We start from the raw sequence: 277,892 nt of genomic DNA, 5'->3' as shown, positions 1-277,892 counted from the left end.
AAGCACTCGAAATAGGGCTGGCGAGAACTTAATTGTCAGTTTTTACTTTTATTAATGTAAATTTAAGTAACTCGGTGGCTAGTGGCTACCACATTGGACCCCAGACAGCAGGGACACCTGTGCCATCAGGAACTGTGCCCAGCCAGGAACAGGCCAACCCTTCTCTTGGGTCAGGCACACCCTTCTCCCTGGGTCCTGGGTCCTGCATGCCCCACCCCCCATAGCTCATCAGAAGGAAAAGGCATACTATACCCAAGCTCTACCCATGCCTGAAGGGCATGCTCTGCTTCTCCAGAGAGAAATTATCTTTTCATGTTTGGTTTTTTTCTTTATAAAGATTATTTTTTAGAGCAGTTTTAAGTCCACAGCAACGTTAAGAGGAAAGGACAGAGATTATCCCTAAACCCCAAGTCCCAACACCTGCAACGCCTCCTCCACTATCAATACCCCCGCAGAGTGGTACATTTGTTTCAACTGATAAATTTACATTGACACATCATAACCACACCAAGCCCCATTGTTCACTTTAGGGTTCACTCTCGGTGCCATATATTCTATTGGTTTGGACAGATATATAATAATGGCATGTATTATCATTATAGTATCATATTGGGTAGTTTCTCTGCCCTAAAAATCCTCTGTGCTCCACTCGTTCATCCCTCCCAACCCCTGATAACTATTGATCTTTTTATTGTTGGCATAGTTTTGCCTTTCCCAAAATGACAGATAGTTGGACTCACAAAGTATATAGCCTTTCAGATTGGCTTCTTTCATTTAGTAATATGCATTTACGCTTCCTCCATGTCTTTTCATAACTTGATAACTCATTTCCTTTTAGTGCTGAATACTATTCCATTGGCTGCATGTACTGCACTTTATTCATCCATTTATCTACTAAAAGGACCTGGAGGAGGGCATGGCAGCCCACTCCAGTATTCTTGCCTGAAGAACCCTATGGGCAGAGGAGGCTGGCAGGCTACAGTCCACAGGGTCGCACAGTCAGGCACTACTGAAGCGACTTAGCACGCATACACACACTACTGAAGGATATTGAGGTTGCTTCCAAGTTTTGGCAGTTAGGCATAAGGCTGCTAGAAACATCCCTGTGCAGCTGTTTGCATGGACATCAATTTTCAACTCCTTTGGGAGAATACCAAGCAGCTTGATTGCTGGATTGATAGTCAAAGAGAAACAGTCTTTTAAAGGGCCCATTTCCAAAGTAGAATATGCTCTCAGGAGGGGAAAAATCTGTATTTTACCTTTCCTCCTACTTGAATGACAGTTTTCTTAGATGTCGTTAACAGCAAACTCTTGGGGATGTAATTTCCTTGGTTCTGTCTTGCCACAGCAAAGATTTGAAATGGTGGACTAGTGTTACAGCTGAGTTTTATTTGGCAAACAAAAGATAGTACACCCTTGAGGCGTGAGGGTCAGCCAACCCCAAAGGAGAGGCCTCAGCCCATTTGGCTCCCTCTTTTTACATGCTTTGTCTAGCACTCCCTATGCAAAGCAGGGCCAGCCAGGAAGGGGGCGTGGTTTTTCACGGGAGGGTCTCACTCTTCAGGTGTGAGGTGGGTTTTCCCTTTCTTTGTCTTTTAGCCACCGCCATTTTGGCCTCCTTTCTCCTATTCTAACTACCTAACAGAACAAGATAGACTGAGTTGGATTAGAAGGGGGGTGGAAAGCCTACCTGAATGAAAAAATGCAGGAAGGAACCGACAGCTTACGCCAGTGTTGAGAGCCATCAGAGTCGGCTAGGTGTTGTGTGTTCTACTGAAGTCCTTTCTTTGGTTTAGGCCTAGGGTCTAAGCACTGCAGAATGGAATTCCACATAAATATTGGGTATTTTATTCCACAAATATCCTAAGGCTGTTTTTGAGAAATAAAGTTCATAGAACAACAACAGAAAAAGAATGGAATTTCATCATCATGTTTGCTGTGATCCAAGAGAGACAGGCAGACACCCACCTCACCTCCAAACCTTGGCCTGCAGCTTACCGTGAGTCACCCACGTCCGGTCCGCACCGTCCACAATGGCCCGTCGGTGTGGGCGCACACGGTGACTGGCTTCCCAGCCGGAACGTGGCCGCTCTTGTTAAGTGCATTGCTGCGCTTCCCTGTCCATGGTCACTCTTTATCTCAGTTCTTATCCACACAAATAGGTCGATGATTCATGTAAAAATCAGTGTGTTAATGGATTGACAGCATGCATCTTCATATTTTTAACCGGCAGTTAAGTCAATTCCTGATAAGACATGCTTTTGTGCTTTAGGTAACAATTTAGAACAAACAGCAGAAGAAAAGTGTTCAAAGCTGGATGATCGACTTGAAAACAACAGGCAAGGACCTATTAATCAAAATCTTGACTGCTGGCTCTGAGCTCCTCTAGCACTGAGTCTGAGGGCAATTATTCCTGTGCGAGCGGGCATTTTTCCCGCTGCGCTGCATATGTGCCAGAGAAAAGGCCCAGGGCCTGAAAGTCCTCTTCATTTTGCCATTTACACTCTATTAAAACCATCTTGGATCCCAGGCTTGAGGCATGTGGTTGGCAAGGTGTAAGCCTTGGTTTCTTTGATTTTAAGATGCGTCTGGCAGGAAGGTCTGCAGAGGCAGGTGTCTGTCTGCAACTAGAGCACAGACTCTATTCTGCAGCGCACACACCGCCTGGGAGTGTCTCACAGTTTCTCCAAGGGTCCCCGTGTTGCTTCTGAGCAGGCAGCACTGCATCACTCAGAATGATGTGCAAAATAAGCTGCAGAGAAGCCCTGTGCCGCTCTGCAATTTTCTTTTGACCCCTGCGCTCCCTAAGACGCTCAGAGTGATTAAGCTGATCTTAAGGGGGAGAAAATTACCATCATTGATCAGGAAATTGCAGCATCTCAGTGATCTCTTCGCTGCAGTTAAATCCCAGGGTGACTGCGTGCAAGGTAAAGGGCTATTTACCTCTGTTGGTTCAAATTTTACCAACCATTCATTTTGGCAGTGGCCACCTGGCCTCAGATTAAATCCTGACAAGCTCCTGACAGGAAGTCAGGGTCCCAGTCACAGGCCGGCGGGAGGCAGCGGGGAGCCTCAGAGCAAGGCCTGCAGGCAGGGGTGGGGTCAGCGTGCCCGCCTTTGGGGGGGGGGGAGGGGAGGGAGGAGAGATAAGGAGGTAGTGTGCCTGGAAGATGCCCTGTACCTCGTTATGCTCAGGAGGGCAGGAAGAGAAGCCCATTACTGGTTGGAGGCACTCTTTATGACTTTGCACAAGAGTCTGGCTTTCACAATCAACTCTCTGCAGTACCGAGGTGACTCTCATGTAATTCCTCCTCCCCTCCCTCTTGCCCCACCTCTCCAGCCAGAAAAGAGGAGGGACTTCAAGGGAACATCCCAGAAGGGATAATCTTGCAGGAACTGCAGGGCTCCCCACCCCCATTTTCCCCTCCATCCCCCAGCTTCACCGTCTCCAACACACAGACACACCCCATACATGTGCTTAACACACTCATGCACTGTGGAAAATACAAGAAGGCCGACCAGAGAACAAGCACAGGCCGTTTACGGAGCGCTTGCGACGCCAGGGAGTCAGCCTCCATCTCCTGCAGCAGGCAGAGGCTCCAAGTCTAGTGGGGCAGTGGGAAAGCGCTACAGTGGGAAAAGTAAGGGCTGCAGGACCCTGATGGGAGCCACTGGCGTGGGGCACCAGAGGCCAGTTCTACTGATGGGTTCCAGCGATTGCTTAGAGATACAGGTCTGGCTTCTCCTAAATCAGAAGCAGAGGAAAAATTAGAGCCAGTGTTACAGGGATTAGTGCTCGGCTTCTTGGATTGCTGCTACAGGTAGGGTCTGAGTTCTGTTTTCATGTAATATGTATATATATATGTATATATATCTCCCCTAGCCATGGTCTGTATACTCCCAACACCCATCCACAGACACGCGCACATACTGATAAATGTACATGCATGCTCACACGCACGCACACACTGACATGCTTGCACACACTTTCTGGGGCACCCCTCTTTCTCTCAGTGCTAGCTGGTGGTAGTTAAGGGTGTGCACTCTGCTTAAAAAGGAGGCGGGCCCTCACACAATGTAAGAGTCACATCAGGTGGGGCCTGTAGATCACTCTGAAGCCCGCTGAGCGGGTGGTGCAGGTTAAGGTGGGAGGTTCTAAAGAAGCACCCAGAGAGTCGAATGGGCAGGGGCCAGGGCTGGAGCTAGGGTGGAAGCCCAGGTCGTGCCGGGAATCCCAGCCAGGAGAGCGGCTGACAGCAGTTCCACTGTGTCTTAGCACCAGCTGCCATGCACAATGCCACAGACAGACACCTGTTTTCTGAGAGTTCAGAGGCTGGAATGCTGAGATCGGGGTGCCAGCATGTGGGGTCCTGGGGAAGACCCTCTTCCCGGTTTGTAGATGGCCACCTTCTTGCTGTATCCTCACATGGCACAGAGACAGAGCCAGCCCTCTGGCATTTCTTCTTACAAGGACTCTGATCTTGTTAGGAGGGCCCCACCCTCATGACCCTATCTAACCCTAATTGCCTCTCCCCGAGGCAGAAATACAGATATTGCTGGTTAGGGCTTCAGACCTGAGTTTGAGGGGGACATAAGGACTCAGCCTGTGGCACAGTGCCTTTGAAGCCGGGAGTTCTCCAGCCAGCCTCCTCCTGACCTGTCTTCAGAGCCTTTGGTGGCTCCACCCCGCATCCTGGCTGCCAACCCTGGTTACTCACACTTCAGCTGGTTGCTCAGAGGAGCTGTGGCAGGGTGGGGGAATTCTAGCAGCTTCCACCCTCGGCCTCAGCCTGGACCTCCTCCTCCACGACAGACTCTCCAGGGCCTAAGCAGATGGCTGGTCACCAAAAACGAAACTGAGAAGGACTGCAGTTAGGAGTTGCAGTGACCTGTGGTCTCTAGTCTGCAGGGCCCTGTGGGGCGCGCCAGAGGAAGAAGAGGCTGACCAGCCCAGAGATTCAGGAGTCCTCCTCCCAGTGGTCAACATCCCCCTGAAGGCAGGGAGCTTCTCTGCCTTGTTCTCTAGTCTACCTCTGCATTTAGGACAGTACTTCATAGTTTTGTTTTTGAATGAACAAATGAATCAATGAGTAGGGGAATAAAAAATTCCTTTTACAGCAGTATTTTTTTTAGGTGGACTGGGGGTAAAGTTTACAAACCCCAGAATCATTTGGGGAATTTGTTAAAATATGTAGCCTTGGACCCCACCCCAGCATGACTGAATCTGAGCTGAGGTCCAGAACTCTGCAATTTTAATGATGTTTGGGGGCATTTTCATTCATGATAAAACTAGAGAATCACTATTATAGAGTTTCATTTTTGTTCCTAGAAAGTTATATCCCCTTTTTCACACAGTAAGAAATAAATAGCATGATTTATTTTCTGGTTTCACTTTGTTGGCCCAAAAGCCTGGAACTAGAAGTAAAGCTTGGGGGTGGAACTTCCATTAGCCCAGGTTTCCTCACCACCTCTAGGAACATTCCTTTCCCTGGTTAACCCTAACTCATCCTCCAGGACTTAGTCTAGGAAGCATCTCCACCAGACAGCCTTCTCAGAAGCCTCCCCCTGTCCCCACATTGGTCAAAGAGCCTCCCCCATCCCACAATACCCATCAGGACCTACGAAGAAGATCTGGTTGGTTGGTCTCCCCACCTGACTGCCCTGATCTCACTCATCTGCGGCCTCCCATACCTATTAAAGGAAATTAAACTTCCTCCCACTGTTGTTTCAGTTTTGATCAGATCATATACTGATAGCTTTTTTTTTCTAAGTCCCTTCAAGTATTTTTGAAGGACATAGATTATTAACAAATACAGAGTATCTGTATTAGACTGCACTTTAGAATGATAAACACAGAGGAGTGACTTTGATGTTTGTTCTTTTATTTGTTTTCCTGTTTAATTTGACTTTCCAGATTTGCAGTTGGTGATGTGCTGGCCAACTAAGTCCTCAACACCCATGAAACTATAAAATGCAAAGGCACAAAGGCTTGGGGAAGATGGCAAGTTCTAATAAAGAAAGACACCGGGAGGAACAACTCCATTCCAAGGCATGGGGGTCATGCCAAAAATAAATGAAAACTGAGGGGATTTGAATCCAATGGGAGAGAATAGGGGAGGCTGGGAGGTAATTATTTTTAAATTGAAATAGTACATTTTTAAATTATAATAAAAATATTATACATTTATTGTGGAACAATTTTAAGTGCATATAAGCAAAACAAAATTATTCCATGTTTAAACCCTTCCAGATCTTTTTCCAGATATTAGCTGGCAGTTCACCCCTCCTTCTACTTGTAGTACTAGCCATTCACGTCATTATCCTGCCAACAGACTATAGGTACAAACTCGGCTATGGAAAGATGGTAATTTGCTCTATTTTTCTATTACAGCATCAATTTTGAATTTCCGTTCTGGTCGTGGTAAACTGAATACAGTCACAAACACAACCTGTCATCAGTTCAGTGATTTCTCAGTTATTCAGGATTAACTTCTGTTGTTTTTCTTGTGGCTCAGACGATAAAGAATCTGCCTACAATGCAGAAGACCCAGATTCTATCCCTGGGTCAGGAAGGTCCTCTGGAGAAGAGAATGGCTACCCACGCCACTATTCTTGCTTGGAGAATTCCATGGACAGAGGATCCTGGCAGGCTACAATCCATGGGGTTGCAAAGAGTTGGACATGACTAAGCGACTGATACTTCCACTTTTCAGTTGTTTCAGAGTCCCTCCCTCCATCCTCCAGTTTTCTCTGATATTGCCTTGGGAATGCCAGAGTTGGTAGGGAGGACTATCTCCTTCCTAGGGCCTTTAGAAAATCAAAAGTGAAGAATTAACTCTTTATCTTTGCATTTTAACTGAATCCTCCTTTTCCTAGCCCAAATAGTAGCCTAATTTGCTAGTCATGGGGTCTTTAGACAGGTGTATAAATGGAGTGCAGAGCTCCCCAATCCACTTATTCTTGGAGTTTCATCTAGTATCCTGCCACAATGTTCATGAAATGGAGGGAGGATGGGCGTGGTGAGACACAAGGGGCAACCAAACTGAGAGGCCCAAGTCCAAGGCCCCAGTCTTCATTCTTTCCTGAACCAGATCCTCTGGCCTCATCTGCTTTATCTGTGAAACAGTGGGGCTGACTAGACAGTCGCTATCACCCCGGCCCTCGTATCCTATGGGTCTGTGAGATTCTTAGGGGGGTGAGCACATTTAAAAGTTCTCAGTGGAGAAAAAGCCCTCCACTTCTAAAGACAGGCCCTGCAACAAACAAGCCCACCCGTCCTTCAGCCTGTCGTTCACCGCTGAGCTTCAGAAATGTAGCAGGTATTGGCAGCAGCCTCGCAGCCCTGGGCCAGAGGAGCGGGGAGGGGAGGGGACCTCCAGAACTGCCAGACAGCCGCGCAGGACAGAGGTGAGGTGGAGCAGCTACTGGCAAGTGGGTTGGAGCCGCAAGACCGCTGTGGCTCTGGGGCCGGAGGAAGGAAATAAACGGGCAAGAACGCGGAAAAGAAAGACGGCGCGTTGCCTTCACCGACAGTAAAGCAGCAGACCCAAAGCTTGTCTGAAGCCAGGGACCAGTCATCAGGTCTCTACACTGAAGGTCGTTTCAGCTCCAGCCACACAGGGGCAGGGACACTGGGGTTTCAGCACCCACAGGCTAGCTTCAACTCCACTCCATGCAAAGAGGCTACTTCCTTCCAGGTCTCACTGTGAGGCTTTCCTCTTTGAGGAAAATGGCAACTCCTTATAGCTGATTCGATAACTGTTCCCAGTTCTTGATGCTGTCTCTGAATGACAGGAATTTCCTCCTTGCCCTGTGACTTGGCGGTCTCTCCCACTCACGTAGGCACTGTTTACCTCCCTGCCTTACTGATCTTGAGCCAGGCCATGTATGACTTGCTCTGACCAAAAAAGCATGAGTGGAAGAGACAGTGTGGGCTGAATTCTTTGAGCGCCATCACACAGTACGGCTCACTGTCTCCTGTTTGTTCCTGGAATCTTGCATTTCTGAGATCTGATACCCCAAGCCCCGTGATGTGAAGCAGACCTCAGCAAGACTGGCAACCTAGAATCCTGCCCGGCCCAGCCCGGATCAGCCATCTCAGCTGACTGACAGAGCCATGAACAAGGACATAATGTGTATGATTGTAAGCTGCGGAGAGATTTAGGGCTGTCTTTCACATAGCATCAGTGCAGTAGTAGCTGACTAATAATACAGCTCTTAAGATCATTCATTCACAAGTGGCAGGCCTGAGCAGAAAAAGTCAGAGAAGAAAATCAGAGCTGCTTCTGGCAAAACCGTGAAAGCGCGGAGAAATGTGACTGCCACATCATCCTGTAGACAGTAAGGATAAGGCTTGTGAAGGCAGGGCTGTCCACACTCAACTCGCCACTCTCCTCTTTCTACCCCCACCTGCGGGACCCATGTTCGACCCACAGCCGGCAAATACCCATGGCTGAGTGGTGCTGCGCTGTCGCCCGTGGCCTTTCTGGATTTCTTGATCCCTGGACAACTAGGTGTGCTAGAAACACTGTTTACGGCAGTGTTCATTGGAAAAGAAGTATATTGCTAGCATCTGCAGCATGTTAGCTGTCCTCATGACCTTTATCACATTATATTTGCATTATATAATGTAGACAATCTCTTTCTTCCCTGAAAGAGAGCAGTATCCATGTCTCAGTCAACTTGATGACTTCTTCTGCCCCGCCCCCCCAAGACAGCCCCAAACCAATACATGCTGAATGAACAAAGGAATCAGAGAAAGAATCTAAAAATGGCCCTTATTCAAATGGTATTTTAAAAAATCTTTCCTTTGCACACTGACACCTGTATTTGTAAATGGTCACGAGTTACCGAACCAGAAACAAAATAATTCTTGCTGTCTCCCAGCCAAGAATTTAAATCCGTGAGCCTTTTCAAAGCAGCACGGTCCCTGGAACGAGCTCCAGTCACACCACGCCTAATTCTCCTCCTCTGGTGTAGCTATTTTTTGCTGTTGCATAAACCTGTCTGTACTGTCTCATCAGGGTCCTTTGCAAAATTTGTTGCTTCTTTAGAAAAAAGAAAAGAATGAAACAGAATGGAATGGAAGTCTTAACATGTGGGTTAGGGTGTGAATATCTGCAGGGGTTCTCCTGGCCATGTTGGGCCACCAGTGTTTCCAGAGCTTGGTGGTGGCTCCTGTGGGGCTTTTGCAGGAGGGAAATCTGTGTCCAATACCTGCAGGGCACTAATAAAACCCCCTCTTTGACCATCTTCAGCGATGGAGAATTAGTCTGGCTAGGGACAGAATAAGAGAAATCTCATCATCTTCATATACAAACATTAGCATATTGAAAAAACAGTGAGGAAAAAATATGCTTCTGGATAGACCACTAGAAGATAAGATCCACCAGGAATTAACATTTATCTCTGGAGGGAGAAGGGGCTTCCCTGATGGCTCAGACGACAAAGAGTCTGCCTGCAATGCGGGAGACCCAGGTTCAATCCCTGGGTCAGGAAGATCCCCTGAGGAAGGAAATGACAGCCCACTCCAGTATTCTTGCCTGGAGAATCCCATGGACAGAGGAGCCTAATGGGCTACAGTTTATAGAGTCACAGAGTTGGACGCAATTGAATGACTTTCAACTTTTCAACTTTCTAGAGAGAGATGGTAAAAGCTGGGTGGGAGGGGCAAAGAGGAGGAGGGGAAACCAAGGGGACAGATCTCCTTTAATACATCTCGGTACTACTGGGGAAAAAATGTAATACATGTGTTACCTTCTTCATATTAAAAAACAGAACAAAAAAGATGTGTGAAGGAAAAAAGAGACCCACAATAGGGCTGCAGGTAGGTTGGAAAAAATGTGTATTTTTAAGGGAGATTGTGTTTCAAAAGTAGGATTGTTTAGTAAACAAAGATGGAAGGATGAACTAGAAAAGAGGAAGTGTTTTTGAGTTTAGCACCCAGGAAACGATGTTCTCTTCAGGGAGATTCTGTGGACAGAATCCAGAGAAGCTACTAAGTCTGCACATGGGTAACTGCAAAAACATCTTTATAACAGGTTGACTGAGAGTAGGGGAAGGCACTGGACATGGAATTTCTTAAAGCTCTGTTCATTTGATGACCACAAAAGCCTGCAGATGGGGCCAAGGGAGCAGGGTGAGGAGAAAGATGGAAGGGTGACCAGAACCCAACTCTAAAAGTTCACCCTACACCCAGCGTTCTCCCCAGGGCACTTTCTCCCCAGGGACATTTGGCAGTGTCCATTTTGAGTGGTGCTATTGGCATCTACTGAGCACACATCCACGCAGGCCTGTTCCCCACCAGCAAAGACTCGTCCAGCCATCCGAGATATCAGTAGCCCTGAGGCTGAAAACCCCTATGCTAAAATAAACTAAAGTGAGAGCTGAGATTTACTGAGACGTGAATGCCTCTGTTTCCACATCCATGTACTCTTCATCCCAAACTCTGAGGGAAGCAGGGCAGGCATCCTCATTCCCCAGAGGCAGCTGAAGAAGCTGAAGTCTGAGACCAGAAGTCTGGGACCAACCCAAGGTCCCTCAGCTTGGAATCCAGGCTCTGGGCTCCAGTTGCATGCTCATCTGAGTCTCTCGTGGAACCCGGGGGACACTCCAAAGTCCTCTTGCAACCAAATGGTCGAGTGAACATGTGCTGTCCTCAGGGAATGGGGCTGCCATTGAAAGGCATGGTTGGAAGGTCCCCGTTCCTGGCAGTAATGATTGGAGGAAACTGATGGAAAACTATCCAAGTGTCAGTGACATAACTACAGAGTCTTCTCCTCACTGTGGTCCTTGGTCATGTTTGTGGTACACTCACAGGACGAATATTTTAACATAAGAGGTCAGAAAATGCTAGGCTTGCTCAGGAAAGGGCAGTCTCAGATGGTTGGAAAGTGGGGTGTATCAAGAGATGTTGGGGGGTGATAAGGTTGGAGAAAAAGTTGGGACAAGGGCTGGAGATGGAGTGGGGAAGAGAACCACGTTCTGTCAGTGATGAGGAACCCTGGACATTGTTAAGGGCAGTGGTGACCTGGCCTGACTGGTATTTAGTCAGCCCACTCCTCAGAGAAAACTGTCTTTCAAAGCACGTTTATTCCTCCTGCCCCTATTACAAAGTGGGTTGCTTTTTAAGTGGCTGCATTTGACTTTGATGGGTTTTCATTGAGGACTGAGTGCTTAGATACAGCTTGGATGAAACCGCTTACCCGGGACTGGAGGCAGATGAAAATAGTGTCTTGCACAGCTGTCCATCCTCTATTTAAGGACATAGTAAGTGAAGTCACAGCACAAATGCTCACATGACCACCACCAACTGACACTACCCACATGGGCTTAGTACTTCAATTCTAAATTCAAATGCGCCAAAATAGTCTCCAGTGTGTTTCCAGGATGTCTGTGTCCTTTCCATGTGCTAACTCTGGAATGGAGATCATCACCCTCAAAGGCATTCGAGAGGAAAGCCTCTATTTACTTACGGCGCCATGCTGGCTGCTACACCAGATACATTGCTGTCTTTTCCTTTTAACTGCTTACAATTCATATATAATATACAACACTTAAATTTTTCTACATTCTGACTGTAGAAACAATAGAAAATGCAGATAAGTAAATGGCAGAAAGTGTCACTCCCTATTTCTTTCTAGAGTTGTTTTCAAATTAATAAGGATAAGTTATCTTTTTCTTTTAAGAATTTTCTTCTAATAATGCTGAAATCACACTTGTGTTTTCCTGTTTAAAAATTAAAATCTTCCGTTTAAGTGATTATATACACTGAATCTATCTAGTTAGCTCTGCTTTTTCTTGGTTAAATTCATGCCAATGTGATCACCTCTCTGGAAATATAATCACATGTCCAGGAGTATCTGACCGTAAAAAAACTACAACATTGCTTCATCCATTGTTTTTCTCTTAACTAGTTAATTTAACATTTCCAAGTATTTTTAGTCCTTCAGAAATGATGACACTGTGGATGATTTGTTCCTATAGAGCACATTTTTGTTCCAGCTTTGATAATTCAGTTTCTATTTCTTTTCCTCAAAACAGGTTAAGAATCATTGCTGATTCTATTAAAAGAGAGACTTTGATTCCATTTTACTTCATGCTTTAAACCTGTAGTGGGAAGTCAATGCGCCTCACTCAGTACAGCTCTCCAGGACACGGAGATGCAGGGGCTACTGTATCAGACCACGGACAGACAGCCTAACTTTAGAGTTATTTTCCTTCTTTCTTTTTTAAAGTCTTTATTGAACTTGTTACAGTATTGTTTCTGTTTTTTATGGTTTGGTTTTTTGGCCATGAGGCATATGGGATCTTAACTTCCCAGTCAGGGATTGAACCCATACTCCCCGCATAGGAAGGTGAAGTCTTAACTGCTGGACCATCAGAGAAGTTCCTAGAGTTATTTCTAAGTCATCCTTTTAGACATCCAAGTCACAGGGCCTTTCACTCCTAAATTCCTCTTATAGTTTCAAGGAAAACACATCAGAATATTTTACTGTCTAGAGACTCATTGTCGCCAAACAGATACTCGATCTAATGCTGTTCCGTGACCCACAAGGTAGTGGACTTGAGGGCTTTGACCCTGTAAAGGTGATCATAAGCTAATCAAAATTTTCCCTTCTGATATCTGGACTAAATGATGCGTGATCTCTTGGTCAGTGGGTAGTGAAAGAAGGAGAATTCACAAGCAGAAAAGAGAGGTGCAAACAGGAGACCACATGGGTCAGATAAGCTGAGGCAAGAAGAAGATAAACTCAACTGTGAGTGGTCCATCTGCTCGCATCCTCATAAGAAACCAACTTTCTCTTTAAGAGGATGAGATGCCTTGTTTTCGTTTTGAACAATCAAAAATGCCCCATGCTTGTTTGCATTCTAGCGTTCACAGTGATTAGCATAAGCTTGACACAAAGTGAGTCTTAATGTTTATGGAAATAAATAATTCATTTGTTTTCTCAAACAACATTGCATTCAAGACTTTGGAAAAATTCCACATAAAATGTCATGATTCTGAAGACAATCTCAAGAGAATTAGCAGACAAGACCCAGACTGAGAGAAAATACTTGCAAAAGATAAAGGATCTGATAAAGAACTGTCATCCAAAATATACAAAGAACTCATGAAACTCAACAATAAGAAAACAAACAGCTCAATTAAAAAGGGGGCCAAAGACCTTGACATTTCACCAAATAAGTGCATGGAATGATGCTCTACATATGTCATTAGAGAAATGCTAATGAAAATAGCAGTAAGAATCTACTACACACCTATTTAGTTCAGTTCAGTCACTCAGTCGTGTCCAACTCTTTGTGACCCCATGAACCACAGCATACCAGGCCTCCCTGTCCATCACTAACTCCCGGAGTTCACCCAAACCCATGTCCACTGAGTCGGTGATGCCATCCAACCATCTCATCCTCTGTCGTCCCCTTCTCCTCCCTCCCTCAATCTTTCCCAGCATCAGGGTCTTTTCCAATGAGTCAGCTCTTCGCATCAGGTGGCCAAAGTACTGGAGTTTCAGCTTCAGCATCAGTTAGAACACACCTATTAGAATGACCAAAATCTGGAACACTGGCAGCACCGCGTGCTGGCAAGGATGTGGAGCAACGGGAGTGCTCCTTTATTGTTGGGGGGAAAGCAGAATGGTACAGCTACTCTGGAAGACAGTTTCTTACAAAAGGAAACAAACCCTTCTTACCACATGATTCAGCAATCATGCTTCTTGGTATTTACCGGGAAGAGTTAAAAAATTTAAGTGCACAGAGCAACCTGCACATGGATGTTTCTAGCAACTTTATTCATAATTGCCAAAACTCGGAAGCAATCAGGATGTCCTTCATCTGGTGAATGGATAAATAAACTCTGATATATCCAGACAATGGAATATTATTGAGTGCTAAAAAGAAATGAGCTCTCAAGCCATGAAGAGACTTGGAGGAACCTTAAATGCTTATCACTAAATAAAGGAAGCCAATCTGAAAAGGCTATGCATACTCTTTGATTCCTACTATATGCCATTCTGGGAAAAAATAAAACTATGGAGACAGTAAAAAGATTGGGAGTTTCCAAGGTTTGAGTGGGGGAGGGATGAATACGTAGAGCTCAGAAAATTTTTAAATCAGCGAAACTACTTTGTATGATACTATTAAATATCATGGTGGATTTATTTACATTTGTCTAAACCCATGAAATGTCCCTGAAGAAAGGAAAGGCAACCCAATCCAGTATTTTTGCTTGGAGAATTCCATGGACAGAGGAGCCTGGCAGGCTACAGTCCATGGGGTCGCAGAGTCGGACATGACTGAGTGAATCACACACACACACACACACACACACACCCATAAATGTACAGCACCAAGAGTGAACCCTAATGTAAACTGTGGTCTTTGGGGGATGATGATGTGTCAGTGTAGATCCCTTATTTGCTGTTGTCCAGTTGGTACACTGTTCCACCCATAACAAATGTACCACTCTGATGGGAGATCTTTTAATGGAGGTGGGGGGTAGGGGGTGGGGACTATACATGTGTCAGGGCAGGAGTATACAGGAAATCTTTGTACCTTCTTAATTTTGCTATAAACCTGAAACTGTTTTTAAAAATATGAAAAAAGCATGATTCAGTCTCAAGGAATGTATGAGATATACACACAAATATCTGCAGACAAATAAAAATACAGTAATTTTAAGATGGCTAAAATAACATGTATCATTTAGGACGCTTTTGACTTCAACAAGCAGAAGACCTAGCTTAAATGGCTTGAACAAAGAGAATCTCACATACTCAGAATCTGGAGATAAGGCAGGTCCAGGGCTGGTTGGTTCAGCCAGTCTCAACAAGTCTCAGGACCGAGTTCCTCCCATCTTTGTGCTCTGCCACTTTCAAGGCAGTGACGTTGGTCCTGAGACTTGTTTCCTCATAGATATCCTCCAGGGATCAACCCTCACACGGCAGTCTGAAGACTGGTACAGAGAATGTTCCTGAGTCCCGGGAAACTTTCCCAGAGACCAACCAGCTGACTTCCTTTCACATGTATTGCCATTTTTATATCAGTCACTTGCAAGGGAAATGCAATTACCTTTATTGGTTCAGCCTAATCAGGAGTCACACCTGATTACACTGTATTATATAATTGAAATTTGCCAAATGAAATGTTCCCTATCTGTCTCTCTCTCTCACACACACAAGATAAATATAGAAGATGACAGATGGTTAATTAACTAGATGAGAACCCTTTCACAGTATATACGTATATCAAATCATATGCTTTAAGTATCTTACAATTTTACTTGTCAATTATACCTCAATAAAGCTGAAAAACCCTTTAGAGGAGCTCATGAAGCACTATTGTGTTTAGTCACTAAGTTGTCCTAAGTCACTAAGTCCAACTCTTTTGTGACCCCCGCCAGGCTCCTCTGTCCATGGGATTCTCCAGGCAAGAATACTGGAGTGGGTTGCCATTCCCTTCTTCAGGGGATCTTCCTGAGCCAAGGATCGAACCTGTGTCTCTTGCATCGGCAGGCAGATTCTTTACCACTGAGCCATCTGGGAAGCGAGATGCCACAGGGCTACTAAGCCCGAACACCACAACTGGAGAAAGTCCACATGCCACAACAAAGATCCAACACAGCCAAAAAAATTATAAAACTGAAAAGATCAACAGGCAAACAGAGCAAAATAAAAACCAGCACCTGGACCAGTCCCAGGGGCAATGGCCCTCTGAGCCTCTTTAGCACCCCACCCTTCACCGTTCCTTCCTGAGTGATCACCTGTTTAGTTGCCCAGCCAAAGCTAAAACCAGTGGCTTTCACCCTGACTATGCTTTCGAATCACCTGGAGAATATTTAAATAAAGTTTATATCTTGGATCCCACCTCAAACCAATTAAGTCGGGACCCCTAGAGGTGGGGCCCTGGCATCCGTTTTTAAGGAATCCTTAGGTGATGCTTTTGATGCCATTGCTTTGACCCACTGGCCTAGAGCCTCTGAGCTGACAGCTGAGGGTCAGAGAGGCGTCCTGCTCTCCATGGCCTCACCTGTGCAGCTCGTACCCCAACAGCCTGGCTGAGAACGTTTAGGAAACGAGGAAGCCAGCACAGGTGCAGCTCGCTTCTTTCGCAGGTCTACAGATCGTGCATACTAACACTCATCTGACCCTCAGATAACTCCACCTGAATCCCAGGTTGCCCTGTGTGGGAAAGTGCAGGCCAAAGCTGAAGTCCTTTCTGTCCTCTGTGTTTCCTAAACTCCTGCCGGGAACACAGTGCCCTCCAGCAAGGCAGCATCAGATCAGGGCAGCTGCTTTGGACGGAGGCTGGGCGTGGCAAATAAAAGCAAACCACAGTGTCAGCAATTCATCCAAGCGCTCCCCCAAAGAGTGCCCTGACCAGGCTGAGCCGGTGCTTCACTCTTCCTCCAAGAACGCAGCACCCCGTTTATCACAGTCTTGGGCAGGTGTAGGAGCCAGTTATCCTTCCTGGCTCGTTTTCACCCCCTCTCACCTGATCCTTCAGCCTGAGCTCTGACTCCAGGGTCCACGGCCCACACCACTGACCTCCCATTGATCAGCAGTGCCTGCAAGGTAAGACACTGCCGGTTCCGCTGGAGAAGGATTTCTGGAGTCCTGAACATTAGACCAGATCCCGGCCGGCCTCTGGTCCTTTCCTGAGTCATCCCCCTGAACGTGAAGACAGACTTCTTCTCCCTGCACCCCTCCCTGCCTGTCTGCCTGTCCACTCACCTTGGGATCTGCGGGCTCATTTCCCCCACGTGTCCCGCAGTCAGCGAACCTGACCTGCAGGGTCCCCTCATCACACACCCTGAATGTCTGAACCAGTGGCTCTTGATCATGGCTGGACTCCCCTGAGAAGATTACATGTATAGATTCGTACTGATAGTGCTTTGTGGTCATGATGGTGAGTGCAGAGAGGAAACCAGGGGGGGCCTAAGGAAGGAGCCTGAGGGAAAGTAAGGAGTTTATTATATATATTTTATAATTATATGTAAGTATAAAGAATTTATATGATGTGTATATAATGTATGTACAAAGGAATTTATGTATAATGTCATGAAATGTAATAGGTAAGTTTATATTAAAGAATTTATATATATAGTATAATTAATAATTATCTATCATATATTTTAGTATTACATTGTTTATAATGTTATATTAAATTCATTTATATATTATATAATCATACATATACATGAGTTTCTAAGAAATTACATATAATACTTTATATATAAGGTTCTAATTAATATAATATGATGTATTAATTATATATAATTACATATTATATGTAATTATATACAAATTCCTTTATATATTATGTCATTATAATATTATGATGACATGATTTCATAACATTATAATGACAATATGTATATTATAATGATATATAATATCTAAAGGAATTTTATATAGCATTATAATTAATATAATATATGAGATACTAATTACATATGATTATGTATTATTGTGTATATAAATTCTTTATATAAATTCACTTATACTCAAGGTAATATATAAAAAATCCTTTAGATATTATGCTTGTCATTTTATATAGCATATATAAATTATTTTATATGTATATTATATATACATAAATTCCCTAAGTTCCCTTTTTAGAGATTCTGATTTAAGCAGTCTAGAGTGAGATCTGAGCATTCTAGAAGTTTCTCAGATGATCTTCCTATGCAGCCAGGATTGAGAACCTGGCTGATTGATTTAGAGTGAAACCTTTGTAAACTCAGATTTTTAGAAAAGATAAATATAACATCTTTAAGGCCAAGGGAGGAACACAGCTAACAGAAGTCCCCACGTGACTCACGTCGGGGGAAGAAGTTGTGGCCAGTGGCCTGCTCTGCCCTCATCCTCTGCAGAAGCCTCGCAGAGACACGGTCAGCAGCCTCCAGAGCCGCGCGGACGCCCCCGCTGAACCTCCGTCTTCCGTCACGGCCCGAAGGCCTTGCTCACCCTCCCCAGCCCCAGTAGGGAACCCTTTACACCTACGTCTGCTGCGCGGTCTCCCTGCAACCACACACACGGGCGGATGATCCCGAGGCGTCTTGTCTCTGAGGCCAGCTTTGCGGAACCTCCCGGTGCTGGCAAAGTGAGACACGCGAGAGAAGTGCCTCGTGGGCACCAGCGGGCACCCACAGCGGTTCAGCAGAGCAGAGGGCTGGAGGTGGACGACCAGCTGCCCCGGCTTGCTTGTCTCAGAGCTGAAACTGGGACAGCCTAGGACAAGCCGGGTCAGGGCTTTGTACCCTTCTGGAATGGAAACTCGTGTAGGGCAGTGAGCCTTCCTTAACACAAGCATATTCTGTCTTCCTTTTGCTCTGTACCCATGCAGGAGTTAATTTTCCAGTTTTGTCTTTTTATTTTTCAAAAAATTAAGCAATTAATGTATCAATCACAGAAAAATTTAAATATCCAGAGAAGCAAAAGAAAACAAATGAAATCATGTGTAATCTCATTCCCTAGGGTTAACTACTTTTAAAGTAGTTTCTCAAAGAAAGTAATTTCTCCTCCCCTTCTTTTTGTGCATATATATTCTAAATTTCTATGCATATATAAATATTAAATTAATGTTTCTGTTAGAGAAATTAAAGCTACTGGGAGAATAGAAAAGACCCTCGGGTGCAAATAAAAGGTGGTATACCAAAGAAATAGGAAAATGAAAACATGAATGGCTAGGTACGTTAGAGTGGAACACATCTGAGCCTCACCAGAGCCGCAGCCTGCCTCTGAGGCACTGGGCTGGTGTTTTGTCCGTGGAGGGAGGTGATTAGATGCATGAGGCCATGCTCCCCGCATCCCCTCTGATGGTGACCAGGGTTCTGTGTAGGTTCAGGCTCCAGAACTCAGGGGACTGGACCACACTTTCCTGAGAGGCTGTTGCTATATATAGCATAGGGCAAAGGCTTAGAGAAGAGCAGCAGAGATGACCCAAGGGAGCACAACAAAGCCTTTGAACAGAGGCTAAAAAGCAGAACTCTTCAGCCTGGAAAGACGGGGAAGTGAGGAGCAACTTAACAGCAACCTTCATGGAGATGAAGGGTTTGCCCCACAGGGCGACCTGTGTTTCTTGGTCTTCACTCAGGACCAAGAAACGAAAACAAATAAGGGTACCTCTCCCGTGTAGGGGCTGTTTACTTTGCCCAGTGACTTTTCTATACTGATAACGTCCTGAGAACATCCCTGAGATGCTGAAGGAGCTCATACGTGGGATTTAGGTTCCACAGGAGAAAATGCTGTGAGTGTCGTAAAAGCATCCCATGAGATTTCCCGTGGAGGTCACAGACTCTTCTTTAAAAGAGTTTTATAAAAATAAAACCATTTTTCATCAACTAGGGGTGCTTTATACATCACCCTGCCTAATCAGTATACCTTCCATTTATACTGGGTTGGCCAAAAAATTTCTTTGGGGTTTTCTGGCAAAACCTGAATGAACTTTTTGGCCAACCCAATATATGATACATTTTTGTATATCTTTCACCTGCCTAAGTTCAGTCAATGAAAGAATCATTTGAGGTCGCAAAGAGATGTTATTTTCCCATTTTCCGGATGAGGAAAATGAAGGTTTAAAGAAATGAAGTGACTTGCCCCAGGTCCCAAAGTGAATTGGGAGGTAGAGTGTATTCTAAACCTAGTCGTTATTGGTTTCCAGGCCTCCTGCCACACTAGTGGTTCTCAGCTTTGAGCACACATCAGAATCCCCAGGAGGGCTTGTTAAAACACAGGTCACTGGGCCCACCGCCACAGTTTCTGATTCAGTAAGTCAGAATTTGCATTTCTTTTTTTTTTTTTTTTTTCAGAATTTGCATTTCTAACAAGTTCCCAGGCAAAGCTGATGCCGCTGTCTGGGAACCACACTCATGCCTTCCAGCCAACTAAACTAGCAATAGAAACAGTTTCATAAAGGCGTTAGACCCGTAGAAGTGGTATTTAACTTGAAACATCATCTCCATGGAAATCATCAGCTCCTGACTGCCTTTACAAGAGGCCCCTGGGCGATCAGAGCACAGCGGCCCAGGCGTCTGCTCACAGCCAGGGGCCACCCCTCCTGCAGAGCAGTACAGCCCAAAGGCCGGAAGTGATGCAGGAGACAAAGACGTTTTCAGCATCTCTTCTATTCTTCTCTAAAAATTATTTTAAATTTATTTTTTGATTTTTAAACTTTTTTTTTTTAAACTTATTTTTATTTATACCTATTCTATGACAGGCACTCTTCAGGTCTTTTATAATTATTTTACATTTGCAGTTACTCTTTGATATAGACACAATTATTCCCATTGTGTAGATTTAAGAAACTGAGGCTCAAAAAAACCTATGCAACTTGCCTAAGAAAAGAATTAGAACTTCCAGTTTCAAAACTACTTTTCTTTGGCATCATAGATTTATTTTAGATCCATTACCTGATTTCTATTATTCTCAGCCTAATTTTTGTTAGGTCCTCAGCATATTACACAATGGTTCTTTCCCCTATTCCGCATCGTTAGTTATTTTCCCCAGCCTAAGGCGTTGTACTTAATTTCATTCTAGTTCATAAAGTTCTTTCCTGGACTTTGTAGCCAGAATCATTTAGAACTTGTTAGCTGGCTGATTAGTTTGATGCAAAAGATATACCTAGGAGGAAATTAATTAGGAAATTGTGGTACAGCCATACTGTAATGTCTTATTAGTACATATTGACAGGAAAAGATTGTCATGATATATTTGATTTTTTAAAAGCAAGTTGTGAAACATGCACAGAATGCTGTTTTGTAAAAGAAAAATTGTATGTAAACACACATATGCATATGCAAGGGCAAATACTCACAATTCCAATATATGCACTTAGAGCAAACGTCAAAATGTTAATTAACTCAGAATCAGGGGCTAATGGGTGACTTTTTAATTTTATCCAATTTGCTTCTCTGAATTTTATAATTTCTCTTCCATGGGTGTGTATTATTTTTTGTGAAGGTCCTCCTTGCCCATCCTTAAAATTTCCCTCTTCTCTCCCCAGACTAAGTTCTTTATGTGTTCCTGGTGTTTGTTCTCCTAATGAAATATTTAGCTCTATGTTATTCTCTATACCAGAAAATGAGTTGTTTTGGGAGCAGAAAGGAAAAAAACACCCATCCTCCCACCTGTGTCTAGTTAGTATAGACAATCTTATTTACAAAGCAAAAACAGAAACATAGAGGTAGAGAACAAACACGTGGATAGCAAGGGGAAAGGATGGGTTGGGAGACAGGGATTAATATATATTTATGCTATTGATACTCCGTATAAGGTAGACAACTAATGAGAACCTATATGGCACAGGGCACGCTACTAAATACTCTGTGGTGAGCTGAATGGGAAGGAAATCCAAAAAAGAAGGGATATATGTGTACATATAACTGATTCGCTTTGCTGTACAGTAGAAAGTAACACAACATTGTAAAGCAACTGTACTCCAATAAAAATTAATTTAAAAAAAGAGAGAGAAAGCAAGGCAGCAGCCCTTGGACTCCCATTTTGTATGTGCAGTGAGAGCGCTGTTCAAGGGCATCTAAGGGGAGAACATTTGTAATAATGATTTCTCCAGGTTCCAGGGCTGGGCAAGCTATGTGTAAGAATTTATTAATCATTTAGACTTATGTATAAATCTAAATGATTAATGATAACAGCAAATACACCATAATAAATTGTTACAGGAATCAATGAACTAAACTTATACGTGGCATCAATGCCTAAACAATTAAGAGCTGGTATTTGAAGCCTCTATAGAATAAATTCTCTAGCAACTCTCCACCCAAGTGACTCTGCTGGAGACTCCAGTACAGTAGGGGCCAAAGCTGTGTAGGTTTGAAGAAGGAAGATTTTGCAGTGTGAAGCCAGGGCCCCTTGAGGAATAAGCCCCAGGTCCAGGCCTCGTTTTCTTTTCTTAGTGTTAATTTATTATTTGGTTGCATGGGTCTCAGTTGTGGTAGGTGAGGTTTTCACTGCGTTACGTGGGAGTTTTGTTGTGGCTCACGGACTCTCTAGTGGCTTGGTTGCTCCTCCCCATGTGGGATCTTAGTTCCATAATCAGGGTTTGAACCCACATCCCCTGCCTTGCAGGGTAGATTCTTAACCACTGGACCACCAGGGAAGTCCCCAGGCCTCTTCTAATAACCATCTTTCTCCAGTGAAATGGGAATGACCAGCTGATGCCCTGGGTCGGGGAACCCGGTCACACTTGATCCTCTGGGTCAATCCACCCACCCAGTTAAAGGGAGTAGATCATCAGGAACAGAATCACCTTTGATCTCTAAGGTGGTTAGAGCCAGAAAACAGAAAGAATGTGTCTTCTTTCATGTGAGTTTATAGGAAGGACAGCGTCAGGAGGTGGGGAGTGAGGGGGCAGGGAATTATTCACTGTGCAAATAGAAATGTTTGAAACTAGGTTGTCTCTAAGCCTGCAAATAAAAAATCTATAAACCTTCAGAATAGGATTATGAGAGTGAAAGTAATTTCTGGCCCAGGTCCCAACCCTTACTAAGGGCTTCATGGGGACAGCTTTCCTGAGCAAAACAAACACAGCGACCCACTAGGCCTTGGGGCTGGTTGCTTAACACTGATTGTCTTCTAAGGAGCTCTGCTGAGAGCAAAAGTCATACAAGCTTCCCAAGTTTTCTTCCTGGGAGAGCCAGCCTCTGGCATTCCCGGCCCTCCTCCTGCCTTATCTGTCCTGTTACGTTAAATAGGTGCTGCAGGCACAGGGCATACAAAGAGAATGACCACAGGCCCTGCCCTGCAGGCTCGGGACCAGCACAACTATCCGCAGGAGGGTGTCTGGTGCCCAGAGCAACGTGCGCCCTGCTGCACTTCCACGAGGCAGATCCCACTTGAACAGATTCCCTCTGCCTCCTCTCTTGGCCCTGTGGTGGATGAATGTATCCCAGACTCGCTTGCTCTCTGCAGTGATCTTTGGGAACAGACGTGTGTGGAAGGCAGCCGCTCCTGGCCCAGTCGGCCTGCCTGCTATGAATTAAGTCCACATCTCGAGCCCCACTTTAGCAACACCCCGGGCTGTCCGTGGCCTGTTCCTTCTCCCCCTCCTCAGAGGCTCTGCGCAGACTGAGGCCCCTGGAAGGCGGGCTGGGCAGAACAGCGGGGAAATAAGCCACCTGGGGGCCCCCTCACACCCTGAGTCCTCAACCGAAACAGCACTGAGATGTTTCTTGAGTAATCTAAGCCAGGATGGAAACGCAGAGCAATCATGGGAACGTCTCTGCCTCAGCAGAGAAGCAAACCATCACCTCGAATCCGCCGAGGAGGAGCGAGCTCTCAAAGTCTTTAGAGACCTTGACAAGAAGCTAAATACCATGAGGTTAAACACAATGTGGATTTTCTAGCCGCACTTTTTGCAGTTCTGTGTTTTGTGTTTCTAATTCCTAACCACTCACTTTATCACTCTGCCTCCTACTTCTCCAGAAAGGTCCAAGGAAGTAGAGTCTCACTGAGCTGACTTCCAGAATCGCAGTGTTTCTTGCCGTCTGCAGTATCGGGACCCGTCTTCTCTACCTGTCCTCCTCCATGCAGGAGAGCCATTGAGAACACATTCCCTCTGCCTTTCTACATTTTATCTAAACACCATGACACTGATCCTTCTGATCCACCCTCCCCCTCCCCACCTATTTCTCAGGGTGCACTGCTTTACTGAATTTCTAAAACCACTTGTTTCGACAGCTATGAGAGCCCTATTGTGTAGAGCCTCAATCTCAGCTACTAAGAATGAAGCTAGAGCAACCATTTGAATGGGCCCGTTAAAAGCTAGATGGATGGCAAACAAGCACCTGACAAGATGCTCAGTACCACTTGTCCTTAGAGAAAAGCAAATTAAAGCCACACTGAGATACCACCACCTATTAGAATAGCTAAAACTAAACTACACCAACAGTACCAACTGCTGGTGTGAAACAGTTGGTTTCGCAACTGAGGATGAAACCATCCTCCAACTGAGAATGTGAAACAACTAGAATGTTCACACACTGCTGGTGGGAACGTAAAATGGCACAACTGTTTCAGAAATCAGTCTGCCAGTTCCTTATAAGGTTAAACACATACCATATGACCCAACAATCCCAGTCTTAACAGAAATAAAAACCTATGGGCATATAACAAACTTGATGTGAATGTTTACGGTAGCCTTATTCAAAATTGCCCAAAGCTGGAAACAACCTTAGGTGTCCCTTCACTGGGAATGGATAAACGATTCTGTACCCATACAATGAAATATTACTCAGCAAAGAAGAGTAAAGGATATTTTTAATAATACATTCCACAACAGGAATGACCCTCTAAAACATTACACTAATATAGGTCATAGGGACTTAAGATTCTGCATTCATCTCTGGTTTCTCAAACTATGAATGTTGGTGGTCTCCAAAGGTCTACCATTAATGGAGGCTGAGGAGCAGACTTAGAGGAGAAACGAGGCAGGTTTGGAAGAAGAGACTGTTAGATTTAGAATATCTAATTTAGATTTTAGCATTGTTAAAATAATAAGACTTTATGTACCAGTTAAATGGGGCTAAAATGACTATAAAAGGCAAAAGTATCTATAGACATAGACATTTGTCCACACTGAGACATATAACCACATAGAGATAGTGAATGAATCTTTGATTTACCACTCATTTTGCAAGACTTAAAACCAAAACAACAGATTTTCAGATTGTTAAAGTATTATTCTGAGGAAACAAACAAAAAAACATTACACTAAGCAAAAGAAGTCAGACTCAAAAGCCCACATAATGTATGTTTTTCCTCTGTTATGATATTTTCATGAGCATCTTGCAAAGGCAAAACTTTAGGGGCAGAAAACAGACCAGCAGTTGCCAGGGCCTGGGGGTGAGGAGAGGGGTTGACTATGAAGCAGTGTGGGGAGATTCTGGGAGTGATGGAGTGCTCTAGACCCTACTCAGATCCTACTTAGGGTGGTGGTTACACTGCTGCGCACATTCCTCAAAACCCACCGGAACTTTACAGTGAGCATGAGTTTTACCCTATGTAACTTGTGCCTTAAATTTTAAAACATGAAGCCAGAGATTGACTCTGTAAGCAGGCTGTATAAACACCCACGACGTCACATTCCCAGCCAACCTCTCCTGAGGGGCCACGTCACTGCTTCTCCCCTCTCCATCCGTATGAGAAACGTCACCCTGCTGTCCGTCAGCTTGAGTGTGTGCTTAGTAGTATCCCGCTCCAGTACTCTTGTCTGGGAAAGTCCATGACAGAGAAGCCTGGTGGGCTACAGTCCGTGGGGTCGCAAGAGTCAGACACAACTGAGCGACTAAACTGCAGTCACATCCAGGAAGCCCTCAGAGGAATCGAGGCAGAGAAGCTGTCGCCCCCACAGGGTTCCTGGTGCCCCCTCGGAAGTCCCTCCTCCTGCCCTTGCTTGCCCCTCAGTCTCAAGAACCACTAACCTGCTATCACTGTAGGTTAGTTGCATTTTTACAGTTTTACATAAATGCAATCATACAAAATTGCTCTTTTTGGGGGGAGGGTCTGGCTACTTTCAGAAAACTTATTTTAAGATTTATCCATGTTCCCACATGCATCAAAAATTCATTCCATCTCAGCAATGAGATGGTTGGATGGCATCACTGACTCAATGGACATGAGTTTGAGCAAGTTCTGAGATGGTGAAGGACCGGGAAGCCTGGCATAATGCAAAGAGTCGGACACGACTGAGTGACTAAACAAAAAAAAGGATTCCACCGTATGGCTACACCACAATCTAGTTATCCATTCATCTCTTGATGGACATTTCAATTGTTTCAAGTTTGGAGCAGCCTCTCTCTTGAACCAGTCAGGCTGGCAGTTATTTAGGAAACACCCAGAGCTCCTCACTCTGGCTTCTTGCCTTGACCCCCTCCTACCCTGCCCCATGGGAATGGCAGGAGTCATTCTGAGGTAGCAGACAGATAGGACTCAGGTTAATCTGCTGCAGCCAGTTTGATGCTGACCCTATAAGATAAAGGGTCCTGACTGAGTGAAAGACAAAACGGCCCTCCATAATGGCCTCAATTTTGTGGTCGAGACAATTTCCCAAGACTGACAGGTGCACAGAAGGGGTCTTAAGACATCTTCTAGTAACCTTGGTTTCTTTGTATTATCATTACAATATCATAAGTATTGTGGTTTTGACACATACACCCTCGTGGGTTTTGTTTCTGGAAAGATTCAAGATGGCACCTGGAGGAAGCCCAAATAAGAAATTATAGATAAGGCGATCACAGGGGAGGGAAAAAGGGAGTCACCCTTATCCAAATCCTGGAAGACTAATAACCTAAGCTTCCCCTGTAGGGTGTGCCCCACTCTGCAAGCTTGCCAGGGCACAATACCCCACAGGTATTGTACTTCTCATAAACTCCTTGCCTGCTCTGCCATCTTGGTCACTTTAATGAATTTTTCCTTCAAAGAAGATGAGGCCCTTCACCTGCCGAAAACAATTCCACAGAACATGAGAACAGCAGTGGGGAGCAGGAGCTTCTCTTTATGGCCCCTCCGCTGCCCTCCTCCTCCCCATTGCCCCCACTCCAGTGGCCTCTCAAATTGCAACTGCCCCTTGATTTGAGCCAGAAAGAGAGGCGACCCTGTGAGGACTGGGGCAAATGGGGCAGTTCAGTAGTGACACCTCCTCTCTGTCTCTGCAGGTTTACTGGTCGCTGCCAGTTCCTATTCCGGCTCTTGGAACACATTTTTAAGAGCCCAGCATAGAATGTCTGTGGCAGTGCTTCTTAAACTTTGATGTGAACAGAAATCATTATAGAATCATGCTAAAATACAGATTCTGACTCAGGCCTGGGAAAGAGGCCTCAGATTCTAGATTTCTAGCAAGATCCTAGATGACTTGATGCTGTGGGCTTCATACCACACTCCTGGGAAGGGTCAGCCACAGGTGTGTAATCATTTAGTAATTGCTTTTTAACAAGAGTTTAATCAGTACCTGCAAAACTCCACTAAATGCAGGCTGGTTGCAGGCTTCCACTCTTCTGCAGAGCCCCACGGCTCTTCTGATCCGGCCAGGGCTGCCTACTGAGCACCTCCTGTGCGCCCTTGAAGCCAGGAGGCAGAAGGACTGGATGATGTCAGCTGGTGGAGGGTTAAGAACAGCATCTCTTGTTCGCAAAATATCTGATGCTTCTCTTATCCTCTGCCTTGTACAATAGTTCCTGGGAAATATCAAGTTCAGGAACTAAGATTCTGTAGAAATGGGTTATAGGATAGGCTGAGAGACAGAAAAAGGGGGAAAGGAAACAAGGATATTCAGAAGAAAGCCAGGAGGAACTCCTAAGTATGTTCCCAGGCTAATCTAGTGTCAGACCAAGGACCAAACAGGGAATCAGATGTGCTGTGAGTTTAAAACCTCAGTCCTCAAGAAAACTTTCCAGCAGGTCTTAACTGCTCCACTGGCCCCATGAAATGCCCCTTCCCTTCCTCTGAGTGGCCCCCATGTCTGAGAAATGTTTGCATCCCTTTGGCTCATTCTTTAGGCTGTATATACTTGGCACAGAGCCTAATCCTAATGGAATCTTTTTTTCCATAGGGACCAACCATCACAGACCTATCACGGGTGGAGATGAGCTGGTAATGGTAACTGTGGAAAAATCTCAGATCTCTGGGAGAAGAGTTTCCATAAAGTGATTCACTCAATCAGGCAAATGAATGTCCATCTCCTCTAACGTGCCGGGCACTGTGGACACAGCGCTCCCCTCAAGAGGGGACATGACACAGACTAAGGTGTCTCCACTCCTCCGTGTGGGGAGGCACAAGCAAGCTGCTTCTCAGGAGACCCGAGAAGAGAGGACCACTTCGAACCACGGCTACAGGGAAGGCAGCCTCGGGCAGAGGGCACTTGGCTGGTGAAATCTAGGGAGAGGGTTTTCCAAGACAAAGTTAACTAGGTGAGAAGGCCTGCTGTCTGTGGAGAAAGGAGGTCACCCGGTGTTTGTGTTGAGAGGAATCGGACAGGGAGATGTGGCGTGAGGCCTGAGGCTTACCTGCATGCTCACTCAGTCATGTCTGACTACTTGTGACCCTACGGACTGTAGCCCGCCAGGCTCCTCAGTCCATGGGATTCTCCAGGCAAGGATACTGGAGTGGGTTGCCCTTTCCTCCTTCAGAGGATCTTCCCGACCCAGGGATCAAACCCATATGTCCTGTATCTCCTGCTTTGCAGGCAGATTTTTCTTACCAGTAAACTATGTTTTACTAGTAAACTACGTAATAGTAAACTATTACAGAAGGGACAGAACCAAAACAGTTCTTTAAGGCTGATTGGCCCCAGTGTGCTCGGATCAGAGAACCGAGAGTCGGGAGGAGAGATGAACAGTTAGGAGGCCCGTGTGTCAGTCCAGGTGGGAGGGCCTCAGCTGGGAAGAGGTTCTGAGAACAGAAAAGTGGTTCGGATGAGCGGCAGGGAAGGAAGATGCCCCCGGATTGGGCGGCTGCATGTCAGATGTAACGGAGAGCAGCTGCGGTGTTGAGTCTTTCTGGGAGAATGAGTTTTGAACCATGAGTTTGGTCTTTGGGACGTTGAGACATTTATGCGACTATGCCCAGCAGACAGTTAGAAACACAGACCTGCAGCCTTGAGAGCCACGGCCTCCTAGAGACACACACTCAGGTTGCTCCTGCCGAGGTCCTTCTACGAGCAAGCTGACAAGAGAATCTCCAGTACCCCAGCAGTGCCGCTCACTGGGCTCAGAGTGAGTCAGAAAGCTCGTGGAATGCTCGTGTTTGTAGAGGGAACAGGCCACCCTGCAATAACAGACCCAGGGCCGAGCACTGCCCACAGTGGAAGTGTGTGTGGAGCTGTGGGAACACGGCTTGTGGCGGGGAGAGGACAGGCTCTTTTCTCTCAGGCCTACATTTTCCTGGTGCTCACAACGCCAGGCAGTGGATGAAGCTCAGCTAAGTGCAGGCTCACCCCAGTAGGTTCTGTCTGCCTTCTGTGTGCAGAGCAGAGAAACTAGTCCAAGAAGGAAACAGTCCCAGGGGCAGGAATTCAAGATGCTGAGATGCCCCTGCAGTCAAAAACAAAACAATTTCAAGTGATAGCCATGCTTATCATTGTCAAATGCTCCCAAAAAGTCAGGAAGGAGAACTGAGCAGAGGGGACCAAACTGGGGACTTCAAGGTCACAGTGACCTTTGGTAGCAATTTCAGAAAGACAAAAACAAATATTGTATATTAACACATATCTGGAGGAGAAAATGGCAACCCCCTCCAATATTCTTGCCTGGAAAACCCCATGGACAAAGGAGCCTGGTGGGCTACAGTCCAGGGGGTCACAAAGAGTCAGACATGGCCGTGCAACAAACCACATATCAATGCATATATGTGCAATCTTGGAGAAGGGAATGGCAACCCACTCCAGTATTCTTGCCTAGAAAATTCCAGGGACAGAGCAGCCTGGAGAGCTACAGTCTATGGGGTCCTAAAGAGTTGGATTGGAGGAGGAAACGGCAACCCACTCCAGCATTCTTGCCTGGAGGATCCCATGGACAGAGGAGCCTGGCGGACACGACTGAGTGACGAAGAACACACACACATGTGGAATCTAGAAAAGTGGTGCAGATGAACCTGTTTGCAGGGCGGGATAGAGACGCAGACACAGAAAAAGGACTTGGGACACAGTAGGGCCAGGAGAGGTGGGATGAATTGAGAGACAGGCAGCGAGTAGGAAGCAGCTGTTCGGCTCAGGGACTGCAGCTCAGCCTCTGTGATGGCTACAGGGCTGGGAGTGGGCTGGGAGGCCCAAGCGGGGCGGGGTGTATGTATGCATGTAGCTGAGTCACTTCGTTCTACAGCAGGAACTAACACAACATTGTAAAGCAATTATACTCCAATAATCAAGTTAAAAACCAAAATATCAGTATTTTTAAAAATTATATATATGTGTGTGTGCGTATGTGTTTATATACATATATATGTGTACATATTTAGGAAAAGTCTTCTTTAAAAAGTCAATAAGGAGAGCTGAGCAGAGGCCAATCCCAACTGGGGACTTAGAGGTCTTGGGGACCTTTGGTAGCAATACCAGTTAAGAAACCTCCAAGAAAGTCATATTCTAAGGAATTAAGGGAGGTGGAGGAGGGATATTGAGTATAGATGTCTTTTTGAAAAATTTTGGTAATAAAAGGGAAAATGAGTGCTGGTAGTTAAGTGAGAGCAATGTATGATTCCTCTTTCTTTTACAGTAAGAGAGCCTGGGGCAGGTTGATATTCAGAGGAAGAAAGAACCGATGGGATGGGAATGCTCAAAGATGAAGGAGGTAATTAACATACTAGATTCAAGAATGTAAAACTCTCCTGAGCTGCCCACCTCTGGGGGCCCTGCCCTCCGCCAGGTCCGCACCTGTGCCCACAGCCCTCAGTGGGGAAATGGGGTCCGCAGTCGGCATCCCTCTGGTTGGACCCCGAGTCCTTCTGGAGCCGCCCTGCGGGGATCTGTGTTTCTCTCTTTTGCTCTATTTCCCTGGCAGTGAATCATTGGCCTGAAGCCCAGTTTCCTAGTGGTATTAATTCTGCGTGTTCTCACCTGCAAATAAACTCCTGCCCAGACCCAAGATCTCAAGAAACTGGTTTTTCTAGTCCTGGACACTAGAATCCCCTGATATCCAATGACTCCTCTTTAAGTGCTGACCACTTGTCCACCTCGATCTCTATGAACCCCAGCTTTGTGAACGTGAACACCAAGGATATGGGACTTGGTTTGGAAATTTCACTAGTTGTCCTTCTCCCAAGAGACTTCACCTGGGAAAAAAAAAAACCCCTTTTAACCCGTAATTATTGAATAGCTTGCTTTATTTGCCCCAAACAGCCAGTGTTTGGCTTTCTCCAGTTTGGGCAGCCTGCTGTTGCTTGCGCTTCGGGGTTGAGACCAGGAAAAACTGCTCCAGGGCGTGGGTAGGGGTGGGGTGAGGGCTGGCACACCCCTCCCTCCAGGAAGTTTAAAGGAGGGGAGAGTTCAAGGAATTCCAGCAGGTCAGCCTGAGCTCCCCAAGCTCCCCAGTCAGCCATCCGCCTGTCTGTCCTTTCATTCAGCCTCTATAGCATCCAGTTCCCTGTTTGCCAGAAAACAGTGAAACACCTGCAACACTCCAGGCTCTAGAAACAAGAGGAAAAAATCACTGAGAAAGACTTAGGAAAGACTGAAACTGGCCCATTCGTGACTCAGAGACCTGGACACACCCAAATCTCTTTGCTTTCAGCTAAAGAGGAAGGGGAAACCTGTTTTATTTGCAGTCTTAGCGCTGGGGCTTCCCTTAACCAGTAAGACCTCAGGCCTCTCACCCCCCACCCTAGTCCTCCCATAGGAGGTGGAGGAAGCAAAGCCATCCCTGGGCATTGCTGGGCACAATAGCCAACACAGGATGCCAGGCACTTCTACACTGCAAGCCTGGAGGTGAGCGTGAATGAATGCAGCCTGCCTGATCATTCTTGCTATTCATCATAGCAACAGGAGCATAAGCAATTTTAAAATTTTTTATTTTGTACTGGGGTCTCGCCAATAACAATATTGTGAAAGTTTCAGGGAACAGCAAAGAGACTCAGCCATTCATATCCATGTATCCATTCTGCCCGAAACTCCCCTCCCATCCAGGCCGCCACATGACAATGAGCAGATTTCCCTGTGCTACACAGTCGGCCCTTGTTGGTTATCCATTTTAAATACAGCAGTGTGTACACATTCATCCCAAACTCCCTAACTATTCCTGCCCCCTGTCCTGTATCCCTGGGAACTGTGTTTGTTCTCTCACTCTATGAGTCTGTTTCTGTTTTGTAAATAAGGAACATGATGAGTATTTTGAGTGTTTGAAACTCAGCTCATACACCTGGCCCTGCTTCAGCAGAAGCCCCATCCCCAGCGGCGTCTCCACCTTCTACTGTTTAGCAGTTAGAGAGCAGCAAGGGCCCCCACATCAGGGTCCCCTTAAAACAACCACGAAGAACCATTCCTTAGTAAATTGCTAAGAAAAACTGAATTGAACATCCTTGAATATACAACTTTGTACACATGCTTAATTATTTCTTTTCAATAATTCCTAGGTCAAAGGAAAAACTTACTTTTAAGACTTTTGATAACAACTTATATTTTACATATATGAAGGTATGACTTTTTAAAGGATGCTTACCAATGCTGGGTATTTTTTCTTAATAATTTACTAAGTAAATGGTTCTTCATGATTGTTTTAATGTGCATTTCCTGGTGGCTCAGATGGTAAAGAATCCGCCTCCAATGCAGGAGACCAACGTTCGACCCCTGAGTCGGGAAGATCCCCTGGAGAAGGAAATGGCAACCCACTCCAGTATTCTTGCCTGGAGAATCCCAAGGACAGAGGAGCCTGGTGAGCTATAGCCCATGGGGTCACAAAGAGTCTGACAAGATTGAGTGACTAACACTCAATTTCCTTGTTTACAAGTTTTATAGAAATTTTGTTCACAAAAGTTTTAGCTGCTTGATTTTTTCTTATAAATACCCATTTTGATTGTTAACAAATTTTTTTCTGTTAGAGTATTCTCTTTTCTTTTAATTAGAAGAGTTTCTTGTATATTAAGATTTTAAATCTTAGGTCCGCTATGTGTGTTGGAAATACCACTCAAGGTTGTCCTTTGCCTTTTAATGTCGTTTACAGTGGTTTTAAAAATATACAGACATGTTCGTTTTTACTGTGTCCAATTCACTGATTTTTCCCCTTATGTTCTGTGTTTAACGCCATGTTTAGAAAGCATTTCTCTACCTCGAGAGATTAATGTTCACTTATATTTACTTGCAGTTCTTTCTGAACAATAACATTTAATGGCTTTATGATCCAGTGAGGAAAACTGAAGAAAATCAGAGCAACTTGCCAATGACTTGATTGAGTGCCCAGCTCAATATCTACTTTGCTGTCATTTAAAAGATGTCCCTCTTGGGAAAGAACAGGATTCCGTGGCGTTTTGTGAGCCTCCTGGGAACTGCCTAGCATTCAGACTCAGGAAATTTTCTCCTCATCCCCCGAGGCTTCATTTCCCGTCTCAGAGGTTACCCGCTTGAGTTAAGCTGATTTCTTTGCTGCTGTTGATGAAAGCCATGGGTTTACCATCTGTGTGTACTTGGACCACTTATCTTCCTCTCCAGTCTTCTCCAAAGAATATGTTTAGGAAAAATAAACACCTAGGGCTCCCAAAGACATTGAAAATTGGTCCAAGGACTCCAACACTTCCTTTCTTAAAAAAGAAGAAGATCATTGCCTTTGTAGACCCTCACTAAACCTTCTTCCTGCAGGAACAGCCCACCCAGGGGAACACCTCATTCTGGCTCTGATCCTCACTCAGTAAACTTGTTTTTCCAAGCTCTCCTGGGCATTCTTGAGGAGTGAAAGAAGACTTGGGTATTCAGCAGCACCATCTCGGCAGCCACCTGAAGTAGGAAAAGATCATTTAAGTGCACGATCATCACACACTGCGGGCACAGCGTGTCCTTCTGGACAGATTTTACCAGGTGGTGAATGAATGCCTCAGTAAGAAGCTGATAGTCAACAAGACAGTCAAGTGAATGGACCACTTGTGAGTGAAGAGCCAGTGAATTCCCGAACCTTGTAATATTTCTCCCTCCTTATTGTGAACAAAAATGAAGAAAAATATTTTCTCTGCGTAATTTATCTTCATCCCCTCATCTCACCATCTTTTCCCCCTTGTATTACAATTATTACAATTACTACCATTGTATTTTTCCTCTTGTATTACAGTGACTAAAGAAAAATATTTTCCATGCATAATTTATCTTCATCCCCTCACTTTACCATCTTTTCACCCTCTGTTACCATTACTGCCAGGGTCTCTCAAGAGTCATCCCAGAGAACTACAAGGACAAAGGTAGAAAGGAGAGACACCTCAGCTGAGACAGGGGTGGAGGGACTCTGTTCAACCCAACCGGATTCTTAGAAAACAGCCTCACTGGGCTAACCCAGGGTTTCTCCCTGCCCTCCTGCACCCCACCCCCCCACCCCCCCCCCGCAGAAGACTCAGGACTGCCGGGGTGTCTGCCGTCCCTGCCCTGGGAAATAGCAGTGGGTCTGAAGCTGGCGGCAGCCTGCTCCTTCTTCTGAAACAGAAGAGCTTCAAACTTAGGAGAGAAATAAATGCCTGTGAAATACCAGCTTTCAGTCATGTTCCCTTTCTCCTCTCAGAAACAGACTTAAACAGTTTTTACCAAGGAGTGCAGGACCTCTGGGGGCAAAAGCCCACTGCTACAGAGAAGAGAAATCCTGAGAATCTCAGCACAGCACACGACCACACGAAACCCAACCATTAACGGTTTTGTTTGTCTCAATACACTTTCCTTTTTAGAGTTTACTTTCAGATTTACAGAATTATTGTGAAGAGAGAGTTCCCATATACCCAGTTTCTCCTATTATTAACATCTGACATTCGTATGGCACATTTCTTACAGTTAAAGAACCAAATATTGATACACTATTATTAAAGCCATACATTATTGAGGTTTCTTGGTTTTTATTCAATATCTTTTTTCTGTTCCAGGTTCCTATCCAGGACTTCTCCCCACCATTGCGTGTATTTGTCATGTCTCTTTGGGCCCCTCTTGGCTGTGAGTTTCTCAGACTTGACTTGTTTTGAGCGCCTTGACAATTATGAGAACTGGTCAGGTATTTCGTAAAACGGCCTTCAGTTTGAGTTTGTCTGATGCCACTCTCAAGATTAGACTGAGTTACTACATTTTTAGGAGGAAGATGGCAGAGGCAAAGGCTCATGCTCGTCACATCCTGTCATACCATCAACACCTTCACCACTGCTGACATTATCCTTGATCGTCTGGCTTGAGGTGGCATGGGGCAGGCTTCTCCACTGAACAGCTGCTCTTTATCTAGCTGTTTCCATTGACTTCCCTGGGGGTCCGATGGTAAAGACTGTGTTTCCAATGAAGGGGGCATGGGTTCGATCCCTGGTCAGGGAACTAAGATTGCAGTGTGGCCAAAAAAAAAGGAAGAAAGTTAACATGCTGAGGCCACACTGAAGGAGTGGGGAGCTGTGCCCTGCCTTCCTGAGGACAGTTTTCCACACTAATGATTTGGAGTTCTTCTCTTCTTCCACATTTATTTATTTTATTTAAATCACTATTGATAATATTATCATATTATAATACATTTAAGTTCTATTTATGAGTTACATATGTTATAATTATAGTATAACTTTAGGTTATATTTCAATATGACTTTAACCAATAGTTATTTTTTTACTTTTTATTACAAAATATTTTGAATATATGTACAAAAGTAAAAAAAAAAAAAAAATAGTAAAATGAGCCCTCACATACCAGTCACCCAGCTCCAATACCCATTAAACAACAGCAATTCTACCCCCCAAATATCCTTAAGTATTTCTATATGTATCCCTAATAGACAAGGATTTAAGAAAAAAATAACTAGGATACAATGAACACAGCTAAAACAATTAATAAATCCTGAAAAGCAAATAGTCAAAATTCAAATTTTACATTATTTTATAATTGTAAATTTTATAGTTTTTCTTATAAATCAAGATCTGAATCAGAGCCACACATTGTGATTAATATGTGCCCATTAAGTCTTAAGAAATCTATAAATTCCCTTTTTATCTCTCTTTTTTTAAATTTTGCAATTTACTTGATTAAGGGAACAATTGTACCTCCTGAGAGTTTGCCACACTGGTTAGGCTGATGATATTACTCAGGTGTAGTCAACGATTCCTCCAGCCTCTGTAGCTCCTTTAAATTGGTAGTTGATCTAAAGCCACTGCTGGTTTTCAAAGCTTAGGTCAGTCTTCGGTGCATAATGAGACAGAAGGCATCTGTCCTTGTCAGTGAGACCAAGGACACGGAAGCTGGTCTGGGCAGGGTCGCCTTTGAGCCTTGAACCGGCGTTGCCTTCAGGTGGACATGTGCCATGAGCCTTCAGAACACCATCCTCGCCTGGAGCCCCGTGCAGGATACCCCCTGGCTGGCTGTGGAAATGGCAGCATGCTACCTTGGCATGAACTGCAACAGAATCCCCATGGAGTTCAGGCTCAAAGTGGTCTGCACAGACCTCAATCTCCTGTTTCTATTAATTTTTAAATGTTTCTGAGGTTCTTTATAAGCAGCTGCTGATATGCTGTTTCTTTTTTAAATTTACTTATTTTTTAATTGAAGGATAATTGCTTTACAGAATTTTGTTGTTTTCTGTCAAATCCCAACATGAATCAGCCATAGGTATACATGTGTCCCTTCACTCCTGAACCTCCCTCCCATCTCCCCCCATCCCACCCCTTAGGTTGATACAGAGCCCCTGTTTGAGTTTCCTGAGCCATACAGCAAATTCCCATTGGCCATCTATTTTACATATGGTAATGTAAGTTTCTGTGTTACTCTCCGCACATATCCCACCCTCTCCTCCCTTCTCCCCATTGTCATAAGTCTGTTCTCTATGTCTGTTTCTCCATTGCTGCCCTGCAAATAAAGTCTTCAGCACCATCTTTCTAGATTCCATATATATGCGTTAGTTATATGATATTTATTTTTCTCTTTCTGACTTACTTCACTCTGTATAATAGGCTCTAGTTTCATCCACCTCATTAGAATTGTCTCAAATGCATTCCTTTTTATGGCTGAGTAATATTCAAATTAACTATTCAAATTCCTGTGCCCTTTGATCAGAAAGAGCTACTTAATAGGTATGAAGTCTAGGTTTTGAAGAGGTGGGGTCCCTTGTTCAAAAGTAATAAGAATTTCAAGATGACAACAGCATAGCTTTAAACCAAGTGCTGGGCCCTTCTGAATGTAGGACCCCATGTGACTCCAGGACCCAGGAAGCCCTTCCTGCCTGAGATAATCCTTAAGAGGTAGATGTGGAGATGGGTACTCTTAGCATCTCCATCCCTTATACAGGCTGAAGGAAAGGCAGCTCTGCAGACAGACCACTTCCAGCCAGGGCCCTCCACATTCTCTGTGGCATAGCCTAAGACACCAACACATACCACCCTCCAGGGCAAAACCCTCGTGATCTGACCCAGGGACACCGTCAGCAAAAGCATCGGCTCTGCATCCAGGCAGGGTGGAAGAGTTTGGGGGCCGGTTGTGTAACAGGCAAGAGCACAACAGGACTCCATGTTGGATCTGTTCCTTTGACTTTCACCTTTGCTTTTCATTACTTTTGTAATTATAATCATACATCATGGCCTGCCTCAGGGAACCCTGCCCTCATTTGAAAGCCTGCGGTAAAGAAGAAATTAACACAACCCCTCCCTGATGCTGGTCAAAGCAGACAAAACTAACAGCCTTTTTACTTTACTTCCTCACCTTCTCTCTCTCTTTGTTCTATAAAGGAAACTGGCATCCAGACTAATAAGATGGCTTTGGGGGACCCTAGTCCATAATCTTCTCTGTCTGCTGGCTTTCCAAATAAAGTCATTATTCCTTGACTCCCAGTTTATTGGCCTGTTGTGTGGTGAGCAGAGGAACTTGGACTCGGTAACAGTTCCATTTCTTGGCACCAGGGAGTTCAGATTCCAAGAGCCCTAGCTTTAGTGTCGTGATTATGTGGGAAATGTCTCTTATTCTCGAGATAAATGCTTAAGTATTTTGGGGTGAAGCATTAAAATGCTTGCAACTAATTTTCAGGAGATTCAGGATATATCAGATTAGCCAAAAAGTTCACCTGGGTTTTCCATAATATGGAAAAACCCAAATATATATGCTCCATATATAACATACATGTAGTAGTAAGGGAAGGCCTCTCTAAGAGTGTGTCAATTGGACTCTTAGGAGTGTGTCAATTGGAAATCTGGGGAAAGAATGTTCCAGAACAGAGAACCACAGGAGCAAGCCTTGAGCCAGGGTGTGGTAGCCAGGCAACCAGCATGGCAGAACTAAAAGCTTAAATTGAGGGTTTCAAAACCGAACTGATATCCCCCACAGATCCCACTGTATTCCATCACAGCATTGGTGGCTGTAGGAACTCATCCTGCTCCATCATTTGTTCGTTCTCCCTTGCCCCACTCTGCTAGAAAGGGAGGTTATTGGAGAAGGAAGCTTGGGTTCCTGACTCTTCCTGGCCCACCTGGTCCCAGCACCCTGAACAGGGCTGCACCTGGAGGAAGTCAGGATTTGTCAGCTGGGTGACGGTGGATGAATAAGTGGTCAAAATGAGCATTTAACTCAAGAACATCCTTGGGGCCCATTTCTCTTGTCCTCCCAGCACTGTTGGGAAGAAGGGAATCAGTGATGTCAGTCACATTGACCCATCAGGGCTGCTGCAGCGTCTCTGGTGTATGAGACACTTCAAAGAAAGCCAAGGAGAGGAAAGTGCATTTGCTAGATCGGCCAACATCTGTGGCAGAGACAGCTGGGGTGGGTGGGAGAGGCGGATGAACGGGGTGCTTTCCTGCTGATCAAATCATTCCACATAAACAGAGTCTGGGTCCCTCCCTTCCTTTCCTTTTGTGGACTCTCCTAAAATGTGGAGGGTGGAGGAGTCACCATGCTATATTTCATCTTTGCTCAGCAGCCCTCTCATATCAGAAATAGAAATTCAAAGGCCCCAGGAATAAACTACCATGAAGCTCCCTCACCAGGCTCCCCAGGGCGCTTTACAACCTGTTTGAATTAATCTCCTGATTAGGCATAAACCACAGACGGAGGGGACTACTAGAATTTTTCAATCTGGAAAGACACAGGAGCAGGCCAATTTAAAGGGAGATTTACATTAACCTGCTTAGAATGATCTGGCAGAATTACAATGGAATCCAGGGCCACATTTTCAAAATAATTTTTAGCAGACGGGCCTAGTCTGGTGCCAAGAAAAAGAAAACAACTGTCTGGGAGATCAAATAAAACGATAATTCCAGACTTTGAGAAGCAGAATCGGGTACACACCATAGAGCTCGGGACTCCTGTTGAACATGTTTTAAGAGCAGCGGGTTTCTTAAAAACAGCCCCACATGTAGTATTGAACAACCTGTGAGGTTGCTTCGCTGCCTTGTGAAAATGTGTGCATTTATTCATTTTAAAACACCCTGAGCTTGTCAGATATTAAAAAGCAAAAATAGGACTTGTCATGTCAGACAGGATTTATGAACCAAATATGACTTGTACATCAGAGAATAAACAGAAAAAGCATCTGAAGAGCTAGAAGTTTGAAAATCTGAAGTCTTTTCCCCTATCATTTCCCAAAACCAAGCAAGCAAAATAAAAATTATGCCAAATGATTCCAGTGTTTGTTTCTGTTGGTGAGTTTAAAATCTTTTTAGGGAACAGTCCATCTGTTTAGACAAAAGAGCAGCAGGCCCTTAGCCTTGACACAGGTCAAACTTTTTAAGAGACTTGGCCCTTTGCCTCAAATAAAAGCTAGACACGCCAAGTCCATAGACATATCAGAAATAAAGGTGATTCCCTTCCAGGAATTAGTTCAGTCATTTGGCAAATGAATACGTAAGTGTCTTGTTGGCAGACAGATAAAAGTGGCTTGAAAGTTTCTGTAGCTTCTCTCACAGTCAAAGAATAGAACGCTGGTGAAATGAACCAGCCCATTATGGACTAGAAAAATTGGAACTAAGTATTGTATTGCAGCAGAGCTTGTATCATACAAACAACTAATCTAACCAATCAATCATCTAACAATAATTAGACATTTGCTTAAGAAGAATTGTCATCTAAATCTTCATCGTAAGTCATCATAAGTTTTAAGAACAAACTTAAAACCAGCAAGATCAAGCAAATCCCTCAGATGGTAAGCAAGGGTTTAAAGATAAACTAGGAAATAAATGTAAGGGAAGGCCAAGCTCATTGTGTTACTTTTCTTTGGGTCTTTACTTCTGCTTCTTTTGCTTTCACGCTGAGACAAGTCCTTTCTTAACAGCATCCAGCTAATGTCTTACAAACTAAACCAGCAAGAACTGATATGGGGAAACATGCTATTGAGATATTCTTCAAAACACATTGGTTAAATAGTAAGTGTTTTAAAAAATAGTTTGAAATCTGAAACTATATTCTCCAACCTATGTCTAAATATTAGCGAACTTTTTAAAAGACCAAGATTTCATGAATTCATTTGGGGAAAAATGTCTGTTCCGTATGTATGTGTTAGTCACTTAATCATACTGTTTGCAACCCTATGGACTGTAGCCCACTAGGCTCCTCTGCTGGTGGAATTCTCCAGTCAAGAATACTAGAGTGGGGATTCCCTCCTCCAGGGCACCTTTCTGACCCAGGGATCAAATCCAGGTCTTCTGCATTGCAGGCAGATTCTTAACCATCTGAGCCACCAGGGAAGCTTGTTATATATGTTGTAACCAAAACAACATCTTTAATTTTTAAATCTCAGTTTCTTTATTCATATAAATGAAGTCATTATTTCTATCTTATGATTGCTGCTAGAGAGGAAGACGATTATATACTAAGATTCCCAGCAAAGAGGGCTGATTATACGATCATGTGCGCATCTTTGGTCTCTCTTGCCTATAATGATATACAACACTCGTCCTCTATTTCCTGAGACTCACTATGTGCAAAGAAATGCAATAAAGGCTTTGGTGCACACAGAGATGGCACAGATGTAGACAATTTTGCACGAGGTGTGTAGGACAAGGGACACCCAGAGTTAATTAAAGGATTGAGCTCTAGTCCTGGGTCTTCCACCCACTACCTGACTCTTGGAAAATCAACCTCTGGAGGTTTCGTTTTCTTCATCTGTAATAAGAGGAAGAAACTAGATCGGTATTTCCAAACCTGGGGTCTATGACCCACCCCTGAGGTGTCCAAGGATAATATTCAGGGTTATTAAACTTGTGCAGGGGAAAAAAATGCATTATATTTCCACTAACTGAAAATGAACATTTCCTCCCATTGTGAACGCAGGTAACAAGCCACAGTGCTATTAGCTGTATATCAGTAGTGCTTTGTCACCAGGAGAAATCACAGATATCTTCATTTGGCAGTTGTTGCAGATATCTTGAAAAATTGCTTAGGCCCATTATTACTTTGAAATTATGGTAGTTATTAAGACCAGCTGCTAGAGTTTTTTAAACTATCATCTTATTAAAAAGCATATATATCTATTACTATATTACAATTTTATTTTTTAAATACGTAGAAAACTCCACCTTATATCCGTTAGGATGGTTACTATTCTTTAAAAAAAAGAAAATAGCAAGTGTTCGTAAGGCTCAAGGACTAAGGCTTCTGACAATGAGAGGCTGAGGAGGTAAGGAAGAAAAAGAAACTCTTATAGCAGATGAAGACAGAGCAGCCAGAAAGCTGGAAGGAGAATAAGGATGTGTGTTGTCCCAGAAGCCAAGTGAAGAAAATGTTTCAAGGAGGAAGGTGTCAGAAAGATCACCTGTGTGTAACTTGAAACTGCTGAGACTTCAAACAGGGGTAACACTGGAGACACGGAAGGTGAGACTATCAAAACAATAAAAAATCCCAAGAATGCCTGGAGACACAGTATTGCATCTGAGGACAAGATCATGGTTGAAGCAGCAAGGAGGAGCCCTGCCCCACCTCCAGCCCCCAGTGGAGGGCACAGGGGAAGTAGTATCCCCAAAGGACTGAGCCACGGTTCAGTGAAGGAGGGCAGGGACCGCTCAGGAGGGCTGTGGGATGGAGGATTTTGCTGATGATTGACCCAGGTTCCAAAACAACAAAGTCTCTCACTGTTTCCATTGCTTCCCCATCTATTTGCCAACAAGTGATGGGACTGGATGCCCATGATCTTAATTTTCTCCTCTTTTGTTTACTCTCCTCAGTTGTTTACTCTCCTCTTTCACTTTCATCAAGAGGCTCTTTAGTTATTCTTCACTTTCTGCCATAAGGGTGGTGTCATCTGCATATCTGAGGTTATTGATATATCCCCCAGCAATCTTGATTCCAGCTTGTGCCTCATCCAGCCCAGCATTTCTGCATATAAGTTAAATAAGCAGGGTGACAATATAGAGCCTTGACATACATCTTTCCCGATTTGGAACCAGTCTGTTGTTCCATGTCCAGTTCTAACTGTTGCTTCCTGACCTGCATACAGATTTCTCAAGAGGTGGACCAGGTGGTCTGGTGTAGCACTTTAGCTAAAACAGTGAAGTTAGGAGTGAGTGGGGGTGGGGGTAAAGGCTCTAAGGTCATGCTGAGGGTTCTGGAGACTGAGGATGGTGACAGGGCAGTCATTTCCCACTGGTTATTGCTGCTCCCGTGATTCCCTCTCCAGACCTGCAGCCCAACATCTAGGATGCTGCCTATATGGAGAAGGAAAAGGCAACCCACTCCAGTATTCTTGCCTGGAAAATCCCACTTCATGGCAAATAGATGGGGAATCAATGGAAACAGTAACAGACTTTATTTTGGGGGGCTCCAAAATCACTGCAGATGGTGACTACAGCCGTGAAATTAAAAGATGCCTGCTCCTTGGGAGAAAAGCCATGACCAACCTAGACAACATATTAAAAAGCAGAGACATTAAAGGTCCGTCCAGTCAGAGTCATGGTTTTTCCAGTGGTCATGTATGGATGTGAGAGTTGGACCATAAAGAAAGCTGAGTGCTAAAGAATTGATGCTTTTGAACTGTGGTGTTGGAGAACACTCTTGAGAGTCCCTTGGACTGCAAGGAGATCCAACCTGTCCATCCCAAAGGAGATCAGTCCTGGGTGTTCATTGGAGGGACTGATGTTGAAACTGAAACTCCAACACTTTCGCCACCTGATGCGAAGAGCTGACTCATTTGAAAAGACCCTGATGCTGGAAAAGATTGAAGGTGGGAGGAGAAGGGGACGACAGAGGATGAGATGGTTGGATGGCATCACCGACTCAGTGGACATGAGTCTGAGTAAACTCCAGGAGTTGGTGATGGACAGGGAGGCCCGGCGTGCTGCAGGCCATGGGGTTGCAGAGTCAGACACGACTGAGCGACTGGACTGGCTGACTGACTGACCCAGGTTCCAGAGGACAGGTGAAAGTGTCTCAGGGTGCAGAGGGGCCAGATGAGGTCAGAAAAGGAATGGGATTAGACTGCCAGGTTTGAAAGATGACCTGTGAGTCCTGGATCTTGTGGGGCTGGACATCAGTGAGGATAAGGCACATGGCAGGGTTAGTCCTGATGGTCACAGCAAATAGCAAGGGATCTTGGTGGTCTTTTTGTCAAAAAGAGTTTTTGATGTGAACCACTTTTTAAAATCTCTATTAAATTTGTTACATTACTGCTGCTGCTGCTTTTTTTTTTTTTTTTTAACCTTTTTGGGTTTTTTGGCCTCAAGGTTTATGGGATCTTAGCTGGCTGACCAGGGACTGAACCTGTATTTCCTGCAGTGGAAAGTGAAGCCTTAACCGCTGAACTTCCAGGGAAGTCCTGAATATGGGGGTGTTGATAGGAGTTGGGCAGGTTCTGGGGCTCAGCTGACGGCTGCTGGGAAGGGTGTGGAGCCCTGCACCGTTGGGGGCTCACCCTAAGCTGGGCCCTCTCTAGGGCTCTGTTTAATCCAAATCACATTGTGATGTGATTATTGTCACTATTCTGATTTTACGAAAGAAGATGTGTTCAAAATGCAAGGAGGATGGAAAAGCAGTAGGGCTTGGTGAATAAAGGCCTTAAATCACAGGGTGAATCTGGTCTTAATCATCAGTAAGGGAGTTGAGAAAAGAGGCTATTTGGGTGTGAAAGTGGAGAGAAGAACTGACTGGGAAGTTGATTCCTGTTTAACAGGTTTTGAGTTGAAGCTGCAGGCAGAGGGGACTGACAAATGGAAATGAGTTGAAGACAATGGGAAATCTAGATGTGGGCTTGGCTGATGCATCAGAGCAGGAGAGATTGACTTAGAAGTCATCAGTCCGAGCCAGGGCACGTCTTCCCACCCCAGTAGGGGTCTCACTACCACAAGGAAAACAGATTTGTTTTCCAGGGATGAGAAACAGGAGATTAGAAGTGGATTTCAGTTTTGGAACTTGATAAAATGTCAGCTGCTGCTTTCAAAATACCCGTATAATACCTTCTCACTTGGTGTACTCTGAAGGATTTGTTCTCAATTTTATTGCTGATGTAAGGCTGATGCTTCTGAAATATTGCTGTAACAGTGACCTCTAGTGTTATAAAGAGATCTCTACTAGCCGCTGAGGCAGTCTGAAAAGGAAAATTCCTTTAACCTAAGAGTCACTGTGAAGATTCATATTGCCAGAAGGTACCTTCATAAATTATTCAGTTCATCTCTCTGCCTTTAGGGAGGATATCACTTGAACAATTCCAGGTCGCTTCCCTTCAAGGCAGATGTAATGGAGCTTGAGAAAGCTCAGAGAATGGCTACTAGAGTAAACAGGAGAAAAATGTACTTTCCTCTGAGAACAGATTTTCCGTAAGACGAAAAAGAGCCCACCACAGACTAGAAAGCTGTCACGTGTGAAACACTGAGCTAATAGAACAAATATTCAAGGGTGAGATCTCTTTGAAACCATGAAGAGAGGGCTTTAGGATAACACCGGCTACCACTTCTGAGCACTCGCTCCGTGCCAAGTATGCTCACAACCACCTTTGAGGTAAGACCTTTATTATCTCCATTTTACAGATAAGGGAACCAAGGTACAGCAAAGTGATTGCTATTGTAATGAACCAAGGTGACACAGCTGAAAGGGTGGCAAAATCAGGATTGGAACCTGGCTTCCTGAGTCTGTGCTCCTAACCTGTAGACATAACAACCCTGGAATAAATGGGAATGCTAATTTAGACATAAGATGCACATGAATTGATGAGTCAACAAAAGACAAAAATATAAATTTGTTCAAGAAAAGTGTGGGTGTGGACATGGCTGTTTGGGAACGACTGGGATGTTCCAGGCATGGGTGGTTCCCTTCCATTTCTCACCCAGCTCTCCTCAGTCCTTGCAAACCCCGGATCTACAGACCTCCACAGAAGAAACCCCATGCAGACTGAGCCGTGCATTTCAAGTTTTTAAAGTCCTCATTAGCAGAAATATTACTCCTGTCTGTCCTCAGTGAAGATGGAAAACATGTGGACAGAAACCTCTCTAACCTCTTCTGAATGTGAATACCATTGCTGTCACTCTTAAGTCTTCTGGTCAACTCACCTTCATGATACACAGGCCCCCATCCATTCCAGTATCTCCATAGGTCTTTGTCTACCCTAAGGCTTTAAGGCGTCTTATGGGAGTATTTTTAATCCTAAAAAGAAGTTTGTGCTTACATACTTAATAAATCATAAATATGTCTTCCTTCCTAATATTTATGCAGTGTTTCTCATTTTCAAAGGGCTTCCATCTACTTTATATTGTTTGATTCCCAAGTGTTTGTCCCCATTTAACAGAAGAGAAAGTAGGGCTCTGGGAAGTGAGGTGATTTGCCAAAAGTCCCACAAAGTTGACAAGAAAAGAGGTTGCATGGTATTTGATGACCACCCCCACCAAAAAAAAATCAGAAAGTTTTTTTTAGAAGGCATGTAAGTGTTGGAAAATAACCCTTTTCGCCTTTTCTGTTTGTTTTGGTAGCTATCAGCATCTAATAATAGAAATATCTAGCAAGCAAAAGTACAGCCTCCCTTTCTGGTCAAGCTGGGGAGTTTTCATTTATATTACTGGGGCTCAGAGCCTCTCATTCAACTTAGGGGATTTAGGTAGCTGCCAACTCAGTACCACCTAATTATTATTATGGTTCAGGCATGCTTTCAACCACCCTTCCTGTAACAATTCATGTGATCTTCACCACAACCCTGTGAGTGAAAGTGAACATGAAAGTCACTTAGTCATATCCGACTCTTTGTGACCCCATGGACTATACAGTCCATGGAATTCTCCAGGCCAGAATACTGGAGTGGGTAGCTTTTCCCTTCTCCAGGGGATCTTCCCAACTCAGGGATCAAACCCAGGTCTCCCGCATTGCAGGCGGATTCTTTACCAGCTGAGGCACAAAGGTAGAGTAAAATCAGTCTAAATTCTGCTATAAGCAGTAAGCATCCATCACAGACTGTGACCTGTTATGAAGATGTGCAGACAGGACAAATACACTTCCTTTGATGCTGGAGGAATCTGGATCTCAGTAGGGTTAAATCACTTCGTGTTGGTCACACAGTGGGGCAGGCTCCTCTGGTGGCTCAGAGGGTAAAGAATCCCCCTGCCAATGCAGGAGACGCAGGAGACCCATGTTCAGTCCCTGGGTTGGGAAGATGCCCTGGAGAAGGGAATGGTTACCCACTCAAGTACATTTGCCTGCAGAATTCCATGGACAGAGGAGCCTAGTAGGCTACAGTCCATGAGGTCGCAAAGAGTTAGCCACACCTTCACTTTCACACAGTGAGGCAGGGCTGGTACCCAGTGGCGCCCTCCCATGGTCCGACCTGTTGTAAAAAATACAGGTGGACAGGGCTTCCCTGGTAGCTCAGCTGGTAAAGAATCCGCCTGCAATGCTGGAGACCCTGGTTCGATTCCTGGGTCGCGCAGATCCACTGGAGAAGGGATAGGTTACCCACTCCAGTATTCTGGCCTGGAGCATTCCATGGACTACGGTCCGTGGGGTCGCAAAGAGTCGGACACGACTTTCACATGCTGGTGGACAGTGCTGTTGCCTCAAGCTCCCCAAGAATCCCCATCACCCCTGCTGCCCAGTCTTCTTCCTGCAAGCCCTTCAGATCTCTCTACAGTCCAACGACTCCACGGCCCCTGCTCCAGGGACAGTTTTCCCTGGCTCTGGCAGGCTCCCTTTTGGGACTGGCGTCAGGGAGACAAGAGGGGACATGCCGGAAGGGGAGGGGACCAGAGAAGAGTCGGCAGCCAGGGACAGAAGAATTTGAGGGTTGTCTGCTGCATGGGTGGCTTCATTTCCCCTCTGCATTATTACCTAAAAGACAAAATAGTTCTTGGCAACAGCAGAGGAAGTATTTCTCCTTTGTTTTCACATTACCTGGAGAACTCTCAGAGTCTGAGCATGGAAACAACCCTGTCTGTGCCCTGAAGGCCTTGGAGGAGAGAGGAACAGCATTTGGAAAGAGCCAGAGGGCTGGAAATGAAGACCAAGTGACCTCTCTTCTTCCTGTTAGGTGGATCCATGATAATGTGTCTGTGTGTGTGCTCAGTTGTGACCCCATGGACTGTAGCCCGCCAGGCTCCTCTCTCCATGGAATTTTCCAGGCATGAATACTGGAGTGGGTTGCCATTTCCTCCTCCAGGGGATCTTCCTGACTCAGGTATCGAACCTGTGTCTCTTGCGTCTCCTGCATTGGCAAGTGGATTCCGTGTCACTAGCGCTGCCTGGGAATCATCCATGATGTTACACGCACATAAAGCCCTCCTACACCAGGTCAAGCCCTTACCTGGGGCTTGTGTTTCTTTCTTCACTGAGTTAGGATGTGAGTTGTTTTAAAAAGAGCTGTGGGTCAGATTTCAGCCTTGAATTTGGTAGGGGAATTATTAAAGGTCCAGAGCAGACAGGCAGCAGCCCAGAAGTGGTTACCAAACAAGGAGATGCTGTTTGGGTAAAATAAAAAGTCTCTGAAATGGGCCAGTCATTATAAATATCAGTGGCATGCCTGTTTGCTGACGTCAGAAGATGAATAGTAAAAGCGAGAATGTCTTAGAGAAGGCCTGAGAGTAACTGATTCTTCTGAGTAAACCCTCTCAGTTCATCTCAGTCTCCTCAGGCGTTAACATGGACAAAAGGACAGCAGATGAGGCATCCACCCGTCTGTACAAACACTCTCAGGGCACAAGGAAACAGAAGCAAAAACAGAAGTAAATGGCACAAGGTGAGGAGTCAAGATGATGACAGATGACCGACAAATGGAGTTTGGAAACCAGCAAGGGTTTGTGAAGAAGCAGTCCTTAGTCAACAAAGAGAGTCCCCAAAGATTCGCTTGTTGCGTTTAATAACCTCATCCTGGCCAAGGGTAGAGCACAAAGAGAATTGAGTCACAAAAGGCAGAAGACGTTTGTATTACTCTGCTAGGACTGCTAACTTGAGAGACAACAACAAAAATTTATTCTCTCACCACTCCAGAGACCAGAGTCCAAACTGAAGGTGTTGGTAGGGCCGTGCTGCCTCTGAAGGCTCCAGGGGACAAGCTTTTCTTGTGTCTTCCAGCCTCTGAAGGCCCCTGGCGTTCTGTGGCCGGTGGCAGCATCACTTCTGTCTGCCTCTGTCTTCACATAGCCTTCTCCTTTGCATGTCTGTTGGTTTCCTTCCCTCTTTTTATTTTATTTTCTCTGTGTGTGTGAATTTTTCTCTTCCAGTTTTATCGAGATATAATTGACATACAGCAGTGTGTTAGTTACAGGGTCATGATTTGACTTACATACATCATGAAATTATGACCATAATAAATTGTGACTATCCATCACCTAGTATACAGAATTAAGGGAAAAAAAAAACAAAAAACTTTTCTCTTTGTGATGAAAATTCTTCAGATTTACTCTCTTAACAACTCATATAGCATACAGCATACATATAGCATACAGCATACAGCAGTGTTAATTATGTTTATCATGTTGTGCATTTTCCCCAGCACTGATTTATCTTATATCTGGAAGTTTCATACTTTCTGATTGCCTTCATCCAATTCCACTTACCCACCCCCACAACCACCGCTCACCACCTCTGGTAAACAAATCTGATCTCTTTTTCTGTGAGTGTGTCTGTTTGTTGAGGTATGATGAACCTACTTAGGTATGATGTGCCTAAGTTCCAGGCACAGCTTCTCCTCTCCTTATAAGAACACTGGTCATTGAATTTAGGGCCTGCTCTAAATCCAGGATGATTTCATTTCAGGATCCTCAATTACATCTGCAAAGACCCTCCTTCCGAATAAGTCCACACTCTGAAATTCTGGGTGCGTATAAATTCGGGGGGGGCACATTATGCAACCTACTACCATGTGTGACCTATTGCAGAAAATGGACAAAAGGGGAGACTATGCATTTATAATGGAGAAGTGAATGGCAACCCACTCCAGCACTCTTGCCTGGAGAATCCCATGGACTGAGAAGCCTGACTGAGAAGTCAGACACGACTGAGCAACACACATGCACACGCACGCACACACATGTGCGCGCACGCACACGCACACACACACACATGCGCACACATGCGCGCACGCACACACACACACACTCACACGCACATGCACATGCACTTATAAGATAGGAAACTAATTTCCTCTTTGTGATGACCCTGGCATTCTTACTACAGCCAGCTATCTCATGATCACTGACAATTTAGAGTAAACTTGACCTTTATCTATATGCTGTAGAACAGAGGTTCCCAAATGCTCAGCAATAGAACAGCGCTGATCTAAGGGCAGTTTTCACAGGCCAAAGCATCTTTCCCCACAAACCCAGCAAGCCCTGAGCTGAGGCCCTGGCCTCCAGCCGCCCAGCCCCAGCTAAGGGGAGTCACTGAATAGGAGTGGCTTATAGGTACCTGGGGGCTTCTGGGTGGCACTGGTGGTAAAGAACCTGCCTGCTCAGGCAGGAGATGTAAGAGACGGGTTCAGTCCTGGGTTGGGAAGATCCTCTGGGGGAGGGAATGGCAACCCCTGCATTGTTCTTGCCTGGAGAATCCCATGGACAGAGGCTACGGTCCATAGGGTCACAGAGAGTCAGACACGACTCACGTGACTTAGCAGGCACGCATGCACAGGCACCTGGGTCCTACCACGCCCGGATTCTTCGGGGTCCGGTGAGGAATAAGTATGGCATCAGAGCTCTCACTGAACTTGTTTCAGTTTATATGAAACAGTCCAAATTAAGGGACATGCCACGAAGAGTGTTACTTCCATTTTTTGTTAACAAATCTTAGAGAAACACAGTTTAATAGTGAATGATAAAGGCAAAATATAATGATAAATGGAAAATTTCTGCTCGTTTCATGGTATCTCATTGAATATATAACCACAAGCTGACAAATGTACAACACACTAACAGTTATATAAATGTAATACCATAAAATAAAATTTCATGTTGCAATTCTCCTAAAGTCAAACACTAGGTATACGTTTGTAAAATTATATTTCGCTTGTATTTGTTGTCAGGCTATACCAACTGACCTTTACACAATATCCTTTTTGCTTTTTGTATGTCAAATTAGTATTTCTTTAATGAAATAATAACAAAAATAGATTTCTACCTCACAGAATTTAGAGAGGGCAACTTATTGCTGTTCTATACCTTAAAAAAATACTGAATATACTTTACATTTAATGACTTATTAATCTATTGCTTTGCAACACAAAATAATTCCAGAAATGATTTCAGAGCATAAAGGTTTTTCACCACAAGAAAACATGCCGTTTAAAAGTCAAGTGTAAAGGCTATATTGGTTAAAATATTGCTATGTGTGATGTTTTGCTTTACAGTAAGAGAGTTTGCCCTTGAGGGAAGGTCCGCTGGGTGTCCTTTACACAATCAACTCCTGAAGTGCATTTATAACATGATCCCATTTTACATTTCAATCCAAAACTTCAAGAGCGTGGACTCTTTGCAAATCAAATGACAGCCATCGGTAGGCAAGGTATTTTATCTGTAGCCCCTACCCATTTAGCCAAGCTATGTTTTTTCCAGTAGTCAGGTACGGATGTGAGAATTGGACCATAAATAAGGCTAAGCGCCGAAGAATTGATGCTTTTGAACTGTGGTTGTTGGAGAAGACTCTTGAGAGTCTCTTGAACAACTAGATCAAACCAGTCAATCCTAAAGGAAATCAACGCTGAATATTCATTAGCAGGACTGATGCTAAAGCTGCAGCTCCAATACTTTGGCCACCTGATGCAAAGAGCCATCTCAGTGAAAAAGACCCTGATGTTGAGGAAAACTGAAGGCAAAAAGAGAAGGTGGCAGCAGAGCATGAGATGGTTAGATAGCATCAATGACTCAATGGACATGAATTTCAACAAACTCCAAGAGATAGTGGAGGACAGAAGAGACTGGTATGCTGCAGTCCATGCATTCACAAAGAGTCAGACATGACTTACTGACTGAATAACAGCAAAAACTTCACCTGTCCCACGCACCTGAGTGCTCCCCAGGCACCTTGGGATCAGGCAGGTATAAAGGCTGGAGAGGTGGAAGCCATACCCAGGCTGGGCATAGTCATCCTGCCCAGGGCATTGGCGTTTCTTTTCCCTGGGCCTCTACTGTAATTGACCAGCATGTGACAGCTAACAGCGAGGACAGGGTCCCTGGATCGTTCTTCCAACCAGTTTCAGATGTCAACAGACCCCAGTCCTCTCTCAGAAGGACACCCTCACCTCCTTGTATAAAGGAAGCTGAACATCTACTCTGTCCAAGGTGCTCCAAGGGGAGTGGCTTACGGTCTGATCATGTTTTATTGTCATTTCCTCTTTGATATTTCATCTGTGTAATTGCTTCTGTGCTTCTATCCCTGTAAGCTTAGGGAGAAAAGTCAAAACTTTCCGGTGCTTTACTAGAAATTGTTTTTGTCAGCTACTGACAATTAGAAAGGCACTACATCAGGTTGTCATCTAGTCTTTCTGAATAATTTCAGGTTTTTAGAAACCAAGGTCTTATTCAGGTCACTTGAACTGTTTCTGAATTACACCCAGAGGCTTTGTTTACCAATCTCCAGTGCAAAGAGATATGTCTGTTACATGGCTGACTTGCTTTCTGATTCTAACTCGTGGAAAACTAACCACATACTTACCTTTGCCGGGATAAGATATACGTGTATCTTGGCTGATTCCAGTGAACTCTCTAATTCACCTCCATGGAGATACATAGTTTAACTTGATGCATCAAATTGTTGAATCCTGCATTCCAGAGAAGGAGATGGTGTAGACACAAGGAGATAAGGAGTCTAAAAAAGATGAAAAGCAGTTTCATCTTAGTCTTTTTTATGCTTCTGCAAATCATACATAAAATATATTATGTCCTTGGAAATGGCCCTTTTCTCTCTCCTCCTACTATCGTGTCACAGTCTAATATATCATAGTGTGAGCCAGACATAAGCATCCTTTTGAATTGAGCTGGCCAGTAAATTAACTTATGCTAAACGGCTGTCTGCCCACGACTGTCAACTCTGTCATCCTTGTCAGCCGCCTTTTCCTTCCCCCAGACATTTCATTTCACTGGGGATGGCATTTCATTTCATTCTCAATACCACTTCATCTCTTTGCAATGGATGAAATTTTTCAGTGAACAGCATATGCGCTGACCCTTCTGAGGCTGACAAGGATACTCATACGTCCCCAACAAGTCCAATAAAACAGTTTGGATTTCCTTCCAGTCTCTCCCAAGGTTGTCTACACTTCGGAGGCTGAGTTCTTAAAAAGCAGAACCTCTCCCATCTTGCTCAAATCGCCAAACTGAACTTAAGCCTTCATGATAGACACACACCATCAAGAATAATCTGTCATGTGAAAGTCTTTAATAGTGGGCAAAGGTCACCTAGGAATCAGAGATAAAGATATTTTCTGAGCACTTCCAGTGTGACCTTGGGCACTGGCCTGGTCTCAGAGTCATCTTAGGAACATGTGATCCCCATGTGTTTTATGATAATAAGAAAAGATATGTATTCTTGGCAAAGCAAATTTTTGGAAGTCTCCTAGAAATATATCAGGAACCTAAGCTCCTCCCACCTCTTCAGTCCAGATACACAATCACCTTTTCACACAACTATTTATTGAGGTCCCACAAAGTGCCAGGATTAGATATTGTACAAGGCTAAAAAACATGGGTATTGCTTAGTTCCTCATCAAGCTTATTGTCTGGCTGAGGATCTAGACAAGAAAATCATGAAGAAAAGAAGCTGGCAAGTATAGAACACTGTGGGAGCACACGAAAAATCCCTTACACAGGTCTTGGGAATCAGGAGGGCTTCCAAGAGGAAGCAATTTTAAGCTGAAACCTGAAAGGTGAGTGGAAATAAGATAAGGGAATGATGAGGGGACCAATCTCCTGTGGGTTAAACATTGACCAGGTTTATTATAGTAATCACTCACACACATACACCCACCATTCTAGATTAACTCTAACTGAAATCTTACTATTTCATGCTCTTCTGAAACGTGAGGTGCAATTTCTGGTTCTACTGCCCAGTCTCTACAGCTTGGCCTTGACTAAGTCCTCTCCTGGCATCACAGATCAGGAGCTCCTAGGAGAAACATCTAACTCTTTTGTATAGCAACAATTACCAAAATGACAGTGACTCAGAAAATGAGAATAATTCACATTTGTTAATTTCTAAAGCACTATCAGGTGACATTTCATTCGATTCTTGCAGTTTGCCAGGTTTTATTATTCTCATTTAACAGATGAAGAAACTGAGGCTCAAAGAAGTCAAATGATTAGACCATAACCACACAACTTGTAAGAAGCAAATTAGGGCTCAAATCAAGATCTAACAGAAGTTAGGATTTGTAAAATGCTTTGAACAGTGTCTGGCTCATAGTAAATGATACATGGGTGTTGGTTAAATAAATAACCCAAAATGCTAATAAAATAGGCTTTATGATTTCCCAGACAGAGCTTTCCTTTCAATCACAATGGTTTCTCTTGTGTCCTGTGGCACAGTAGAGTTCCTTGAGGGATTATTGGAGGTCACCTTAAGGATTTGAGGGCAAAGCAGAGTGACTGGGGCTCAAGGCCACTGTACCCCCCACCACACACACGGACCAGAAGGACTCTGCTTCCCCCCGCCCCCAACAGTTCACCTGCTTGAAGACTTTCCTGGGGAGCAGGCACGCTGCAGGGGAGCCGCGTCGCCAGTGACTCAGCATGCATGTATCCTTTTAAACTGAAGTATGGCTGATGTACACCGTGGTGTTCACTTCAGGAGTGCAGCAAAGTGATTCAGCTACACATGCATATATTTCTCAAATTCTTACAAGTCAGTAAGAGATATTGAATAAAGTCTCCTGTGCTATACAGGAGGACCTTGTCATTTAGTGTTTTATATGCAGTAGTGTGTATATGTTAATCCCAAAGAGTTGGACATGACTGAGCGGCTGAGCATGCACTCTTTCCCCTTTGGTAATGCTAAGTTTGTTTTCTATGTCTGTGAATCTGTTTCCATTTTATAAATAAGTTCATCATTTTTTTTAGATGCCACATATAAGCACTATATGCTATTTGTCTTTCTCTATGGCTTATTTTACTTAGTATGATAATCTCTAAATTTATCTATGTTCCTGCAAATGGCATTATTTCATTTTTTTATAGCTGAGTAATATTCTATTGTATGTATACCACATCTTTATCCATTCACCTGTCAATGGACATTTAGGTTGCTTCCATGTCTTGACCCTTTTAAATACTGCTTCAGTGAACATTGGGGTGCATATATTCTTTAAGTACTGTTTTGGGGTGATGATGACATTATTGGGAAGCTGTAACCTAAATGTGAGGAAGAGAAACAATAGCTTCCTAATTTCCAAACACTGTGTCCCATGGGGGAGAAGGGTTTATATTAAGGGAATAGTAGGCTGAAGTAGCATTATTTCCTGAGCATAGTGGGGTGAGACCCAGAATTTCTGAGAGATTTAAATTTAAACCCTGAGCCTTCAGCTGGCCAGTGTAAGCCTGTTTTATCATTTGTAACAATGGCGCCGACACAGTCCCTTTCCAGGGTTATCATGAGGACGCCCTCTGTTTGCTCACTGCTGTATCCTGAAGCCTAGAACAGTACCTGGCACATGGTCGGTGTTCAGTAAATAGTGGTTAAATGGATGAAATGAACTACAGCTGTGAAACTTTCTATATAACCAGCATTTGACTCTTTGAAGATGCATTACTTTTTTCCTGGAAAGATGAATTGACTGAATGGAGACAGAATGTTTTTGGAGAGGAAGTAGAATGAGACAATAATAATAGGTATTATTACATACTCACACATACTGATACACCAGATACTATTCTGTAGATACTATTCTACATGTTCATGTATGTGCCTGCATGCTAAGTCGCTTCAGTCGTGTCCAACTCTGTGCAGCCCTATAGACTGCAGCCCACCAGACTCCTCTGTCCATGGGATTGCCATGCCCTCCTCCAGGGGGTCTTCCTGGCCCAGGGATCAAACCTGCATCTCTTGCATCTCTTACATTGGAAGGCAGATTCTTTACTACTAGCGCCACTTGGGAAGCCCTTACCTGTTCACACATGTGATTCAATAATGCTGTGCTCCTAGGACGGTTACTTAACCTCCCTCTGCCTTGGTTTTTCCAACTCTAAAGCGGAAATAGTAAAAGCACTGACCTCATATGACCTCATAGCCTTGCCGTGAGAGCAAAGTCAGTTAATCCATATACAGTTATTAGAACAATTCCTCGTATACTGTAAGTCCTCAATATGTTTTAACTCTGATTAGGTTATGAAATCACTACTCCATGTATTACCAATGTGCTGTTCTGAGATGGGGTCAAGGTAGGCAGCGGGAGCATTTACCAGAGGACCCAGGATGTAAGCTGGGCCTTCACTCAGGATGGGTGGGCAGAGTGGAGTGGGAAGGGCATTCCAGGAGGAGGCAAGGATGTGGGGGGACAGAATTAGTCATCTTTTAAAATGCCTGCCTCCCAGCCTGACCATTTACTAGTTTTTCCATGTGTGATAGCAGGACACTATCTGCCTCACAGGTTTATTGCTCTTCAGGTGTTTTATGGGATAAGGAACATAAAATTCTGAGCACAGTGTCAGCACATTGGAAGCCTCCGACGTAGGTAGCTTGTGTTACTACTACTGGGCAGAAATAGAAGTTTGGGGGACGACAAGGAAACTTGCCACTTCCATCTGGGAACTGATCTAGCCTTGGCTCCCTAGATCCATCATTAACTTGGTGATTTTTTCACCTACATAAGACCTATGATTAGCACAAACCTGGTTTAAGTAGAGCCTTAAATTTTAATGGTTTGGAATTGGGGGGTGGAGAGTGGGATCTGATTTTGACTAGACTACTTAGAATAGCTTTCTTTCTTAAATTGGTTAAGGTTAAAGTTACTGAGAAACTAAATCACTAGCAAGTAAACCCAGTAGTAACTGAAGTGGGGCAGGGAGTGGCGGGGGGTGGAGGCCGGGGTTGCTCTCTTCCCACCCTTGCATGCAGGCAGCCTCATGCTCCCTGTAAGTCACCTTGCTGCTGAGTAACACGAGCCAGATGCCTTTCCAGCCACTCCTTAACATACTTGATATGAACTTCAAGCTCCCAAAATAATTTCACTGACCTCAACATTCTTCTGGATTCGGGTTTTCCTTACATGATCTTTCAGCCAACCCTACCCTCAGATTTATTACAGAAGCACAAGCTTAGGTCCCCTCTAACTTTTTCTTTCATATCTAGGGCAGGAATTGCTGTTTTGATTATGGTTTGGTTTCCTTGTGAAGATTCCATGCACATATGGAATGGAAGGGCAATTTCTCCTTGGAGCTATTGCACCCAAGGGTGGCTTCCTGTAGATTTATCCACAACCTGTACAAAGTCCCAGCAGCTTCATGGACCTGTCTTCTACAGTCTGCATTTGGAGATACTGTAAATGTACACCCTTCCTTTATTCTATACAACACTTGCATGTGTGCATGCTGACTCACTTCAGTCATGTCCAACTCTGTGCGACCCTATGGACTGTAGCCTGCCAGGCTCCTCTGTCCATGGGATTCTCCAGGCAAGACTGAAGTGGGTTGCCATGTCCTCCTCCAAGGGATCTTCCCAACCCAGGGATCAAACTCGCGTCTCTTATGTCTCCTGCATTGGCAGGCGGGTTCTTTATCACTAATGCCACCAGGGAAGCCCTATATACAGCACAGAAAATATCAAATTAGAAATCTCTGCATTCTTCCAGCCTGGCTTTATTGCCCTGTATTTCACCTGTCTAGGCCTAGGACCCTCTGCAGGAAAGCTTCCTGCCTAAAGCAGCTCACACCAAGCTCTTCTCTGTACTTTAGGAATTCTTATGCTGTGTTGACTTGAAACTTAGCATACAACGGCTTTTATTATCCAGTATGTTTATTCTGTCTCCCTGACCAGATGGCAAAATCCAAGGTAGGGATGAGGTCTTCAATGACTCTTTATCCCCTCTAACTACCTAACACAATGCATTGGCAGAGTAGGCTCTCGAAATGTCTTATTCCAATGTGACAGTCCTCCTTCCAGTTAAAAAATAACTCAACTTATAATGATTCTATGATTGAATCGTTATTTTCTTTGCTCTGAAAAAAGAAAATATGTCGTTCTGAAGACATTAGCTTGGGGTCTGTAGGGTTTAGTTTTTAAACCTTATGTTTTGGATGCTTCACCAGATGATAATATCACCATGTGTCAAAATGAGCACTTCCTGGAGACAGAGATTCAGCCAGGGACTAATTCTGGACTCTGTGTTCAGCTGCTAAAGAGCCACGGCCTCAGACAGTCCTATTTATTAGTTGGATTTGGCAAGGGGAGGTCATTCCTTGTTAAAATACACAAGCAAGCTATTAAAAATAACATTCAAAGAAGAAAATTAAAAATAATGTGCAAAAGACCAAATTGCTTAACTCAAATACAAGTTTAGAAAAACAGTTCTACTAAAATATCTTTAAGTATTTATCAGTAACGTTGAAGTGTTTGACAAAGAAAAGTAAGAGGTGGGTTGTTAGCTTAGTCTCCTCAGAGACCGAGGGTTTGTTTTTTTCTTTTTTTAACATGCTGTGTAGCTTCGAATAACAAAAACTTTATATATGGTACTGAAATCTGAAGCAAATTTTATATGCAAGTACTTTTGCTGGAAAAAATCAAAAGCTTTATTTGGATTCTTAGAAGACACTATTAATTAGAAGAGATTTAAAAACTACAGGTAACCTTCCTACATATTACTCTGAGTTTAATAGGAGAGGTGTAGACACTTCCAAATTACCTTTATTCCAAGTATATCTCAAATGTCAATGCATTTTTTACTTCTTTTAAACTAAACCAAAAAAAAAAAATTCTATAAATTTACAATCTTAAAATTAAAAAGAAAAAAAAGAGAAAACCCCACAGGTAGTATTTATCCAAAGTCTAAGCTTTTGTAAGGATCTGTTGGGCCTATGGAACTTGACTAGGATTTCTAGAGTTGCCCTCCAGAGCTTTGAACATCTGCATTCCTCATAGCAGTGGGCCACTTAGTCATTAAAAAGTGTTAGCTTTTTAGTTTGCCTGATTAAAAGTGTAGTATCATCTCCCTCAGGTCCCACAAAACCCACTAGAAGTACTTAACAGATTTCCCACACAGTGAAACCATTCTCTGGGCAGTTAATTAGGAGCTGGGCGTTTCCTAGACTCAGATGCTTTTTAAAAAGTGAGTGAAAGTCGCTCAGTCGTGTCCAACTTTGCAACCCCATGGACTATACAGTCCATGGAATTCTCCAGGCCAGAATGCTGGAGCGGGTAGCCATTCCCTTCTCCAGGGGATCTTCCCAACCCAGGGATCAAATCTGGTCTTCCTCATTGCAGGTGGGTTCTTTTTTTTTTTTTTTAAATATAAATTTATTTATTTTAATTGGAGGCTAATTACTTTACAATATTGTAATTGTTTTTGCCATGCATTGACATGAATCCACCATGGGTGTACACGTGTCCCCCATCCTGAACCCCCCTCCCACCTCCATCCCCATCCCATCCCTCTGGGTCATCCCAGAGCACCAGGCCCGAGCACCCTGTCTCATGCATCGAACCTGGACTGGCGATCTGTTTCACATATGATAATATACATGTTTCAATGCCGTTCTCCCATATCATCCCACCCTTGCCCTCTCCCACAGAGTCCAAAAGACTGTTCTATACATCTGTGTCTCTTTTTCTGTCTCGCATACTGGGTCATTGTTACCATCTTTCTAAATTCCATATATATGTGTTAGTACACTGTATTGGTGTTTTCTTTCTGGCTTACTTCACTCTGTATAACAGACTCCAGTTTCATCCACCTCATTAGAACTGATTCAAATGCATTCTTTTTAATGGCTGAGTAATATTCCACAGCTTCCTTATCCATTTGTCTGCTGATGGGCATCTAGGTTGCTTCCATGTCCTGGCTATTATAAACAGTGTGCAGGCGGATTCTTTACCAGCTGAGGCACCAGGGAAGCCTGCAATGCAGGAGACCCGGGTTTGATCCCTGGGTTGGGAAGATCCCCTGGAGGAGGCATGGCAACCCACTCCAGGATTCTTGCCTGGAGAATCCCCATGGACAGAGGAGCCTGGTGGGCTACAGTCCATGGGGTTGCAAAGAGTCGGGTACAAATGAGCAACTAAGCACAACACAACACAGATGTTTTTGAGCTGATCAGCAAAGTGTGTCTTTTCCACACATTATTGAAAGTAAAAAAAAGAAAAGAAAAAAGATTGCCTGAGCTTGTGGAGAAGATCCTTAAAGATAAAAATCAAAACAGCCATCTTCTAACCAGGGGCATTATGTGAGATAGTTTTTAAGAAATCTGGCTTCTGGATAATGAAACAGGGTGGAGGTGGAGCACTATGAGAAGAAAAACTTATATTTAGTGAATAATTTTAAAGATGGCTGCTCCTGTCAATGTGCTCGTCACAAAGCAGTGAATGACACTCCAGCAGGGAACTGCTGGACACACAAGTGACAACAGAATTTGTTGGCAACAATTTGTTGCCAACAGAGAATGGCAAATAGTTCTAAAAATATATATTCTATCTTTTATGTTAAGGGTATCTGCAGAATATGATTAAAACACCAAAGACCCAAGGTAAAATATTAGATAATGAATCCTATCTGTTGTGTTTTCCATGTCCTAAAATATATTTTTATTCTACACCTTCTTGAACCCTGTAATATAGACCAACACATCTTGTTACTATGTGTATGTGTGTTAGTTGCTCAATCATGTCCGACTCTTTGTGACCCCATGGGGTATAGCCCACCAGGCTCCTCTGTCCATGGGATTTTTCAGGCAAGAATACCGGAGTGGCTTGCCATTTCCTTCTCCAGGGGATCTTCCTCACCCAGGGATTGAACCTGGGTCTCCTGCATTGCAGACAGACTCTTTACCATCTGAGTCACCAGGGAAGTTATACTAGATAAGAAAAAAAAGAGAGAGAAGTAATTTATTAGACAATCATTTGTTTTTAAACATTTATTTTGCCTTTTGTCATGTTTTCCCCCTCCTCAAGTGTTTTCATATCCTCTTTTTGAGGCTTAAACTTTAAAAAACATGGCTTTCAGATGGATTATTTACTTCTTTTCCAATAGTATTGAGGATGTTTTATTCCAAGGAGAATGTTTATTCCCAATAAGACCATTGGCCTAACATAATTCAAGCTGTCCCTGAAAACCACACCTTGAAACAGAAAATTAGGAGAACCCTGGTTATTATTCTACCTGTGCTTCCTAATTACACACAATAGTCATAATATTTATAGAGAAGTGGCAGGAAGGGAATCAAGAATGTTAATAGGAGACTGCTGAAATCTATTTTGCTTTGTAAAGATGTATGTCTTGCAGCATGGCCTTCTCTATTTGCTGCATAGACATGCTTTTTTCTTCTAGGTTTATCTTAGCATAAAGGAAATGGTTTCACCACTCTGAGAGGGTGCGTTGGGAGGAGAGGGGACAGTTTACAGAGATCTTAAATGAGCTCTGTTTAGGTCTTATTTCAGGAAAGGGAAGAGTTCTCTTCCTCACCCGCTGCCATCTCAGAAGTTTCCAAGGTTCATCCACCCTTCTCTTGGGCAGTTGAAAGCTAGGCTGCTCATGTGGGAAAGTAGGTAACATCTGCCAAGGTCTTGGGGCTGAGACTGGATCATTTTTGCAAGGTGGTGTCAACTGAAAAAATATTCACAACCTAAAAGTTGAGAATAATGTTTTATTCAGTGGAAATTTTGGACACTTCAAGCCCAAGAGACAGCATCTCAAGTGACCCTGACAGAACTGCTCGAAGGAGGCATGGGGAGGAGCCAGGTTGTATAGAAGTTTTGCAACAAAAGGCAGGTAGTCTGAACATCTGAACAAAAATAACAATATTATTGCTAATTAAAGAAAACCAGATAACCCAAGTTAAGGAATTTAGCACTTCTCTATGTATGGGAAGATGCAACAGTCTGGGTTCACTGAAATCATTCCTTTCTTATGCACCTCAGCTATCAAGCCAGTGTCTTGTGTTTTGACATCCTGAGCTTCCTCTCCTCGGGGCTTACCGGAGGGAGTGGCTGCAGTCTGAGGGCTGCTAGCTGGCTGGGATTCTTCTCCCTCCTGAGTTCCCTGAGGGCTCACTGTCTCACATAAGAGGGCTGCAGTCGGTAAGGACTGTGACATCCTTGTTTACTGATATGGCAGGAAATATCCCATTCATCAGTTTCCTCTCTTGGCCCAAAATTCAACCAATATTTGGGAGACATATCATGACCAGTTTTTGTCCCACAGTGCTGGGAGGTTCATCTCAGAGCAAGCAAAATTTCACATTGGTGTGCCATTCCAGGTGCTAATTTTTGGACTAGGCTCAATGATAGATAATAAAAGATTCTATGGATCCTGTCTTGCTAGTCAAGACATGTTTTCCCTTGTTGTGTCTTCCCATATTCAGAGTTTCACTATTACAATCACTGACTGCATACAAAACTATATATCTGATCAACTGCTTCAAGTCACCTAGTCATCATTATTGTTGTTGGAGGCCTAAACAATCTTATAAAATAGACAAGATATAAGTAATATAGCTAGTAACATTGACAAAGTTGTAGTGTAGTAGAGACACAAGCATAAACAATTTGGAAACAAAGAACAAATTAAAACAATGATTAGTACAACTAGTTGTAATCCAGTTGCAATAAACCATCAAGTCCACAGGAGAGCCAGTTAGAGAAGCCAAATTCTGGCAGGATCATGTAGAGAGAAAAAGAAAAGTGCTTTATCTTGGCTTTCAAATGTATACTTTACCAGCTTGTGCTCACAGTATAAGAGAAAAGTTTTATTGGAAAGCAAAGATTCAATCTAGTATATTTTCCAAAGTCATAAAGATATAAATTATATTCATCAGTTCATTCAGTCTCATGTAATTGATTCCTATGTCTGCATGAAGTGATCAGATTTTTAAAAATTAATTTTGTCATTTGTTACCCAGTTCAGTGGTATTATCTACAAGCTATCAGAAACTTATACTTGTTTCAAAAGTTCTTTTTATGAGTTTTATTGAAAATCTTCATTTTGTAAAAGCGGTGTAAAATTATGATTATCTATAAAGGACAGAACTTAAAATAGCATGGCTAATGTAATTAGCAAGAAACTTGTATATTGCTTCAACACACAACATTTTAGGATAATAACTAGAATTACAACTAATGACATTATATCAGGACATATCAGATGTTAGAGATTCCATTTGCATTTTTGAGTATTTATATTAATGACATTTATCCATGCATTGCAACCTAAATTTCACCTCCAATTATTTGATAATATTTCTGAATTTAAAATCCCAAATAAATATAGGTTAGCATTCCTCTCTGAGAGGTCTCAGAGACGTTTCTTTGAAGCATCCAGTCAGCTGGAGGCTAAAAGATCTTTAGTTTTTGTTATTTGGAAGTTTGTTTAAAAAAATCAAAAAGTTTAAAAATGCAACAGGATCGTAAGTCACTGAAACAATACTTTTTCATTTAACCAAAGTGACAAAACAATTAAAAGAAACAGATCACTTGAGGACACAGAAACTCACACCCCCTGTTACCAGAAGAGGCACTTCTAACAGAGAGAAATCAGCTTTCTGTCTTGCATTATTAGCTTACTTAACAAAGTTTAATTAGTTAACTTCAATCTAAATTTAATTATGTGATTGTGATTTTCATTCTGTCTGCCCGCTGATGGAGAAGGAAAAGAGGCTTATGGAAGCTTCCTGATGGGAGAGACTGACTGAAGGGGAAACTGGGTCTTGCTCTGATGGGTGGGGCCATGCTCAGTAAACCTTTAATCCAATTTTCTGTTGATAGGTGGGGCTGTGTTCCCTCCCTGCTATTTCAGTTCAGTTGCTCAGTTGTGTCCAATTCTGTGACCCCATGGACTGCAACACGACAGGCTTCCTTGTCCATCACCAACTTGCAGAGTTTACCCAAACCCATGTCCATTGAGTCGGTGGTGCCATCCAACCAACCTCATCCTCTCTTGTCCCCTTCTCCTCCTGCCCCCAATCCCTCCCAGCATCAGGGTCTTTTCCAATGGGTCAGTTCTTCGTGTCAGGTGGCCAAAGTACTGGAGTTTCAGCTTCAGCATCAGTCCTTCCAATGAACACCCAGGACTGATTTCCTTTAAGATGGACTGGTTTGATCTCCTTGCAGTCCAAGGGACTCTCAAGAGTCTTCTCCAACACCACAGTTCAAAAGCATCAATTCTTTGGTGCTCAGCTTTCTTTATAGTCCAACTCTCACATCCATACATGACTACTGGGAAAACCATAGCCTTGAATAGATGGACCTCTGTTGGCAAAGTAACATCTCTGCTTTTTAATATGCTGTCTAGGTGGATCATAGCTTTTCTTCCAAAGAGCAAGCATCTTTTAATTACATGGCTGCAGTCACCATCTGCAGTGATGTTGGAGTCCCCCAAAATAAAGTCTGTCACTGTTTTCATTGTTTCCCCATTTATTAGCCATGAAGTGATGGGACCAGATGCCATGATCTTCATTTTTTTAATTTTGAGTTTTAAGTCAACTTTTTCACTCTCCTCTTTCATTTTCATCAAGAGGCTCTTTTCACTTTCTGCCACAAGGGTGGTGTCATCTGCAAACCTGAGGTTATTGATATTTCTCCTGGCAATCTTCATCCCAGCATGTGCTTTATCCAGTCCAGCATTTCGCATGATGTATTCTGCATATAAGTTAAATAAGCAAAGTGACAATATACAGCCTTGATGTACTCCTTTCCCATTTTAGAACCAATCTGTTGTTCCATGTCCAGTTCTAACTGTTGCTTCTTGACCTGTATACAGATTTCTCAGGAGGCAAATAAAGTGGTCTGGTAGTCCCATCTCTTGAAGAATTTTCCACAGTTTCTTGTGATCTACCCAGTAAAAGAATTTGGCATAGTCAATAAAGCAGAAATAGATGTTTTTCTGGAATTCTCTTGCTTTTTCTATGATCGAGTGGATGTTGACAATTTGATCTTTGGTTCCTCTGACTTTTCTAAATCCAGCTTGAACATCTGGAAGTTCTTGGTTTGTGTACTGTTGAAGCCTGGCTTGGAGAATTTTGAGCATTACTTTGCTAGTGTGTGAGATGTGTGCAATTGTGCAATAGTTTGAACATTCTTTGGTGTTGCCTTTCTTTGGGATTGGAATTAAAACTGACCTTTTCCAGTCCTGTGGCCACTACTGAGTTTTCCAAATTTGCTGGCATATTGAGTGCAGCACTTTCACAGCATCATCTTTTAGGATTTGAAATAGCTTAACCGGAATTCCATCACCTGTACTAGTTGTGTTTGTAGTGATGCTTCCTAAGGCCCACTTGACTTTACATTCCAGGATATCTGGCTCTAGGTGAGTGATCACACTGTCATGGTTATCTGGGTCATGACGATCCTTTTCATACAGTTCTTTTGTGTGTTCTTGCTACCTCTTAATATCTTCTGCTTCTGTTAGGTCCATACCATTTCTGTCCTTTATTGTGGCCATCTTTGCATGAAATGTTCCCTTGGTATCTCTAACTTTCTTGAAGAGATCTCTAGTCTTTCCTATTCTATTGTTTTCCTCTATTTCTTTGCACTGATCACTGAGGAAAGCTTTCTCATCTCTCCTTGCTACTTTTTGGAACTCTGAATTCAAATAGGAATATCTTTCCTTTTTTTCCTTTGCCTTTCACTTCTCTTCTTTTTTTCAGCTATTTGTAAGTCCTCCTCAGACAACCATTTTGCCTTTTTGCATTTATTTTTCTTGGGGATGGTCTTGATCACTGCCTCCTGTACAATGTCACGAACCCCTGTCCACAGTTCTTCATGCACTCTATCAGATCTAATCCCTTGAATCTATTTGTCACTTCTACTGTATAATCGTAAGGGATTTGATTTAGGTCATACCTGAATGGTCTAGTGGTTTTCCCTACTTTCTTCAATTTAAGTCTGAATTTTGCAATAAGGAGTTCATTATCTGAGCCACAGTCAGCTCTTGGTCTTGTTTTTGCTGACTGTATAGACCTTCTTTCTCCATCTCCAGCTGCAAAGAGTATAATCAATCTGATTTTGGTGTTGACCATCTGGTGATGTCCATGTGTAGAGTCTTCTCTTGTGTTGTTAGAAGAGGGTGTTTGCTATGGCCAGTGTGTTCTCTTGGCAAAATTCTGTTAGCCTTTGCCCTACTTCATTTTGTACTCCAAGGCCAAATTTGCCTGTTACTCCAGGTATCTCCTGATTTCCTACTTTTGCACTCCAGGCCCCTATGATGAAAAGGACATCTTTTTTGGGTGTTAGTTCTAGAAGGTCTTGTAGGTCATCATAGGACCATTCAACTTCAGCTTCAGCATTACTTGTTGGGGCATAGACTTGGATTACTGTGATATTGAATGGTTTGCCTTGGAAACAGAGATCATTCGGTCATTTTTGAGATTGCACCCAAGTACTGCATTTCGGACTCTTTTGTTGAGTCAGAGGCATAGAGAAATGCAAGTTTCCCTCTAGAAGGGCTTTGTTTAAAGTTTTACCAAACCAGCTTTTTTTTTTTTGAACCTTAATTTAACTGTGTACACAATAGAAGAGCCCCTCCATTTTTAGGGCTTGATTTCCTTTAACTTCCAATTAAGCAAATACTTGGAATTTTTGTACATATATTTACCCAGCTGGGGTATTAGCTGTGCTGTGCTTAGTCACTCAGTCGTGCCCAACTCTGTGCGACCCCATGGGCTGTAGCCTGCCCAGACTCCTCTGTCCATGGGGTGGGTTGCCATGCCCTCCTCCAGGGGGTCTTCCCAACCCAGGGATCAAACCCAGGTCTCCCACATTGCAAACAGATTCTTTACCATCTGAGCCACCAGGGAAGCCCTGTGGTGTTAGCTAGAGGCTGGCAATGTATTGTTCTTTTTTCTTTTATTTTCAAACCTTTATTTCCCACTGTGAAGTCAGTTTGTCAAAATAAAATTGCTAGTGACGATTATGTGTGATGGGCCCAGAGTGGTGCCTGAGAGTTCAACTTTTCTGGTTTTGCCCCAGAGTTGTGTCAGCCCCCTCTTATGTGTCTCAGGTGATTTCAGTGCAATTAAGACTTCCACAGGGACTCATGTTGCAGAATGGCCAATTAGTATGTGAGACCCTGGCTGAGCCAGTTAATTAAGGGAATGAGTTTCCTTACAGGGATAACTGCAAAGCATGAAGTCTTTCCTCCTCCACTCCTGCATGTTTTCCAGTCACATGAGGAAGACATTGTCAGCCAGGAGGAGAGAACCCCTTGTCCAGAGCTCAGAGGCTCTCATAAGATTTCAGTTTTATTTCAACAAACTCTATTAAGGTAACCAATTCTAGGAAAAATGACAGCCAGTCTTCCCCCAATAACTCAGGTTCACCTTACTCCGTGTTTGAGCAAAGTCTTCCCAGTCTGTAAACTGAGGATGACCCCTCAATATTCAAACTGAGTCTTCCCAGTGCCTTTTTCACTGAGGATAACCTGCTGCGGATGACCACTCAGTATCCAGACTGAGTCTTCCCAGTGCCTGTCACTGAGTTTAACCTGCTCAGCCACCTATACTGAGCAAAATCTTCCTAGTCCTTCAGCTGAGGATAATCAAGTTACTTCTTCTTGAAAGCAAGTTTCAAGGATAATTTCTTCCCCAGTGAATAAAACTTCAGACCCTCAACCAATACAGGAGATCCGGGAGCCAGGAGACACTCATTCAAATTCATTTGGACTCCCTGAGGGGCCTCTACTGGTATCAAGGCTCTGGATCCTTGTAGAGTTCAGGCAGAGGAGAGGAATATGCTCTGGTCCCTTTGTAGTTGCTTAATTGTTGACTTAAAAAATACTCACAACCTGAAAGTTGAGTTATGTTTTATTCAGTGGGAATTTTTAGCACTTCAAGCCCAGGAGACAGCATCTCAAGTGACCCTGAGAGAATGGTTCCAAAGAGGGGAGGGGAGGAGCCAGTTCCTTTAGAAAGTTTGAAACTAATAGCAGGGAGTCTAAACATCAAAAGATTATTGTTAAAGAAAACCAGATAACCCAAGTTAAGGAATTTAGCACTTTTCTAAGTATGGGAAGATGCAGGAGTCTGGGTCCACTGAAATCGTTCCTTTCACATGCACCTCAGCTAGCTGGGGCGACGGTTCTGTGTTTTCACATCCTGGGCTTTCTTTCCTCAGAGCTCACCATAGAGAGTGGCTGCAGTCTGATGGCTGCTAGCTGGCCAGGATTCTTCTCCCTCCTGAGTTCCCTGAGGGCTCACTGGCTCACATCAGAGGGCTGCAGTTGGTAATGACTGTGACATCCTTGCTTACTAACATGGTAGGGAATATTGCATTTCTCCGTGGTCACCAGAAAAGTAGTGGCTGCTGTCAGAAGATGATGCCCAAGGGTGCCACGAGGAGGGAGGGGTGCTGATGCCTGTCCCTGGCTGGGGCAGTAGACACGGCCACCCCAGGGATGTTGGGCCACCTACAGAGCCAGCTCAGCTCCTGTCACTCCTTGACCCTCAAACAATGTCCCTCTCAGTGGCCTTGGCTATAATTTTGCTCATTCCTGTGTGGCTCGCAGGGCCTTTGTTTTCCTCCCCACACCAGGAGGAAATCTTTTTTCATCTGTAGAGGAAACTTCACTTTCCTCAGACTCTCTCTTCTCTTACATGGTTGAGGCTTTGGAAAACAAAGATGAGACAATTTCTCCTCTTACTCTTTTTTTTTAACAAGAGCGTGAATGCTTACCTAGGCCTGCCTGGCAGGCTTGGCCTCTATCTGCCTCATGCCACTTTTCCTCACCTGAGATGCTTTCTTCCAGTTCTTTAACCTACTCAGGTTCCTTCCCTCCCAGAGCCCTTGCCCAGAACATCTCCTTTCATCTCCTTTGCCTGAGACTTCTTTATTAATCAAACTTCAGGTCTCAGCTGACACTTCCTTCCTGACCTTGAGACTAGGTCAGTTTCCCCAATATATGATTTTATAGAAGTGATTTGATAGAAGCAGGGACTACTCCTGCAGTTTTCAGCACGGTTGTAATTCTATATTTTGTGTCACTGTTGAGTACGGTCTGCCCCCTCCAGCCCCCACTAGCCTGCCAGGTCCATAACGGCAAGGACACTTTTCACTCTCAGCATTACACCCTCAGCACCTCACATAAACAGTGTGACAGATTCTTGTGGAATAAGCAGCCATTTTTTTTTCTTTGGGAGTCACTAAGCTTGAATTGAGTCTATTTGGAAAACTCTCTGAGAAACAAAATAAATTAGGCAATATCAATCTGGACTTCCTAGGATTTTGCATGATTTCTCTAACAGAATAATTGAATATGGCAGATAATGATCAAATGTAGGGGGGAAAAATGACAAAGTCTAAGTCTAAGTGGCTGTTGTGAAAGGTTATTAGCCTTGTAATAGACTTAAACTGTACAACTACAATTCAGGAATGCAAAAACATACATTTTTTATTTTTTAAACAAAATTAAACTGTACTTGTCCACAAGCCCTCATTCTTATTAAGTAGCAGAAAAACAACAACCTTTCCCCTTAAATATTAAGTTTCTTCTGCTTCAAAATTTAATTTAATTTAAAATTATTCAGACATTGTACGGTTTAGACTATTAAACATGACCTCTCAATGAGGCTGCAGGAGCTTATTATAAATAGAAAAGGCATTACAAAAGAGTAAACTAGTCAGCAGAGGGTGATAACTTTCCCTTTAAGAAAGTTAGATTAGATCTTTGCCTCTGCTACACACAGGATAAATACAAATATGAAAACAAAGCTTGTAAGCTACTGAAAGAAAATCCAGAAGACTATTTCATGGCCTTCAAGTAGGGATGAGAAAAATAAAATACTAAGTATAAATTTAAAAAAACACAATAGATTGTGATTTCAATTTTAATAATAAAATGATCTGACTAGAAAACATACTTGAATTAATAAGAAATCTTGATGATGTGACTCAGTTCAGTTCAGTCACTTAGTCGTGTCTGACTCTTTGCAACCCCATGAATGGCAGCACACCAGGCCTCCCTGTCCATCACCAACTCCCGGAGTTTACCCAAACCCATGTCCATCGAGTCGGTGATGCCATCCAGCCATCTCATTCTCTGTCATCCCCTTCTCCTCCTGCCCCCAATCCTTCCCAGCATCAGGGTCTTTTCCAATGAGTCCACTCTTCGCATCAGGTGGCCAAAGTACTGGAGTTTCAGCTTCAGCATCAGTCCTTCCAGTGAACACCCAGGACTGATCTCCTTTAGGATGGACTGGTTGGATCTCCTTGCAGTCCAAGGGACTCTCAAGAGTCTTCTCCAACACCACAGTTCAAAAGCATCAATTCTTCGGCACCCAGCTTTCCTCACTATCCCACTCTCACATTCATATGTGACCACTGGAAAAACCATAGCCTTGACTAGATGGACCTTTGTTGGCAAAGTAATGTCTCTGCTTTTAAATATGCTATCCAGGTTGGTCATAACTTTCCTTCCAAGGAGTAAGCGTCTTTTAATTACATGGCTGCAGTCACCATCTGCAGTGATGTTGGAGCCCAAAAAAATAAAGTCTGACACTGTTTCCACTGTTTCCCCATCTGTTTGTCGTGAAGTGATGAGACCGGATGCCATGATCTTAGTTTTCTGAATGTTGAGCTTTAAGCCAACTTTCTTACTCTCCTCCTTCACTTTCCTCAAGAGGCTCTTTAGTTCCTCTTCACTTTCTGCCATAAGGGTGACTAGATATAGTCAAAAATCATTCACTAGTCTCTATACTAGCAGTAGAGCTTCCCTGGTGGCTCAGTGGTAAAGAATCTGCCTGCCAACGCAGAAGAAGTGGGTTCAATCTGAGTCAGGAAGATCCCCTGGAGAAGGAAATGGCAACACACTCCAGTACTCTTGCCTGGGAAATCCCATGGACAGAGGAGCCTGGTGGGCTATAGTTCATGGGATTGCAAAGAGGTGGACAGGACTTAGTGACTAAACAACAACAACACAATAGCAGTAATCTGAAAATTAAAAAGGAAACTATTACATTCATACTAGCAATCAAACTATAAAACATTTAGGAATAAATTAAGAAAATAAAGGATATATATGGCAATCTGAAGCCAACATAATATTATATAAATTGGTAGATATTTATACTTCCCTATATTTTTAAATTAAAAATTAGAGTATATAAAATTAGTGATTACTCAAATTGTGATATTGCATATGAGTCTTCTTTTACCAAGTTTATTGTTGGCTGACTTTATAACAATTAAAATAGTTGCAGTGCATAGGTCTGAGTCTTTTTTGTTATTATTTGCTTTATTTTGCTTTCTTAATTTTTGGTAACTAATTTGGTTGATTTAATTTAACTTGGTAATTGACTATTCATTGCACAAACAGTATGAGAGTCTCCCAGATAGTTAGAGTGTAAGGGTGGGGCACATAACTCTCTGCAAACCACTCCAAGTTTTGAGATATGTAATTCTGAATCTTTTTTTGGAACTGGTTGCTCAGTGGGGCAGGTAGTAACATGAAAATGACTTATCTCCATGCTGAGTTATCTATTTTGCAATATGGAAAATAAGGTGTGGCATCAGCCAGCAACACTGGTGTGACTTTGCATTAACAACAGGGGAGTTTAGTGGCATTTAAAGAGGAAGTTATAGGAAAACAAAACAAAACAAAACCTGGTCTTTATGCCTAATACAGGAAACAAGACTATCTGTAACATTACTGAGTTCCCCAATTTAGCAAGTATTAATTATATCAACAAACTGCTTATATTTAATAGGTACGCTTGGAAAGATACAATGGGATTAAACAGCAGTCCTTTAAAAAGCAAAGCATGATCTTGTTGGGATTTGATGATGCAGAAAAAAATAAGTAAAAGTGGAATGAAATAGGGCTGTTATTCTTTTGATTTTTCTCCCTGACACACTGGCCAAGAGTTCTCCAATCAGGGAAGCTGATTTCTTTGGACTTGTATTGGATTAATGCCCAAAGATGAACATGTATTATAATTTATAGTACATTAAACCAGTAAGTCTAGTTTTTTACCAATTCAGTACTATGTATAGTTTCTGTTTTACTTGGCAAGGAATTTCCTAGCCTTGTGCTGACAGTAAGATGTTCAACAAGGAGAATCAGAAGATTTTAGTTCCAGAATTTGCAATTTAGAAAAATCTGAATTTAGAAAATATTCACTTCAGTTCATGCAAGCAAATTTGCAAATACACACAGTAAAAGAAATTTCTTAAAAGTTTAGATGTTGATATTTCATCAATGTAAACATATATTTAATCAATTCTTAAAAACATTCAGATAGTTTTCAGTCTTTTGCTTTAAGTTATTATAGGACTGCAATCTGCTATCTGCATTCCGAAATATGAAAAGCTCTGAAAACCTTTTTGTAGCCTTGTGGTGGTAAAAGCTGACTGACACGAACTTATTTGGCAATAAAAACTATGAAGCTACTAAGCTGTTTATAATCTTTACATATCTGACTTCAAGTGAATATGTTTCATTGCAAAATTATTAATGTTTCGTTGTGGGATGCCACCCTAGTATTCCCAGGGGCATTATGTAATATGAATCATATGCATATGCTGTCTTTTCCAAACCTGAGAAATCCTGAAATGTGCATGCCTCCAGGGTTTTGGACATGGGGCTGTGGCCCTGTGTTGCATGCGTGCCCAGTCGCTCAGTGTGGCCAGCTCTTCGTGAACCCGTGGACAGTAGCCCACGAAGCTCTGCTGTCCATGGCATTTTCCAGACAGGAATACTGGAGCGGGTCACCGTTCCCTTCTTCAGGGGATCTTCCTGACCCAAGGATTGAATCTAAGTCTCCTGCATCTCCTGCAATGGCAGGCGAATTCTTTACCCTTGAGCCAACTGGGAAGCCCATGGCCCTATATACACACTGCAACAAATATTCTTGTTATCTCTGTTTTGTTAGGATAAATTCTTATCATGTACAACATATTTCTAAGTCAGGTTTTCTATGTTTAAATGTTCATTTTGTTATTTATTAGCTGTTGTTGTTCAGTCACTGAGTCATGTATGACTCTTGCGACACCATGGACTGTAATCTACCAGGCTCCTTAGTCCATGGGATTTCCTGTAACTGTATCTATACTTAAATTTTCTCATTGGTAAAATGGGAATGATAATAATCGGAATTATTCTGAGGGTTGAGTGAGGTAACATGTGAAACACTTAGAATAGTTTGGTAATGAGTAAGCATTTAATACATGTCAGCTATAATTATAGTAACAGTGTATCAATTTTTATTTCCAACAGCAGTGCACCCATTTTTCTATCCTGTCTTTTGTATTATCATTCTTCATAATCTTTCTAACTTGCTAAAACTTCCCCACAAAGCTATCCCATTTTGCTTGTATTTCTTTGATTTCTAGTGATGCTGAAAATATTTTCATACTCAAGTGTTTTCCTGAGTGTCATATTTTTTAAAGGGTCTTCCCTATTAAAAGTTTTACCTTTTTCCCCCTAGTGTTTATGAGTTTCTCTCCTTGCTCTCTTTGTTTTTTTTCTGTGTCCTTTCTTTTTCCCTTTCTCTCACCCTTCCTTTCTTCCTTTTTTGCTTTCCTTCCTTCTTAGTCTTTAATCCTTCTAGGATTCATTTTGAATATGACTTTAAAAAATCCTTTTCTCTTAGCCAATTGCCTCAATATCAGTTACTGAATAATCCTTCTTTTTCACCACTGAATAAAAACCACTTTTATCATATGCAAATTTTTTGTTTTTTTCTAGACATCATATATCATTCTTTTGATTGACCTATTAATTCTCTTGCCAACATCATATTGCTAAAACTTCTGGTATAGGTCAAATACTACCTATTTTTATTTTTCAAGAATTTCTTAGATATTGAAGCATTTTTATTTTTCCAGATAGAAATCAGAATTATTTTTTCAAAATTTTCAAACAATATTTTGCAAAATTTTCAACAAACTTGCAATGGGATTTTGTTTGAAATTAACTTGGAGGAAATAGGCATATTTCAATATTGAGTCTTCCCATTTGTTCAAGGACATGAAATATGTCCCCATTTCTTCTTAAAGTTTCATAAGCTTTAAAGTCTTTGCTAATAGCTACTGCTAATTAATAAGTTCTGAAACATGCATGTCCCTTTAGTTTATAGCAAATTGAAAACGAAGCTGATTAATATGTGAAAAGTTAACTCTTGAACAATGTGGGGGTTAGGGGCACTGACCCTCCAGGATGTTGAGAACATGTGTATAACTTTACAATGTACCCTCTGTATACATGCATTCAACCCACGGAGGGCCAGTGTAGTCCTCTAACTCATATTAGCAAAAGGAATCCACATCTAAGTGGACCCTTGCATTCAAACCTGTGTTTTTCAAGGGTCAACTGTACTTTCATCAGTACGGGGTAGTTGGGTGACTCAGAATTCATATGTTAAAGCCCTAACTCTAGTGTGATGGTACTTGGAGATGGGGCTTGGAGAACATACTCAGGGTTAGATGAGGTCATGAGGATGGGCCCCTCACAATGGGACAGACCTCTTACAAGAAGACCCCAGAGGGCTAGCGCTTTCTCTCTCTCCCTGTACTGACAGAGCAGAGGTCACAGGAGCATCAGGAAGAGGATGACTGTCTGCAGCCCACAGCGAAATTCCTCACCGTAAACTGACCAGCTGGCACCCTGATTTCAAGACTTCTGGCCTCTAGAACCATGAGAAAAGAAATTTCTGTTGTTTAAGCCACCCAGTCAATGGTATTTTGTTATGGCAGCCCAAGTAGATTACAATAGTAGTGTCTTTATTAGTCTTTCCCCAGACGCTGGGTTACCCTCAGATACACAGCCCAAGAAAACAGTACAATTCAATCAGCTAATGTGATATGACAGGCTACTTAGAAAGCTACTTCGCAATGAGTACTTATTTTATTGAATTGCTTTCCATGAGGATCAACTGAAAAAAAAAAAATGAAGCTTTCTAAGTCACCTAATTCCCTCATTCAAAACAGAAATAATTTTTTATTTCTACAGATAAATGGCATATTTCTAGAAATGTTGACTGTCCTATTTTACTGCACAGAAGAAATTTCAATGAGAAAATTCTCATTTGCGTTTAGTGACCACAATATTAATACTTGGGCATATCTGGGAGTAGTAACCTGGAAGCACCTTTCAGTCATTCGCTATAGTTGTGGAACGCTTCCGAGTTTGCTGAAAGCGTTCACATGCAAATTTTTCTTTCATCTGCAAAATAAATTCAAATGAAGTGTCAGTCTCATTTTATGAATGAAGGAAACTGAGATTCAGAGAAATGAAATGTCTTTTGCAAGACAGCATAGGACTATGACTAGATTTAATATATCCAGTGACTGAAATGTTTTCTGAGAACTTAACTGTATGCATACTGTGGCCCCTAGCCTAGGCCTTTCTCTCAAGAGATCTCTTCCCAGCAACTAGGGTAGCTGCCTGCACTCAGCCTAGAAAACTTTAGTGTTGACAAAGATGCAACCCACCACTGGACTCTTAACCTCTGAGCAGACGTGTGGTGCTATCTTCCCTGGGGGCAAACTTCTCTCTGCCAGTTTCCAGGGAGCCCCTGCTGGAAGAGGGACTGAAAAGGCTTCTTGTAAAATCTGAGGCATTTGTGTTGCAAGCTCTCCTTTGACTCTTCCTCTCCTACTTTACTTCCCCTTCCAATTATTCTGCTTTGTATCTGTTAAAAGGGAGGTTTAACATTTGATCTCAGGTCCAAATAAGAAGCCAGGCAGGTACCATAAAGCCCAACAGGCCTTAATTTACTCACTGTCCTCTTTTATCCTGAACCAAACCCCTCACTGATGGAGTGAAACAGTGTCCCAAATTCAACATAAGATTTGTTGCTTGATGAAGTAGAAACAGGCAAAAACATTGCTGAAACAACAGGAATTTGTAAGGAAGAATAATGTCACATTTAATTGAAAAACTAATGAATTGTAAATCAAGTTCTTCTTTGAAAAGACAAGTGACATTTAGTCCCAACTCTGCACTGACCGTGTGTGTGTGTGTGTGTGTGTGTGTGTGTGTGTGTGTGTTAGTTGCTCAGTCGTCTCGGACTCTTTGCGACTGACTGTGTAGAAAGAAGACAGATCAGGAAAAAAAAAAAAAAGAAGACAGATCAGGAGTGAGGCAGGCAGTAGTGACTGTCCTAGGCAAAGTGACTTTTTTGTTTTGTTCTGAAAATGATCTAAATCTATATATCTTGTAAACTACATGGAATTGTGTACACCATCAACAACTTAAAATTTATCTTTGAATTTAAAACTTGGGCACCTTTTTCTTAGTCTTCATAGGAGCCTTAGTCTTATTTTATCACATTGAGATTTATTATGCCCTGAAGTAAAAAATGGATGATGTCATACAGAGGAAATGAGTAGGTTCTTTCAACACTTTGGGAATATTAAAGTTGTTTTTAAATATTTTCATTAGAACTCCAAGGAACCTCTGTGTTAAAATGGTACAGTGTACCAAATCAGAAAGTTCTGGTATTTCATTAGCAACAACGTTCTTAGGAGAGAGGAATGAATACAGCTCTCAGCAAAGACTCAGGTTAGTCTCTGAAATGCTTTTGACCTCAGAACCCTAAGTTCAAGGAGAAAAAAACCATAGAATTTTCTTTTATAGAGTACAGAAAAGAAGTCCTGTGGGATATAGTTAGCAGAACACAGGACTAGGTGATGGGGAACTATTGCATTTTAGCTTTAGTCCTGAGATTTTAACCAAATCACTGTTCCAGGTTTTAATTCCCTCATCTGTAAAAATGGAGATAATAATTCTTATGTCATAAAATATCTGGAATGATTAAATAAAATATTTGATATCCAAATGGTATGAAGTGGAGAAAGAAAGAGAAAAAAGTTATTGAAGGCTCAGTATTAACCGGGTACTTTAGTTACAAGTGGGACTCTTAAGAGAGATCAAGGTCCATGATTTACGTCCACGATTCCATCACATTAAAATTTTAAATCAGGTCATTAATAAAAATGCTTTTAATTAATTATAAACAATTTATATTTTACTCTAAAAGAAACTTTAATATTAATACATTTTTCAGGCTTAACAACTACTAAATCTCAAATGCAAAATAAGTCAACAGTGGAAAATAAAAATACTTTCTATAAATAGTCACTTCCAAATGTGTCTTGTGTTGGCAGACTAATAATTCAGAATAAAAATCATCAGTATAATGTTTATACTTTTTCAAAATACTTGTCAAAAGGGACACTAAATTAGATGTAGTAACTTAAATGTATTTAAAATTTAACAACAAAAAACTCAAACACATTGTTATATTTTTCTACTGGTTAAACACTATTTTATGGAATATAAATAATTTCATACAATATTTTAAAATATTCTGAATACAAAACTTCCTCAAACAGAAAGTTAATCCAAAATGCTACCCACTGAATTTGGAAAACAACAACAACAACAGCAACATCAAAATACGCTGAAAGAATAATCAGTTTGTCCTGAAAATAAAATTCAGTAAAATAAAAAAAATCCAATATTATAGATTAAAAGTTTCAGCTCTTACGATCAGAAAACTAAGAATTACATATTTATTTTTTAGTAACTGCATATGTTTCTTCATATTATTAAGAGTAATCTTATTAAAATATAAAAAGAGTTCAATACATATTTTAATAATGTACTTTTCTGTTAAACACACACACATATACATACAAATATTTAGGAAGAATCCATATCATCTTCTGGCTATAGATGATTTAAGAAAACCTGATAAGGTCATAGTCTTTCATTTGACCTTACACAGAAATAATTTGAAAGTTAGATGCATATTTTTAATCATCTGGGTATATAACTGAGTCAGATTTTTTTTCAGTAATTTTTCACAATTTTTATTAGGATGATTAGTCATGAGAAAAATAATTTAAAATTAGCACTTGATACTTCAGTGTCTAGTTAGTATATATTTATAAAAATAAATATCTAACCAATAGATACATGTTTTGGTTCTTAGACGAGGTAGAAAAATTAAAATATCTTACAACATGATCTGAACTTGAAAAAAATAGAAAATAGCAATCACCAATTCAGCCAGTGTGAATCAAATAGTTGGAGAGTTCTTTTTGTTTTTGATATATATGTCATATATTTCAAATATAAGGCCTGTGAAATTTATTTTCTGCTCCCTAAAATCTTACTAAATTGAAATTCATATTTTTCATTTACTTACTCATCAGTTAATCTACCTAGGGAACTTTGCTCTGCAGAGAGACCAAAGACATCTGCAATTAAACCAAAAATTATTAGTTAGGCATTTTTTAGGTTTAAGAGGTATTTTCCCTTTACATACCTTAAATATTAATAATAAAATACATTATAAAAAGCTCTATTATCTTCAGATGTTGTACAATAAATAATTACTTAGATGATAAAGAGTTAATAAAAATTTCAAGATCTGCTAAAGAATTATGAAGCTCATCATTTATATCTTGACTTCTAAGAAAAGTTTTCAGAGTATCTAAAGCAGTTATTGCCTCATTTTTTGATGGTAAAGGGAGTTCGCTTTCCAGAGATCCACCATCCTCCTCCTCGTCAGAAGCATAAAATCCAGTTTCATCTGATTCACTTTCTTTGGGGCATACGGCATCATCGCTTGGTGCTGGCTCACAAGTCTCCAAATCATCATCCAGGGCAGCATACTCTTCTACAGATAAGCCTTCGGGAAATTCCACTCCTGCCGCCTGGGCGTCGGCAATCAAATCAAGACCAGTGTCTATCTCTGCATTTGCCTCCTTACCTTCTCCCCTTTGAGATTTGAATCCTGCCTCTTCATAGCTCTTAACAATAGTTTCTTGGGTGACAGCCCTCCAACAGAGATGCAATGTATCAACTGCATCTAGAAGGGAAAAGGTAAATTCTTTGCTGCCTTCAACAGAGCTCAGAAATTTCTTAATAAGACAATGTCGATATTTGATTTTAAGGCTTCTAATAACACCTTGTTTCATAGCTATAAATTTGGAAGATAAACATGATGGAAAGAACGCTAATTCAATGGACTTCAGGTTTTTTACCTCTGGGTGTGCAGGAGAAGATTCAATAAAAATCACCACTCTTCTTTGCTGAGCTTGAAATCTCTCATCCAGCTTCTGCATCCACTGTTCAAACACATCTGCAGTCATCCATGCCATTTTGTTAGCTTCATAACACACAGGCAATGATTTTATGCCTCTGAAGCAATGTGGGTTTCTGTTTTTTCCAATGAGAAGCAGAGGAAGTTTCTCTGAGCCGTCCATGTTTGTCCCAACCACCAGAGTTATTCTGTCTTTGCATAACTTGCCAACTGAACAGGTTTCTCCTTTAAATGCAAAGGTATTTGTAGGCAACATTCGATAAAGCAGCCCAGTCTCTTTTACATTAAAAACATTTTTAGGATGATAATCATTTAAATAATAAGGAAGTATGTTTTGGTGCCAGACAGCTGAAGGGTCTACTGATACACCTGTGGCTTCTACAGGTTGAGCTCTGAATACTAGACCATACCTGGATTTAAAACGATCCAGCCAACCATTGCTGCACTTAAAATCATTATGTCCCAGTTTCTGGGCAAAATCATTAGCTTTTAGCCGCAACATTGGACCATTAACTGGCACATTCAGACACTGAGCGATTCGATACCACCTCATTAGTGCCTCTTCCAGGTCTGTGTAAAAAGCAGTTCTCAGTCTTTTTCTCTTTGGATCAAATCTCAGTGACTCAAAGGCTTCCAGAACCTTGTCTTTATTCTTCATAATAGAAGACAACGAATTTTTCTTTATTCCATATTCAGCTGCAATCTCTGCTTTTTTCTTACCGCTTTCTACTGCATTTATGATGTCGATCTTTTCTTCAATGGATAGACTTTTCTTTTTCTTCACGGTTACAGGCAGAGTTGAGGCATCCACAGGAGCTTCTGCCATCTCACCCTGTGCTTATGTAGAGATGTCGTCTCTTTCTGGGTCTGTTTCTTTAGGAAAATTTATTTTCCAGTATGATACAAATTGCTTTCTATGCCACTGCATATATTAAAAGTTGGTCAGTGTCTAACAGTCTTATTTCTGCAGAAATGGATGAATAAATACATCTCTTGAAAGGATCTGAATAAGAAAAATATTGTCTGCAGCTAGAATATTTTAGAAGAGAAACCTCCTCCCCAGGACCTTGTGCAGTTCAGTTTATTCAGAGTTCCAGAAGTCAAGCTAAAATAGAAATCTCATTATGTCAAACCTGTCCAGTCCTGCTGATGTATTTTTGGAGCTTCAATCCTTTAAGATGATCCATTTTATCCATGCGCGCATTCAACCTCCTCTTAATTCTCCACAGAAGGCCTCAGAGATAAGAAGAAAAGCATTCAGAAATTTCATGCAAAACGTCAGCCGCTAATTTCCAAGTCTCTTTGGGGTGGAGAAGAAAATAGTAGAACCCTTCTAAGACTTGACAATATCCTCTGTCACTTGAAACGTTTAAAAAAAAAAAAGAGGAATTTTAATGATGATATGTCAACTTAATATCAAAAAAATATTTACACGAATTAGTTATTCTTTTAATAATAATGAAAAGAATGGGAACATGTTTCCAAAAATATAGTAACTGAAGCTTCCAGAAGAAATGCTTACCTCCCAAATGGTGTCTCTGTGAAAAGCTCTCGAGCTCCGCTCTGACCCCTTGAGTTCTCGCTTGCCTTTGAATGCTTTGTAATATATACTTCTGGACTAAATCAGACAAATTTAATCTGTTTTAAAAATGTGAGCTTACCAAAATTAAAGAACTAAAAATGATGCTGGGTAGATCTTTGGTGGCTATTTTTCCCATGAAGTCACAGGCTGCCCCTCTGGCTTCTCTAAAAGAAAAACATAGTCAGACTGTGGTCACAAGGTCCAACTTTTAATAGCACATCGGAGACAGTGTCTCCTTTATAGGAGTCTGGTCGAAAATGCTTCACAAAAAATCCAATCGATTCCATTACAAATTTTAAAAATGGAAATCTTATTTTAGTTGCTTAAAACTCTAGTAACTTTTTGTCACTTTGACACGTTGGCTGGTTGCACAGAGGCCAGAAATACTTGACGAAACGCATGGGAATAAACAAAGTACTGAGAAGATATAATGCAGAAAAAAACAAAAGAAGGAGGGAGATCATGGTCTTAACCTCTCAGGACCTCTACTTCTGTAAAATAAAGGGCTTATCACAGTGTGAGGAGATGGGCCTCGGTGCCAGACACACCTGAATTGACAAGTGAGTTGGCCATTCAGTACTTAAGGTGATCCTGGGTAGTTCACTTAAGCCTTTGAAGCCTTGACCCCTTTTTTTTTGTAAAATAAAGGTAACTATAGCATGTACCTCATGGAGTAATGGCACATTCAGTAAGATCCAGTGAGAGCCTGTAAAGCACTTAGTGCAGTATTTAGCACCTTAAAAAGTATTCAATAAATATTTGATGACCTCATCACCATTTTGTGGCTCAGCTGGTAAAGAATCCGCCTGCAGTGCGGGAGACCTGGGTTCAATCCCTGGGTTAGGAAGATCCACTAGAGAAGGAATAGGCTACCCACTCCAGTATTCTGGCCTGGAGAATTCCATGGACTGTATAATTCTTGGAATTCTGAGATTTCATAAAATCCTACTTCAAATGATAGCAAGAATCCCACCTTAAATATATACTGAAAGTAGAACTCTTCTTAAGTTAAATAGTGCAGTGAGAATGGTCACCCTACATGGGCTGGCCCCTGCCTTCCCAGGCAGCATCTCCCCCACTAGAATCCACAGGCTTTGGGCCTCCTGCAGGCCAAGGAAACAATCTAATCTGATGAATGGAGCGGGGGCGGGCAGGGGAGGGAGGGTTATTTCCTTCCATGTGAGAGGGTAGACACTCCATTCCTCTAGTTTTTCTCTCGGTCCTTGGAGGTTTCAAGATAACACATGGTTTTTTTTGTGTTGTTTTTTTTTTTTTTTTGCACAAAACTTTATCAAAATTCCTCTACCTTTGTTGTCCAAATCAAAGAAGTAATTTTTATTACAGGAAATAAAACCAGAAAGGAGTCTTTTTTGTTGTTGCTGTTATTGCAAAAAAGATCTTAATAATAATTATGAGAGCCTAGGGTGTAAATCACTGCAAATGGTGATGGTAGCCATGAAAATAAAAGACGCTTACTCCTTGGAAAGAAAGTTATGACCAACCTAGATAGCATATTACAAAGCAGAGACATTAGTTTTCCAACAAAGGTCCGTCTGGTCAAGGCTATGGTTCTTCCACTGGTCATGTATGGATGTGAAGAAGGCTGAGTGCCAAAGAATTGATGCTTTTGAACTATGGTGTTGGAGAAGACTCTTGAGAGTCCCTTGGACTGCAAGGAGATCCAACCGGTCCATCCTAAAGGAAATCAGTCCTGGGTGTTCACTGGAAGGACTGATGCTGAAGCTGAAACTCCAGTACTTTGGCCACCTGATGCGAAGAGTGGACTCATTGGAAAAGACCCTGATGCTGGGAGGGATTGGGGGCAGGAGGAGAAGGGGACGACAGAGGATGAGATGGCTGGATGGCATCACCGACTTGATGGACATGGGTTTGGATGGACTCCGGGAGTTGGTGAAGGACAGGGAGGCCTGGCGTGCTGCAATTCATGGGGCCGCAAAGAGTCGGACATGGCTGAGCGACTGAACTGAACTGAACTGAGGGTGTTGATTTCCAAACTGCTTTACTTCCTGTATTCCAAACAACTCAGGAGGAAGGTAAAACTGGATTTCAAAGCTCACACGGTTCTAACATGGTTGAATGCAGTTCAGAATCCAGGCTCTCCAAGGTCAAGTCCACCATTCTTTTTATGCATGGCATGACTCCTCTAACAGTTACACATTCTCTGCCCCCAGCACCAAGCTAGCGTAGAGTTTCCAATGCCTTTCCAAACCTATCCCCCTCCACATGCACCCCAAAAGGCAGTATAAAGTTTCCACAGGAGAACAGCCATTATGAATTCTGGGGACATAAACAGAAACCATACCTCATATCCAATTTTAGGGTGAGTTGACTTTTTAAGTAAACAAGATTTGACCACTCAACTAAAAAAATTCTTATATATGGAAACTACCTGCATATTTTTCTACTATATCCTATAAATATACCATTATTTGAGAATAAAAAATTAAAAATATCTTCCTCTTATTAGGAAGGATACCAACCTCCAGAAATTTAGGGAGCAAGAACCAATTTTTTAAGAAAAGTCTAAACCAAGCAAAACTACTCTCCAAGAGCAAAAGGGAATCTCTTCCTTCTTTCTCTTTGGTTGTTTTTGGTTTTTTTTTTCTTTCTTCCTCTTCTTTCCTTCCATTTTATTTCATTTGTCAGGCATAAACCCTATCATCTCAAATAATAAGGATTACAGAAAAAGTGACTTGAATTTTCTCCCATACCCTATCCCAAATAAAGCAATATAATACACACAATCAGAGATGATTATCTTGATCAAATTGAAAGTAGTGATACTTTTTTAGGAAGATAGTAGGATTTTTTTCCTGAGAGTTAACAGTATATATTTCCTTCTAAAACAGTTGTCAAAGTTACAGTTTCCCATGGTAAGATGCACTACATCTTTATTCCTGAAACAACGAAATTTCCAATGCCAAATCAGACAAGCTAGGCTTTTCCCTAGCAAAGTTAGGCAATACTGCCTAATCAATGAAGCTGAATTCATTGAGAATGGGCATTTCCCATTCTCCCACAGTCCAGTGGCTGGGTTTTTTGTTTTTTGCAGGGAATGATGGCAGCAGCTAATATGTCTTAGAAGTGATAATTCTCTCAATCATGCTACTCCTTGAAGATGGGCATGAATTTGAGCAAAGTCCGGGAGACAGTGGAGGAAAGAGGAATTTGGTGTCCTATAGCCCATGGGGTCACAAAGTGTGAGACACTACTTAGCGACTGAACAAAAACAACAAGCCCTTGAAGATATTACAGTCGAGAACTGCTGTGCTACTTATTAGCAGTTAGGAACTACTTTCTCTGTACCACCGGTAAAGCTAGCTAAAGACTCAGACTAGGCAACTCACTAAAATAGACTTACCAACTGAACTCCAAATAAAGAAAACAATTGTCCACGCTACTGGTAGCAAGAGAAATGTAAATCTTCCTCCACAACAGGAGCTACTCTGCTCAGTGTCTTAGAGGGCTGAAGTCAAGGTGCCAGTCAGGCTGGGCTCTATCTAGAAGCTGGGGAAGAATTTGCTTCCAAGTTCATTCAGGTTATTTGTGGTCTTCCCTGATAGCTCAGTTGGTAAAGGATCCGCCTGCAATGCAGGAGACCCTGGTTTGATTCCTGGGCGAGGAAGATCTGCTGGAGAAGGGATAGGCTACCCACTCCAGTATTCTTGGGCTTCCCTTGTGGCTCAGCTGGTAAAGAATTTAGACTTCTGTGGTTGTAGGACTGAGGCCCCTGGTTTTTTGTTGACTGTGAGCAGAGATTACCCTTAGCTCCTGGAGGCCTCTCTCAGGCACTGGCCTGGGGTCCTCTTTATTTCAGCAACAGAGAACCTTTCTCATGTCAAATCTCTCTCAAACTTCAAATCTCTCTAATTTCCTCTGCTGCCATCAGCTAGAGAAAACTCTATGCTTTTAAAAGTTTCATGTAACCCAGTTAAACTTAAAGGCTTTTGGACTGCAAAGGAAACCATCGACAAAATGAAAAGACAGCTTACTTGTAAATGATGTGACCAAGAAAGGGATAATATCCAAACTATATAAATAGCCCATACAACGCAATATCAAAAAACCAAACAACCCAATTAAAAATAGGCAGAAGATCTGATTAGATATTTTTGCAAAGAAGATACACAGACGGCCAACAGGCACATTAAATGATGCTCAACATCGTAATCCTCAGGAAAATGCAAATCAAAACCACAATAGGATATCACCTCATACCTGTCAGAAGGGCTATCATCAAAAACAATAACAAACGTTGGCAACGATGTGGAGAAGAGGAAACCTTTGTACATTGTTGGCAGAAATGTAAATTGGTGCAACAATATGGAAAACAGCATGGAGGTTCTTCAAAAAACTAGAAATAAACTACCATATGATCCAGCTGTGTATATATATATATATGTGTGTGTGTGTGTGTGTGAAGAAAACAAAAACATTAATTTGAAAAGATACATACAACCCACTGTTAATAATAGCATCACTTACAATAGCCAGGATATGGAAGCAACCTAAGTGTCTATCAACAGGTGAATGGATAAAGATGTCGTATAAAGACATAATAGAATATTGCTCAGTCACAAAAAAGAATAAAATTTTGCCATTTGCAAAAATGTGGATGGACCTAGGGGGTATTATGCTTTGTGAAATAAGTCAGGGAAAGACAAACACTCTGTTAACACTTTCATGTAGAATCTAAAACAAAGGAATGTATATAACAAAACAGAGACAGACTCACAGATACAGAGAGCAAACTAGTGATTACCAGTGAGGACAGGGAAAGGAGGAGGGCAAGATAGATGTATGGGATTAAGAGGTACAAACTACTATGTATAAAAAATAAGCAACAAGTATATGTTGCATAGCACAGGAAAACGTAGCTATTATTTTGTAATAAGTTTAAATGGAGTATAATCTATAGAAATATTGAATCACTATTTTGTACATTTGAAACTAATATAATATTGCAAATCAATGATACTTCAATAAAATAAATAAAATATAACACTCATGTAGTCAGTTTAGGACTAGTCAGATTAACTTCCTTTTGAGTAACTCAAAGTCAATGAGTAGTTACTTCAATTATATCTGCAAAATTCCTCTTGCACATAATATAACCATAGAATGATATCCTATCATGATCACAGAGGAAGGAATTATACAAGGTGAAAGTCATTGGAATTCATCTTAGCATTATACCACACAAGACTATTTCCTACATGGTTGTTTTATAATTGTAGAGAAAACTTATTATAGAGAAATCTGTAACAAAAAGGATTAGATAAATAACTTAAGGAATATCTATATGTTAAAATACTATTGAGCCCCTGAAGGAGCATTTTTAATGATATGAGGGAAATTTCATAATATATCAATATTAAGTGGGAAAAGCAAAATGCAAAACTGCATGCCAACAAATACAACCTTCCAAGAGGGCAGAGACTCGTGGCTATTCTTTCAATGCCTAGTGCCCAGCTAACTGCAGGTTCCCAATAACAGTTTGTTAATAAATGAAGAAAAAATATTTGCATAAGATATTCACCAAAATGTTGTTGCTAACTGTAGACAATGGAATTATAAGTTTTTTCCTTTGTAGTTAAAATAATTTCTACTTTATGTTCTACCCATTCTACTTTTCATGGGCTTATTTAAATATTGCATTAATCAGTACCCTTTAATAAAGGGTTTACTTTCAGGGAACTACACTGTGCAATCAGTAACTAAATATGTCTTCATGAAAAGGAAGCTGTTGATAAAGAGTGATGAAATTACTGCGACACTACCAGAACTCCTCTAGAAAAGACCTAAAGGTCGCCCCTTCTTCTCTCTTTTGAGGAAATAACATTGATGAGCAGAATACACTGCTGCTGCTGCTGCTAAGTCGCTTCAGCTGTGTCCGACTCTGTGCGACCCCATAGACAGCAGCCCACTAGGCTCCCCTGTCCCTGGGATTCTCCAGGCAAGAACACTGGAGTGGGTTGCCCTTTCCTTCTCCAATGCATGAAAGCGAAAAGTCAAAGTGAAGTCGCACAGTCGTGTCTGTCTCTTCACGACCCCATGGACTGCAGCCCTCCAGGCTCCTCTGCCCATGGGATTTTCCAGGCAAGAGTACTGGAGTGGGGTGCCATTGTCTTCTCCACAGAATACACTACTAAACATCTAAAGCAAAGAGAAAAGATTATGCCCATTGAATTCACTTGTAAAGGGAAAATAACAATATCTTTTAACCCATTGCCTGCTTTTCTTCCTGGTCAATAAATAAAAAATAGGCTGCTACAGTTCCCCCATAGGCCAAGCAAATAAATGGTACCTGGTTTTCTAAAGCTGAATAATAGCCAATAGCAGTGCAAAGGTAAATGACTATATAAGCCCCCTGTCATAAGCATATATGGCAGCAGCTATTCCCTTCTTGTTATACTTCTCCAAACACAATGCCAATTAAAAAAAAAATAGTAATCTTCTATTCTTTCCAAAGAGAATGGGCAGGAAGAATTCCCCAAACTGTAGGGAAACAGGGAGAGAGCGAGCAAGGGAGAAGGAGGGAGGGATCAAGGGATAGGGGGAGGGAGGGAAGCAAAGAGTGAGAGAAAATCTCCATCTAAGCAGGATTAGGTTTAAAATAGTCTTTTGAGTCAGCATGAAAAAATTTCCCCAAACCCAAGAATAATAGCTACTACTTCCTTTTTTCCCAAAGAAAGTGCATAGACTTTCCCTGTTTTCCATCACCAGCTGAAGTAATTTCCAGTGTATCCTTCAGGCCTTCCTACTTTCTAGTTTCCCTGGGGGTAGCAAAAATCATAGGAGGATTAATCCTGTCTATAGCCTTGCACAGCATCACACTAGGTATTAATATAAGGACTAACTGTGCACACTATCAGAATCACACTGGACCAGAGAGCACCTAAAATGACTCACAGCACCCTCACCAAGTAGACGTCAGCATTAGTTCCAACCACATCACATTTCTATCAAATTTCTATCAAAACCAGCAGCTGCCAAGAAAACCATCCAGCTAAGGACTAATAACTAAACCAAGTGTCTACCTTTTTAATATCAGAAATACTTCTGAGCCTAATGGTCTAATAGATAACTTTAGTTAGATATCCCCAAACTCAAGAGACAGCTAGCAAGAATCCTTACAGCCCCAGCCAGCCCAAACAGTTAAGTACACATCGTTCTAGCACCACTGAGCACAGTCACCCACCTCTTCCTACTCATCCTTCAGGGAGACTCTAATCCTTGTACTTGCCACTAAGTTCCATTCTGTTGCTCTACAATAAAAATAGTAATTATCCTAGATGGGGATCCATCTCTTAAACTTGAGAAGACTAACAGGAATGGTTTGAACCAGAAAATCCACAGTAAACTGTAGAACTAAAGCTAAATGAACGAATATATATATATATATATATATATATATATATTCATCCATTTCCCCTGGAGGAGGGCACAACAACCCACTCCAGTATTCTTGAATGGAGAATCCCCATGAAGGAGGAACCTGGCGGGCCACAGTCCATGGGATAGTAAAGGACCGGACACGACTGAAGCTATTCAGCATGCAACCACAGATTTATGTTTTGGGATTTCACTACGGTTTTTCTCAGAGACGGTGTCCTGGAAATCTCAGACAATAAATATTGGTATTTACTTTGGAAACATTTGTGGTGTATTTACTCTTCACAGATATGGGATAGGTATTTGTGCAGGGATGTATGGTTCACTATGCTGAAACTCCCTACAAATCCGGAGAGGCAGAATTCTGCCTTCGGGCACTTAGCCATTAAAAACGTCTTGTCAGCTAATGTGACAAGGCAGGTGAGAAGTATGGTCTAGAGGGATAGATTCCACGGAGTACGCTGTTTCCTTTGGCATTTCTGCAAGTGACAGGGCTGTCAAAGTAAAAGCAGTCTAGAACCCGGGAGGGAGACTAGCGCGGCTGGATCACCGGTACGTACTGTATGCAAATAGGCTTCAGGGGTCTAGCACCACTGCTGAGCTGTACTGTGCGGGGACAGGCAGAATAGCCGTAGTACAGGTTGGGGCCTTCACTTAGGAAACTACAATGGGATCCAAGAGGACTGTTCGGCGGTTTCTATAGACAGGGCAGTGATCTATTAAGTAATGGGGCAAGCAAAGAAAGCAGAAATCGGTCATCTCAGTAAAGAGAAGCAGGAGAGAAAAGTATCACAGATTCACTCTCTGCTAGCAAGCAGAGCAGAAAGTGATCACAAAGAGCAAATCATAACTCAGGGATGCCGAACAAGGGAGTCTGGTCGTCCAGAAGTGGGTGGGCGTGAGTGGACAGCAGGGGGCACTGGGGAAGGAGAGTGAGGCACCCGCATCCCGTCTGCTCCCTAAACCCCGCATTGCCTCCACCCTCTCAACGCCCGCGGGGTTGGAATAACCTTCTGCGTGTTCTCCGGCAGCTGAGAAAGAAGCTTTGGCTCTCCTGGGATTGCGAGGCGCCCTCCCGCCACCGGCTCACCGTCTGCTGGGGAAAACCTAACTCGTGAGGCTGGGGTGTGTGAGTGAGAAAGTTATGCTAACGGCTCCTGGACCTCCGCCTACTCAAGACCAGGCCCGCTTGCCCTGGGGCAAGCTCCGGCAGGTACATCTGGACCCGGGCTCACACCCTTCGCAGCCAGAAAATTACCCGGGCAACGGCGCCGGCGGAGTCCCGGATGTGGTTGCTAGGGCCGCAGTGGGCGGGGCGGGGCCCGCCCCCTGGAGAGGGGACCTCGCGGGAGGTGCGCTGGCACCATCGAGACGTGGCTGGGCTGGCCAGATTGAGGGAGAGAGAGGCCGTCCAGGGCCACGGACAACGCTACTTCCGGTCCCCCTCACTTCCGGCTCCGCTGCTCCGGGTGCGGGAGCTGTAGGCCGCCGGTGGAGAGGCTGCCGGTCCGAGTGTCCTCGGAGGTTGGTCAGTGTGAGGCTGTGACAGTTGCAGTTGTTCCTCGCCCCGGAGAAGCCGAGGTGCGTGGCGGGAGGGGAAGAAGGAAAAGGCCCGGGTCGCGTTTCCGCTCACTTCTGGCCAGGGCTGAGGCGACTTCAGGGAGCAGAGGCAGGGATAATCCTCGACGTGAGCGCTGCCGGCTTGCCTGCAGACAGGTGAGGGCGGAGCTGGCCGGCTGGGAAAGAGGCGGGGGAAGGCTGCTTGGAGGTGGTTGCCCGGCCGGACGCGTTGCCTCTGGGGTTCGCTGTTCCGTACTTTCACAGGGCACTTCTGTCCTTAGACTGTGTGTACCATCTCTCTCTACCCAGGTACTCGACCTTGGATTTCTACCCCTTCGTCCCTCTTGTCACCCTGAGTGTGCCCCCGAAACAGCCGGGCGAAGAAGCAGGACCGGCCTTCCCAGGGCGGCACCCTCCCTGTTGTGAATGCATTGAGTGGGGAAAGGGATTGCAGGATCCAGGTCTTTTCGACTGAGTCTCCGAGTGGGCCACCCTCAGCTTTGCTGTCCAGCCTGTATTGCTGATCTTCTTTCCCTGCATCCGCCACTGCCTCTCTCCCACAGCGATAGTCCCTGCTAGAGGTTCCTCAGGCTGTGGTGCAGGGAGGAGCCTTGCCTAGGAAATGTCCCAAGCCTCACTGTGCTGGCGAGGACGTCCAAGGAATGCTGGAGTTTGGGAAGGAAGTTGTGCTGTCGTCTCGTCCGTTCCTCTTTGCCAAGTTACTACTGTTTACGTGTCTTGGAAAAAGGAAAGAGGTTTTTTTGTTGTTGTTGTTGGTTTTTTTAAGAAGAGTTTCTAGACGCTTTTCCCTTTTACTTTATTATTACTTCCTTTGTGTTCTTATCCGCCCTCTTGAGCCCTTTGATCTCAAAAAGTTTGTAGTTTCCACTTCCTGCACATCCTTTTAACCACCCCCCTTTTAGGATTTATGTCCCCCTCCCTTCCTTTTCTCCCAGATTAAAGCGTGTAATTTCTCTAAGTCGGTTCTTAAGGAGGAAAAAAATGGAAGATTTGAAGGACTTTTGTTAAACTTGTGCTTTCACCTGCAAATGTGGCAGGTGTGTGTGTGTGTTCCCATTTGTTGTTTAATTAACCTCACCGGTGTGGGAATGTGCACAAGAGTTGGTTATGTTAAATCCTTCCTGTGTTAAGGCTGCAGGAGCTGGCCGTTTTATTGCTCCTCTTTCGATTTGAAGACAACAGATTACACGTCAGTACTGTTTTAATCCCACTTTTGTTTTTCCTTGCTCAACCCTCCCTCCCAGCCACCAGGTCTAACACTCATTAGCTGAGAAAACAGAAAATATTTCTAACGTTATTTTATTTTTTGGGTTAAAACCTCTGCCTCAGTTACTTTCCTTCTTTTTCAAGTTGATAAATTAGTTTGCCTAATCCTGGGTCATGCCTTAGGGAGTCCATGGTCTGTGACTTTCAGGGGACTTCCTCATCCCCACCCCCAATATTATGGGCAAAGTTTTGTTGCAGTGCATTTCCTCCCCTCTGAAGAAAATTCTTAATTGAGATATATAACCTCCAGTAGATTAAAAACCACTCCTTAGGCAGTGTCTTCTTCAGTTAATGAAAACTTCTTGAAGTTAATGAAAAGTTTTTTTTTCTGTGGATCTTTTTTTTTTTTCTTTTCAAATGCTACATAGCTAGTTTGGGCACCATGGAGAGTAGAATGCAGAGATTCTAGCTTTATAGTGATGAAATCTCTAGGTACTTCAGAATTTCGGTGTTTCTAAATTCCTTCCTAGACCTAGAGAAGGAAGTAAGGCTGCCTACTTATTTAGTTCCTGATTTGTGGTTTTGAGGTTTCTTTTTAGGGATAGCTATTTGTGGCCAATGTTGTAGAGATCCAGTGGATTTATAAATTGATATGTTTATGATTATTGAATACATATTAAATATCACCAACTCACTGGGTACAGCTCACAGTAAAAGTTTAAACTTCTGTTGTACTTTGTTTTCATTTTCTTATTTTTCACTTAAGGTATCTACTTACTTTGGGCTTCGGCTTATTTAGAAAGGGCAAAGCATGTCTCAGTGGTGTGGTCCCTAAGTCTTTGGCATGCTGCAGCTCATCTTGACATCTCCTTTCTCTCCATATTACCTCTAGATTAAGAATTTAATGATAGTTCTCTTTTGTGACTAAGTTAGTATCCTTCCAGACTTAATGTAAGTTTAGAGTGCATATTGAAATTTGCTGATTTGATGAAGTGTTTGTTGATCAAGGGTTGACATTCTAAAATGTTTGACACGTATTTTATAGAATGTTTAAACTTGAAGAGAACTATACAGCTCATCATAGTCCATACAGAGTGACAGTGTCTTCTGCTCAAAAATAATTTTCCCTCTATCTAGCATCCTTACTTTGGGGGGGCAACAGAAAACATAACTTTATAAATAAATCAATCATGCTAAATTCGTTTCCTTCTAAGGTAATGAGGAAGCCAGAAGATTGATATCTGACACCATAACATTTGTTTGCTTACTGTGTGCCAGGCATTATGCTAAGTACTTTATGTGATTATCTCATCTCATCTCATCCTCACAGCAACCTTATAACTTGGCTAAAATTTTCATCTTTGTAGATTAAGAGGGGCTTCTCAGGTGGTGCAGTGGTAAATAATCCGCCTGCCAGCGCAGGAGATGCAGTAGACACAGGTTTGATCCCGAGGTCGGAAAGATCCCCAGAAGAGGGCATGGCAACTCACACCAGTATTTCTGTCTGGAGAGTTCCATGGACAGAGGAGCCCGGTGGGCTACAGCCCGTGGGGTTGCAAAGAGTCAGATACGACTGAGTGAGCATGCACACACAGATAAAGAAATTGGAACTAAATGATTAACTGAAGCTAATCTGCTCAGAATTACACTGGTGGAGCCAGGATTGAACCTGGGTTATCTGAATCCAGACAACTACTACTCCAGACTGCTGCTAGCATATTTTCTTTACATCTTTTTTGGTACGAGTTGTAGGTATCTCACCTGATTTTCTCTCAGACATTAAGTAAAGATGGTCTCTTCCTTTATTAATTTTCAGTAATTGAACACCTGATTTCATATCATATCAAAAAGTATGACAAGAGAAATGAATTTGGAGGAAGCCTATGGAATGTTGTTTGATAGTTTTCCTATGGCATAGATATAAATCTGTGTGTGAGTGTGTGAGATAACATATGAGGAGTGGAAAATGTGAAAATAAAGGCTTTAAGTAATAGACTTAGCGTTGTAAGAGTCTTGAGGTATAAATACATTCCAGAATGATGAATTTAGGATGGGATAAGGAAGAAATTGAGGATGGAGTAAGTAAATTTAATAGGGAATTTAAGAGAATATGGTTATGGATGAAAAACTAATGATATATGTGCAGACTGGAAAGAGTAGTTCCACAAAATATGGATGATGATGACTTAGGGACTGTAACGGTCTAAAGGTCAAATATTCACCAGCATTAGTTCTAGGAAGTATGAAAAAAAAGACTATAAAACAAAAGAACTTGAAAATAATCTTGTTCTCTTTAGTGTCTCTTAACTTTAGCCAGTCATGGAAGCCACTGAATAGCTCTTACAAATCCTCAACTGTCCTCTACAAAAGTACACATTTTCGTTTTCTCTGTGACTTTCTCTTTCATCTTTCCTCCATAACTTCTAAACTTTTGCATTAAAATAGTTATAGGCAGATATTGCTGGAAATTGCTCAAATGTTTTGTGAAAATTTGGTAGCATCTTTGCCATATTGTCACCTGAGAGTTTTTGTTTCCTTTATGTTTAGGCTTGATCCTTTTTGATCCTTTGGGAGAACTGTGACACCACTGTCTTTGAAGCAGAATCATAAGAGTGACAGAGTTGGTGGTGAGACCTAAATCATCTAGAGGAAGGAAGCTGCCAGCTCCAACCGTGAGATAGTGTGTTAGAGCAAGGTTTCCAAACTGTTCTGCGTCATGGCACACATAAAATGATTATTTGTATGGCAGACCCCCTGGCTCTCTGAAAGCTGAGGGGACCAGGGAGTGGGGAGGTCAATATTTCATCACATCCGTAATTCATTCTTGGCACATTGGTTGGAAAAGCTTTGTTCAAGAGAAGAGGAATGTGGCATTCTGATAAAGTACTTTGTAAAGTACCTAATAAGGGATGGATCAGGAATTCATATCCCAGGTAGAGTCCCTGGGGGTTAAGCCAGGGGAATATAACCTCTAGGATGGGTCTGTGTTTTGTTTCCAAGCTCTACATTAAGTATCCAGGATAGCACCAGGACACAGAAGTGCATAATAGGCTAGGCATTAGGCTTCATGGATGCTTTATGTGTTTTAGGTATTCTTATTTTCCGTTAAATAAAGAAACAGGCGTAGAAACCAGCAGAAGTAATTAGTGCAACTAATTGGACTAATTAAAGGAGACTCACAAAGTTACTTGACTCCAAAGCATGTACTCTTTTTCACTGTAGTGACTAAATGATTTTGTGACATTGTGGTTTCTAGTTAAAGTGTGAGACATTGGTGGCAGAGGGTGATGGTGGTGAAAGGGAGATAAGCAGGAGGACTATTAAGTGTTTATTTTTGGCAGCCTTGAAGTCGAGTTCTAGAGATGATGGCTTTCTCTTAGGATTTCTGAAGTGTTGGGGATGGGGGAGAAGAGAAATGTGATAAAACTCAGAGAGAGTAACTTGAGCCATTGGTGCTCCTTCTAACAAAAGGGCTAAAAATGTAGATCCTCTTCATATTTGACTAAATGTAAATTGTAGATTATTTCTTAAAGGTATGTTTCTAGATTATTTTTGTTTTTCTTTTTCTGTATTTCCTCATTTTTCTGTACAGTGTATTATTTACTTTTAAAATTAAGCATATTTTCAGCATTACAGCTAAGATACATTCTTAAAATAAAAATTCAAATAATAAGCAAATGGAATGAAAGCTTCTACTTCTTTAATCCCTCTATCCCTCACACCTGCTGTTAGTTAATTCACAAAGTAGATGTTGGGGATTAGATGAAATTCATGAAAAAGCTCTAAACTGCTGCTGTCTGACCGAGTAGCCACTTGCCACGTGTGGCTGTTTAAATTAGTTAAGATAGAATAGGATGGGTAGTGGCCACTTGATTGCCCAGCGCAGGTGCTGAATATTTCCAAAGACATTGTCCGGCCCTGCTAAAACTTTAAAATACTATATGGTTGGTGACATAATAAATATACCGTTGAAACAAGGTTTTTTTAAGTCTCTGTTTCGCATGCTGTGTAGTTTTTGTTTTAGCTGATGAAATACTACTGCCGTGTTTTTTCTCAGCTTTTTGTTTTAACTAAATCCAGATGGTCAGAGTCTAATATTTTCCTTGGATGTTTGAGGATTGTAGTTAGCTGCTTTTCTAGGATAAAGATGTCAGCTTTTCTAAGGGTGTGAGTGTTTTCTATCTCCTCTGAGCTCTAGATCTGTATATCTTACTTTAAGTTGGCACCTCTCTGGAATATATTAAAGATATCTCATATACAAGGTCTGAAACTAAACTGATCTCTCCCTCACTCCCAAGCCCCCTCCCCAATATGTTTTTTCCTCTTTCTTTGTTGTTTATTTTAGTGAATGACTCCATTATCTTTCCAGTTGGAAAGTCCAGGAGAGTAGGAGTGATCCTTATTCACTCCCTCTCCCTGATACGTCTAGCCTGTCAACACGTTTTTATTAGTCTTACTTTCTAAATATCTCTTAAATCTGTCTAATGTTTCCCATTTCCACTACCACCACTTTACTTTGTTACCATAATCTTGCTTGAAATTTCTACAGTAGCCTTCTTTCTTGTTTAGCCACTTCGCCTTCAGATATCTCTAATCCACTACTCATCCTAAAGGCACTGTGATTTATTTTGAAACACACATCTGATTGTCAACTCCTCCCTCCCGATATTTTTATGGCTTCTCATTGCTTTTTGGGTAAAAACAAAACTCCTTAACAGTGCTTAGCCCTCCAGCCGTGACTCTCCATTTCACCCGTGCTGGCCTTCACCAGGCCTTTGCGCTCATCTTGCTCTTGCATTACACGGCTTTGGCACTTGCTTTTCTCCCTGTCTAGACCTCTCTTCCTTTACTTTTGTTTTACTTATTGGCTTCTAATTATCCTTCACACCTCAGCTGAAGTTTTGCTTCTTTAGGACATAATCTAACCTCCCTGATGAGACAGTAACATCGTACATTTACCACAGTTTCAGTTTACATTTATATGTGTGATTGTATGGTTGTCTTTCTCTTCCACACTCTCCATTTCCATGCAGACAGGAACCACATCTTATTTTTTTTTTGGCTCATTGACTCCCACGGACCTGTCTCAGTTCCTGACACCTAAATATTGATTGAATTTCCAAGTTGATAGTATGAAAGATTTGAGTTCATGGAGTTTTGTAATATAGGATTTTAATTATAAATATTTATAAATATAACAGTTAAATTGACAATTATAATGTTTTTTCCAAGTGTGTGAAAATAAATTATTTTAATAGCATAAGTTTGTATTAATGTTTACAAAACAATACATATTATTACATATTATGTAATAAGAATACTATGGCACAATATTCTTTGATTATTTTATAATAAACTCTTATTTTGGAATAGTTTTAGACTAACAATTATTGTAGAAATAGTGTACAGATTCCTATGTACACTATTCCCAGTTTCCCACATTATTAGCATGTTACATTAGCATGGCACATTTGTCACAATTCGTGAACGAGTATTTATACACTATTAACTAACGGATGTTGAGATTGCCTCAGTTTTCCCCTAACGTACTTTTTCTCTCCCAGGATCCCGTCCTGGAGTGAATCCCAAGTTTAGTTGTCGTGTGTCCTCTGGTGAGGACTCCTCATTTTTGATGACAGGTTGGAGGATATCAGGTCAGGTGACTGTAGCTCTGCGTGCCTGCCTAGTCGCTTCGGTCGTGTCCAACTCTCTGCGACCCCATGGACCATGACCTGTCAGGCTCCACTGTCCATGGGATTCTCTAGGCAAGAATACAGGAGCAGGTGACTGTAGATTGTCCCTCAGTTGGGGTTTGTGTGATTCTCTCCTCATTATTCAACTGGGTAACGTGTCTTGGGGAGAAAGACCACTGAGGTGAAGTGCAGTTCTTGTATCAAGAGTAGATACTGTCAGTCTGCCTTACCATTGTTGTTAACTTTGATCACCTGGCTTTTGACAGTGTCAGCTCTGTACATTGTAAGTTACACCCTGCTTTATATAGTGTACTTTTTAGAAGAAAGTCCTTATATGAAACGCACTCTTAATGTGTTTGGGTGTTATGTTCTACCTCCTTAACAGTGGTATGTGCATAAATTTGGGGGGATTTTTCTGCAAAGGAGATTTGTCTCTTTTCTCATATTTATTTATTCAGTCATTTATTTACATCAGTATTGATTGATTCTTGGGTATTTTATACTTTGCATAAAATCCAGTATTACTTTATGCGGTAATTTCGTGTATAATCCAGTATTTATTAATTTTGTTGCTCAGATTGTTCCAGCTTTGGCCTTTGGAAGCTTTTTCAGTTGGTTCTTATATTCTTTTGAGATTTTTGTTGTTGTTGTGTTCTGGTGGGTTTTTTTTTTTTTTTAAAGCACAGTCTTCCTTTCCAGCAGTACAAGATGCTCCAGGCTCATCTTGTACATATCCTGCCCCAGCCCTAGAATCAACCATTTCTCCAAGGAGCTCTGGTGCCCTTTATTGGAGAATGGTGTTAGAAACCAAAATCTGGGCGCTGTGTGTGTTCACTGTTGCTAGCCTTGCTTCTAGGAAATACAGACTGACTCATGTAAATACACGTATCTATAAATGTCTATTTCTATATAGCTATCTGTATATTACAAAGCTGTATTCTTAGGTTATTTACTCTGAGCTTTTTCCCATTGAAAAAATTACCTGTGAATATTGAAGGGTTTATTTTATATGGTTTTGGAAATTAATAACAACTAAACGAACTCTCCAGTTCTCTTGGTTCACTGCATTGCTAATGTTCTGGACCTTAGCTAGCCATTTGTGAAGAATGAGGCCACAGTACATTGAATAATTTAGAGTTTATTTACAACTAGTTTTCTTTTCAGGGAGTAGTTTAGCTTTGAGAGTCTTATCATTTGACTTCTCATTAGTTTCTCTGTAACACAATCTGAATGGGGCAAATAAAAAGACTTCTCCAAAGTGTTAATTTTGTCACAACTTCTAAGTTGGTGATAATGATGAGGATGAAAATAGTTGAATATCTGTTACGTTGATTTTTAAATTGTTTCTCATTACTATATATGATTGAGAATTCACTATATTTTCTCAGAGTTTTCTACTTTTGAATTGTCTAGACTGATGTGTTTATCTTAATGAGCAACATGAACTGAATTTATTACTACTGAAAAGGACTAATGAGTGTCTAACAGCATAGCTTTTACAGATACCAGATAGTTGTTGACGTAAAGACAGCACTATAATGTAAATGATTTTTTTTATCTTATTTGATTATTCTACTTATGAAAGAAAGTGTCACATACTTTGAACATATTGTATGGTAAACCACTTTCAGGTCAACATCATTTGTGTTGACTATAGGAAAAAGGATTTTCCCCCGAGGTTAAGGAAGCTATCATCATTTAAAAAAAAAAAAAATTACACACTCTTTTAGATTGTTTTGATTAAGGAAACTAATTTTTTAGCTTTATAATTTTTTTATTGTAAACCAGTCAGTGCAACTTGAAGATTAATATTGAATTATGAAATAAAAACAAATCTTAACCATTCTCTTTTTATTTATCCATGAACAAGAAAAGATAGGAAAAAAAAAAGAAAAGATAGACATATTTCAATAGATTCTATCTAGAGCAAAACAAATAGAGCCACTTTCTTTTAATCAGTAGCCAGTCTCTGAAATCAGTGATATACTCTGTCTAGAGAAGTTAAAGTGAGTTCAGACAAAACAAGCCCAGGTTTTGATACTGATTGCCCTCAATTTTCTGTTATCTGCCTCCCTAGCATTGTCCTTGAGTTCCAGCAGAACTCCTTCATAATTATTTATAGTACTTCTCCAACTTTTTCCCTAACGTACCCTGGAAAGAATAACTTCAGATATTTCATCATACAAATTCAAGAAGTTTCTTAGACGGCTTGTATGTATTTAATTCAAGTGAATTTTGTTTTAGATTCTGTAATAGCATACTTATTTTCATTCCAAAAATGTAAATTCTAATTCCACTGTGCTGTGCTGTGTTTATCCTGTTTATGTCTACTGTGCTTATCTTTGCTTTCCTGTACCTTGAGCATACCTTTTCAGATTCCCTGTGATGTGTGAGTCCCTTAATTTGAAATGTTATAATTTCTGTTCAGCTTTCTTTCTTTAGTATTATATTTCTAAATCTTTAACTCCTCAGCATCATGGCAGTTGTAAATGCAGTTTTTTTCTTTTCTGTTATCCATGGAGTCTTGTGTTTCTTTTTATCTTCCAGGATCCTAGCAAATCTCTGACTTCTGCCCTCTCTTTCCTGGGTCCTGAGAAAGATCCTGAAGGCATTTAACAGTTGTAGGATATTGAATTCTCCCTCATTAAACTCTCCTGCATTGGGACAGGTCCTTTACCCCTGAGTCATCAGGAAAGCCCAAATATAGAATAGAACTGGTCTATTCAGTTTTTAGAAAACAAAATGTGATTGTGATAATAAATTAAAAAGCAACTCCAAACAGTGGGATGAAGTATAAACTTTATGTAACATTAATTATGCCTTTTTACAGATGCTAATTAGTAATTCACTCTATAAGTCATTGGTTCTTACACTCATTAGTTAATGAATACTTCTGGCTGATTTATAGAAGTAGAGCCCCAGAGATGACAAGATATTTCTGGCCTCCAGTATAAAGCAGGCTGTGAAGCTTCAATGTTGATGGTAGTTTTGAAATAATGATTTATCATTTTATTTTGAAGATCACTGTTAAAGATAACTTTAAATTCGTGTAAAGATCAGAAAACATATATCTTAAACAGCACATATTACAAGTCACTTTTTTCCCCCATAATCGTTAAGTTTTATTTTTTTTTCCAGCTTTTTTTGAGATTTAATTGACATAAAGCAGTGTATGAGCTTAAGGTGTACAGCATAATGATTTGATTTACATGCATCATGAAGTGATTGTCACAGTAAGTTTAGTGAATGTCATTATTTTTAAATCTTGTCATTCCCTGTGTTGCCAGTTATTAAACTTATGAACAAATGAACTTCTAAAAAAATGTGAAGGTTGGAACTTTTAAATAATATGAATGAAACACAGACTTAGTGCCTGTCTCTCTAATTCATAGAAATTTGATTCCCCCTTTTCTATCTGCCAGGAGTTTTTTTTTTATACTTAGCAGTTTATTATATATTAATAATAAAGGATATGGTAAAGGACACAGATAGATAGCCAGATGAAGTGACACTTTGGACACGATCTGGAATGATTCTGAGAATAGGAGCTTCTGTCCCTGTGAGTTAGGGTGTTCCATGATTCATCTCACACGCTAGTAAAGTAATGCTCAAAATTCTCCAAGCCAGGCTTCAGCAATACATGAACCAAGAACTTCCGGATGTTCAAGCTGCTTTTAGAAAAGGCAGAGGAACCAGAGATCAAATTGCTTACATCCGCTGGATCATCAAAAAAGCAAGAGAGTTCCAGAAAAACATCTATTTCTGCTTTATTGACTATGCCAAAGCCTTTGACTGTGTGGATCACAACCAACTGTGGAAAATTCTGAAAGAGATGGGAATACCAGACCACCTGACCTGCCTCTTGAGAAACCTGTATGCAGGTCAGGAAGTAACAGTTAGAACTGGACATGGAACAACAGACTGGTTCCAAATAGGGAGAGGAGTATGTCAAGGCTGTATATTGTCACCCTGCTTATTTCACTTATAAGCAGAGTACATCATGAGAAACGCTGGGCTGGAAGAAGCACAAGCTGGAATCAAGATTGCCGGGAGAAATATCAATAACCTCAGATATGCTGATGATACCACTCTTATGGCAGAAAGTGAAGAGGAACTAAGAAGCCTCTTGATGAAAGTGAAAGAGGAGAGTGAAAAAGTTGGCTTAAAGCTCAACATTCAGAAAACTGAGATCATGGTATCTGGTCCCATCACTTCATGGCGAATAGATGGGGAAACAGTGGAAACAGTGTCAGACTTTATTTTTTGGGGCTCCAAAATCACTGCAGATGGTGATTGCAGCCATGAAATTAAAAGACGCTTACTCCTTGAAAGGAAAGTTATGACCAACCTAGATAGCATATTAAAAAGCAGAGACATTACTTTGCCAGCAAAGGTCCATCTGGTCAAGGCTATGGTTTTTCCAGTGGTCATGTATGGATGTGACAGTTGGACTGTGAAGAAAGCTGAGTGCCGAAGAATTGATGCTTTTGAACTGTGGTGTTGGAGAAGACTCTTGAGAGTCCCTTGGACTGCAAGGAGATCCAACCAGTCCATCCTAAAGGAGATCAGTCCTGGATGTTCATTGGAAGGACTAATGTTGAAGCTGAAACTCCAATACTTTGGCCACCTCATGCGAAGAGTTGACTCATTAGAAAAGACCCTGATGCTGGGAAAGAGGGCGGGAGGAGAAGGGGACGACAGAGGATGAGATGGCTGGATGGCATCACCGACTCGATGGACATGAGTTTGAGTAAACTACGGGAGTTCGTGATGGACAGGGAGGCCTGAGCGTGCTGTGATTCGTGGGGTCACAAAGTCGGACACGACTGAGCGACTGGACAGAACTGAACTGAACTTATGATTCCAGGACGTGGATGTGCTAACCGCAGAGTCTCTCCAGCCCGCGTAGCTGAGGGCTTTTGTGGAGACTTCCTCACCAGGCCGTGCTCAGTTGCTAACTCAGTCTCCATCTCCTCCCGCCTCTGAAAGTTCCCCACTTCTAACTGTGGTGTGGTCATTCCAGTAACTAGCCCCCATTTCAGATCCTTCATTTGGTCTTCTGAGCTGCATAATAATGATATATTTTCCTGTTTGGTGCTACTGGTTCATACACAGGAGCAGATAACTCCTGAAAGTAGCAGACAGCAGAAATGGACTCCCCTAGCTTGCTTCTGTGTTCCATTACATGCGTCACTTTTTCTGTGGGTTCCTTCCTTCGCTCTTCCCTCTGTGGAAGAGGTTTCTTCCCTCTATCTGAGGGTAATTCCTCTAACTTTGCTCAGACTTCTTTACTGTTCTCAAAAAACTTTTATTTTGATCCGATTTTAGACTTACAAAAATAGTAGTTTCCTTGTACTTCTTACCTTCTTCCCCTAATGCTTACATAACCATAACATAATTATCAAGAATAGGAAATTAACATTGACATAATATTGTTAACTAAACTACAGACATTATTAGAATTTCACCGAATTTTCAACTGACTGTCCTTTTTCTGTTTCAGGATCCTGTCTAGGAACCTGCATTGAAATTAGTCATTTCTCCAAAGTCTCTTTCAATATGTATATTTCTCAGACTTTGCTAGTCTTTCATGACCATGTCACTTTTGAAAAGTACTGGTCAAGTATTTTCCAGAATGTTCCTCAGTTTGGGTTGGTCCAGTGTGTTCTAATCATCAGGGGGACGAATACTGCAAAAATGATGTTGTCCTTCTCAGCATAGCATCTCAGGGATTATGCTCTTGGTATGTCTTACTACTGGTGATTACTTAATCACTTTGAGAGAGATCTGAGTTTCTTCACTGTGAACTAAGAGTTCTACATTTGCTGTCGTTCTTTTTTCAGTTGAGTATTTATAGGAGATACTTGCAGATTATGTAAATTCTGTTTCTCCTCAAACTCTTGCCCTTTTAACATCCATCTGCAACACTTAATACTGTGATGTTTGCCTCGTGGGGATTTCTGGTTTTCCCTTTTCTGTGCTTATTAATGGAAATTCTCCTGTGAGGACTTGTCACTTTACCCCATTTATATTTGATTACTTTTTTATATCAGTGTGGACTCCTTAACATTTGTTTTATTGTGTGAGTTCAAATCTAGTACTATCATCATTTGCTTTGTTGCTCAAGATGTCCCAGCAGTGGCCATTAGGAACTCCTTCAGGTTGGTCCTTTCTTCTTTTGGCAAGTCCCCTTCTTTTACTGAATTTTTTCTTATTTCTGACACCAGCAAATGTCCCAGGCTCCTCTTGTCTTTTCCTTACCCCAGTCTTAGAGTCGTCCGCTTCTCCTTCAGAACGGTGGTTCCTTTTATTGGATAACAGTGTTCAGGGAGGAAGGTCTGAGCACCAGAGTCCTCGTTGTTACTGGGCATCACTGCTTCTTAGGTCCTGTCAGGGGACAAAGCTAGGAGACCAGTACATGCGTGCATGTGTGTGTAACATATATACACATGTATACATATTAAAAACAGTACTGACAACGATTTCCAGTCCAGTACAACAGTGCTTATTTAGCATTTCTCCTTTCTTTGTAATTTTTTCTCCATCAGTGAGAAACTTAAGCTTTCAGTACCTACCTTCTATTCACATGTTCTGTCCTGTTACACACAGAAAGTAGTTTAAGAATTATTAACCTGTACCCCTGTGATAAATACTGCATTAACAGGGTTTGTATGTCATTCTCTTTGCCTTTAGCCTCATGGTGTCCGGTCAGGATGTTCTTTCCTCCTCCTTCCCTTTCTCTCCGCCCCCCCATTCTTCCCCTCCCCTGTCTTCGCTTTCTTCTCCTCCTTCTCCCTTTGCCCAGCCTCATTTCGCCTTCTGTTTCCTGGGCTATTCTTTTTTAATAGTTAGTTGCATTTGTTATGATTTTATGCCATTTGAATTCCTCTCAAAATTACGATGGTTCTAACAGTCAGAATTATTTAAAACTAAATATTCAAAGAAGTGTCACTCATTCCTTATTCCTGCTACCCTGTTCCCATTTCCTCGTTTTCCGTACTCCTTTCCCACCCTGTAGGTAACCTGCCTCCGTAGTTTCTGGTTTATTGTATTTTTGTCCCAGTGAACAGAAGCATGTATTTTCATGTATCCTTTCTGTTTTTACACTGAGATAGCGTATCTATAGGTACTTTTGAACTTTGCTTTTTTGACTTATCCCTGTGTCTTGGAAATGACTGCATACCATAGAGATCTTCACTTTTTTCAGCAGTTGTACAGTACTCCGTTGTCTGGATGTGTCATAGTCTAGTCAGTCACTTTCCTATGTGTAGACATTTAGGTACCCTTTCCCCAACACTTTACATAAATGAAGAATGCAGCAATGTGTATGTAGTTTTATATTGCTGGTGATGTAGTCCCAGGATGTATTCCTAGAAATGGATTGCTGGATTCAAAACTAAGTGCTTGTGTGATTTTGTTAGGCATTACCAAAGTTCCCTCCAGAATAAATGTACAAATTTGTATTCCCATCAGCAGTGTATATGAGTGCCTATTTCCTTCCATCCTCAGTAACAGAATGTTTTGTTATTTAAAAAATTTTGCTTATCTAATAGATGAGAAATGGTATCTCAGTGTTGTTTTAACCTGAATTTCTCTAACATGAGTGAATTTGATCAGTTTTTATGTTTTAGAGGCTATTCTAATCTTTCTTTGTGAATTGTCTGTTCATGTCTTTTTCCTGCTTTCTGGTTTTTTGTTTTCTTCCCTTTGTTTTTCAGAGTTCTTTATGTTAGGACTATTGACCTACTGTAGCATATAAGTATTTCCCTAGTTTTTCAGATGTCTTTTGTCTTTTTAACCCTTATGTTATTCAGTTTTAAAATTCTTATTTAGTTAAATTTTTCAGTTTTTAAAATTGTCTCTAGATTCTTAGAATTAGAAAATTTAAAGTACAACTCATGTATGTTTCCTTTTAGCAATTTGAGTTTTCATTTTTTATATCTAGATTCCTAATTCATTTGGAGTTTATTCTTGTGTATGGTGTGAGATATGGATCTAATTTTGTATTTTTACAAATGGCTACCTAATTTTCCTGGTATTATTTATTGGGAAGTCCATTTGTAATTAAGTGATTTCAGATGTCACCTTTGTTGTATATTAAGTTTTTGTGTGTATATGTGGTCTAATTTGGCTTTTTATTCTGGTCTCTTTGTTTATTCTTGTGCTGCTGCCATACTGCTTTAATTATAGATGCTTTATGGTATGTTTTAATGTCTGACAAATTTAGTCCTCTTGTGATTTTCCTTTTTCATTGTTTTCCTGGCTATTATTGCATGTTTGATTTTTCCATATCAACTGCAGTGTAACTTGTCTAACTGTATAATTTAACTTGTTATATATTTTTCTTGTATTGCATTGAATTTGTAAATTAAGTAAGGAAGAAATGACTTCTTTTAATATCATCATGGGCTTCCCTGGTAGCTCAGTGGTAAAGAATCTGCCTGCAATGCAAAAGATGTGGGTTCAATCCCTGGGTCAGGAAGATTCCCTGGAGAAGGACATAGCAACCCACTCCAGTATTCCTGCTAGGAAAATCCCATGGACAGAGGAGCCTGGAGGGCTGCAGTCCATGGGGTCGCAAAAACTTGGACACAACTGAAGTGACTTAGCATGTATTCACCTATAATATCATCACAGCTAAGAATACGGTATGTCTTTTTGTTTGCTCAGTCTTTAGGGTCTTATCTGTTACATGTAAACATTTTTTCATATAGACTTTATACATTGTTTAATTTATTCCTAAATTATTTAATCTTTTTTGTTATTGTAAATAGGATTTTTCTCTGCCATTATGTCCTCTGATTATTACTTTTCAATATTATTTCAAAAATTATCTGTTTTATATATAGTGGTGTGTATATGTTAACCTCAAACTCCTTTTGTATGTTAATTTTATATCCTACTTTTTCACTAAATTCTTCTATTTTTTACTTAGTTTTAGTATTGATTTTTTGGAGTTTTTCAGGTGTACTATTATATGATCTGCAAAAAGAAATGTTTATTTCTTTACCTATTCTTATAATTGATTTTTCTTATCTCCTTGGATCGGCTAATACCTCTAGTTTGGTGTTGAATAGTAGCAGAGATGGTGGGTTTTTGCATTGTTCCTGTTCTTAATGGAAATGCCTCTGTTATTTATTAAATAAGATAATGGTTGTAGGATTAAAGCCTGTATTGTGTTGAAGATGTCTCCCTTAATTATTGTCTTCCTTGATTATTGAATTGTGAATGGGTGTTGAATTCTGTCAGTAGGTTTCTCATCTGTATAGAAAACCATGTTTTTCAGCTTAGATTAATGAATATATTATATATTAGAAGATTTTCTTAATTGAACAGTCTTACATTCCTGGGGTAAATCCCACTTGTTCATGTTGTATTATTTTCTTAATGTGGTACTGGATTCACTTGGCAAGCAGTAAAATTGTTTAGAGAAGGAAATGGCAACCCACTCTGGTATTCTTGCCTGGGAAACCCCATGGACATAGGAGACTGGAGGACTACAGTCCACGGGGTCATAAAGAGTCAGATATGACTGAGTGAGTGAGCATGCACAAAACAAAAATTGTTCCCTCCGTTGTATTTCATGAGTTTTTTTGTTTCTCTGTTTCTCTGTATTGTAGTACCCGATGTGGTGTTTTGTGCTTATTTATCTATCTCCTTGATTAGATTCAGAGTGCAGTCACCCTTGGTATCTGTGGGGCATGGTTCTTTTACACTCTCAGATAAGAAGGCCCTTGTATAAAATGGTACAGTATTTGCATCTAACTTATGCACATACTCCCGTATACTTTAAATCATCTCTAAATTACCTATAATATGTTGTTATTGTTCAGTCGCTAAGTCATGTCTGACTCTTTGTGACCCCATGAACTGCAGCATGCCAGGCTTCTAATATGTATTTAATATGTACATATGTATATGATATGTACACATTTGTAGTATGTAATGTAATGCAAATGTAAATCTATGTAAATAATTGCTGGTGTATGGCAAATTCAAGTTTTGCTTTTTGGAACTTTCCGAAGGCTTTTTTTTCTTTTTTTAAAAATATTTTCAATTTTTGTTTGAACCTGCAGATATGGAGGACTGACTACTCTTTTAGCTTGAATTAGATTTTACTTTTCTATCTCCTTATTGTTGTTGTTCAGTAACTAAGTTGTGTCCGACTGTTTGAGACCCCATGAACTGCAGCACATCAGGCTTTCCTGTCCTTCACTATCTCCTGAAGTTTGTTCAAACTCATGTCCATTGAGTCAGTGATGTCATCCATCCATTTTGTCATCTGTCGCCCCCTTCTTCTCTTGCCCTTGATCTTTCCCAGCATCAGGGTCTTTTCCAGTGAGTCAGCTCTTCATGTCAGGTGGCCAAAGTCTTGGAGCTTCAGCATCAGTCCTTCCAATGAATATTCAAGGTTGATTTCCTTTAGGATTGACTGGTTGGATCTCCTTGCTGTCCATGGGACTCTCAAGAGTCTTCTACAGCACTACAGTTCAAAAGCGTTAATTCTTCGGTTCTCAGCCTTCTTTGTGGTCCAGCTCTTATATCCATATATGACTACTGGAAAAACTATAGCCTTGACTGTGTGGACCTTTGTCAGCAAAGTGGTGTCTCTGCTTTTTAATATGCTATCTAACTTTGTCATGGCTTTTCTTCCAAGGAGCAAGCATCTTTTAATTGCATGACTGCAGTTACCATGTGCAGTGATTTTGGAGCCCAAAAAATTCCATTGGTTCCCCATCTGTTTGCCATGAAGTTATGGGACCAGATGCCATATCTTTAGTTGAGTTTTAAGCTAGCTTTTGCACTCTCCTCTTTCACCTTCATCAAGAGGTTTTTTAGTTCCTCTTTACTTTCTACCATGAGTGGGGTCCTCTGGCATATCTGAGGTTGTTGATATTTCTCCCAGCAATCTTGATTCCAGCTTGTGCTTCATCCAGCCCAGTATTTCACAGGATGTACTCTGCATATACGTTAAATAAGCAGGGTGACCATATATAGCCTTGTTGTACTCCTTTCCCAATTTTGAACTAGTCCATTGTTCCATGTCCAGTTCTAACTGTTACTTCTTGACCTGCAGACAGGTTTCTCAGGAGACAGGTGAGGTGGTCTGGTATTCCCATCTCTTTTAAGAATTTTCCAGTTTGTTGTGATCCTCACAATCAAAGGCTTTAGCGTAGTCAGTGAAGCAGAAGCAGATGTTTTTTCTGAAATTCTCCTGCTTTCTCTCCCTAACGGATGTTGGCAGTTGATCTCTGGTTCCTCTGCCTTTTCTAAATCCACCTTGTACGTCTGGAAGGTCTCTGTTCCCATACTGCTGAAGCCTAGCTTGAAGGATTTTGAGCGTAGTCTTGCTAGCATATGAAGTGAGTGTGATCGTATGGTAGTTTGAACATTCCTTGGCATTGCCTGTCTTTGCGATTGGAATTAAAGTGATTTTTTTCCCAGTCCTGTGGCCACTGCTGAATTTTAATTCTTTATCTGTAGTTGGCCTTCTCTAATGTTGAAGAATAAGTTAGAAGCAGAAATAGCCTTTAAAGTTGTATTGAATGACGTCTGATTTTAGTGTTTGATTTTGACAATGAGCAGTTACATTTGTTACAGTATTAAAGAGCACTGGCCAGGGAACTGGAACATGTCTGAGTTCTAATCTGAAACTTTGATTTTATGTAGGCCATAAGTAAATAATATTTTGGCTTCATCTTTGGATATCTTGACATCTTTGGATGTCAGAGTTTTCATCTGTCAAATCAGGTGGACACACTGGTCTTTTGACTTGTTTCATATCTAAAAGGATTAAATGAAATTATTTTTTAGTCATTGAAGTATGTATTTTTACATTTTGCATAAAAACTTTTCCTAAATTTTTGTTTGTTTTTAGAATCACCTGTTACAATCAGTAGATACTCATATGATTGTAGATAGTTTTGCAAAGCAAATTCTGACTGCAAATAAATAATTTATATTGTGGAATGTTTGTAAGAATATCAGTGAAGTGATACAGCCCTCTTAACTAAATTATTTAATGTGTGCTTAACACATTTTACTTTTAGGTATGTCTGACTGCAGCAATGATCCTTCAACTCTTGGTACATCTAAACAAGCCACAGAAGAAGTCAAGTCTAGTTCTGAGGTGATTGGGTGATACTTATATTGTTTTTTAAAGTCAACCTGTATCAATCAAGTTTAGACTGTCCAAACTGAGTTAGTTTGTCTAACCATGTGCCATTCTAAATAAACTCTTCTACACACATAGACACAGGAAAGGCGTGGGAAGAAAGAGAGCCATTTCTTCATAATTGTAAGTCAGTTATCATTTGCCTTTGGGCATATGAAATTCTACAATATACCTGTCCCATAAAAATGAAATAAAAATCTAGTCAAACTATAGTTTTAAATTTAAACATGCAGCGAAGTTTCTATTGAAGTAATAGTAGTAATTGGTTCACATTTGTGCTCATCTGATCCTGTATTGTCTCTGGTTAATTATACATCAGAATCTAAATGTAACATTTAAAAAAAATACTGAGTTCTGGACTTTACCTCAGACTCACTAAATCTGAGTCTGTAGTGCTAGATACAGGGCTATGTGTATGTTTTTGTTGTTGTTGTTTTTTAATTCTATAGGTGATTCTGTATCACCTCAAAACCACTGTTCTAGGTCATTAGAATACAGAGGTATTAAGAAATTAATCATATGGAATTCAAGTAATCAGATATTTCTTTGAACATCTAATCCTAGTAACAGCTCTCAAATTTATAGTGGTTAAAGATTTACAGAGTAGAACTTTCGTATTTTTCCACCTTGCTCCTTAGACTGATGTGATATAATCCAATTAGGTAAGAAGAACAGTCGTTGTTTCCCTCATTTATTTCTTGAACATATTTTAACTTTCAGAGAGGTAGTAGTTGACTTCGGGTAATGGGCAAGTCTGGAGCATAACATGGGTTCTTCTGACTCCAGCTGCAGTGTTAAAAAATCAGTTTGCTGTCTGTGTAGGTGGCAGTGCTAGGCATAATGTTTCATCATCCCAAGATATTGAGTCTGTGTGGCAAGCTTTAATGTAGGATTTAGAGCTAGATAATTTACCTTTCGCTCAAAAGTCAAAGATGAGCTCTGGTTGGCAGAATATGTATTATCTGTGAGGGATTTGGAATTCTTTGTGATTTAAAATAGTTTGGCTGTTTACCATTTGTCAAAGCAGTGTTATATTTAGTTCTGAGAACCTAGGGAATTATGTACACCATATGTGTCTTAACTCGTGTTGTTTATTTTTTATGATCAGATCTCTGAATCTGTACTGTTGAGAGATGATCAGAAGTTTGACACCTGTGAACTCCAGGAAGGATTGGCAGCCCAGCCAATGATAGGGCTTATAATTGTAAATGAAACTGTTCTTTTTGTGGTTTACCACTGTGAGTTTCAACTACATGAATGTCACCCAGATAGATAACTAAACTAGAGATTTCCTGCACAGTAGAGAGTTAAACCTGGATGACAGTGATCTGAAGGAATCCACTGCCAAGTAATTGTTCAAATTTGTGTGTAAATTCATATTAGGCATTCTCTGTATTTTTAGCCATACCCAGGGAATATTGTACTTAAAGAAGAAAAAAAGAAAAACCAGGTGTGTGAGTATAATCTGAATTTATACCCAAATTTTAAAGGTTGGTATGAGTTTATTACAGTTAACTAAGGTCACATCTAGGAATATTTTGTGACTTTGAAATTGCTCATTTATTAGAATTCTACTAACTTAAATATTCTTTTTTCAATATCCTTGATGAAAACATTTTAGGGCTCAAATTTGCTTATAAGAATTCTTCTTTTAATGTATTACAACTGTATATGTATTTTGACCATTAACTCTTAAATGTTCTATATATCAAACTTTTCAGTAATTCAGGATAATCATAGCAGAGCTTGGCGCATAAACTGAGGGTCAATTTGATGAATGAATTAATCCTCACTCTACTAGTAAACGATATATGGATACTAGTTTCTTAGAATATGATGACCTGAATTATAGTTTTCATTTCTTTAAAAGCAAAACAAACAGCAAAAACTCTCAACATTTTGAACTGAGCCAAAAACATCAACCCTGAATAAGAAGAGACTTAAGGTTCATTTAGGTTCTGTATGACATTACTGTGTGGATCACAACAGACGTGGAAACAAACTGTGGCAACTGAGACCTGGAGGTCTTAACATCGATAATGAGGAAAGAGCTGTGATTTGAACATAAAAATGAGTCAATTTAAGAAACTTAGTAGGGAAAAATTATATAAAGACAGAAGCAAGGAAGTTGGGAAAACAGGTGTGTTTTTGCCAACAACAAAAAAAAAAGGGAAAGCAGAGTATTGTATTAGGTATTTAATAGTGTATTTTAGAATTTTTGCATGACGACTTCTTTTCTGTCTGCCCTTTGATATAGTAACAGTAATGCATATACTTAATTCTAATACCCCAAAAATATATGTACAAATATTTTCATTCCTTCTTTACATAAGTAACTGAGAGGTCTAAAAGTGAATTTGTTCAGATCCTACACACAAGCTGCATGTTATTAGGGGAAATTTTAAAATAAGTAAAATGAAGTGTAGAATAGTAATGCCTTTGGAGTGGTTCACATGAAGAATTATAGCAGCTCAGAAAGTGTCAGCCAGGAATATCTGTGAAGGTGGTCTTTAAACTGTTTTAACAGTGATCTGAAGGAATCTTAACTAACACTAACAGTGTGTGGTAGCATTTGAGCATGTGACTGGTGATGGTCACTACCTGGGCAGAGTCATCGAGAAAGAAAACTGAGGCGTGTGTGCTGGGAGGCATGAGTAAGTTTGATGTAAGAGGGTATCTGAAGAAGCATAATTGGTGTTAAGGTAGTGCAGGTCAGGTGGAGTTGGCTTTTATGTTGTAAATATGTTGGGGAGGAAGACAGACATGTTAAAAATATATATAACATATACATAGATTATAGACAACAAAGGTCCATCTAGTCAAAGCTGTTTTTTCCAGTGGTCATGTATGAATGTGAGAGTTGGACCATAAGGAAAGCTGAGCACTGAAGAATTGGTGCTTTTGAACTGTGGTGTTGGAGAAGACTCTTGAGCGTCCCTTGGACAGCAAGGAGATCCAACCAGTCAATCCTAAAGGAACTCAGTCTTGAATACTCATTGGAAGGACTGATGCTGAAGCTGAAACTTTGGCCACCTGATGTGAAGAACTGACTCATTAGAAAAGACCCTGATGCTGGGAAAGACTGAAGGCAGAAGGTGAAGGGGACGACAGAGGATGAGATGGTTGGATGACATCACTGACTCAATGGGCATGAGTTTGAGCAAGCTCCGGGAGTTGATGATGGACAGGAAAGCCTGGAGTGCTGCAGTCCACAGGGTTGCAAAGAGTCGGACACAACTGAGCAACTGGACTGAACTGAAATTTTAATGTAAAGTAATCTTTACTGCTATAAAGCAGGATAAGAGGCGAAAGAGTGATGAATGCTAATTTACATGAGTTGGTCAGGAAAGGCCCTGGGTCAGCAAATACCTCAGTGAGTTGAGGGAGGGGCATGTGAAAATCTGGGAGTAAGAACCTTCCAGAAAGAGGAAACAGCAAGAGCAAAAATAAGATTGGTATGTTGAGGAATAGTGGTGAGGACTCTGGCTGGAACTGAGGGTCAGTGAGAAAAGAGTGGAAGGAAATGCAGTAGCTAGCTGCTAAGATTTGCTTGGCCCCAAAATGAGAATGACTGACAGAAGATTAGAAGCTTGGGAGATCTGAAATGCAGGGTTCAAGTAGCAAGTGGTTGGAAAATATAAGACAAATAAGTGTTGATACTAGTAGATTAAAACGCTTGTTAAGAAAAATTTGCAACATGTGAAATAAAAGTGAAGTAGTAAATGAACTCCCATAGACTCATCATCCAGATTCAATCATTGTTTTGACTTGACCACATTTGCTTTATCCATTCTTATGTAGGATCATCTCTCTTTTAAAAACCATGAAATCGACAATGACAAGATGGAATAAAGAAAAAACGAAAGAACTTGGCCAAGACGATAACATTTGTAACTTTATCTCAACTCTGTCTTGATACGAGTCTGTTCTAGAGGAATGCAGGTAGGGTGCACCTAGTGACAGAGTTAGGAGTAGCTGCTAGAACTCCAGTGTTTGTCCGTTGGTGCTCAGCTAATATCAGTGTGCTAGAACTACCGCATCTTTATGTAATGTTTTTAGTTTTCTAAGCTATTTCACGTTTGATTGTTTTAATAGCTGTGTGAGGTATAGGTGAAGTTAAGAATCTTGTTTTATAATAGAGGAAATTGAAACCTAAGGAAGTACAAGTGACTTCTGAACAGTTATAAAAAGGGGCAGAGCCAGTCCTTAAGTCTCTGTCTCCTGCTGTGTTAATTAGTTCTCTTGAGATATCATGGGTGGGCTTATTCACCTAATGCTCTTGAACCATGTTAAATTAACTTTGCCATGTTTTAAAGGTCGATTCAGACAGAAATTTCAAAGACTGAATTATGATTTTAATAGAATTGCTTTCTCTTTCTGTAGGCAAAAAAAGTATCTAATTTCATGTGACGCAGAAGGCGTTTGTGCTTTTTGGTTTTAGAACAGAATATGGTCTGTGTTGACATGCATAATTAGTTCACTAAACACTTGGACCTTCATTGTCTGAAGCCATAACTAGAACAATTAGAGCTGAATATTTGTGACTTCTTTTTCTTATTTTCCACACTGCTTACTTTATTCATTGCTGTTTTGTTTAGGTTTGACTGAGATTAAGAAGTTAATCTTTTAAATTAGAAGAAAATATAACTACTTGATAGCAGAACAAAATGCCTACTGATCATTAGAAATACTTCACAGTGTTTTTATAATGAATTTTCAAATAACATTTAAAAATAGTAGGTATAAGAAACAGTTAAAAAGCTTGAACCTTATTATTGTACTTTATTTTTACCTGCTCAGTGGCAAATTAGATTAAACAGCAATGTTAAATATATTAAAAAAAAATAAAGAAGTAAGGTCTTATATTGTTCCAGAAGTCTTGACTAAGGTTAAGACAAGTTCTTTTATATCCTTTCTAGAAAGTTTCTATCTTGTTTCTAACAAGCATTTTGGAAATTAGGCTTTACTATTCTTAATGTAATACATTGATAACATCAAGAAACTTATCTCCAGTATGCTTTCTGTTACATTATTAAGATAGAAAGTCTCTGGGTCTTTGGGTAGTCTTTTAGTCTTTGGGTGAGTTTTTGTTATTGTTGCATCTTTGGTTTTCTGTGAAGTGTTTCCATCATCATAAATTGTTGTTCAGTTGCTGAGTTGTGTCCAACTCTTCTCAACCCTGTGAACTGTAGCTCCCTGAAGCTCCTCTGTCCATGGGGTTTCCTAGGCAAGAACACTGCAGTGGGTTGCCGTTCCTTCTCTGGGAGGCTTCCCGACACAGGGATCACACCCACGTGTGCTGCTTGCCAGGCGGATCGCTGCCCACTTAGCAGCCTGGGAGGCCGTTTCTGTAGCTTTGCTTCCCTGTTTCCCGGCGTGTTGGTTTGGTTACTCGCTTTCTTTGCCTTCTTCCTCGCCGGGCGTCTCCTCAGGTCTGCTTTGTTTCTGACTGGTTGGTGCTGGTTTTGGTTTCTTTGCTCAGAGTCGGGCTCTCACCCTTCGTTTTCTTTGGTTTCTTTGGTCTTCATTTTTCTTTGGTCACACACGTTTTGGTTTCGTGTGTGTGTGTGTGTGTGTTCCTTTGTTTTTGCTTTCTATTTGTCTGACTGCACCGTTTGTGTTTCATTTTTTGTTTCTTGTTGTTGGTGTGTTTTTGGAGGTTTTTTGTTGTTGTTTTTGGGGAGCTTTCGTGTGTGTGTGTGTGTGTGTGTGTTAGCTTGTTTGCTTTAATCCCCTTTATTGCCGTGACAGACGGCTTGTGGAATCTTGGTTCCCTGACCAGAAGTTGGGCCTGAGTTGCTGGAGTGGGTGTACTGAGTCCAGGACACTAGACCGCCAGAGAACTGACCCCAGGGAGTGTTAATCAGTGAGACTCCCACGAAGACCTCCACCTGAATCCAAGACCCAGCACCGCCCAGCGCTGGACGCCTCACCCAGACAAGCAAGACAAGAGTAGAAACCCAGCCGTCAGCGGGCGGGCTGCCCACAGGCACCCCAAAGCCCATCACCTCACACAGCTCTGCCTATTGGGGAAGAAATGCACCTCCTCATCAACAGTCATAAATGTAAGGCCTTTTACAGTGTTAACTCAAGGCGTAGTTTCAGGAATAGAAAACATAGTGTGAGAAAAAAATTACATGAGCTTTTTCTTTTAGTTTTGGTCTTTGGCAGCTACAGAAAAGACTGTGTAGACTGGGGGTTCAATTTATAGGGAGAAGAGTTACTGCACCAACCACATGGGTGCCGATGAAGTGAGCAGGCAGGCGTTCAGTTGGCCGGGGTGGAGGACGTGAGGGGAGGATGGAGTCTGAGAGGTGACCGGAAGTGGGCAGGGGTCAGGCTGTCAGCAGTTTCTGTTGTTGTTTTTAGTCCATTGTGTTGATTTCTGGCTGTGCTGGGTCCTGCTTGCTGGGAGGGCTCTCTAGCTGTGCCGCACGAGCTCCTCACTGCGGTGGCTTCCCTTGGTGCGGAGTCTGGCTCCAGGGTGCACGGCGTCGGTAGCTGAGGCAGGCAGGCTCAGTGGTTATGGCTCTTGGGCTCTGGAGCTTGGCCTCAGGAGTCGTGCACAGGCTTGGTTGTTGCACAGCATGTGGGATCTTCCCATATCAGGGGCAGAACTCAGGTCTCCTGATTGGCAGGCAGGTTCTTTACCAAATGCACTACTAGGGAAGCCCCGTCTGCAGTTTTGTGAGCCATGTTGACTAGTGTAGTGTTGAGAAAGTTCGCTGGAGATGGATAGTGTTAAGGGGTTCACCAAAGAAGGGCATGGCGGAGTTATTCTCCCCCAGTGTGGTTGGTCTTATGCTATGAAATGCATCACGTTTATGACATTAAAGTTGTGTTTTTAAAATTACAGTACAGTTGACTCACAATGCTGTGTTTCCGGTGTGCAACAGAGTGATCCAGTTATATGCATACACACACAGTCTTTTTCATATTTTTTTCCAAAATGATTTATTGGTGGTAGTGGTTTAGTCGCTAAGTCGTATCCGACTCTTGTGATCCCATGGACTATAGCCTGCCAGGCTCCTCTGTCCCTGGGACTCTCCACACAAGAATACTGTAGTGGGTTTCCTTTTATTACATGATACTAAGTACAGTTTCCTATCTGATACAGTAGGACTCTGTCATTTATTTTATACATAGCAGTTTGTATCTGCTAATGCAAACTCCTCATTTATCCTCTCCCGCCCCCTTTCCCCTTTGATAACTGTAAGTTTGTTTTCTACGTCTTGAATTTGCTTATTTTTTTGTAAGTACATTCATTTGTGTTGTATTTTAGATTCCACATATAAGTGATATCTTATAGTACTTGTTTTTCTCTGCCTGACTCACTCAGTATGACTCTCTCTAGGTCTATCCATGTTGCTGCAAAGGCATTATTTCATCCTTTTCTCTGGCTGCATAGTATCCCATTGTGTGTGTGTGTGTGTGTGTGTGTGTGTGTGTGTGTGTACACACACATGCACCACGTCCTCTTTACCCATTCATCTGTTGATGGACATTTAGGTTGCTTCCATGTCTTGGCTGTTGTAAGTAGTGCTGCTGTGAGCATTTGGGATGCATGTATCTTTTTGAATTAGTTTTCTCCAGATAATGTGCCCAGGAGTGGGGTTGCTGGATCATATGGCAGTTCTGTTTCTAGTTTTTGAAATAATCTGGTGCTAGTGATAAAGAACCCGCCTGCCAGTGTAGGAGACGTAAGAGATGCAGGTTTGATCCTTGGGTTGGGAAGGTCCCCTGGAGGAGGGCATGGCAACCCACTCCAGTATTCTTGCCTGGAGAATCCCATGGACAGAGGAGCCTGGCAGGTTACAATCCATAGAGTCGCAGAGTCAGACATGACGAAAGCAACTTAGCGTGCACACACTCATACTGTTTTCCATAGTGGCTGCACCAGCTTACAGTCCCACCAGCCGTGCAGGAGGGCTCTCTCTCCTTCATGCTGTCTCCAGCACCTGTTTGTACACTTGATGACCATTCTGACTGGTGTGAGGTGCTACTTCTGCTTTTGATTTGCATTTCTCTAGTGATTAGCAATGCTTAGCATCTTTTCATGTGCCTGTTAGCCATCTGTATGTCTTCTTTGGAAAAGTGTCTAAAGTGTCTCCCCATTTTTTGATTGGGTTGTTTGTTTGGTTATTGAGTTATATGAGCTGTTTGAAGCCCTTATCAATCACATCATTTGCCAAATTTTCTCCCAGTTCACAGGTTGTCTTTTCCTTTTGTGTGTGGTTTCTTTTGCTGTGTGAAAGCTTATTTTGATTAGGTCCCATTTGTTTATTTTTGCTTTTGTTTCTTTTGCCTTCGGATACTGACCTAAAAACTTGTCTGTACAATTTATGGCAGAAAATGTTTTGCCTATGTTTTCTTCTAGGAGTTCCATGGTGTCATGTTTTATATTTTAAGTCTTTAAGCCAGGGGTCCCAGCTTCCAGACTGCAGGCCAGTACCTCTTGTCAGATCAGTGTCCTTAGATTAGATATAAAGTGGACAATAAATGTAATGTGCTTGAGTCATCCCCAAACCATCCCCCTCACGCCTGGTCCCTGGAAAAATTGTCTTCCGTGAAATTAGTCCCTGGTGCCAGAAAGGTTGGGGACCACTGCTTTAAGCCATTTTGAGTCTATTTTGTGTGTGGTGTGAGGGTGTGTTTTAACATCATTGATTTACCTGAGGCTGTCCAACTTTCCCAGTACCATTTGCTGAAGAGACTGTCTTTTCCCCATTGTGTATTTTTGCCTCCTTTGTTAAAGATTAATTGACTGTAGGTGTATGGGTTTGTTTCTGGGCTCTTTGTTCTGTTCCATTGATCCATATATCTGTTTTGTTTTTTTTCCCCCCAATACCACACTGTTTTAATTACTGTAACTTTGTAGTATTGTCTGAAGTCTGGAAAGGTTATGCCTCCAGCTTTGTTTTTTTCCTTAGAATTGCTCTGGCAATTCTGGTTCAATATAATTCTAGGATTATTTGTTCTACTTCTGTGACAGATGTCATGGGTAATTTGATAAAGTGAGTATGTATTAGACCAATAAGTCCTGCTATTATAAGAAGCAGTATGTAGCATCAGGCTATTTACAGGATTTTTTAGCCTAACCAATATGACATATTTCGCGATAAGGTTTTTTTATTGTGGGACATTATCTTCTGGCAACATTCCTGCCCTGTATTTTCAAGATGCCAGTAGCACACCATCCCCAGCTCTAACACACAGAAATGTCTCTAGAGGTGGGGATGGGTACTAAAATTGACCCCAGTTAATAATGGTGGAGTTATCAGGATCAGTAATAACATCCATATTTTCTGGCAGCTGATGCTATTTGCAGTAAGAGGCTTAGTCCGTATCTTGAAGCTCATGATTCTTAGACATCCTAGTTTAATTCTGCAGCCTTCCACAACTAGAAGTAGGAAGTCCTAGATGCAACTGTCCCTGGGGCTCTGGTATTAGCAAAAGACAGCACCAATGATATAATTGGAAGCTGATGCTTCATTCTTGAATTGTTGAAAGTGAAGGATCAGATTAAGACAAATGCTACTCTAACTGTGTAGGATGATATGGAAATAGAGAAAACAGCAGTATAAGTGGTCAGCATCAAGCAAACAGTACGTTTGACTCATAAATGTCTGAAAGCATATATATTGGCTGGCATGACCTGTTGATGTGTTTCCGTCACTTTTGAGAGACTGTATAATGTTGAGGTTAAAAATAAGGCCTCTTGAAGCCAGTGTGCCAGATTTGAATCCCATTTCCTCACTTGGTAGCTGCATGTCATTGAGCAGATTTCTTAATCTGTTTTCTTAGCTGTAAAAGTTTGAGAGTTTTGTGGGTTTTGAAGGAGACAATGCACATTGAGCAATTAGAATTAAATCAGTTAATATGTGAAAAAACAGAACAGTACCTGACACATAGTAAGTACTCATTGTTTGCATTGTAGGGCTCCATTTGCAAGAGGATAATTATTTAAATTATTTAAATCCTTTAACTATCCTAGTCCTCAGTTTTCTTAACTGTTAAATTGGGAAAATCTTATCTGCCTCACAGGCTTCCCTTGTAGCTCAGACAGTAAAGAATCCTCCTGCAATGCAGGAGACCTGGGTTCAGTCCCTGGGTCAGGAAGACCTCCTGGAGAAGGAAATGGCTACTGACTCCAGTATTCTTGCTTGGAGAATCCCATGAACAAGGCCTAGAGGACTACAGTCCATGGGGTCGCAAAGAGTCGGTCACGACTGAGTAAGTAACGTTAACTACTTCACAGGGCACTTGTAAATGTTAAAGGAACTATTTCAGGTAATATGCTTATTAGCATGGCACCTGGCATAGATTGATAGAAGGCAGTTAATAAAGGTCAGCATTCAGTTACTACTGGCAAATTAGGGAACCATGAAGCTATCAAACAGGTTTCATAGGTAGTTCATTCACTAACATTCTGAAAGGTTTCTAGAGCATTTCATAGTTATCATTGATATTCAGAAGCACTCGCAAAGATATCCTAAGACTTTTTTCCATTTTGTCCACTTCTTGTAGTTCAGCTGTCAGTGTCTTATGTTGCAAGCAGATGAAACCAATTCCAGGTCACTTGCATAGAAAAGACATTTACTAAGAGGATCTGAGGTAATTTACAAGAAAGTTGGAAAACCAGAATCCAGGTTCCGTGTCTGGGAGTATGCCCCGAGGCCTGGTTCAGCACAGCCTCAGTGCGGGCACTGTGCTGCCCTGGCTTAGCCCCGGGCTTGGCAGCTGGCACTGCCAGGACTCCGGGTGCTAGCTCTGGTAACTGGTGCTGCCTCATGCGTAGCAGATTGGTCTCACCAGTTACTGCTGCCCCACCGTGAGCTTTTATCATTCCTCTTGCTGTCACTCGTTTCTGATCTCAGGTCTGGGGCAAGTGCCTTCATAGCACCCAGGTCACATGGCAGTTGCCCCAGAGCTTGGGAAACAAGTAATAGTAATGCAACTTATGTAGAACTTATTATATGCCAGATACTTCTCTAAGTACTTTATTTATATTTCATTTTAGCCTTACAACAACTAAGGTAGGTACTAATATTTTACTGATGAGGAAGGAGAATTTTAGGAACTTTGGGACTTTTATGAATTTTACATAATATGTGGAGGAGCTAGGGATTGAACTCAAGTAATCTGGCTGTAGATATTTGCTTGATTATCAGGTATTTTGAGCTTTTATATAATAAGAAGCAGCTTCTGCCTTTCCCCAGCCTTATGTGGAGGGTTTCCCCCACATTAGAAGGGGACTGTGACTGGGCAGCCAGAAGAATGAAATATAGACTCAATACTTGGCTAAAGTCTAACTTGGCAGACCACTCATTGCCTCTGTTGCTGTTTTAAAAGCTCCAAGATGAGGGACACTGAATCTGAGGATCAGAGAGATTTTTTTTTTTCTTTTAGTGCTCTGCCATTTTTTATTCACTTAGAGGAGAATACTTGTGAGATTTCAGATTCTGGATCAAATAGGGAATATGTGTCTATAAATAACACAGGATTCTGCAGCATTTTTATAGTAAGAGGGTATTGGCCTAGTTTATTTTTGTCATGAAGACCAGTTTTGGAAAATTGGTAAACTTTATTTGCTGCTGGGTCGTAGAGCCGCAAGTTAGTCCTTGCTCGTAGGTGGGTGTTCCATTCAGGACCAGACGCCTGTCACCACCAGACTGGTGTGGTCTCCCTAGGGGTGGAGTTGGGGCTTTCAAGAAAAGCAGATCCTCTGCCATTAGAGGTGGTAGGATGGAATTTCACCCTACAAAAAGCTGACTTTATTGAGGTAAATTTTGCCTGTGATAAAATGTGTTCATTTAAAATGTACAGTTCGATGAGTTTTGACAAGTGTATAAATTCGGGAAACCGTAACCTCAGTCAAGATACAGACAAAGTTTCTTGCGCCCTTTTGCAGTCAGCCCTCCTGTGTCCACCCTCCTCCCTAGGCGAGAGCTGGTCTGTCCTGATACATTAGTTTTATGTGCTCTGTGTGTGTGCTCAGGTGTTCGTCGTGTCCGTCTCTCTGTGACGCTGTGGACCGTAGCCCTCCAGGCTCCGCTATCCATGGGATTTTCCAGGCAAAAATACCGGAGAGGGTTGCCTTTTCCTTCTCCAGGGGATCTTCCCAGCCCCAAGGTTGAACCCCCATCTCTCGTATCTCCTACGCTGGCGGGTGGATTCTTTACCACTGGGCCACCTGGGAAGCCCTTCTTCATCTACAAAAATGAGAATTTTGTGTTCTATAGTTCTGGTATGTATTTTTTGGGTCTGGATTTTTGGCTCAGAATACTGAGATTAAACAACAGCTATTGCATACATCAGTAATTCACTCCTTTTTATTGCTGAGGAATATTCCATTATAAGTATAAACTATAATTTGTTTATCCATTAACCTGTTGATGGACATTTTTTTCTTCTCATTTTGGGCTCTTATAAGTAAGCCTGCTATGAATATACATATACAAGTCTCTTTGGGATGTTTGTTTTTATTTTTCTGGTAAATGCTTAGGTGTAGAATGACTGAGTTATTTGATCAAGTGTATGTTTAATTTCATAAGAAATTGCTAAGTGAAGTGGTTTTTTACATTTCCTCCAGCAGTGTATTGGAGAAGGAAATGGCAACCCACTCCAATATTCTTGCCTGGAGAGTCCCGTGGACAGAGGAGCCTGGCAGACTACAGTCCATGGGGTCGCAAGGAGTCGGACACGACTTAGCAACTAAACCACGAGCAGTGTATGCAAGTTCCAGTACTACTCTTTAACCAATATTTGGTACTGTCAGCCTTTTTGAACTTCAGCTCTTATATTGGGTGTATGCTTGTGTCTCTTGTGGCTTTAAATGTATTTCCTTGATGATTAGTGATGTTAAACATCTTCCATGCACTTACCATTTATTTGTTTTCTTTAGTGAGGTGCCTGTTAAAGTATTTGGGTTGTTTGTCTTCTTATTGAATTTTATTTATTTAAATAAGACATATATATATTTTAAATGGGGCTTCCCTGGTGGCTCAGTGGTAAGGAATCTGCCTGCCAATGCAGGAGACTCAGGTTCAATCCCTGGGTTGGGAAGATCTCCTGAAGAAGGAAATGGCAACCCACTCCAGTATTCTTGCCTGGGAAATCCCATGGACAGAGGAGCCTGGTGAGCTATGGTCCATGGGGTCGCAAAAGAATCCAACATGACTGAGCAACTAAACAACAGCTTATTTTGAATACCAGTTGTTTTTCAGGTGCATATGTTACATCTGTTTTCTCCCAATCTGTAGCTCATCTTTTCATCTTTTAAATGGTGTCATTTTGAAAAGAAATTTTTAATTTTGATGAAGTCCATACTATCAGTGTTTCTCTTATTGTTTGTTTTCCATTTCCTAAGAAAATATTTGCCTACTCCAAAGTCATTGTGAAGTCTACTAATAAACCCATCAAAAGCAGTCTCCATTTCTGTTATAAGCGATTTTTATCTCTAGCATTTCTTTTTGGTTCTTTCAAAAATCTCTGTTTGCGTTGTCCAGCTGTTCATGCATGCTGTCTGCTTTATGCATTACAGCCGCCTGAGCCACCAGGGAAGCCCATATTACTCATAGTTGTTTTAAGCTCCTGGTCTGGTAATTCCACCATCTGTGCCATTTCTGATTGTGATGTTTGCTTTGTGACTTCAGATTGTATTTTTTGCCTTTTGTAGACCTTGTAATTTTTACTTGTTAATCAGACATGATGTATCAGGTAAAAGGACCTGCTGTAAATGTGGGCCATAAAGTATAGGAGGAGGGGAGCATTATATATCCTATGATTAGGTGCCAGTCTTTTAGTGAGCCTGTGCCTCTGGATTGTGAAATTCTCGAGTGTTTCTCAGTTTTTCTCTCCTCTGCTTATGTGGCACAGGATAGCTAGAATGTGCTGGGTGTGGCTGTCCTGCTCAGCTCTGTTAGCTGCTGGTTATACCCAAGCAGGCTAGGTTCTGGTTTCTCCTGAGGGTATGCCTAGTTAAAAATAGAGTACTTAGGGACCTCCCTGGTGGTGCAGTGGATGAGAATTCTCCTGCCAGTGCATGGGACTCGGGTTCAGTCCCTGTTCTGGGAAGATTCTACCTGCTGTGTGGAGCAGCTCAGCCTGTGAGGCACACTGCTGAAGCCCGCATGCCCTGGAGCCGTGCTCCAGAAGAGAGAAGACGCCGCTGCGGTGAGGAGCCCCCACTCTGCAACTGGAGAGAGCCCGCATGCAGCCACGAAGACACAGCACAGGCAAGAAGGAAAGAGTGGGCCGGTGGACCGCTTAGTGAGTTTCACAGAGGTTCCCTTCTCACCGCTTGCTGGGAAGATGAGGGGGTTTTTCTGTGATACTTACTGGGATAACCTGGCCCCGCTCTTGAAAGCAACACTAAATATTGTGGGGCCTTGCTTTTGACTGGGTTCCTCTGGAGTCTTTAACTCTGAAGAGTTGTCCACGCTGAGGCTCCAGCAATTCATTGATTACAGTTCAGATTTTCCTACCACAGCACTGTTGACTGAGGCGGTTTTCACTGGCTTTGTTCTAGTAAGTCATGACCCTTTGCATTTGCCTCCTTCCAACTTTGTACCCTGTGTCCTCCCCTCTTCTATGAATCCAAGAAGACTTGTTGATTTTTTGTGTGTTCAGCGTACTTGTTAGAATAAGATGGTGATTTCCAAGCTCCTTACAATGCAGAAACGAAAGCAGAAGTCCCCACCCCAAGATAACTACTGTCCTGCCTACCATCATCGTACCTTATTGGTTTTCTTTTTGAATCGAATCATATAGTATATACTCTTTGAGTCTGGCTGCGGTGGTTCAACGTGGTTTGTAAGAATATTTTCTGTTTTTAATAGCAGCAGTACTATTTTATTGCCGTGTAGTATAGTGTTCATTGTTTGATTATACTACAGTTTCTTAATCTGTTCTACTGTTGATGGACATTTGAGTTTCCAGTTTTAAGCTGTATTATGGATAAAGCTGCTGTGAATAGTCTTGTACTTGTTTTATGATGGACAGATTCACTATATTTCACAGGTATGTTCGCTAGGAGTAAATTTTCTGGATTGTAGAATAGGCATATGTTTAATAGTATTGCCAGAAAGTTTTCAAAGTGATTTTGCCAAATTTTACTTGTACGGACAATGTATGAGAACCTACATACTTGCTAACACTTAATTTTGTCAGTCTTTCTAAATTTGGCCATTCTAATGGGTGTTAGTAGTATTCTGATCTGTGGTCTTAATCTGCATGATGAATTAAACTGAATGACAGGACTGTCCCCGTGACTCAGATGGTAAAGAATCCGCCTGAAATGTGGAAGACCCGGGTTCTTTTCCTGGTTCAGAAAGATCCCCTGGAGAAAGGAATTGCTACCCACTCCAGTATTCTTGCATGGAGAATTCCGTGGACAGAGGGGCCTGGTGGGCTACAGTCCACGGGGTCCCAAAGAGTCAGACACAAATGACTTGTAGATCTTTCCTAATACTGAAATTTTATGTTTGCTTAAAGAGTCTAGTGCATGCTTATAGCAGTAGTTCTCATTAGCTACACTTTGGAATCACCTGGTGAACTTTTCAAACTTAAAGTTCCCCAGGTAATTCTAGGATGCAGAGAGGGTTGAAAGTCATTGGCATTTTTGAATGAAACATTCTGTGCCTCTCAGGACTTTGCTGTACCCTTTGGTAAGTGACATGTTTGTCTTTCTCATTGCCCAAGCCAAAATTTGGGTAGGGAGCAGGGAGAAGGCCTGGGTTACCCTACATTTCTCCGCTACTCTTGATCCCCCACAATCTAGTCACTCTGTAAGGCTCTTACTTTACCTCCTAAAGAATTCTCAAAAAAGAATGCACCTTTTTCTATTCCCACAGCCTTAATGTAGATCTTTATTATTTCTTACTCACACTGTAAAATGCTTCCTAAGTGGTTTTCTACTTCTAGTCTTTCCTTCTTTCCCTTCAGTCTAACTTCCTGTCAGGCTGTTCTCTAAAATAAATTGATCAGATTTTTCTACTTCTCTCTCTATATCTCTTTTAGGAGAAGTTCAGTTCTTGGTCTAGCATTTGTAAAGTCCAATATGATCTCCTACATACTTTTCTAGCCTCCTTGTCATTTTTATTTTTAAAACCTATATTTGATAAAATTTCATACAAAAAATTAAACTCTTTACCCAGATTCACCATTGTTTTGTCCCATTTACTTTAACATTTTCTCTTTAAATACAGTTTCTTCTCTAGTGGTTTGCAGACATTATGTCCATTTGTTCCTAAGAACAAGAACTTTCTCTTATATAATCTCAGTACTTTTATCAAAATTAGAAAATTATTAAGGAAATTGATACAGTACTATTATTTAATCCACAGTCATTCCAATAATATCCTTTACAGCTATTTTTTTTCCTGTTTTGTGATCCAGTCTATAATATATATTGTATCTAGCTGTCTTTTCTCTTGTTTTCTTTTATCTGCAACAGTTCATCTGCTTTTGTTTTTCTTGAACTTAAGCTTTATCAAGTATAGGAGCCAGGTTTTCTACTTCCTACATCTATTTCCATGATTTTTGATCTTTATTATTTCCTTCCTACATCTTACGTTTAATTTGCTTGTTTTCTATTTTCTTTTTTTTTCTATTTTTTTTTTTTTCCTGTTTTCTTAAGGTACAATCTTAGATTGTTGGTTTAAGATCTTCTATTCAGATACAGGCATTTAAAGCTATAAATTTCTCTCAGCATTGCTTCTTTAGGTGCATCCCACAAATACTGCTGCAGTGCATTTTCATTTTCTTTCTTTTTTTTTCTCCCCCTCCCCTGCATTTTCATTCAGTTAAAAAATATTTTCTTTCTCTTGTGATTTCTTCTTTTTCATATTAATGTTTTAGATACATTGTTTAGTTTCCAAATTTGGGGCAGGCCCCTGCATCTCTTGTGTGAGTTGATTGTAATTAAATTTCTCAGTGGTCATAGAACATTCTTTATATGGTTTCAGTCTTCTAAAATTTATTGAGTTATATTTTATGGCCTAAAATATGATCTGTTTTGCTGAACACAGCATGTTCACATGAAAATAATATATATTCTGCCATTATTGTTTCCTGTAAGTATCAGAGTGGTTGATGGTGTTCAGATCTTATGTGTTTATGCTGGTTTTCTTTGTCTAGTTCTGTCAGTTGCTATAAGAGTGATGGTAAAGTCTCCAACTATGATTGTGGAGTTCTGTTTCTCCTTTTAATTCTGTCAGTGTTTGTTTCATTTATTTTGAAGCTCTGTTATTGGAACCAACATACACATTTGTGATTGTTTTGTATTCCTAGTGAATTGATCATTTTATCATTATGAAATATCAGAGTTATACTACCCTCTTTATCTCTGGTAATACTTTTTTAAACTATTAAGCTATTTTATCAGATATTATTAATAATAAAACTGTGCCAACTTTCTTATGCCTACTCTTTGTGTAGTGTATCTTTGTTCATCTATTTATTTTCAATCTGTAATATTTACACCTTTGTCTTTAAAGTGCATCTCTTGTAGATAGAATATAGTAGGATCGTTAAAAATATGTATATATACACCTGTATTCAGGGAATTCCCTGGTGGTCCAGCGATTAGAGCTCTGTGCTATCACTGCCAGCGGTCTGGGTTCAGTCTTGGGCAGGGAACTAAGATCCTGCAAGCCACAGGACAGGGCTTGCGATGATTATAGTGTATACATTAAACTTTTCATATTTCACTTACAATTAATAATGTACTGCTTTTCTCTTAAAACAGAAATTTGTAACCTTTTAGGTCTGTATTTCCCTTTTGTTGTTGTTCAGTCGTAAGTCACGCGACCCCATGGACTGCAGCATGCCAGGCTTCCCTGTCACTCATCATCTCCCAAAGTTTGCCCAAGTTCACTACCATTGAATCAATGATGTCATCCAACCATCTTATCCTCTGTTGCCCTCTTCTCCTTCTGCCTTCAATCTTTCCCAGCATCAGGGTCTTTTCCAATGAGTCAATATTTCCCTTACCTCCCTTCTTGTTCTTTGATATACTTGTTTAATATATGTTACATCTGGATACATTGTAAACCACAGAAATGATGTTATCAACATTTGCTTTAAGCAGTTATATGGTTTATAAAGAAATTGAGATGAATCGGTAAAAACAAAGTGGTTTTTGTGTTTACCCAGGTAATTACCATTTCATTTCTTTCTCATTCTTTTCTGAACATTCATTTTTTTCTGTCTGGTTTTATTTCCCTTCAGCAGGAGAATTTCATTTAGCATTTTGTATAGTTCAGGTCTGCTGGTGATGCATTCTCTTAGTTTTATTTGATAATACCCTTAGTACTCTCTGTAATTCCTAATATTTTCCCTGGATGTAGAGTTCTAGGTAGACAGCGTTCTTTTTACCAGTGTTCTACTCTCTTCTGGCATTTACAGTTTTTGATGAGAAATCAGCCATTGGTTGGAATTTTGTTTCTGATAGTAATATTTTTTCCCTCTTGCTGCTTTTGAGGTTACCTCTTTATCTTTAAAAGGTTTGACTGTGATGTACTTTGTGTTTATTCTGCATGTTGTTCATTAAATATCTTGCATCTATAAGTTTTTGTCTTTCATCAGATTTGGAAAAAATTGGGCCATTAGTTCTCTAAATACTTTTTCTGTACCCTTTTCTTTTTAGCATTTTACTTACATATAAGTTGGAATATTTAATACTGTCTTATGGTTCCATGAAGCTTTTCTTTTAGTCTTTGTTTTTGCTCTACTCTCTACCTTGGATAATTTATATATATTTAGTTTTACTTACTGTTTTGTATGTCATCTTCATTTGGCTAGGTCCATCTAGTGATTTTTTTCTTTGAAAAATTGTGGTTTTCAATTCTATAATAGAATCCATTTGCTTCATTTTTACTGTACTGAGAGAATTCCTATTTTTTTCACTGAGATTTTTGATTCACTGAAAATGTTTCACTTATTTGCAGGTACTGTAGCTTCGTTTGAATCTGTATCAGTTCCAATCTCTGCTTCATATCAGAGCCAGACTAAATTATTTTTCTTTTCTCCTGGGAATCCTGTGTCATTTTCTTGGTTCGTTATATACCTGGTAATTTTGAGTTATATCCTGAACATTTTGAACATTGAGATGCGAAGATCGGAGATTCTCTTATTCTTTTCCAGCATCACTTCCTTTGTTTTGGTTGCTAATTTTCTTGGCTGGGCTTGCATTACAAACTCAGTTTCTTGTCTGTGCAGGTACATTGAGGGGTTAGAGATGTGAGTAGACAGAGTTTGGGAATCCCCTTTCTGGACCTTTCTTTTTCAGTATTACCCCTTTCCTTTTACTTTTGTCAGCTTAACTTTTTCCCAACTGAAAAGGACTAGTTTTCCACTGGATGCCCTGGCAGCTACTGGGTGCACGGCATGGATAGAATTTAGTTTTTGTCTACAAGCCAAAGAAATGGAAACTTCCTCGCATAGCTCCCTGTCTCCCCTTCAAGCATGCACTCTTCACTAGAGTGCTTCTCTTTGCTCTCCAGTGCCTTCAAATAATTGCTTTTTAAATTGTGTTCAGCTTTTGCTGTTGTTTTCTGTGCAGGGTGGGGGGGTTTAGCATAGTTCCAGAAACAAATCCCTGCCTTCTTTTTTACCTGTCCTTGGAAGCCGCCTGTTGTGGTTTTTCCTCCTGCCCTGCTTCCCTGCCATCTCTTGTAAGTTTCCTTTGCTAGTTCCTCCCATGTCCGAATACTGAAGTGTCCTAGAACTCACTTTGCTAAGCTCTCTCTTCTATCTGCATTGACTTTCTAGATCAAAAGTCAAGCCAAACCTGTGCATGTGTGCTCAGTCACTCAGCTGTGTCCGAATCTTTGTGACCATATGGACTGCAGCCCGCCAGCTGCCTCTGTCCATGGGATTCTCCAGGCAAGAACACTGGAGTGGGTTGCCATTTCCTCCTTCAAGGGATCTTCCCAATCCAGGGATCAAACCCGCGTCTCCTGTGGCTCCTGCATTGGCAGGCAGATTCTTTACCACTGAGCCACGTGGGAGTCCCGAATCCATGCCTAGTCACTTACGTATTTTCTTTGGCTGCTTTGGGCTATGGCATCAGAGTTGACAGCAGAGTTGAGTAGTTGTGTAGGCTCACAAAATCCTATAGTGTTTGCCATTTGGCCCTTTATAGAAAATGCTCGCTGACCCCTGATCTAGGTAATCTTATGCAGTCCAGGAATTTAAATGCCATCTGCAACACCAGTGACTTATAAATTTCTTATCCCCAGCTTCAAGCTTTCTTCTGGACTTCAAGCTCATATACCCAAAAGCCCAGCACCCTTAACTATACAAACCATAATATATCCTAATCTAAACTCTAGCTGTTTTTCCTACCTTGTGCTCCACCCTGAGTCTTGCCTAGTTCTGTTAACAGCAATTCCATTTTAACAGCTGCTCAGGCCAGAAACCTTTGCAGTTGTCCTTGACCTCTCTTTTTCCCATCTCTCACACCTGTCTGTAAGGAGTTCCAGTTTGTTCTACTTCAGAATTATGTCTAGAATCTAACCACTTCTTACCTCCTCAGCCACTGTCACCCTACTCCAAGCTACCATTATCTCTTGCCTAGATTATTCCATAAAGTTTTTCTCCCTGCTTCTGCCTTTTGCTCACTTCGAGTTTAGTGTACCACAGCAGGAAAAGAGCGGTCCCTAAATGTAAGTCAGATCATTTCACTCTTAAGTTCAGAACCCTTCAGTGGTTTCTCATTTCACTGAGAATAAAATCCAGAATTCTTGCTGCTGTCTTCAATGCTTCATGTGTTCTTGCTGCCTCTCTGACGTTTCTTTCTGTTCTCCCGGCCCTGAAACTGTTTCCTATTCCTGGAGAAGCTGAGCCTGTTCCCACCTCCCTGTCTTTATGTTTACTGTTTCCTCTGCCTGGGGTTCTGTAACCGCTTTAGTTGTGTCTTACAGAAATATGATGCCTCCTTCTAAGTTTTTCCCTGACCACATAATTTAAAACAGCACGTGCACGAACGAATGTGTTTATATACATGCCGTTAGCATTTAGGACTGCATGATGTGTGTATTTGTTTGTTTGTTTTCCACAACTAGGATATAAGCTCTTGAGGGTAGGAAGTTTTCTCTGTTTGGTTCACCACTCTGTCCTAAGTATCTGACATTCTGCCCAGCACATCAGAGAGCTCGATAAATCAGTTGAATCAATGACTGTATGAATGAACAATCACCATTCTAGTTAATTGCTTTACTTGGGTTTTGGGATGTATTAGATTCTATTCTGCTCCTATTAGTCTTTCTATTTAGAATCTCTCCTTTACTGTGTCCCCATTTGTCGTCCTACAAGATCCAACTTAAGCATCCACCTCTGGTTAAGTTTTCCCTCTGAGTGCTTACTGTATTAAGTGCTTCCCTCAGGTGCTCACAACACTGTATTGTAATTACGTTTTGCCAGTACTTCTAGTTCTTAGAAGCCTAAGGTCTGATTTCTGTTTTATCCCATGCATATTGTGTAGAAGATAGCAAGTACCTGTTGAATCACCAGCTGTTATTAGGAGGGAGAAAGTAAGAGCATATCTTATAATTTTTGGGAGAGTGATAATTATTTAGATAACAAAATCTTAGTCTTTCTGGTTGGATTAGAGATCAAGTATCTAGTTAGTATCTGTGGTGTTTTAGTTACTCAGTCCTATCTGACTCTTGCAACCCCATGGATTGTAGCCTTTCAGGCTCCTCTGTCCATGGGATTCTCCGGCAAGAATACTGGAGTGGGTTGCCATTTCCTTCTCCGGGGGATCGAACCCAGGTCTCCTGCATTGCAGTCAGATTCTTTACCAACTGAGCCATGAGGTTAGTATCTGTGTATCTCTTATTTGCAAGAAGTAGAAACTTAACTCCAGTAGCCTCAGCTAATCTGGATATATTTTAAGGATGCAGTGGCAGTGAAGAAAATAGCGATCTCAAAAGTATCCAAGATGCTGAGACCCTTCCATGGAAAAGGGAAAGTCTCTTTAACAAATGGTGCTGGGAAAACTGGATACCAACATGCAAGCTGGACCCTGTCTTATACCATACACAAATCAGCCCCAAAATGTATCAGAGACCTCAGTGTAAGACCTGTAACGGTAAAACTGAGAAGAAAAGCTTATGATAGTAGATTGGCAAAGATTTCCTGAACATGACATCAAAAGCACTGGCAACAAAAGCAAAAATAGACAAATTGAACTACATCTAAACTAAAACCTTCTTATACATCAAATAATTTTTATACATCAAAACATATAAACAATCAACAGAGTGAAAAGGTAGCTTACAGAATTGAGAGAGAATATTTACGAATTATACATCTTCTGAGGTTAATATCCAGAATATGTAAAAAACTCCTAGAAGTCAACAAGTAAAACACAAATAACCCAATTAAAATATGGAATAAAGACTTGAATAGACATTTCTTCAAAGATAATACATAAATTGCCAACAAACATATGAAAAAGTGTTCAACATCACTAATCATTCAGTTCAGTCGCTCACTCGTGGCCGACTCATTGTGTGACCCCATGAACCACAGCATGCCGGGCCTCCCTGTCCTTCACCAACTCCCGGAGTCCATCCAAACCCGTGTACATTAAGTTGGTGATGCCATCCAACCATCTCATCCTCTGTTGTCCCCTTCTCCTCCCGCCCTCAATCTTTCCCAGCATCAGGGTCTTTTCAAATGAGTCAGCTCTTCCCATCAGGTGGCCAAAGTATTGGAGTTTCAGCTTCAACATGAGTCCTTCCAATGAACATCCAGGACTGATCTCCTTTAGGATGGACTGGTTGGATCTCCTTGCTGTCCAAGGGTCTCTCAAGAGTCTTCTCCAACACCACAGTTCAAAAGCATCAATTCTTCAGCACTCAGCTTTCTTTATAGTCCAACTGTCACATCCATACATGACCACTGGAAAAACCATAGCCTTGACTAGATGGACCTTTGTTGACAAAGTAATGTCTCTGCTTTTTACTGTGCTGTCTAGGTTGGTCATAACTTTCCTTCCAAGGAGTAAGCGTCTTTTAATTTCATGGCTGCAGTCACCATCTGCAGTGATTTTGGAACCCAAAAATATAAAGTCTGTCACTGTTTCCACTGTTTCCCCATCTATTTGCCATTCAGTGATGGGACTAGATGCCATGATCTCAGTTTTCTGAATGTTGAGCTTTAAGCCAACTTTTTCACTGTCCTCTTTCACTTTCATCAAGAGGCTCTTTAGTTCCTCTTCACTTTCTGCCATTAGGGTGGTGTCATCTGCATATCTGAGGTTATTGATATTTCTCCTGGCAATCTTGATTCCAGCTTGTGCTTCTTCCAGCCCAGCGTTTCTCATGATGTACTCTTCATAGAAGTTAAATAAGCAGGGTGACAATATACAGCCTTGACGTATTCCTTTTCCTATTTGGAACCAGTCTGTTGTTCCATGTCCACTAATCATTAGGGAAATGCAAATCAGAACCACAATGAGATATCTCCTCACACTTGTTAGGATGGTTACTATTTTAAAAATGTAAATAACAATTATTGGTAAGGATGTGAAGAAACTAGAGCCTTTATGCACTGTTGGTAGGAATATAAAATGGTGAAACCGTTATGGAAAATAGTATAGTGTTTCCTAAAAACATTAAAAATAAACTTGTTACTAGAAGAGTTTGGGGTCTGGCTGCTTGTCACTGAAAAGCCAATAAACAGGCTAGGTTGGTGAAAAGGAAAGTTTGCTTTAATTCAGATGCTGGCAACTGGCTGGGAGGATGGACGTCTGTCCAAAGGCTGACTCCCCCCTACTGGCAATCAGTGGGGCAAGAGCCTTTATAGACAGAAATGAGGGGAGGGGGCACCTACATGCAGAAACAAAACAGTCATCTCTGACACTCATCTTCAGATTGGCCATCGGTGGTCCGACCAGTGTCATCTTGATTGTTTTAGGTACAGTTAATCTTCAGTTCCAAGGTCCATTTGTTCTCATTTCTTTGAGGCCAGTTCTCCGAATTGTGGCTGTTTATGTCGTGAGTAGTCTGGTCATCATACGGCTAGCTTTTTTGACCTGGGATTTCAGTATCTATAGGATAGCTCACACGATATGGCTCAGGATATCATCTCTAGTCCTTTAGAAGGAACTAAGAGTCCTTGACTGTGCCTAATGACTACATTATTATTATTATTGTTCTCGCTTGACTGTTTTCCTTTGTTTCTGCATTTCTCGTTTCTCTGATTAAGCTTATTTTTCAACTGAAGTTTTCCACAGACAAAAGGCAGGCAAAGGACATGGCACGGAGGGGCAAGGACCACAGACAGAGTCCTGCTCTGTTTCTGAGTTACCATGTGGTCTAGCAGTCCCACTTTGGGGTATGTTTCCAGAAGAATTGAAAGCGAGATCTTGAAGAGCTACATCCACACCCATGTTCATAGCAGCAATAGCAGCACTATTCATAATAGCCAAGAAATGGAAGCAACCTAAATGTCCATCAGTGAACTGAAATAAATGTGGTAAATACATGCAATGGACATCAACCTGAGCAAACTCTGGGAGATAGATGGTGGAGGACAAGGAAGCCTGGCGTGCTGCAGTCCATGGGGTTACAAAGAGTCAAATATGACTTAGCAACTTAACTACAACAGTATATGCAGCAGATTATTATTCAACCTTAAAAAGAAAGGAAATTTTGACACATGTCCAATATGGATGAATCTTGAGGACATTGTGTAAAGAAGTAAGCCAGTCACAAAAAGTCAAATACTATATGATTGCATTGATGTGAGGTATCTAGAGCAATCCAGCTCACAAAAACAGAAAGTAGAATGATGCTTACCAAGGGTTGTAGGGGAGTTGGAGGATGATGGAAACGGAGTCATTGTTTAGTGGTATAAAGTTCAGTTTTGCAACATGGAAAAATTCTGGAGATTGATTACACAACAGTGTAAATATATGTAACCCTGCTGAACTATGCATTTAGAAATGGTTATAAAAGGGTAAATTTTATGTTATACATTTTTTAACACAATAAAAAAGAATATAAAAGCAAGGTTTATTATGATTATAAGGTCATAATTCAGAAACAAAAGATCTAGACACAGATAACACTTTGTCAGCAAACTTTGACAAGTTTGCTAACACTTGTCAAGTAGAGTTTGTGAATTTTTAAGCTGTGACTTTACATCAGTATAATTCTACTCTTTGCTCTTATTGCGCTTTTATTTGTCTTTATTTACCCTAGTTGGTTGATTCACTCAGTATCCCCAATTCAGACCTTCAGAAAGAGGTTGAATGGCTCAGGAAATTCCTCTTTTCTGTATTGGCAGTGATTTTCTAACCAGGCCCTATTGTCATACCTGTGAATTGCAAGGCCTTGTGTCAAGGATTCTTCTTTGGCTCAGTCAGTGGCCACCTCTTAACTGGGAACTGTGAAAGAGGCAGTTTCTCTTATTAGAGATCAGTGAACGTCCACAAATACATGCATTCAGTTCGGTTCACTCACTCCATCGTGTCCGACTCTTGGTGACCCCATGGACTGCAGCACGCCAGGCTTCATACATGCATAAAGGTAGCCAGATATAATTTAAATAAGACATTTCAAATCCTTTTAAAGTAGATACTGCTTTAGAATAATCATAAGGAAGATACAATGGATGCCATGATGAGGGACTGAGTTACCTGCTTCAGGACCAGGACCCTCCTTCCAGGAGTGGTGCCTGCTGAGGGCTCATAGCTGAGTCTCTCCAGGAATCGCCTCTGCAAAAGAGAGCCGCACTGTCCACAGTTACACCCTGTCTAGCAGACAGCTTGCATCTAATAATCGGGTGTGGGTGTGAGGGCTCAAAGGCCTGGGCCCATTGCCTTGATTTGGAACAACTTAAAGAGCCTCAGCTCTGTCTCTGTGTAGCATGGGCCGAGCCTTGTAACAGCACTGCAGCTCTGTCGAGTCTTGCTGCCCTCACTCACGTTAGTGGGGGCTCTGCAGTAAGCTTCACGCATTCAGAGACTTCCCCAGAATCCAGCCTAAAGCAGAGGAATGTTTTGTTTTCCCGCCTTCAGCTTTTTGAAATCTTCTCTCTGAAATTTCTTTTTTTCAATTTTCAAGGCTTACATGAGATGTTCAGTTTATTAATTCTGTCACTAGTTTTGAGCCTGTGGAATGATAGACTCTGAAATATGGCATTTTTTAAGCCAGTACTTTTTATAAGATATTTTAAGAATGCAAGGAAGAATGCAAGGAAGAAAACTAAGTTTTCTGAGAAATGTTTATGTGATATTAATAGGATTTGACATTATTATAAAAGTTCTTTTTTCATTGGCTTAACCAATTAGGATTTCAGTTTGACATTTTAAGTCTTTTATTAAAACTGTCGCCAAGTAATTAAGTACACTGATTTTGAGGTACTAGATAATTCACTTTTTTTTTTTTTGGTTTTGCTACTTCAGACATTTCTTGTTAGTTTGTCTTCCTGCAGTGATGTTCATAAGAAGTAACAAACATATGGCTGCATGCTCCATGGGTGGGACCAGGGAGTGAGTGTGGAGCCTAAGTGTGTAATGATCACTCTAAGTGTGTAATGAACACCTTCGTAACTGTGAGTCAGACTTGATGGACTCATATCCTTTTCATTCAGTAAGCATTTGTTAAGAACCTCTTGCTTGTCAGACCCTGAGCCAATATGATGATACAGTGATGGCTCTGACGGTCTCTGTCCTCAGGGACCTGACCTGAGGGAATGTATTAATTTGCTTAGATCTGTATTCTGTTGCCCTGGGGATACAAAGATCTAGAGGTAGTCTATTCAGTTTTGTGTCAGACATTAGAAACATTATTATGTATTAATATAAAATTTGTCATGGTAAAGAAGGAGGTTTGTATAAGGAGTAGAAGTGTAATTAAAAGAGGATCTGTTGAAAGAACATTTCTAGAGCTGCCAAGAAATAGAAATCTGGCCTAGGAAGACCCTAGGATTTATGTAATCTATAGCTATTCCAAAAGTTTTAGAGGATCCTCAAGAAAAAGGGACAGATACTTAAGTGTCCTAGGTGTTTACTGAAGAGTCCAGTCAGTCTCCCACACTGAATCAGTGGTTCTTTTCCCTAGAGCAGTGACTGCCTTGTTTTTTATATTCTGTAGATTCTAGTACAGTGCCTTGCACATAACAAGTTTCACTAAGTGTTGGTTAAATTTGTCTGTCTGTGCTCGCTTACTAAGTCGCTTCAGTTGTGTCTGACTCTTGGGACACCGTGGCCTGTAGCCCGCCAGGCTCCTCTGTCGTTGGGATTCTCCAGACAAGAATACTGGAGTGGGTTGCCATCCCCTTCTTCAGGGGATCTTCCTGATCCAGGGATCGAACCGTGTCTTACCATTAGCACCACCTGGGAAGCCCTTTTAAAATTTGTCCATACCAGTGTTTTTCAAAGTGTGGTCTGTAGATCCAAGAATCTTTCAGGGAGTCTGTAAGGTTAAAACTATTTTCAGAATGTGTATTAGTCATTCAGTCGTGTCTGACACTTTGCAACCGCATGGACTATAGCCTGGCAGGCTCCTCTGTCTATGGAATTCTCTAGGCAAGAATAGAAGGATCTTCTCCAGGCGATCTTCCTGAGCCAGGGATTGAATTCAGGTGTCCCGCATTGCAGGCACACTCTTTACCCTCTGAGCTTCCAGGGAAGCCCATTTTCAGTAATACTCTGACATTATTTTCATTTAAAAAAATTTTTGTGTCATTTGCCCCCAGGCACCTACAATAAGGTACCTACAATAAGATCAAGAAATCTAACTTGAATGCAGTTTTAAAAGCCAAATGTGTTTTTATTATATTGGTATCATGTCTGTTATATAAGGATGTAGGCTATAATGGTGGCTTTTGTGTGTTATAAACATGAATATAGTCTTTTGAATATTTGCCTGTTATGATTTGGTGTTACTTATGACTGTTTCTTTCCTCTTTTTTTTAGGAGTCTACCATGGCTCAAGAATCTCCAAAAAATTCAGCAGCAGAAATCCCAGTGACTAGTAATGGGGAAGTTGACGACTCTCATGAACATGGCTTTAATAGGGTAAGAACACTTCTGTCTCTCAATACAAAGAATCATGATAAGCCCTTAGGTGCTGAGATGAAAGTAATAGAGTTTATTCATGATATAGGAATGTGTTCTTAGATTGACTATATTCTGGAATCTAATGTTATTATGGAGGGATGACTAGGTGGGTCATGTTAGTAATTTGTCCAGAATAAGCTTCTGGCCAGTAAAGCATTTAGGCTTTCATGTTACTATCTGTAATTTTATTATATAATCAGAGCAAGAGTGCATCTAATGATTTTGGCATATAACTTTTTAAAAAAACTACTTCATTTTACTTGTGATAAGAAAAAATATTAACTTATAGATTATCCTTTAAAATGTTGGTCTCTTTTCTTACTATATAATTCCTATGTAGGTGCCTCTTCATTTTGCTGTTTACTTTCTAGAGTGACATATTTGAATCAGTGGAAAATGAAACTTGGAATCTGTTTAATTTCGATGTGTCTCATTTGAAATTGAAATTTAATGCATTTAAATGGAAATACCATGGGTTTAGAGATAATGTGGGTTCAAATTTCAGCTATGCCTTTCCTAGCAATGTAACCTTGGGCAGATATTTACTTATTCTAATCTCTCTAAATGAGAATTTTATTTTTATGGTGATGTTAATATTAAATGAGATTAAAATAAGTAATATGCTTAATATAGTCCTAGAAATGATAGTGATGTTAGTTATTTCTGGAGATATTTCCGTTAAACATTCTTTTTTGACACATGTGTCAAACATTTGACATGTGTACAACGTTAAATAACTTTAAAAATACAGTTTTCATATTCTTGAAAAAGTAATGGTTGAAAGATACTTGAATTATTGTACAGCTTAAATTGGACTCTTACTACATACATTTGAGAATAAAATTCTTTATTTTAGATTAACAGAAGATAATATTTTATTTTTAATTTTTAAACATTTATTTTTTAAGAATATTTATTTTTGGCTGCATTGGGTCTCCACTACAGCACATGGGCTTCTATCTGGTCGTGGCATGGGCTCTGTGGTGGTGTGTGGGCTCTGTGGTCGTGTGTGGGCTCTGTGGTCATGGTACGGGGCTCTGTGGATGTGTGTGGGCTCTGTGGTTGTGTGTGGGCTCTGTGGTCATGGTACGGGGCTCTGTGGTTGTGCGTGGGCTCTGTGGTCATGGCACGGGGCTCTGTGGTCATGGTACGGGGCTATGTGGTCGTGTGTGGGCCCTGTAGTTGTGCGTGGGCCCTGTGGTCGTGTGTGGGCCCTGTGGTCGTGTGTGGGCCCTGTGGTCCGTGGGCCCTGTGGTGGTGCGTGGGCCCTGTGGTCGTGCGTGGGCCCTGTGGTCGTGCGTGGGCCCTGTGGTTGTGCGTGGGCCCTGTGGTTGTGCGTGGGCCCTGTGGCGGTGCGTGGGCCCTGTGGTTGTGTGTGGGCTCTGTGGTCATGGTACGGGGCTCTGTGGTGGTGCGTGGGCTCTGTGGTTGTGTGTGGGCTCTGTGGTTGTGTGTGGGCCCTGTGGTGGTGTGTGGGCCCTGTGGTTGTGTGTGGGCCCTGTGGTGGTGCGTGGGCCCTGTGGTGGTGCGTGGGCTCTGTGGTTGTGTGTGGGCTCTGTGGTGGTGTGTGGGCCCTGTGGTTGTGTGTGGGCTCTGTGGTCATGGTATGGGGCTCTGTGGTGGTGCGTGGGCTCTGTGGTTGTGTGTGGGCTCTGTGGTTGTGTGTGGGCTCTGTGGTTGTGTGTGGGCCCTGTGGTGGTGTGTGGGCCCTGTGGTTGTGTGTGGGCTCTGTGGTCATGGTATGGGGCTCTGTGGTGGTGCGTGGGCCCTGTGGTTGTGTGTGGGCCCTGTGGTGGTGCCATGGGCCCTGTGGTCGTGTGTTGACCCTGTGGTCGTGTGTGGGCTCTGTGGTTGTGTGTGGGCTCTGTGGTGGTGCGTGGGCCCTGTGGTCGTGTGTGGGCCCTGTGGTCGTGTGTAGGCTCTGTGGTCATGGTACGGGGCTCTGTGGTTGTGTGTGGGCTCTGTGGTTGTGTGTGGGCCCTGTGGTTGTGTGTGGGCCCTGTGGTGGTGTGTGGACCCTGTGGTCGTGTGTGGGTTCTTGGTTGTGTGTGGGCCCTGTGATTGTGTGTGGGCCCTGTGGTTGTGTGTGGGCCCTGTGGTGGTGCCGTGGGCCCTGTGGTTGTGTGTGGGCCCTGTGGTTGTGTGTGGGCTCTGTGGTTGTGTGTGGGCCCTGTGGTTGTGTGTGGGCTCTGTGGTGGTGCCGTGGGCTCTGTGGTCATGGTACGGGGCTCTGTGGTTGTGCTTGGGCTCTGTGGTTGTGCATGGGCCCTGTGGTTGTGCGTGGGCTCTGTGGTCATGGTACGGGGCTCTGTGGTTGTGCGTGGGCCCTGTGGTTGTGCGTGGGCTCTGTGGTTGTGTGTGGGCTCTGTGGTTGCAGCCCACAGGCTCTCCTGTTGGGGTGCAAGGTCTTATTAGCCCCACAGCGTGATGGATCTTAGTTCCTCGACCAGGAATTGAACTCATGTCTCCTGCATTGGAAGGCAGATTCTTAACCACTGGACCACCAGGGAAGTCCCCAGAAGGTGATATTTTAGATCACAATTTCTCGTTCCCAGTATTATTGACATTTGGGGCCAGAAAAATTCCTTTGTGGAGGGTTGGCCTGTGCGTGTAGGGTGGTCAGCAGTATCCCTGAGCTCTTCCTAGTAGATGCCAGTAGCCCCTCCAATAGTTGACAGGCACAAATGTACCCAGACATTGCCGAATGCCAGGCGTAGGGAGAAACTTTCCTCTGGTTTCAGATGGATCGTTTTAATGGACTTTTGGGAAATTCCACTCTATTTCACTTATTTTTGCCTCAAGTCATTTAGAAGAAACAGATGTGTCTTCAAGCTTGGGATGTGTTTTTATTTTAATTGCAAGTGTTTTAATTTGGTTTGTAAGGACCCGTGGGCCAGTACCAAGTGCTGACAGAATGTGTATACCTGAAATACCTGAAACTCACACAGCGTTGTAAATCAGCTGTGTGTGCTCAGTCACTCAGTGGTGTCCGACTGTTTGCAGCCCCATGGTTGCCAGGCTTCTCTGTCTGTAGTATTTCCTAGGCAAGAACACCAGAATGGCCATTTCCTCCTCCAGGGGATCGTCCCGACCCAGCGATCAAACCGTCATCTTTTGTGTACCCTGCCTTGGCAGGTGGAAATTCTGAGCACTCAGAGGAAATTTTCACTTCAGATTTTAGTCTTTCTGGTATTTGAAAGCACTGAGATATACTTGCATATTAAGGAAACTCAAGTTACCATCATTAGACACTCTACCAATAGCTTTATAAAGTTCTATTAAATTAAATAACTCATTATACCAGGATTTTAGTTAATGATTGCTTTGTCTTATTTTTGGTAACAGCTCCTTTTTGTGAAGTTATCCTGCAGATATTCAGTGTATGTTGTACACCAGGCACTAGGGGTGACTGCCTGGTTCACAACAACATGACAGAAACACCTGCCGGCAGAGAGTTGATATTCTTGTAGACGGTCTGATGACGCTGTTTGTCTAAGAAGAATGCAGCACATACAGAATGCTGCATTGTTTTGAAGATTCGCCTGCCATCTTTAGCTTGGGGTGTTTGGTTTTGTTGTTGTTTTTTTTTTTTTTTTTTGAGCTATAGCTTTTACATAGTAAAAAGCACAGATGTTGAGTGTACAGCTCAGCGGAACCACCACCAGCAAGATGTAGACCATCTCCAGGTCTTTCCCAGCCCCCTTACCCTCTTCTAGGTGATACATTTCCTCCCTTCTAGAGTAATTCCTGCTGTCTTCATTCTGTCATCAGTGATTGCTTTTGACTCCTCCTGAACTGCATGTAAATGGATTATACTAAGTGTACTCTTTTCTGACTGACTTTCACCCAGCATTATATCTGTAATATTGTTGTTGTTGCTTTGGCAATATTTAATTCTTTTCCCCTGGAGAAGGAAATTGCAAACCACTCCAGTATCGTTGCCTGGAAAATCCCGTGGACAGAGGAGTCTGGCGGGCTATAGTCCATGGTTTGCAAGAGTGGGACACAACAACGACTAAACCACCACCAATTCTTCCGTTGTAATACAGTTTTCCTTTGTGTTAATACTCCACAGTGTGTGTTAATAGGCCATAATTGGTTTATCCATTCGGTTTGTTTGTTTTTTAAATTTATTATTTTCTTTTTCTTTTATTTATTTTTTGTTTCCGGTGGGTTTTTTTGTTTGTTTTTTTAATGTATTTATTTTTTAATTGAAGGATAATTGCTTTACAGTTTGTTGTTTGTTCTGTCGAACATCAGCGTGAATCAGCCATAGGAGATGCCTAGGTTGTCTCCAGTCTGCCCCTATTACGAATAAAGCTGCTGTGGCCATTCTTGTATAGGTCTTTCGGTGTACATGATCACCTGTTTCTGTTGGGTATTTACCCTGGAGTGGAATTGCAGGTCACGTGTACATGACATTTGGCTTTGGTACATTTTGTCAACTAGTTTGCCAAATGATCAAATTAGTTGACAGTCCTGCTAGTGGTGAATAAATGTTCTAGTTGTTCCATATCACTACCAGTTTTTGGTATTGTCATACTTTTAAGTTTTTGCCATTCTAATGAAATCATAGTAGTTATCTCGTAGTTTTAACATGCATCTCCTTGATGACTAATGACGTCAAGCATATTTTCAGATTCTTACTGACCATTTGAATATTATTTTTTATGAAGTACCTTTTCAAGTCCTTTGCTCGTTTTCTGTTATGCCTTTTTCTAGTTCATTTGTAGCAGTTCTTTATATGTTCTGGGCATAAGTCATTTGTATGGATGTGTGTATTGCAGATGTTTACCTCCAGTCTGTAACTAGCTTTTGTACTATATTAATGGTATCTTTAGATGACCAAAGGCTAACTTTAATGCAGTCCAGTTTATTAGTGTTTCCCTCCCTTGAGTGATTTTTGTGACCCTTGTATCTTTGCCTGTCCCCATATCATGAAGATACTTCGTCTTCTAGAAGTTTTTCTGTCTTACTTCTCACACACAGGTCTCTGATCCCCCCTGAACTTTGTGTGTAGCATGATGTAGAAGTCAAGGCTCATGTTTTCCCATGTTCGTATCATGTGATATGCATCGTTTATTGAAAAAAAATTCTTTCTCCACACAGGGGCCTTTGCTGTTAATCAGGTGATCATATATGTGTAGCTGTAGTACTTGGCTAACTGTGTTACTTCTTGGTCTTTTTGTCTATCCTTGCAGTGATACCACACTGTCTTACCCACTTACTAGAGTAATTAAGTCTGAAATAAATAGTAGCATCAGCCTTGTACCTGGTAATTCCTCTAGCTTCTTTCTTCTTCAGGGTTACTTTGTACCTTAAACCTATTCATGAGTCTTTAGTTAAGTACCTTAATTTGCCTTTGAGTATCACTGATAAGTTTTCTTTAATCTTTTCAAATTTTAATTTTAGACTCTTTAGAGTGAAGTGAATTAACTCATATATCTGTGTAAGTTCTTTGCTTACATAGTCAAAGCCAGTTAACTTGCTGCTTTATAGGTTAACTTCTTACTTAATGTCTCTTTTTGGAGATTCCCCTATAATGTTATTTCACTTTCTATTGAGGGATAGAGAAGGAAAAAAGGAAATGTCCTGGAAGTCTCCTCTTAATAGATATGAACTTTACCAGTAGGCCAAATTCTTCCCTCATAGCTCAGTTGGTAAAGAATCCACCTGCAGTGCAGGAGACCCCAGTTTGATTCCTGGGTCAGGAAGATCCACTGGAGAAGGGATAGGCTACCCACTCCATTATTCTTGGGCTTCCCTGTGACTCAGCTGGTAAAGAATCCACCTGCAATGCGGGAGACCTGGGTTCGATCCCTGGGTTGGGAAATCCCCTGGAGAAGGGAAAGGCTACCAACTCCGGTATTCTGGGCTGGAGAATTCCATGGACCACATAGTCCATGGGGTTGCAAAGAGTCGGACGCAACTGAGCGACATTCACTTTCACTTCACTTACCAGTAGGCAAGACTCCTTGGAAGCAATAATTCAGTCAACCAGTACACCCCACTTTACCTCCGTAAAGAAGTTCAACATCATAAAGCTTGTTTCTCTTTATACCTGCTCTTATGAAAGAAAAAATATATCATGAGAGTTTCTTACATATTTAATATTTTGAAATAAAAATCACCTCTATGATCCCTTTTACTATGAGTGAAAACAATATTTCAGTAGCATCTTTTGACTCTTTTAAATAAATTATACTCAAGATCTGTTAGGCATATATTTGCCAACATTTTGGCACACTACTTTATTTTCCTGAGCAATAAAAGGGAAATTGTATCAATATTTAACATCAAATTCATGTTTCTGTTTTCAAATAGATAAAAGTTCATAGAGAAAGTGTGTATAATGTATTGTTTAGCATTATGTAGACTAGTAAAGAGATTGTATAAAAAACTACCTCATAACTAGAGTTTTCTAGTTTTAAAAACATGTTTTACTAATATACATCTTTTATACATACTTGATGTCTAAAATTATATAACTCACAACAGTGTAAATTATCTTTTTTTTTCCCCTTTATTTATTTATTTTCTTTTCAGTGGGTTTTGTCCTACATTGATATGAATCAGCCATAGATTTACACGTATTCCCCATCCCGATCCCCCCTCCCACCTCCCTCTCCACCCGATTCCTCTGGGTCTTCCCAGTGCACCAGGCCCGAGCACTTCTCATGCATCCCACCTGGGCTGGTGGTCTGTTTCGCCATAGATAATATACATGCTGTTCTTTCGAAACATCCCACCCTCACCTTCTCCCACAGAGTCCAAAAGTCTGTTCTGTACTTCTGTGTCTCTTTTTCTGTTTTGCATATGGGGTTGTCGTTACAATCTTTCTAAATTCCATATATATGTGTTAGTATGCTGTAATGTTCTTTATCTTTCTGGCTTACTTCACTCTGTATAATGGGCTCCAGTGTCATCCATCTCATTAGAACTGGTTCAAATGAATTCTTTTTAATGGCTGAGTAATATTCCATGGTGTATATGTACCACAGCTTCCTTATCCATTCATCTGCTGATGGGCATCTAGGTTGCTTCCATGTCCTGGCTATTATAAACAGGGCTGCGATTGATAAAAAATGAAATAAATCATAATGGCTTTTATTTAATGCATATTACACTTTAAAAAGTATAAAGTCTTATAAAAATTATATATATATATATATATATATATATATATATATATATATGATATGAACGTGTTAGTTGCTCAGTTGTGTCTGACTCCACGACCCCATGGACTGTAGCCTGCCAGGCTCCTCTGTCCATGGAATTCTCCAGGCAAGAATACTGCAGTGGGTAGCCATTCCCTCCTCCAGGGGCTCTTCCCCACCCAGGGATCGAATCTGGGTCTTCTGAATTGCAGGCAGATTCTTTACTATCCAAGCCAAAAAGTTGTCATAACTTGGCTGGCCAGTTGGTGTCACTGTGGCCCAGTCAGTGAGAGTGTAAATGCTTCTGTTCTTTCTGTGTCTAATTGCCGCTGTTTCATTTTTCATTTGATTTCCCTTCTTATTCTTATTCTCCTACTATGAGAGGCCCTGGTGGACTTTACCTCAACATTCACATTGAAATAGAGGATACAATGGGAGAATTTGCCCTAGAAATTCCCTGGTAGCAGCTTAACATCTGTTAATGCTTCAAGGTTTGTTACTTGTCTTAGAGGGGCAGCAGCTATGTGAAGAGAGAAGAAGATAATAATCTTAGTATTATTGCAGTTCTTTACAGCAAAACTATTTTTGCTTCTAAATTAAAAAGCAGTTGGTATTTTTTAAAGAGTAGTGTAAACTTTAATCTCTAAAGAATACAAATTATTCTTTTACTTAAAGCTACATGTTATTTATAATTTATTCTTTTATATTGTTGTTCAGTCACCCAGTCGTGTCCAACTCTTTGCGACCCCATGGACTGCAGCACTCCAGGCCTCCCTCTCCCTCACCATCTCCTGAAGTTTGCCCAAGTTCATATCCATTGCATCGGTGATGCCATCCAGCCATCTCATCCTCTGATGCCCTCTTCTCCTTCTGCCTTCCATCTCTCCCAGCATTAGGGACTTTTCCAGTGAGTCAGCTGTTTGTATCAGATGACCAAAATACTGGCGCTTCAGCTTCAGCATCAGTCCTATAGTGCTAGTCAAAATATTAGGTTAGAAATGTGCAATTTGTACCATGAGTTTAAAGAAGCAAATATTAGCTCCTTGTGAGTTAAATGGAAACTTCTTGTGAATTAAGTTATATTTGGCAGATTTAGAAAAATTACCTAAGCTAAAATAAAACTTTTCCTCTGGGAGGCCCAAAACTAAAATTCCTAATTTACCTTTTTCCACCTATGGACCTTGTCTCTGGAAAAACATACATATATACCAAACTGCCAAATCTTGTGTTCAATTTCAAGTAGTTTAGGATCACTTGAATTCTGTCTGTGGATCTTTGGGTTCCCTATGTCTTAAATATTCCTGGTCTACAAGTTTTGAAAATCACAGAATGTTAATTTAATAGAAGTACCTCGAAGATCCCTGGATCTCACTACTTTAGTTTACAGCTGAGGAAAAGGGGCCCTGAGGTTATGATGGAATTGCCTACATTGACTAGCTATACCAAAAACTTATGTGATTGGCTATAAGTACAGTGTCGTCAGGAATGTTCATTCATTACCTTATCTCCAGGGCCTGGCAGCAGTGCTACATGTAATTGATAATCGGGCTTTCATTAGATGTTTGGTGAATGAATGAACAAATATTAGAATGAGAACTAGAAACACAGTTTCAAGAGTTCCCTGGAACAACAGGAAGAAATATACTTTTAGACTGGACACATCCTGTGTCCTTAATTTTCCAGCATGCATCATCGTCATTGTTGTTGTTGCTGCTGGAAATTTTATTGTTCCAGAAGTTTTTATTGTTATTTTTCTTTTACTCTTTTTGTTGTTGTTTTGTTAAATTGCTTCTCCATTCCCCTGTACTTACCAGTTTGGATAATATACTTTAGCAGCCTAAAGACTTGAGAAAGAATAGAAGAATAGGAATTATAAGAGCCTGTTTTGAACATATTTCCCCCCCTCACCTTAATAATGTAACTGTCCATTTATGTATCTGCTTTTCCCAAGAGCTTGCAATTACATTTAGGACAGAAATAGTATATGCACACTGTACAGCTTATGGATCACAGTAATTTTTCAATAAAAGATTGAATTTTAGTTTGACTTAAATGTAACATATTTTCTACCTCAGTCATCCTACCTTGTAGTTTGAATAGTGTGTGATGAATGTTTCTGCGTTATCTGAAAAATTTAGTAGCTCAGTCACATTTGATGAGGGCTTTTCCCTAAGGCCAGTTTTTACCAGATGTATATCTTGGACACTTTTAAAGGTAGGCAAATGTTTTTCAAGGATTGTTTAATCCTTGCAAATATAGGTTCATTTTAATATTTACTTTTTTAAATATAGAATATATTCTTAGTGCTGTTACCACAAATTAAATTTTAAAATGTGTTTATTATATATACATCTGTTAAATTAACTCTGGATTCGTATTCCTGTTTGGGAAATAGAAAATTGTGAATAAACATAATTTTTAATGAAAGGCTGAAGCCCTGTGTATCTTAATTATAATTTTTAGATTATGCCTTTATAAACAAATGCTATCATGGACAGCTTTCCCTATCTAGAAGAAATTGTTTTGAATGTAGTTACATAAAAATATTTCCACAGTAATAGTTTTTGAATGAATTTGGAATTTTCTTGATGCAAATTGGTGCATGATTTCATTCTTATCAAACTTCAGTACTACTTAGAATCAAGACAATAGTCTGCATGCAGGGGTTGGGGTGGGACCAAGAGAATAGACAGTAAACTGTCAGAAGATGGTGATGCTTTAAGTTCTTGTTAAAAGTTTGTTGAGTGACTGAGAGGGAGGTGGGGGAGGGAGAGAGAAGTGAGATTGAGACTGTGTGTGCATATATGTGTGTGTGTGTTGATAAAATGGAGAAAGCAGGCAAGCCAGGAGACTTGCTGTCTGGATCACTTGGAATAACAGATATGGGAGAAGACTGTGGTTGTAAAATAAGTTGTTAGGTTTAAAATTCCAAAAGTGTTGCTTCCTGAGCAATGACAAGGTTCAAAGAGTGCCCCTGGGAGTTCCAGTTGCCTAAGTAGAACTGGGCGTGAAAGATGAGAGGCATTGTATCTGACACTTAAGTGTGGGTTTGGGTGTTTTGTATTAGTTGAGTATATTTTTGAGTTGAGTTGAGTATTGAGTGCCATTACACTTTTTTGGCCCCTTGTCTAACCACGAATCACCAAATCTGAATCAAACTACCTACCTTAGGCTTTCTACAAGCATACTGAGGGGAAAAAAATTATACATCTTTACAGACTGTTATTACTTCAGTTCATCATTCTACATCAATGTAGGTAGATGGGCTCATGCAGTAGACTTTATTTCAAGTATTTCACGATTTATATTTTTTTAAAAAGCAACATACATGCTGTACCATTAGTAGAATATTTTTGATGAGCTATGAAAACTCAGCTTAGTTTGGAAGGAATTGCAGACAACATAGAATCATTCCCTGAAAGTGTGCCCAATATAGCGTGCAAAACGTTGGGAACACCCAGGATAATAGTAGGAGTTGTAGACAGAACAGCAAACCTGGGTGTGTTGGCGCCCTGGACTGGCTGAAAAGAAGGTTAAGTGATGGAGTGCAGTAGTTTGGGCCATCCGCAGGGCGCTGAGGGGCGGAAGTGAGCTACACAGGGGCAGAAGGCTGTTCCCACGGCAGAGCTCCTCCTGGGCCCCACACTCCAGCTCAGCAGGATTTACAGCAGGCAGCTAAGAAGAGTGCGTTTTTAGTAGTTTTCTCAGATGACTCTTACCCAGGCTAAAGTTTGAGAACTGGTAGTTTACAGTGGAGAGCTGAGAAAATGCTGACCCTCCCTCTGCCCACTTGATAAACAGAATGTTGGAGAATAATGCGCTTTGACCCAGTGTAATTGTCAAGAGAGGACACCATGAGGAGGTTCAGGATGTTGCGTTTACAGCCGAATTGGGAATGTGGGAGTCTGTTGAACAACAGCTTTGCTTCTGGCAGATACTCCTTATAAGTAGCTAACTGTTAAAACAACCAAAGGGGATTTTAAATTACCAGAGTTCATAGAATATGTAACACAAAATTTTCGATGTTTCTTTTGAAATTATATAAATGCTATGGAAGGTTTTATCCATTTTGAAGAATGGGATAAGGTGTGTAAATTGAGAAAATTAAATGAAGTATTAGTATTATGTATGTGCTAAATGCTATTAATGCCAAAAAGGAGTAAGATAGATGGTCTTAGGGAGCTTGCTGTCTTGAGAAGGAGAGAATACAGACAAATAATGTTGATGCCATGTGAGAGGCGATGTTCTTAGCCTGGTATAGCATGGTGTAAGAGGAAGGGTATGACCGGTTAGGGAATTGCTCTCCAAGCCAGATCCAGAGGATGAGCTAACCAGAAGAAGAAGGATAAAGAGTAGTCCCATCAGAGGCAACTGTGAAGACCTGAAAACAGTAGGAGACCACAGAATTGAAAGTTCACCATTGTTGGAGTGGGGAAAATGGGGGCAGAGGTGTGAGAAGTGCGCCTGAGGAGGTAAGTAGGGATAAGGTTCCGTAAAACCTCAGAACCATGTGGAGGTTCTGACTTTACCTAAAATGATGTAAAAACTTGAAGGGCCTCATGGCATTTGCATTTTAGAAAGTTGTTTCTGCCTACTGTTCAGGGAATCAGTTTCAAGGCTGAGGAGAGTAGAGACAAGGGAGATGGTTCAGTTAGGAACTCGGGAAGAAGGGAAGTGAAACTTTGGACTTTGCTCTGGGTAGATAAACAGTAAAGGACCCCAAGCCATCTTTAAAGAGGCAGATAGGAAAACTGGGAAAATGCAGCGTGAGGAAACTAGGGGGAAGGGAGTCTGTAGTTTATAGACTACTTGGAGAACCCGTACTGATTGTTGGTGGTTATAATGCATGACTAGCAAATTCCTCCCTTTTAAGCTTTTTCCTCCTCTCTCTAAGTAAAAAGGGAATTCTCATTAATAAATCTCTAGTTCTGCTTCATTGTAGTGTTGTGCATCTTATTAAGGATGTGTATTTTAAAGCAAATTTGCTGAACATTTGGTTTTTTAATTGTTAATTTTGTACTAACTTTAGTTCAAAAGTAGATTACTATGCTAAATTATAAGGTTACATTTTTACTGCTACTGCTAAGTCACTTCAGTCGTGACTCTGTGCGACCCCATCCCTGGGATTCTCCAGGCAAGAACACTGAAGTGGGTTACCATTTCCTTCTCCAATGCATAAAAGTGAAAAGTGAATGTGAAGTCGCTCAGTCATGTCTAACTCGTCGCGACCCCATGGACTGCAGCCTACCAGGCTCTTCCGTCCTTGGGATTTTCCAGGCATGAGTACCTCATACTTATTCTTTCCTCTGTTAAAATATGCAAATGAGCCACCCCGTCACAACTTTATGGAAGCTGTAACTACAAGTATTAAATTATGTCCTTTGAAAAGAAACTATATGTGAAACTTTTTTTGACAAAAGCATTATATTTTAATTGTTTGAAGATTTATTTTTAAAAACTATTAAATACTCCAGTATTATAGTATTATCCTAGTAGCTTGAATAGAAAGTTAACTTCGGGTTTATACTGTTTTATTGTACAGTTGTTAAGCACAACTTTGCAAAGTCTTAAACCTTGAGTTGAATGTGAGCAATATAAAAATGCAAAGTAGGGATTTTACATTGTTGGTTGCAAATAGGCTCATTGTCTCCCAAATACATTCTGGAAACTAGAAGAAAATGCAGTAGCAGCTATTTTAAAAGTTACTAAGGTAGTCACAACCTTACCACTGAGACATTTAAAAAATTTAAGGGTTATGTAAAAACACATTTTAAAGTTCTTGTGAACTATGGGGCTAAATTATATTACTTAGAGAATGTGTGTTTTACAGAGAGCCTTCAACAAGCTTGTAAAGTACTGAGTGTTTTCTCACAAGTCATGCATTCCTCTCTCATAGAGCAGATCATTTTGTGTTGGAGCAACTTAACAGTCAGACAGCTATCAAAATGATAATTCTGTTCATAATCTGAGTGGACCAATTCATACCACTTCTGGTTAGGTTCCGTCTGTTAGTAACAATTTAAGCAAAGGAGCCTTGGTGCTTTTCAGATTTTACAGCTGTTTTACATAAAGGACAGGCGGCTTGCTTTCTGGAAGAACTTTCTGTTTGTTGAGTAAAGGACCCTTGGGACACCATTGGGAGAGGTTTGCGTGAAATGTACTATCCTCAGACAGCTAGAAGTTGTTTCTTCCAGAAACCACACATGACAAAATGGAAGCATCCCTTCACTTCTTGAAAAGTTAGGTGGTGAGAGGTATACATCAAATTTAGTGTTGAACTTGTTACTGTCTCCTCTCTTCCCAACTACTATTACTGTATCTCTTTTTTGGAAATTTACACACTATTTTGTGACAGGACAGATGATTCAAATGAGTAGAGTTCTTTCAGTTAAGTTCTAAGAATACAGTAAACACAACTCTCTTGAACCTCTTTTCCCCTTTGTATGTTGTTTACGGTTTTTTATCTGTCATATTTTGAGAGATGTCTTCAGTACTTTTTTACTTACTGAGAGCTGAAAAGCTGTCAAGACTTGTAGCAAAGCAATATCTAGGGAAACCACTCTATAAATAATTGACCTCAATAACCAGACTCACAAAGTTTAAGAAGTATCTTGGTGCTTTGACATTATTTATTTTGTAAGTGATGATTATCTGGTTTTTACTATGTGGTTTTAATGTAAATACAAATAAAAGGATCACTAATATTTAAAACTAGAAACCATTAATTTAGTACATTAGTATATTAAAAAATAAACTGGGAAGGTAAAGATGATTTATTCAGCAAAATGAACAGACTCAGAGATTTGCTTTTAAAATAGGAAGTAAGTAAAAGTGAGGGTAAAGAGTGTTTTTAATTCAAAGTGCCCCCCCAAAACACTGCTGCTGCTGCTAAGTCGCTTCAGTCGTGTCTGACTCTGTGCAACCCCATAGACGGCAGCCTGCCAGGCTCCCCTGTCCCTAGGATTCTCAAGCCAAGAACACTGGAGTGGGTTGCCATTTCCTTCTCCAATGCATGAAAGTGAAAAATGAAAGTGAAGTCGCTCAGTCGTTTCCGACTCTTAGCGACCCCATGGACTGCAGCCCACCAGGCTCCTCTGTCCATGGGATTTTCCAGGCAAGAGTACTGGAGTGGGTTGCCATTGCCTTCTCTGCCCCAAAACACTACACAGATGAAAAAGATGTCCTGTGACAAGAGATTTTAAGTGACACTAGAATATAAGTGAAATAGAATGACAGTTGTTGTCTATTTTGTACCAGTAGGAAATTACAAGTGGAGAATGTATTTGCATTAGTATGTTTAAACTTGAGCAGATTCTGAAATAATGATTTTTAATAGATATTTCTTAACTAAATTGTTTAAAGAAAACATACTAGGTAAAATAAATTCCGGGTTTCTAATAAACTGCTTGTAGCTATTTACATTTATGATATATTAATTAATGTTGTTTTTTGATGCTTAGTCCTATTTCTGTGTGGCCTTTTTCCCATTTGCAAAATAGTAGTGATAATACTACTAAATGAGGTTATTTCAGTCAGTTCCTCCTTTTATAGTTCCAAATGCATTAATTTTGGTTGCTGTGGTTGCCTGTCCCCAACACCACAGCTCAGATTGCTGTCACCACATTGTATTAAGTATAACTGTATAAAGTACAAACTTAGTGTATAAATGGCTCTGTGAATACCAACGCATATCATGATTATTGTGTAATGTCACTTTCAAAGTCTTTTGGTGATGGTCACTGTATTTGCTATTCATTTCATACACGGATAGCAGATCATGTGGCTGTGTTATCACCTTGTATTTTGCTCATAAACCCATGTGATATTCTACAGAAGTGGATAAGCAAAAGGGGATGGGTGAACGAAGATAGAAGTGCAGCAAAGAAGTAGAAAAGGGTGACAGTGGAAGGAGTGAAATTCACATCAGACCTAACCGAGTTGTAGAGGAAACAGCTGACCTGTAGGTCTCTTGGCGCTGCCGCACTGTTTGAGGAGCTCTAGACGTGAACCAGAGGAACTTACTGAAAGCTCACTTAGAAGCATAAGCAAGGAAAGAATTTTTAAAGTTTTGAGATGAGTTTTTGAAGTTCATGGAATGATCAGTTTTTCCCGTTAACCACTTTGCATGGTTTCGACCTGCTTGTTTATTTTTACAATTTTGATCTTGCCCTGTCATGCAGAGTGAGAACTGACTGTATGTAAAGTGCTTAGAACAATCCCTGGCACATAGTAAGTTCTCGAGAAATGTTTGCTATTGTGATTATTAGTAGTGTTGTAAAGATGATTTTAATAGAGGAGTGTGATGGCTAACTTTAACTGAGTGCCCAAAAACATGTACTGGGTATCTTGCCCATATTATCTTATCTTTTTTTAAATTTTGTTTTTTATCTTTGTGACTGCTGCTGGGTCTTGGTTCTTGGGCATAGGCTTTCTCTGGCTGCGACAGGTGGGGCGCCTCTCTCCAGTTGCAGCACATGGGGCTTGTCATGGTGGTAGCCTCTTCTTGAGCTCTGGAGAAGCGTGGGCTCTCGGGCAAGTGGGCCAAGATGCCCTGTGGCATCTTCCTAAAAACTATAGAACATCGTGGAAGGTAGTTAAAAAAGGTCTAAATAAATGGAAGGAGATCTCACGTTCATGTATCAGATGGGAATCTCCCCAAATTGATCAGATTCAGCACAATCTTTGTCAGAATCGCAACTGGCTTTTTTTTTTTTTTTTGTAGAAATTGACAAACTGTTCAGATGTAAACACAAAGGATGCAGAATGCCCAGAGAATTGAAAAAGAACAGAGTTGTAGGACTCATTACTTCTGATTTCAAAACTTACTACCACAAAGCTACAGTAATCGGAACAATATGGTACTGACTTATGGATGACATCCAGATCAGTGGAACAGAATTGAGAGTAGAGAAATAGGCCCTACATTTATGGTCAGTTGAGTTTCAGCAAGGGTGCCAAGACAGTTTTCAATGTGGAAAGAATGCATGTATGCTAAGTCGCTTCAGTTGTGTCTGACTCTTTGTGACCCTATGTACTGTAGTTCTTCAGGCTCCTCTGTCCATGAGATTCTCCAGGCAAGAGCAGTAGAGTGGGTTGCCATGCCCTCCTCCAGGGGATCTTCCTGACCCAGGGGTTGAACCTGCATCTCTTACATCTCCTGAATTAGCAGGTGGGTTCCTTCCTTACCACTAGCGGCACCTGGGAAACCTGTGAAAAGAATAGTCTTCCACAAATGGTTCTGGGACAACTGGATATCCTCATGCGAAAAATGAAGTTGAATGCAGACCTCCCACCATAGCCCTCACCATAGTTAGAAATTAACTGAAAATGGATCTATGACTGAAATGTAAGAGCTAAAACTGTAAAACTCTTAGAAGAAAAATTTAGTGGTGAATCTTTATAACACTGGATTAGGCTCTTTAGTTTCTTAAATATGATGCCAAAATCATAAGCAATAAAAGAATGAAAAGGTAAATCAGACTTTATCAAAATTTAAAACTTTTGTGCTTCAAAGACCACCATGAAGAAGGTGAACAGCCAAGAAAGTGGGGAAAAAATATAAGTCATATGACTGATAAGTGATTTTTATCTGTATCAATGAAATGATAGATGCCCCAATTAAAAACAGGGCAAGAGACTTGACTAGACATTTCTCCAGGGGAGATATTCAAATGCAAATAAGCACATGTAAAGATGCTCAACATCATTAGTCATCAGGGAAATGTAAATCATCACTTCAGTAAGATACTACTTCACACCTGCCTTGTTGACTATAATCAAAAAGACAGATGATAACAAGTATTGATGAAAATGTGGAGAAATCAGAACCTTCACACATTGTTTTTGGGAATGTGAAATGGTACAACCCTTTCAGAAGACAGTTCTGACAGTTCCTTGAAAAGTTAAACATAGAGTTACTATCTGACCTAGCCAGGAACATAGAATAATGTCCAAAACTGGCTTGAAACTCAGCATTCAAAAAACAAAGATCATGGTATCCAGTCCCATCACTTCATGGCAAATAGTTGGGGAAACAGTGGAAATATTGACAGACTTCATTTTCTTGGGCTCCAAAATCACTGCAGATGGTGACTGAAGCCATGAAATTAAAAGATGCTTGCTCCTTGGAAGAAAAAAATATGACAAACCTAGACAGCCTATTAAAAAGCAGAGACATCACGTTGCCCACAAAGGTCTGTATGGTCAAAGCTATGGTTTTTCCAGTAGTGATGTGTGGATGTGAGAGTTGGACTGTAAAGAAGGCTGAGCATTGAAGAATTGATGCTTTCAAATTGTGGTGCTGGAGAAGACTCTTGAGAGTCCCTTGGACAGCAAGAATGGCAAACTATTTGTTCCTAAAGAAATCTACCCTGAATATTCATTGGAAGAACTGATGCTGCAGCTCCGATACTTTGGCCACCTGATGCGAAGAGCTGACTCATTGGAAAAGACCCTGATGCTCGTGAGTTTGAATAAGCTCCGGGAGTTGGTGATGGACAGGGAAACCTGGTGTGCTGCAGTCCATGGGGTCTCAAAGAGTTGGACATGACTGAGCAACAGTAGCAACCAGAGTAAGCAATCCACAGAAAGTGGGTGAGTGTTGGTGAGGGGCTGGGGAAAGCTAGAAACGGAAAGTGACCTCTAATGGGTACAGTTTCTTTTTGGGGTGATGAAGATGATTAGATGATGATGGTGTCTGCACAGCCTGTAAATACACAAAACCACAGAATTACATACTTTAAAAGGGTAAACTTTGTAACAGTGAAGTGAATTCACAGTACAGTGGATACTATGTGTCTATCAGTCAGTCAAGAAATAGAGCATCATTATGACCTTTTAAATCACTGCTCTTTCCCCACATGAACCACATGGCTCAATCCCTCATTTTGTTCAGAATTCTGCACACATTTTACCTCTTCAGATAGACCTGCCCTGAATATCCCATCTAAAATAGCACCCTTTGCTTGTCACTCTGTATCCCTCTTACCCTGCCTTAAAAAATTAAACTTACTACTTCTTACAGTTTATGCTTGAACAATGGGTTGGGTGTCCACCCTACCTACAGTCAAATTTTTGTATAACTTTTCCTTTGATTCTCTGTATCCACAGTTCAGCCTCTGAGGAGTCAGCCACCTTGGATCTTGTAGTACTGCAATACAAGCATATTTATTGGAAAAAATATGATATAAGGGGACGCAGTTCAAACCTGTGTTTTTCAAGGGTCACCTGTATTTTCACAGTACTTAGATACTGTACCTGAGATACATTTATTTACTATCAGTCTCCTCCTTCCGTCACACCTCAGATGAGTCTGATGGACAGAGGTTGTCTGTTTTCTGCAGTGCTCCATGTGTAGTGTCTAGAGCAGTGGCTGTCGTGAACATGGTGCTCATTAGATGTTGATTCAGTGAATAAATAAATCCTCTGTCTTTCAGAGTTCAAGAAGTACTTCCTCTTCTCTTATTCGGTTCTCCTGGACTTAGCCCCTATTCCGAATTCCTCTGATACTGTCTTTACTTTGGCACCAAGTTCAACTTTTATATTAATGTTTGCATATCTTGCCTCTCCCTTATGGTATCTTTTTCTTTGCGCAGCAAGTCTAACACAGTAAGAGTAAGCAGATGCTCAATACATTTTAAAGTGAGCTTATTGGTGTAGCAACTCTGTTTATTTGGGATGTTCTGGGTCTTCGCTGCCACTCAGGCTTTTGTCTAGTCATGTGTGTGGACTTCTCATTGTGTGGCTTCTCCTGTTGTGCAGCACAGGCTCAGCATACAGCCCTCGGCGGCTGTGGCTCCCAGGCTCAGGGCCTGCAGGCCTCGGCGGCTGTGGCTCCCAGGCTCAGCGCACAGGCCTCGGCGGCTGTGGCTCCCAGGCTCAGCGCACAGGCCCAGGAGCTGTGACACATGGGCTTAGTTGCTCTGCAGCATGTGGGATCTTCCCAAATCAGCGATCAGACCTGTGTCTTCTGTGTTGGCAGGTGGATTCCTTACGTTGAGCCTCCAGAGAAGCCCTCAACTTCTTAATCTGTATGATGTTTTCATAAGTCCCTTAGTTTATTTAACAAATTCATTTATTTGTCCAACAAATATTTATTGAATATGTTAGTGATAATCACTATGACAAAAATAAAACTGGATGATCGGAAAAGAAGTTCCCCTGTGAAGGTTGCTGGAGGTTCAGATTATAGCTGTACATTGTATGTAGTGGAATAGGGCCTTAAGGAAGAATTTCAAAGACATCTTCTAGCGTGTCACTAACTTATTGTTATGAAGAGCCAAGAGGGTCCAGTCATAGACTGATTATGAAAATTGGGTAATTCCTCATATCCAAGCCAGAGGCAAGAAAGAACTTTTAGTTGGAAATCTGTGTTTCATGCTTTCTCTCTTTTCTTTTACTTGAATTAAGATTGAAGTAAGATTGAATGTCAGATATTGTATTTATTACAGTTACAAGCTAAATTGCAGTTAGGTTGGCAAATATCAGTAGTTTAAAATAAATCTAAATCACAAGAGATTTTCTTTCCCTCATACTGATTGAAGCCCTGTTTACCTAGCTAACCTGCAAATCAAAGGGAAACTTAATATTGCAAGTGAATGATTTGTTTATGTTAAACATCACCCAAGGCTCATCAAGATGGTATTAGACATCAGTGAGCTTTTTAATATTAGACATGACTTTTTAGTCATCTTAATTCTGTCCTTAAAATGATTTTCCTTATGTATCAGAAGACTGGAAATTTGAAATTGAATTTTAATTGAACTTTAATATCTGTCTGATGCTTCAGTCTAAACTAATGAAACTGTTTTATATTTGGTTACACTGTATCTCTTAATAGCAAACCTGGCTTAGTTTGCTGCAGATGTACATCATCTTGGACTGCCATGACAGCATAAGGGAATGCTACACAGTAGAGAGAAACAAGTTCACCGTGTGACCAGAAGGACATAATTATGATGAAGTGCTATGTGATATGGGATGTTTTACAAGATTTTCTTTTTTATTCCAATGTTGCCAAGGATTTGAAGCGTTCATTACCAGCTGGACTTGGTCTCTCAGAAACGCAAATCACATCTCATGGCTTTGACAGTACCAAAGAGGGGGTTATTGAAGCAGGAGCATTTCAAGGTAAGGAACCCATTGATTTTAAAGATGAACCGGGTAGAAGATGGGAGAAGGTCACCAAATGCTACCTTTATTAGAGTTGAGAACTTTTGATTTCATGATAAAACACTGATTATAAATATAATCCTTTTTCTCTTCAATTTAGGAATTGTTTTAATAGTTGTCTTTATATAAACAGATCAATGTGCATAATTTCACTGATTGCTACTTGAAAATTGGTTTTAAAATACTGAAATAAAAGCTCAAAAATTATATCAAGAATGCAGATTTAAATTATTTTAGTGGTAACCACAAAACTTATGTCAATATTGATTTGTATAAATACATATTTCTTATTTCAAAGCAATTAGAAAATGAAACTTTTATTTTTCTTACTCTATATTCTGTGTCGGCAGTCTCCCAAGAGCACCCTCCAATAAAGTAATTTTCAAAGAGGACTAACAGGACTCAGTATATAGTCATAGTTCAGACGATGATTACAGCAAAAGTACACTGAGCACGGTTGGCAAAGGCAAAGGATGCCTGAGCTAAAGATCGAGGGAGACGAAGCATCACCTTGCAAGGGCCCGTTCCCAGTCCATGCTTCATTCTCCTAGCAGAGCTGCGACCACAAATGTGAAATCTTGCTAACCAAGGAAGATAAATTAGTGCCTAGGATTCTTATTGGAGATTGTTCACATAGGCACCCTCTGCCTTGCATGTGCCCAGATTCCAGACTCCCAGAAGGAAAGCATAAACCACATTGTTTGTATAAACAGTTTAGGCATAGTGAGCAAGTCTTACAATTCCGGGAATGGCGAGAATCACTCCAAAATTATAAGTTCTCAGATGCCAACTGAGACCTAATCTTTTGTAAACTGGTCTTTTCAAGGGTAAATAGTTAGATCTAGTATGTTAGCTCTTTTCTGCATACATCCCATGTATATGGTTTTTTTTTTCTTTTTTAATATAAAGAAAAATACTTCCTTTTTAAATACTCTTGCCTATAATAACCTTTTTAGGTATTTTTTCATTTTTACACAAGTGAAAGAAAGTGAAATCATGTGGATGTAAAAATGGATTGTTTTCTTGACAGAGCTCTAGTTAAAGTAGCAATAGTTGGGTGTTCAATGAAGTATTTTAATTTTAATACTGCATTCAGTTGCTCAGTTGTGTCTGACTCTGTGACCCCATGGACTGCAGCATGCCAGGCCTCCCTGTTCATCACCGACTCCTGGAGCTTGCCCAAACTCAGGTCCATCGAGTCGATGATGCCATCCAACCATCTCATCCTCTGTCGTCCCCTTCTCCTCCTGCCTTCAATCTTTCCCAGCTTCAGGGTCTTTTCCAATGAGTCAGTTCTTTGCATCGGGTGTCCAAAGTATTGGAGCTTGAGCTTCAGCATCAGTCCTTTCAATGAATATTCAGGGTTGATTTCCTTTAGGATTGACTGGTTTGATCTCCTTGCAGTTCAAGGGACTCTCAAGAGTCTTCTCCAATGCTTCTCCAGTTCAAAAGCATCAGTTCTTCGGTGCTTAGCCTTCTTTATAGTCCAGCTCTCACATCCATACACGACTGCTAGAAAAACCGTAGCTTTGACTATATGGACCTCATCGGTAAAGTAATGGCTCTGCTTTTTAATATGGTGTCTAGGTTTGGTCGTAGCTTTTCTTCCAAGGATCTTTCTTCCAAGCATCTTTTAATACTGTATTATAATTTCACAAATTGAAAAAAATATCTCCATGCCTTTGTACTCCTTAGCCCTCTTGCAGTATTCTATATTTTATTATACTAATGGCCTATATTTTAGTGAGAAACAACTTATATTTTAAAATATATTCCTTGCTAAATGGATCCTAGAAATAGGCATTTAGGGTAACCCAGTATAGTATCTTCTACTCTAGGCTGTAAAATGAGTGGGCTCTCTACTGACATCTTTTTTTTACCCTTTTCATTCTTATGTTCACAAAAACACAGATCAGAAAGGAAGCATATGTATCAGTATCTCAGTGGTCATTGCATAGCATTGTGGTGGTGTTCTCTAGGCTGTAGCTTTGAACTTGAGAGGCTGACCGGCTGCCTGAGACGCTGAGCATTTGAGGACACACGGCACACTGTGTGACAACGTGGTAGCAGTTTCCGGCCAGCCACCAATTTCCAAATTTAAATGGCAACGTAGAATTAAAAAAAAAAGACTTTTACAGTTAAAACATTTGAAGATTTTCAGTGGAATTGTTTAGCTGACGTTTGGTTTTATCCTTTCCCCCTTAAACAGAATAGTATATGCAATAATCAAAGTCAGCTGGCATTGTAACCTGTTGTACATGAACATGAAGTGCCAGTCAATTTCACTTGCTTATAGATCCATCGTAGTCCCTCAAATTGGAGTAAAAAATGTTTTGTGATAATGACAGTAATTTGTGTCTCTTTGAATTGACTTTATAAAACATTTTTTAAAACAAGCTACATAGTTAATCAGTATGTTAAAAAGATAATCATTCTGTCATACTCAGATTCGTTAAGCATTTACTGGAAAGTTGTAGTCAAGTGTTCTTGTTTTGAGGCATGTATACATAAATTGGAATGAACATGATTTTCTCATGTTTAAAATTTCCGATATGTTCTTATTGTTGTTCAGTTGCTAAGTCATGTCCAGCTCTTTGCAACCCCCATAAACTGCAGTATGCCAGACTTCCCTGTCCTCCACTATCTCCTGGAGTTTGCTCAGACTCATGTCCATTGAGTCAGTGATGCCATCCAACCATCTCATCCTCTGTTGCCCCCTTCTCTTTCTGCCCTCAACCTTTCCCAGCATCAGGGTCTTTTCCACTGAGTTGGCTCTTCACATCAAGTGGCCAAAGTATTGGAGCTTCAGTTTCAGCATCAGCCCTTCCAATGAATATTCAGGGTTGATTTTCTTTAGGATTGCCTGGTTTGATCTTGCAGTCCAAGGGATTTCAAGAATCTTTTCCAGCTCAATTCGAAAGCAACAGTTCTTGAGTGCTCAGCCTTCTTTATGGTCCAGCTCTCACATCCATACATGACTACTGGAAAAACCATAGCTTTGACTATATGGACCTTTGTTGGCAAAGTGAAGTGTCTGCTTTTTTAAATTTTGAGTTTTAAGCCAGGTTTTTCACTCTCCTCTTTTACCCTCATCAAGAGGCTCTTTAGTTCCTCTTCACTTGTCATTAGAGTGGTATCATCTGCATATCTGAGGTTGTTGATATTTTTCCTCGCAGTCTTGATTCCAGCTTGTGATTCATTCCAGTCTGGCATTTAACATAATATACTCTGCATATAAGTTAAATAAGCAGGGTGACAGTATATAGCCTTGTCGTACTTCCTGCCCAATTTTAAACCAGTTCATTTTTCCATGTAAGGTTCTAACTGTTGCTTTCTGTCCTGCATGCAGGTTTCTCAGGAGACAGGTAAGGTGGTCTGGTATTCCCATCTGTTTAAGAATTTTCCACAATTTGTTGTGATCCACGCTGTCAAAGACTTCTCACATAGTCAGTGAAACAGAAATAGCTGTTTTTCTGAAATTCCCTTGCTTTCTCTATGATCCAGTAGATGATGGTAATTTGGCCTCCGGTTCCTCTGCCTTTTCTAAATCCAGCTTTTACGTCCAGAAGTTCCAATTCACATACTGTTGAAGCCTAGCTTGAAGGATTTTGAGCATTACCTTGCTAGCGTGTGAAATGAGTGCAATTGTGTGGTAGTTTGAACATTCTTTTTGTTGCCCTTCTTTGGGATTGGAATGACCTTTTCCCGTCCTGTGGCCACTGCTGAGTTTTCCAAATTTGCACATATTGAGCGCAGCACTTTAACAGCATCATCTTAGGACTTGAAATAGCTCAGCTGGAATTCCATCACCTCCACTAGCTTTGTTCCTAGTAATGTTTCCTAAGGCCCACTTGACTTCATACTTCAGGATGTCCAGTTCTAGGTGAGTGTCCACACCATCATGATTGTTCGGGATATGATAGTTCTGTGTATTCTTGCCACCTCTTAATCTCTTCTGCTTCTGTTAGATCCATACTGTTTCTGTCCTTTCTGTCCTTTATTGTGCCAATCTTTGCATGAAATGTTCCCTTGGTATCTCTAATTCTCTTGAAGAGATCTCTAATCTTTCCCGTTCTGTGTTTTCCTCTGTTTCTTTGCATTGATCACTGAGGAAGGCTTTCTTATTTCTCCTTGCTATTCTCTGGAACTCTGCATTCAGTTGGGTATCCCCAAGAAAACGAAATGCAAGAAGATGAAAGTGGTTGTCTGAGAAAGCCTTACGAATAGCTTAGAAAAGAAGAGAAGCAAAAGGCAGAAGAGAAAGGAAAATATATACCCAACCAAATGCAGAGTTCCAGAGAATAGCAAGAGATAAGGAAGCCTTTTTAAGTGAACAGAATTTAGGATGAAAAAATGTCTCATGAAAAAAGGTTAGGAGTTGGGGCTCTGTTAGCTCTCTGGGAAAATGACTGAATGATAACTTTATAAGGACTCTATTACCATTTATTTTTCCATCTCTGGAGCAAATTTAGAAGAAATTGTGCTTAAATTCAGTGTAACAATAAATATTGAAATCTACCCAAGAAGTACATGGTAGAATCAATAACAGTGGAAACCATGAATAAATCAAAACTCTTAAGAGTGAGTTGTTCTTGGTATCTGAGTTTTGTTTTAGTGGGGTTTTGATCGTTGCATACACATTATTCATATTCCTAGACTTATCCTGTTGAGAGAAAACTGAGCTAATTCTCCAAATTTCATCAATTAGCAAAAGCCTAGAGTTTTAAGAGTTATTTTTGTTGGAATGATTTACTTATTATTTGTGAATGATTTTAGTAACTAAATTAGTCTGACTTAAAGGTTTGAAGATACAGACAACAATTAACCCTTGAAAGTAAAGCAAATAGTTGAAGGTATCCACTTACCTCAGCACTATGTCTTTTTGCTACTTTAGTTTGGAAAGTTCTGTATCATTTGTGACATATATGTTATACATATCTCATGTTAAATCACGGGATTATTTCTTATGCAAGATTAATAAACAATAATAGCCAGAACAACAGAGCTCTGTTCCTGGGATTATCACGAAATGGAATTATAGTAGTCATCATTTATTGAACTCTTCTTTATGTAATAGGAGAGATAGAGTTTTTGTTTAAAGTAATGATTGCATTGGATAGCCCATTAGATGCCTTCCTTAACAAGTAATTTATGGATTGATGTTTTTTGTATTGAATTTAATAACAGAGATATTATGGTATGGATTCAGAACATCTGAGGATCTAATAAGAAGCTGTTTAAACCTCTCTGAGCCTCTTTCTTCCTGTAGTTTAGTTTTAGACTAGTTGATTTCTGTTGTCCGTTCCAGTTTTAAATTTTTGTGTTTCAGCAGATTTTTTTTTGAAAGACAGGTATCTCATTTTGAAAGGTAATGCCATTCTATTTAGATATATTGCATGTTTTGGATTTTAATGTTAGATTCAGTCCAGATTAAGTTTTCCATATTATTAAAACTAGTGACTGTTCCTGATCAGAAGTTAGTATATCTGGGATATGAGAAAGTTGGCATGTAATTCTTATTAGAATATTTTAATTATAAATTTGATATGTTATATGTTTTTAGAAAACTGGAAAAGAGTGTAGTTGTAATAAAATTATGTTAGAAACATTAAAATATATTCAGCTAAATGTGAAGGATGTTAATAATTTTTTCAGTTTCTTTTCAATGATCACTTCCCTAAAGACATACAACCTTTAGAATTTAAAATAGTCAATTGAAGCTGCACAGTTTTATGCTGGACATTAGCAACAATGTTGGGTACTCAATTTTTCTTACTTTTTAAAAAAACTAAGGCTCAGAGATCTTGAGTAATTTGCCAGGGTGTTCCTGATACTATTTGATAAATAGAGCCAGAATTTCAAACCCAGAGTTAGAATTTTAAAACTCAGTGTGTTTCATTCCAAAATTGTATTCTTTCCTCAGGTTCTCAAATTTAGTTGTGTTTGAGAATAAGTAGCTTTTAAAAAACTACTGTTGCCTAATGAGCAGCATGGTGACTATAGTTAATAATAATGTATACTTGAAATTTGCTGATAGATCTCAGGTTTTGTCACCACACACAAAGAAGGTAGCTATGTGAGGTGATGGATGTAATTATGTTACAGTGTATACATATATCAAAAAATCACTTTTTACACCTTAAATATATGCTATTTTTATTTATCTAATAAATAAAACCATAAAATCAATCTAATAAAAAAGCTAAAGCTTTCCGCTCCCCCCACCAAAAAAAGCTCTAAAGATAACCTGTTTCTGTGATAATCAGTAGATCTTGTGGAATGTCTCAGGTATGTTTTAAAAGCTTCAGAAGTCTTATGATTAATCAGAATAGCACTCTGTATTATCACTTCTCAGGCTTCAAAACGCATACAAATCACCTGAAGATCTTGTGAAAATGCAGATTCTGGTTAAGTAGGTCCGTGTTTCTGAGGAGCTCCAAGATGACATAATTGATGGAAACCCCTTGCATCCATACTATGAGTAGCAGTAATCTGTACTAGGTGATACTTGATTTATGATTTGAACTTTTGGCTATAATTTCTGTGAAGGCTGATTCACTCACATTTCTTTGAATGTTAATGATAAATTTGATACAAGTGTTACGTGCCTTTGTATTTCTACTTGAGCTTTCCTTCCTATGTTAGAGTAGCAAGTTATAAAATGTTGAGTTAAGCTTCAGTATCATTCAGCTGTATCCTTTAATCACATACTTTTAATTGATTTGAAAACAGCAAAGTCCAGGTAAAGTCCTGCTTAAACATGATCTTACCAAGTTTCTTCTTACAGTTATGTGTTTTGTTTGGTTTTAATAGTTTGATGAAAAGTTTCTAAGAACTCATCCTGGTAGCATCCATTTATTACTCGTCCATTTCTGCATGAAAGCAAGTATATTAGTTCCCAACTTTTAATCCTTTTTTTGAATGTTTTAAAGGCAATGTCAGTATAGCTGTATTCAAAATGTATGTTGTGTGGAGGAAGAGAAGCATTTTCACAGAGAAATGTCTGCCCTTTTCAGGTTGCCCAGCACCACCTCTGCCATCTGTTATGTCCCCCAGCAGGGTGGCAGCTAGCCGACTGACTCAACAAGGAAGTGATTTAATTGTTCCTGCAGGTATTCACTGCACTGGTTGGATAAAGCCCTTCTTGCTACTGCTGAAGCTAAACTAACTCACTCAGTTTCATATCGCTTGCTTTATATTCTTAGGTGTGTGTTATTCTGGCTTTTTTGGTGGCTGCTTTTTTTTTTTTTTAACGATAAGGAAAGTAATCTCTCTAGCCATAGCTTAATCTTTCTGGCTTTTCAAAGTTCATTAGGTGCAATCTCAAACATGAAATTTAAGTAACTTTATGAGAAAAAAGCACTATAAAGTTTGATTCATTTTTAATCTACCTTTCTTTTCTTTGCTCTGGAAAATGTTACTTTACTTATTTGATCTTAGACTCTCAGCTTTGCTGCTCTGCCATCTGTTTTCAGTTAAATAAAACAGGACTTTCAACAGTTGGGTTGTTCATTATTTGGAATGAATCAAGTGGAAAAGGTTGTGTCTTCCTGTTTTCAACTTTGACTTAACAACTAGTTGTCAAATTGCATCAAAATACTATGTAATTTTCCAGTTATGCCCAGTGAAAAGTACTGGGAAAAACCTATTTCTTTGCATTGGATTTGCTTTTCACTTTAATATTGCTGGACTATAAAAACAGGGCAAAAAGTAAACTCTGTGTTTCTTTTTACATGAAATGTTAATATTTTATATTTTGTTTGTGTGAGAATTTTGTAAATTCTTAAATGCATTTGATTTTATATACTGTTCTCCTTCTTAGATTATGTAAAACTGTGGTAAAGCCTGGCCTGGCTATAGGGGTGAGAGAAGAAATTTTTGCCGACTCTAACCTTCTAAAACCATTTTATAAAATGTTTTCTCTTGTCTTTTTTAAAAATTGTTATTTTTAAATTATGATATCTATATTCCAAGTTATTAGCATCATAAATGTTACTAAATATGTTCTTCTGTGAAAAATATTTTACTGTGAGAAACTGTATAGTTGTGGCGTTGCTGTTACGTCATAATTTCTTAGTTGTTGGAGTAACGCATTATCAGGGCTTTATACTGCCTGTATTAATTATAGCTTTGGGGGAAGTGCTGGGTTTCCTGAGAAAAAAATGAGGCACAATGTAGGTCTCGTTTTAACAAAACCTCATATACTACAGTAAGATATTTTTAATGACTATCTAAAGTTATAGTATTTTTAAACACTCCAAAATTTTGGTAACATTCTGTTGTTGCTCTCTTCTATGTAGTATAATGAAAGGAGATCACTGTGAAGAGTGTGAGTGAGCCTTTCAGATTTTTAATGACAATTTTTTAAGAATCATTAGGTTATAAGATAAATTGTGGAAATTTTATTTTCCTTGAAGTAAATAGCAGTTTAGAGAAGAAGGCCTATTGCAGAATTTTTTTTTTCTTTTAAGAAGATAGACAAACCAAAGAAAAGTTTTTTTTACAGTTTCAGGAAATCATCCTTAAAATGATTTCAAGAAGTTCTGGTCCTTTACTTTGTGGGAACCTCCTTATTTCTTTAAATGCATAAGTAGTTTAATTTGAACTGCATCCGTGTTTTGTTTTCTTTCTACTTGTCTGTGTGGTTTGCATTTTTATCTTTTGTTCTGATGTTACAGGTGGCCAAAGAACCCAGACAAAAAGTGGGCCAGTTATTCTAGCAGATGAAACTAAAAATCCTGCAATGGAAAAGTTAGAACTTGTTAGAAAATGGAGTCTAAATACCTACAAGGTTTGTAATTTTTTTTAATGTTTCCACCCCAAGTAGCTCTAAGAATTTCATTCGAATGTTACTCAAATTATTATTTTGCAATTATATAAATGTATAGGAGAGAATAATGCTCTTTAAACATAAATATACAATTAAAAATATTTTGTCTTATTGATCTTTGCATAAATGTAGTTTAAAAAGTCAGTAGGTTGAGTTCTAAAAAGAGCTACTAAAGTTCTTATTAATTGACAGATAACACATAATTAAAGAAGAGATATGTCTGGGAGCACATTTAGCTGTAGAATTGCCATAGATATATTTGTCACAACCTCCATCTTTTTGATACTTTATAGCAGTGGAATGTCAAGAGAGGTATATTAGTTTTCCAAAGTTTGGAATTCTCTGATCTTATTGTAATAACTAAGCACTAAACTGTACAAATAGTATATGAGTTAGATTTCAAAGGTTTATTGTTGTTAAGTGTATTGCTTCAGAGTAAGTATTGATTACTTTTCTTATATTCTCCTAAAGTAAATAAGCAAAATTTACTCTGAAGCAATACAGCTATATTTGATGTGTTACAAATAGAGAGCTCAAACCCCAAATTAGTACCTTTGAGTCTTAACAGGGATGAGACAGTAGAGTTCGTAAAATAGTTAAGTGGATGAAAACCCTAACAGTTCTATTTAGAGCTCAGCGTTAATACTCGCTCTGTTTGTGAATTGGTAGTGGGCCTAGTGGTTTATAAATCAGGAATTGTCTGTATTTTTATACAGGAGTCTCTTATGTATCTTCTAAAGAGTAATACAGAAGTGCATTTATTTTTTCAGTTAGTATTTTTAAAGTATGATCTTCAATTTTCCACAAAAGTACAGGTTTTCTTAAGATGATAAAAGTGCCCTGAAACTGCTGCATGAAACTTTCCAACAGTGACTTAGCTTTTGCCCGTGCAGAGCTGAGAAATGCCAGTGGCAGCCATCAGAACTCGACGCCTGCCGAGCTCTTCTCCTTCAGGATACGCTGTGTGCCCGTTGCGCCTTTCGTTCTCTGGGACGTGGGTTCTCTCATTCCATGAATACTGTGTTTCCTTTGGTACTCCTTCATATCGCAGCAGTTCATCCAAGTATTCAGATGTCTGCTTCATCTCCTCACTGATCCCACGTGCCCAGTTAGTTATTAATGGACTCTGCCTCCTTAATGTTGTTTGACTGTATCCTCGTCTCCATCTCGCACTTCACAGCCGTGTGATTACCTCTTACACTACTGTGGTAGCTTCTCAACAAGTTATCTCATCCTGCAGGTTCTGCTCTGCCTGGCATGGTTCAATTTGCTTGAGTCCTTCGCTCGGTCCCCGTCTACCCTTCCATTTTTATCCTGCTGCTCCTCTCTTCTACCCGCAGAGCTTGTGGTCCATACCAGCTTCTCCAGAGGATTCTTAAACAAGCTGTGCTTTCTCATGCCTCTGCAGCTTTGTTCACGGGCTGTATTAGCCCACTGCCTGAAATGCCCCTTCATACTCCCTTTCATTTCACTTGTTTATCTTTCATACAAGACTGAGTCTCACTTATTTATTTATTAAATTCGTTTATTCAGCCGTTCCTTTGTTCATTTATTCTTGAAATTTAGCCACACATTTTGAGCCTAAAGAATACAGGTCTTATTTTTTAACCAAATCCTCAAATCCTAATAATCCTAATTTTACAATTTATCAAGTTTAATTTTTTGTCATTTTGGACTTCCTCTCTTGTTGCAGTTGTGTTTTCCTTGTTTTTTTTTTCCTGTGTGTGTTTATCAACTGTTCTTTTCTTCTTTTACCTCTACAGTAATCAGAGTTGAATCATTATTTGTTTATAGTTATCTCTACCTTAACATGGGGCTTCCCAGGTTGCTCAGATGGTAAAGAGTCCCCCTGCAATGCAGGAGACCCAGGTTTGGTCCCTGGGTCAGAAAGATCCCTTGAAGAAGGGAGTGGCTACCCACTCCAGTATTCTTGCCTGGAGAATTCATGGACAGAGAATTCATGGTCCATAGGAGTCCATAGGGTTGCAAGGAATGGGACACGACCTAGCAACTAACATTTTCACTTCTTTTCTACGTTAACATACCACATTCAGATTTTCTGTTATTGAAAATAACCAAACTTCATAATGTATACACATGACATAGTGCTGTGTGAAGGAGTTCTCATTCTTTCAGAGTGATCATTTTATTTTTAACTGAAAAATTGTTTTCATCAGAATAATTTGTATATCTCAGTCTAGGTCAAAAGAGAGAAAGTCCTAGCTTACGTGATTTTATGGAGCTTGTAGCTCAGTGTGTCTGGACTGACATACAATTCTGTTCTTCTGGCTTTTTGACCTTTTTAGTCCAAATTATGAGCTGACATAGGACATTCATTGTCATCAGGATAATCTTTCAAGTGTTGATTCTGATTTGTGCTAATTACCCATCGTACTCTGAGGAATTTGATTCTGGCTGACTTTGATCCTCTTTCATAGACTTCAGTTTCTTCATGATTTTTGTTTTTAATTTCTTCTGTCTGTTTCTGTTCTCTGGCAGATACTTTAAAGCTTTTACTCAAAGAGAATATTAGCACTTCTTTATTGGTGTTTAATAAAGGAAGTGCTAATATTGATCCCAAGATTAGTGTAGTGATTAAAACCAAATATGTAATAGAAGTGATTTTAAGTTTAGGCCTTGAACCTATTTTCTTAAATATTATTTTAATCTACCTGATTACATCCAAAACTTTATTTATTTTCTTATTTTTTCTCATTTGCAGGAATCAATACGAATAATACACTCTGGTTTACCATTTTTGTTCATTTTTGTATTTTGCAAATACAGGGTACTTGTAAAAGTCTATCTTATTTTTTTAAGAATAATCTCAGTTTTAGTATTCAGACCTATTAATGTCTCTTCCAAACATTAAATTCTTTTCAAAAATGTTTTAAGAACTTGCTACCAGTATTCATAGAAAGAAAGTGAAGTCGCTTAGTTGTGTCCAACTCTTTGCGACCCCATGGACACCAGGCTCCTCTGTCCATGGGATTTTCTAGGCAGGAGTACTGGAGTGGGTTGCCATTTCCTTCTCCAGGGGATCTTCCTGACCCAGGGATTGAACCCAGGTCTCCCGCATTGTAGACAGACGCTTTATTGTCTGAGCCACCAGGAAAGTCCTCAGTTGTGTCCGACTCTTTGAGACCTCTTGGACTGCATAGTCCGTGGAATTCTCCAGGCCAGAATACTGGAGTGGGTAGCTTTTCCCTTCTCCAGGGGATCTTCCCAACCTAGGGATCGAACCCAGGTCTTCTGCACTGCAGGCAGATTCTTTACTAGCTGAGCCACCAGGGAAGCCCGAACCAGTATTCATACCTTTAGCAAATTAATATTTGTTGGCTTAAAGCCAGTATCTTTTAAACTTTGATTCCTGGCTTTCTTATCATATTGTCTTATTTATTTACTGGTTTTTCTGTTTCTACTGTTCAGCTTCTGATATTTACTTTTATGCTCCCTTCTTCCCTATCCTTCAGTCTTAACAACTTTCTTAACATAGTATCTGTCTTTTGCTGCCATTAGCTTATTCTTTTCCTTGTACCTAATTGTTTTACTCTAAGCTCTTGGTGCTATTTAAATACTAATAGTATCCAGTGATTATCTTGTAAATTCATGACCTGTACGGTGGAGATTATTGGTATTTTATACACTATTTGTCATTATTCTATCCTCTCCCAAGTAGGAGATCTCCGCAGAGCAGTGATTACTTTTGCATCTTCCTGCCTGTTTAACCTGGCTCCACTTGTCCTTAATTTATGTGGAAGGCTGAGCAGGACCGCAGGTCACGGCAAGTCACCTGCATTTCCAGGGGCTTTGGAGAAGCGTAAAGAACTGAGAACTTTTAGTTGTCTTCTGTTTTAAACTTACTCTATGATATATACCGACCTTCAATTTTGCACTTCAGTTTCAGTGTTTACTAGGAAGCGACTTAAATAAAATTCTGGTTTTTTAGTGGTCCTGTGAGAAGCCTGCTCTGGGACCCTGATGAGTGGGGAAATGCCTAGCAACTTGGTTTCTCACTGCAGCTTTCTTTGCAAAGTTCCACATGGGCTGTCTGTAGCATTCTCACCTCCTGATGACTTAGATTTCCTTGAGAGTGGCTAGTCATCTGTACTGGAATGTAAGCTCTGTAAGTTCAGTTTCGAAACTTGTTTAAGGCGTCCAGATTTGATGCCTTATACTCTTGCCTTACTTTTCCCATGGCCATGGCTTCCTGGAAAGAAAAATTTCCTCATTGAACCTTTGACCTTGCTGTCTGCTCATCACCACTATTTCTGTAAAAAAATGACCACTCAGACAAAAGTAGACATTTCTTTCATTTTGCCCAGTCTGCCAAGTTCCTTCACTGAATTTTGGCTTCTTGATTTTCAACAGACTATTATATCTGGGTTGCTATGGAAGGTACCACATGCTTTGGCTTAAGAGTAGGTAAATGCCTCTGATAATATTCTATTGCATAGGGAAAATCCCTATGTGGAAGAAAAGTGGAAATGAGTGGTATATCTTGATCTTGTTACCATTTCAAATATTACTTGCTGATGTTTCTCTCATTAAAATCACAAAGTCTGCAGTTAAACGTTCTCTTTATATGTTTTTCATCTCCAAAGAGTGTTTGTATGTTTTCCATAAAAATAGTTTTATCCCTTCTGTAAGTTTGGGCTTTGATCTTCCTATCATTTTCTATATAGTTAATTTGTCTACTTTTTTTTTTTTAAAGAACTCCTTTATTAAAAAATGTTTATTTGTAAAGATCCTTAATTGATTATAATAGAGAGTGTCAGGGAATTCATTTCAATTTTAAATAGAAAAATGTAAATAACATATGTTAACATTAGAAGGATAAATAATACATTTATATTTGTTGACAAAGAAAAGTTTCAAGATACTTGTTCTTATAAAAATGCTCTGGATATTATGTATAGCATAGCATAGTCTCATGTTTACTTTAAAAATATTATAATGTGATTATATAGGTTTAAAGGAGAGTCTAATTAATACTTTTCTACTACCTAGTCGAATTAAAGGAAGAGGACATTCATTTTTATTTCATTCATTATTTTCACTTATACAACAAATACTAATTCTGTAACCAAAACTTTAAAAGACATGATAAAATAACAAATTGGCAAATTTTAAAAATTGCAATGCTTATTTACTACTTTTTAGATTACTTTTGTTAACTTTAAATGATAATGATGATATTAATGCCCTGTATGGTTGCTCTGATAATGTATTGTTGAGTGGTGAACTGAAAACTGTAAGCTCTTGTATCATTTCTGGGGCAGAAACAGAATACCGTAGAATAGAGTAACATAGTTTAATACCATTTTATCTAGGCAAAAGTAGAAGAAGAATTCAGAAATCTCTAATCTCTACCTCCTTCTCTGTCCTTCCCCCTTCCCTTCTCTCCACCCCCTCTTTCTTCTTTCTCCTTCCTTCCTTCCCTTCGTTCTTCCTGCTCACACACACATACACAGCTATTTAAGGGAAAGCTAGAAGGGAAAAAAGCATTTGAAACTGATAAGAGAGTAGAATTTTTGGTGTTATTCCTATATTAATAGTCCAGTATTCTTAAACCAATGCTAAGTATGTCAGTTGTTTTAAATCATCTACCAAAATGCACAAAGCTTGAAATACGATTACATGAGAGAACTCATCTGGCAGTATATAAATTAGCTAGGTAAGTTTTAAAAATTTCTCTGATGAGTAATAGTTAATAAGCATGATTGGTAATTTTACTTTCTGAGTCCTGATGAACGTCCGAACGGGACTGAACGTCTGCAGTTTGTTGGGCTGGCTTGTTTGAAGCCAGAAGTGGTGTATACCCTTCGCTTCAGCATTTGCACTTTGGATTACTGCTTTTATCTATTGTTCTTTTTTTTTTCCCCTAAACAAAATACATCTTTCTACTTTTAGTGCACTCGACAAATTATCTCTGAGAAGCTGGGCCGTGGATCAAGAACTGTGGACCTTGAACTTGAAGCTCAGATTGATATATTAAGAGATAACAAGAAAAAATACGAAAATATTCTAAAACTTGCTCAGACCCTGTCGACCCAGCTTTTCCAGATGGTGCATACCCAAAGGCAACTTGGAGATGCATTTGCTGACCTGAGTTTAAAATCACTGGAACTCCATGTAAGATTATTTAAAATAACTATTGGAGGGGAAAAGGGTGAAAATGGCAATAGGAGTGTTCTAAGAGGCAATTTGTTACATTTCTGATTTGTTGAACTCTTAATAAAATTGGAATCTTGTGGTATTCTTTTAAGATATTTTACATAATTTTTAAGAAGGCCCAGCTGACTTTTGTCAAAATACTGATCCAAAGAAAATGTCAGCTGGAGTTTTCAGGGAAAGGGAACTTGGTTAGAGGAAAGGAAAAAGAGTACTCAGACTGCTTGAGCCTAGGAAGAATCGTATATAATCATGTAAATAACTGGGTGTGCGTAAAAAGTAAATTCAGGCACCTGTTGAAAATCTTGGGGCTTCCCAGGTGGTGTTAGTGGTAAAGAACTTGTCTGCCAATGCAGAAGACACAGGTTCGATCCCCAGGTCAGGAAGATCCCCTGGAGGAGAAAGTGGCAACCATCTCCAGTATTCTTGCCTGGGAAATCCCCTGGACAGAGGTGCATGGCAGGCTGTGGTCCATAGGTTTGCAAAGAGTTGGCCACAACTGAAGCAGCTTAGCACAGCATGTTGAAAATCTCTTACCTAGTCTCTGAATGTCCTAAACAGTACTCACTTGACTTGATTTGTGATACACTTTTACTGAAATCATTAGTATAAATTATGAATTTTAGAATGAAATTGTTTTTCTGTGTATATAAGTATGCAGCAGAAAGCATTATTAATTTCTCACGCTATCTCTTTTTTGGCTGGCTCTGTTGCTGCATGTGGGTTTTCTCTAGTTGCAGCAAGCAGGGGCTACTCTAGTTGTGGTGTGCTGGCTTCTCACTGCAGTGGCTTCTCTTCCTGGGAGCACGGGCCCTGGCGTGCATAGGCTTCAGGAGTTGCAGCCTATGGGTTCACTAGTTGTGGCAAACGGGCTTAGGTGCTCTGCCACATGTGAGATCTTCCTGGACCAGGGATAGAACCTATGTCCTCTGAATTGCAAGGTGGACTCATAATCACTGGGCCACCAGGGAAGTCCCATCTGATGATATCTTAAATTACTCCTTTTATGTCTTTTTTTCCTCACCTGGAACCAAAAGATGTAGAAATCCCTTTTCTACGAAAATCCCCTACAGACTAATAACTTGAGAAGTTAGATAATTTAGAGCATTAAATTATTTGTTAATAATCTAGAATTTTGGACAAAGAAAGTTTGGCTAGAGATGACAATATTGAGATAAATATTGAGATTCACTTCTAACTGAGTCACTAGACAAAAAGAAGAATGAAACTAATATTTAGGAAGATGAGTTATAGCAGCTGTTATTACTGAGTATCCACAATTTCAGTGTGATGGGTGGGGTAGTTTTAAGCCATTATATCATGTAATTTCTCTAATACCACTGGAAGAAATGTTGTCCTGATTTTATAGATGAGGAAATTGAGGTCACGATGGTTAGGTAGTTTTTATAAAATCATGAAAAACAAAAGATGTAAGTGGAATTTATATTCAGCCCTTTCTGTCTCTTTCTGATCTCTGCCTGTCTCTTTAAGTGAAACCTTTAGAAGGTGTGACCCAGAAAAAAATCCCCACAGTATGGAAAGAGATGATCAGAGTAGAGGGTCTGGGGAAGTACAGCAGTGTTATCAGTGATGCTACATTGACTAGAGTCTATTAAATTATAATACTTAATGCCAGTTGGGGACTTACTATACATCAGATACAGCTCTAAGTTGCTTACATATGTGTTATAGCTCATCTAATGCTCAGTCTTAGTTAGTAGTACTTTTATTACCTTTCTTTTACAGATATGAAGTCCTTTAAAAAAAAAAAAAGGTTACTCCTCAGTATTCAAGTCCATTGTTGTTATGTTGTTATGTTCAGTTGCTAAGTCACGTCCAGCTCTTTGCAACCCCGTGGACTATAGCACACCAGGTTCCTCTGTCCTCCACTGTCTCCCAGAAGTTGCTCTAATTCATGTCCATTGAGTCAATGATGCTGTCTGTCTAATCCTCTGCTACCCCCTTCTCCTCCTGCCTTCAGTCTTTCCCAACATCAGGGTCTTTCCTAGTGAGTTGGCTCTTCCCATCAGGTGACCAAAGGATTGGAGCTTCAGCATAGTCCTTCCAATGAATATTCAGGTTATTTCCTTTAGAATTGACTAGTTTGCTCTCCTTGCAGTCCAAGGAATTCTCAAGAGTCTTCTCCAGCACCACAATTCAAAAGCATCAGTTCTTCGGCACTCGGCCTTCTTTATAGTCCAACTCTCATATACATACATAGCTACTGGAAGAACCATAGCTTTGAATATATAGACCTTTGTTGGCAAAGTGATGACTCTGCTTTTTAATACACTGTCTATGTTTGTCGTAGCTTTCCTTCCAAGGAGCAAGCATCTTTTAATCTCTTAGCTGCAGTCACCATCCATAGTGATTTTGTTATCCAAGAAAATCAAGTCTATCACTGTTTTCACTTATTCTCCTTCTGTTTGCCAAGAAGTGATGGGACTGGATGCCATGATCTTAGGTTTTTGAATGTTGAGTCTCAAGCCAACTTCTTCACTCTGCTCTTTCACCCTCATTAAGAGTCTTTTTAGTTCCTCTTCACTTTGTGCCGTTTGAACGATATCATATACATATCTGATGTTGTTGATATTTCTCCTGGCAGTCTTGATTCCAACTTGTGATTCATCCAGTCCAGCATTTCGCATGATATACTCTGCATCAAAATTAAATAAATAAGGTGATATTATACAGCCTTACTCCTTTCCCAATTCTGAACCAGGCCAGTGTTCCATGTCCAGTTCTAACTATTGCTTCTTGAACCACATACAGGTTTCTCAGGAGACAGATAAGGTGGTCTGGTATTCCCATCACTTTAAGAATTTTCCACAGTTTGTTGTGATCCACACAGTCAGAGGGTTAAGTGTAGTCAGTGAAGCAGAAGTGGATGTTTTTCTGGAGCTCCTTTGCTTTCTTCACAATCCAATGAATGTTGGCAGTTTGATCTCTGGTTCCTCTGCCTTTCCTAAACCCAGCTTGTACATCTGGAACTTCTCAGTTCATGTACTACTGAAGCCTAGCTTGAAGTAACTTGAGCATATACTAACTAGCATGTGAGATGAGTGCAGTTGTGCAGTAGTTTGAGCATTCTTTGGCATTGCCCTTCTTTGGGATTGGAATGAAAACTGACCTTTTCCAATCCTGTAGCCACTGCTGGGTTTTCCAGGTTTGCTGGCATATTGAGTGTAGCACTTTAACAGCACCATCTTTTGGGATTTGAAATAGCTCAACTGGAATTCCATCACCTTCCCTAGCTTTGTTCATAGTAATGTTTCCTAAGGCCCACTTGGCTTCACACTTAAGGATATCCAGTTCTAGGTGAGTGACCACACCATCATGGTTATCTAGGTCATTAACACCTTTCTTGTATAGTTCTTCTGTGTATTCTTGCCACCTCTTTTTAATTTCTTCTGCTTCTGTTAGGCATGATAAAGGACAAAAATAAGGATCTGTCCTTGTATGAAATGTTCCCTTGATATCTCCAGTTTTCTTGAAGAGATTTCTAGTCTTTTCCATTTTATTGTTTTCCTCTTATTTCTTTGCATTGTTCATTTAAGAAGTCCTTCTCATCTCTCCTTGCTGTTCTCTGGAACTCTGCATCCATTTGGGTATATCTTTCCCTTTCTCCCTTATCTTTTGATTCTCTTTCTTTCCTCGGCCGTTTGTAAACTCTCCTCAGACAACCACTTTGCCTTCTTGCATTTCTTTTTCTTTGGAATGGTTTTGGTCACTGTCTCCTGTACAGTATTACAAACCTCAGTTCATAGTTCTTCAGCCACTCTATCAGATCTAATCCCTTGAATCTATTTGTCACCTCCACTGTATAATCATAAGGGATTTGATTTAGGTCATACCTAATCTTCGCCATCGGTGGTTGGGGCATAGACTTGCCTTACTGCAATGTTGAATAGTTTCCTTGGAAACGAACCATGATCGTTCTGGGTGAGATTGCACCCAAATACTGTATTTCAGACTCTCTTGTTGACTGTGAGGGCTACTGCATTTCTTGTAAGGAATTCTCGTCCACAGTAGATATAATGCCCATCTGAATTAAATTCTGCTATTCTTATCCATTTTAGTTCACTGATGCCCAAGATGTTGATGTTCAGTCTTTACATCTCCTGCTTGTCCATATCCAATTTACCTTGATTCATGGACTTAACATTCCATGTTCCTATCCATCATTGTTCTTTACAGCATCAGACTTTACTTTCACCACCAGACACATCCACAGCTGCGCATCTTTCCGGCTTTGGCCTCGGCGCTTCATTCTTACCAGAGTTGTTAGGAATTGTCCTTCACTCCTCCCCAGTAGCATATTGGACACCTTCCGACCTAGGGAGCTCATCTGCCAGCATCCTATATTTTAGCTTTTTCATAGGGTTCTCCAGGCAAGAATACTGGAGTGGCTTGCCGTTCCCTTCTCCAGTGGACCACAGTTTGTCAGAACTCTTAACTATGACCTGTCTATCTTGGGTGGCCCTGCATGGACAGCATGGCTCATCATTTCATTGAGTTACACAGCTGCTTCTCTGGGACAAGGCTGTGATCCATGAAGGGGATTCAAGTCTGTTTGACCCAGTTTTATTTTTTAATAACTTTATTTCTTTTCTGTTTTTTTCTTAATTTTATTTTGTGTTTATTTTTTTTTTAATTTTTGGCTGTGCTGGCTCTTCATTGCTGCATGAGCTTTTGGTGGCTTTTCTTGTTACAAAGCACGGGCTCTAGAGTCCTCAGGCTTTAGGAATTGCCACACATGGGCTCAATAGTTATGGCTCCTGGGCTCCAGAGTGCAGGCTCAATAGTTATAGCTCCTGTGGCACACAGATTTAGTTGCTCTGCAGCATGTGGCATCTTCCTGGACCAGAGATTGAACCCGTGTTTCCTGCATTGGCCAATGGATTTCTTTATCACTGGCCACCAAGAAAGTTAGAGGACTGAGTTTTAATTTTTGAGTTTCTTATTTGAGCATTTCTCTTTGTAAGGATTGATATTTTATGACTTTTATTCTTTCTTAGCTTCCAATGATAAATTTACTAATTCTTAAAAATAGAATAAAATGTTTTATCTTGCAACTACCATATGAGTCCATTGGAGATCAAATACACAGTATGGGATCTTAATGATCTTACTTTCCTATATCTGAAGACATTTTGCTGTTTCATCATCTTAGGAATTACTTCATTATTACTCATCAGTTTTTTCCTACCATGTTAAAAATGAGTAAGATAATAAGAAATCAAAAGAATGACAGCATTGCCTAGAAGAATTACATAACAGTGAGATAAACACTGTTTGTTTGCATTACCAAAAAGAAATCTGGAGAATAGTCTTTTATTTTTTTTCACTTGAAATTTAAAAGTATTTTTAACAAAGTCAGAATTCTTAAAATAAATGATATACCTCATATATTCAGTTCTAAAATTGATACGATCAAAGTTTTTATTCAGTCAGATATGTTCCTGATAATCAGTTAATTAATCAAACTTAGACTGGAAAGCTTTCTCTGCTGAAAATTTAGTTAGTCCTTGCTGTCCGTATGTTAAGGAGTTGTGTGTAATGTTTGCTAAGCCAAGACTCAGTTTACTCAGAGAGAATGAACTAGAATTGGTGTTGAGTGAGCCTTCCTCAGCCGTTTGTCTGGATGGACCTGAGCATGAGTCAGTTGGTCACTAGGTTTTCAAAGAAACGTGTATTGTTAATATTTATACTTTGGGGAGATTCAGTCAAAACACAAAATTGTAGTCTATTTTATGTCTGAAAGTCTTAGCCAATTGTTACCTAATTTGGTTGTGAAAGTTAAAGCCGCTCTGATTAATAATCTGCTATATTTTTCTTCTTAACAGCTGTGCTTACAGTATAATAGAAACAAAATGTGGAAATGAAAATATTCTTTCTAGTACAAAGTAGTTTAACTTTAAAATTATTTGATTTTAGCTGCACATCTAAGCTAATGGCAGTTTGGTTTACTAGACTTTTTTGTAATTGTATAGCTAGCTGTGATTTAGATTCCTATTTATTTAAACATTGAAAGAAAAAACTTCTATAGCTAGATTTCTAAATCAAATATTTTCCCAATAGTTATGTGTTTGAGATTTTCTTTAGTCACATTTACTGATTTACAGCTGAATAAATTAAGGTGACTTTTTGTTTTTGTTTTAGGAAGAATTTGGCTATAATGCAGATACCCAGAAGCTGCTAGCTAAAAATGGAGAGACTCTTCTAGGAGCCATTAATTTTTTCATTGCCAGTGTAAACACTTTGGTGAATAAAACAATTGAAGATACATTAATGACCGTGAAACAGTATGAAAGTGCCAGGTAAGTATAGATTTTCATTATATCGTTTGTTTTACAGGTAATACATAATTCAGGTAAGATTTGGGGTTGCCAACAAGAGAAACCAACTCTGGTCAATATGAACAGAAAAAGAATGTGTTATTAGAATGTTGTAGGAGAGCCCACAGAGCTAATAAAAAGGCAGGAGAACAGTTCTAGAAATGAACAAGAGCCAAAGCCAAAATAATGCCTCAGAAGAATCTCATTAGGGTTCTTATGCCTGGGTACCTCTGGTACTTGATGCTGCTACAGCTCACATAAATAAAAATTCCAAAGACTCCTGAATACTTCGCTTCATTGCCTTGAGAGTATCCAGTTGAGCCTTGGTCATGTGCCCAAACCCTGCCTGTTTGGATTAGGAAGGTGGGGGAGCTCCCTGCTCCAGCTTTCTTGGCAGAGCATAGGGCCTTATTTTCCACCAGGTCGATAGCAGATGCCCTGTCTAATCTGGCCTGAGCCTGCCTTTTCAGCCGTCGTGCTTCCCTGTAAGCAGTACAGTGCTTCTGCAACAGCCAGATGCAGCTTCAGTTGCTTTTGAATATAGAAGCTCATTTCTGCCTCCATAATTTCATGTTGGTTATTCAGATTATAACCAATCTTCAGACTCTTGCAGATTTTATTTTTTACATAAATTATTTGCCTTGTATTCCCATGGTGGTTTATAATACGGTGTTTTCATACTTTTTTTACACACCTCCACACACACATGATTTCTCTGTCTCATAACCATCCTGTTAGGTAAACAAAATACATATTAATAGACGCTTAGAAATGTCTAAAATGCAGCAGATCTATGATAGCATCTTTCAACTTCTGATCCCAGACCCAGTTTTTTTCCCCCACTCATTTTTGTCCCCTTTCAGTTTTTTGTCTCTGAACACTTGATTTCTTTATTTTCTGTTATACTTTTTATAGCATAGCCAAAGATGGTACAAACTTTACCTTTTTAGTGTATAACTTTACTTTGTCATCTCTTGGTCTAGTTTAGTGATATGAGAAGTGCCTGTGGAAGTGCTAAATGTATCTAGTCTTTTTGCAGTTGAGTGCTTATTCTTAAGTATATATGTCCTTATATATATATATATAACTTTTTATATATATATAACTTTATATAACTAAAAGCCCAAACCACATGGAAAGTTAACTGTTTTGGTTTTTTTTATTGATAGTAGTTGCTCAAAACATTTTTGTACTTTATAAACTTATATAGCTTCAATTCCAGCTTTAAAAAGTTCTTACCATGTTCTTTCAATAGCTTGCCTTTTTACACACACCCTCTTTCCTGAAATTTTCTTGTTTATATTGACCTGTAGTTGGTTTATAGTATTGTTAGTTTCAGATGCGCAGTAAAGCAGTTCAGTATACACATAGACACACACACATTCTTTTTCACACCCTTTCCCATTATAGGTTATTGTAAGATGCGGAATAGAGTTCCCTGGGCTATGCAGTGAGTCCTTGTTGTTTATGTACTTCATACACACACACACACACACACACACACACACACAGTGATGTGTACCTGTTAATTCCATACTCCCAATTTTTCTTTCTCCCCAACTTTTCCCTTTGGTAACCATAAACTTGCTTTCAAAATTTGTGAGTCTCTTTTTGTTTTGTAAATATGTTCAATTGTATCATTTTTTTTAGATTTCACAAATAAGTGATATTATTTGTCAAGTAGGTGATGTGTAATATTTGTCTTTCTCTGTCTGACTTCACCTAGGATGGTAATGTCTAGATCCATCTATGTTGCTGCAAATGGCAGTACTTCATTATTGTTTATGGTTGAATAATAATTTTAATTTTTTAAAGAACATCCGTAGTTCTGCATAGTGGCTGTACCAGTTTCCATTCCCACTAAGAGTGTAGGAGGGGTCCCTCTTCTCCACATTCTTCTTAGCATTTATTATTTGTAGAATCTTTTTTTTTGGTAGACTTTTTGATAATGGCCATTCTCACTGGTATGAAGTGATACCTCGTTGTAGGTTTGATTTACATTTCTCTAATAATTAGAGATGTTGAGCATCTTTTCCTGACCCTGTTGACTATCTGGATGTTTTTGGAGAAATGTCTATGTAGATCTTCTCCCATTTTTTGATTGGGTTGTTTGTTTTTTTGTTATTGAGTTGTATGAGCTGTTTGTATATTTTGGAAATTAAGCCGTTGTCAGTCACGGTGGTCACCTGTATTTTCTTCCAGTCTGTAGGTTGTCTTTTCATTTTGTTTATGGTTTCCTTTGCTGTGCAAAAGCTTATAACTTTTATTAGGTCTCATTTGTTTATTTTTGCTTGTATTTCTTTTGCCTTTGGACACTGACCTAGAAGACATTGCTACAATTTATGTCAGAATGTTTTACCCATGTTCTCTTCTGGAGGTTTCATTGTGTCATGTCTTGTATTTAAGCCGTTTTGGGTTTATTTTGTGTGTGGTGTGAGGGTGTGTTCTAACCTCATTGGTTTGCATGAGGCCTTCTAGTTTTCCCAACACCAGTTTGCTGAAGAGACTCAGTTCTCCGATGTGTGTTCTTGCCTCCCTTGCCAAAGATTAATTGACCTAGGTGTGTGTGTTTATTTCTGGGTTCTCTATTCTGTTCCATTGATCCCTGTGTCTGTTTTTATGCTAATACTATGCTGTTTTGATTACTATAGCTTTGTAGTATTATCTGAAGCCTGGGAAAGTTATGCTTCCTGCTTTGTTCTTTTTCCTCTGGATTGCTTTGGCAATTCTGAGTCTTCTGGAGTTCCATACAAGTTTTAGGATTGTTTGTTCTGGTTCTGTGAAAAAGGTCATGGATAATTTTAATAGCAGTCACATTAAATCTGTAGATTGCTTTGGGTAGTGTGGCCATGTTAACAATTCTAATTCTTAAAAACCAAGTGTATGGAATAGCTTTCCATTTCTTTGAATCATCTTTAGTTGCTTTATCAGTATTTTATAGTTCTCAACATATAGGTCTTTCACCTCCTTGGTTAGGGTTACTTCAGCTCTATTTTTCATGTTTTTGTTTGTTGCTTTTGACCATTTTAAATGGGATTTTTTTTCTTTTTAAAAAACTTTTGCTCATTTATTTTTGGCTGTGCTAGGTCTTTGTTGCTGTGTGTGGGTTTCCTCTGGTTGTGGCGAGCAGGGGGCACTCTCACTGTGCGTGGGCTTACTGTGGTGGCTTCTCGTGTTGCAGAGCACAGGCTCTAGGGAGTGCAGGCTGCAGCAGTTGCTACTCATGGGCTCTGGAGTGCACGCTCAGTAGTTGTGTATGGGCTTAGTTGCCCCATGGCGTGTGGGATCTTTCTGGACCAGGAATCAAACCCATTGCCTGTGTTGGCAGGTGGATTCCCAACCACTGGACCACCCGGGAAGTCAAGAATTTTGTTTTTGGAAAGTTTACTTTTGATCTTTGCATAAGAAGAGATACTTCTATCCTATGCTGTGTTTGTAGCTCTCATTTTAGTATTAACTTATCAGATTCTCAATGACTTGGAAAGGACGGTCAAGACAAGTACTTGTGGTTGTTGGTGGGAGAAGGGCACAAATGGATCTGTGTGCCTTATTTAAGTTTTGGACTTGGTTTTTTTACTTTTCTTTATTGTTTGAAGAATTTAGTAATATAGTATTAAAATCAGAAGATGGGAAAAAATGAAGAAATCTATCAGTATGATTTCACTCAGTAACATTGAAGGAATGTCTCAATAAAATATCCTTCAGTAGGGCTTCCTTCAGTAACATTTCCAGTAGTTGGTTTTCCAATCTCTGTTTAAATCCTTTCATGGATGCTGCCTGTATTTTTCAAAGGATATATGTTTATTATGTTTATTTTTATTTCTATAATCTGTTTCTTCTCCAAATCTGTTCATTTTCATAGTATCCTAATTTGTTCATAGTGAATACTCTTCCTTTTATCTCGTAATCATTTTAAACATTCTTATTTTCTAATCTAAAAGATTGTTCTAATATCTGTAGTTTTAAAGTTGAAATTTCTTTTGTTCTGAAAGTATCCCAGTTAAGAACTATGTGAATCTAGTTTCTGTCTACTTTGTAATTGTCCGCCTATCCTGATTTTTAAATATAAAGTATATTTTATTTGAAGCATGTAATATCTTTCTCTTCAGCATTTATTTCTAACATGTTTTTAAAAATGTTAACCCATATTAAAGAAAAATACATTAGATGTCACTTACCATACACAAAACATTTTATATTTAATTTGCAAAGGAGGAAAATAAGCCTCTAGAGGTTAAGTGATTTATTTACTTGGAACTGATTTCAAAGTCAAATGAAAATCCATGGGCTCCTGCCTTCTATTTTTGATCATCAGGCCTCAAACTTGAATTGGACTAATCTCAAATTTTCACATCTAATTTTAAAAAGTAGCTTTCACATCTTATGATGAGGAGTCTGACTTAATGTATAATGTGATATAAAAAAATCTCAATGTATCCAATAATACAGGTTTGTTTGAAATTTTTGAACAAAATTATCAATCAAGTTATATATACTGGATAGCTGGTTATCAGGAAACCTTTACACAACCTCTGTGTATAGTTTAAAAATCAACAATAATGACCTCACCCCATAATTTATTCTCATATTGAAATTTCAGTATATGATTTCATTCATTAAGCTTAGCTTGGTGGTTAACTTTTCTGTGCCGTTTTTAGAGAAGCTGAGGCATTGACTAGTTGTAACACTAAAACAATGCCTACTGAGGGATAACATTGAAAAAGAATCCCAGAATGAAAGTTTCTCAGTAGCTGAATTTTCTTCTCTGTCAAAACCAGAATTTATTGACTTTTAGGGCAAGGGTCAGCTATTTGATCAGCACAGAAAGTGGCAGTTTAGGCAGATGTCTGGGTGGCCTTTTAACGCTCCCTATTATGCATTGTACAAGTATTTCCTAGCTGTCTAGGGCTTCATGCATAGAAAATCTTGTAACAGCCTATTCAAGACTTCTCCAGAGCAGCACCAACAAGGGAGCCAGTTGTGGTCAGAACTTTTCAGATGTGGACACCTGTTTCCTATAAGTTTTACATAAGGCATAAAGTAACCAACTATTACTGACTTAATTGGTATGGAATCAGTTCAGACTGGCAACCTTGAGGTGAAGAGTTGCATTTTGAAAACTTAGTATATTTCTCTTCCTGGTGGTAGTGAGCACTTTTAGCTCTTAGGGAAAGCTCTTAGGAAAAGTTTTACTTTGACACCATCTGCAAACTGGATGTAAAAATTAATGTCAGTATTATAACTTTGACTGTGTTTAAATTAATTGCTGTTATTTAAAGGTATACCCCATGGCAATGAAGAATATTTGTCTTCATGTTAAATCACCACACATTACTGTTTATTTTTGTTCTACTTATTTCTCTCTCACTTCTTACTGATTTTAGTATGTTTGCTTCAGTCCATCCCTCTTCTAATTTGGCTGAAATGATAAGCACTCTAGATAATTATTAGTTATTAGCAGGTGTCCTAAGTACTTTGTATATATGGGTTTTGGTGGGGAAAAAATATGTTTTTAGATTATTATTCCCACTTCTGAAGCAGAAAATGAGAGCAAGAGGAAAAAAAAAAGCTCAAGGCATTGAAGCCAGTGAAGAACAGAGTGGTCATGCAGTTTGACCATTGAACCCATGAAATTTAACTAGCTATTATCATGATTAGTTCCGCCTCCTAAATTTTTAGTAACTCTCCACCTCTGTAGCTTTACTATCATTGGTCATTGTCTTCCGAATTCAGTGACTCATTTCTCTTTTGCCCATAGTCTTCTAATTGGTTTCCTTCTGATTTCTTAATCTACTCTAGTCCATCCTCCATGCATGACTTTACCACTAAAGTCATCTTTCTGTCCTGAGCAAATAGAACATGCCACTTTCCAAATCAAAGTTCTTCCATCGCTTGTTATCACTTGTCCCTGAATTCAATCCGATCTCTGTAGTAATGACCTGTATTATTGTTGTTCAGTCATTCAGTCACTCAGTCATGTCTGACTCTGCATTCCCATGGACTGCAGCATGCCAGGTTCCCCTGTGCTTCACCATCTCTTAGAGCTTGCTCAAACTCACATCCATTGAGTCAGTGATGCCATCCAGCCATCTCATCCTCTGTTGTCCCCCTCTCCTTCTGCCTTCAGTCTTTCCCAGCATCAGGGACATTTCCAATGAGTCAGCTCTTTGCATCAGGTGGCCAAAGGATTGAAGCGTCAGCTTCAGCACAGTCCTTCCAAAGAATGTTCAGGGTTGATTTCCTTTAGGATTGACTGCTTTGATCTCCTTCCTGTCCATGGGATGCTCCGGAGTCTTCTCCAACACCACACTTCGAAAGCATCAATTCTTCAGCGCTCAGCCTTCTTTATGGCCCAACTCTCACATCCACACATGACTACTGGAAAAACCAAAGCTTTGAGTATATGGACCTTTGTCAGCCAAGTAATGTCTCTGCCTTTTAATATGCTGTCTAGGTTGGTCATAGCTCTTCTTCCAAGGAGCAAGCATCTTTTAATTTCATGGCTGAAGTCACCATTTGCAGTGATTTTGGAGCCCAAGAAAATAAAGTCCGCCACTGTTTACATTTTTTCCTCATCTATATGCCATGAAGTGATGGGTCTGAATACTATGATATTAGTTTTTTAAATGTTGAGTTTAAAGCCAGCTTTTTTACTCTCCTCTTTCACCTTCATCAAGAGGCCCTTTAGTTCCTCTTTGCTTTCTGCCATAAGGATGGTGTCATCTGCATATCTGAGGTTAATGATATTTCTCTTGGCAGTCTTGATTTCAGCTTGTGATTCATCCACCTGGGCATTTTGCATGATGTACTCTGAATATAAGTTAAATAAAGCAGGGTGATACTATATAGCCTTGACTCACTCCTTTCCCAATTTTGAACCAGTCTGTTCCATATTTGTTTGTTATAGTCTGGCCTGTAGGTCCTGCTTAATCTCAATTCCACCTTCCTGCCTGATAACTAATTCCTTTTGTGATCTTATTCCAACTTCAGGTTGTAAGTTACTGAATTACTTGTCCAAAGTTTCATGGTATCTTACAAATCTATGCCTTTATGCATACTGTTCTCTTCCTGAAATGCTCTATCAATTTCCCAGCCCCAATCCATCTCAAAAACTCTTAACCATCCTTTAAAACTTGTTTTAATTTTCTCCTGAGTTGCTTTTTCAGATTCCTGATTAAGTAATTCATCTTGATTTCCATCTTCCTTTCCCTGTGGCAGTATCCCTTATCTCATTTTGTTGTAGTTGTTTAAGAGCTTCTCTCCATCTAGACTGTTAACTTCTTGAAGATAAGCTGTGAAGATGGTAGGTAAAGTCTTTGTTTCTAGCACAGTGCCTGAAACTTACAAAGTTAGCACTTAGTATTTGTTGGGTGAATTGTATGATGAATGAACCAATGATATGCTTTTGACCTTGAAAGATGAAATTTATTAAATTCAATATGAGTTGAGAATAAATTGGGCTTGGTGTGAGGGAATCATGTTCTTTCTCGAGTCATATATACATTATAGAGTATGTTTAATTCCCAAAATAGGAGATACAAATTGTACTGTAGATAGTTTAATAAAGAGCTTTAGTTTTAGGGCATAAGTTTGTGGTGCTGATTTTGACTAAATTCGAGATCACTTTGTTGCTTCCTGCCTTGTTGCCCAGTCCTATCTGACTCTTTGTGACCACTTGGACTGCAACACGGCAGGCTTCCCTGTCCCTCACCACCTCCTGGAACTTGCTCAGACCCATGTCCATCCAGTCGGTGATGCCATCCAACCATCTCATCCTCTGTTGTCCCCTTCTCCTGCCTTTAATCTTTCCCAGCATCAGGGTCTTTTCTAAGGAGTCAGTTCTTCCCATCAGATGGCCAAAGTATTTGGCTTCAGCATCAGTACTTCCAGTGAATATTCAGGATTGATTTCCTATTAGGATTGACTGGTTTGATCTCCTTGCAGTCCATGGGACTCTCAAGAGTTTTCTCCAACACCGCAGTTCAAAAGCATCAGTTCATCAACTGAGCTTTCTTTATGGTCCAACTCTCACGTCCATACATGACTACTGGAAAAACCATAGCTTGGACTAGATTGGAATTTTGTTGGCAAAATAATGTCTTTGCTTTTTAATATGCTGTCTGGGTTTGTCATAGCTTTTCTTCCACAGAGCAAGCATCTTTTAATTTCATGGCTGGAGTCACCATTTGCAGTGATTTTGGAGCCCAAGAAAATAATGTCTGTCACTGTTTCTACTGTTTCCCCATCTATTTACCATGAAGAGATGGGACCGGATGCCATGATCTTAGTTTTCTGATGTTGAGTTTTAAGCCAACTTTTTCACTCTTCTCTTTCACATTCATGAAGAGACTCTTTATTGCTCTTTGCTTTCTGCCATAATGGTAGTGTCATTTGCATATCTGAAGTTACTGATATTTCTCCTGGCGGTCTTGATTCCAGCTTATGCTTCATCCAGCCCATCATTTCTCATGATGTACTCTGCATATAAGTGAAATAAGCAGAGTGACAGTATATACCCTTGAGATACTCCTTTCCCACTTTGGAACCAGTCCATTGTTCCGTATCTACTTCTAACTGTTGCTTCTTGACCTGCACACAGAGTTCTCAGGAGGCAGGTAAGGTGGTCTGGTATTCCCATCTCTTGAAGAATTTTCCACAGTTTGTTGTGACCCACACAGGCAAAGGCTTTAGTGTAATCATTGAGGCAGAAGTAGATGTTTTTCTGGAATTCTCTTGCTTTTTCTATGATCCAGTGGATGTTGGCAATTTGATCTCTGACTTATCTAAATCCAGCTTGAACATCTGGAAGTTCATGGTTCATGTACTGTTGAAGTCTGGCTTGGAGAATTTTGAGCATTACTTTGCTAACATGTGAGATGAGTGCAATTGTACAGTAGTTTGAACATTCTTTGGCATTGCCTTTCTTTGGGATTGGAGTGAAAACTGACCTTTTCCAGTCCTGTGGCCACTGCTGAGTTTTCCAAATTTGCTGGCATATTGAGTGCAGCACTTTCACAGCATCATCTTTCAGGATTTGAAATAGCTCAACTGGAATTCCATCACCTGTACTAGTTGTGTTCGTAGTGATGCTTACTGAGGCCCACTTGACTTCATATTCCAGGATGTCTGGCTCTAGGTGAGTGATCAAACCATCGTGATTATCTGGGTCATGAAGATCTTTTTTGTATAGTTCTTCTGTGTATTCTTGCCACCTCTTCTTAATATCTTCTGCTTCTGTTAGGTCCATACCATTTCTGTCCTTTATTGTGCCCATCTTTGCATGAAATGTTCCCTTGATAGCTCTAATTTTCTTGAAGAGATTTCTAGTCTTTCCCATTCTATTGTTTTCCTCTATTTTTTTGCATTGATCACTGTGGCAGGCTTTCTTACCTCCCCCTGCTATTCTTTGGAACTCTGCATTCAGATGTATATATCTTTCCTTTTCTCCTTTGCCTTTAGCTTCTCTTCTTTTCACAGCTGTTTGTAAGCCCTCCTCAGATACCCATTTTGCCTCTTGGCATTTCTTTTTCTTGGGGATGGTCTTGATCCCTGCCTCTTGTACAGTGTCATGAACTTCTGTCCATAGTTCTTCAGGCACTCTATCAGATCTAATCCCTTGAATTTATTTGCCACTTCTACTGTATAATTGTAAAGGATTTTATTTAGGTCATACATGAGTGGTCTAGTGGTTTTCCCTACTTTTTTCAATTTAAATCTGAATTTGGCAATAAGGAGTTCAAAATCTCAGCCACAGTCAGCTCCCAGTCTTGTTTTTGCTGACTGTGTAGAGCTTCTCCATCTTCAGCTGCAAAGAATATAATCAGTCTGATTTCAGTATTGATCATCTGGCAGTGTCCATGTATAGCGTCGTCTCTTGTGTTGTTGGAAGAAGGTGTTTGTTACGACCAGTGTGTTCTCTTTGCATAACTCTGTTAGCATTTGCCCTGCTTCATTTTGTACTTTAAGGCCAAATTTACCTGTTACTCCAGGTATCTCTTGACTTTGTACTTTTGCATTCCAGTCCCTTATGATGAAAAGGACATCTTTTTGTGGTATTAGTTCTAGAAGGTCTTGTAGGTCATCATAGAACCATTCCACTTGAGCTTCTTCAGCATTGGTGGTTGGGGCATAAACTTGGATTACTGTGATATTGAATGGTTTGTCTTGGAAACAAATAGAGATCATTCTGTTGTTCTTGAGATTGCACCCAAAAACTGCATTTTGGACTCTTTTGTTTACTGTGAGGGCCAATCCAGTTCCTTCTAAGGGATCTTGCCCACAGTAGTAGTAGATATAATGGTCATCTGAATTAAATTCACCCATTCTGGTCCATTCCTAAAATGTTGATGTTCACTCTTGTCATCTCCTGTTTGACCACTTCCAATTTACCTTGATTCGTGGATCTAACATCCTAGGTTCCTATGCAGTATTGCTCTTTACAGCATTGGACTTTACTTCCATCACCAGTCATATCCACAACTGGGTATTGTTTTTATTTCGGCTCCATCTCTTCATTCTTTCTTGAGTTGTTTCTCCGTTCACCTACTGAGCTGGGGAGTTCATCTTTCAATGTCATATCTTTTCCATACTGTTCATGGGGTTCTCAAGGCAAGAATACTGAAGTGGTTGCCATTCCCCTTTCCAGTGGACCATGTTTTGTCAGAACTCTCCACCATGACCCGTCTGTCTTGGGTGGCCCTACACAGCATGGCTCATAGTTTCATTGAGTTAGACAAGGCTGTGGTCCATGTGATCAGTTTAGTTAGTTTTATGTGATTGTGTTTGCTGTCTGAGGACTGAACAGTTGACACTACTGCATAATCACTGTTTAATGAGCAAAGCAATGCCATACCTACTTGGCTGCTCTGACAGAGGCGTGGTGAGGAGTGGGGTCGTGCAGTGACAGTTCTGGGGTAACTGTGTCAGCTTTCATGGTGAGAGAGCACTAGGGGGAGGCATCTCAGGGAGCAGGAGGTGATGAAGTGCTCCAGGGGAGAGCCGTGGTCACATTCTGAATCCTGATGTTGTGGACGCCCACCTGCAGCTGTGCTGTGCATGTGGGAGCCACTCAGCACAGGTGTCCGTGGAGCGCATGAAGTGACCAGCCTGAATTGAGACGTGATGGAAACTTAAACAGTGGATTTCAGAGACTCAGTCTGCCATCCCCCAAAAGTGCAGTAGCTCATTAACAGATTTTTTACACTGATTGTGTATTACAGTGATAATATTTTGGATATATTGGGTAAAATAAAACATACTGTTAAAGAGATGAAGTTAAACTTTTTTTTTGGCTATGCCTTTGTGGCACGTGAAATCTTAGTTCCCTGACGGGGGATCAAACCTACACCGCCTGCATTGGAAGCAAGAATTGTTAACCACTGGACCACCAGGGAAGTCCCTAACTTGGTTTTTAAATTGTGGAAATTTTACTTGTCAGTTGATACTGTGCTTGAAAAGGAAGAGTTAATGAGATTAAGAGGCAGTCCCCCCTCCCTCTTAAAAAAAGTAGCTTCCCCACCACCATGCTTATATTAATAGCTCTTTGTAAGAAGATACTTGATTTTTAAAGCATAAAGTATCAAATATGTATGAGGATGATTATATATTAATGTATAATATGGGACTGTTGGGTAGCTCCACTTTACCTCCTGAACTTGCTTCACACTGTCTTTGTAGTGTGCTTTACTTATTCTCCTCTTTCCAGAATTGAATATGATGCATATCGTACTGATTTGGAAGAACTGAATCTTGGACCACGTGATGCAAACACTCTGCCAAAGATTGAGCAATCACAGCATCTGTTCCAAGCACATAAGGAAAAGTACGATAAAATGCGCAATGATGTTTCTGTCAAGTTAAAATTTCTAGAAGAAAATAAGGTAAATGTATTCTTTACCTTCTGAAATTTTTTTTGTCTCTGTTAACTCTTTCATTATAGAGTTGACCCTTGAACCACCTGGGGATTGGGGGCACTGACCCTCCAATGCAGTTGAAAGTCCAGGTGTAATGCAGTTGGTTCCCTGAATCCAGGGTTGCCCTGTGTCTGCAGCTCCACATTTGCAGACTCAGCCCACCATGGATCATGCAGTGTAGTATTTACTGTTGAAGAAACCTCACGTGTATGTGGACCTACGCAGGTCAAACCCATATTGTTTAAGGGTCAACTTTGGAATTGTTGGAAATGAAATTCCATTTATAAACTGTTTTCATGTTTATAAGTATATAAAGTATATTTACTTTCTTCACCTTTCTGTCATTAAAGTCATCATCAGCTGTGCTGTTCCAGTCTTTCACATTAACGATTGGCAAAAAATACTTGATGTTGATCTTCAGACTGGTGTTGGTATCAAGTGCTTTAAAAAGTTACATAATGGTAGATTCTGTTCTGAACATTTTGAAAACTTTTTATTAATGGTAGATACAGATTTCAGGAAGGAAACAGCATTTTTCTCAGTACCTAATAAATGAAAAATAACTGAAAGGTTCTGATTAGGGCTGCAGTTAGCATAACCCAACAGAAACAAACTAAGAAATCAATTTTCCAGATTATTTTCATGTAACATGAACACATCCAAAACCTAGAGCAGTGAGAGGTGATATGGACCTACTGTAGCTTTTGTTGGAGGCAGAGTCATGTAACAACAGGCTAGGGGCTCCGGTTTAAGAAGAGAATAGGTTCCAGTGTTTAACATCACCTGCAGAGAAGGATTGCAGTTGTCCGAGTCGGGAACTCGGCACAGGAGAGGTGCGGCGTCCTGAGAGATGGGGTGGTCCATCCTGTGCTTTCCACATCCTCTGAAGGCATAATAGAACTTCAGCTCTGCTTTCTCCCAGGTACCTTCTTAGTGTTTTTCAGTTCTGTCTCTTGATATCTTCTTGTCTTCTTTAATATTTCCTTAGAAACTCTTCTGGCTACTATAAGAGCTGCATAGATTTCCTTGAGACCAGGACTGTCTCTTACTTTTTTTTTTTCTTTTAGCCACAGTGCATGAAAAGTACTGATTTTCTATTACACTGAAACCATTATGTTGTCAGTAAAGGAATTCTCAGCCGAGTCATCAGACAGGTTGCTCAGCGCTACTCAGACAAGAACACAGTGAGCCTTTTAGTTTCATTAGCTGAGCACATGCTGTGGCACTCGTTTTGGTCATTTGGTTTAATATTTTGAAGGATAAGAATATGTCAATACTTAGATATAGATGTATATTTTAAATATGAAAATACGTTTTACATACTGCCCTAACTCAGCACTGTACAGGATAGTGCTGCGTACAGTGTGCTGGCGTTTTATGAGTTCTGCCTGAAGCTGATTTGAATGGAGAAAAAGGAATTCATCTAATTTGAGGGTCCAGGACCTCTGCTAATAGAGGAAATGATTTTAGGAAATGTTTAAAATGGTAATTGTGTTCTATTGGAACCTAATGGTATGTGTTGTGTGCTATTCTCTGAATAGTGAGATTATGGATATTTTTTGTATTTTGTATTTTTCTGTATTTTAAACATTTTCTATGAAAGGTTATCTTGCTTTTATAAAAAGGGAGATAAGCTTATTTTGAAGTATTTAATGTCCCTAAACCACCCATGCTTATTTGGTTCTTGCCAGCAAATTATACAGGGATAAATAATGGCTGTGTAACTGTAACTGTCTTACTATATGGCTCTTTTTGAAACGTGGCAGTAGATCTCCAGATTTAGACATGAACCAGGGAACGCACTTATTTGTTATTTACTAGGCATTTTACATTTATTCTCTCACTCTTCATCACAACAGTCACTCAGACTCAGGAGCCACACTGAGCAGTGAGGAAAGAAGAGGGAAAAAATGATAAATTGTACATGTCAGACAGATCTCACATCCACAGATGAAAATATCTTTATCTTTGGCACTGGAAATTTTTTAAAGTTGGGAATAATAGAGAATTGTGACTTAAAAACACTCTTCAGGCACCCTTATAAAAAGCCTGGACTAGGATCACTCCATTAGCAGAGAGAGAAAAGAGCAGTGGTTTCAAGGCTGCATGACAGGAGTTGGGAAATTGACAGAGGAAGCTAGTTTGGCCTGAAGGTTATGAGGGATGAAGGTTGGGAACTTGTTCTACTTAACTCGGTGTTTAATTTGAAATGACGACAAGATACTCACATGGAAACAGTTGGTAGGGAGTTTATGGTGTGGATTTGCCATTTGGATGAACAGGGTCAGAGTTCCAGAGATTAAAGTTTAGAAGTCATTACTTTGAGAATAGTATTGTGATTGTCTCATCTTCTCTTCTTTAGACCTTTCCTACTATAAACTAAAAAAAAAAAAAGGTGCATTTATTCTCAAGGATATTATTTATATTCATAGAGAGCCTAGAAATACCCTGCTTGGGGTTTTCCACAGTTGTCATCAAGCTTCAGTTTCAACTCAGTAATTAGTCAGCTTTGTCTAAAATAAAATCTGTAAAGAAACTCTTAACATTTTTGTCTTTTGTATATAATTCTTTAAAACTGTAAAGAGATACTATTCTTGGTCTCAGTTATTTCAAGCAATAGACAGCTATGATTTGGCTGAAAACCTCCTCATAAGAAGAATTTTTTTGTTTTCTTGCTTTTGTTGAAGCAGCTTCTCCCCCTTTTTCTTTAATAGTTCTAATGAGGGGAGGATAAAGCAGGTCTTTAGGCCTAGGAACTGCCTGTCACCCCTGTTTGCTTTTGAAATGCCTCAGATCTGGGGGTTTTCTTCTTTTGTGAACTACAGCTGAATTTGTTCCTTAGTATTTCTTTTATATGCAGTTGTCTTGAATTTTAACAAAATATAAGCTTTCTATTTTTTAAATATCATATGTTGAATTTTTTTAAAAAACATAAGTCATCTGAAACATCAGTGAGTGCTAATTTGTAATTTCATGATGTCCTAAAGGCTATTGTTTTTTTTCTAAAGATGTTTTTGCACCTCCTTTTGCTGGGACATTGCGGGGAGAGGGAGGTCCTTTTGGTTATCCTGGCTTTTGGAGTATCCTCCTATAGCGACACTCCTCTTATAAAATGTGAGGCCAGATAATCAAACAGCTAGAATAGTGCAAAATTGAAAGCAAATAGTCATTGAGTAAAGGACTAAAGATCGTCCTGTGACTATCGTAATAAGTTTTAGTGGCCAAACATTGTGAGAATATTTTTGTTTATTTTGTTTTCAGAACTTAAGGAAAAAAATTGAGAGTGATTGGGAGGTAGATTCTTTTCTATTAGAAAACTGAGGTGTTTATATGTAGTTAGTCTAGCCTTTTTTCTCTCCGGCAAAACAAAAGGAATAGGTATGTATTAAAAATACCTATGTGTCCTTACCTGGGTATGTATGTGCATGCAGTAATGCTGAGAGTTGTGTACATGTGCCCATGCTTGTCATTCCCTTAATGGAAAAAGTTGAATTCTACTGTTTACAGTCTATACTCTGTCCACCCCCTTGCCCTATCCCCACCCCTGATATATTGTGTTTACCTTTAATGTGAACAAACCTCTGAATTCTCTTTCTTATTTACTAAACAAGATTGAGTTGCATAACATGAGCACAGTTAATTAGACTCTAATAGTGTTTGTTTTCATCAATATTTCTTTTCCCCTAGACTTTTCAATAATGTAACTTGAGCTATTTTCTGACTTAAGGCACTTTGTTTACCTTTTATTGTTCCTCTCAAAGTTCAAAACAAAACATAGACTAAAAAATATAGTCAAGGTAAAGAAAAGAGTCATTTCTGGTGCTTTGTAGACTTTGTCGGAGTAGGTACCGTGCCTTCTTTTACAGCCTCATGATGCCTAGTGTTAAATGTATAGTAGTCATTTAGCAAGTACATGTTTGCATTTCTTCCCAAAATGTGAGGCATGCTGCAGGGAAGGGAGGAGATGGAGGTGAGTAAGAGTCACCTAGGACAGAGTAGATGCTTACCTTGCTCTTTGGTTTAGTGAGGCATAGCATGCTCTCTCAGAAATGCTTCTGTTGTCTGCAATACATACTGTTTTCATGGAAAGAAAGCAAAAAATTAGAGGAAAATAAACACATCAATGTGAGCAGCCCATGTTTCCTTTTTTCAAAAATTTTTATGTCTTGGAACCGTGTAGAATGTGAAAAAAGTAATTTAAGATGATTAACATTTCCCTTAAGATAATTATAATTTAAGAGTACAAGTAAATATCTTTTCAGATCTACTAACATATTGTGGGGAGGACCCTGAATGTATCAGAGACTCGACAATAGTTTAGGTAAATAAAGACTAATAATCCCATTAATTTTGTTATATTCTTACTTTAAGAAGGATGGAATATACTCTTACTTTAAGGTAATGTCAGTTAATTAGCTGTAACCATTAATTGCACAGTTTTTTCTGTTGTTATAGTCAGTAACTCAAAGGATGACAAGGGAGTTGGGGGTTGGGAGGCTGAGAGAAAAAAGATGAGCCAGACTTGCGATCTATCCTAGACACGTGTTTGATTAATACACTTAATTTTTTGAAATATTTCAGAAAAATTATAGTCATTCTTAACACTAGGTTGATGAAAAGAACTTTACTCACATCATGTTTCATATAGAATTATAATACAGTGATAATCCTGTATGTTAGGATTTCTTCTCTGATATATTACAAATTTATTTCGTATGTGTGTTAGTATGAATTTAACTTACCAGAGACAAGTCCAATAAACAAAAGTGATGAGGCAGAGAAAGAGGGGAATACACAGAGGATAAAAACAGGTCACATTGTAAATCGACTTTACTTCAATTTTTAAAAAACACAAAACAAAGTAAACACAGATAATGTGAGACAGCTATGTATGTAGTTTTGGTGACCCAGTCACTGTATACAAATATATTCTGTTATAGGAAATACTCAAAGCCTGCTACATTTTTATAAAAATGCTCTGTAAATGCTGAGAAAGGCTAGGAGAGCAAACATATTCTTCTCTTTGAGAAGATATGAGCCTCTGAGTTTAAAAAATGGATATCTGTTGCCAAATTTTGAGAAGCATGTTCAGTTCATAATCATTACTTAATATGTACAGCAGATACATTCTTGAAATCTTTTTTCCCATTCTCAAAAGAACTCTCATTTTTGACTCTTGATATTTTTAAAAGATTCGTGCCGGTGATTTACTGTCATCTTTATTTCTGTAACTGTAGGCATGAACAATATTCTTGGTATTTGCTCCTAAATCATGTGAAGTTATATTCTATAGGTAAAAGAACCTGGTTCTAAATAAAACATAAGCCTTTATGGATTGGAAGGTAGAAGTATAGTAAGCAGCCGCAACCCTGTGCCAAATGTGGTCACCTCCATTTGGATCCTGTGAAATAATCCCTCACTCCTGCAGCTTTATTTCCAAACGTAATTCCTGAGTGCATTCCAGTCATGTAATTTCATGTTGTTACTGTTTTTTTATTTATTTAGGAAACATTTATCAAGTGTTATATATTGTGTACCAGGAAGTGTTCTGGACATTGTTCTGGACCCAGTGAGCAAAAGTGAAAAAAACTCTACCCTCAGAGTTTATAGCCTAGTGAAAGAATCAGGGAAGCCTCGCATGCTACAGTTCATGGGGTCCCGAAGAGTCAGACACAACTTAGCAACCAAATAGCAACAAAAGAAGCAACACTGATCACAAATCACACCAAAATTCATGTGTGTATGTATATATAAATTGTGGCTGTGACCAGTGAGTGGTCAGGGCAGGCTTCTATTAGAATGTGATGTTGAAAGTTCACCAGGTAAAGTGAAAAGCAGAGAGTATTCCAAGTAATTGGAACAGTCTGTGGGAGGTGAACAGGGGCCAAACCATGCAGGCCTTATATGCCACGTTAGTCAGTCAATCAGTCAGTTCAGTCACTCAGTCGCGTCCAATTCTTTGCGACCCCATGGGCTGCGGCACGCCAGGCCTCCCTGTCCATCACGAACTCCCGTAGTTTACTCAAACTCATGCTCATCAAGTCGGTGATGCCACCCAGCCATCTCATCCTCTGTCGTCCCCTTCTCCTCCTGCCCCCAATCCCTCCCAGCATCAGGGTCTTTTCAAATGAGTCAGCTCTTCGCATCAGGTGGCCAAAGTATTGGAGTTTCAGCTTCAACATCAGTCCTTCCAATGAACACCCAGGACTGATCTCCTTTAGGATGGACTGGTTGGATCTCCTTGCAGTTCAAGGGACTCTCAAGGGTCTTCTCCAACACCACAGTTCAAAAGCATCAATTTTTCGGCACTCGGCTTTCTTCACAGTCCAACTCTTCACATTCATACATGACTACTGGAAAAACCGTAGCTTTGACTAGACTGACCTTTGTTGGCAAAGTAACGTCTGCTTTTGAATATGCTATCTAGGTTGGTCATAACTTTCCTTCCAAGGAGTATATGTCTTTTAATTTCATGGCTGCAGTCACCATCTGTAGTGATTTTGGAGCCCCAAAAAAATAAAGTCTGACACTGTTTCCACTGTCTCCCCATCTATTTCCCATGAGGTGATGGGACCAGATGCCATGATCTTAGTTTTCTGAATGTTAAGCTTTAAGCCAACTTTTTCGGCCACGTTAGGGGAGAGCTTATTTGAGTGTTGGTGGGAATCCATTGCAGGAATTCTTGGCAAATGACAAGTCTTCAAAATGGTGCAGAGGCTGTAGTAGAACCTAAGAATGAGTATAGGAGTTTAAACAGGATGATGGGAGTGAGGATTGGGGTAGTGTTAATGGAAGTGGAGTGAGCTGAAGGTTTCAAGAGATCCTTAAAAGGTAGAACAGAGAGACATGTAAAATATGAAGAATAGATTGATATGTGATTGGCACATTTGACTTTTTTTATTCCTTTTTCAGCAAATATTCAATACTTGTTTTTCATGTCAGTCACTGAGTCAAGTAGTGGAAATATAATGGCCTTGCTGTCATAGAGCTTATAGTCAAGTAAGAGAAATAGACATTGAGCAGCTAATTACAGAAGTGCAAGCTGTGATTGGTGCTGTGAAGGGAAAATAGGGGGGTCTTACGAGCATACAAAGGGAGCATGTCTTGACATGAGAGAGGAAGTGACTCTGGAGCTGAGGTCCACAGGGGTGGAGAGGAGGTAACCGAGGTGTGCACGGGAAGAAGGGGTGGGTGCGTGCTCAGCCGTGGCCAGGCTCCACTGCCCATGGGACTCGCCAGGTAAGAAGACTGGAGTGGGTTGAAGATCCCCCTCCTCCAAGGGATCTTCCCAGCCTAGATTGGGATCGAACCCGCATCTCCTGTGTCTCCTGCATTGCAGATGGATTTTTTACCTCTGAGCCATAGGAGAAAGGAATAGAATATGCAAAAGCCAGTCAAGGTCAGTGAGTCCAGAGCATGCGGAGAAACAGGGAGAGTGGCTTTGGATGAAGCTGGACAGGTAGATCCGCCAACACAAGGATGAGATGACCTACATTCGAGGTTACTCATCACAGTGTCACTGGTAACGTCAAAAGGTGAGGAACAACTGGAACAGTTCAGCAGTAAAGAGCAAGTTCAATAAACTATGGCTCACTTATACAATGAAATACTTTTCAGCCATTACAAAAAAAGACTAGGGATGTGATTAATAGAAAGATCCTCAGAGCATACTGTTAATAATAAAGAAAAGACCAAGGTGCACAGCAGTGTATGTGGTACAAAACCTTTTGTATAAGAAAGGAAAGACTTAAGAATGTATAATCTTATTTTCTTGTATTTGCATAAAGAAAACCCAGAGAAATTAACTAATTAACATTTTTTTTTAACCTGGAAGGGGAATAGAGAGGACTGAAAATCTTGTTATATACTTTTTCTATCTTTTCAATTTTGGTCCTACCTATTCAAAGGATGATTTTGATTTAAAAGAAAATATGTATAGATAGAAAATGTTTGTTTTAAAATAGGATACCTTCTATTTTCAAAAAGACTCAACCAGATTTCTATCTTTTAAACATAATTTTATTACCTATGACCTATAATTTTGCTCATAGCTTAAAATCAAATGATTGATTCTGTGTTGGAAAGAATAGAAGACAGTTTCATCTTAAGTGTGAGGTTAGAAGTGATATGACAGTGCCTTCCGTATACATCGGAAAATATTTTCCTGTACACTCCCATGTTTGCTGCATTTAGTGGTTTGACTTCCAGGTCCCTTTAAAACTTTTTAAACACACATGAAACAGGAAAAATTTGCCTGTGATTTGTGCTGCCTCCTTTCCCTTTTTATAAAAGAGATGGAAGTTAACTACCTTTGTATCAATCATGCAACTAAAAAGAATTGAGAGTTGTGGGTTGATGTTGAAATTAACAGCATCCAAGCCGTACCTGTCCAGAGTTGCTTGGTAATTTGCAGTCCTCAGCTGGGGAGTGAGGGGAGAGCACACCTCACCAACCAGTTCCTGCCGTCTGCCCGTCAGGTGTGCCAGTTTCCAGCAGGCAGTGTGAAGGGAAGATATTTGTACACTAGATTAAAAGCCTTCCAAAGGGGTAGCTCATGAATTGCTGTTTTTGTATATTTGACTTCGTGTGTGTGTGTGTGTGTGTGTGTGTGTGTGTGTGGTTTTTTCTTGGCAATTATGTTTAAAGTACTTGTGTTTTCTTTACCTCTTCTGGACAGAAGTTCTTTCTGTTGTTAGAGGGGAGGGGATTGTTCATTGCTTCTACTTTGAGGGTACAGGATTCGCTTATTAAAGTTTAGTTCTTGACATCACTGCTGCATTGTCTCTGTTCTGTTAAATGGTTTTGCTTGTGTACACCTCAGACCCGTATTTCCCTTACTTTGCCAGCCCTGCTAATCACCCAAGGCAGTTTGTCAGTTTGTGACCAAGGTGAGTTTTTAAGTCTACAGCCAGTGTGAGATGTGAACAGATCACTGGTATCTGCATTGGTTTTAGCGACAGTAGCATTACTGCACTTTTTCTTTTTTTTGGTTCTTAGTAGTTACCATCTTGAGATTTACTTAAAAATAAACCCTTTAATTAGTATTTCTGAGTAAAATCTCAGACTATACCAGCAGTGTTTAAGAACTTGACTTTGCATTGTTCTTTTTGACCTTTCCTTGGAGTCCTCTCAGTAATAACTCAGTCCTTTCCTGTTGACCATATATATATTTCTTCCATGACTCATCTACTCTTTGGTTTCTTAGATTTAAAATAATCACTTTATAATTAGATTTTTTTTCTTTATTCCTCTTAAATCTTGCAACATTCTGGTTTCATATTCATATTTCTTTCAATTTTCAAAAGATCCCTTTTAAAAATTATTCAGTATATTTTTAAGGTGCTTACTTTGGGCTATTATAATGACTAAATCTAAAGAAATATTGTATAATTCTATTATGACAAACTCTCTGCTAACAAGCAACTTACAGTCTAATGAAGAACATTTCTGTTTTATACAAAATGGTGAGTGAAGCATGAGGAAGAAGAAACCTAGGATTTGACAAAGAAAACCGTAGTGAGGGCTAGAAGTGGCAGTATGGCCAGACCACACAGTATGAGGAACATGAGCACTGGCAGAAAGAGGTCAAAACAAAAGCTTTCAAGAAATCCTGGATCATATGTTTCAATGATTTGTAAACTTCTGTTGTATTTTCTGTTCACTTCTTAAAGCAAAACATAGTATTGCTGCTTATGGATTTTTTTTTTTTAAAAGAAAACAGTTTTATTATAACAAATTTTGGTAAAGATTTTTTCAGTTTAAACAGTTGTTAGGTGCCTGGGATGAGAATTTTGTAAGCTGTTTAAGAGGGGAAAAGTTATCTTTCCAAAATAAAATACAGAACCACACTATGAAGAAAAGCTATCTGTGAATGTAAAGATGAGTTTGAATGGACCATCGGTTTATCTATAAGTTCCTGTTGCCCAGTGTCCAAAAGGCCAATGAGAACAGGATCACCTATTTAATGAAAGGAAATACCCAGTGCCTTAACTACGCTCATGGCCCTAAATTAATTTTAAGTTAGGAGTTCATATGCTAACTGGGAAGATTTACGCTATAAAATGTGTCCTCGAGCAACTTGAAAGTTTCTTTCTTCTTCTGTGTATTATCAGAGCATCCAGGGCTTTCTCCAAAGCACAAATCATACTGTGCTGTGAATGCTTGTTAGTCTGTTTCTCCTCCACATGAGTGCCACGGGTACATATTTAGGGCATTCCCTTCCTTTAGTAAGTGAACTGATGGACACTGATCTTTGAGTAATCTGCATGTAGAGGAAGTCTATCATCTTCTCAGCCAGCCAGCTTTCCAATTAAAGTCATATTCCTTGCCTCAAAAAAAAAAAAAAAAAAAAACAAAAAACAAATCAGGAGAGGGAGAAGATTAGAGATACCCTTGGAAAACAGAAGTCATATTGGTCATATCTAAACCTGGAACCTTTGGAGGGAAGGGTGAGGACTGGGAGTTAGCTAGCTTAGGCATTTTTGCTAAAGAGGAGAAAACTTGTGCGAATCTGTTACTGGAGTTTACAGATTGCGTTTCATCAGTTATCTTCTTTCCAAAACAGGACTGCCCTTTTTTACCTCATGGCATTGGGCTCCGCTCAGTCATGTCCAGCTCTGCAGCCCCATGGACTGTAACCCTCCAGGCTGCTCAGTCCATAAGATTCTCCAGGGAAGAATACTGGAGTGGGTTGCCATTTCTTTCTTCAGAGAATCTTCCCAACCCAGGGATCAAACCCAGGTCTCCTGCATTGCAAGCAGGAGACACAAGGGAAGCTGCTTTTTTACCTCAGGGGATGCTTTTTTTTTTTTTTTAACCTAATTGTCAATGATTTGTCGAAACCCATCCCAATGAGTCAGAAAAATGAAATCTGTTCTTCCACCTCCACATTTGTCTTTCCTTCTCCCCCTCCCTTCCCAAGGCCCACACCCATATTTCTGATAGTGCTTTTCTTTTTCAGCTGGTAGTTGCTTTTATGACAAGCCATTTCCAAAGCTATTACAAATACAGTTATACTTCGCAAACCTAATAAAAGGCCAAGACAGGTATATTTTTCTATTACTCTTCTGCTTTCTTACTTACTGGAAAAAGATCAAGGATGCACAGAGAAAGCACATCATTATACATTTTTAAATAGTTGGGAGAAAAGAAAGGAGTTAATACCTTACATATTAGTGGTTGGAGACTTCTTACTAAACAGTGATTTTGTTCCAGCTTTTCCTTTCATGTTTAAGCCAAGCTACTGCCCCAAAGTTACTGTACACTTAATATAAAACCCTATTTTATAGAGTTACTGTAAAGGAGGGCCAAATAAGTTTGAAGAACTTAACAACTGTAAATAAAATTGTAAACTAATAACTTATTTTAACTAGAAATTACCTCATTTAAAAAAATTACCTTAATGTCTCTGATAAGAAGGCATGTAATCTAAATTTGATTTGGAAAAAAGTTCATTTGGTAGAAATAAAATACTTTTTTTATCGTTTGATGTCTATGAAGTTATACTTTAAGTTTTGTAGTCAATCACTTTGTAAATGGAATTTATTTTCTATTGATACATGCTTTGTAGGCAGGAGAAAGTTTTTAGTGTTACCCATTGGTATCATTATCAGTTCTGCTCTTACATTTATTTCTCTTACAGTTTCCGTTTAAAGCCCCAGCTTGTCTCTGTGTGTTGGCGTCAGTGCTGAAGTTTGTTTGGCGCTTTAACAGTTACAGTATCTTATGGTATATTTTAGGTCATTCACCAGATGTTGCTATAGTGGTTTTCCTTTGGTCTGGTCTGGGTTGCTTTTTGGCAGATCTTTATGAAAGTTCTTTGTGATTGACTTCACAATGATTTAGTATATTTCTAAATTACTGTAACTGTTTCTGATGTTAGGTTTTGAAAGTTGGTCAAATCTTTCGTCATCCCACAGGCAGGAAATGTTGCTTCTGTCTTTTGCTTCTATTTTAAATCTGCTTTTCTGTTGTGTTTTATTTAGCCTTATAACCACTTTAAGTTAGGAGATACATACATAAATAGATGAATATAGATTTTATTTTCCTGCTCTGTAATTATGGAAAGATTATATGAAAGTTTTTTATTATATGAATATTTAATATTGCATTATTCTTCATAACTTTAGAAAGAATTAAATTTTAGCTGTTCCAGCCTCTGCGTTAGTTCCTTGTCCTGAGGCTGTTTGCATGCAGCTTGAGGACCAGAGACAAAACAGAAAGAAGGTTAAAGTATCTTTTCTACATTACTGCCCTTCCTTTAGTTGATCTGTTAAACCTTACTTTGTTTATTTCAAACTTTGTTTAAAAGCTTTCTAAAATGCTTATTGCCTTATGAATAGAGGCAGGTTAGAATAGGGGAAAGAAGTCAGTCTTGGAATAGACATTCCTAAGTTCCACAAATCCCATCTGCTTCCTAGATGTCTAAAACTTAGGTGAATTACTTAACTTTCTGAGTCTTTTTTTTTTTAAATGATAACATGGAGAGAATGGAAGATTTCAAAGAACAGATGTAAGGGTAACATATTTATCTGTTGAACAGAGAGTGCTTCACAGAAGTTAGTTGTCACCTACTATAATAAAGAATAGTCTACCAAAAATTCTTGGCTGTTTCTTTGATACTGTATGCTCATAACTTCTCATGATTTCATAGCACAAATGTAGAAGTAAACTGAAAAAGTGTAACAACCCTAAAATATTTCCTTCAGCATTATGGCTTTTTGACCCTTCTAGAAGTAGGGTTTGATCTTTTCCCCTCATTTTACTTTCTTCACATCTCTCCCCAAGTCAGTTCTAATTGAGCCAGAATCTTGCCCAGACTGACCTTTTATAAAGTGAACCTGATGAAAAAACCAAATACTTAAAATAATGCTTTTGAGTCTTGTTAAAATTGCTTATATACAGTGAGAACAGCATAATATTACCATGGTTGCAAAAATTATCTTTAAAATTTTACTGCAGCTGTTTTTCTAATAGTTCTTAATTTTTCCCTCTATTGGTAGTGGTTTATATTTATTTAATAACCAGAATATCCTAAAGATTCTTTGTAACTATCATAGCTTCATTGAATACGTTCTATGTGTCCATATCCTAGTGCAAATTAAAATTAGTCAGAAATAAGTAGAGAAATAATAGAAAAAAAATTTTTACAAGAAAAAAATGTAAAAGCAAAATATCCTGTTTTAAATTCATTTAATTTAGAAGGTATATTCCTATGATAATTGATTTATTAGTTTAATTTAACTTTATTTTTGAGTTAGTAATGGTTGGATTAAAGAGTCAACTTACTATTCTTATTTAAATTTGCATACCAGAATCAAAACTTGTACTAGGATAACACAGAATCAGTGCTAATAGAAAAGTGAGATAAGTTATCTGTTTTGGTATAAAACAGCTTCTCAGGTTAAAGTGACAGTGAAATTTTATACTTTATTTCCATAATTACAATTGAAAAGTTTAGAATCCCCAGAGGCTCTTCTTTATACCAGAAACTTTTCTGAAGTGTGAAAACTTTAAAATGCTTTTACACATCAACCTTCTCACAGTTACCAAAAGAATGTTTTTGTGAAAATGGATATTGTCTTATTTTGTTGTGAAAATTAGAATTCAGCCCTAAAAAGCATCTTCTTTTCTTTCTGGATTCGGTTTCGCTGGGGGTGGGGAACCATTCTAAATGCTGCTGATGTCCCTGTTGTGAGGCTCCGTTAGGGTGTCTCTCTGTTAGGCTGGTTGACTGTCAGAGAGTGGGGACACTTGTGTCGACATCAGTAGGGCTAACTGAAATTGTCTGATGCCCTTCCCACTTTCTTTTTGACTCTCTCCTAACTTTCTAGATTGTTGTAAGAGCTGTCTGCAGTTTAGTATGTGAATCAAACCCTGTGCTCTTTTATTGTCTTCTCCAGTTCTAAAACATTGACAATTAAAATTCAAACCCAGAATTTTTTGTGGCCCAAAAAACAATAATTAGCTAGACCCTATTTCTAAAAATTGGAATTTCACACTAAAAATACAGAAGCCTTTTAGTTTCTCTGTAATTCCAGGAGCCAAGGGTCATCTGAAATTGGAAAACAAGAAAAGCGAAATAATACTAGTAGAGCAAGATAGAAATATTACTTTGTGACTCAAATAGGTTACTAGTGTGAAAACCTTAAACAATAACTCAAAATAGGGAAGAGTGTTCATAAACTTGTACATAAACTTTCAGCTGAATTTAATACTTCTCTAATCGAAGTGCCAGTTTCTGTCCTTAAAAATAAATAGAAATAATGTTTTTCTACTGAAAGAAAGCCTTTCAACGAAAGGTTTTCCAGAGCCATTTGAGTTTCCAAATATATATATACTGCTATTTAGAAAGCAACTTTATCAGAAACCTTTAGTAGAAAGGAACCATAAAAATCACCTAAATCTCAGTTTCTTCATTATTCACGTGAAAAGAGAGTTCACATGGTAAACTTGGGACAGAAACGGGAATGAAGCCCAGTTTCTTGAGTCTGTCATTCTCATCCAACTGTATCACCCTCCTTCTGCAGTTAACAAGAGTCTCTACGGGCAAAGAAAAAGATTACCTACTTCATGGACAGAGAAAATAGAAAATGAATAAATGATTTATTTGTAGTAGATTTGCTTTGTTCCTAGTGGCATTTTTAGTGAAGGAAATTTTACTTGTGTGCTTTTGCAAAAATTTAAAACTCGTCACATAGCAGTTTGTAAGGATTGCAGCATGATGTTTTAGGGACAGTTTTCCTTGAATTCTCTGAGGTGTATTACTTTAGACTCTACAAGCAAAGGTGAATGTCTTGATTATAAACAGAATTGATTTGTGGCTTTAGAGAGAATTAGAAACTAGAAAGATTATTTGAAACATTCTAATTTAGTTTCATTTTTAAATCTATTGATTTATAGTCTTTATGTTTTATACTATAATTGAGTCATGAAGCTTCATTAATGTCCTGTTTTTTCCTTTGCTTTTTTATTTAATTGGTGTATGTGTGTGCGTGCTTGTCATTTAGTCATGTCCAACTCTTTGTGACCCCACGGACTGCAGTCCAGCACCAGGCTCCTCTGTCCATGGAATTTTCCAGGCAAGAATACTGAAGTAGGTAACCATTTCCTCCTCCAGGGGATTTTCCCTACCCAGATAGGGATCGAACCCATGTCTCTCTCCTGTGTCTCCTCTTTGGCAGGCAGATTCCTTACCACTGAGCTATTTGGGAAAGTCCCAGTCGGGCTACACACAGTTTTTTAAATTTTTTAAATTGGTATGCACACAAAATACATACACTTGGGCTTCCCAGGTGACTCAGTGGTAAAGAATCCGCCTGCCAAGCAGGAGATGCAGGTTCAACCCCTGGGTCTGGAGAAGGAAATGGCAACCCACTCCAGTATTCCTGTCTGGGAAATCCCATGGACAGAGGAGCCTGGTGGGTTGCAGTCCGTGAGGTTGTAAAGAGTCGGACACAGCTTAGCAACTACACGACAACAACCATGCATCCCTCTTAGGCCAGTACCTAGTTGTGGAATAGCTGGGCTGTATGTACACATAACACAGGAATAGTAGGTGCGTGTTTAACTTTTTTAAGAAATTGGCAAACTTTTCCTAGATGGTTGTATCATTTGACATTTCCACCAATAATATATGAGAGGCCAGTTTGTTCCACGCCCTCACTGGTTTAAGTCAGAATTTCCCTAATAACTAAAGACATTGGTCATCTTTTCATGGACGTATTTCCCATCTGTTTTTTGTTTTGTTTTTTGGTGAAATGCCTGTTCAGACTTTTCCCCTATTTTTTGGTTAGGTTGTTTGTCATTTTCTTATTCATTTTTAAGAATATTTTGTATATATTTTGTGTATATCAGTTCTTTGTCTAATAGCTTTTGCAAATATTGTCTCCCAATATATGGCTTGCCTTTCATTTTTATAACAGTGTCTTTTAATTAATTTTTTTGGGGGGGGAGTTGCTGTGCTGGGTCTTCGCTGTTGCACGGGCTTGTCTCTAGTTGCAGCAAGTGGGAGCTACTCTCTAGTTGCAGTTCAAGGGCTTCTTATTGCATCGGCTTCTCTTGTTGCAAGAGCATGGGCTCTAGGGCACACGGACGTCAGTAGTTGCAGTTCTAGAGCACAGGCTCTATAATTGTGGCACACAGGCTTAGGTGTTTTGCGACACGTAGGATCTTCCTGGATCAGTGATCACACCCATGTCTGCTACATTGGCAGGTGGATTCTTTACCACCGAGCCACCAGGGAAGCCCATAAACAGTGTCTTTTAAAGAGAAAAAACATTTTAATTTTGATGAAGTCCAGTTGATTGTTTTCTTTTTATAATTTATTCTTTGTGTGAACTGTTTTAAAATTTTTGCCAAACCTAAGATTAAGATTTTTTTCCTGTGTTTTCTTCTAGAAGGTTTATAGTTTCTAGCTCCTACATTTAGGCCTATGTTCCATTTTGAGCTGAATTCTGTATACATTGTAAAGTATCAGTCCTTCCAATGTATATTCAGTGATTTCCTTTAGGATGGACTGGTTGGATCTTCTTGCTGGCCAAGGGACTCTCAAGAGTCTTCTCCAACACCAACCACAGTTCAAAAGCATCAGTTCTTCAGCACTCAGCTTTCTTTATAGTCCAACTCTCACGTCCATGCATGACTACTGGAAAAACCATAGCTTTGACTAGACGGACCTTTGTTAGCAAAGTAATGTCTCTGCTTTTTAATATGCTGTGAAGGTTGGTCATAGCTTTTCTTCCAAGGAGCAAGCATCTTTTAATTTCATGGCTGCAGTCACCATCTGTAGTGATTTTGGAACCCAAGAAAATAAAGTCTCTCACTGTTTCCATTTTTTCCCCATCTATTTGCCATGAAGTGATGGGACCAGATGCCATGATCTTAGTTTTCTGAATGTTGAGTTTTAAGCCAGTTTTTTCACTCTCCTCTTCTCCTTTTTCCTCTCCTTTCACTTTAGGTCTTTATTCAAATGTCACCTTAGTGAGACCTCTTCTGGCCTTTTTTTGTTTTTGTTTTTTTTAATTTGCTGTTAGTTTCAGGTGTACAGAAAACGCTTCAGTTATACATATACATAAACTCATTCTTTTTTGGATTCTTTTCCCACGTAGGTTATCACAGATTACTGAGTAGGGTTCCCTGTGCTGTAGTAGATCCTTGTTGGCTACCTGGATATTCTGTGCATAGTAGTGTGTGCATGTTAACCCTGAACTCCTCATTTATCCTTCCCGCCCACATTTCCATTTGGTAACCATAAGTTTGTTTTCAAACTCTGTGAGTTTATTTCTGTTTTGTAAATGAATATGTATCTTTTGTGTTGTTTTTTGAAAAATAGATTCCACATTCGTTATAGCGTATTATATTTGTCTTTGTCTGACTACACTTAGTATGATAATCTCTAGGTCCCTCCATGTTACTGCAGATGGCACTCTTTCGTTCTTTTTTATGGCTGAATAATAGTAATGTTCCATTGTACACGCGTCCCACACCTTCTTTACCCATTCCTGTGCTGATGGGCGTTTAGGTTGATTCCAGGTCTCGGCTCTTGTGAATAGTGCTGTAATAATCACTGCATGTATCTTTTCATGTTATTAGCCTTCCTCTTTACGTTGCAACACCTCTCCTGTACACACAGCTCACACTCTCCTTTGCTGCTTTGTTTTCCTTTGTAGCAAGTGTCATCATCTGATGTACTGTGTACTTTACTGATTGTGTATCTCTTTATTCCCTCAATAGAATACAAACTTTGTGAGAATTGTCTGTTTTGTTGCTTGCTTGCATTCCAGCCCCTAGAGTAGTGCCTAACACCAGTCGCTGGTAATATTTACTGAGTGAATGAATGTAAGTAACATTTTAAGTGCAATATTTTTTTTCCTCTGAATATAAAGTGAAGACATTATCTTTTTTAACTTTTCCTTTATTTTAATATAAAAAATGTTAAACACGTTCAGAAGAATGTTTTAACATACAGGCAAGATATAAATAGTAATGACAACAAATAGCAGCCACTTTCCTAACACCCAGGTTAAGAGGCAAAACTGTCAATACTTCTGAAGCCTCCTTGGTGCTTGCCCTTATCTCATTTTCCCTCATCTGCTCCCTCTATAACCCTTGTTCTGAGTTTTTCATATTGTTGTTGGTTTTCTGTAAGTTTTACTACATTTGAATGTCTCATTCAGTTACATGTGTTTCCGAACTTTATGTAAATGCAATCCTGCTGTGCGTATTCTGTTTTGTTCTCTCTGATCTTCCTGAGAGCCATCCATGTTGATACATGGAGCTCTAGTTCATTTATTTTCGCACCTATATATTAATAGTATCCCCATTGCACAAGGAAATTGTAGTTTATTGGTTTTCCTGTAAATACGAATTTGGGGTTGTTTTCTTGTATTTTTATACTAAAAACAGTGTTGCTATGAACATATTTGTGCGTGTCTCATGTAAAAGTGTAGTGAAGTAAAAGTGTTAGTCGTTCAGTCGTGTCCAACTCTTTACAACCCTGTGGACTGCAGCCTGCCAGGCTTCTCTGTCTGTGGAATTCTCTAGGCAAGATAACTGGAGTGGGTTGCCATGCCCTCCTCCAGGGGATCTTCCCAACCCAGGGATTGAACCCAGGTCTCCGTTGCAGGCAGATTCTTTGCCATCTGAGCCATCAGGAAAGCCCCATGTCTCATGGAACGCATGTGCAGGTTTTTCTAGGACATGTTTTTTTGAGTTAAATTGCTGTTCCCTAAGGTATGTGCATCTTTAATTTTACTTGTTAATGCCAAATTCTTTTCAAACGTAGTTCTACAAATTTATACAACAGTTGGCAATGTACAAGAATTGCTATTAAGTTTTCCTATGGTAGAAGATAAAAAATAACATCTCATATCAGTCTTAGTGTGCATTTTCCTATTTTCTTATGAGGCTGATGTCTTTTCATATTTAACTGGCCACTTCTGTTTGCTCTTCTGTAAAATGCACGTCCATGTTATCTGCTCTTTTTGACCGGGTTGTTGGTGTGTGGGCGTCCTTCACGTTTTCGGCATATGTACCCTTTGTCAGAGCCTGTAATGCAGACCCCTTTCCCCACTTTGTAGCTTGCACTTTCACTGTCTTTGAGTGAATAGGAATTCTAGACTTTAAAGTAATTGAATTTAACAGTCTCTTCTTCATAACTTATGCTTGTTTATCTTTAAGAAGTTCTTTGATACCTAAGGTCACCTGGAAACTTTCCCACCCTTCTGTCCAAGTATACTGCCATCAGAGCTCTCCTCTGACCAGTCCTTGACAGTCTGTTCTCCAGAAGAGATCTGGAACTCAGTCACACTGGCAGAGGTGACTGAGAACAGGTCAGTTTTGGAAAACATTTTTACGTAGATAGGAATCAAGTGAGAGCTAGCCTGTAATATTTTGTTTTACGTCTTTTGTTCTAGCTGTGGTTTTCATGGTGGCATTCCTGGTGGCTCAGTGGTAAAGAATCCGCCTGCCAGTGAGGGTGATGCAGGTTCCGCCCCTGGGTTGGGGAGATCCCCTGGAGAAGGAGATGGCAGCCCACTCCAGTACTCTTGCCTGGGAGGCCCCAGGGACAGAGGAGCCTGGCGGGCTGAGTCCATGGGGTTTGCAAAAGAGTTGGATGTGACTTAGTGACAAAACAACAAGTTTTCATTGACTCTCGTGGCTTAGAGGAAAGAGGTTTGGTCCTGAAATCAAACTCCACTCGTGTAAGGTAAACCCAGGTTATAACTTTAATAATTCGACCTTATCTTAGTAGGTACTTAGACAAATCAGCTTTCATTTTAAAGCTTGTTTTAAAAGTGGTTGCCATGCAAAACTTTTCTATCTAGACATAGAAAAGGAGATCAATATGAATTAAAGTCTGTATTAAGAATGTTTAAACAAATTTTTAATGTAATACTGTTAACTTGAATGTTGTTAACCAAAGGATAGTTAGGAAGAAATTAAGTGCCTTCTTGGTGCTTGGAAAATGTGTTCATTTCAGAAGTACAGAATCTTTGGGTTATAGAGGGACCCTTAGAGGTTCTTCTGAGGTGATCCGTCAGGCAGAGGAATTCCTTCTAGAGCATCTCTGCCCTTGGACTGAAGGCCTTGTCAAGGCAGGCAGTGTGGATAGAGTGCAGTGTCCATGCACTCTTGTCAACAAAATTGATTTGCTTAGTGCACACCTTTTTTTCATTGTGCTCCGGTAAACGTCACATCATTTTCTAGCTTTGAAAAGGAAAACAACTCAGATTCTGGTTTCACTTACAGCACTTTTCTGGCATCAGTTGTATGTGGGTATTTTCCATCCACACAGACAGTTCTCTGGTTCTCTGGACACTAGCGGGGTGTCCTGAAGTTCAGTTGACTTCTGACCCTGTGGCCTCCCCCCGCAGCCCCACCTGCACGCACGGTGGGAACTCGGGAATCACCTGTGCCTCTGACCGGTCAGCTGCCAGGTGGTTCCCGCAGCCCCTCAGGAGCCTCAGTCCTTGTCAGAGCAGCTGACAGAGCTCAGGAAACAGCTTCCTTATTACACCCCCAGCTCGTTACAGAAGCATTGAAGATGCAGACATCCACTGGGCAAGGTGTGGAAGGGCTCTGAACACCAGCTCTTGTGCCCACGGGGTTTGGCGGGCACCACCCTCCTTGTTTGTGGCTGCGTCAGCCGGCCCAGACACTGTCCAGACTGGTACTGTAGGGATTTTCACACAGGCTTCATTGCGTGGGCACGGCTGATTAAATAATTGTCCAGAGGTTGGGGGGTGAGGGTGAAAATTCCCACCTAATCACAATTTAGTTCCCCTGGCAACCAGGCTCAAGCTATGGTTATCTAGGGGCTTTCCAGGAATCTTATAAAGGCTGGTGTGGTTGACAAGTGCTTGTGAATAACAAAAGACACTCCTTTCACCTTTAATAGCTCTGGGACTGTTTCAGGAACCGAACCAGAGACCAAGTATTACAACTAAAGATGTCTCTTTGGCTCCTATCACTTAGGAGATTAACAGGTTTTAGGAGCTCTGTGCCTAGAATGGGACCAAAACACAGTATGTATTTCTTATTATAAATCACAGGATCACATTCTTACTTCTTACAAGTTCCAAATCAATAGGTTCTAAATAAGGGAAATTTTATATCACTAAAAAAAGTGAATGTCGTGTGGAGGTTTAAACCGTCAAATAGGTAAATTTAGATTCCACTGAAATCGAACGGGTACTTACTCTGTGTCAGACACTGTACTAGGTAGCATCTCATTTCATTTAACCTTCCGGCAGCACTACAAACGCGGTTTTCGGTGACGGTGGCCCTAATGGACAGATAGAGACCTTGGCCAGTGAAGTTAGAAGGACCCTTGCCTGGTACCCCTGGAAAGTGGCACAGCCGGGCCTGGCCCACATGCTTCCTGATTCCAGAGCTCCTTCTGGTAATCTCTGTGAAAGAACGGTACTAGTAATAGGGATGTTTTACTGATGGTCTAGATGAATAACAAATACAAATTTGGGGAGGCTGTGCCCAGTATCAACTATACCTAATGCAAGGCTTGCCAGAAAATTGGAAATAAAAGTTATGAAAGAATCTGTATTCCATTTACTCAAAAACTGTACTTAGGTCTTGAGGCTGGTTAGTAGCAGTTTTGAAACCATGTTCTTTCAGAATCGCTCGCCTGGTGACTGGACTTATTGAGGCCCAGGTTCTTTGTGTCTCAGTGCAGAAGGAATCCAGCGAGAGGCAGAGTGATACACGAGAAGTAGATGTATTGATACAGGATGCTTATGAGAGATGCGGTCGGACAATCAAGAGGCCTGTGCCCCAGAATTAAGCAGCTGCATTTTTATAAGCAAAGGGAAGTGAGGGCGGGGGAAAGACTGCCCTCTTCAGTAGACCTCAGGCTTACGTCCCTAGCCCCCCCGTAGTTTCCTGCAGGAGAGTGTCTGGCCCTACGAGGTCAAACTGTGATTATCATAGCACTTATTCACATCAGCAGAAGGATGGTAGCATTTTTTCTTTCACTTAATGACCTGGGGCATATGTCGTGCTTTTATGGTTAAGCAAGCCGCTCTGTTCCACGGTGTTCTGAGAGCTTTCTTGAGCGATTATTGACTCACAGCAGTCTCCCGAAGTTCCCTAGGTTTCCCTCTATCTGTAATCCCCTGTTGGGACTTCTCCAGCTGCCTGTGTAACTACCCTGTTCTATCCATGTCAGGTTTGCCTTCCTTGTTTGAGTGTCTGTTCCACAGCTGCTTTCTCTCTTAATTCAATCTCTCACGTATTGCAACCACCCTGCTTATTAGCTTTTCCTCCTCCTAGGCCTATCGTTCGGAGAAAGCAATGGCACCCCACTCCAGTACTCTTGCCTGGAAAACCCCATGGACGGAGGAGCCTGGTAGGCTGCAGTCCATGGGTTGCTAAGAGTCGGACACAACTGAGCGACTTCACTTTCACTTTTCACTTTCACGCATTCGAGAAGGAAACGGCAACCCACTCCAGTGTTCTTGCCTGGAGAATCCCAGGGACGGGGGAGCCTGATGGACTGCCATCTGTGTTGTCACACAGAGTCGGACACGACTGAAGCGACTTAGCAGCAGCAGCAGCAGGCCTGTCGTTCTGCCTCTGATTTTCCTCCTTTTCACTGTGTTTTCTAAACCCTTATTAATTCCTGCTGCTGCTGCTAAGTCACTTCAGTCGTGTCCGATTCTGTGCGACCCCATAGACGGCAGCCCACCAGGCTCCCCCACCCCTGGGATTCTCCAGGCAAGAACACTGGAGTGGGTTGCCTTTCCTTCTCCAGTGCGTGAAAGTGAAAAGTGAAAGTGAAGTCTCTCAGTCGTGTCCAACTCTTAGCGACCCCATGGACTAGGAGAGCACATTCTTAACCTTTTTCATGGATGCACCTCTTTTGCTGCCTAACAAAAACACCCACAACTTCGTGACCTAGAGCACTATTATTTCCCACAGTTGCCTGGTGGCTTTCAGCTGGAAGGCCTGCTGGGCTCTGGGAGCAGCTGGAACCATTGGACCTCTGTCCCTGTGGGCTTTCATCCAGAAGGCAGGCTAGACAGGGCTTCCTCACACTGCAGTAGTAGTGATCCCACATGGCTGGCACTTGTGTATCAGGCCTTGTTTTCTGAATTTTATAGGCTGAGCTCATTGTCACTGCAGCAGCCTCCCCAAGGGTGTGGATTGAGAGGGCTGATTGGAGCCACTGTTGTAAGTTATTATAATGGTATGCTTTGCTCACCTCCTGATTCCCTTCTGTGTGCTTAGGCGCTCAGTCGTGTCCGACTCTGCGACCCCATGGACTGTAGCCCGCCAGGTTCCTCTGTCCATGGGGACTCTCCAGGCAAGAATACTGCAGTGGGTACCCTGTCCCTTCTACAGGGGATTTTCCTGACCCAGGAATCGAACCGGAGTCTCCTGCATTGCCGGTGGCTTCTTTACCGTCTGAGCCACCAGGGAATCCCAGTTGCCTTCTGGGAACCTTCACTTCTATGATCATACTGTCTCCTGAATAGTTGCTCCTGAGTGGAGATCTGTCAACATCCCTCTTGTCTCAGAACCAGAGGGCCAGGGAAGCTAGAGTTCTGCCATCCCGATGTTCCCGTTCAACCTTTCTTGAAAAAACCCTCCTATCCCCACAAGTGCCTTTTTTTTTTTTAAAGTTAACAAGATGTACTTTTACTACCCGTTTATCATATTAATCATCATTTTCCACTGCCCTCTGCTTCAGTTATCCTTGTATTCTTGTATCCCTAGTCCAGTGCCTGATACACAGTGTCAAAGGTTTTGTGTTGTCCTTATACCTGGTACCAAAGCCTTTCATTTAGGAAGGTTGCAGGCCTTAAATTTCTGACCAGATGAATTCAAGGTATTTTTTAGCTGTCGTCATTTCATGCTATCTGGCCCTGTTAAACTATCTCCTTGCCAGAAACTTTCTTATCTTTGTCAGAGAAAAGGGAAAAAATCCCTTTTATTTTTTTAAACAGCTTAAGTTGAATCGGCAGCTTCAGATGCCCTGAATGTTAACCCATCTTCTTCTCAAGGCTTGAGCTATTCATTCCCTGGGGTCAGTACTTATTTTGTTTCTTACCTGCCTCCTACCTTCCCAATCCCTTAAGAATGTAAGCTTGGAAGAATGCATTTGAATCAAATCTAATGACGTGGATGAAACTGGAGCCAGAGTGAAGTAAGTCAGAAAGAAAAACACTAATACAGTATATTAATGCATATATATGGAATTTATAAAGATGGTAACAATGACCCTGTATGCGAGACAGCAAAAGAGACACAGATGTATAGAACAGTCTTTTGGACTCTGGGAGAGGGCAAGGGTGGGATGATTTGGGAGAATGGCATTGAAACATGTATATTGTATGTGAAACGAATCGCCAGTCCAGGATGGATGCATGAGACAGGGTGCTCGGGGCTGGTGCACTGGGATGACCCTCAGGGATGGGATGGGGAGGGAGGTGGGAGGGGGGTTCAGGATGGGGGACACATGTGCACCCGTGGTGGATTCAAGTCAATGCATGGCAAAAACCACTACAATATTGTAGAGTAATTAGCCTCCAATTAAAATAAATAAATTTTTTAAAAAAAGAATGTAAGCTTGGGAGGGAAGGAATGTTTTTTGTATCTCCTAGAACGGTACCTGGTATTTAGAAGATACTTAATCTCTGTTGAATGAATAAGTGAATGAAATAAAAAGTTTTCTAAGATACTTTAAAAATCTGTTATTTCTGAAAGTGTGTATAGAAAGTGAAAGTGTTAATCAGTCATGTCCAACTCTTTGCAACCTCCTGGACTGTAGCCTGCCAGGCTCCTCTGGCCATGGATTTTCCAGGCAAGAATACTTGGGTGGGTAGCCATTCTCTTCTCCAGGGATCTTCCCCACCCAAGGATCAAGCCTGGGTCTCCTGCATCACAGGCAGATTCTTTACCTTCTAAGCCACAAGGGAAGCCCTAAGTGTGCATAATACAGTCCATTTATGTTTTTAAATATTGTATATAACCCTAAAAAATTTCTCAACAGGTACACAATAAAATGCTAACAGTGATTCTCTTGGGTGGGAAGGAGAGGAATAAATGCAGAGTGGAGACTTGACTTTATAATTTTGAGCATATGCCATTTTTACAATATTTTAATCTTAAAAATAAAGGCTTTACAAATCAAAACTATCCAATATAAATATATTAAGTGTTTTCCTTTATAGAGGTACATAGACAAAGAAATGGCTAGAGACTGCATGTGTGTTAATAGTGAATACAGACATCTTATCATATATGTTATATCCTATTTTTTCACTTAACATCATATATCAGATGTTTTTACATCATTAAAAATTATTAAAAGTGCAGTTTTAGTAAATATTGCATTGGATGGGTAAATTTTATACTTTATTGTTGAACAGTTTGAACTTATAAATAAGACTTAAGGAAACACTTCATTCATAATATCTTTGTGATATTTTGCTGGTATCTTTAAATAGAAGAGTCATAGAAATAGTGTTACCTGGTTAAAACATACTCATATCATTCGAAGTAATATTCAATTGAAAATAACTGAGAGGCATATGAACTTTAAGTAAATGGCCTTTTGGGGCGGCTCTTGCTACCACTTCTTCAATCTGTGCAGAGAACAGCAGTATTTAAAAGTATCCAGCATTTTAAATACTCAGTTTTCACTTAAAGTGTAGCCTTAATGATGTCCATACTTGGCACAGATCATGTATCATATAGTAGTTATTTATATATAATTTTGCTTCTTTGACTTTGAACATACTTAGTTTAAAGAGGGACCTACTGATACTTTTAAATTAAGGTATGCTCAATAATGTTTGAATATGGTTAGCATCTTATTAAACTGATCTGTTCCCTTCAGGGAAGTTAAAAAACTATGAAAGGCTCAGTGACTTTGTAAAACAGTATACAGTTGGTATGTGTGAAATATTTCATCAAAACAACTTTTCCTCCGGAGAGATATGCTCTTTCATTAAGACATGTAACAAATCACCTTATATTTTATTGTCATTGGTGTTAATGACTCTCCTCTGTTCACAGGTTAAAGTGTTACACAATCAGCTGGTCCTTTTTCACAATGCCATTGCCGCTTACTTTGCTGGGAATCAGAAGCAGCTTGAACAGACACTTAAACAGTTCCATATCAAATTGAAAACCCCTGGAGTTGACGCCCCGTCTTGGCTTGAAGAACAGTAAAATCACACCTGGAAACAAAGAGAAAGTCACGTTGTTATATTTCTAAACAAACCTAGTAAGAATTAAGCAGAGTTGGGGGAAGAGAAAAGGGGTGACAACCATTGTAGTGATTCTTGCACAAACAGCTTTAATTTTTCCCTTTTTCGTACTTTTAACAATTGAGCTGTTAAATTTGATGGGGAGGTGGGTGGTTTTAATGTAAACGTAATTTCTATAACCTGAACACAATAATCTTCCTTTTTGAGAAATCCTTTTGTATTGTGAGGGTCGATGGCTATTTCTGTAGTTTGAAAACACCTAATATAGATTTGCACTGACAAGATAAAAATTCAAGGTTTTTGGTCCTGCAAATGAGGACCAGTTGTAACTTTTCCAAAGGAAGGTTTACATGATTTGTATCAACATCAGATATTTTATATAAGAATATATTAAACATCTTTAAGAGAGTCATTTTCATGTATTGTCTTAAAGAGAAAAAGAGACTATTTTGCAGAGTAATATTATATGGTGTTCCTGCAGCACCCACACAGAGGCGGCAGCTCTGATGAATGACTGATTGGCTTGTGGAGTTGTGGCAGATACCTTTTTAAAAAATCAATCTCTACCATTGTAATTTTGTTTAGACTTTTTCTTCAAGACACAGGAATCACACTGTCATTTCTTTGAGGCTTTTGAACTTAAGAATTTGCATTACCCAAAGTCATGGAGCAGTTCTGTTAGCAGTTTCTTTTGATTCATAATGAAACCTGCTTGAGAGAATTTTTTTGACAGGTGGATCTGGGAGTAGAAATTCTCAGTGGTTTCTAGAGTAAAAAATCTGTGCTTATTAGAAAGCTAGTTTTTGGGTAAATTCCATTTTGACAGAAGTGAATTCCTAGACAGCTTTCATTGACTTCCATATGTAACAATACCGGTTAAGCCTTAAATCACAGATATGTGCCTTCTCAGATACAGTAATTCTCATTCAACCAATGTACATAAATCCATAAAGAAGCCCCTTTCAGATAATGTTTGATGTGTCTGTTCCTTCCTTGGAAAGGAGCACTGTGTATAAATGTTGAATTTCTTTATATTCATTAAGCCACGTTTAAGGTTTATGGAGAAATCAACTTCTGAATTTGCCATTTGGATTTTCCTTGTTCATTTTGCGAAAGGGGAAGACGAAGGACTTGTTTGCCTTTGAGTAGGGGAAAAGGACCGTGGCTCAGTGTGGTCGCAGCAAGACGGCGGGGCTGGAAGGGCCTGTGCTGTTTCGGTTGCTCAGCACTGTTGGTTCTGTGTATGGCCTTCTGCGTGATTTTATCAGTAATGTAACCCTTTTTCAGTATAAGTTCTCTTGATTTTTGTCATAGACATAAATTAATATCTTGAGATACATCTCTTCACCTGTTCATTTCTTTTGTGTTGAAATGAAGTACTTAAAATTACTGTTATACCAGAACTTCATGGACTGTAAGATTTGTTATATATGTTCAAATGCCATTTAGCTGGCTTTTTAATTAATATGCTTGTTTTCAATGCTTAACACAGTGTAATGTGACTGTAAATCATAAACCTATTTTTAATCATTCCCTCCTGTATATTTGTACTCTGAGAGAGCCTTATTTTGTTCTTCCAGCAGAATTACTACTTGTGATAGTTCATTTACATTCCCCAGAATGTGCCTCTGGTGTGAATTTTGTATTCTTATTAAACGTGTTTGCTGCGGTACCTCATATCTCTGCCTCTTCATAATTCAGAATAAGAAACAACTATTTGGAAAAAGAGAGGACATGTGATTTGCCTTTGGAAACAGTGACAGTGACCAGAAGACGATGCTTCTGTCCCTTAGATTGTGTTATTTCAGTAAGTTACTCTCGTCCCTCACTGGGGCTCTGCTGGGAGCAGAACGTGTCCACTCTTACATACTTCAATAACAGCTGCAGCTCAGTAATTAAATCATTTCATGGATTGATGATTTTCAGAAGAAACTAAAATTTTCAGTTAAGTAGTGAGTACATGTGCCAAAGAAATAAGTAAATTAATATGTTGTTTAGTCGCTCGGTTGTATCCAGCTCTTTTGTGACCCCATAGACTGTAGCTCGCCAAGCTCCTCTGTCCATGGTATTTCCCAGGCAAGAATACAGGAGTGAGTTGCCATTTCCTTCTTCAGGGGATCTTCCTCACCCAGGGCTCGAACCCTCCTCTTCTGAATTGACAGGCGGATTCTTTACCACTGAGCCACCAGGGTAGCCAAATTAACATATTAGCCAGAGGTTTATTTACATTGTTAGGAAAGCAAGTCATATTCATTGTATTAAGTAGAAAAAAATTAGAAGAAAATAGCAAAAATTGAGGATAACTTCCCAAATCATTAAGTACTGCATGGGACCCCTTAACTCCCCCTGATGTTACATACTTTTGTTACTAGTTGTTTGTATTATGAGCTCTAGTTTGAATATCCTTTCACACACATGCACACCAGGTTATTACCTTAGGTTAGATTTGTAAAGTGAATATGAGCCCTTACAAAGTGTATGAGTTTATTATGCATTGCCAGTTGTCTTTCAAGAAAGATTTTGCCAATTTATACATGTGTGCCTGTTTAACATGTTTTTTAAAGCCGGTACACATAAAAGGACATCATGCATATAATCAGCAGAACATCATTTTATAAATATTTAAGTGGAAAGGGAAAAATTGTCAAGAAGGTAAGGGCTAAACCATCAGGATTTGGGGAATTGTGGGGTGTGAGGCAGGGGATGGATAGAAATGTCTAACTTCTCTCTCATTAAAATAGAAATTATTCAAGAAGGAAAATTCAGTGAAGAGCAAGTCTGTGAAGTTGAACTCTTCATCCTGTTAAAAGGTAAGCAGAGGCATATTAAAAAGTGTAGGCTTTATATTTAAGGTTGATTGGAATCAAGCAGCAGCAGCCCGAGACCTGGTCAGCCCTCCACCAGCAGGAGCTGGGGCTGAGGGAGGCCGTGGGAGAGCAGGGGTAGGTACCAAGGAGGAGACGCATTTGACCGGCTGCAGCTAAAGGCTTGCTTTCTTGGGAAAGCCTAGTTGGCTGTTTGAGACTGGTTGTCCTGAGCTTTGATTTTTCTTTTTTCTTTGTCAGTTGGCATTGGGATCTCAGTTCCCAAACCAGGTACCCAATGCTGTGCTCCCTGCACTGGAAGCATAGAGTCTTAACCACTGGACCACTGGGGAAGTCCCTTCATAAGTGTGAGGCACTTCTGACTTGGTGTTGGTTTGCTTACATAGACTACTAAGTCATTAAAGCCACCTCCGTCTAAAGGCCTCCTTGTCTGTTTAACAATCCCAAAGCTTCCAAAATGTTAGGGCCCTGGAAGGACCTCGACTTAACAGAAGTAGTTTAGCTGAAATGTAGACTTTAAGAGGCATCTTTTCAATATTCAAAGCATATTGATAATATTATGGAAGTGTATCCATGTGAAACTAGGAGTTTCCTTAGAGATACCTGTTTAAGGCCCCCCCCCCTTTTTTTTTTTTCACAAAGGCCCCAAAACATCAAACCGACTTAGCCAACTCCCATCTCCAAATGTAATGCCAGGTGAGTATTTGCAACTAAATGTGCGCATTCCTCTTTAAATCCTTCCGATTTCAGCTGCAACTATATAATTAATTCAGCGTGTCAGAAGTGTCATTTCTTCTGTGCTTAGTCGCTCAGTCATGTCCAACTCTTTGGGACCCCATGGACTTAACCTGCCAGGCTTCTCTGTCCTTGGGGGATTCTCCAGGCAAGAAGACTGGAGTGGGTTGCCATGCCCTCCAGGGGAACTTCCCGACCCAAGAATTGAACCAGTCTTCTGCATTGCAGGCAGATTCTTTACCAGCTGAGCTCAGAGAAGTCTGAGTTACCAGGGAAGCCCGTCATTCCTTCTTCTAAAGCACTATATGGATAAATATAGTTGAAAAAAATAATGCACCCCCAAACAGAATCATATTAGATACATTTCAAAGTGTATACAATCCACTGATCTTTAACTTAACATATTCTGAAATACTGTGAACCCAAAAAGGATTATATTAAGTAAAACTATACATATTGTAAAAGCTAAAAATAAATCTTTTAATCATGGGACTGTTAATTTGAAGAATAATGTGATGCCTCATGTGCCCAGTCTCCTTTATCCTTCACTTGAGATGGCTGTAAGATGTGAAAAATGAAAGTATATTATCTAAACTGCTAATTCGGTGTAACATTTGTAGCTGATTCATACTGTTATGAAGCACTAAGAATACCTGTATTTTGTAGTAATATTCCTTAATATCTTTTGCCGGTAGCCCTTGAACCTTTCTGGGAGGGTTGAGACTGTCTGAGATCCTTTATTATAACCAAATTTAGGCCTTTAAAAAAAAGGTATTCTCCCTGTAAGACTGCAGATTTTTATGCTGGCTAAGATTGACTGTCCCGTTGTGAATAGGCTATTTCCTGACCAAAAGGCCAATTATATTTTGCATTAGTCCTTAACTAGCTTTACATCAGATCAAGACCTGTTAAAATAGAATGGCGGTGCAAACAACTTACACTTTTAAGGACTTGCATTGAATTCTCTTCTATGTTCCCACTTGAAGGTTTCCTGCTCGACAGGTTTCCTGACATAAATGGGTCTTTATAATAAATTGCCAAGTCATTCTCCTAATGTACAGAAAACTATGAAGTTCAGCTTTGTTTTTTGTGAAATAAAGGCTAACTCTTGGCAGTTTCTGTATATGAAGTGAGAACTATTTATTATTCTGGTCATAACTCTGCTATGGGAAGACTGTGTGTGTGTTAGTCACTTAGTCCTGTCCGACTCTTTGCGACCCCATGGTCTGTAGCCCACCAGGCTTCTCTGTCGTGTGATTCTCCAGGCAAGAATACTGGAGTGGTTTGCCATGTCCTTCTCCAGGGTCAGGGGGTCTTCCTGACCCAGGGATCCAGCCTAGGTTTCTGGCATCGCAGGCAGATTCTTTACCATTTAAGCTACGCTTCATGTGAGGTAGGGAAATTGGGTCCAGTCTGACAACCGTAACTCTGTTCCTAAGTAGTAAATTATGTTAGTTAATATGCTAACAGATCTGGGAATGTCAATGACATTTTTGCAAATGAAACTTCCATTTAAAAAAGCATTGGTATATTTACACTTGTGTGTAAAATAGATACCTCGTGGGAAGCTGTTGTGTACCACAGGGAGCTTAGCTGCATGCTCTATGATGACCTAGAGGGTGGGGGAGGCTCAGGAGAGAGGGGGCATTTGCATACACATGGCTGATTCACTTTGCTGTTACAGCGGAAACCAACGCAGCATCCTAAAGCGACTGCACTCCAATCAGAAGCAACACATAAACCACAGCTGGGTTTGTGCCCAAGCCAGGCTTTGCCAGAGGTGTCCTCTGTCAGAGACTGAGCTTTCTGCAACTGGTTTGTTGTGAGTTGTTGATTCGTAAGAAAAATGATAGAACCAGACATCACCTTGTTGGCCTTAGACACAAAAATAACTTTCTATAATAGACTTTCCTTTTGCTTTGCTTTTGGTACAGGTATGTGTTTGTATAAATATCTTATAAGTGAAATGTACATCAAGTTGGCATGGGGCACATAGGAAAGAAAAATGTAAACCCTACTGGTCTTCATTATATGGTGGAGCTTTGATTATTGAAGTTCTAGAGAAAAAGCAAAGTCTCACTTTAAAAAAAGAGTGGAGGGTATTATGGGGTAAGGAGAGGGAGGGTAGCTTTAATCCTGTTGGCCTTGCTGAAAAGTTTTTACATTACAAATTTTTTAGAATAGTGAATTAGGTACTATATATATATATAAAGAGAGAGAGAGAGAGATGCAGCTTGACTTCAATCCTCCCCCTACGTGATTTCTAGGGGCTTCTCTGATAGCTCAGTTGGTAAAGAATCCACCTACAATTCAGGAGACCCCGGTTCAATTCCTGGGTCAGGAAGATCCACTGGAGAAGGGATAGGCTACCTACCCTCTCCAGTATTCTGGCCTGGAGAATTCCATGGACTAGTCCATGGGGTCTCAAAGAGTCAGACACGATTGAGCAACTTTCACTTCATTAGTGATTTCTAAATCTGTGTTAGGAAGCTTTTTATGAAAAGCTACCTAAAGTTTTAGGCAGATAATTGTACTTCTTTCCTTTGAGGAATATATATGTACTTATGGCTAGGCTCTAAGCTCTTGAGAAAAGCAGAGGGTATTGCTTTTTATTCACCCTGCATACCCAGCTCCTTGGATAGATTTTAGCTCAAAGGAGCCATGTAATAAAAATGTGTCTGCCTTTTGATATAAAATTCTCATATAGAAAAACATTTGGAGGTTGCACTGCCATTTCATTTGAATGAATTATAAAGAAGGTGGTACATTTATATCAATAACTTATTCTGAATCAACATCAGGGTGTTAACTAAGGTACTAGGATGTTTACAGATGAATGGCCATTTTTTTTTTTTATAAAAATGTAGAGATATTGGCAGACTTAGAAAAATCACCATTTTACAGCCCCTACTGAAATATTGTTTCACATAGGGATCACCAGTGGAATGTAAAATCATTAGAGATTGAAAGAAAACAGATTATGTCCAAAATACAAAGCATTGCTTCACATATTACTCAGTGTGAATGGGGGGAAAGGTGCCATTCCTAAGAGTTTTGTGCTTAGCATCTACCTCGAGAGATCAAAGTTAGCATCGCTAATAACCAGACAACCAGTAAGATACCTCCAGGTATGATGCAGTGTAAGTTATGCAACATCACTTGTGAGATGAGATAGTTCCACTGGCATTGTTTGGCCTACATCTCATCAGGACTTTTACCTTAAATTCCAGTGAACAGAGAATACAAGGGGATAAAGAATAAATACCATAAAGAATTCATTGGACAGACCCAGAATCCGGGACTTCCTACAAGACAATTGGTGTAGTTTCTTCAAAAAGTCGGTCAGGAAAGAAAAATACTTAAGAAATTTGTTAGAAGATAAAAGAGACTTTAGATTACAGTTCAAAAAATAGCTATTGACAGAGTTAGAAAAATCACTTGAAACACCTGGGGAATAACTGAACAATTTGAATTTGTATTCGATACAACGAGGGACTTTTCATTAACTTTCTGAGATGTGCTCTGGTGGTAAGGTAAGGGAATAGCCTTATAGGAGATGCAGGCAAAAAAGTACTGAAAAGTGAAGTGGCCTGGTGTCTGAAATATACTCTCAAGTGGTTCAGAAGAAATATACACATCTCTACATACATGTTTGCAGAAAGCTGGAGGAAAGAGAAAAGGAAGAGGAAAAAAATGTCTTTAAATATGACCCCTGCTCAATCTTATGTATCACCTGGATGGAGGAGAGGTTGGGGGAGCATGGACACATGTGACCGAGTCACTCTGGTGTGCACCTGAAACCATCACAGCATTGTTAACTGGCTATACTCCAATGTAAAACCAAAAGTTTAAAAAAAAGAATAAATATGGCTCAATGTAATGGGTGGGTGGACGTGTGGGATTTCATTGTACTGGTCTTTTAACTTTTCCTTTTTTGAACTTTTTCATAGTAAAAATTAGAAAGAAAACATCTAGGGTCTTTGGTCCAGAAATGCAAGTAGGCTTCTGTTAAGTCTTCCCTCTTGCACCAGGGTGCCCATCAGGGGCTTCCTTTGGTTACAGCCAATGACAGCGCGTTTCACCCCTGCAGCTATCAGAACCCCTTCACCAGCATGTAAAAGAAATTGGTTTGTACTTAGAAGCACAGAAATTTTAAGAAGTGTAAAGTTGAACGGTTTTCTGTTTGTCAGTAAAGATTACAGAAACTTAGGACAATTGAAGAAGTAGAAATAATTTAGCATATGAGGCTAGTTAGAAAAAAAGTCACGTGAGAAAACATGCATTCACTAAAGTAGACATTTTTCTCATCAGCATTCTAAATGGCCGTGTGAAGCTATAAGAAACTGCGTGCATGCACATCAAGTCACTCAGCCGTGTTCTGCTCTGAGACCCCATGCACTGTAGCCCCCCAGGCTCCTCTGCCACGGGATTCTCCAGGCAAGAGTACTGGAGTGGCGTCTTCCAGGGGATCTTCCTGACCCAAGGATTGAACACTGTGTCTCCTACATTGCCGGAAGATTCTTTACTGCTGAGCCACTGAGAAGCCCCATAAGAAACTGTAAGGGAAGTTAAGTCTCAGAAGTAAACAGTAACTAACTTGGTGTTAATACCAATTTCTCTTCTGTCTCAATTTTCTCTCCTCATAAGCAAGCATAGATGACTGAGACTCAGTAGCGTACTGAGACGCTAGATTTCTTAAAGCTTAACTTCTTATAGTTTCACTTACTATAACAACTTAGATTGCTTACTTTAAGGTAAATTATACATTGGTATGACTTATTTTCAATCTGAAAGATATCTAAATAGTGGGACAAACTGTCCTTAATTCACCCTTGTTAAATTAATAAAATAGCTTAAATCTTTAAAGAACTCCCCAAATAAATAATGGATGTTTACATTGATCTCAAATTCTCTCTTTCTTGTTCCCTCACCCCTACCTTAGGTTGAACAAGGAAAATCCTGTGGATTAAAAGTTTCTAACTAGAAATAGAAGCAGTAAAAAAGCCCAGAGGATGTTTTGAGAATCTGAGTTTTTACCATGGCAATGGTTACTATATAATCACTGGTATGATTGAGTGAGTAAGAAGGAAAAATCTGTGTAGGTTTAAACGGTCGTGAGTGTTTGCTGAACAAACCGGTTGGCCCATCCATGTTGCCTTTCATCACCTGATTCCACTAACACCTTCAAAAGGGTCAGAGAGCTCCTGAAGTAGCTGGGGCAATTCCTTCTTGGACTGGTGTTGGCTGCCAGAGAAGGCCAGGCCTTTAATTAGTCAGTCAGATTCATTTAGCTTTCCCATGGTATGAACTTAAAAAAAAAAATAACCTGTCTTCATATTCTCTAAACATTTTTTTATCTAAAAAATTTCACTACATTTTCTTCTTTTTAAAAAAAAAAAATGCATTTATTTAGGCTGTCCTGGGTCTTCTTGCTGCACTGGCTTTTCTCTAGTTGCGGTGAGCAGGCACTCCTCTTGTTGCAGTGTGGGGGCTTATCTTCTTGCAGAGTAGGGGCTCTAGGGCTTGGGGGCATCGGTAGTTGCGGTTCCTGGGCTCTAGAGCACAGGCTCAATAATTGTGGTGCGTGGTCTTTAGTTGCTTCAAGGCATGTGGATCCTCCTGGATCAGGGATTAAATGAGTGTCTCCTGCATTGGCAGGTGGATTCTTTACCCCTGAGCCACCAGGGAAGCCCCCCTCACTACATTTTCTTTGCGAAGTTCAGCATTTCCCTCCAGTTAAGGCAGTCATAAAATAAGATAGTTAGGAACTGCAAATGAAGATCTCTAAGTCTAATGATAAAACTTTTGTGTATATATGTGTGTATATATGGGCTTCCCTGGTGGCTCAATGGTAAAGAATCCACCTGTGATGCAAGAGCTGCAGGAGACGCAGTTCAATCCCTGGGTCAGGAAGATCCCCTGGAGGAGGACATGGCAACCCACTCCAGTATTCTTGCCTGGAGAATCCCATGGACAGAGGGGGTTGGCAGGCTCAGTCCATAGAGTCAAAAAGAGTCAGATGTGACTGAAGCGACTTAGCACACATGCGTGTGTCTATATATATATATATATGATCTGTCTAAACTCACAAGGGAAGAGAAAGTACTACTCTTCATAGGAGGCTCTAGTCCTAACTTGCCTCTTTGTCCTTTAAAAAAAAAAAAAAAAACAGACATCATAAGAGGCTGCTGTGCTGTCTTCGGGTTTTCAAGCTTTAGAGTCACTATTTGTGCTCATGACTAAAGCAATGAAAACAAGTCTTTTTTTCCCAAGACACAGTAGCTTCAGTCCAAGCTACTCCAGACTTCCTTGCCAGTGACCTCAACTCTGACCTTGACCTATCCCAGGAAGAACTCTGTCTGTTTAGTTCTTTTAGCTCCTTTTTATGTGAATGTCTGTTCACTATTTTCTGGCTCTTCATCACTATAACCTCTCATTTCCTCACGGTGGCCTGTTTGGGACCTTGTACACCTGGCCTACAAAACGAGTTTCCAGAAGCAGTGGCAGAACCAGAAGGCTGTCTTTCCAAGGGCCAGCTTGGCTGTCTTCATTTGAAATCAGAAATTCCCATCTCTTTTTGATTCTTAAGCCTCTGTATCAAATTTCAGAAGAGAGAAAATTCCCATTGGCTATCTATTTTACATATGGTAACATTTGAAATCAGAAATTCCCATCTCTTTTTGATTCTTAAGCCTCTGTATCAAATTTCAGAAGAGAGAAAGTCCCATTGGCTATCTGTTTTACATATTTTACATATGGTGAACAAACATGGACATTTCCATGTTAACTCTCCCTGTACATCCTACCCTCCCCTCCCTCCCCTCCACTCTGTATCCATGAGTCTGTTCTCTATGTCTGCATCTCCATTGCTGCCCTGCAAATAGGTTCAACAGAACCATCTTTCTAGATTCTATTTATATGCATTAGTATACAATATTTGTTTTTCTCTTTCTGACTTGCTTCACTCTGTGTGATAGGCTCTAGGTGCATCCACCTCATTGGAACTAACTCAAATGTGTTCCTTTTTATGGCTGAGTACTATTCCACTGTGTATATGTACCACAACTTCTTTATCCATTCACCTGTCGATGGACATCTAGGTTGCTTCCATGTCCTAGCTACTGTGAATAATGCTGCAATGAACATTGGGGTAAAGCAATTATCCTTCAATTAAAAATACATAAATTTAATTTAGAAAAATTTCAGAAGAGAGAACCCAATCCCAATCACCCTTCTTCCCAAACCATGTCAAAGCTAGAGGTGTTGTTTGGTCCAGGGTTGGGACACACTGCTACGCAATGACCATCAGAGTGTCCTCGGACATGTTTCATGTGATCGGCCTGTATGTGCCTACATTTCTGCAGTTCACCGTGGAATGTTACCATATCTGGTTATTCTCTTCAGGGGCTGCTCATCTTGCTCCAGAGAGCCTGAGTCTCATCCGGGGGCTTCCTTTCTGGCTTCTAGCGGCCTGTTTTGAATATGTGTGTAGCCGTCTCTCTGCCTTGCACACAAGAAGCATTCAGTTCTGTCCATGGTGATGATGGTCATTGCTGGAGCTTCCAGTTTGGAAGGATGGTGGTCCACGGGCACCATTTGCCTGTGATGAGGACTGAGTTTAGCTGGCAGACACAGTGACAACCAGCGATTCATTGTCAGGGCCCTTGGAGCAGATACGGTTAATCCTGAGACATGAAGATGAGTAAGGCGGCCCTGCCCTCAGACTTTGTGGTTCAATAGGGATAAAGTCCATGCAAATCCTGGGAATTCATGGTGTGTGGAATACATGCTATTGATTAGTGGTTGAGTGGGGAAGCAGCTCCAAACTGGACGGTCTGTGCGCGCACACGCATTGTGTGCAGAGGGGTGCGTTTTGCCCTCGGGCAGCTCTGTCAGTGGAAACAGTGCTGTCCGTGCCATCAAACTAAGCCTTACAGAAGTCAAATCTTAAATACAATACACGGTTATTTATTCGTAGGCTTTGAATCTTAACACTGTCCCCTGCTGCTCCCAAACAGAATGCTTGATTTCCTTTCTTTCTAGTATCAATAGCACTAGAGTGTATTTAGACAAAGAGGCAGAGCTAGCCTATGGCTTCTAGGTCTTCAGGGCAGCCTTGTTGGTCAGAATAAATGACTTAGTTTCCATCTGGAAGTCAACTTGAATGCTCCCATTTTTTTTTCAGTACTCCCATTTTTGAGAGGGAAAAGAAACTGAGAACTAGTCCCTTGCTGCTCAAATGTGTGGATTGTAACACGCAAGGAGTAGGCTGCATGGCTGTGTCAGGGTTTCCCGGGAAAGCCCTCGAGTCCGCACAAATCCTCTTCTGGAACTTGAAGACAGTTCTGGTAAAAGTCCTTTATTGTGATACCGATGATTGCAGTCTAATGTAGACGACATCCGCTTACTTTGACAGGGAAGACACTCACATGCAAAAAGTGTCATTGGTGGTTTTACTACAGAGTTTTGGCCCGAGCAGAATCACATGTGACTGTTAACAGTCTGATGCTAACAAGGATTTGGGGGTGAATCATCATCTCGGTGGCTGCGCCTTCTCCCGTTATGCCTGCTCCAGTCTCCTGAATCAGCCTCTCTGATTTCTTTATGGTGCCTCAGCCCTGCCTGTCACACAGGACAAAGGTCTTTGAACATCAAGTGACCCTTGCAGACTCTGTACCATGCTCATGGGATCACAAGGGCCCCCCTTTTTTACGAGTTCCTGTGCGGCAGAGCTGCTGGCTAGAATTCCTTCCTTTTGCCCTCTCCTCCAGGAGACAAGGTTTAGCCTGACTCTGCACAGCAGGCAAGTAGGATCTAGGGAATTAGTCTCATTACTGAGATCAACTGTGAAGAGGGCATGCATGTAAAGGAAAGACTTCGAAGCTAGGAAATACGTTCAAATCTTTGATAATAAGGAATATGAAGAGCGGAACAAGTTGTGTGAACAACTAGCATTTTCTCTGCTTTTCCTTATTTATTCTCCCCTTAAAACTGCAAGTGGGACTTGTCTTTGTGACCCCAAATTTGAAATAAATACAAATCCAGAGTGGAAGGGTATTCAATTTTCCTGGGAAGAGAAACTCCCTCTTTTTTTGCGTGTGTGTGAAGCCATTTCCAAATTTTAAAAATTCCCTTGTACGGTGTAAAGTCAGGTCCTGCGTGTCACTGTGAGCTTGCTGAGCATCTCCCCTCATCGTAAACCAGACACTGGGAGTGACACTGCTCACTCATCATCCCGCAGGAAACACAACAACTTGAAACTCAAAAATTCAGAAATCCCATCACCCGCATCCTCAACAAAAGGACGGTGGGCAGTGAATCTAGGGCCTTACTTAGAAAACCAGCACCGTTTCAAGAAAAATTAGTCATTTGCTCTGTTCTCTAGCCTAGTCCTGAAACATCATCACCAATAGAAAAATATTTTGTATAGGTACATTTTACTCTTTTTTATGACTTAATATACAATTGACAATGTTGATCATGTGCTCAAGAACACTACATAAAAGGAACTTAGAATGTGAGGGGAAATTTTTTCGTCCATTTTAAACTACAAACGCCTGAACATGTAATACCACTCCCTCTCTGAGTTAGAGTAAATATAGGAGCCTCTTTCTTCAGGAGGGAGCCAGCAAGCTATTTAAGAGGAGTGAGGATGAGAAGTCCTGGGTCTCACGCCATGCACCCCTGCCAGTTTTAGGCTGGTTAGCCCACGCAGGGACAGAACTGTGAGGGCATGTCACACTGAGTGTTGTGACAGGGGTCCTCTGTGCAGAGGCCAGTCAAGGCTTGGGCAACGGTGTTTCCAACAAAAAGCTCACCCGCTTCACCTTCTCCAGAGTGGTGCATTTTCCAATTTCCCTGGCAGTCCCGTGGCTGGGCATCTGCTTGCCAACGCAGAGGACGTGGGTTTGACCCCTGATCCGGGAAGACCCCACATGCCGAGGAGCAGCTGAGCCAGGCAGCACAGCTGCGGAGCCTGGGTTCAGAGTCTGCTCAGCAGGAGGCCTCCGCAGTGGGACGCCTCTGCGCCGCAGTGAGGAGCAGCCCCGCTGCCCTAACGGGAGAGAGCCTGCAGAGCAGCGACGGCTGCCACACTCAGAACTGCACACGTAGTTTTTAAAGTGGTCCATTTTAATTATTTTTAGAAATCTGGCTTGAGAAATACTAAGATGCTAATTGCTATTGGCTAGTTATGTTGTTTGCTATCATACCCAGAGTATTTACCTTCTTATTATGGAGATAACCAAAAAGTTCATTTGGGTTCTTCCATAAGATCTAACAGAAAAACCCAATGAACTTTTTGGCGGACCTAATAAAATGGCAGCTTAGTGCAAAGGGACTGTTCATAAACTAAATACAAACTCAGTTTTCCAGAGGAGTAAAAAAAAGCTTTCCAAATTGCTAAGTCATCAACGTGGCTTTTCTCCCACCTTCATACACTCTACAAAGTCCTGCATGGGACATACACAACACACACACACACACACACACACACACACCATTGCATCCCAATACTGCTGGTTCTCTGGGCTTCTGTTTGGGGGCTGCCTAAACTGTGTTATGGTTTCAAATTATGCTTGCTCTTCTAACTTCTTGGAAGGTAAACAACTTGGAAACAGAACCGGTAGCCAAAGAAATTGGCATCTGACACCCTCTTTACCTTAATTCCTCTTGCTGAGTGAGACACACACTTGTTTTTGATGATGGGTAGTGGAAAGAAGTGATATACTTTCATGTTTATTTTAAAGCTATTTTTTTTCTCATAATTTGAATGTTATAACAGCTAGACATACATTTTTAATTAAAATCAACCAGTTTTCTAAGCACTGAACCAAATGTAAACTAAAAAAAAAGTCTAGCAGAAGGTTTTCTGGGTGAAAACTCAGTGATACCGGCAGCTTTTCTCTTACCTGAGTCTCCTTTTTCTTCCCTGTCTCCAAACTCACACACACACATCTTAGAAAAGGGAGGATGGACACTTTGCTCTAAGGAGACATGGAAAGGTAGGGACGAGGGGCGTCTGGTTACACCAGTCATATGTTGGATGAGGACTGTCTGTAATCCTCCTACCCGCAGACAAATGGGGCACCGCTGTTGACAAAGCACCTGTATTCACCTCTGGCAAACGGAAAGCCGTTAATGCTGCCATGGATATCAACACCACGTGGGGAAACATTTTCTATTTACAACTTTCAGAGATCACTACTTAGCATCCAGAAACAGTTTCTCCCTCTTAAGGATCAAAGCCTAGACATTATTTCCAATGTTTATAAAAGGCAACTTGGTATTCAAATTTCTTGACCTACAAAAATAAAGCCTCATTTTGTCAGTTCCAAGTCGTTTGGGAAATTATAATAATACAGTGTCTGCAATTTGCCAACAAGGTATTGGGTGCACATCTGCATTCGTAGTATAAATTCTGCTCATTTTATTCATGTCACACTTTGGTTCTCTGAAGGAAACAAGGTCTAGCAATTTCTTTTAGAAATGGCTGTTACCAGAAGGGCTGGTGAGGCTTTGCCTTTGTATGCAAGTCTGCTTAACTACAGAGTTGGTAAGGTTTGTTTCTTTTTGCAGTCTCCAATTGTTAAGAGCAAAGATATAGCCTATAATCTACTGATTTCATCAAATATGTTTTAAGAAGAGCAAAGATTAAGTAAATCTCAGTCTATATTAGAAAGAAAGGGAAAGAAAGATTTAAAAATTAATTTGAGGCCTGACTGCTAAGCCAGAGGGGACTCAGTGGGTCACTGCGGTCCCCAGAGGACCACACTCCTTGAGCACATAAGCCTGTCTCAGAACTGTGAGGTCTTCTTTAGATTGCATCCTGACGTTTGCCTCATTTTGGTTTGAAAGTTTTCTTTCATGGCTTCCCAGGTGGCTCAGACGATCAAGAATCTGCCTGCAATACAGGAGACCTGGGTTCGATCCCTGGGTCAGGAAGACCCCCTGGAGAAGGGAATGGCAACCCATTCCAGTATTCTTTACCTGGAGAATCCCAAGGACAGAGGAGCCTGGTGGGCTACAGTCCATGGGGTCACACTGAGCCAGGCATGACTGAGCAACCCAGCACCCACACAACGAGAGATCCAAATCTGAAATGCTCCATGTAGGAGAAACTGAAAGCATCTCAGGGCCAGGGAGGTGAGGCTGAAAGAAATAAAATGAATTGGGCCCTCAGGGAAGGACAGCCTGGGGAGAGGGAGAGGAGAACTGCAAACAGAATTCTTCAGTAGGGCTTGCAGCTGGCATCTAGGAGGCCACTCTGAGCCCCCGCCATGCTCCCAGGAGGCCTAGCTGGCCTGGAGAAGTGTGGGCTGGCCACGGCCCAGGAGCCCAGGAAGCAGCTGCAGCAGTCACCTTCTGGCCACGGACTCCAGGAGCTGCACTGACTTTGGGCAGCCTGGCTTCAGGAGTCTTTCCGGCCTCCATGCAGAGTGGCTGGCACGTTGCTGGGAAACAGATGAACTGGAGATCTTAAGTCCTGAGCACAGTTTTAGGTGAGATGAAGGTGTATGAAGGATACAATGAATGAAGGATAAATTGTCCTCTGGATTTGCAGCCTCAGATCCAACCCACTGGGACATTAGAGAGAGAATCGTGTTCTGCTCTATTCAAGGGCTTTTTGGCCGCCTCATATGCACAACACAGAAAAGAATGAAAATAAACATGTCTCTTTCAGGATCAAGCACATGGTGCTGCTCAAGTGAAATGGGAGGGAATCAAGGCGGCAGAGTACAAGGACGTGGAATTCACCTCCTCCTGTAAATACATCAGAAACACATCTCTACACAAACTGAGTGAAATGGGATGCTTTACACTGTAGGAGATGAGGGAAGGATGCTGGCAGAGTGTCGGACTGAAGGTGGCCATCTCCTCCCCATAGGCACCCGTGTAAACCCACAGAAGGTTTCAAACAGGTGGCGAGTGTGATGAAACCAGGCTTTTAAAAACACTGACCTCACAGCGGAGCCAGGAGAAGAGAGGCAAGGCAGAAAGATTGCTGAGGCAGTGGGTGCAAGAGTCCAGTTTCAACTGTCCAAGCTGGGAAATATAAAAAGTAGGATTTCTAGGATGGTTGTGAGAATCAAGCGTGATGCCTGACACACAGCTAACAGCAAAGAAACATCACCTCCTCCTTCCTCTCACTGGGGCTGGTATAGTGGCAGTGGATATAAAGTACAGATGGAGTAGATACTACTTAGTAAAGAGCAACAAATCTGGCAAATACTTAGATATAAAAAATGTAAAAGAGAAAAAGAACCCAGAGGAGAACTGGGATTTTAAATTTTAAAAATCTGGTCTTGGGATTTCCCTGGAGGTCCAGTGGTTACTGAGTTGGCCTTCCAATGCAGGGGACGCAGGTTCGATCCTTTGTTGGGGAACTAAGATCCTACATGCCTTGTGGTCAAAAAAATCAAGACATAAAACAGAAGCAATATTGTAACTCATTCAATAAAGACTTCTTAAGAAATGGTCCACAACAAAAAATCTTTAAAAAAGAAATAAGGTTTTAAATAAGGGGTGAAGATGGAAGAGTACTAGTCTTGAGACACAGATGAATTGACTTTTGGACAAGGAATTTGGACTTGAACCATTAGAGGGACAGTATGGATGCAAGACTCCCTGATACAGAGGTGAAAGCAGAAGTGAATTTACCTCAGAGTTCACGTTTTCATGCCTCTCACTTTCCCCAGACGCTTCCTAGGACACCTAGCTGGTGTTGTTTGTAAGTCTTTATTGTTTTTCTTTTAAAAGCTCCCTGGTGAGTTGTATATCCAAGCTTCAGGCCCTACAAATTCTAGACCCCTGTAGGTTGAAGTCAGAGATAGTACTCATGGGATAAGGGGAAATTAAGAGCTCGAAGAATCCAGTTACTGTCCTCAGAGGACAAGAAGGGTCAGTAGAGGAGGCCGGAGAGACAGAAGGCCTGCAGGTCAGGATGCTGCAGGGACATCAAAGGGCTGAAGGACTGAGGATGGGTCACTGGACTTGACCCTTCAATAAAAGTGACTGATTTTAGAATGCACACTCAGTACATTGTGAGGAAGGGGGCTTGCTGAGCAAGAAGTGTCTGTAGATGCCTCATCTGGCAAGGTTAACAAAAAAGAAACGAGGATGCCATTAGGGCCTCACTTTGCTCTTCTGTAATTTAACTTTTGCCTCTGCCATCAGTATTCCTTTGAGGCCTTCTCTTCTGTAACAGACACTCCTAAACCCTTGAGATTTTCCATGGTCTTCCTTGGATCTACTTTTCTGGATGGTAGTGTAAGCCTGCTGGGCAGGATTTTGTTTGGGGGTGGGGGCTGTTTGTTCTCGGTTTTACCCTAATAGCTTCTCTTTTTCTATCCACGTGGAGGCCGGGAATTCTGTCCTGGGAATTCAGGGGCTGTGGACAGGGCACAAAGGCGGAAGTCCTCAGGCACCAGAAGCTGGATAAGCCCTGGTCTGTTATCTGCGAGCACAGAGCCAAAGGTAGCAATGACTTCATCCTCGCAGAGGGCACCTCCCCACCCCTGCGGCTGATTTCCCATCAGCCGCTTCGCTCGGGATGAGTTTTCTTTGATTACTCCTTTCTCACTGCCTGGCGTCACAAATCACTTCGAAAAAAGATGCGATTAAACCGTTCCCGGGTTTCCTCCGGTGAGGGGCCTTTCCCAGACAGCGTCTGTTTATCCAATCAGTCCTGGGGTGAACTTTTTCTTTTATAAATAACTGAAAGGTTTCTCTTACCACTATCGTTGAGGAGATTAAAAAAAAAAAAAGTAACAAACTTACCTAATGGCAGGGGCCAGGGAGAAGCTACCTTTGGGGAGCTACGGCCCGGCTTGGACTCGGTCACGCAGGCTGGGCCAGTTCGACCCAGTGAGGACTCCTGCTCCTGGGAGAAAGGAGTGTGTTGGGCAGAGGGTGGCCTGGCGCGCGTTTGTGTGTGCGCGCGGGGTTTGAGCGTGCATGCATGTGCTAATATGCGTGTGCGCGCGCGTGTGCGCGGGCAATGGTGCTGGGGAGGCTGTCGCAGAGGCTCCTTTGTGGAGCCACTTGCGGGTTCAGAACCAGCTTGGCGCCTCCCTCTGCTGGTTCCAGGAGGACACCTGGTTCTTCTGAACAGTCCGTACCTCTCTGCCCCCTGCCGTCCCCCGACTTTCCTCGGTGGCCGCTCTGCGCCAGCTTTCGGGTGCTGGCTACCACGCCCCCCGGGTCCCGCGCAGGTGAACGAGGCAGCACCGGCGTGGGCGCTCGCGGAGGGAGGGCGGAAGGGCCGAGCAGGAAGGGGCGTGCTGCCCTTTGCAGCCGGCGCTGGGAGCAGCCTGGCCTGCAGCATTGTTACCTGAGGCAGCGGCCGCGCCCCGCCCCGCGCCGCCCTGCCCCCTCGCGGTCCCGAGCTGACGGCGGCTGCAGCAGCCGGGAGGAGGCGGCGGCGCTGGGAGGCCGCGGACGGCGGGGAGAGGAGCGCGCGCGGGGAGCACCGGCCGCGGGTGAGTGAGTCGTGCGGCCCCGACGGAGCTATCGCTGCTCGGGAGTACCCGGGGACCGAGAGTCCTCGACTCCGGAGGAGCGGATCAGCCCGGACCCGGTGCTGGGGCGCCGAGTCGCGGCTGTCTTCGAGCTGCACCGGGAAGGCTGGGGAGGTTTGGGCTGCAGTCGCCGGGCCGCAGAGGACAGCGATCGACCCCTTGAGGGGAAGACGCTCTGGTCTGGACCCGCGTACATAGAGCCAGATAGGTCCCCGGCCGCCTCCGAGTTAAACCTCGGCTGGCTGATTGAGCTTTAGCTGCGAGGACTCGCATAAACTGCGCTCCCACTGGATCCCCGCCCATCCAAGAGCGCGCAGTGAGGGGCGCCGCGCCGGGTCCCTGGCCAGCGGGAGCCACGACTCGGCCCTCCTGCCAGTGGGTGCGGGGCTGGCCAGACGGCGTCCGGGTGATGCGGACCGACGACAAGGCGGCACTCGCACTGGCACGTCCGCTCGGCCCGTGCGAAGTTCAGGTTGGAAGTTGAACCCTGCGCTCGTGGAAGTTGAGGGAGGAAGCGGTGGGCTGGCGGGTCACCTGCAGCCGCCGCGGTGCCCCAGCTCGGGGACCCGGGGCTCCCGGTTTAATCCCCTGACCAAACACCAGGCGTCTCCAGTCAGTTCTCCTCGCCGGCTCTGCCCGGCGCCGCACTGCGGCCGTGAGGCTCTCTCCCCCGCGCCCGGGACCCAGACCCCGGACCTGGGAAAGTGTCTTCGCGGAGATTCGAGGAGCGGGCGGAACCCGCAAACTGGGAGACCCCCTCCTTTAGCGTCAAGCCCAGTGACACTTTCCCTGGTGAGCGAGCCCCCCACTCCGCTTGGGGGAACCAGGCTGGGCGGCGGGGCGGGGCCCCGGGGATCGGCGGGGGCCCCGGAGGCGCGGGGCGGGGTCGCCGACCCCAGCAGGGCCAGGGAGGGGAGCGTCGGTGCGGCGGCTGCTCCGGGACCTTCTGCCGGTGGACTCCCGCCCGGCGCTCCCGGGAGGCGCAGGGTCCGGCCGGGCCCCGGCGTCGGCCCGACGGACCCGCGTGTCCCTGCGTCGAGGGCGGCCGGGCCTCCCCAGCGCGCGCCCCGGGCCCGCCGCGGAGCCTGCGCGGCGCGTGTGGGCTCCTATCTGGGCCGCGCACCGGCGCTCTCTCCCTCACCCCTCCCGCCGCCGCCCAGATAAGGACGCGCAGGCGCCCGCGGGCCAAGCGGCACTGGCCAAACGGGGCTCCCCGGGGACTCGGGCGGAGGCAGCGCCCGCGGAGCCTTTCGTGCGGCCAGGCCGGTGGCGCTTCGGTGAGTGGCTGGGGCGGGGCGCGAACCGGGGGCTGGGGGGTGGCAGGACGCGGTGGACCGCTCGCCAGTGCAGACCTGGGGAACTGCTGGGCCTCCAGAAAGAAATCGGGTCCCGGTGTCCCCCACGCCGACTCCTCGGGAGTCCATTTTCAAACAGCTTTGCACAGAAACTGCCCTGGGGTTTGACCGTCTGTGACCCCCACCCCCTCCTGACCCACGGTTGTCTTCCTGGAGTGAGTCGCGAGCGCTTTTTTCTCTCTAGAGCATCCTTTGGCGCCCGGGTGCTCCCCCCTCCCCCGACCCCCGTTGGTTTGGGGACATTGAGAGAAGCTGAAAATGTACATTCAAAACACAGGCGTTTTCCCCCTCTGCTCCCAGGGTGTTGCGTTGGTGTGTCTGTGGATTGTTGTGCGACAGGCGGTTAACCGCGGGGACTGGAAGCACCTTGGGTTTCTCACTGCTGGTGAAAGTGCCAAGGTGAAGAGCTGGGTGGGTGTTGCCAGCTCCGGTTCCACTGTGTGGTTGACGTTTTGTGTTCAATAATCAAGAAAGGTTTTGAAAGATAGGTGGTGGGGGAGGCGTTTTCCCAGTAAGTTGGTGGGAGCAAACACTCCGTGTTTTAGAATTAATGTCCCTTCCCATCCTCTCCTCTCCCCACAAATAAGACAGAGCTGGGGCTTCCTCTGCCTCTTCCCTCCACACCAGGCTTGCTCTGCCCTCGTTTGTCATCAGAAGGGTGTGGGCCAGGCTTTCCTGCTCCCACCTCCTCTGTGACACAAGTCGGGAATCAAAGGGAAAGGTTTTTCTGGTAGGTTTTCCCTGGCGTTTACTTTTGCTTATTGTTGACCGAGGGGGTGAGTGATCAGCTGAGCAACAGGGCCCTACTAACCCTCTTTCAGGAAAGCTCTGAGCCCTGAAGGAGCTTTCAGGAACATGATTTCCTCCTAAATACACTGTGAAATGAAATATGCTTATTCTTTTCTTCCCTGCCACCCACTCCCTTCAAGAGCTTCAACACTGTTTCTGATACCAAGAGCAAAGGCAAGAGAGTTGGGGCTCCTTTGAAGACCCTTATAAACATTCTCATTCTAAGACTTTTTGCTTACTGATCGGCTCAAACATCCCTTTATTAAAAACCCAAAGTTGGGAGATGCTCAGCTGAGCTACAACCTCCCCAGGAGGGACCTCCACTCAGATTTACCCCCAGTGGGTCCTGATTAGCAGTCAGGGGACTTGAAGACAAGTTCTCATCTTCAGAGACTGATTGTGACACCTCTATGATTTACTCAGGGTTGGGCATTTGTCAACCTTATCAGCCGCCCCCCCCCCTGCTGCTGAGGTCCCCAACCTGTAGGTAAGATGCTAAATACAAGCTTGTCTCTCTTTGCCCTGGGGGAGATTGATGAGACACTTGACGTTTTCCAGATAGAGCCGAAAGCTAATTCCATTGTCCGGAAGGCAGCTGCCCACTGTGTGAAGCAGTCTGCTTTGGGGCTGCTGCGCCACCTACGTTCTAGTGGGCTTGGAGAGTACACCTTTACATCTTTACTGCGGACAAGCTTTAATCTGGTTCTTTGTGTGTCCTCTGTTTTAATATCTCATGGGACTGTGTAAAGGGTTAGAATGTCTGTGCACTTTCTTTTTCCTGCCATCTCTTTGACATTGGAAATTGTGGCCCAAGGGGGAAGCCCTGTCAAAGCCCCATTGAGGCTCCTAGTAAAAGCATTAGCATCTTAGCTAATCATTGCTGGAGAACTCATTCATTAGAAGCTGTTGGGGGCCTAGGATCCTTGTATGTTACCCTGGGAAAAAATTAGCCAGACAACATACCAGGAACAATGTTGTAAATTTTCTTTTGTCCCTTTAACTTTCTAAAACAGCATTCTTTCTCAAGACAGAACAGTGGTTAGAATCCTGCCCATGCAAAACTAACTCATGTCACTTGTTACTTTGACAAACTTTAAGCTTGTACTTCCTCTGCAGAAAAGGCTATACTCAAAAAAACGCACATGCTTTGGGGCTTTGGTATTAGGAGACAGTGCTGTTGCACGACCTTTGAGGGCACAGTCTTTCTCACTCTGTATTAGTATCTTCACATTTGCTATGGGAGGTTTAATGGCACAGCTGTGCATATACTAACAGCACCAAATGAGTTACTGCTTTCTAGGACGGGGACTTTTCTAGCTCATCACCATTCTTAACAGGGATAATCTATAAACAAGTCAGCATATCTGGAATTGGAGGTGAATTGGAGGATTAGCAATTCTTCTATATATGAGATATTTCATGTACAGAAGTATTTTAAAATATGTAAGGATAAACTGCCAAGATTACCTGTACAGTCTTGAGAGAAGAAGAGTTCAAATATAACTATAAACTGTAATTGACAATGAGTCATTTGCTTTAGGGGTGCCAACTATGAAAACAGCCTAGTTATGCCCCTAATGATAATTATGAAAATTCCTTTTGAAAGCTGGTTGCATCTCTAGTGAGTTGTAAGTTGGTCTGGATAAATATTTTCAGTTTTACTTTCTAAAAAATTATCCCATGATGACACTTCACACAACAATGTGAATGTACTTAATGCCACTGATGTGCACTTAAAAGTGTTTAAAATGCTGAAAAAAAAACTTATCCAATTCTCCTCTTTTCTACACATATATAATTTTTAGAACTTAAATATTTAAATGTTTAATAAACACATTTGTTCTTGTAATGGGTAGAAATGTAATATACAATCGCTGAGTACTGAACAAGGACAAAGGTCACAAACCTAGTAACTTAGAAGCAGAGATTGGAAATATCAAAGGTGTGTTTCCAGTAACCAAGGGCAACTTCGCATTTTACTTATAAACCCAACACGTATTTTAAAGCAAATTTAGCACTTGTAAAAATAAACAGAAATTGTATGTACATCTGATACCAGTTGTTAGTAATAGCTAACTATGTACCAGGCATCTTGGTAAGGGTGTACATGTATGAGCTCATTTATCTCATACAGACCAATGGAACGGTGTATGCTTACAGTGTGGAATACAGAGGAGGATGCTGAAATGTAAGTTAAACAATCTACGTCACCCCAGGTTGCACCCCCAAAGAAGTAGCAGACCTGGGGTCTGAGGAAGAGACTCTGTTTCTGGAGTCATCCCTCTTACTCCCAAGGCAAGCCTGCCTTTTGTATATGATTCTGTGTAAAACATTTAATAACACTTACTCCTGTGGAATTCTGCTGTGTTTGATGAAGATGTGTAAGTGAATGCTGTAGAAGGATGATTGCTCTCAGAGGTCCAGGCTAAAAAGCCCCTCCAGGTGACCCTTTATCACCTGGGCAGAGCAGCCCCCTTTTTGCATGTGCACACAGGTGGGGTGTGCGCTGCACAGGACCCTGTGTTCTGCATCTCCACTCACCTGTCCTCATAGCTGAAGAAATATAACTGTTTTGACCCCTGTTTTCACACCAGGTTCCGCAACAGCTCAACACCAAAAACAAACATTTAAAGGTCAATAAAAACACAAGCTACTGAGATAAGTCTGTGGCTTGAGTGGATGCGGGGTAGACATGTGACAGGTGTAAGGAGACTTCCCTGGTAGCTCAGGCGGTAAAGCTTTCCACCTACAGTGACAGGCGTGGTTCAGGCACATCCCCTTTCGTGCCGGTGTCTGCTCTGCTAATAGTGTCAGATGGAGCAGAAGAGGCAGAGAAATGGTCTGATGGTGTACAGAGTGTCTTAACAGGAGCCCAAAACAACTGCTTCGGAAGCGATGGTGGAGGTCAATCCCAACCTCCTAAATTTACAAATGAGAAAGCCCAAGTCTAGTGAGGGTAAGTGGCCCTTCTAAAATTGTAAGCAAGAAAGCTTGGTTTAGAGCTGGAACCTTTCATCTTCATGCCTGGCATTCTTTCCTCTGTGGGGAAGCAGCGTCTTGAAGTATAGGTAGAAGATGGTGGCCCTGATTCTGGCAGAAGGTTTGGCCATTATTTTATCATATGTGCAAGGTGGAGGATGCCCTTTGACCCGCTGACCCGGGGACACGTCCTTGCTGGAGAAAGGTAGAGTCACTAAGGCTGCAGCCATCTGGGTAAGCTCCCCAGGGATGGGAGATCCACGGCCCCAAGGAAACGAGCCCGTTAGTGAACAAGTAGCTTATTCAGAAAGTGAGCTGAACCTATCACAGGTTCTCGGTAAATATGTTTTATTGGTCAATGGAAGGTCCAGGTTGGGTTTACCATTGCTGCTTTGGCAGCATTTCCAGGTAGTAAAATTTGGTTCACATTTAGAAAACTGTTAGTCCCTTCCGTGCTCCTCTGGACCTGCGGCCCCTCATTGATTTTAACACCCAGCTACTCTGGGAGGACAGGCAGCGGCCTCGGAAGGGAGAGGCCATGTGGTAGTGTTCTGAACTGAATTGAAAGTTGTTTTATCTTTGCAGGTTTGGAAGACGACACACGACCCCGTTGCCTTTTCTCTGGCGGCCTGCTAGCAGATGGAGAAGCATGGCACAAGTTTGATGGCTGTGTCTGCTTCCCCAAGGTCAAGAAATTCCGTCCTTAGAAGGCGACGGTGCTATGCATGTTATGAATTGTGTCTCCTTGGTCAGCGATAAAGGCAATGGGAACACCGCCATGGCGGCCAGCTTCGTGACAGGGCAGGCACCGCCCGCGCCCCCGCCGCCGCCGCCGCCCCCGCCCCCGCCGCTCGGTCCGTACTCGGGGGAGGGCTTTCCTCCCTCCCCGCCCCCGCCCCCTCCGCTGCCGGGGGCGCCTCCGGTGCCCCCGCCTCCTCCGGGACTACCCCCAAACTCTCACCTGAACGGCTACAGCCAGCTTGGTAAGAAAAAGCGGATGAGAAGCTTTTATTGGAAAACCATTCCAGAAGAGCAAGTTCGGGGCAAAACCAACATCTGGACCTTGGCAGCCAGCCAGCAGCATCACTACCAGATCGACACCAAGACGGTCGAAGAGCTGTTTGGGCAGCAGGAAGATGCCACCAAGGCCTCCCCTTCCAGGAGGGGAGGGTCGTTAAATTCGTCCTCCAGGGAGGCCAGAGAAGAGGTAAGAGTGACCCACGGAGGGGCGGTTCTCCTCATGCTGCGCGCTTTTGTGTTTGGGTATGTGCCTCCGTTCCAAAACCTGCTGGAATCACTGAGAAATGACATAACCCAAGTGAACATGCTCTGAAAATGGGGGGGGGGGGGGGGCTATATGATGAGCCTGAGCTAAGTAGCAAGAAAGTGTTAGAGGCCTGCGAGCCGTATCCTCCCAGACGTCCCAGAGGACCATGACCTCATGCGGAGAACATGCTGTCTGGGGCCTCGCTGCTCGCCTCCCAGCCCAGCCCAGCCCTGCCTCCAGCACATCTGCGTGTCCCACGCCCGCCCCCCGCACCCCGGGGGGAAGAGCTCCGCTGAAGTCCGGTCTTATTAGTCTCCGCTGAAACAAGACTGAGCTTCCGAACTCAGTTATTTGACATTAACTGGAGCTCTCTGAGACAAAATGCCTTTTATTAAATAACATCATTAAGTAATGTACATCCTTAGACGTTTATCTTTGTTTTTCCCTCCAGTTTTCTTTCCACAAGTGTTTTGAGGTGGTCTGTATTCCTCTGACCTCCTAATTAAATCTTGGCTATTGTGGAACAGAGATTTCTGACAGCCAAAGCATAATGCTATTTTTAGATAGACTTTCTAGGAAGCATGTTTCCAGTGAACACAAACTAACTTTGAGAAAAATATAAAGCTAGGAAGTTCTGAGAAGTTAAGTGAAAGCATGACCTCAGAGAAACAGGTCACCGTATCTTATAGAAACTGAGGCAAAATGACATTTGTAAGTACTCTCTGTTTAGAAACATGGAGATAAATTAAAACAACTCTACTTGCTAGAAGAAGTAATTAGGAAACCAAGAGGTAAAAGAACATTGACACCCCCCCCCCAAAATAAGGGCAATAGAAATGCATTATCTTTTAATCTGTTGGAAAGGAGCAAGGAAAATAGGTTAGAGATAGAGCTGACTAGATAAGAGATTGGGCAGGGCTCTGGAATGAAGTAATAGCTCTCCACATTGCTGAATTCTTGAGCTGGCAGTATTGACCTCTTTTCTCTGTTTGGGGACTCTTGAAACTGGCTGTATGGTCCCCTGTTGAAACAGCCAAGAGTCTATCTCTTATAAAATGTGGAGAACCCTAGGAGTGAGCCGTGAGACATGTGAGAGAAGGTCTTCAGGACATGCTCAGTGTCCTCCGTGCTGAACCTGGCTTTCCCTGCTCTTTGCTTTACGCAAAGACCTTTTGTTTCTGAGTGCATCGTTCCAGCATCAGAAGGAGCAGGAGAGCATTTCTTCAGTACCCTGGCCTGTGACCTCACTTCCAGCAGAGGCTCCTGCTGGACAATAGGTCATCCTCACAGTTGTTCCCCGGCTCTGCTTTCTGGCCTTCCAGCACTTTGAAGGAGAGAGTGGATGGGGGCCCGGAGTCAGAGCGCGTGTTTCAGGAAAGCCCATCGCAGACAGAAGGGGGTCTGGCGGATCAGGCCCCCAGGGAGGCCGCTGGCCAGATATTCAAGAGGCTGTAGGGAACTTGCTGTTGTATGTTTGTGACTTCAAGAGGGATGAAGACCCACTGATGGAAGGAACAGGAGGGGCTTGTAACATCTTTTCCCAATTAAGGCAGAAGCAGAAATGCCTACTTCTTAGGCCAGATCTAAAATTCAGGCAAAAGAGTCTTTCTCGTCACCTCCCTTTACTCTAGGTACACCTTTACTTTTCTTTTTTTTTTCCTTTAACTTAAAAAAAAAATACAAAAAACCTGAAAGTGAATAATTATATTTTAAATTGTGGTGATATGTACATAGCATAACATTCACCCTCTTAACAATTTTTAAAGCTGTTTACTTATTTGGCTGGGCCAGGTCTTAGTTGCAGCATGTGGGATCTACTTTCCTGACCAAAGATTGAACCTGGGCCCCCTGCATTGGAAGCACACAGTCTTAGCCATTGGACCATGAGGGAAGGCTCTCTGAACAGTTTTTAAGTGTATAGTTGAGTAGCATGGAAGCATTCACATTGTTGAATGGCCACCATCAGCATCCATCCATAGAAGTCCTTGCATCTTGCAAAATTAAACCTGTTCCCACTGTCCTCTCTCCCAGCCCCTGGCAGCCACCCTTCTCCTTTCCGTCTCTATGAGTCTAACTACCCTAGGTACCTCACACAGTATTTGTCTTTTTGTGACCGGACTGTTTCACTTAACGCAATGTTTTCAAGGTTCATCCATGTTGTAACATGTGCCAGAATTTTCAGGCTAATATTCCATTGCACGTATATATCACAGGGTTTCCCAGGTGGCTCAGTGGTAAAAGATTCTGCCTGCAAAGGCAGGAGTTGTAGGAGACTCAGTTTTGATCTCTGGGTCAGGAAGACCCCCTGGAGGAGGAAATGGCAACCCACTCCAGTATTCTTGCCTGGAGAATCCCATGGACAGAGGAGCCCGGTGGGCTACAGTCCAGAGCGTCACAAAGAGTCGGACACGACTGAAGTGACTGAGCATGCAGGCGTATATTTATCACATTTTGTTTATCTCGTCATCTTTGATGGACACTTGGGTCACTTCCACCTTTTGGCTTTTGTGAATAATGCTGCTGTGAATGGTGGGTGTGCAGAAATCTTCTAACACATGTAGGTCCTAATCTGAGAGACAGCCGTCTAGAAAGAAAAATTAAATCACCATAACTGTATTATAAGGTGATCTAACTCTTCAGCTCTTCAGCACTCAGGATAAGTAGTGAAGGTAGATGGATTTAAGGGAAGACTTCACTTAGGTAATATTGTCACATCACAGAGGGTCCAGAATTCATTTCCATTTTTCATGCTATCTCCAACATGGCTCGAAGTAAGAAGTATTACATATACTTTTTTTTTTTGGCAAAAGAATACAGTACATGCTATTTTATTCCCTCATTAGATTTTCTTCTAGAGAAGTTACAGCCCAGCAGAATGATAGTCTAACACAGACCAGTGATACATCTTCCGATTCCCTCAGTAGTCAGTGGAGTCCAGGGTGGAAACTCTGCAAGCTGAAGCATGCATGTGGAGCATGTACAGCCAAGGAGGCCCATCCTGAGCCTGGATGTGTGGCTTTCCAATCTGCTGCCACACAGCTCATAATTCTGGAGACTCAGACATACCACGAATCTGATTATGTCCCCTTGAAATGTGATAACCTCCTACAGAAATGACCTGCCATTATGCAGTCGGCTCTGGCTTTAAAGAGCTTATAAAGCATTACAAATAAGTTCCATTATACTCTGAAGGAAGAAGTTACTGGGAGACAGGGAAGAACTGGATTTGAGAATCGCTAAATTTAGGAAGAGCAACATCTAAAATAGTAAATTAGAACATTTAGTAAGGGGGAAAAGGTTATGAGATACTGTCTGTGTATCTTTGTTAGCTAAAAATTAACTTGAAGAGGCTACAGATGCTACAATAATAAACTATAATAAAGTAACTAGAAATAACACACAGTATTATTGGGGATAGTAATAAAGAGATTCAACTCAGACTCCGTATTCTTTCCCGAGTTTAGTGGTCTCAGGTTTGAGAAGCCCCTGTCCATCTGTTAGCGCTACTCTTCAGCCCCCCAGAGCTGGCTAATTAGGGCTGTATTAGTCTCCCTATAGAATCTGAAATGCTCTGAAGGCAAAGACAGTCCTAGCCATCTGGTATCCTCCAAAGAAAGTAAACTGAACTGCCAGAACTGAGCCAACGGAGCAAAGGGGCTGTTGTGTAAGACATCAATATGATGGGTCAGAATAGGTGTTCACAGAGAAAACTGTAAGATGAGTAGGGTCTGAGGACATGATGTGGAACCTGCTGACTAGTTGATAACACTATATTCTATAATTGAAATTTTCTAAGAGAGTAGCTCTTCACTGTACACACACACACGTGGGCAAAAGAGAATATGGTAGGTGATGGATGTTATTTAACTAGATGAGGGGACTGTATATCAGCATACAATGTATATATATATATATATATCAAATCACCATGTATACCTTAAATTTCTTACAATTTTATTTCTCAATTACATGTCCATAAAACTGAAACGTGAAAAAAAATGTAAACGTTGAAACACTTGAGGTTATTCACTGTGGTGTCTGTAGTGATATTACAATTACTGTTCATTAATCATACCACGTAAGAAAGAATTAAAATTGCTTATTAGAAAAAGGAAGGATGGGAAAGAGAGAGGGAGGAAGGAAGGAAGATTGGCTTTTCTGAATTTGGGGAAAGTAATGTTATTTTCCCACGTAGTAATTCAGGTATCAGTCATTCTTTGTCAACTTCTGTCCTAGTCCCAGAAGGTTCTGAAGTCTGAGACAAGTAGGAGGTGGCCGCTAGGGGCGGGGAGGGAAGTCAGTGTGTGATGGGGACGGAGCCTCAGCCTGCAAGATGAAGAGTTCTGGAGATGTTTACACAACAGTGTGAGTGTACCTATTACCGCTGAAGTGCACACTTAAAAATGGTTAACTCTTATGGTGGAATGGTAACTGCTATGTGTATTTTGGGGCTTCCTGGGTAGCTCAACTGGTAAAGAATCCTCCTGCCATGCAGGAGGCCTGGGTTCGATCCCTGGGTGGGGAAGATCCCCTGGAGGAGGGCATGGCAACCCGCTCTAGTCTTCTTGCCTGGAGAATCCCACGGACAGAGGAGCCTGGCGGGCTGCAGTCCACGGGGTCATAGAGAGTCAGACATGCCTGAGCGACTAAACACAGCACAGCATGTGTGTGTTTCACCACAATTAAAAATAAAAGTTTCTTCTTCCTGTAATGAATATGAGAGGCAGAGTTTGGAGCAGGTGGATGAGAGTGTAAGAATGGTAGAAGAAAGGAGAAGCGCTCAGTTGGAGGTTTTACCAGGAAGGCGGCGGGAGGAGGCGTTCCACCAGCTTCCCTGAGCGCGGAGACAGCGCTGCCGTTTCAGGGCTGCAGAGGGGCCGGAGCCCTGACCTGGCGGCCTGCAGGAGACTGTTGCTAGGGCTGCTGGCTGCTCGGTGAGCTGGCTCCTGCCCTCGCATCTCGGCTCCCCTGTGCACCGGGGGTAGTGAACTCGCAGGCAGGCCCTTCGTGGGGACGGTCATGAGCTCTGTGCACGCCCAGGGCACCGGCCTTGCAGGCTGTGGTGTGCCGAGGAGTCGCTAGGATTGACTGACCTGGTGGGGAGGGAGGGGCCGGGTCGGTCACCCCGTTCTTGGGCCGCTGGAGTGCACTCCTGGGGGTGACTCAGAGCAGCAGCACCTCCCGCCCTACACTGCCGGCCAGCCTTTGGGGAAGTGAGATAAGCTAATTTACACGCGTCGCGTCGTGATAACCCTCTTCAAAGGACCGTGTAATGACACCGCTTTGGCAGGCTCACGGGTGGCGCCCTCTGAGGAGGCTGCCCGCGCCGGGCAGAGCGGAGGCGGTCCCCGCAGGGCTCTCGGCCGCCTCACTGTCCTGCGCTTTGCAGGAGGCCGGGCGCTGTTTGCCCTTTACGGTGCTCGGTGCTGGCCGGCCCCGGTTTCCCCCGAGCAGCCGCTCTAATGATGGACCAGGCCCTGAAGCTCCACTTCAGGCTGTGGGGACCGCTGCTGCCCCAGGCGTGGCCCCCGCCCCGCGCCCCCTGGCTCAGAGCTCCGCTCCCGGCAGGCGTCTCAGCTGGTGGGAACCTGGGTGCTGTCCTCTGTCCCACGCGTACAGCCCTAGGGTCACCGGCGCTTTTGCCAGGCCCTGTGGACGGCTCTCTACAGGCCATTCCTGGAAAAGCACCTCAGTGTGAATACTGGGCTGGTGGGGACCTTCGCTATTTCTCTGGATTCCTGTATCCTCAGCAGAAGGAACGTCACAAGAACTAGGTGAATAGGAAGCAGAGAGAGCCTGTGGCTTTGGGAAGGTATAAAATGACATCCCTAAGCCTCAGTTTCCTTATCTGTGAAATAGGAACAATGACAGGGATTTCTCCACCGCTTTTCCAGCAGCAGTAGCAATAGGTCTAGACTGAGCACGCAGAGTCCCCAAGGGTCGATGGCTGAAGAGGCTGAGGGTGGGGCTGGGGGAGGGTGCTGCCGTCAAGGTAAGAGATATAGCAGGAGGTGGTAGTTTAATGAAAAAATATAGAAGAAGTTTTGTCCTCATTCTGGGTAGATATGAATGCAGAAAAAGCTCTTCAGATACATAAACAGCCAGATCAGTGTGCATGCTCTGACTTTTTAGTTGTGAATTCTAATAAGCACATCATTTTCTGTCTGAAATCCAGATTCCTCTTTTTGGTGTAAGCTCTCCTCTTAGAGGATGTGAAGGGAGACAGGTTTTATTCTCGCCCTTTCTCTCCCGTCTCCTCTCCCCTCCTACACTGAACTTGAACTGCGTAGGATTCCAATAAGGAGCCTGTCCTTTTAGCTTGGGAGTTTATTTTATGGCTGGCAGGTGATTGTGTTAAGATGAAATAAACCCCTCAGATAGTAAATAATGTGATTGTTTAAGATTAGTCTTCAAAAGCAGGCAACCATACTCTTGTAAAAATTTAACCTTTTAGCCAGGAAGTCCCATTAACTTCATTAACTTTGGTTAACAGTCTTGCTGCCTCTTATAAACTTAGAAGTAGGCCCAGAGATCAGGAATTTAATATGAAACCTGATTCTTTCCTGTTCACAATGAATCACATACATTTGGAAAGAAAGAGCATTCCTATTTAGGTAGTCTCCCTCTTCCAAAAAATAAATGGGGAAAATGGGAGAATTTTAAGGTTCTGTCTCCTCCAGATATTCTGGCTGAATCAGTTCAGTTCAGTTCAGTCGCTCAGTCGTGTCCGACTCTTTGCAACCCCATGAGTCGCAGCACGCCAGGCCTCCCTGTCCATCATCAACTCCCAGAGTTTACCCAAACTCATGTCCATCGAGTCGGTGATGCCATCCAACCATCTCATCCTCTGTCATCCCCTTCTCCTCCTGCCCCCAATCCCTCCCAGCATCAGGGTGCGGATCATCTTTAGAGGTGGCCAAGGTAATTGGAGCTTCAGCTTCAGCATCAGTTCCAATGAAACACTAGGATGTCTCCTTTAGGGGGACTGGTTGGATCTCCTTGCAGTCCAAGGGGCTCTCAAGAGTCTTCTCCAACACCACAGTTCAAAAGCATCAATTCTTTGGTGCTCAGCTTTCTTCACAGTCCAACTCTCACATCCATACATAACCACTGGAAAAACCATAGCCTTGACTAGAATATTTACTTCCAAAGAAATGGCTTCTGTGTTTAACAATACCCACCCCCTAAAAAGGAGCTTCCCTGATGGCTCAGACAGTAAAGAATCTGCCTGCAATGCAGATGACACGGGTTCGATCCCTGGGTTGGGAAGATCGCCTGGAGGAGGGCATGGCAACCCACTCCAATATCCTTGCTTAGAGAATCCCATGAACAGAGGAGCCTGGCGGGCTATAGTCCATGGGATCGCAGAGAGTTGGACACGTCTAAGTGACTGACACTGCTACTACTACCTTCTATAGAAAGAAAGTGAAAAAAAGTCGATCAGTCGTGTCTGACTCTTTGTGACCCCATGGACTGTAGCCTACCAGGATCCTCAGTCCATGGGATTTTCCAGGCAAGAATACTGGAGTGGGTTGCCATTTCCTTCTCCAGGAGATCTTCCCAACCCAGGGATCGAACTCAGGTCTCCCACATTGTAGGCAGACGCTTTACCATCTGAGCTACCAGGGAAGCCCTTCTATAAAAGGTTCTAATTTTCAGTCTGATAAAGCCTCCCCAATTATTACAGTAGTTCTCCCTTATCTGCAGGGAATACTTCCCAAGACCCCCAGTGGATGCCTGAAACCATGAATAGTACCAAACTCTGTATATGGTCCCATGATGTTTTTGACTAAGATTTTTCAACCTTACGATGGTATGAAAGCAACAGACATTCATAGAAGCCGTACTTGGACTTTTGAGTTTTGGCCCTTCCCCACGGGCCATCTGTGGTACAGTCCCGTCTTCTGATGCTGGGCAGCGGTGGTGTGGCTTCTCCCGTCAGCCATGCCATCTCGAGAGGAAGAAGCCAGCACACCAACAGACGGTGTTTTCCACTTTCAGTACAGCATTCCGTCAGTTCCAGGAGGTGTTCAACACCTGATTATAAAATAGTCTTTGTGTTAGATGATTTTGCTCAACTGTAGGCTCATGTGAAGGTTCTGAACACATTTAAAGTAGGTTGCGCTAAGGTGTGATGTCAGTAGTTCAGGTGTATTAAGTGCATGTTCAGTATTTTCAACTGATGATGGTTTTATCGGGACATAAGCTGAGGATCTGTGCTGTGTTTTTTTCCTGTACATAACTGTGATAAATTTTAAGTTATCAGTTAGGCACAGTAAGAGCTTAACAACAATAAGGAATAGTAAAATAGAACGGTTACGATGTTGCCGAACAAAATTTATCTAAAAAAGACAGAAAATTTTATTTGAGCCAAATTGAGGACTGTAACCCGGGAATGGCCTCTCAGAAAGCTCTGAGAACTGCTCCTCTCATTACACATAAGAGCACAGTTGTATCAGTTTTTGAGACCGAGGGCTGTACATTCTACACAATCCAGATCTACCCATACAAAGCAAACAGTGAGTGATGAGTCATGGTGGCCCCTTAGAAGATTAAGAAGGAAGGTTATCTCCTAAGGAGTTATCTCGTTGATGCCAAGAGAATATTGCCTTTTATGGGCGAGCAGGTATTTTTGCCGATGGGGAGTTTTGGTCGATGTGTAAGACAGATACACAATATATACTAAAGGAGAAGGAGGAGGTCAAAGAACAGAGAAAAAAAATTATGTTTACATTTTCCTTGATTTGCCTTAGAATATGAATTTTTATTTCATGAACAATAATGTACTGTAATAAAAGTTATGTGAATGTGGTCTCTCTCAAAATATCAGGCACAAATTTAATGCCTTTTCTAGCATAACAAAGCACTTATGCACTGTGGCTGTAACTTCTGCAATTTAAGGTGCAACAGCAAAGCTAGGAGGAATTTCTTTTTCCTTCTTCATCATTTCCTGGGTGGAAGATTCTTTCTGACCATAGATCTTAGCAACCTTAGCATGTGAGTTTTTTCTTTCCTTATTAAGTTGAGAACGTTCACCTTTTCACTTAAAGGAAGCTCTTTACAGCCTCTCTTTGGCATGTCTGAGTTGCCAGTGTAACCACTCTTGTGCTTTGGGGCCATTACCAAGTAAAATAAGCAAGGATTGTGAGCGCAAGCACTGTGGTACCATGCCAATAACCCTGAAACCCATAGCTACTGAGTGACTAACGGGCAGGACACGCTGGAGAGAGGGTTGACTCACATCCCATGTGGATGGAGCGGGATGGTGCGAGGATGCCAGAAATGTTCACATGCCAAAAAAAAAAGCATCTTAGACTTGGCAAAATACAGCCTAGGAGTTTTCCCTTGTAAATTCCCTTTTAAATTCTGAAAAAAGTATAAAACACTTTCTTACCTCCTCCTTTGAAAGGGCTACTGGATCTATATAGTCTCTTTGAATGAAAATAAAATTTTTGTTTAGAAAAATATTAAGAATTTTATTACGTTTTTGAAAATAACAGTGTTGGTCCTCTAACATCCGTAAATCAGGGTTGGAGCTCATGCCGCAATATCTTCAGAGTTCAAATCTCATATGATTCTTGTTATGCTAAGACATCTATTTCCAAATTGGGGCTTTTAAATGTGGGCTGTATTGTTCTAAGAGGAAATTGCAAAATTTAGCAAATTAGTTTATTTACGATTGTGCAATATTAAAATAGATCTATATGGAAATTCCCTGGCGGTCCAATGGATAGCTCAGTGCTTTCACTGCTTTGGGCCCAGATTCGATGCCTGGTCAAGAAACCAAGGTCCCCAAGCCCTGCAGCTTGGCCAATATATATATATATATATATATGATATATAAATAATATATATATATATATGTATATATGATTGTTACCATTAAGGAAATATCGCAGAAAGCTTGGGGAGATAATATTTTGAAGCTATATTAGGTATCAATCTGCATATTTACATACTGGAATTATTCTCTTACTTTAATACATTAAGATTATTCTCTTATATTAATACATTATGTTGTATTTTGATAGGTCTTGCTTCTCTTCTACAACTCTTTTTAGAGAGATAATTCCATCTGTTTAGGCCGCGCTGGGTCTTCGCTGCTGTGCGGGCTCTCCCTGGCTGCAGCGCGGGGCTGCTCTCTGCTGGGTGCTGGCGTCTCGCTGCGGGGCTCCTCTCGCTGCGGGGCTCCTCTCGCTGCGGGGCGCGGGTGCTCGGGCTGCAGTAGCTGCGGCGCGTGGGCTCGGCAGTTGTGGCTCCTGGGCTCTGGAGCACAGGCTCAGCAGCCTCCAACTCTTCTCGTTCACACTTTAACAATCTTATGTGTTCTTATCTTTTTTTCCAGATTACTCTCTTGGATGCGAAGCGGAGCATGAACATTGGGATATTTCTTAAGCAGTTTAAGAAGTAAGATGTTCGCACACATTTGAAACTTTGGTCACACCTCTGCTGTCAGCATCAGACTCTGGGTGTGAGCTGAAACGCTCCCTAATGAGGGAAGGTGTCCCTCATCCCTTCACACTGTTTTAGGCGCGTGGCTTGAGGAGTCACCAAGTGTGTGTAACTTTCTGCTGTTTTCCTCCATAAAAGCATAATCTAGTCGCTTGGAGTTCAGGGAGAATTGCCTTGAGGCATCTATTCAAGCCTGACATGTCAGGGAATTTATAAATGCACCTGAGGGGTTGCCCCGTTAGTGGAGGATGGACACGTGAGTCAAAGAGTGGTTAAATTCAGGCGTGCTAACGTGGAAAAGAGAGGGCTCTGGCTCCAGGAGGTTGACCGAACTGCTTTTCTTCTCCCAAAGAAGATGCCCGGTAGCTGTTGGCACTTTCAGCCTCTCTGGGATGCCTGAGGGTGGTTTTCTGTGGAAGGGACCTCCGGTATGTCAGGATCCCCAGCTCCCCGTGGTAGGGGGGCTGTTACGATCACTGACACAAAACCACCTGCCTGACAGGGAGGGAGGCGGGATGGAGAGGAGGGTGGAGGTGATTTGTTTTCATTTCCACGGGCTTGTGTTTCTCAGGCCCTCCAGCAGCTGAAATGGAATCTGATTCTTGTCTTTTCAAGGTCTCCTCCGTCCATCGTGGAAGATATCCATCAAGGAAAGAGTGAACACTATGGATCAGAGACATTGCGAGAATTTCTTAAGCTTTTGCCAGAGTCAGAGGAGGTAAGGAATTTGGGGCATGAGTTTTTGATGTTAAGAGCGATAATAAAAGCTTCATATTTTTTAGGAATGTCAGAACTCACATGGAATGATGCTCTTTTACCCAGAGCCCGAGTTTTCTCTTGTAACAGTAAAAAGTTACCCAGTAGAAAGAGTACGAGTTATGGAGTTAAAGAACCTAGGTTTAAATTGACTTTCCTTCCCTTAATTGGGAAAGCGGGCAAGTTTCTTAAGTCCTGTGAACTTTAGTTTCCTCACCTATAAAATGAGGATAATGAGGCTTACCTCATTGAATTGTCGAGATGATTAAGCCCTCGTTATGCATCTAACGTGGTACTTGGCACAGGGGAGCTCAATAAATGTTAGTTCCCTTTTCTGTCAACTAAGGTGATCTTTGCCTAGGGTGTACCTGGGGTTGTTTGATAATGCATGTTTTTTTTAAAAAAAGGAAAGACCGACCACTTTTGAATAAAGATGCTCTAAAAACTAAGAGGTAGGTAAATTGTTAATAGATGTTGTATATATTAATTGACTGAAGATGGAGATGGCTATGGTGACAATATAGTACCACAGTATAAGTAAAGTTACTGATTTTGGAGGGACTGAATTAACTGAATCTTTGCATGATTAGGAGCTTGATAGGATAAAAAAAGAGAAAAACAGTTTTGTAGAACCTTCCAAAATTGTGGTACTATTTCTGAATAAGGGACCCTTGAAAAAAATTTAGTGAAAGGCTAAATAAATACGTGTTATTTGAATAATACAAAGTCTTATAAAGTAAAAAGTGTAAGTTACCCTTTTCCATATGCTGCTGGTTCCTCCCTCCCTAGTCTCTCTCCTTTTCCCAGACATAATTTATGGAACTTGATTTTAGTGCCATTAATAACCAAAAAAAATGTATTTATGCTTTTTTCTTTTCCGTCAGTGATAACCTCACAATGCCAAACTGAGGGTCTTAGTGGGTAACTGGATGTTTAGGTATTCTGAGCTGCTCTCTTCACCTCAGGTTTCTGTTCACAAATTAATTGTAATTTTCCAAAGCCAGGATTAGTTAACAGCATTTGTTACTGTTAGTAAAGGGTCTTACAGAATTGAGGGTAAAGTATGTTAGCTAACAGTTCACCCTGGATCCTACCTGCTGAACGCTCCTTAATCATTTTTGTGAAGAATGGCATTCCAGAATCTTTCTTTGTAATGGAACTAAATTGCTTTACAGTATTGTGTTTCAGATGTGCTCAAGACCTTTTATTAGGATGGATAGTTTTAATGAATTGAGTTTTTAAGAAGATTTGGTTGCTCTGGAAATCTTATTCCTGCTTGGGCATTTCTCATGCCTGCTCCTGAGCACTGCTCCTGTAATTCCTAACAGAGCTCTGAATTTCCAACTCAGTGGGAGTTAAGCGTGAGGGGAGGCTGCCAGCTTTATGCCACTGAAGAGGGAGGAGGTTAAATATGATTTCCTTAATATCTTCCTTCCTAATTTAAAAATCAGAGGCAATTGAAAATTAAATTTGAAAAATCTTCAAATGCAAAGGCTGTGGAAGACTTAGGGGTCTTCCAAAGAAGCAACTTAGCTGTCTGACCTCTCATGTTTTAAAGAACCCAGTGTTTTGAGTTGTGTGTGGGAATAATTCAGAGGGAAGAAGCGGTTAAGGACGAGGTGACCAAAACCCACCCAGCACTGCCATGAGGATCCCCAGGCACTCTCACCCGCAGACGATCAGCTGACCCCAGAGACAAGACAGGGTCCCGCTGAAGCTTTAGGGTCCTGCTGAGGCCTTGGGGTCCTGCTGAGGCCTTGGGGTCCCGCTGAGGCCTTGGGATCCTGCTGAGGCCTTGGGGTCCTGTAGGGCCTTGGGGTCCCACTGAGGCCTTGGGGTCCTGCTGAGGCCTTGGGGTCCCGCTGAGGCCTTGGGGTCCTGCAGGGCCTTGGGGGTCCCGCTGAGGCCTTGGGATCCCGCTGAGGCCTTGGGGTCCTGCAGGGCCTTGGGGTCCCGCTGAGGCCTTGGGGGTCCCGCTGAGGCCTTGGGGTCCCGCAGGGCCTTCCCAGCCCCGAGACCCGCCGTCCCTCCCCCTGCAGGGTCCCCTAGGTCTGTGTATCTGACAAGTTCGGTCACACTCCGCTCGTTTACATTCCCGCCTCCTGGCCTTTGCCAGGCACACCCTCCTCCGGAGCCGAGCTTCCTGCAGGAACGCCTCAACAGTCCCCCAGGCTGCCCAGCAGCGCTCCCCCAGCCCCTCCCTGGGGGCTGTGTGCCTCCCCAGGGAGGAGCCACCTCCCGTCCGCTGCCCCTGCAGGGACAGGCTCGCTTTGCTGAGTGCTGGGTGGCTCTGGCCACCCCCCGGAACCCCGACATGACGGGGGCAACCCTAGAGCCCCAGGTGGAGGGCGGAGGCTGGAGAAGAGGCCAAGGAGGAGGCAGGGCCAAGTTAAAGAGGCTGAGGACTGTGGCAGAAATACGCTAATAAATGCATCAGCGGGCGCACGACTGTGCCTTGCTCAGCCCGTGGGGTACATCCCGTGCCCATTTTCAGCACGGGGGTGGCCATGCGCTGACTGCCTGCCCTGTGTTCCCGGCACGAGCTGAGGCTAACAGGGAGCGAGTGCTTGGCTCAGCTCTGGGCACACAGAAAGTCGGTAAATCATCCCCGTGGTGGCTGGCTGTATTTTTTTCATTTGATATTCACAGTGACATTGTAAGCTTCCTCGGGTGACAGACGAGACCCTGTCTGATGCCACAGGACAGACGGGCCCTGGAGGGCGGGGGGCTTGGCCTGACTCATCTAACCCTGGGCAGCTCCCAGGCCACCCTTGCAACCTCCCTCTGAGGACGGAAGGACAAGGGTTCCCCACCCCCTGGCTGCTCCAGGCCAGCGCCCCAGGCCTGCGTCACCTCCGCTGTCACAGGGAACCGAGGCACCAGTGTGAGTGTCAGCAGTAGCTGAGCTGGTGAACGGGACCAGCCGCCAGTTCACCCCCATTCATTTGTTTCCTGGTGTCCTCTGCCCTCCACCACAAAGCTTTTTATCTGGCACATTCTGTTCATCTTGCCTCAAACTCGTGTTTAAAACTTGTAGAGGGAGATGGTGGTGGTTTAATTGCTAGGTCGTGTCCAATTCCTGGCGACCCCACCAGGCTCCTCTGTCCATGGAGTTCTCCAGGCAAGACTGGAATGTGTTACCATTCCCTTCTCCAGGGGATCTTCCTGACCCAGGGATCGAACCTGGGTCTCCTGCATTGCAGGTGGGTTCTTTACCAAGTGAGTTCCCAGGGAAGAGGGAGATGGTAGACCCAGAAATGAAAGCATGTTCCCTGCCTGGGCCCCGAGGTGGGGCTTGACAAGGAGCCGCGGGCCGTGGCGGAGCCGTGCCCTCTGCGGGTGCTGGTACCCCTCCGCCGGCTTAGCGTCAGGGACTTGGGGCTGGAGGTGGCGCTGCTGTCTGTAGCAGCAAGCTGACTTGCCTCTCCTGATGTTTTTATCACCGCATTCTTACCTTGTTTGTTCACTCTGCTCCTGGGAGAGGAGAAAGCCCTGGGGTCTTCTGTTGGGTGGGTCTGCCGTTTGGTGGGAAACCCTGCTGTTTCACGGCCATGTGAGTAGACTTAGCCGGGATGAAGGAGGCCTGCTCTGTGGAATGCATGAGTCTTAAGGAGCAGGCTGTTTGCTGTTAGGGCAGAAACCGGGCAGAGCCAGGTCATAATGAGAGTCTCTTGGCTCAGCCAAGAAAACGATGCCTAACAACGTTTGATAAATGCTTTTTGATGGTGATGAGAATACACAATAATTACAGGGTTTGTCCACCTCTCTTTTTTACCTCCCTCACTGTGAAGGCACAGTAATCCCTCTTAATGAACATAAATCTCATTTTGAAATGGAATTAAGAACTGTATACATGGCATTTAAATCAAATACTATCTTTAGTATCACTATTCTCTTGAACTCCATAAACATTTTTCACTCATTATATAAGAGAAGGCAGTTAATCATTGTTCATTTACAGTTCAGCACATGTTTAATAGAAATATCTACCGAGTGTACTTAGCATGACCTGGTCTTGTGCTTCAGACAGGAAGCCGTGCTGTGATTCTCAGAAGTTTTGCCCATGCTACATGTGTGGTTTTATAAGACACAGACAACTCCACTCTGCCCCTGCCCATATATGGTGAATCGTGAGGCTCTAGTTCAGGAGGGATCAGAATTCATCCTGTGGCTTTTCAGTTCAGAAAGTAGGCACTAGTTTGGGTTTAACTAATGCAGAAGTTCCACCTCTCCTTAAACTTAGTAAGGCTGAAAACAAAAAATTCACTTTGAGGCCCTAAAGGTAGGGGAAATAATGCAGTTCTATAAATGGCTGTTTTCTGCCCATTAGGAAGAAAATGTAGTCTTAAGGCCCAGACTTAATACTGGGGATGCTGAGGTGTGCATCTGCGCTGTTACCTTTTGCATTTCAGAAAAAAATTGATGCAGGTGTTTCAGTTTGGGGATCTTTGCAAATACTCCCTCCTCCCAGTTTTTGAACTGTTAATTCCTATTTTTCAAGAGGTTTAAAAATTAGGTTATTATTATGGGCACATAATAATGTGAGATATTGGCACATAACATAATCCAGGGGTAGGAAAGAGAAAGCTTTATAAAGTGTTAGGTGCTTACTGGGAACAGTTAGCTACAAGGATAGACTGTCGGCTTTACTGTAGCAGTCTTTTTGTTTGTTTGTTTTTAATTATAGTTGATTTGCACTCTGTGTTAGTTTCAGATGTACAGCAAAGTGATTCAGGATTATACACATACACACATCTATTCTCTGTCAGACTCTTTTCCCATACAGGTTATTACAAACTCTAGCAGTCGCAAGGTGCTACTGACCATGAAGTGTTTCTGTTGGAAAACTCCAGTACAGTGGCCAGGAATGTGTTTGGGGTTGGTCCTGTTTTCTGTGTGGGGAAGGCGCAGTTTGAGAACCTTCTATGCCTCCATCCCTCCTTGTTAGCTGTTATATTCCTGTGTCAAAACTCTTCTATTTTTTTCCTTTACCACAGTTGAAGGAATACTTGTGTATTTAATAACTTTTAGTTTAGTTTAACTTTTTACAGGACTAGTACATGTTCATTGTGGACATTTTCGGAAATAAAGATGAGCAGCAGATGCAAGTGATACTCACTATGATTCCATCACCTTGTGTAGATGCCTGGTTCATCTTGTTGTGTTTGTAGTATGTGCCTGGAGGGCTGGAGCATAGATGCTTCTTGTCTTAATTTATAGAAGTGGGATTCTCCTGATCCTTACCTGACTCTTTTTCAGAGGGGAAGATCTTGACATCTTTCAGTTGTTTAAGACATTTTCCTCTCTAGCTTCTTGCTGGAAAGCCAGTGTGTGCTCACCTCCACATCCAGTGATCCCTCCCTATAAAGCTGCAAACATGAAGGGGAACGTGACCTCTGAAGGAAGATCTGTGTTAGGCCCCCCAGTCTAAGTATCTTATATCCAAAGTACTCAAAATAATAAGACATTTCATTTGTGACTTAGGCTCTGCTATAGTAACTATATATATCGAGCCTCTTCTTTTTTTTCCAGACAGGAATCTCCCCTCCAGCTTATGACTTACTCAACATTTTCATCCTTGGCCTGATCTTTCTGGCTCCCTTAGTAACCCCCTGAGGACTCACTCCAGTGGCTCCAGCTCTCTGGTTTGTGTGGGGCTGTTTATACCCACATGAGTGACCCAGCTCTCCTCTCCCTAACTTGCTTGTTTGGGTTTTTTCTTTGAAACAACAAACTAGTCGATGACTTTCTTTTCTCTTTTCTTAGGTCTGCATTTTTGTTAATTTGAATTTAGCTCTGAAATCCTTATTTTCTGAAAGGAATTCTAAGATGGAATTTAAAATAATGTTGTATTTCAATCATTGGTCCTTTTTCCTTGACCCCCTTTTCCATTTGTCTTTCAGATAAAGAAACTAAAGGCATTCAGTGGAGATGTGGCCAAGCTGTCCCTGGCAGACTCCTTTCTGCACTGCTTAATCCAGGTGCCAAAGTAAGGACCGCCCATCACTGCTCTTGGCAGGGCACGGTTCTTAGGTCTACAGCGTCACACGCTACAGCTCTGCTTCTTGTTTTCCAGCTATTCCCTGCGGATTGAAGCCATGGTGCTAAAGAAGGAATTTCTACCTTCTTGTTCTTCTCTATACACAGATATGACGATCCTAAGGAACGCTACAAAAGGTGAGTAAATACATGATGCGTTGTGTAATTTGTTTTTATTAATTTTGGTAGCAGCCTATTTTTTAAAAACTGTTCAGTTGAAGAGTTGTAGATATGGAAAGTTCCATTTCTGATACACTCTAGAAAGGGAAATGATGTGTTACCAAGGATGGTATTTAAGGTTTAGCTCCATTTACTCCCCCCCCATTAATTAATTTAATTAGTTGACCAGTCAATTTATTAGCATATTATCCTCCAATAAAAGAAAGGCATTTCATCTCAGAAAGTGAGAGTGTCAGTCGCTCATTCGTCTCTGACTCTTTTGCGACCCCATGGACTGTCGTCCACCAGGCTCCTCTGTCCATGGAATTCTCCAGGCAAAAATATTGGAGTGGTAGCCATTCTCTTCTCCCGGAGATCTTCCCGACCCAGGGATCGAAACCAGGTCTCCTGCACTGCGGCAGATTCTTTACCATCTGAGCCACCAGGGAAGCCCATCTTTCATCTCAAGTTTAGGAATAAGCCTGCTGGTTGCAGCGTGCTCTTGTTCCTCTCCTGTATTAGCTTTCTGTGTGTGTATGTGGTTGTGTGTGTGCTGTATGTTGTGTGTGGTGTGTTCAGTGTGTGTGGTGTGTGTGCAGAGTATGTATGTGTTGTGTGTTCTCTCTGTGTGTGCTGTATGTTGTGTGTGGTATGTTCAGTGTGTGGTGTGTGTGCAGAGTATGTATAAGTTGCATGTTCTCTGTGTGCTGTATGTTGTGTGTGGTGTGTTCCGTGTGTGTGGTGTGTGTGCAGAGTATGTATAAGTTGCGTGTTCTCTCTGTGTGTGCTGTATGTTGTGTGTGGTGTGTTCAGTGTGTATGCAGAGTATGTATAAGTTGCGTGTTCTCTGTATGTGTGTGGTTGTGTGTGTGCTGTATGTTGTATGTGGTGTGTTCAGTGTGTGTGCAGAGTATGTATGTGTTGCATGTTCTCTGTATGTATGTGGTTGTGTGTGTGCTGTATGTTGTGTGTGGTGTGTTCCATGTGTGTGGTGTGTGTGCAGAGTATGTATAAGTTGCGTGTTCTGTGTGTGCTGTATGTTCTGTGTGGTGTGTTCAGTGTGTGTGCAGAGTATGTATAAGTTGCGTGTTCTCTCTGTGTGCTGTATGTTGTGTGTGGTGTGTTCAGTGGGTGTGGTGTGTGTGCAGAGTATGTATGTGTTGCACATTCTCTCTGTGTGTGCTGTATGTTGTGTGTGGTGTGTTCAGTGTGTGTGCAGAGTATGTATGTGTTGCGTGTTCTCTCTCTGTGTGTGCTGTATGTTGTGTGTGGTGTGTTCAGCGTGTGTGCAGAGTATGTATGTGCTGTGTGTTCTCTGTGTGGTGCGTGTGTAGCCTGTGTGTATTGCGCATGCGTTGTGTGTGTCATGTGTGTATGGAGGCGCGTGCTCACAGCCTGGGCCCCGGCCGCCTGCCCGTCCCCGCAGACTCTGAGCCTGCGCCCTGCTCTCCGGGAAGCAGGGCTCCTTCCCTCCTGACCCCTCCCCAGCGGTGTCTCCCGCACCCCCAGGTCGCCTCCAGACGCTCACGTCTGAGAGGAGCGAGCCGGCGTTCCCGGTCCTTTGAGCAGCTTGCCCTCGTGGAAAGCCTGCTCAGGCCGCTCTGATGCCTCCTCCACAGAGTTGGGAGCTCGCTTTCCCGCAGGCAGGCAGGTGAGAATGCTGGCCGGAGCCGCCTCCTTCCGGCTCGGAGGCGGACTGGACTCCTGCTTTCCTGCGTTTGGCACCTGGGCTCACAGGCCTCATTCCCTCCTGGTCACTTTCTGCGTCTCTAGTTGTGGTGGTACACTGCTTGTTCCTATTGTTTTCCCTGCTTAGTGACTCTGACTTGTGTTGACATTAAGTCATATTTTCTTCGGCTCATTATCTTTTCTTCACTTAGAGAAGAGACTGGGAATTAAGAGCATTTTCTTCTTTCACTGTGGAGGCCTTTTAAAATTTCTTTCTGTACTAAGGCTAACGCAGCAGCTTTGGAAGGATTGTCTCCTCTGTTCAAACAGAGATGGAAGCGTGTGTTTTCATATTAAGCAATGCAAATTTGTGGGTACCATGGAAATGTTTTTTATCTGGTTACCCTTTAAAACCTGGCCTTCTTAGATAACACAGTATAGGCAGTGATCCAAGTGTAACTTTTTGAAAGTAATACCAGACATAATGGAGAATATTAACAATATCATAGATGACATTTTATTACCTATACCTACTGTAATTTTAGTAATTAAATTATCTCTTTGTCTTTTCAAATACATTAACAAATTTTAATATTGTTTATTTGTCTTGGTGGGTAATACAAAAGATTTATGTTTAAAGAACTAGTTTACCAATATGACAATGATTGAGTTCCTTTTGAAACCTTGAAGCCAATCCAAATAAAATGTTTAGTTTTGAATAAAATGGAAAGATTCTCTGGGTACCTGCCTCTAAGAGTTGGAGCTTTGCAAGTTATTTACATATCATCCCGGCCTGTTTATTTTGTATCTCCTCACAGCTCATCAGCTAAGCAAAATGCTGCTTACTATTCATTTTCATAGTCCGTAAACACAATTTCAAAGGATATAAAGGAAAAAATAAAGAAATAACTGTTGAGGAGATTATTCCTATAACACAGTATGCTGCTTTTCCTAAGATTTTTGTATTTTCCACTCGTTGAAAATTTTCATCCTTGAAGTATACGGGACACTTAAGTGTCATCCGTATTTGATTCCCAGTTTAACAGGATGGGCATCACCAGTAGCTGAGGTACATTAGATACACCGTGCAATGCGCTGCTTTGTTCGTGTCAGTCTTTTACACAACTTAGGGTCAGCATTTGCTTCAGACACACTTAAACCTGGGTGTGGCAGCTGTCTGACGTGTGTCTGAGCGGCAGGCTTCTCTAAGGTACTGTGTGTGCTCTTTCTGACAGAGCTGATGTCCTGTGAGGAATTGCACTCCATATTACACTTGGTGCTACAAGCAGGGAATATCATGAATGCTGTAAGTAAAGTTCAAAAAAATTTTTAAATGTTGCATTTCCGACTTTGTCTGTCTGTCTAAACATGTGTATATATGTTTTTTCTTTTGATTTGTCTTCTTTAGGGAGGGTATGCTGGCAATGCAGTAGGATTTAAACTGTCTTCTTTGCTCAGATTGGCAGACACAAAAGCAAACAAACCTGGGATGAATCTCCTGCACTTTGTTGCACAGGTATGTGGAAGTGATTGACAGAGTGTTCGTGCACCCCCGCTGGGGCCGTGAAGTCTTTCAGAGGTGTAAGGGGGCATCAAACAGTCAGAAGAGGGCATGGTAGATGCCAAGAAGTTGCTGTGTGCAGATTCCTGAGTTGAGTGCACCTGGAGTTACAGGGCTGGAGGGACGTGGGGGGTCGGGACTGGGCACAGAGGTGGGTGAAGCCGGGTGATGAAGGATTCACGCCCACAGGTGGGGAATTTGGATTTCATGCTTTAGCACTGGTGAGCCAGCAGTGGTTTGTACACATCATCATGGCATGACCAGGGATGTTTTTTCCCTAGGAAAATGAGGCAGCATGGGGGATGGGTTGGAGTGGAGAGAGAAGAGAAATAGGGGTGCTTCTTGGTGGAAGCTGGCGTTCATCGTTTGGGAGAGTTGAGAAGCCGAGTGGTGGCCATGGGATAGAGAGCAGAGGCCTGGGTGTTGAAACATTTCTTTCTAGTGTTGAGTCGACTGGAGTTTTGACCAGTTGTGTGTAAAGAGTGAGGGGTCAGAGCAATGAGAGGATGGATAAGTTCATTTTCTTTGTGAACTGGGGGTGAGGGAGCCTTGCCATCCACACAGAGTTTGGGGTCTGAACCCTGCCCACTACTTAGACACATGTGTGACCCCCAGATAACTAGTTACAAAGCCAAAGATCAGCCAAGGACAGTTCCCTGTTTGTTGTTAAATTATCTCAAATAATGAATTGTGCGGGCTTGTTTTTCCTGCTGCATCTCCTTGTTTTGACAGCAATCATATAGACATAGCTTAACCTGGCAGGAAAGCTGTGTTGCAGGCTTAAGTGTGAGCTTCTGAACAGGATGGAAGGGAGAGTCTTGACCTGTTCTTTATTAGCTGTACTTCCTCAGACGAGTTATGTAAGCCTTAAGTTCCTCAGTTTCTTCATCTAATGATGAGGGGCGGGGAGTGATAACCTCAAAACTCGGTAATTGAGGAGGTGGAGGAAGATAATTCCAGACTGTGCTTATTAGCTCAGTGTTCTGAATATAGTAAACTCTCCATAAATAATACACCCTATTATTACTATATTCTTCAGAAGACAGAGGGCATGTGGAACCTGGTACTCACTGAAGAGTCCATTTTCAGGGCATTAAGACCAGAAAACGTGTTCCTCAGCCCTGAGGTCCCCGTTCCAGGTGCTGTGTGGCTTGGTCCCAGCCCCTTGTGGGGAGGTTCCCTGAGTTGCACCCTTCATCCTTGCGTTCCTTTTGCCCTCTGAACAGGGGAAGGATCCAAACTCCTCCGTGGCCCATGCGCCGTCTCATTAAGCTCAGTTTGCAGACTGGTCTAACAGCTGCTGGTGGCTGGGTCACACAGAGGCGTCCTCGCAGGTGTGGTGGTTTTTCGGCAGGATGGATTGGATTCCCTTGGGAGTCGTGGGCCCTGCGAAGCCGCCGCCTCCTTCCACTGAGTTTTCACACGCGTGTGTTGTGTTTCATATCAGGATCAGTTGCTCCGGGAAGTTAAATGTTTCTTGAGAGTAGGAGATTTCCGGTCAGTCTTACTGAGAATGTCAGACTAAGTTTGTGTCTCTGTGAATTACTTTGACTGTATCAAGCCTTGAAGGGGGACAGTGATTTTAGGGTTCCTTTAAGCCCTGAAAAAAATTTCTCCATATAGTGGATAAAATTCCAGTTTTGTCCCCATAGAGTGAGATAAAATTCTGTTTTTGTTCCAGGAAGCCCAAAAGAAAGATGCTATGCTTCTAAATTTTTCTGAAAAATTGCTTCATGTTCAGGAGGCTGCCAGGTAATCAAGGAAGAATATGGTGAGACAAACATGGTTGGTTGTTTTTTTCTTAACTACCTTCTTATGAAAACTGATGAATATTTTACAACTTCTGGATTCAGGTTTGAACTTTTATTTTATTTTATTTTTTTTTAGGTTTGAACTTTTAGAAGTTTTGCCTAGTTGAACTTTCAGACCTTCCTTTCATTTGCTTACAGAGGTGTGTGTGCACCTTTGGAATTAGGAGGGTTTTGAAAAATTAATCTTTATTTTTAATCTAAAAAAAACCCTATTGCAGTTTATTCTAATGAATATCATCAGTGTAAAAATGTATGTATATGGATTAAGAACTTCAAATACCTCCACACCCAAAAGACAGGGCTCAAAGAACATAGCACTTGGAGATGGGATACATCAGTCAAGCTCTCAGGGCCCTACCTCCCTGATTCCTTTAGAATCTAACATGGTACGTTTACTTTCTATTGCATTAAAAGAAGTTGGAACCATATCAAGGGCTGTGAAAGGATTTTGTTTTAAATTAGTCACTCAGCTTTACAGAGAAAGTGTCTAACAAACATAAAGCTCTATTTACATCCCTATTCTTTGCTTCTTATTCTCATATAGATGTGTATTTTAACGTAGCTATAATCTGTGTATCGATTCTAAGTCCTGTGCTTTTAAATTTACAATACATACCCACGCATGTAAATGTTAAATGGTGGTAATGTCCCATAGCCAGCTTTTTAAGGAAAAAGGTCCTGATCTGTAGCTACTGCTGATTTCCATGGTATAAATACTGCTGCCATGGCTGACTTCAAGGTCCCAAGTGGCACTGTCGATTACGGAGCTGGGGAAAGATACCCACAGCCACAGCCGTGTCCCATGAGCAGACGCCAGCAGTCACCTCACGTATCAACCCAGCGCATGTCGTCTGCTTGTTATCTGAGGGACTCTATCCAGTTGGGACAGCTGTGAACCAGATGCACAAACACGCCAACCAGAGCTTTTCCAGCCCCGCCCACCACCGGCCTGCATCTCAGGGATGAGAATGTCTAACCATGGATGATATCTTTTTCAAAGTGAGAGGGTCGGTCCTAAGTGTGAACAGTTGATATAGTTCATAGTTACAGATCACCAGAGTGTTCCTCCCACAGAATGGGCATCTGCTAAGATGTAAACTGTTTTCACTTTTGAATTACTAAAAGAAGTTTGCGTGGAAATATTTTTTCTTCCTCCTAGTACAGAAATGTTTCTAAAAGATACACAGAAATAACGGTTCCATTTCTGGTCAGAGTTAGATGGGGAAGGTTAGCTAGATATTGTCTTAGGAAAAACTTACTAAGGTTTATTTGAACTGGAAATTGAAGTATGGACATAGGACATAGGCGGGTGCCAGTGACCAGTGGAGGTGGAAAACTGCTGTGTAAAGAAAAGTTAGAATTGACAATGGAAGCTTGAAAGCATCTTGATCTATGAACGTGCTAATTGAATTCCTCCTGGACTTAGGTTTCACCTGTTCACTTTCCCAGGTGACACGAACATCATTCATGCTCTATTGATCTCAGTGTGACATTTATAACAAAAGCCTTGCCAGCAACCCCACCATTTCTCTGCAGAACTCTTAGCTGTGTGTCCCTTCTCTCTAAGACGCAGAGGATGGACTCTGGTTGCTTGTGGCGGGCAACGTGCCGTCTGTTCAGTGTCTCTGCATCCCCGTTAGCGTCCTGGTTATCAGCATGTGCCGCCACCTTGCTTTTCATGGGTTAGGGCTTTTGTATTTGCATTTTTGTGACCAGAGGAAAGTATAAGTAAGTGAGTCCTGCTGGACGCTAATGCTGATGGCATAAAGCTGTTGAGACCTAGTTTATGAAAAGCTTCGCAAGTCCTGTGCTTTTGGTTATCTCTCCAGCAAGAACAAAATTACAGCCTGCTCTCTTTGAACCATTATGTGTCTTTAGGCAGGAATCGCCTCTTAGAAAAACATAGGAGGAAACTATAGAGGGTAGTAAAGGTAATTGCAGCAGCCCTCCCCTCTATTTCCAGGGTCCCGTTTGATATCCCTGGGGTGACCGCCCCCTCAACCCTGGTGCCAGCTGCCCACTCTCTCCTTTTTTCTTTCAGATTATCTCTGGACAACACGGAGGTGGAGCTGCACTCGCTCTTTGTCAGGACGAAGACTCTCAAGGAGAACATCCAGCGGGATCGAGAGCTGTGTCAGCAGATGGAAGATTTCCTTCAGGTGAGTGATTCGAGTCAGTCCCTCTGATCTCCTCAGTGGCCCTGTGAGGCCACTTACGTTTGCAGGGCTGTGTTTGTGGAAGCAGCAGGTTCCCATTCATGTTTTCCCCCCTAAGCCAGTCAAAGGAACTTGATATTTCAGTGGCCAGTCTTATGGGGGCGTCCCCAGTGGCTCAGCAGTAAAGCATCTGACTGCAATGCAGGAGACGCAGGAGACCCAGGTTTGATCCCTGGGTCAGGAAGATCCCCTGGAGAAGGAAATGGCAACCCACTCCAGTATTCTTGCCTGGAAAATTCCATGGACAGAGGAGCCTGGCAGGCTACAGTCCATGGAGTTGCTAAGAGTTGGACACAACTGAGCAGATGAGCATGCATCCTTTGCTGGATTGGTTTTCCGGCAGAGGATGTGGAATATGTCCAACCCTGAGCCCTCGGTTAGAGATGGGGGTCTCTGTTTATTTCTGCTTGGTCTGCAGGATGGCACCCACTCCCATGTGGACTGGGATCACTTATGCTTACGCTTGGCAGCTGCTGCCTGGCGACTCAGGTTTTGGTTTGAAAGCTCAGTTCTGGAGTTCCTGCCTCCCAATTAAACTTCTGGATGCCAGAATGAGGTTCTCACTGAAGACACCTGAGCACTTGGGCTGTTCTTCCTTCAGTTGTTTCTGTGGAAGAAACAAGCTCCGTTTTGGCATGTTTTATAGGGAGGCAGGAGAGCACGCTGGAGTCAGTGCCTCCTACCACCCCGATCCACCAGCCCACAGGGTGTGGTGGGAGCTGCCCCGAGTAACATCAACAGAAGCCAGCAGAGTGGACCTGTTTGTGACAGCTCATCGTGACTCACTAATCACATAGTCTGACATACTTCTTTTATCTTCCGTATTTAAAAAAAAAAAAAAAGTGGCACCTCTTCATGCTTTCAGTCTTCAGGAAATGGTGTGCTACTCAATTTGCCTTTGCCAAACAGATCTTGAAAGCTCGGTGTCAGGGCTTTGAGGCTTATGAGCCAGGATGCGTGAGGCAGGGCTGCCCTGGGAGGTGGGAAAGGGACCGTGTGCTTGAAGATCAGACCAAGGTCAGCCACAGCCTCCCTTGGTTTCCTTGAAATGAAGCCACATCAGACGCTGTGAGCTGCAGCTCCCGTCAGTGACCACCTGATTCTGTTTGGCTCTGCTGAGAGTTTGTTTTTATTATTAAACACGTATTCTGTATTTTCTTTCAAACATCACTGAACTTTCATTTTCCCTTAAAAGTGCACAGATTTTCTTCTCTGAGACAACTAAGTAGACATCACCACAGAATCACATGAACAGGAGCTAGGAAAACACTCAGCAATAAATAAGCCTGTTCAGACAAATGGAACGATCCAGGAATGTGAGGAGAAGGCCTGCCACACGTTGAGAGGAGCATTCCGGAGGCTTGTTTCTCGGTTCTTATATGAGATGTTAATTTCTTCTGTGAAATGGCAGCACAGGAAAGCTTACGATGCAGAGTCGCACACCCACACAGCTGCTGAGAGGCAGTCTTGTTTTCACTCTAAACTCATCTTCCTGGTACTCATTTTTATCTATGTAAGTAGAATATTCCATACAGCTACTTATTTTTCCCAAGTTTACTTTCTTTTTAAATAGGGGAAATACAATTTTTAATGTAGGTTAGGGTCAGGCCACAGAAGGCCCTGAATGCCAGTCTGAAAACTTTGCTCTCTGAGCCAGGTGGGGAACGATTGAAGGGTTTTTTAAAAAATCATTTATTTTATTTATCATTTTGACAGTGCTGGGTCTTCATTGCTGCTCTGGCTTTTTCTCCAGTTGCAGTGTGTGGGCTTTCACTGCGTGGCTTCTCTTGTTGCAGAGCACGGGCTCTGGGATGGGCGGGCCCCAGTGTTTACAGCTCCCGGGCTCTGGAGCACAGGCTGGATAGTTGTGGCAGACGGGCTTAGTTGCTCCACGGCATATGGGATCTTCCTGGAACAGGGATTGAACCCGTGTCTCCTGCATTGGCAGGCAGACTCTTCACTACTGAGCCACCAGGGAAGCCCCATTGAAGGTTTTTGAGTAGAAAAATGATCTACTATTTGCAGATCTGTTTCACATTTTGACCCTTTGGGTGAGAAGTATCAGGTGCGCTGGGGTGGACTTGACACTCCATAGCAGACAAGTTTGAGTTGAAAAGTTGGCTACCACAACTACCGATCTGTCATTCACGCTTTGCCAGCATTGCTTTGAACTTTTTCATCTGTGGCCCCAACCATGAGGGAAGAGTTCAGAAACTAGCTCTTGGCCAGTGACTCCAAGCATGGTGACTTTGCAGGCTCAGTTCAGAAGGCTTCACTCTCCAAGTCCTGGGCGGCCTGCAAGCATCCAGGCACTCTGCCGTCCCCACAGGATCTGACAATGAGATATCCCAGGTAGAGTAAGCTCCCATGAAGGTTCCTGTCAAAGTCCTGTTTTTCTGCAGTTGAGCTGTTCTTGGCTAGGATCCATCTTTCCCCCTGTGCAAGAACGACAGGCAGAGATTTATCCTTCCATTAATACCCTTCCCTCCATGAAGAAAAACATAGCGTGAATGCACACACTGCCTCGGGCTACTGACTTAGATGGTTCCTTTCTCTGGCATTTCATTTCCTAAATAGTTTTGGTTTCCTACTACTTCTCGAAGGCATTTGGTGTGAGAATAGGGCTTTGAAAGGGGATGGTGCGTGGAGTGGATAGGAAGGAGCTCATCTTCTTAAACTTCCTCTTTCTCTTGAGATTCTCCTTTGTGTTCCGCACGCGAGCCCAGTGGCCGGGGGGCAGCCCACAGCATCACCATTGCCCAGGCCTGGCCCCCTACCCAGAAGAAGTTTCTCAAATATCAGTTTGGCCAAAAAGTCTGTTCAGGGAAAAAAACTTACAGAAAAACCGGAACAAACTTTTTGGCCAACCCAATTAAAGTGTGATTTCATGCAACCCCATTGCATGCCTTCTTCATAAAATCCTTGTTTCCCAGTGAAAAAGAAAGCACATGAGGCTTCAGTGTGAGCCTAACAGCGCTCATTTGGGGTTAAGTTTAAACCCTTCCAAACTGTGAATAAGACAACTGGTCAACACAAGAGACTTCTGGGGCCCTGAAGCAGACCCATGACCAGTGTGTGACTCAGTCATGAGGGCAGGAAGAACAGGGGCAGACGGGGTTTTCCTTAATGACGCCGACTCTATGCTGGTGCCGTGTGCCCAGTGACATTACGGGGGGACTCTGGGTTGGCGATAGCCTCCAGGTTAAAGCTCCTCAGCTCCTCTGGCTCCCCTCACACAGGGGTCCACCTTGCTCCCCGGAGTTTTGTTTGGGGTGACTCACTCCCCTGTCGGCTCTGGGGGTCCCGCTGTAAGATCTGAGATGGAGCCCCGGGCCCCTGGCGGCTGCCGAGCGCTCACCTCCACGTCTGCTGTCTGTCCTTCCCCCGCAGTTTGCCCTGGAAAAGCTGACCGAGCTGGAGCGGTGGAAGCGAGAGCTCCAGGTCGAGGCCCACACCCTCATCGACTTCTTCTGCGAAGACAAGGACACCGTGAAGCTAGACGAGTGCCTGCAGATATTCAGAGACTTCTGCGTCAGGTTCAACAAAGCAGTGAAGGTACAGCTCGGGGCAGCTCCGCGTTTTCTGAGTTGTCTGGATTTCTGCCTCTCCTCTGCCCAGCCTGGCCCTGCCTGTGGCGGAAAGGGGCCTCGGTGGCTTCACAGCATCAGGAAGGTCTGGCCCCGGGGGCGCTGCCTGGCTGTTCCCAGGATTCCGGGCAGGCTCTGCCCTCTCAGCCCCGAGCCTTCCCCTGTTGGCAAGCCTAACGTGTGCTGCTCATTCCAGTGCTCGCTCTGATGCTCTAAAAGCGTTTTGTTCGTCAGGCTTGTTTAGGATGGCAGTCACGCTATTAAGGCATCTCTTTGAAGATCCTTCTGTCTTCCCAGGAGACACTTTCCTCCTTCAGGGGGACCTTTCTCGCAGTGGGGTGATCGGAAGGCCCCTTTGCCTGTCTTTTGAGCTCTGTAGCCATTGTCAGGGGTCGGCATCCGGGGAACCAGGCTGTCCATGGCCAGAGCAGGCTTCAGAATGCCCAGAGACTGAGGGAGCAGCTGCTGTCTGCACACAACCGCTGCAGCCTTGCCCATCAGCCTCCCATTCATAATCTCTGAGTTCATGCAGAATCCAGAAAACTCTTTGGGTTTCTTGACTTTGCACATAAAACTTTCAACTGCCAAGTAAAAACAGAATAACAGCCCACCAATTCAGGTGTTGATAAGGAACCAAATACCCCTGTGCGCCTCTTTTCCTCAATACTAAGCGCACGTTTGTCCACAGCTGACTTTCTTTGAGGGGCTGCTCACTGTCTCTGCAGCCCCAAATGAGTAGCTCAGAGTGACTGGAGTTCTCAAACCGCCTTTCTCTGTCTGCTGAAAAGGAGGCTGAGCCTGTGGCCACGTTTCCACTCCTCTGTCCAAGCAGTGAGGTCAGCAGGGGAGGTGCTGGTGGGGTGGTACTGGCCAAACTGGCCCTGAGACCTTCACTCCCAGTCGGAGTTCTCCACGCTTGTGAGGCTGCCTGGGTGACGCTCTCAACCCAGCTGTCCTGAGAGCCAGGAGCTGGCCCTGTGCGCTCCGCAGGCAGCCCTGAAAGAAGACCTGGGGACCCTGGGGAGGCCGAGGCTGCAGGAGGGGCCCAGAGTCCCCGGTGGTCAGAGCCAGAGGCTCACAGAAACTTGGAAGGGAAAGTGCACCACTTGGAAGGGAAAGTCCACTGTTTGCGGAAATTGATTTTCAAGTAAAAAGCACTAACGATAGCAGATTTGGGTTGTGGGCTCCTCACATTTACGTGGCACGAGTATAGTTAAGGTGCAGGCAGTAAACTGTGTTTGGTGTGTGCATTTGTTCTGTTCGGTTTTGTTGGGGGAGGGCTGGCTCCTTGGGGCAGAGTGAAAGGCAGAACGGTTGATAAAGCAGATCCTCTTCTCTGATTGTGGGAAGTGTGTAGGGCACAAGGGACAGAGCCTCTGTGGCATTTCTGGTGTTTACCAGGGAGCATTCAGAGATCACAGGCATCTCTTAATATCCTGAGTCTGCATTTCTGCATCCAAATCCCTAAGTAGAATGTGTGCACATGAGTGTGTGTGTGTAGATATATGTGTATATGTATGTATGTGTACAACACTGATTCAGACTCCTTTTAATACCCGTAGTATTTTTCTCTCTGTGCTTAAATGGTACTCCTGGAAGTCCCTTCTGTTTCACCCTACTTAGAAACCAAGTTGCATTTCCTGGGAGTTGAGGTCATGGACAGGTGTGCAGTCACAGCCCACACTGAGCACAGTGTCTTGACTGGAAGTTGGGCCCCAGGTTCCAATGACCACCTTAGGCAGATGGTTGGGGTCAGGCCTGGTGTATCCCGGTCATGCCCACGCAGCTTGAGGAGAACAGAGGCCTCCAGGCTCCTGGCACGTGCACCTGCAAACACAGGCCGTCTCCCTCAGTGAGTGAAGCCCGTAACTCAGGGCTCTCCTCCAGCCAGTGTCTCTCGCTGGGGTGTTCGGATAGCTAGCTCTGGAACTGCACTCGGTCGCCACGTCTCATGCATCTACCCCCTCTCCACCCTGCCTTCAGGACAACCACGAACGCCAGGTGCAGGAGCTGAGGCAGCGGCAGCGGCTCAAGGAGCTGGAGCAGAAGCGGCGATCCTGGACAGCGGGGGAGTTTGGATTTGGCCGGAGCAGCAGTGAGAATGATGTGGAGCTGTTGACCAAGAGGGACGCGGAGGACCTGCCCCCGTTTCTTTGCTGCAGGCCCCCCACCACCCGCCGCTCCCGCCTCTCCCTGGACACCATGGCCGACCGGGAGCTGCTGAACTTCCTGGAGAGCTCCATGGGCAGTCCTGAGAAACTCAAGCCCAGCAACTCATCCCGGGGCTGCCTCTGGCAGGTGCCACCCGACAGAGCCTGCAGGGAGCCTGGAGAACCAAGGGGCCAGGACTCCAGCCTAGCGCACAGACCTAGGGTCTTGGAGGGCCAGGAGGAAGCCCCCCACCCCACCACGGCTTGGCCGAGCTGGCTCCCTGCAGCCCACCCTGAGGATCCCGCCTGCGCTCTGCGCCGCCCTCGGCGCAGTGGGGTCAACACCCTCCGAAAGAGGAGCAGCGCACCGGTGGGCATGGATCCTGTGAGGTCCTCGCCCCCACTCTCACCATTGGCTCTAGGGATTAGGGAGCATGAGCTGGTGACCGGGCTGGCCCAGTTCGACCTCCAGGCTCCCAAGGGCCCGGAGGAGCCGGCCGGGCTGACTGGGAATGACTGCAGCCCAATGGAGCTGGTGTCCGTGAGGGGTGAGAGCCCACAGTCCCTGGGCGCCACCAATAGCAGCCCGACGCCTGTGGGCAGAGGTGCCCAAGTGGGTCCCGGCCAGGGACCTGTCCCCCAGGATGGCGGTGCAGCCCCTTGTGAGCCCAGAGGCACAGCTGCGCTCTCTGAGGGGAGCAGTGACCCTGAGCGCCAAGATCCTGGGCCTCTGTTCTGCATCTCCGACACCAGCGACTGCTCGCTGACCCTGGACTGCTCTGAGGGAGCCAACTCCAGACCCTTAGAGGGGGACCCGGGCGAGGCGGGCGATGGGGAGGGTTCCATGTCCCCCGGGGCCTGGGAGATGGGCGGCAGTCAGGCCTCCTCCAACCCCATCTGTAGCCTGACTGCGGAGGCTCCCGCTGCTGCCTCCACCCCCGGCTCGGGCTTCGTCTCAGAGAGGAGCGAGCGGGAGAGCTGCAAGGGCGGACCGCCCAGGGACAGGCCGGCCAGAGGGAGGGAGGCGCCGGCCCTCAGGAGGAGCTCCCCCAGAGAGGCTCAGCCGTTGGCGGGGCCGTCCCGGGCCGGGGCCGCCCGGCGGAGCGCAGGGCCGGCAGGGCCCGTGCGGCCGGCGGGGCCCGTGCGGCCGGTGAGGACGCTGACCGGCTGCGAGAACGAGAGCATGCGCAGGGTCGTGCCCATCTCGCGCGCTGGCCGCGCGCCCCCGGCCCCCAAGGGCAGCCCCCGCGAGGCCCCCAGCGGGCCCGACCCGCCCCCGCCCCTGGCGCGCCGCAGCTCCATGCGGGGGACCTCGGACGCGTCGCCAGCGAGGCCCGCGACGGCGGCGGCCCGGCCCGGGAGGGAGACCCCCTCTCTGCTCCGGAGCTCCTTCAGGAAGCCCAGCGCCAAGCCCCTGCGCAACGTGCCGCGGCCGAAGCCCGAGGAGGACAAGGCATGCCGCTCCGGCGCCCAGGGCCCCGATGGCCCCGGAGATCCGCCCTGCGCCCAGCCGGCTGCCAGCGTGCCCCGGGGCCCGGCCGCGGTCCCCAGCTTCGCTCGCAACACGGTCGCCTCCTCGTCTCGAAGCCAGAGGCTCGACCCTCCTGCTCTGGTCAGAGCCCCCGGCCTCACGCGGACCATGTCTCAGCGGCAGCTGAGAGTGAAGGGCGGCCCCGAGGACAGCGCCCCCAAGGACAGCGGCGCCCTCCGGCGGGCCGGCAGCGCCCGTACCCTGCGGAAGGGGTCCGAGTGCGCCGAGGGCCCCAGGGCCGGCGCGGAGACCCCACCGAAGGGCCGCGGGGCCGGCGAAAGGGCCTCCCTCCGGCTGAAGGAGGCCAATCGCGCGGCGCTGGGGAAGGGGCTTCATCCCTTACGTAAGTGAGGGGCATCCGCCCTCCCCGCTTGCCTTTTGGGGTTCGGTTGGTGAGGACTGACTTGTGCAAAAGGCCGACCCTAAATGTCTGTTCCACATAGAGCCCCCCGCTGGTGCTACCTGCCAGTGCCCCTGAAGGTGTAGCCTGCTGGACCCACATCCCCGCTGGACCATCGGCTCCGCATCGGCCAGGGAGGTGGACCTGCTGAGCCCCGTCCTCCAAACACAGAGACCCGTGGACGACTCAGACAACGTCGTTGTCTGACTCAACATCATCTGATGTTCTTAGGTGACGAGTAACAAGATTTCGGGGCCAGTTTTTATATAGCAGTGACATTTTTTACTGTTATAAAAATTAAACGTTGTTTTAGTTGGTTCCTTTCACAGAGTGAAATGCCTCCCAGGGGAAAAATGATGAAGGTATTTTTTATCTTCCTAGTTCCCTGGCCTCAGGGTTCCACCTGCCCGTGCTGTGCATTGCGGGCAACTGGACTTCTGCCAGAAAGCCTTTGGGTGTCCTGTGGTTGCCACCGTCTTCCTGAAGACTGTTCCTTGCTCATCTCCACCTGCTACCTTTGGTGAGGTGAACAGGAGGGAAAGTGAAACTGGTGGACAGAAATCTGGTGCTCCCTGTGTGTTGGGACTGTGGGGCTAGCCTCCCCTGTAGATGGGTGGCCACCCCTGGGAGAATGCTGGAGCTTCCAGAATTTAGAGGTGCCATATTTTGATGGAAGGTCGTCAGGACTGATCAGCTGAGCACATCTTTCCCGTTCTCTGTTTTCTCATTTGAGTATTTGTTGTAAAACTCAGTGAAGGCTGCTATGACTTGTGTTCACTCTAGTTCCTCTAGGGAGGAATAAACCCAGACTTTCTCCTTTGCTAATGTGACCTGGAGCCTGGAGAGAAAGAATCACTTTCTCTCTCCATGATATTTTTAAATGTTGATGTCTGTTCTTTGGTACAGTGGTTTTAAATCCTGAGAAAAACCAGGTCAAGTTTTAAAATCCAGACCAAAATTGAAATTGCTTTAAGAAGACTTTATACTATCAGGAAAATTTTGAAGAAAAAAAAGTAAGGCTTCATTCAAAAGAGAAAAACATACTACTCGGTTCCAATTTCACTGTTTCCGTCCCAACTAGCTAATTGGGAAGTGGGGGAATTCTTGAGACATTTTTATTATTTAAAAACTGCCCTTTCTCCCACTTTTTCACTTTTGATCACTTATTAGTGAAACTTTGTTTTAGATCTGACAGCGGGAGGTGGATTTTGGCAAATATAGTAATGTATTCCTGGTGAATCCATACGGTTGATGTTACAGTCTCCCTGCTGTAGAATGTTGCCTTCCGTCCAAATCAATTAGAAACTCTGAGCTTCCATAAGTCAGCTAAACTGAAAAGGAAAACAAAGCACCTGACCACAAAACCTCTTGTAAAAATAGCCCTGAGTAGTATTTCCAGGGCTCCACAAAGATGGTTGTGAGAATCCTGAGCCATTTTCACCATCTCAAAAGCCTTAAAAAAAAATCATGTATTTAACCATGCAGACAAACCTGTTTGAAACCTAGGGCCTATGAAAGAGGTCAAAATTTGTGGGTTTGTGGGTAGTGCCAGGGTTGTGGCTCCTTGGGGAACCCTGGAAAGCAGGGTCCAAATCCCTGTTCCCTCACTGATGCGGTAAGGCTTTGGCAAGTCACTCCCTCTCCTTAAGCCTCTGTTTCCCAGTCTGCATAAGTGGGGGCATGGCCTCTGCTGTGGTCTTCAAGGGTTCTGCCAACTCCCAGAGTCCAAGTCATCGTGAATAGCCAAGAACTCATTTCTGCCGTGGGATCAGCTTCCAGAACTAAACTCCAGCATTTCCACAGTGGAGGTCTCACATAAAGGCTTGCTGAGAAGAAAGCACCTTCAGAATGAGTTGTTGCTTTGAAATCTAATAAGCTGAGTTTCCTGAGAAGTGGTGTTTTGCTTAGCCCTGTGGACCACTTGTATGCATCTGTGTGAGCAGGTGATCATTCTATTACCTTTTATTGGTAGTAAGCTTGGAAAAATAATTTAAATATATAATGCAGAAATGTAAATAATTTTATATATAAATTTTAAGATGAACTGAATGTATTTAAAGGTCCATTTATATGTTTGTTCTTTTATGTAATGTGTAGTTTAATAAAGTTCATGTTTATGAGATTTGTGTTTTCTCCTCAATTGCTTCTGTGGATGTGGGCATGTGACCCCGGTAAGAGAGTGCATCATTTCCTGTACAGAGAGAAGGGTGGAGATGGGGTGGACAGGAGGTGCCAGAAGGTTGGGATAGAGCAGCCAAAAGTCTCCAGAGCCAAAATCAGCTGTTGATGTGTGTCTTCTTAATAGCATAGAACCTGCATTTAACTGCGCGGGCCCCGGGAGGGGGCCTTGCACCACACCTGGGATGCAGGCATCCATCTGATATGCGGGCCATGCATGGAATGTTCAGCACCTCATGCACACTTGCATTATTCCATGTTGTGGGCCAACCTTTGCGCAATCTCCATGGGGCCGGCAAGTCTGGATCTGCTTCTGTGCGCTCGCGTGTGTTTTTTCTCAGGACGCTATTGGGAAATCACAGCTCACCTCTGTGGCTGCCTCAGGAATAAGTAGAGAGGGAGGGAGGCGTGCTTTTATTTGAAATGCAGTATTGGTTTGAAAAGAAAGGGGGATTGTGTGTAAGATGAGACTCATCCCTTGGGATTTCCTATCAAGTTTTAGTCCTAGCTGCTCTCCCAATTTAGCTGACGGGTTAGAAGAAGATCCTGGGGTCAGACAGCAATGGATGAGAGAGCAGATTATGTCCTTGTCTTGCTTGTGAGGTGCTGCCCCGTAGACATTTAGAGCCTGGTTTTGCCTGTTGGAAGCGGTTTTTAACATTGGACCCCTCCTCTATCATCATCCCTGTGGTAACTGGGCTTACTGACACAAACCAGAGCGAGGCCTTTTATTTCCATAGTGGGTCTCAAGTAGTTCTCTTAGCGCTTTCATTTTCTCAAGGAACCTGTATTCTAGTCTTCCTTCTAAAGATTCTCATTGAAACCCAGGGACCACAGTTTCCTAATTGTTCAGTCTGCATATTTATATATTATGGTGAGAGGCTCTGGAACGGTTTGATAGAACTACTAATTCAGGTTTCTGAGATGAACAAATTCACCAACTCCTGCCTCTAAGGGCATAGTCTTTCCCTCCCCTATCTCCTCCCATCTAGCAATGATGATGTTTTGCAGTTCCACAGAATTTTATATTGAAACTTAAACTTTGTTCTTAATTCTTCATTATACTTTCGCTTCATGCTTCAGTCCTGCCATAAAAATAGAAGAGTTTGTTGTTTTTTTTTTTTCTGGTATGTATTCCTGAGCACATTTAAGCATACACGTTTAAGCCAAATGTGACTAAGAGACATTGCAGTTGACCCACTAAGTACTTCTTAAAATTATTTGGGTTGTGAGCACAAACAAAATGGGTGACAGTGGGTCAGTAGAGTCACCCTACTCAGCTTCTGTGGAGCTACAGTACACAGCTGGGAATGAATCCGGGACAGGCTTGAAAACATAACCCGGAGCAACCTCTCCAGGGGTATTTTCATCCGCAAATACCTTCCAGTGAAATGCCCTGTGGCTCGCTGGGATTTGTCAGTGAAGACAAAGGTAATGTCCTTGTGGTTGAAGAAAGTGGCTTTTCCGTCTTCTGGACCAGAGCCTGGCAGCTCATTGCCTCCGCTTTCCTTCCTCGTTGGCAGGTGGGACAACTGGCCCCACTGTAAGGGGGGTCACGGCCTGAGCAGCACCCATGGTCTCCTTCATGGGCCTTGACCAAAGGCCACCTGGAGCCTGGCGCGACCTGACCACCCCACTGTCAATGCTCGAGGTCCTCTTAGGCACTTTAGTACCAGACCTCTGGAGTCAGGCTTTGCCCTCAGCCTCCTCAGAAACATTCAAACGCTGAGTCATAGAGGCGGTCCCTAACTTGCTAGCAGATGACGTTCCCCAAATTTGCTCAAAATTAGACTTGAGAAATTCAGAATGCACATTCCCCAAGCAATCATGTCATGGTTATAGGTAGGTTTCCAAGGCAGCCCGTCAGAAACTTCCTTAACCCATCCTTGGGTGGACAGCGGCACTGGTTTTGTAGGTGAGAACCTCACTTGTAACTGTCGTCCTGGGGGAAACACCAGGGTGCTGCGAACGTGTCCCCCTAGTTAATGACGTTATGTGGAGGTGAAGGCACGCTCACGTTCACTCTCTGCCACTGGACAAGAAAAGCCTCTCCACTCAGGTCAGCCACAGGAGCGCCCGTCTCCTAGGCCAATTCCAGTAAATACCGGCAGTTTCCTGTGGGGGGCTGCCTTTTGTCTGTCCTTCCTGATAGCACACTGTGCAGCTATCAATC

The 277,892-nt window shown here is 41.9% G+C and overlaps 3 protein-coding genes across 16 annotated transcripts; 2 read left to right on the top strand and 1 right to left on the bottom strand.

Moving 5' to 3' along the window:
• Positions 1–77,369: 77,369 nt before the first annotated feature.
• TIGD4 (tigger transposable element derived 4) lies at positions 77,370–88,628 on the bottom strand. 3 transcript variants are annotated; one of them, XM_043484505.1, is made up of 3 exons: positions 88,203–88,628; positions 79,717–79,940; positions 77,370–79,553 (listed from the first exon to the last, which is right to left on the bottom strand). In XM_043484505.1, exon 3 carries the CDS (start codon positions 79,018–79,020, stop codon positions 77,482–77,484), a length of 1,539 nt encoding a protein of 512 aa, XP_043340440.1. In that variant the 5' UTR covers positions 79,021–79,553; positions 79,717–79,940; positions 88,203–88,628; the 3' UTR covers positions 77,370–77,481. The 3 variants fall into 3 exon arrangements, with proteins under 3 accessions (XP_043340440.1, XP_043340441.1, XP_043340442.1); XM_043484506.1 differs by having other exon boundaries at positions 79,717–79,812; XM_043484507.1 differs by having other exon boundaries at positions 88,451–88,520.
• An 18-nt stretch (positions 88,629–88,646) lies between these two features.
• On the top strand, positions 88,647–217,420 carry ARFIP1 (ADP ribosylation factor interacting protein 1). 7 transcript variants are annotated; one of them, XM_043484509.1, is made up of 10 exons: positions 88,651–88,773; positions 107,723–107,802; positions 135,785–135,886; positions 156,108–156,216; positions 163,275–163,370; positions 164,937–165,049; positions 171,002–171,223; positions 177,425–177,582; positions 189,305–189,479; positions 215,550–217,420. In XM_043484509.1, the coding sequence occupies exons 2-10, from the start codon at positions 107,725–107,727 to the stop codon at positions 215,703–215,705; spliced, it is 1,209 nt and encodes a 402-aa protein (XP_043340444.1). In that variant the 5' UTR covers positions 88,651–88,773; positions 107,723–107,724; the 3' UTR covers positions 215,706–217,420. The 7 variants fall into 7 exon arrangements, with proteins under 7 accessions (XP_043340446.1, XP_043340444.1, XP_043340447.1 ...); XM_043484512.1 differs by lacking the exon at positions 107,723–107,802 and adding an exon at positions 113,599–113,912 and having other exon boundaries at positions 88,660–88,908; XM_043484508.1 differs by having other exon boundaries at positions 88,660–88,908.
• Positions 217,421–234,646: 17,226 nt separating this feature from the next.
• On the top strand, positions 234,647–275,661 carry FHDC1 (FH2 domain containing 1). 6 transcript variants are annotated; one of them, XM_043484472.1, is made up of 13 exons: positions 234,647–234,782; positions 240,530–241,151; positions 251,557–251,618; positions 252,279–252,381; positions 258,323–258,408; positions 258,496–258,596; positions 261,521–261,591; positions 261,694–261,801; positions 263,528–263,598; positions 265,699–265,816; positions 269,264–269,428; positions 271,444–273,484; positions 273,585–275,661. In XM_043484472.1, the coding sequence occupies exons 2-13, from the start codon at positions 240,666–240,668 to the stop codon at positions 273,617–273,619; spliced, it is 3,447 nt and encodes a 1,148-aa protein (XP_043340407.1). In that variant the 5' UTR covers positions 234,647–234,782; positions 240,530–240,665; the 3' UTR covers positions 273,620–275,661. The 6 variants fall into 6 exon arrangements, with proteins under 6 accessions (XP_043340407.1, XP_043340420.1, XP_043340399.1 ...); XM_043484485.1 differs by lacking the exon at positions 234,647–234,782 and adding an exon at positions 234,796–235,293; XM_043484464.1 differs by lacking the exon at positions 234,647–234,782 and adding an exon at positions 235,318–235,613.
• The last annotated feature ends 2,231 nt before the right edge of the window (positions 275,662–277,892 follow it).

The sequence above is a fragment of the Cervus canadensis genome, chromosome 1 (genome assembly GCF_019320065.1).
Source record: "Cervus canadensis isolate Bull #8, Minnesota chromosome 1, ASM1932006v1, whole genome shotgun sequence".
Classification (NCBI taxonomy): Eukaryota; Metazoa; Chordata; class Mammalia; order Artiodactyla; family Cervidae; genus Cervus; species Cervus canadensis.
This window is presented reverse-complemented; position numbering and strand designations above follow the sequence as displayed.

Bases quoted from the DNA above. Each gene is read 5' to 3' on its own strand.
- FHDC1 (XM_043484472.1), top strand. From the start codon at position 240,666: ATGCATGTTATGAATTGTGTCTCCTTGGTCAGCGATAAAGGCAATGGG. The intron at 261,592-261,693 runs GTAAGTAAAGTT...TGTCTTCTTTAG, and splicing joins CAGGGAATATCATGAATGCT to GGAGGGTATGCTGGCAATGC. The intron at 263,599-265,698 runs GTAATCAAGGAA...TTTTTCTTTCAG, and splicing joins CATGTTCAGGAGGCTGCCAG to ATTATCTCTGGACAACACGG.
- TIGD4 (XM_043484505.1), bottom strand. From the start codon at position 79,020: ATGGCAGAAGCTCCTGTGGATGCCTCAACTCTGCCTGTAACCGTGAAG.
- ARFIP1 (XM_043484509.1), top strand. From the start codon at position 107,725: ATGTCTGACTGCAGCAATGATCCTTCAACTCTTGGTACATCTAAACAA. The intron at 135,887-156,107 runs GTAAGAACACTT...AATGTTGCCAAG, and splicing joins ATGAACATGGCTTTAATAGG to GATTTGAAGCGTTCATTACC. The intron at 177,583-189,304 runs GTAAGTATAGAT...TCCTCTTTCCAG, and splicing joins AAACAGTATGAAAGTGCCAG to AATTGAATATGATGCATATC.